Source organism: Mus musculus, chromosome 15 (genome assembly GCF_000001635.26).
Source record: "Mus musculus strain C57BL/6J chromosome 15, GRCm38.p6 C57BL/6J".
In the NCBI taxonomy this organism is placed as follows: Eukaryota; Metazoa; Chordata; class Mammalia; order Rodentia; family Muridae; genus Mus; species Mus musculus.
Window position 1 is genome coordinate 75,749,001 of NC_000081.6, and position 251,781 is coordinate 76,000,781.

The 251,781-nt window shown below is 49.6% G+C and overlaps 12 protein-coding genes, 2 long non-coding RNA genes, 1 other non-coding gene and 2 pseudogenes across 88 annotated transcripts; 8 read left to right on the forward strand and 9 right to left on the reverse strand.

The window, feature by feature from the left end:
• Positions 1–5,429: 5,429 nt before the first annotated feature.
• On the reverse strand, positions 5,430–93,061 carry Zc3h3 (zinc finger CCCH type containing 3). Of its 5 annotated transcripts, none has more exons than XM_011245566.2 (12): positions 92,850–92,936; positions 90,256–91,594; positions 88,467–88,663; positions 60,528–60,678; positions 36,453–36,637; positions 30,514–30,556; positions 30,280–30,438; positions 30,066–30,135; positions 27,990–28,121; positions 8,540–8,724; positions 7,623–7,966; positions 5,430–5,950 (listed from the first exon to the last, which is right to left on the reverse strand). In XM_011245566.2, exons 2-12 carry the CDS (start codon positions 91,482–91,484, stop codon positions 5,919–5,921), a joined length of 2,727 nt encoding a protein of 908 aa, XP_011243868.1. In that variant the 5' UTR covers positions 91,485–91,594; positions 92,850–92,936; the 3' UTR covers positions 5,430–5,918. The 5 variants fall into 5 exon arrangements, 4 of the variants coding, with proteins under 4 accessions (XP_011243868.1, XP_017172040.1, NP_742119.1 ...); NM_172121.1 differs by having other exon boundaries at positions 5,447–5,950; positions 90,256–91,564; positions 92,850–92,908; XR_003951363.1 differs by lacking the exon at positions 30,514–30,556 and having other exon boundaries at positions 90,256–91,564; positions 92,850–93,025.
• Positions 10,859–10,989, forward strand: Gm23747. Its single transcript, XR_003951687.1, has one exon. It is a non-coding gene; the product is annotated as a small nucleolar RNA SNORA17 (small nucleolar RNA).
• A 1,443-nt stretch (positions 93,062–94,504) lies between the features above and the next one.
• Positions 94,505–96,170, forward strand: Gm34851. The gene is made up of 2 exons (XR_384203.2): positions 94,505–95,086; positions 95,801–96,170. It is a non-coding gene; the product is annotated as a predicted gene, 34851 (long non-coding RNA).
• Positions 96,171–96,967: 797 nt separating this feature from the next.
• Positions 96,968–98,577, forward strand: Gm46523. Its single transcript, XR_001781723.1, has 2 exons — positions 96,968–97,144; positions 97,616–98,577. It is a non-coding gene; the product is annotated as a predicted gene, 46523 (long non-coding RNA).
• On the reverse strand, positions 105,618–107,246 carry Gm9568 (predicted gene 9568; annotated as a pseudogene).
• Positions 113,144–118,408, forward strand: Gsdmd (gasdermin D). Of its 4 annotated transcripts, none has more exons than XR_384037.4 (11): positions 113,144–113,481; positions 114,405–114,628; positions 115,244–115,436; positions 115,949–116,117; positions 116,423–116,525; positions 116,760–116,810; positions 117,087–117,176; positions 117,296–117,471; positions 117,546–117,709; positions 117,790–117,863; positions 117,997–118,408. XR_384037.4 is itself a non-coding variant. In NM_026960.4 (11 exons), the coding sequence occupies exons 2-11, from the start codon at positions 114,409–114,411 to the stop codon at positions 118,237–118,239; spliced, it is 1,464 nt and encodes a 487-aa protein (NP_081236.1). In that variant the 5' UTR covers positions 113,339–113,481; positions 114,405–114,408; the 3' UTR covers positions 118,240–118,404. The 4 variants fall into 4 exon arrangements, 3 of the variants coding, with proteins under 3 accessions (XP_006521405.1, XP_006521406.1, NP_081236.1); NM_026960.4 differs by having other exon boundaries at positions 113,339–113,481; positions 117,546–117,690; positions 117,997–118,404; XM_006521342.4 differs by lacking the exon at positions 117,997–118,408 and having other exon boundaries at positions 117,546–117,690; positions 117,773–117,859.
• A 14,458-nt stretch (positions 118,409–132,866) lies between these two features.
• Positions 132,867–141,693, reverse strand: Mroh6 (maestro heat-like repeat family member 6). Of its 6 annotated transcripts, none has more exons than XR_384000.3 (15): positions 139,427–139,825; positions 139,034–139,186; positions 138,722–138,876; positions 138,001–138,118; positions 137,633–137,817; positions 137,408–137,545; positions 137,163–137,277; positions 136,935–137,078; positions 136,681–136,854; positions 136,287–136,454; positions 135,945–136,064; positions 135,654–135,756; positions 135,505–135,570; positions 134,383–135,369; positions 133,465–133,486 (listed from the first exon to the last, which is right to left on the reverse strand). XR_384000.3 is itself a non-coding variant. In NM_001282443.2 (14 exons), exons 1-14 carry the CDS (start codon positions 139,721–139,723, stop codon positions 135,137–135,139), a joined length of 2,169 nt encoding a protein of 722 aa, NP_001269372.1. In that variant the 5' UTR covers positions 139,724–139,772; the 3' UTR covers positions 133,360–135,136. The 6 variants fall into 6 exon arrangements, 4 of the variants coding, with proteins under 4 accessions (XP_006520833.1, XP_006520832.1, XP_006520834.1 ...); XR_384001.3 differs by lacking the exon at positions 133,465–133,486 and adding an exon at positions 133,624–134,081; NM_001282443.2 differs by having other exon boundaries at positions 133,360–135,369; positions 139,427–139,772.
• A 269-nt stretch (positions 141,694–141,962) lies between these two features.
• Naprt (nicotinate phosphoribosyltransferase) lies at positions 141,963–145,481 on the reverse strand. 2 transcript variants are annotated; one of them, XM_030248481.1, is made up of 13 exons: positions 145,320–145,388; positions 144,720–144,847; positions 144,553–144,635; positions 144,306–144,436; positions 144,105–144,220; positions 143,557–143,753; positions 143,342–143,482; positions 142,963–143,047; positions 142,784–142,864; positions 142,580–142,682; positions 142,347–142,501; positions 142,149–142,256; positions 141,963–142,060 (listed from the first exon to the last, which is right to left on the reverse strand). In XM_030248481.1, the coding sequence occupies exons 4-13, from the start codon at positions 144,370–144,372 to the stop codon at positions 141,998–142,000; spliced, it is 1,116 nt and encodes a 371-aa protein (XP_030104341.1). In that variant the 5' UTR covers positions 144,373–144,436; positions 144,553–144,635; positions 144,720–144,847; positions 145,320–145,388; the 3' UTR covers positions 141,963–141,997. The 2 variants fall into 2 exon arrangements, with proteins under 2 accessions (XP_030104341.1, NP_766195.2); NM_172607.3 differs by having other exon boundaries at positions 141,964–142,060; positions 145,017–145,481.
• A 314-nt stretch (positions 145,482–145,795) lies between these two features.
• Positions 145,796–160,784, reverse strand: Eef1d (eukaryotic translation elongation factor 1 delta (guanine nucleotide exchange protein)). 19 transcript variants are annotated; one of them, XM_006521267.4, is made up of 11 exons: positions 160,460–160,576; positions 156,886–156,900; positions 153,679–154,808; positions 152,132–152,255; positions 151,691–151,762; positions 148,226–148,282; positions 147,820–147,919; positions 147,640–147,740; positions 147,243–147,464; positions 146,732–146,926; positions 146,488–146,591 (listed from the first exon to the last, which is right to left on the reverse strand). In XM_006521267.4, the coding sequence occupies exons 3-11, from the start codon at positions 154,806–154,808 to the stop codon at positions 146,553–146,555; spliced, it is 2,040 nt and encodes a 679-aa protein (XP_006521330.1). In that variant the 5' UTR covers positions 156,886–156,900; positions 160,460–160,576; the 3' UTR covers positions 146,488–146,552. The 19 variants fall into 19 exon arrangements, with proteins under 19 accessions (NP_083939.1, NP_001272358.1, NP_001272363.1 ...); XM_006521261.4 differs by lacking the exon at positions 160,460–160,576 and adding an exon at positions 160,245–160,341; XM_006521262.4 differs by lacking the exon at positions 160,460–160,576 and adding an exon at positions 160,245–160,338 and having other exon boundaries at positions 152,132–152,252.
• On the forward strand, positions 160,735–165,535 carry Tigd5 (tigger transposable element derived 5). Its single transcript, NM_178646.4, has one exon. The coding sequence runs from the start codon at positions 160,791–160,793 to the stop codon at positions 162,717–162,719; it is 1,929 nt and encodes a 642-aa protein (NP_848761.2). The 5' UTR covers positions 160,735–160,790; the 3' UTR covers positions 162,720–165,535.
• A 1,927-nt stretch (positions 165,536–167,462) lies between these two features.
• On the reverse strand, positions 167,463–172,560 carry Pycrl (pyrroline-5-carboxylate reductase-like). 2 transcript variants are annotated; one of them, NM_025412.2, is made up of 6 exons: positions 172,376–172,560; positions 170,229–170,293; positions 169,673–169,852; positions 169,252–169,464; positions 168,237–168,329; positions 167,463–168,079 (listed from the first exon to the last, which is right to left on the reverse strand). In NM_025412.2, exons 1-6 carry the CDS (start codon positions 172,464–172,466, stop codon positions 167,897–167,899), a joined length of 825 nt encoding a protein of 274 aa, NP_079688.2. In that variant the 5' UTR covers positions 172,467–172,560; the 3' UTR covers positions 167,463–167,896. The 2 variants fall into 2 exon arrangements, with proteins under 2 accessions (NP_079688.2, XP_006521315.1); XM_006521252.3 differs by lacking the exon at positions 172,376–172,560 and adding an exon at positions 172,182–172,334 and having other exon boundaries at positions 167,468–168,079.
• A 3,108-nt stretch (positions 172,561–175,668) lies between these two features.
• On the reverse strand, positions 175,669–180,821 carry Gfus (GDP-L-fucose synthase). Of its 13 annotated transcripts, none has more exons than XR_001781506.1 (11): positions 180,719–180,821; positions 179,892–180,049; positions 179,429–179,543; positions 177,967–178,095; positions 177,743–177,872; positions 177,324–177,457; positions 177,129–177,193; positions 176,793–176,859; positions 176,583–176,662; positions 176,285–176,384; positions 175,669–175,994 (listed from the first exon to the last, which is right to left on the reverse strand). XR_001781506.1 is itself a non-coding variant. In XM_006520749.2 (11 exons), exons 2-11 carry the CDS (start codon positions 180,035–180,037, stop codon positions 175,939–175,941), a joined length of 1,056 nt encoding a protein of 351 aa, XP_006520812.1. In that variant the 5' UTR covers positions 180,038–180,049; positions 180,719–180,821; the 3' UTR covers positions 175,669–175,938. The 13 variants fall into 13 exon arrangements, 9 of the variants coding, with proteins under 9 accessions (XP_006520812.1, XP_006520813.1, XP_030104326.1 ...); XR_001781507.2 differs by having other exon boundaries at positions 177,290–177,457; positions 177,799–177,872; positions 180,719–180,820; XR_003951361.1 differs by having other exon boundaries at positions 180,653–180,769.
• Positions 180,822–191,948: 11,127 nt separating this feature from the next.
• Zfp623 (zinc finger protein 623) lies at positions 191,949–200,402 on the forward strand. Of its 3 annotated transcripts, none has more exons than XM_006521543.2 (2): positions 191,949–192,451; positions 198,123–200,402. In XM_006521543.2, exon 2 carries the CDS (start codon positions 198,197–198,199, stop codon positions 199,694–199,696), a length of 1,500 nt encoding a protein of 499 aa, XP_006521606.1. In that variant the 5' UTR covers positions 191,949–192,451; positions 198,123–198,196; the 3' UTR covers positions 199,697–200,402. The 3 variants fall into 3 exon arrangements, with proteins under 3 accessions (XP_006521606.1, NP_084475.1, XP_030104683.1); NM_030199.3 differs by having other exon boundaries at positions 191,952–192,159; positions 198,123–200,400; XM_030248823.1 differs by lacking the exon at positions 191,949–192,451 and adding an exon at positions 196,950–197,321.
• Eif2s3x-ps1 (eukaryotic translation initiation factor 2, subunit 3, pseudogene 1) lies at positions 217,946–219,565 on the reverse strand (annotated as a pseudogene).
• Zfp707 (zinc finger protein 707) lies at positions 220,123–226,868 on the forward strand. 5 transcript variants are annotated; one of them, NM_001361465.1, is made up of 5 exons: positions 220,123–220,404; positions 220,677–220,734; positions 224,082–224,208; positions 224,542–224,655; positions 225,470–226,868. In NM_001361465.1, exons 1-5 carry the CDS (start codon positions 220,394–220,396, stop codon positions 226,273–226,275), a joined length of 1,116 nt encoding a protein of 371 aa, NP_001348394.1. In that variant the 5' UTR covers positions 220,123–220,393; the 3' UTR covers positions 226,276–226,868. The 5 variants fall into 5 exon arrangements, with proteins under 5 accessions (NP_001348394.1, NP_001348393.1, NP_001333969.1 ...); NM_001361464.1 differs by lacking the exon at positions 220,677–220,734 and having other exon boundaries at positions 224,052–224,208; NM_001347040.2 differs by lacking the exon at positions 220,677–220,734.
• A 4,003-nt stretch (positions 226,869–230,871) lies between these two features.
• On the reverse strand, positions 230,872–233,285 carry Ccdc166 (coiled-coil domain containing 166). 2 transcript variants are annotated; one of them, NM_146059.2, is made up of 2 exons: positions 232,801–233,285; positions 230,872–232,687 (listed from the first exon to the last, which is right to left on the reverse strand). In NM_146059.2, exons 1-2 carry the CDS (start codon positions 233,227–233,229, stop codon positions 231,767–231,769), a joined length of 1,350 nt encoding a protein of 449 aa, NP_666171.2. In that variant the 5' UTR covers positions 233,230–233,285; the 3' UTR covers positions 230,872–231,766. The 2 variants fall into 2 exon arrangements, with proteins under 2 accessions (NP_666171.2, NP_001156990.1); NM_001163518.1 differs by having other exon boundaries at positions 230,872–233,285.
• An 11,446-nt stretch (positions 233,286–244,731) lies between these two features.
• Mapk15 (mitogen-activated protein kinase 15) lies at positions 244,732–250,153 on the forward strand. 23 transcript variants are annotated; one of them, XR_384020.2, is made up of 14 exons: positions 244,732–244,928; positions 245,845–245,943; positions 246,072–246,101; positions 246,234–246,324; positions 246,827–246,957; positions 247,041–247,204; positions 247,375–247,514; positions 248,111–248,168; positions 248,480–248,707; positions 248,828–248,933; positions 249,059–249,259; positions 249,371–249,474; positions 249,550–249,678; positions 249,779–250,053. XR_384020.2 is itself a non-coding variant. In XM_006521099.3 (14 exons), the coding sequence occupies exons 1-14, from the start codon at positions 244,860–244,862 to the stop codon at positions 249,962–249,964; spliced, it is 1,758 nt and encodes a 585-aa protein (XP_006521162.1). In that variant the 5' UTR covers positions 244,735–244,859; the 3' UTR covers positions 249,965–250,153. The 23 variants fall into 23 exon arrangements, 21 of the variants coding, with proteins under 21 accessions (XP_006521167.1, XP_006521166.1, XP_006521174.1 ...); XM_006521099.3 differs by having other exon boundaries at positions 244,735–244,928; positions 249,059–249,263; positions 249,761–250,153; XM_006521100.3 differs by having other exon boundaries at positions 244,737–244,928; positions 249,059–249,263; positions 249,779–250,153.
• Positions 250,154–251,781: the final 1,628 nt, after the last annotated feature.

Genomic DNA, 251,781 nt, shown 5'->3' on the forward strand with positions numbered 1-251,781 from the left:
TTCATGGGGCTGATGGGTCTGGACGCCTGCAGAAATGCCCACAAGGAATCTCAGACCCAGCTGCCCACCAGGGCGGTTTGGAGGAGCCTTGCTGGGTGGGGGCAAGTTGGAGTGACAAGTGGCAAGCAGATTGCCACCGTCACACTTGCTGAATGTCTCTACACACCTAGTAGGAGGCCGCTTCCGAGCAAAAGAAAGCCACAAGGACAACAGGGAGGGTGGGTGACAAGATGTGAGTTCTGTGACACCCTCCCCTCCCCTCCCTCCTCCAGAATTCCAGATCCCAACCGAAGATAGAAAGGGCGTGCATTCACGAACAACAGCTGGATGTGACCCAGAGTGCGGTTTTCTCCTCTCTGTTATCTATAATCTTATATGCCGTTGACTATTAAAAATAATAGACGGGCAATGGTGGTGCAGGCCTTTAGCCCCAGCTCTCCCAAGACAGGAAGATTTCTGGGAGTTCAAGGCCAGCCTGGTCTACAGAGCAAGTCCCAGGACAGCCAAGTCTGCACAGAGAAATCTTGCCTCGAAAAACTAAAAATCAATCAATCAGTCAATCAATCAATCAATCAATCAATCGATTCTTAAATATAAACCATTTGTGCACAAGGTGGAAAAAGTTTGAAAGGGTATTCACAGGATACCTATCCAGGATGTCATGGTGCCAAGGGCTTTGCCTACTCCCTCTACAGGTGCCTGCTATTTCACAGGGGATGCCTGGCAGCTAGGAGCAAATAGCTCCCAGCTCCTTCCCTCAGTGTCCAGACACTCCTCACCTTCATATTCATCTGTGCAGGCTTGGTCTTCAGAAACAAACAAACAAACAAAAAAAGCATGAGGAAACCCCTACAAAACTCTCCCCTCAGCCTGTTCCAAAGGAGACTTCGGGGAGCCATTGGAATGTCTATCTTTGGGACTCTACAGTGCTGAGGTGGTAGCCACAGCCATCAGTGTAATCATGCCCATTCTACGGATGAGGAAAGGAGGCCGTGAAAAGCAACTGGCCTTGTCCAAGGTAACCTATATCAGATCCACCTGTGGCCAAAGGGGAGCCTTTGAGTTAGAGCACGAGGTCTCACCAGGAGAGCCAGTGTTTCAGTTCTCTATGTCTCCTGTAGCCTGGCAAAGGCATTAGACTAGGACACTCAGCCTGAGCCCCAGAAGCTCTGGGACTTAAGGATGAGCTACATGTCTGGGCACAGCATCCCATGTGGCCTTGGGCTTACTAAAAAGGGTACAGAGTGAGATGATGAGATTGGGCAGTCTGCCTTCTCTGGACTCCACTCCTGGTGTGGGTGTGGTGGCATATACCTTTAATCCCAGTACTTGGGAAACAGGGGCATGCAGATTTCTGAGTTCAAGGCCAGCCTGATCTACAGAGCGAGCTCCAAGACAGCCAGGGCTACACAGAGAAACCCATCTCGAAGATAAAAAGAAAAGAAAAGATAAGAAAAGAAGAGAAGAGAAGAGAAGAGGAAAGGAAAGAAAAGAAAAGAAGAAAAGAAAACAAAAGAAGAAAAGAAAACAAAAGAAGAGAAGAGAAGAGAAGAGAAAAGAAAAGAAAAGAAAAGAAAAGAAAAGAAAAGAAAAGAAAGGCAGAAAAAGAAAAGATATTTTGATTCCCTCCCGGCGTATGCCATCACAAACTTAGCACCTCAAAAAGAACACGTTCCCTCAACTGTTTCAGGGTATCCGGTCAGGAACATAGGCAGGGCCCAACAGGGGCTTCTGGTGACATTTCCCAGGCTGCAGTGAGCTGTGGTTCATCTAGGACAGGGTATTTTTTAGACTCCAGGACAGTTGCCGACTTGCTGTTGGCTGATAGCTGCTGGGTTGGCTGAGTGAAGAGTGGGGCGAGCAGAAGAGACAGGGGAGCCTCAGAAGTGAGTGAGGGGAGGGAAGGGTGATCCCTGAAAGCAGGGCGGGGGGGGGGGGTGGAGGAGCCTGGACTGGTAGGGACTGCTTGGCAGAGTGGCAGAGCAGCTGGATCAAGGGGATGTTGAGGAGCCTGAGAGGCCATGTGTGGCTCAGGGATTTCCCAAGGGCTCTGGGGAGCGGAGAACTGGGCTGTGAGAAGTGATGGAGACATTGGGGTGCCCATCATGCCACCCCCCCCAACAACCAGTACCACCTACCTCCCGAGAGACTACCCAATGCTGCTGCTTGCTATTGGCTTGCTTTGGGCTCAGTGTACCAGATACTCAGCTCAGTAGCTCCAACAAAACTACTGGATGGCACCAGCTGGGTGTGGTCATTGTACAGGGCACGAGTCACAGGCAAAGCTGATCTAGCTTCCATGGCAGTAGAACATCAGCCATCAGAAAGAACTGTGCTGTGTGCGAGTATGAGCTGTCATGTTTTATTTCATTCATGGGGACCTGGCCACTGGGGGAGACAGTGAGTGTCAGATTACACAGAGCCGAAACTACACGGTGCCCCTTGTTAGAAAGGGCCTCACTATGCAGCACAATAGAGCTTTGAACTGAAGGTAATCTTCCTTCTCTTTGCTGAATGCGGGGTGGGGGTGGGGGGTGGGGGGGGTGGGAGGGTGTTACAGTTATGTACCACCATGCCAGGTCGGAAAGTTCTAAACTTCTGTCTCAGGTTAGAGATATGGCTTAGTTGCTTGTCTGTCATACACAAAGTCCCCGGGGTTTGATCTCCAGCACCTCAAAGCTGGGCATGCTGGCAGAGGCCTCGAATCCCAGCTCTCAGGATGTGGAGGTAAGAGGTCAGAAGTTCAAGGTCACCCTCAGCTACATAGTGAGTTCAAGAGCAGACTGGGATAAACCAGGCCTTGGTCTCAAAACAACAAAAATAGTCTCTGTGTTTTCCAGGTGGAGGCTGCAGAGTTCTACGGCAGCTAAGATAAAAAGGCTTACTTGGGATCATTTATATTTAAAAAGATAGACTGGACTGTGGAGATGGCTCAGGCAGCTAAGTGCTTGTCTTGTAAGCATGAAGACCCGAGTTTGAATGTTGGAACCCGTGTATGTGTGATGATAATGCTTGTAATCCCGGCTATGGGCAGATGGACACTGGAGAGAGGAGATCCCTGTAACTTGCAGGCCAACTGGCCTGAACGACATGGTGAAGTTAGAGGCCAAGGAAAGATTCCATCTCAAGCAAAAGATGGAAGGCAGCATCCTGGGCTTCTGATGAGAGTCCTTGGCTTGGCCATCGCTCTGTCCCATCCTTATCCCCATTCCTGCCTATAATCCAGGCACCATTAGTGGGTGCACACTCCATAAAGGGGGGCCAGTTGGGGAGTAGTAGGCCCAACCATGAGGCCCACTGCCAGCCCCAAGGTAGCAGCCAGTGACATGTCCTATCTCCTGACCCCACCCCCACCCCCACCCCAGTCCCCCACCCCCCGCCACCTCCACACATACCATATTCACCATCCCTGGTTTCCATGGCTTCTTCTAGGCACACAGAAGCAGAATTCTACAAATACACCTCTGGGCATATTCTCTTACCCTAGGGTGCTCTGACCAGTATAGCTGGGAGGCTCCTCAACTGGGGGTTGGGGGTGGGGGAGGCAGTTCTGCTAGCCTCAGGGACCCAGTTTTGGAGCACAGGAATTCCTGCTGCATTGGCTCTGTCCAGCAGGCCCTGACACTGGCGGCTGCTCATATATACCAGTGTGGCATGTAGTTCCTTGGGACTTGGAGTGTGTTAGGGATTAGCTGCACATTGATCTGGTGAGGTGGAGCCCCTCTAGACAAGGCAGCATGGTCTATAGGCTAAGTGCTGGGCACAAAGGTGAGTTACAGCCAGAAGAGCAGCACCTACCATGGCTGTCTCTGGCTATGTCAGTACTTGGTGAGTATAGGTACCCACTGGTCTACTCAGGACTCCTACCTACAGTGATGCTCACTAGGGAAGTGAGCACAAAGGGTGAGGGTGTGCTCGCTTGGAACCTATCTATGAAACTAGAATGCTCAAGGACCCTAGCCTGAGAAGTCAGCCGTGTGTGTCCCTCTGCCAGCCTGTGGATCATCAGCCATAGGGCAAGAGGTGGGAGCATGGAACAGGTGAGTGGTACCCTGCAGCTCTGCTTATTTCTATACCCCCTACCCAGGAAGAAGAGGGAGACCAGAAACACTGATCCTCCCCAGAGCATGAGAAGGAAGATGCAGGGATGACCCTGTAGGCCCAATGGCACTGGATGGCTGTGGTATAGACGGTACTTCATTTTGGTGGACTTAGCTCCCCACATTCTACCTCTGAGCTACACACCCCCTCCAGGACATAGGTCCAACAGCATGTGCCTCTTCCACCCCCACCCCCTCTGCTGGTGCTCATGGGATAACCCTGGCTATCCAATGAGGAAGGGCAATCTGAGGGACAGTTAAATTAGTCCATCCACTCAATGCCCAGGTTGGTAGCACAGGCAACCCCCCAAAAAAGCATCTAGGAGCCCATTCTCCATGCCAGGCAAGGAAACCTGGCTGGCTTGGAGATGCCAACAGGAAACCCTGTCCATCAAGCTCCAGGGGTCCAGTATCCTAGGACTCTAATCCAGTCAATGAGGGGTCTCATGCTTCTCTTCTAGACTGGTCTAGGTTCAGAGCCCACCTTTTTGCTGGACTTCCTACAGCGGGGCCTTGATAAAGTGATGTAGTGATGGTGAGGGGTATCTGGTTACATGGCTAGACCTGCCTATGTTGGACATTTTTTATGAATCAGCCTCTGGTTGGTTTTTTTTGTTGTTGTTCTTTGAAGCCTGTGTGAGGACACTCAGTTCCTGGGCAGGGGCTGTGGTAGAGTGAAACAGCATACCTACAGCTCCTATAGCCTTAAGGGCAGAGGTGATTGCCCCCTGTGTGGGGGTTGGGCACCAGGATCCTGAAGGACAGATTTGGTGTAGGAAAGGCTGAGGGGCTTGGGGTACTGAGTCACAGCAAGGCATATGGACCCAGGCTACACGGTAGTGATGTCACCCACTATAGTATAGCATGGGGCAAGAGCTGACCTATACAAACATATCAGTACAGACACCAGGACATCGCTGGCCTGCATCACTGGGGACCTATAAACAAATTCATTGATGTCTCATCCTGGAAGGACCACTTGAATGATTCTGTATCTCCAGTCTTCCCTACCCGGCATCTCTGTGGGAGGAAGCAAGATCTCAGCCCGGTCTTCTGGAGACCCCTGTAGAGAGGAGGTCTATCCAAGCCATGCCCCTCCCTCCACAGGACAGCCAGGCCTTCTCTTCCTGTGCCTCAGTCCCAGCCTGTCCCATGTCACTTCACACTATAACCTGTAACCCAGCAGACCATATTTACATCGGCCTGGCCAAAGGGAGAGGCTGCCTCGGAACCTCTAAGCCACACCAGAGCCGGCAAGCGCAGGCCATACTCTTGCCTCCCTTATATGTCCACAGTCCTGAGGTTGTGTGGTAGTCAAGACAGGCCAACTAGACACAGGATAAAACCTTTATTGCTGAACATAAAATACCCACCAGAGAGGCCTGGCCATTAGCCTCTTCCCTGGGCAGGAGTCCTGGGTAGGGAGGGTTGGGGGCACCAGTCCTACAGCTGCCAATGCCACCACAGGAGACAGGCTGGGATGAACCTCACATGGCACCCTGATGGATGGGGAGCCAGGGACAAGTCCTAGAGTGAGGCTGGGTGCCTTGGAGGGGAGGAGGGGCAGAGGGGAGGAGGGGAGAAGGGGAGGGAGAGGAACAGGGAATGGACAGGGCCTTGGCTTGAGGGAGAACAAGGCCTGGGCACACAAAGGCCTCCAGAGGCTAGGAGCCAAGTGGGAGGAGCTATGACTCCTGGTTAGAGCCCCAGCTGGGCTCAGTGGCAGGCTGCTTCTCCTCAGGAGCAGTTGTGGGTAGAGCCTTCATCCTCTCCAGGGGTGAGGGTCTGAGGTAGGTGCGGGCTGGTCCTCAGGGGGCCTCACAGGCGTGGTTTGATGTGTAGCGGCTTCCCTATACAGAGAGCAAAGGTCAAGCATCAAGCCATTGCAGCCCCACAGGAACTCCCCCACTCCCAAGGTTCTGGCTGAGGCTCAGGCCAGGGAAAACTAGCAGCCCAGGCCTGTCAGCACAGGTCTGCAAGGGCCAGCCTCCAGGGCTCATCTACCTCTCCAGTCCCTGCCATGAACCAGGCCCCAAGGAGCAGAGAGAGGGGAAAGGGACCAGGATTCTGCTTTCACGGTCTTCCTGGGCTGCGTGGCAGTGGAGGAGGGCCACGCGGCCCTTGTACAGTGGGCTGGGCGGGCCCACGAGTGGGAGCCACAACACTGCAGGCTGAGCTATAAATACTGGGTGCGTGCAGACACGCAGGCACATGCCACACTCGCACCTGGGAGCAAGGCTGCCAGACACAGACAAGGCAGCTGTGCTCTCCACATGGGAAACTGAGGTGTTGGGGAGCAGGTGGCCCCCAGAGGGGTGGGGTGAGTACGACCAGTAGAAGCTGACAGCGTCTGAAGGCAGGAAGGGCAGGAAGCCCAGGGTCCCTGGAGTGGAATGTCCTGAGGGCCCCTGCCTGGTGGGAGCTTTCTCTTCATAAATGTTCTGTGTCACTCTCCCAGGTGCCAGTGTACTGATGGTCACAGCTATTTCCATGTGGCTCTGTGGCATGACCCATATGCCCCTGTAACGTCTCTCTCATGGCGGATTCCTTTCTTCAGGGCTGTCCAGCCAGCCAAAGACAGAAGTGAGGCCCAGCAGCTGGGCCCAGGCCTGAAGATTCAACAGCCTCGGCCAGGTTAGCCCCCATTTGTCCTCTGGGCTGCTTCAACAGGCCCAGCCAGGCTTCCTGCCAGAGACTGCCCAGGCTCAGCTGAGCTTGCCCCTCCAGCTCCCTTCCTGACTGAACAAGCCTCATGAGTTTTCTGGAGCCCTTTTCTAGTCTGCCCAACCTACATACAGGGTACTCACACCCTGGGACTCCTTTCCTCCTGGGATTAACTTCTGGGTTCCTGGTCTTTAAAAATACACGCCGCCTCAGGGTCCCCAGCTGCTCCCCAGACAGTGCCACCTACATGGAAGGAACTGCTGTCCCATCTAAGTTCCAGCTGGGCAAGAGCATGGTATCATCTACTCTGCACCCAAGAAGGACGATGTAACCAGGAGGCAGCCCCTCCAGCAAGCACTTCAGTGTGCTCAGTGGGGCTGTTAGAGAAGCCTGCAGCAAGCATCTTCCATTAACGTTACGGCCGTGAAATATGACAATAAAATGATAGCCGTATGGTCGCAAATTTGCAGCCCGCCGAGCTGCGTGGGGTTTATCGTCACTCAAACGCGCAGAGAGCTGTAAAATGTTTACAGAAAGGGTCGTTTGCAGCCATAAAATCCTCTTTTCTCTCCTAAACAAGGCTGAGTGGAGCCATTTACCAAGCCCCAAACGCTCATTGGGGAGAGGGAACATCTGTTCTCTCCAGGAGTGTGCGGTGATCTTCCAGAACAAATTAACAGAAATGGGTGCTTTCTAATTAAATCAGCCCTCGCTGGGGTGGTCTTCAAGGCAGCCGCTGCTGTGCTTGCTCCTCACCGGCCTGCCCTGGGCACCCGGTACACTAACTCCCAGGCCCCACCCAGAGATGTCATTCTGAGTGTTCAGTTAAAAAGACCCAGGAGGGGCCAGACTGCTCACCTGAGTCCTTGGTGCGAGGGCTCCTGGGGGCCTGGGGCCCAGTCTCAGTCTGTCCTCCTGGGCTTGGGGAGGAGTGCAGGGAGATGAAGGATGGCAGCTTGCAGAGGCCACTGGAGCCTGTTCCTGAGCCTGTCCCAGAGACAGCTTCTTCCTGCTCCAAGGAAGGGGCTGGGGAGCTAGTAGAGGGAGAGGGGGAAGGAGAGGAGGCAGCGGTGGCCTTTGAAGACAGGGTAGAGGTGGAGGCTAATACCCTTGGGGAGGGAGGTGGGGAGGCTGGGGCCTCAGCTCCGGAAGCCAGACCACTGGACATCTGTCTGACAGAGCGCTGAGTAGTAGTAGGCTTCCTGCAGGAGAGGGGACAAAAGTGAGGGTGGGCGATGCTGGAGCGAGAGGGTGCTTGCTAATCATGTGCATGGCACCTATCCTATAACAGGGCTCCTAGCCCCTCACCCTCACACCAAGCCTAGAGGCCACTGGGCATGTCTGTACAGAGCTAAGGCTGGCCTACAGTCCAAGGAGGTTCCAGAGACTTTCACCTGAGGTGGATGGGGCTGAAGTCTGGGAAATTCCAGCTCCATTCCTCACCTCCTAGAGCCTCGGGTTCATCTGTAGGGAATCGCTATAATCCACAGGATATGGGCACAGCTCTGACAGCCCCATCCTCCAGGGGCTCACTCCCCTCTCATAGAGTGGCTCTCTGAGGGCCTCCAGGCATGCGGTGTCTGTGACTCTGTCCATATTCAGGGACTCAGAATGTGGGCATGTTAGGAGCTCTTGCCTCCAGCTGAGATTCCCTTTTGGAGTCCACAGTGTTGGAACAAGACTTTACCCCAGAGGGTCCTAATTGTCCTTACAGCAGGAATGGGCCACCTACAGCTCACACAAACTTGCATATGTAGCACCCAGTGATCTGTCACCTGAGTACGTGGCCAGCTGAGGCCTTGCTTCTGGGGGCTCCATCACTGGGCCCAGGGATAGGAGGTGCAGCTGTCCGCCGGCCATGTCGCTTCTGGTTACGATGGAGCAGCTGGCACTGGGAGCCACGGGGACAAATACCCCTGCGGGCAAAGTCAGGACACAGCAGCGTGTGCTTCTTCTTGCACTAGGGAAAGAATAACAGTTGATAGGACCAAGTGGGTACTATGGCTACACACGGAGAGGAGGGCCAAATACAGCCCAGTGAGAGTCCACTGACCCTATAAACTGCCCACCAGGGCTCAGAGCTAAAAGCAGCTTGCAGGAATGATGAGGCTACCAGGCTAGAGTTGTTCCACCTGGACATTCACTGAGGGCAGGGCCAGGGCCAGCGCCTGCCTGGGGATTCCCAGAGTCTGAGGCCAGGCTACTGCTGGGGCTCTGCCTGTCTGCTCTGTCTGCTTGTCTCTTCTCCAGTGGGTGTGTTTGGAGCAGAGGAAGGTGGGTGGGGCTTGAGGCCTCAGGGGACCTTATGGGATAGAGTTTGGGCTAGGAGCCCAGGCTAGCAGGGAAGGCAGGTCGGCTGAGGCCGGGCATCACTGGGTGAGGGCTGGGCCAGGCACTCGATCCATGGCACCTGTCGTGGGGCTAATTATACCAGTGTAGAGGGTAGGGGGAGGGCTATGCCAGGCAGCAGGTGTCCCAGGCCAAGGCTTAGACTCAGTTCTGTCCACCAGACCATATCAGGGACTCCAGAGGCCTCTGTCCAGGGTATAGAGGCAAGGCTCAGGCAGGGAGAGACTCAGGGATGTTGACTGGAGCTCAGTGCTCCTCAGCTCCACTCTGTCGCCCTGCTGCTACAAATCCAAAGCCTCTGCAAAGGAGGGCTTCCCTCTCCCCATAGCTCAGATGGACACAGCTTGGCACCCAAACTATCCCTTCCATTGGACCAGGAAGCAAGAAGCCCCAGGTCAAGCTGAGACACCCCCACTGAACTCACAGGATTTGCCAAGAGTTAAAATCTCAAAATCATCCATGGTGCCAGAGCAGCCCGTGCCAAGTCATGGCTACAGAACGGTAGGCCAGCAGGAGATAGGTCTCACAGTCTCAGAGGCACTTCCTCACAGACCTCATAACTTCCCTGTTGGAATGTATCACGGGAGGGAGGGGTGTCCCTACCCTGCTTCTGACAAGTAGGACAAAGCCTGGCAGAGGGGTCCAGCTGCAGTGAGGGAAGCAGACAGAGTAAGCGCCCTAGAATGATTTGCTCCTGTGGTGTGGGCACCCCACCTGCTCCACAAGCAGGTGCAGGCAAGGCTCCTCCCTCACAGACTCACTTATTCATTCCCACAAGGATGTGAGCTCCTGTGCACTGGGCCCAGCCAGCAACCTGGGGCTTAAAACTAAGGGCAGCCTGACAGGCAGAGGGAATGAAAGCTGGAATGGCCAGGGACTCACCACCCTGAGCATTGAGCATGTGGCCACGTGAGCCAGTGAAGGTGTAAACACTGTGAACAGTCACATTCGAGTAGTGCCAAGTGCTCCACAGACATGTTTTATCAAAGCTATAACAGACCGGTCGGCAGAGCTTGGTTCAGAGGCAGCCTGGACCCTAACGCTCTATACTATGACCCACAAGCACCTAAAATAGGATGGATGTAAGCAGAGATACACCTCAGAGGTCAAACATGATTGGCTTTCCACTTGGCAGAAGAAGAATGTAAAATATGGAATTCTATTCTCCATTGATAACATGCTAATTTTTTGATACATTGAGTGAAAAATAATGTTTATTTGTTTCCCTCCACATTTTCTTTTTTACACATGTGTGTTTTTCCCTGAAAGTGTTAACCTGGTCTAATACCCTTGAAAAACTCCCAAAATGCTGGGAAAAGTGAAGACCTTCCTTAGACCATGCACGAGCTATGATGAGAAAGCATGATGAGAAAAAACTCCTAGGTAGCAGAGACAGGGACCACCTTACTCGCAAGGCTTCAAAGGCCTGGCCAGCAATCTAAACAAGGACCTGGAGTTTAGGCTCTCACTTTATATAAGCAGAAAAGGAACCAAAGAAATGTGAAGGAAAGAAGCAAGGCACAGCAGGGAGTAAAGCCAGGGCACTCCAACGGTGCTGCTCCTCGTAACTAGTAACACGAGGACAGAAGCAATGCTTGCACAGGAGGAAGGCCAGATGAGGAGGACACTGGGACAGGAGGAGGCCACAACTCAGTAGGAGAGCATAAGCCACGGCTGTAGTCGGTAAAGTCTTAGGTTCAATCATTTACATTTAAAAACAAACAAACAAACAAACAAAAAGACCACCTGACCCTAGAGGCCTTGCAGGTGTGGCTGCTGTGTCACATGTGCATCAGTAGGTGGCAGAGAGGAGAGAGATTACATCTATGCTGTGGGTTATGACCTATGATATCTGAGTAATTAGTAGTCTAATATTCCCTGAAAAAGGGGAACCTGAGATGACCGAGACTAGAAGAACCCCACCTAGGACAATGGCTCCAGGTAGGAGTGAGCTCAAGACAGATGACCTTTGAGGGTCACTCAGGCAGGCTGAGCGAGGAGCAAACCAAAGGACCGCCAGACCAGTGCCATTGGGTCGGACAGGGAACCAGCCTGAGACTACCACCAGTCTGGTGCCACACCAGGTGGGCAGGGAGGCAGACCATGCCCAAGATGACCCACTGCCTGGAACCATAATGTATGAGTGGCCCAGAGTACTCCTGAAACCACTCCTGAGATGACCCCAGACACTCAGAGAACCCAGGCACCACTAAGAGGAGCAAGTGAGTGGTGGAAGAATGGAAGAATGTGGGCACAATGCAGAGAGGCACAACTGGAGACTCACGGGTAGTTATGAACATCCTGGTGTGAGTAGCTGGTGATGACACCTGGGACCATAGCGTGGCCTAACCTGGGCTGCCACCAGAGGCCACCTCTGGGTCCATAACCATGCAGCAGCAGTGTCTGTTAGCACCAAAGACCAGGCGAACTTCCCTGGTCTGGGCTGCCAACTTGGACCATGTTGATGACTGAGGGCTGCACAGAGCTGATCCCGCTCTGTTGGAGAGCTGGCCCTGGGGGCATGGGAGCAAGAGTGTCCCTGCCTATCACTGGCTGCAGCACTTCGAAGAGCACTTGCCTGGGTACCACAGTAGAGCTGGCCCTAGAAGTGGGGGTTGTAGGTGAGCCACCCCTAAGGGTGTGAGCACAGGAGAGCTAGCCCCACCTCTTGTGGAGACTCCCTCCTCTATTCCCTCAACCCTCACCATCTATGTCGGGGGTGAGCTGGCTCCAGGGTCATGAGAGTGGCAGTGGGAAAACTGGCCGTGTCCCTCACCAGCCGTAACATTCAGGAGAGCGGGCCCTGCACCTAGTCTGGGAAGCAGAGTAGAGCTGGCCCTGACCGTGGACACTGCTGGTGAGCAGGCCCGGAGGGCATGAGAGCAGGTGAGCCAGCAGGCTGACTAGCTCAGATACCTCTCAGGCCCAGACCCAGGGCTTTAGACTGGCCCACCTCAACATCTACCCCATGGATGGACTGCCGGGGTGCATGAGGCCGGTCCTACAGATCCAAAACTAAGATCTCCACGACATGGCACAGCAACAGAAGGAGTTCAAGTGAGGTTCCAGTATTCACAGTGTAGCAGAAGCCACAAGCCTCAAACCAGACCCACCAGTCATTGCAATGAACATTTGCAAGCAAAGAAATGTGGACAAAAGGGTGCACTGTGGAACACACTGGGACACACTGCAGCTTCCATAATGAGTTGTTGTTTTCTATTGGGGGGTGCAAGGGGAGGGGGAGATGAGTGGGATTGGGGAATACGATGTGAAACTCACAAAGAACCAATAAAAAGTTTAAAGAGACCAATGCCACATTGTGAACAAGCTTGATGCGGGAATCAATCTGAGTAAACAGGTGAAACCAACAAGTTCCAGAAACACTAACAAGGAACAACAAAATTTAGATTTTCTTACTGCCATAAAGGAATTTCAACCAATATTTAAGAAAATTCCAACCCAAAGAGGTTTTCATTATAGTTTTCCAAGAATTTACAAGCCAATCCTATTTCATGAACAAATCAAATTGACAGATGCGTAGAAGAGAGAAGAACCACTCTATGTGGCCAGAACAGTCTGGAAAAAAGAGCTTGTCATGAGGAGAGCATCGGGGCCCACGCTGAGCACTGTGAAGCTGCAGGACCACAAGGGAATCAACAAACGAGAGGCAGAGAGGGAAAGCAAGCCTGGGGATGGCCCCGTGGGTAAAGGGCCAGCGGCCGAGAGCCTGATGGATTCAGCTGGACTGCTGAAGCCACACACAGGCTTGGGATGCCAGAGCTAATCCACGGGCTCACCTGACATCCACACAGACACTGGCACAAGAACAAAACCAACCTCCAGAAAGGAAGTGCGGTCCAGAGGAAAGGCACGACACACGACGGTCAGGCCAGGGAAGAGGAGGAGTGTGGGAGAAACCTGGGATGTGCCTGGACCTCACTAGTCACACTTGTCCACTTAACAACATACAGATCGTTCCAATCACCATCACAGGTACCATGGAGCAAGGCTGCAGGAAACAAGATCAACATGGAGACTGTTTTTCTGTACATGAATGAATAGAGAGAAAATAAAATTTAAAAATACTTTTTTTTTGGTTGACCTACAATTGAACCAGGGTTCCATGTATGCTAAGCAAGAGCTCTACAAGTGAGTCCTACCCCCAGCCCACTATGCTCTATTTGCAATAGTAACAGTGCCACTTCAGTGGCTGGGTGCGAAGCACACTGTGACAAAGGCTTACGTCCATTCTCACTGCCCTGGCCAACAGACTGAACTCCAAATGTGCCAGGTGTGCTAAGTCCATCTGTGATCCCATCACTCAGCAGGCTGAGGTGGGAGCCTCCTGAGTTTGAGGCTAGCAAGACTCTGCTTTACACACACACACACACACACACACACACACACACACACACACACACACAGAGGAAATCAACAAGCAAATAAAACAACCCAAGTATTCTTTTCAACTTAACAAAGTGACTCTCAACTTTATATCTAGGATCAGTGGGTGGTATCACACCTGCCCAGCATACTCCAAAGGAATGAATGAATGAGCGAGTGAATGAATGGAGAAAAATATACTTTTGGAAGAAAGAGGGTAAGTGTAATGAAAACTAGCTGGTATGGTAGTGTGCAACTTTAATTTCAGCACTTGGGAAGCAGAGGTGGGTGGATCTCTGGGAGTTCGAGGCCAGCCTGGTCTACAGAGTGAGTTCCAGGACAGCCAGGGCTATAGAGAGAAACTCTGTCTCAAAATAAATAAATTAAAAAAAAATAAAAAAATTTTTTTTTGTTCTTCAAACATATACCAGAAAAATAAAATGAAAAAAATTTTTCAGAAAAAGAAAAACTTACATTCTAGTAAGGCAATCATACAGGGTGATTCCCATCCCTCAGAAAGCGAAGATCAGTAAGTCTGAGGCAAGCTTGGGCTATGTGCAATAAGAACCTGTCTCAAACAAACCAAGCTGCACAAAGGAGGATAAAGAGATCTAGCAGCAAGGGACAGAACGGGGAACACACCACACGAGGTGAAGGCTCATGCTGAGATTCACATCCAAGATACTTAACAGCTAACCTTCCAGGCCTATCTATACTCATATTAACAGCTAACCTCCAGGCCTATCTATACTCATATTAACAGCTAACATTCCAGGCCTATCTATACTCATATACTAGCAAACTTCCTCCAAGTCAGTATGGAAGATAAAACCCAAAGGGAGACTGAACACTCTGAGCAAAACTTATCAGACAGGAGGGCACACGGGGCTCACACAGCAAAGCTCATCAGACGGGAGGGCACACAGGGCTCACACAGCAAAGCTCATCAGATGGAGGGCACACAGGGCTCACAGCTTAACAGCTCAAGGAAACCCCAATGCCTCCAGCAGCTGGAAGGAAAGGCCAACATCTGTGAGGCTGCCCAGAGAGAAGCTGGCAACATGCTGTCTGCACATGTGTATGGATAACAGAGCTGGGTTTATACGCCCTGGTCTTCCAAGTGCAGCCTTCTACAATGGCTCCAGGCTGTGTACTTTTCTGTACCCAGCTTTCCCTACAGAGCATGCTCCACAATGAGGGCCACTGCCTATTCCCCACAACTGCCTACTCTAGAATAGCGCAGGGATGGTGGTAGTTTTACTAGCAGGTGGCTTGCACACCTGCAGCTAATGTGAAGGGGGAAAGGATGAAGGTCTGTATGGCCTGCTTCCCTGTGGCCAAGAACAGGCTGTCTCCACTGACCTGTGGACAATAATGGCTGCTCACACCCCTCGTTCCTGAAGCCTCATTTACTAACCTTTCCTGAGGGCAAGCCCTCAGTCACACCAGCATTGTCTCCACCAGATGGCTTGCTCATGTCCCCATCCTCAGGGCCTGCTCTAGCCTCATTCCCACCACCTAAAATTAGAGCTGCATCCACACCCTGAAGCTCAGACGGACCCTCTGAGTGCCTGCTCTATCTATTCTTGCTGTCCTGTTCTAGTCACAACCTATCTCACCCAGCCTCCTTCACCCTGAAGCTGGTGAATGCAGCGGAAATTGGTGGGAAGCTGGAGAAACCCGGTGAAGCTTGGACAGAAGGTGGCAGAAGTTGGCAGCAGCAGGTCACATAACGAGTAGCAGGCCTCTCAAATGGGCTTTTTGTTTGTTTTCTAAGTCTCTCCTGGCTGCTGACCAGTCGTGGGTACAGAGGGTATCAGCAGCAAAGGAGCCACAAGTGGTCATGGGATCCTTGTGCACCATTAGTAAATCTATACTGATTCCAAAGTAAAAGTGTATTAGATAACGTAAGTGGCTATTGGCACTAGGTTTGGGAGAGCAGGAAACAGCATCAGCAGTGTGGAAAGTGTGCTCCAACCGGGAGTTCAGCCTTGAGACAGGGCCCAGATTCACCAATACTGCAGAATGCCACAGCACCAAAGCCCCAGAGGGCAGGATCTGAGTTTTAGATCAGGAACAGTGCCTGGGGCAGAGGAGAAAGGGGCAGAGGAGAAACGGCTTCTTAGGGACTTAAAGGTTCAAGGTCATTAGATATGGACAGCTGATTTCTGGAACTATCTACTTCCAGATGGGGCTGGGCTGCACTTAGGAAATGAGCCCATATCAGAGCACAGAGGCTGAGGCCTTTGCTGTGAGGGGGGCAGTTTTGAGTGAGCTGGATATGCCTGGTCAGCAGGGTTGGGAAAGCAGGCAGAAGGCAGTTGTGTATGTGCTGGGGAGAACAACAAGGGGTTTAGAAGAAGAGAATCCAACAAGGACCTAAGACCCTGCCAAAGGGACATCACAGGGATGACAAAGTCAAAAGGCCAAGATGAGGGGAGAGACCGTGTTAGGTATGGACCTGGTTTGAGGGGCAGTGAGCAGGGAGATTTCGTTTCTTTTTGAGGCAGGGTCTCCTGTAGCCCAGGCTGGCCTGGAACTTGCTTGCTATTGTTATGTAGCCAAGATGACCTTGGACTTCAGATGCTCTACGTTTTAGGTATGAGATCACAGACATGTACTTCCATGTATGGCTTATGTGGTGCTGGAGACCAAACCCAGGGCTTCCTGTCTGTAACTCTACCTACTGAGGCAACATACATAGCAGCTTCTGTCTTCAGCTAAGGAGGACAGTGGACAAAGAAGGGCAGTCAGCAGTGTTTACCCCATGTGATGATAATGAGGAGGAACTTCCCCACCAATACAAGACAAGATGCCCAAGTTTAAGTGGAAAATAATGTTATCATCTAAAGAACAAGCAAGAGCTCAGACAAATTGCTAAGGTAGCATTTGAATTTGAGGCTGGAAAAGCCACTGGCTGCTCGAGGGTCAGCAGGCTGATATTTGGGAGCTCGGCTGAGAGAGCACTGAGAACAGCAGAGGCGGTGAGGTGTGCCTATGATGTTTCAGAGGGAAGCGGGGACTCTTGTCAGAGCTACGAACGCAACACCTGGACTTCAGCATCTGTGGTTCTAGTCAGGGATGTGAAGAACTGGAAGAGACCAGAACCACTAAAGTAAAAACCTTTATTTTGTTGGGACAATTAAAATCTTCTGGGGAGTGTTTCCTCAGAGTCAGCAGGCATAAGCTGTGTTCCTGAAGTAGCCAAAGTTGTACCTCATGCTTGTAGTCAAACTTAGTAGTGTACAAGTCACCCAGACAGTAGAGGTTTGAAGGTACAAAGAGGTTAATGAGACGTCAGAGCCAGGGCTGACTTGCCAGGACAGCAGCAGCTATGGAATAGAGTCAGCATGTGCTGCAAAGAGCTGAGCCCAGCGAGTGATCCAAAGGCAGTGAGTGGATCCCAGACACTGGACACCACCTCCCTCTCAGTGCTGTTTTTTACTTTGTTCATCCTGACCGTGCCCTGGTTCTTCCTTCGTGGGGTACAGCATTTGACTTGTTTTTGATTTTACAGGAACCCACAGTTTTATGACAGAGAGACTTTTTGATAATTTGAGAGAGAGAATTGGGTATTTTAGAGAGACTTTGGACTTTGAAAGAGACTTAGAATATTTTAAAGAGACTGAACTTTTAAAGTATTGAAAACTAAAAGACTATGGAACTTTTAAGTTATACTATGTTTATATTGTGATATTAATTTGAGATCTTGGAGATGAAGAAAAAAAAATTTTTTGAGACAGGATTTCTCTGTGTAGCCCTGGCGGTCCTGGAACTCACTCTGTAGAGCAGGCTGGCCTCACACTCAGAAATCCGCCTGCCTCTGCCTCCCAAGTGCTGGGATTAAAGGTGTGTGCCACCACTGCCTGGCAGTTGACTTTTTAATAACTGTTATGTCATGTGCATTGGTGTTTTGTCTGTATATACGTCTGTGTGAGGGTATTGGAGCCTCTGGAACTGGAGTTACAGACAGTTGTGAGCTGCCATGTAGGTGCTGGGAACTAGCCCTGGATCCTCTGGAAGAGGACCGTCTTTCCAGTCCTGAAATATTACTGTTTAATAGTGTTATATTGGTATGCCAAGTTGACAAGGGGCTAATTATCTTGGCTAGTTTTATGTCATTTTGACACAAGCTAGAGTCATTTAGGGAGAGAGACTCTCAACTGAAAAAATGTCTCCATAAGACTTGCCTCTACACAAGTCTGCAACATATTCTCTTATTGATTGCTAGGGGAGTGCCCAGATGACTGTGAGTGGTGTCACCCTGGGCAGGTGGTTCTGGGTTCTATTGAAAAAAAAAAAAGCAGGTTGAGCAAGCCATAAGCAACACTCCTTCACGGTGTTGGCTTCTGTTCCTGCCTTCAGCTTCCTACTCTGCCTTCCCTAGATGATGGACTACAAGCTGTGAGCTCAAACAAAGCCTTTCCTCCCCAAGTTTGCCTCTGGTCATGGTGTGTCATGACAGCAATGGAAACCCAACTAAGAAAATGCTGAGACATCAGGCCGTGCCAACCTGGAGGGGACAGGTGCCAGAACACTGACGATGGTAAAGCAGCAAGAGAACCATGCTCCACACTAACGAGGCAGCGAGTGTGTCAAAAACGACAAGAGGGTGCAGGCGAGTCAGTGCGAAAGTTAGAGCTGAAAAGTACAATGACTGAAATAAACTCAGCAGCGGACAGAGGGGCACAACTGAACTGGAAAGTAACCGGAACCACAGAGATATCAAAGTCAGACCAGGACCCTGGAGTCTGTAAGCCAGGACCTAACTGTACTGTAGTAGAAGACACAGAAGGGAACAAACAACCAACTCTCAATCCAGGAAGCAGAGTGAACTCCAAACCGGACAGACTAAGAACTCCTCCTAGAATACAGATGATCAGACTCATAAAAGTTAAAGACAAAGAAAGAACCAAAGAGAAACAGTATAACCTTCATGACAAAAAGAAAACAGAGCTAAGCTGGAATCTGTCTGTCTGTTTCCTGAAACAGGGTCTCACCATGTAGCTCTGCTTGTCTTGCAACTTGCTTTGTAGACCAGGCTGGCCTCAAACTCAGAGATCAGCCTTGACTTTGCCTCCTGAGTGTTTGGAATCAAATGTGTGTCCTACTATGCCCAGCTTTCTGTCCCTTTTTGAGCTTTCTTAATTGTGCTTGAAATGAAAGCTCGAGTGCTGACTGTGTGCGCTTTTCACTGTTATTTACTTGTCTCAGGGCAGAGCTCCACTGTGTAGTCAAAAGTGAGCCTCCTGCTTCAGCCTCCTGAGTGCTGAGACTTCATGTTAAATGCTAAATATAAATGGTACAGGCTCATTAATTAAAAAAAAAAGATATTGTCAGAATGCATTTTAGAACATGACTTAGTTATCGCCTGTCTACAAAAAAAATCACTTAAAATGCAATGAATAGATATAAGTTGAAAATAAAAATATACAAGCTGGGTATGGTGGTACACACTTTTAATCCTAGCACTTAAGAGGCAGAAACAAGTGAATTTTTGTGAACTCAAAACCAGCCCACTACAAGCCAGCCAGGATTACATAATAAGACTGTTGTCCCAATGTATATGGTATGTGAATATGTGTATACATATTATATATTACATATTACATATAATATGTATTATATAATAGATATATGTAGAGAAAACCTCTTATAAGCAACACCTGCCAATAAAAAAGCCGATGGGCAATGAGCTGAGGCAGGGAATAGGAGGTGGGACACTCGCTGGAAGAGAGAGGATTCTGGGAAATAGTGAGAGTATAAGAAAGACACAGTAGCTGAACTCAGGACAGAATAAAGAAGAGACTAGAGAGAGCTCTGAGACAGCCACAGAAAGACGGACGATGTAAGCCAGCAGGTGGATAAGCTTGGGAAGATGCCGACAGAGATGCTAAGGAAGACACTAAGGAAGAAGTGGGCCAGGACTGAAGAGAGTTAACTAACCAAGTGGTAGACATAGAATAGTTTGAATGGGTTAAATAAGTTTTGAGCTAGTCAGGAAATAAGCCAAAGCTTATGACCTACACATTTAATAAATAATTAGTGTCAGAGTCATTGTTAATAGAAACTAAGTGGCCAGGAGGAAAAAGAGTTAATTTCTTAACACACACACACACACACACACACACACACACACGCATGCGCGCACGCGCACACGTAGGTATAGAGGAATTAGAGAGATGGCTTAGTGACTTGGAGTATGGACTGCTCTTCCAGAGAACCAGAGTTCTGTTCTTGGTGCCATGTTAGGTGGCTCACCACTGTCACTCTAGCTCCAGGCAGACCTGATACCTCTGGCCTCCATGGATACCTGCATTCATGTGCACAGCATACATGATTAAAAATAAAATGAGGGTGAGGGTGAGGGTGGGTGGATGGGTGCATGCTGGAGAGGTGGCTCAGAGGAAGAGCACTGGCTACAACCCACATAGCAGCTTACAACTGTCTACAACTACAGTTCCAAAGGATCCAATGCCCTCTTCTGGCCTCACAGGGAGTAGCTCATAGGGAGTGGCACTAAGACACTACATGCATGCAAGTGATGCACAGACAGATACACAGGCAAAACACTCAAGATGCATACAATAAAAACAAATAAAATTAGTGTTGGGTGGTAGTGGTGCAGACCTTTAATCTCAGCACTCAGGAAGCAGATCTCTGTGAATTTAGGACCAGCCTAGTCTACAGAGCTAGTTCCAGGAAAGACAGATTTACACAGGAGAAACCCAGCCTTGGGGAAAAAAAAAAGAACAAAAAACAAGCAAACAAACAAAATTTTTATATGCACACACACACATACACACATACACACATACACACACACACACACACACACACACACACACACGGAAAAGGACTAGCTAACACAGAGTTGATCTGGTGAAGAAAGGATCGGCTATAATCCAATCTGAAAAGGAGACTGCAGAGCAAAGAAAGCAGAGCCGGAAAGCCTTATACAGTGATAAGAAGTCAATCTATAAAAGGATGAAGCAACTGTAAATGCACTCCTCTCCCTCCCCCCCGCATGTTTGCACTTGCCTCTAATCCCAGCACTGAGAAGCAGGACTGCCACAAGCTGGAGATGTGCCTCCTTTAAATTGTGAGTTCTAGTCCTACAAAGACACCCTGTCTCAACAGCCCAGCCTAATAAAGTAAAACCTAAAATGCATATGTACCGAACAAAAGAGCTTTTTCTTTAAAAAAAACAAACTTACTTTATGTGCATTAGTGCTTTGCCTACATGTATGTATGTGTATGATGTGTATGCCTAGTGCCTGCAGAGGTCAAAAAACAGCACAGATCCCTTGGAACTGGAGTTACAAATGATCATGAGTCAACATGTGGGTGCTGGGAATCAAACCCAGGTCCTCTAAGGAGTAGCAAGTGATCTTATCTGCTGAGCCATCTCTCTAGCCTTACAAAAGAGCTCTACAGGAACTATAGAGATGGCTCATCAGGTAAAGTGCTTGCGACATAAGCATGCAGTCCCTGAGTCTGGTCCCAGAACTTACATAAAAAGGTGGGCACAGCAACCTGCCTACAATTTCGGTGACAGAAAGGCAGACAGGATGACCCCTAGGGCTGACATATGCGGCCCACCGGTGAGCTCCAGCTCCTGTGAAAGGAAATGGCCCCCACAGGCTCACAGGAGGTGGCACTATTAAGAGGCGGGGCCTTGTTAGAGAGGGTGTGGACTTATAGAAGTAAGTGTGGTGCTGGAGGAAGTGTGTCACGGTGGGCTTTGAGGTCTCAGATGCTCAATCCAGGCTCAGTGTGGCTATTTATTTCTACTGCCTGTGGATCAAGATGTAGGACTCTGAGCTCCTTTTCCAGCACCAATGTCTGCCTGCATTTCACCAGGCTTCCTGCCATGATGATAATGGTCTAAACCACTAAAGTGTAAGCCAGCCCCAATTAAATGTTTTCTTTTATAAGAATTGCTGTAGTCATAGTGTCTCTTCACAGCAATAGAAACCATAACTAAGACAACCTGTCTCCAAAATTAAAGTGAAGAGCAACTAAGGAAGACACTTGATGCCAATCTCTGGTCTTTACATACACATGTATGCATGTGCACACATACCAAACACACACACATACACATGCATATGTGTATACACAACAACCACAACAAAACTGTCTGACACAAAGGAGAGATAAACAGACTCATGAAAACTTGATACCTAGGGGCTAAGGATGTAGCTCAATTGACAGAATGCTTGCCCACTATGCATGATGCCCAAGGTTTTGGTCTCCCATGCCACATAACTCAGGCAGGGTGACACATAGCTGTAGTCACAACTCTTTGAATCTAAAGCCAGGAAGATCAAATGTTCATGATCATCCTTAGCTACATATTGAGTCTGAAGTCAAGTCGGGCTACATAAAACCCTGTTTCAAAAAAAGAAAAGAAAGAAAAGAGAAAGCTAGATGAAAACTCAAAATATCTTTAAGACCAGCAAGATGGTTTAGTAGACGAAGCAGCTCTGGCCACTTAAGTAATATATACACATATACACAAACAGTACATAGTCATACACATATACATAAACAGTAGTCATACACATATACACAAACAGTACATAGTCATACACATATACACACATAATACATAGTCATACACATATACACAAACAGTACATAGTCTCATATATATATACACATACAATAATAACATTTTTTTAAAAAAAATCTTTCAACAGCAAAATCTATTACAAAATCACAGAATGTTTTATCTAGCAAAAAAAACCAAGACATTTTCCCCCCAGGGCACCACAGCACCTCCTTTTTCCTTACATGGGGATGTTTGTTAAGGTCTAATGTTCTCACATAACAATAGAAAACTGGCATTTGTGGTCCAACATGTTTTGAAGCACAGGTGGGACAGACTGTAGTCTCATCATTGGGAAACAAATAGGTTCAAAGTTTGACTTTAGCCTTGGCTGCATAGTTATTTTTGTCCCAAACAAACAAATTAAAAATCCAGTATAAAATACATAAGGTACATAAATACATAGTGTGCAATGTGTCTGAGGCTATAGGTGAAATCAAGATGTCTCTAACTCAAGGTCAGCAATAAGCCATGTGTTTTGGTCAGAAACCAGCAGCTAGGAAGGGAAGATGGGTCCATCCTGTAGAAAAGAGCTACAAAAACAGGCCCAAAGAGCAAGGCTGTAGTGGTGCACGCCTTTAATCCTAGCACTTGGGAGGCAGAAGCAGGCAGGTCTCAGTGAGTTTGAGGTCAGCCTGGTCTACAGAGTGAGTTCCAGAACAGCCTGGGAAGACACAGAGAAACTCTGCCTGGAAAAACCAAAACCAAAACCAACCAAGCAAACAGGCCCAAAGACACATGAATAGTTGGGGATGCAATGTGACTTTAGTAGAACATTTTATCTAGCATGGGTCTGAGTCCAGACGAGATAGGGATAGGGGCAGAGAGAGATTAAAATTACACAGAGTATATTCTTTACTATGAGGGCATCAAATCAAGGTCAGAAAGACAAGAAACATTTCTAGAATCCTGAAAACCAGGCAGTACACTTGTAAATCCCCCGGGTCAGAAAGCAGCAGCACTGAGACAAGCAGCCCTGCGTGAGAGCCCAGCAGGGCAGTGCTAGGGACACAGCTAACCAAACACACTTAGACAAAGGGGAACCCTCCCAGTCCTCAAGAACCCAGAGGAGGAAAGGGCAAAACAAATGCCAGGCAAGCAGAAATACATAAAGAGAGGAACACAAAGCACTGAAATGGAAAAGGGGAGCCAGCGCCAACAGAACAATCAGTGAGCCAGAGCTGTCGTGTGGAAGACCAATGGGATCTGCCAACTCCAGCCACACAGGTGAGAAAGAAAACACACTAAGTATCAGGAATGGGGTGCTCATTAGATGCCGGACACCACAAATATAATTAGAAAATATTTCAATCACACCCAGAAACACAACCTACTGACATCAACTCTCTCTCACACAGAGCACTGAGTTAGAAATACCTCCCCCGGGAAAGAAAGCCTGCGACTACAGACTGGAGGCCCCATGGTGAGCGTGCTACTACGTCTTTTAATGACGAATCAGCAGTAGTTTTTCTCAAACTTTCCTAACTGGCAAGAAGGACATATTTCTAAACCTCTCCCATAAGGTCAGCATTACCTGGAAACCACAACACCACACTTCCTCAGAAGCCCACGGCCGGCAGCACTCAGTGACAGAAAAGAGGAGGGCTCCACTGTTGCCACCTTTACTCCAAAGACTGACTTTCCAGACAGAACAACTAGGCGAGGAAAAGAAACAAAAGGCCTTTTGATGGAGACGGGAGCAGTAACATTTTGTCTGCCTTCAGATGACAGATCTTACGTTTCAAAAGTCCTAAGGAACCCATAAAAAATTGTTAGCATTAACAAATGAATTCACAACATGCGGTGGGGAAGATGCCCTTTTTATGAAAATATGAAGTCATCCAGTCACCATGGAACACAGTTTGGTGGGTCTACAAAAAGACAAATATGCTAGGCAGTGGTGGCACACGCTTTTAATCCCAGAACTTGGGAGGCAGAGGCAGGAGGATTTCTGAGTTCAAGGTCAGCCTGGTCTACAGAGTGAGTTCCAGGACAGCCAGGGATATACAGAGAAACCCTGTCTTAAAAAAATCAAAAAAAAAAAAAAAAAAAAAAAAAGACAAATATAGGATTGACCCATGATCCAGCAAGGAAGTAAAAGCAGGTATTGATGCCAGTGTCTGTTATAGCATCATTCAGAGCGGCCAAAAGGTGGCACTAACCCATGTCTATTTACAGATGTGCAGTGATGAACAGGATGCCTGCACACATGTGATGGAATATTATTTGGCCATAAAAAGGAATGAAGTTATTATATATGTAACAATATGAACCCTGAAAACACTATGCTGAGAAAAAGGCCTACATGGCAGACACAGAGGAACAACTACTGCCGGATTTTATCATGGATACGCCCGGGCAAGGCTGCCAGGAGCTGGCGACTGGAGGAAAAGGCAGCTGCGCTTACTGCATTAACAGCATTTCAGTTTGAAGTGCTGAAAAAGGTTTAAAATATTTCATAGAGGTGCTGAATGCAGAATACTGTGAATATTTATTTACTTTTGGGATGGGTCTTGCTGTGTGACCCTGGCTAGCCTAGAACCAGTATGTAGATCAGACTGGGCATAAACATGTATTGATCTTCCCACCTCTGCATCCCAAGTGCTGATTCAATATTGTAAATCTAATTAATCAGTGACAGAATTGTTGCCTTAGGAATGGATAAAATAATGAGCCTTGCTATAAGTGTTACAGCACAGATTTGTGTGGGGTTCTGCGGTTCACACTCAGGGCCTTGCTAACGCTAGGCAGGCTCTTTACCATGGAGTTACATCCTAGTTCTGTATCACAATATTCTACCCTGTTTCATGCCATAATTAAAGAACAAACACAACAAGCTGTGAATGATGAGGGCTTATTTCTATGGTGGGGTGCTTGCCTAGTGTGCATGAAGCCCTAGGCTCAATCCTAAGCACTGAAAAGAAACAAAAATAATATACCAATAGCCATGACGTACACTGTGTGAGTCACATGCCAATGAAGCTGTGATTTCCGCTAAGGCTTCTACGTTCTGAGGGACAGGAAGACAGGTTAGAATGCCATTTGAAAAATATGCACACTACATAAAGACACAATGAGCAGAGGCCTCGTGTAATAAGCAAATCAACAACAGTGTGTCCTGAGAGCGCCTAGCAGCCTTCATGAAACATGGTTGGCTCGTTCACCAGCACAGCAGCATGTGGGGGGCAGAGCCCTCATCTCTACAAGAGGAAACAAACCCTCGTGGCCATGGCCTGTGCAGGGTGGTGGCTACATGTGGCAGTAAAGCTGCACTGGGTCTGGCCCCTGACCCACAGCCACCTTAGCACAGCTAGTGGAGGCAGCAGTACCAAACATGGCCGTTCACTATGATCAGGGATGAAGATAAGCCCTTCAACAGACTCAAATTATGGGGAAATGGGAGGGCTGCGCACAGCATAAGGCTCTGAGCAGACTGCAGGGCACCCTTCCCAAACAGAGATAGCATATGGCAATGGGCAGGGGAACCAAAGATGCCATGGGAGGACTCAGTGCTCAGTAGCCATGAGGGTTAGCGGGTGGATTAGTGCAAAGTCGGAACCTAAATCTCTGTCCGGGGTCCTGGATAGGCCTGAGCACATGCGGGGGACGACAGAGTAGGAGGCACTGACTGGAGAGTGGGGAGCTGTGTAGCGGGTTCAGCAAAGAGATGGAGGAAGCTAGAACACATGCACACACATTCTCTCTACACACATGCACATACAAATGAAAGGATGGTATTCAAAGGCACACACATACCCCAAATGCACATGTATACATTATACAAAAAACCAGATTCGCCAGCTCTGTGCCCCGAGGCATGTGCACACAGAATACTCATGATCCAAGGATAGCTACATGGTAAGACAAAGCTGGCATCACATCCATCAAGAAATCAAAGTGTACCCTAGGTCACAACCAGGGGCAGGAAGAAGTAACACAGTGCCACCCTAGCCACTTTCTACTACCCTGACCATGACAGTGAGCGGCACACTACAAAAGTCAGCAGCCCGCAGTTAGAAATTTGTTCGCAAGTCCAAGAGGGTTGGCTGCCAGCTGGCAGAGGCTACCCTCTGAGTGGTAAGACCTGGAACAGCCCGTGGCCCCCAGAAAGGGAAGGAGCAGAGACTTACTCCCAGCCTAAATTATTCAAAAGGAAAGGGAACGTGCCTCTTTAACAAGCCCTGGCTTTATGAAGCAAGGTTAACAGTTTCACTTGATTCAGTGGAATATTATAAACTCTCCAGGGCCCATTTGAGGACTTCTACTTCAGGCGCAAGGTGACGACTCAGCACTTTTTATATTATTTAGAGAATAAAATTAACCCTCACAGGCCCAGACTGCTGCCTCCCCTCCCGCTGGATCTGGCCTGCTCAGCGCTTTCCCCCATATATAATTACAAGCTGCTATCCATCATGCGGCAGGGACGCAGCGCTGACACGCCGAAAGGGACGCAGTAAGCACTTCCACTAATAGAAGCAGGACTTAAATATCGCTCTGATATCTTCATTTAAATTGGAATATTTTACAATAATCAGCTGCAGCCTCCATGGGGGTCTTGCCCCTCACCTGGGCCAGCACCTAAAAGTAACCCTGCCAGGACCTGCCAGTCCGCACCTCCCCGGAAGGTCTTCCTTGCCAGGGATCAGTGCCCTTCAAGGTGACCTGACAGCTCCTGCCATGCTTATGCTATCAGTAGCAAGACAGAAGCATCAGTGAGTTCAAGGAAGTCATTTCTTATGTCCTCCTGGAAGGGAGTCTTGAGCCACTTTGTTGGGGGGGCAGGATAAAAGACAGAAAGCATCAAAGAGCTCAAGCAACTTAAGAGGGCTCACCCCAGGTATGACGGGGCACATACACTGTGTTTCTGGTGCCCCCTGTGATGTGAAGCTCCTAACAGAGGGCAATCCCATGCCACAAGGGTTTGTGAGACAGGGGCTGGCCTTGCACTTATATACCCTACGCTGGCTGTTAGCCTTGATTTCACTTCACTGGCAAAGTGAAGTTGGGGGACAGGGAAGACAGCAAAGGTGTTTTCCACAGGCCCCCAAGTGGTATGTCATGGCTCTACTTTAGGATCCTAGGGACCAAAAGACACTCTCCAAGAGTGTTCAGCCATGTTGAGCCCACCTCAGGCCCAGAGCCCCAGTGTGAGGGGCCGAGGTATGAGAGGCTTGGAGAGGAGCGGTAGGTTCCCGGGGCTCTTCTGTAGATGTGCAGTTGATAAGATCATGCTGGCTCAGCTACAGAGAGTTTCCTGTAAGAGCAGGAAGGGAGGACTGAGCTGCCTGAACAGCCAAGAAAGTAGTCTTGGACATCTAGGAGAAGGCAGCATGCCAGGGATATGGTGGCAGACATCCTGACCATTTACTAACCCTTAACTCCATATTGGGTATCTCCAATGGGCAATAGAATCCAGCCCTAGCCTCTTTGATAGAGGATAGCTGTCCTCTATTAAAGGTGAGATGGAAGTGAGAGATGTGAGATACACACACACACACACACACACACACACACACATACACACACACCCCTACCCACCCAGCATCAGTCAGCCACTTCAGTCCTATAGAGCCTCCAACCTTTGACATCTGTTTCAGTGACTACTGGCCTTAACTCTCAGCAGTCTCCTTGGGTTTTGCTGTGTCAGCTATTATATCTTTCTCATATTTTGAGTGGGCTGTACTATAAACCCCCTTTTTGCTTCTGCAAGAGGACCTGGGATGCTGTGGCCCTGTGGGACTCTGAGCAAGTTGCTGTACCCCTCAGTCATTTGTGAGATGGATGGAATTACAGACCATCTCAAAGCTGAGCAAGACCACAGAAGCCAATGCAGAAGGTACTGTTTGACAATCTGTCCCATGCCCAACTGTAGTCCTCACCTTTGCACCCAATGGGCAGTAGCCTTTGAGGAAGTCACTGCAGACTTCAGCCTTGCGGGACACGTACACATGGCTGTAGGGGCAGTTGCTGTTGCTGCAGATCCCCTTCAGAAAGTAGGAGCACACAGGCATCTGCGATGGGAGGGAGGGAGAAGTGAGAACCCAAAGGTCCATACCTTTGTACCATACTCACTTTACAAGTAAAACTATCACAAACTTGCAGGCCCTTGAGAGGTTCCCACACCTGGACAACAGCCACCCAGATTCTGCTGGAGACCATCACCCTGGCCCTCCTGAGGGAGAAATGAACACAGAGCTGGGTGCAATGGCACACACCTTTAATCCCAACACTTGCAAGGCAGAGACAGGTGAATCTCTGAGTTCAAGACCAGCCTAGTCTACAGAGCAAGCTCCAGGCTAGCCAGGGCTGTATAGTAAGACTCCAGAGTGTGGGGAGTGGGTGGGATGGGAGTGACAAAACCCAAAAAACTCCACAAAAAGTGAATGCACATGCCAGCCAGCAGCAGCTGGAGGCCAGGGAGCCACCTTTCATAGCAGAGCCCCATGTCCCTCATCTGCTTTAACTTTACCCAATGAAGATAGTCTGTAGAGTGGCTTGTTCCTAGGTGTGCTGTTCTCTACATGTGAGCACAGCACCCAGGATGAGTCTACCTCTGAATTTTCCAGGCAACTTTGCTCCCTCCCTTCCTGTGGGACAGCCACCAGCCCTTCCTGGACTGTTTGGCGAATAGGCATCGTCACTGTCCTGGCCCAGCATGTCCTCCTCAGCCGCAGGCAGTCACTTAGACCGCATACTGCACATCAGAGCCTCTGACAGACGTTCCACTCTTGGACTAGCAGTGGGTCTGAGGAGTACGTCCCTGTCCCAAGGAGCCCATGGACTTTGAAAAGTCACTTTTCTGGGGCAAGGTGGGAGAGGGAAAGGCAGGAACCTATCTGAGGCCAAGGAAGAAGAGGTTGGGACAGCAGCCCTGGAGTAGAGAGAGGAGGGGAAATCGAAGAAACAAAGGGTGATTTACTGAGCAAGAGTTTATTTTTAATTGTCTTTTAACTGCAGCCACAGAGGGGAGAGGGGCTGGGGGCCCCGTTTGGGCTGGTGCTGGAGAAGCTATAGACAATTCCCTTAATGTGGTTTTTGATATAGAGCCCAAATTAGCTCTAATAAAAAGGGATAATAAAGCCAACTCTTGCACCAAACAGAGCTCCTCCTGGCTGTCAGAGCGGGGCCGTTACCAAGAGGAAACTGCGTTCTCATTTCAATTAACCTTGTTTGCACCCCGCCACGTCCACACAAATAACAATAACATTAATTCAGGGCGCTGGTGCGGCCCACACATTAGACAGCTTGGAGTGCGCACGGGCTTTGGAGCTGGCGCTTAATGAACCTGAAACTCGACGTGAATTTCCAAATTGCTCACGACAGAGTTTCGAAGCTCGATTAGGGAGAAAAATGCTGATTCTCTCCAAGCTTCTCAAGGGGAAAAGCTGTCGGAGCAGCAGCAGACCTCACCCACCCGCCTCCTCTCCACTGCGGCCCTGGCCCCAGGCCCTTCCTCACACTCATGGCCGTCTTTCCAGAGGCCAGTGGGTATAAGTAAGGTCACGTGGTCTGTGGCTAGCACCGGGCTCTGACTACGGTACTCTCAGGCCTTCCCTCTGGGGTACACCTGCACATGGCAATCATTGCTATGCTGCCATCGCTCTTCTGACCAGTTCGCCATCCATGGCAGGAGAGAGTTGAGACGCTGGCCCCATATTCTAGGAGCATCTATTAGGCTTCCCTCCCCTGGGCCTGTAGTCTAGGTGGGAAGCAGCTTGGCATCAGTGCAGGACCTGGGGCAATATCGACTGTGGTGTGCTGGGACTCCAGGCCTGGTTCTGCTTCCAGCTGGAGGAAGAGGCAGGACAACACAGCCGGGACATGGGAGTGACAGGGAGCTGGAGGAGCACATGAGGTGGGAGCCGCTAACTCGGGACCAAGGAAGACTACACAGTGCAATCTGCCCAGAGGCTGAATGTCTGGAAGAGAAGGCCTGTTGACCACACAACACTCACCTTTTCCTTGGACACATGGTGAGAGAAAGGGCAGGACCCATCTGTCTTCTTGCATGTGCCTCGGACAAATCTGCAGCACAGGATAGCAAGGTTTGGGAAGGGCTGGTAGAAGGTTCTGTCACTCACACACTCACTCTCTCTCTCTCTCTCACACACACACACACACACACACACACACACACACACACGTCATCAGGAAAGCTGGACAGGGCACCTGGTGCACACGGCCACCTTCTCAGGGTCATGGATGTAGGGGCAGCATTCGCCACGGTTACACCTGCCAAAGCGGTTGTAGTACATGCAGTACTCTCTCTTCTTCTCTTTCTTCTGCTTCGCCTGCCGGATGATAGCCAGGCTCCGCTGGATGGCCCGGCTATATACAGGGAGAGGTTTGTGAGCCCCTAAGTGAGCAGGGAAGCCCTTACCTTCCCAGCCTCAAGGGACGCACCTGGCCAAGGAACGACTGCAGGTGGTAGCAGGGTCCAGGCGTCCTATACGGAAAAGGAACAGGCCACATCAAGCCAGAGCCCAACTGTAACCCTTACCTACCCTTCCCTGGCTGGCTCACACCTTCTTCTTCCCGCTAGCCTGTCTTGGCAAAGACCCCTTGAGTCTCCCAGCACTTAGCTTAGACACAGGGCTCCTCCAGGAGCCCTTCCATAGGGATCAAAGCATCAACAGTGGGGAACTGCTGGGCCCTGTGCATGGGTTATGTCAAAGCGGGGCAGCCTTGGGTACCAGGGACAAAGACTAGAACAGCCTGCCAGCCCCTGATGTCTTCAACCAGCTGGGCTCCCTGAGATCAACTTGTTGCTTACTAATTCCCTACTGGCTCCCAGCTTCCTGCTCCCCTCAGTGTTCAGGTGGCTCATAGGGCAGGTCCTTGGGCTGAGGTAATGACTGGCCTATGGACATGATTCTAGGCTCTGTCCTTGTCTGGCTACCAAGGAGGCCATTGTGCCAATGACAAAAGGTAATGGCACCTCACTTTGTCAAGCCTGGGAAAGAAACAGAAAGGGCAGCTTATGCCAGGGAAGAAAAGATGGGCCAGTATACACAGGAGAAAAATTGGTTTTAAGACTTAAAGAATTGTTTAAAAAAGAAAAAGGAGAAGAGAAGAGGGAAGGGATGGGGAAGGAGGAGAGAAAGAAGGGAGAGAGAGGGAGGAAGAAAGGAGAAGAGGGAAAAGAAGAGGAGGGAGAACGAAGAAGGGGGAGGGGGAGGGAGGAGGAAAGGAAGGAGAAGAGAGGAAAAAGGAAGAGAAGAGGGGAAAAAACAGGAAATGATAAAGGAAGATGGGTGGAAGGAGTGGGAGGAAGAGGGGAAGGATGGGGAGGAGGAAAGAGAAGAGGAAGAGGAGAGGGAGGAGGGAGAGGGGAAGGATAGAGAAGAGGGAAAGGGAAGGAGACAGAAGGAGAAGCGAGATGAAGGGGAGGAAGTGGAGGAAGAGGGGGAGAACGAGGAGAGAAGGGAATGAGGAAAGGAGAAAAGGGGATGAGGAAAGGAGAAAAGGGAATGAGGGAAGGAGAAAAGGGAATGAGGGAAGGAGAGAAGGGGATGAGGGAAGGAGAGGAGGGAATGAGGGAAGGAGAGAAGGGGATGAGGGAAGGAGAGAAGGGGATGAGGGAAGGAGAGAAGGGAATGAGGGAAGGAGAGAAGGGGATGAGGGAAGGAGAGAAGGGGATGAGGGAAGGAGAGAAGGGGATGAGGAAAGGAGAAAAGGGGATGAGGGAAGGAGAGAAGGAGATGAGGGAAGGAGAGAAGGGGATGAGGGAAGGAGAAAAGGGGATGAGGGAAGGAGAGAAGGGGATGAGGAAAGGAGAGAAGGGGATGAGGGAAGGAGAGGAGGAGGAAGAAGAAGAATGCAGCACAGTGGCTGCAGACAAGGGTGTCTGGGTCTGAGGTGGCCATGTGGCATGAATAAGACAATGGGGTGGGAATGGTGATCTCTGAGAACTTCAAGGTATCTATGGGGTGGATGCTCACCACTCTGATTTGCCTGCCTTTTAAAGACACAGGCCAACTCCAGGATCCCAAGGCAGGCAGGGGAGGACCTGCTCAGGATGGCTTCCCTGGTTCCTCAAATACGCACATGACCCTTCCCAGACCAGATCCAATTTCCTACAGAGCAGCTGCTGAAATGAATACAGCACTAAGAGGCACAAGTGACATCATTCAGAAATTCTGAGGACCTGAGGTGATGACAAAGCCATCTAGGTTTTAAAAGGGGATGTTCTAAAGCGCCTGAACCCACATAACCAGGCCCTGCTCCTTCATGAGAACACTGGTGATCTGTTCCAGAGCATTCCTCAGTCTACCCCAGATCCACCCAGCCCGACATGCCTCACTGGTTTAAACTCAGACCCTCTCCCCTGGAAACCCTGTAAGCTACGTGGCCCTGAGAGCTCCCTACACTCTTAACATTCTCCCTAGGCAGGGGTGGGTCGTCTGCTGAACCTTGATACCTTAGGAACTTTGGGCCTAAGACAAGCCCAGGCCTGTGAGGGAAATATGCCTGCTGCTAAGAACTACCTGGGGTATCTGCTGAATGAGCTGTGAGGCTGGGTATTACCCTCCTGGGATTTTGTGGGACTCTTTGGCCAGAGGTTGTCCTATCTTAATCGCGGTGCCCTTGAGTTTGCAAAGGGCATCCGTGGGGTCCTAGTGGGAAGCAGAGGCCCTGTTGAATAACTGCCAGCTCAGGAAGTTGGGGCATGGCTGAGAACCTCAAAGTAGGTACAGGAGCTGAGGGCACAGGGAAGACTGCAGGGCCTGAGGAGGAAGCAAGCCGGGGGAAGGAAGGAAGGATGGTAAGGCTTTCAGGGCACGCGGAGGCAAAGAATTTAAGGTGGCCTCTATTTCCAGTGAAGGACACCTGTCCTTAGGGTGGCAATGGAGTACTGTCCAGGTGGCACAGACACACACTCACACCTGCCAGTCTTTGTAACCAGTGACGTGCAATGTGATAGTCTGTCAATGAGCACTGGTTCCCGGGCTGTCGCCCAGGCTGCTGGTAGCACTGGCACCATCTGCTCCCAGACAGGGACACGGGGGCGTCACATGCCACCTGTCAGGACTTGGTAGGGAGCAGCTTTCTCGTCTTTCCACTTTCTGCTTTTAAAAACACATCAGCGTGGGGTTCACGGTGGGAGTTTTGACAAGGATAGGAGGCACCTTTCCAAATGCTTTGCAGTGTTAAAAATGCACATAAAGTAGCTGGCTTGAAAAGAAGCAACCAGAGGTGCAAAAAGCATAGCCCTGACCTGGGAGCACAAGGTGCTGCCTCTGCTGTGCACTCTGGAGCACTTTCACTTCCTGGAGCTTCCCAAAATAAACCCTGGCTCCCTCCAGCTCTACCCTTGCTTAGTGCCCTGTCTGTTCCCTGGTCCTCAAAGGGAGCTCATCTTTCTGAGAGGTCAGAGCCTCCTCAGCACGTGGCTATCACTCTGGCAGAGCCCATCAGGCAAACAAGGGACTGAGCTCAGGTGCTTGCCTGAGCTCCACTGCAGAGCTGACCAGTTACTCCCAGGAGGTTAGAGCAAGGGCCTCCTAAAGCCCAGGTCTACTTGGCTGAGGCCTGCCGGGTCCAGGCAGGGCACATTCAACCAAAGCACCTAGAGCTGCGGTCTTGGAAAGAAAACCAAAGCGGCAGAAGAACTAACTGTCAGTAGGAACAGCATGTGAGCAGGGGCTCCATGACTGGCAGCTCTGCACCCCTGGAGTGCAGCTGGCATGGCTTCCCCACATGCCCCTCTGTGTAACCTCCTGGTACTCAGGAAGGAGAAGGTAGGCCACAAAAAGTAGCTACAGGAGGCGAGGGGTTGTGGCACATGCTTTTAATCTCAGGACTCAGGAGGCAGAGGCAGGTGGATCTCTGTGAGTCTGAGGCCTGAGTTCCAAGGCCTCCAGATCTACATAATAAAAGAACCCTGTCTCAAAAACAAACAGAAGAGAAAATTACAGATACACCCCTTGCCCACAAACATGTAAGTAGCTAGTCAGCAGCAAAAAATACACAGCACACCTGCCTCTCTTTGGCCTGAGGGCCCTGCCAGGACTAGCCTGAGACTGGACTTCTGTCCCTCATGAAAGGACTGTCAGGCTCTTTGTGCCCTCAGCAAGTCCAGCTAACCAAGGACACAGGTCCCAGGCCTAATTGCAGGGCAACGGTGCAGGAACTGAGCCATCTGAGTAGCAGGTAAACCCGGGAAGGTGGGCTGAACTTCAGAAAGCCAAGAAAGCCATGGCCGATGCTGACTCTGTCCTTGAGGGCCTGGAGGGGGGCCAGGAGAGGAGTCAGTGCCCCATCCCTCCTGTGAAGGGTTGTACTTTCTTGTTGAAGTCAAAGGTTTGCTGACACTAGGGAAGGAAATTTATTTCTTTAATTATGACTACTGTAAGTGGGCCAGTCAGCGGTAGTGCACAGTTGGGAGCAATATACCTTCTTCACTGTGGGGTGGGGGTCATGTTGAGGGGGGCTTGTCTGGGCATCAGGTGCTACCCAGCCCACAGATCATCTTCCCTGGCTCAGAAGGAAGGGTGTGGTTTTGTCGAGCTCTCTCTCTCATCCCAAACTGAGTAGGGAAAAGCCAAGCCCCAGAAGGGTCCCAGAGTGGCTGCCCAGGGTTAGTTGGTAAGTCAGGGACGGTGAAAGTCCTGACGGCAGCAGGTTGAGGCCTTGGCTAGAGCAGAGACAGGAACAGAGATAGCGGTAGAGAGGCCGGCTGGGACTCCCAGCCTGCTCTCAACACATTTCCTTAGGTAACTGGTTGAATGGAGGTAGGCTCTGGGTGGCTGCTAGCGTACTGGTGGAATAAGGCTCCAAGGGCTTGTGAGAACACAGATTCTTTCATCATTCGGTCCATAGCAAAGAAAGGGGGCAAAAAGGACAGGCCCAGAGGAACTGTTCACAGCACAGTGATATGGACGACACTTTGAGTGTGGGAGACAGAAAGGCAGAGTCTACAGAACTCAGCGCTTGGCCCCTAGGTCACAGGAACAGACAGCTTCCCAATGAGAAGTAAAAGGGAAGCAGCCCAGTCCTCTTTGTAGCTTAGAATCCACCATCTCCCAATGAAGGACACTTGACTATGAGAGGCCAAACCTAGCACTGCCACCTGCCCTGCCAGAATTTACATCTCTCATTTCCACCTTCCCCAGGTTTGAGGGATACAAGAAGCTCAGGTGGCTGTTATAGCTCCAGGCCCTACTGACATAGTGTAAATCAAGACACAGCACAAGATGGCTAGTGCCAGGATCTGAGGACAGGACCATGTGACTATATGGTGATGGTGGTCACTCCAGGAAGATGAGAGGGCTTATTTCCCAGTTCAAGGTCCAGTCCTAACCCATGCCTTGGTGCTTAGGAAGCCTGGAGTATGAGACAGAGCAAAGTCACAGGCATAGGGAGACCACAGTGGGTACTGGTGGGGAGGTGGAGACTCAGGGACTTGTTAAGAGTCAGGGCAGGAGCCCAAGCTACTACCACAGTTCTCAAGTCAGTCTATCAGGCTCTCCCACCCGCAGAGGAATACATCACAGGAGCCAGGTTCCCTGTGCATCTTCCCCAGAGAATAGCACCTGGAAATGCCTTTCCTGAAGAGCAGCTCTCAAGCACAGCCTGGCAGGGACACAGAGAAGCTCGCTGTCCCAAATGGGACGTGTCTACTGCCCTGGGCACTGCCGTCTCCCAGGTTGACCCCTTCTCCTTTCAGTTCCTCTGGTGAGTGAGTGAGTAAGCTGCTGGGCACAGCCGAGCCTTGGCAATTCCAGAGCAATCCACAACCTTGCCGTATTTTTTGATGGGCAAAGAAGAAGGTAAAATTGGACTGAAACCAAAATACTTTTCTAGTTAATTTGTACAATAAGCACATCCAAAGCATTTCCTTCTCCTCAGCCTGTCCCCAGGCTGCGGGGGGCGTGCAGCAGTGGCGGTGCCTGCCTCTCGATACAGTTGGTGAGGCATCACCAATGTGATTAAGGGTGCCATGGCCCCAGGTGTTCGCTCACCCGGGCATGTTTACCATACCTGGTTCATCCTTTGTCCAAAAGCAAAACACAGGCGCTCCTGTATCGTCTCCCATAGAAAATCTGGGGCTGCTCAGCCAAGCAAGAGGCCAGCGCCATTCAGACTCCCAGGAGACACGAGGGTTGCAGGGCCTCCCCACGTTGGCTGCCCCCTCAGTTTCATAAGGGATCGCTCCTAACACCCTATGTCTATCCAGCTCTCTGGGTCTATCTATTCTTTAGCTTAGAAGTTCCAGGACCCAGACATGGCTATGCCCACAGCTGAGAGCTTCAGGGTAAAACCAACGTCCAGAGAAAGTGAAACACTAACGTTCGGTGCCTACCCCGCCCCCATACTCTTCACCATCCCAGCTCACTCACCTGTGCGGAGGAGGGTCCTGTTGCCATCACTGGGCCTGCTAGAAGTTTTGGAGAGCTTGTTGGCAGACACCTTGTACAGAACCCCTCCAATGCAGCGGTAGCCTTTGTTGCGCCATCGAGGGGTACCAGGTGGGGCTTTCCCTCCCCCAGTGATTGCTGGACGAAGGCGGTTTAGCACTAGGGACCTACAAAGACAACAAACTGTTTATCAGACATGGCCCAGAATAAGCTCTAGATCTGGTGGTCAAGGCTAAACCCATTATGTCCTTCTCTTTACCCAATGCTCTGTGCTGAGACTGTATGAGGGCAGTCTCACAACCCTATCAGGCCCACTGTATAGGATAAAAACTGCTGTTCAAGCCAGGCACTGGTGGTGAACACCTTTAATTGTAGTACTTAAGAGGCAGAGGCAGGTGGATTTCTGAGTTTGAGGCCAGCCTGGTCTACAGAGTGAGTTTCAGGACAGCAAGGGTGAAACAGAGAAACCCTGTCTCAAACAAAAGAGGTGATGGTGGGAGGAAAGGAAAGGAAAGGAAAGGAAAGGAAAGGAAAGGAAAGGAAAGGAAAGGAAAAGGAAAAGGAAAAGGAAAAGGAAAAGGAAAAGGAAAAGGAAAAGGAAAAGGAAAAGGAAAAGGAAAGGAAAGGAAAGGAATTGCTGTTCAAGAGTCTGAGGCTGCTGTACTTCTGGTGGCTGGGAGAACAGATTGAAGCTAGGTCAGTCTTGGACTTCAGAGGCCACCCTATTGTTCTTTCCAAGATTTCAGGTCTACCAGACACCCTAGGACCTCTGGAGGCTCAAGCACTAAACAAGCTGAGGAAGGGCCTTGATGTTGCTATCACTTGGGAGAGAACGCCTCTGTCCTCCTCCAATGTTACAGCCCCTGCTTAACTGAGATTGGAGCAGACTGTCCCCAGGGAGGGCGGTTTGGTGGTGTCTCATTTATGTAAATCACACTACCTATCACATGATCACAGCCTGCAACCACTGCCCTCTAGTGACAAGTCTGAGCAATGGGCACCAGCTATATATCAGCAGAGCACACAGCAGACCCCACTCCCCAGAGAACAGCTAAAATTGAAGGTAAGGCCAACATATCCTACCTGGTACAGGCTGTGACCCATCTCTTCCAGATCTCACAGGGTACCCTACTGGCTCCCATGGCCCTGTGGACTACACATGCCTAGTTCCTGAAAGAATATCTGAGATCCCACAGCTGTAAGAGACCTTTTCCAGCAAACTAGGGCCAAAGAGGTATCCCCAAAGCTGAACTGTAGAGTAACAGCCAGAGGGGGTTTGCTTGCTTGCCTAATCAAGACACCTGCAGCACTGCCCACCATAGCCTGCCCTGCCATCCACAGGGGGAGCTACCCAGAGAGAAAAATCACTAGGGGGAGGGTAGCCATGTACTTGGGCCCCGCTCCCACTCTAACATTCAGCACCATACCCCCTCTTTGAGCGTTAGTCTCTCCTCTTGCCAGCCCGTGGCCTCAAAGGGCTCATTAGTGAGATAATGTGAGCAAAGCGAGGCAGACGTCAGGGGACCAAAGCTGCGGTGTAAGTACAAACACAGTGGTAGGGAGGCCACAGAAGGCACTTAACCCAGTTTCTCTTAATTAAAATTCAAGTTCACAAACACCAATCTTGGAAGGAAAGAGGCCTCCATGAAGCCAGGCTGCAGTGATCAGTCTGCCTGGCCTTTCCCTGCCCCACCTCTCACACACTTCACCGGCCCTATAGTGGGTACCATCTGGATTAGACAGGAGCACCCTAAGAGACTGGGAACTCCAGGAGCTAGTCTATCAGACTTTGTACCCTGGCTTTCACTGAATATGAGGAAGGCCCAACCAAGAGCAGTCTCCTACTGTACCAGCCCCTTACTTGTCAGTCTTAGAGGCTTGATGGTGTGTCCTGGCCTTTCCATCAGATCTGTGTCCATTTCACAAAGGGATGTTTAACTTAATCCTAAACCCTAAGTTAAAATTAACTGGCACCAGAGCAGAAACTGATGGAGTCTGGTCAACCTGAGACTGTCCCCTCACTATTCCTAGGGAAGGTAACCCTGCACCCACCAGCCTGAGGCAGGAGTAGCATTCTGAGGCAGAGGAAACTGGAGACTGCAGAGGACCATTCTGTAGCGGTGACTGCTCACCTAGCTTCTGGCCACCCTACAACTGGAGCTAGAAGCCAGCTCTGGTCCTTATCAGAAGACTGAAAAGCCCCTATGCAGGCCCTCTTCTCATAATACTTCTCCCAAGCACTCCATCTCTATAGCCATCTATATAATATGAGCATATACACAGCCACCAGAAATATGAGGTCAGAAGACAAACGCGCATGCTCAACTACAGTCTTAGCCCAGCCCTGTGGGAACACTCCTGCTGCTCTCCCTCTAGAGGTTTCTTAGAGAGCTGTGCTAATGCACGGTGAGCCCTGAATGGGATTCCCACCTAGTCCTCCCTAGATAGAGCCACAGAAAAGAAGTCACAGGCTAAAACTGTGTGAAGCAGCCAGAGAACTAGGCAGGTCCAGCCAGAACCATGGAGTTCCTTTTCTTCTTCAAGGACTTGCCCAAGAAGGAGGCCTGCAGCCCCTCCACTATACATGAGGGAGTCTTGAGTTGGAGACTATCAAGAACCTGCTTTAAGGAACGAGGAGTCAGGAGCCAGCCTGGGTCTAGGGTTGGGCTAGGACGTGCCAGCCCAGACCTGGTTACCACTGCCTTCACCCTCAGGTCAACAAGTCAGGTTTTCATGATTGGTCTTCAGAGTTGAAAGGCTTATCTGTGCTTATAGTTCTTCCCAAAACAGTCTGAGTTATTCCACGTGTTTATTTTGTTTCCGTTTGCATTGCTTTTTTTGAGACAAGGTCTCACTATGTAGGGCAAGATGACTTCAAGCAAGAGACACTTCTCCCTCAGCCTCTTAAGTGCTAGAATTACAGGTGTACACCACGCATGGCTTGACATGCTTAAATCCTTATCGATGATCAGGAAATATCCATTTGTCCCTTTTTCTTTCTTCCTTTTTTAAAAAAACAAAGAAATAAAACAAACAAACAAAATCCTGTTCATTAAATAGTGGTAACAACTGTGGGCTATCTGTGGATCTCCTCTGATCTTCTCCCAGTCTCTGTGTGCAAAGGCCTGGGGATCCAGGTTCTGTGGGTAATGCGGACAGGTACTACCCGCTGCTTTGCTCAACCAAGAGCCTGGAAGCCTTGGATGGAAAAGGCTACATCTGGGGTACTGATACGGATGAGCTCTCAGGGAGTGCTGGACCCTGGGGCTTAACCCAGCAAGGCAAAGGCCTTTCTCTCACCCATCCACCCACACCCCTGCCAGCTCACTGGCTTTGGAAGCCACAACAGAGGGCGCCAGGTGGGGCCTTGTAGCTTTTTACTGCCATGGGTGTCACAGCACTCCAGTAAATTGTTACCCTAATGGAGAGGACAGCCTTTGGAAACGAACTGTACAGAGAAGAGGGGATAAAATTAATGAGATAATAGCAGGGCCAAGGACCCTGCAAGCGCCTGCCCTCGCGGCACGGCTCTGTAATTCCTTTTCTGCAATGGGAGCCGCAGATCTAAAGGCTTCTCCCATCCGTCCAGCAGGCCCATGCCGCCAGGAAATTTCATTAACGCTGGAAAATAGGAAAGGTATTAAGCGTGGATAATGAAGGCCAGGGAGGGAACAGTGCCTTAAGATAGTCTTCTTTCTCGCCTTTGTAATGGGAGGCATGAACTTTCCCTTCAAATCCATTTCTAATCCATTTGAAATACTACAGCAAATTATCTTTCCTTCAGCCCGAAAGCGGCCAGCCAATTTACTCCGAATAGAAGTGACAATGCCCCGGGATTTATCACCATAACCTTGACTACACCAGGGTGAGGCTGGGCCTCCCCTCTTACCCTTGGGGGGGCACACAAAGGATGGGGCAGGGGGAGATAACATTTTAAATGAAAAGCAGTGATAATGGGGAGAAAGACACACACCTCAAAAGTAGGTTTTTCTTTCTTTCTTAAAAAAGAAAGAAAGAAAAAAATTAGAAGTGCTGTGTGTCCACTTCATTATGAACAGTGGAAACTTCCAAGCCTGAAGCTGTCTGGTCTGGCAGAGAGGTAGTGATGTGGTTGGGGGTACTTGGGTGGCTAAGCCTGGCGTTCCCTAGCTTTATAGGACCTGGACACAACACAATGCTCCCTCCAATTCTTGTATAAGCAGCAGCAGCAGCCTGAGGTTAGTGGGCAGGTATCTATCTGGCAGACAGCTCTTCCTAACAACTGCCTACCTGACCCTCTTGGGCACAGTCCTCCAAGCAGCTTGGCTTAGACTGGGCACTATTCTTTTGGCTCTGTAATCTCCTCATGCATGGGACCCTGACATGCAATACACCAGTCAGTCTCTTAGAGACCAGTGTGACCAGTACAGACCCAGCACAGGTGGTAAGGAGGCCAAGGACCCCTGGAGGAGACTCTAGGCAAGAAAGGGACAGTCAGGTGACATGCGGAGGCCCAGGCCATAGTCAAGTAATTCTAAACTTGGAAGGCCACACATACCAGGTCCAATGGCATCTCTGAACAACAGACACTGAGATCAGAGCCAGTCTCTACAGTGACTGGTGCTGAGAGAAGAGAGTTACTCTAGTAGCCGAGGCAAGGAGTATGGCTCTTATAGAGAAGCCCAACGTGGCTGGGGAAGGGATCTAAGGCTCATTTCCTTTCAGCACACCAAGCTGCACAGACAGAAGAAACCTGACCCTTAACAGTAAGGGTGAAGACAATGAAGAGCTCCACTCAGAACCCTCCTGTCCCGCCCAGCTCTGCCCATACTCACCCTCTTCCTCTAATCTGTCTATCTCCATCCCCAATATCTTTGCCCTGCCTCTGTGCTTCCCTGCCCCCCGCCCCCAACCAGACTTCTAAGAAACAAAGGCCTTACTACCTCCCCTCCAGCCCTGGGCCTCATTTGTCTGTCCTGTGTTGATACCCTGGAGTCCAGTCTGGCTTCCACTGGATCAGGTTAAGGTCCCTTTATCCACTCTTGCCTGACCATTTGTTTGTAACTACACAATTGATAAAGTTCCTCCCATTTCCTCAGTCTGTGTATTTCACACAGGGCTGGGCTCTTGAGTTCCTACTAGTCAGTCTAGAATTTCAGTTTTCCTAGAAAGTTGCAGAGCCTACAAAGTATTGTACTCCTTGGTATTGGGCCTTTGCTGATGATGTCCCTCTGCCTAAAGACATGATTAGATCTGGATCCAAGCTCAGGTATTATGCCCTTGGGGAAGCTTTCCTCAATACTCAGTGAGGGTGAGACACTCCTAGCCCAGGAAAGACATGAGTTCTACCTAGCCATTCATCTGTCATCTAGGACTCCCAGGGGACAAGGCCTACGCTAGGTAGAATGTGGGAAGCTCTAGAAATCTGTGCTAATGGACACGTGCCAAATGGGAGCAGAGGTGTGTGGTATGGGGCTCCCAGGATCTCCCAGGAAGGGCAGGGACCAGGGTGTATCTGAAAGCTCTGGTCAGTTACAGGCAGGGATAGCAGGAGACAGAACAAGGAGGACTTGCTAGAGGGGGCAAGGAGATCTGGCAAACCAGGTGCCTATCTGTGCATCAAAGGCTGAGCACCAAGGAAGCAATAGGCTGGGAAAGAGGAGGAGGAGGAGGGTCAGAACACATGGGTGCAGAATGATGACCCCACCATGGCTAGCCAGAGAATGGCAGCACATGGGGCCAGGCTGCCCAAGCTGGTGGTGATGGAACAGGAGTTGGGCAGGCTGGCTGGGGAGCAGAGAAAACAACCAGGGAAGCATTTTTCAGGAAATGGAGCACGGTTTTTGAAGCTTGGAGCTGAGCGATCGAGAGTGCGCAGTCAGCAGAAGAGGCAGCTTGCACGGCGAATCCCCAAGTAGGTCAGGCGGAGCCGCCGTGACAGGCACTAAACTGCTTAGCAGGGCTTTCCACTAGAAACAGACCGCCCCACCCGAGCCATTCAGCTCGGGATAGTGAGTTAGTATGTGTGCCCATGTGTATGCAAGTACATGAGCAATGGGGGCGGGGGGGGGGGGGGGAACCAAGCAGTATAAACACTCCTTTTCCCTAGAGCTAGTCCTACCTAAGGGTTTCAGTAACTGCACATCTTGGGCAGGGCAGCACACAAAATGCTCTGGAAGACAAAAACCTCAGTTTTTAGTCTTATTTCAATGACTCGGACAACTCAGCATCTCAGGCTCCCAAGATGGAGACAGTCTTGGGGAGAAGACTACCGGGTCCACAAGGGACAAGCAGAGCAGAGCCACGAGGTTGGGGGTGACTAAGACTCCTTATTATCCCTGGGACACAGGCACCATGTACAAAGGAAAGGGGCACTCTTGCCCCAGAGGGTCACAGTGAGGGTAAGGATATGCATGAAAAAAGCTGACTATGTGTGCTGTAGGAAAGCAAAGAGGTCAACCTGGGACAGGTGAGAGCACATAGTAGGTGGGGATGCAGGTAGATGGCTGTTCGTGAAGGGGGTGGAACAGAGTTGGCTAATTAAGGCCTGAGGTTAACCCATGAACAGGGCTCCAAGGAAGAGCTCTGCTATGTCACCAAGGACTCTTCAGGTATCACTCCTTGAAGGGTCCTGCTCCACCCTCTGTCTTACACACACACACACACACACACACACACACACACACACACACTCTAATGAGTATCAGTAATTCAGGGGCACCCCTTGCCAGCCCAGCTCAGTGGTGGTGGGTAAAGCTAACTGCACTGCCTCCATCACAAACACCACTGCCCTATTATGAGGGCTGGGCGATTTTATGTACTTTATGTGCGCACGTCTATTCAATTGGTATTTCGATCAATGGATACATTACAAGCTTTCCCTTTAAGAGCCTAATAAACAACAAGATGGAAAGTAAAATTCTCCATAAAATGACACTTTTAAAAATCCATTTCAGCTGAAGCTATTGGTGTTTTGTATGTTAGCTGCAAAAAACAGGTATTGCTAGGCCTTAATAGCCCTACTCAGAGTGCAGAGTTCAGCAACATGGGTAGAGAGGCTGGAGCCCAGTGGCCAGCACAATTATCCTTGGTGGTAATGGCTGGAATATACCACAGGCAATGCCCTCTGTCCTCTGCAACTGGGCACCAGTTTCCCCACGTCATCAGCCCAGGACCCACTCAATAGCAATGTGCCAGCTGCTGAGGGGCATGGCCAGGCCCTCAGTGTCCACAGGCAGGTCAGACTATTCACATAGACCCATAACAATGCTGTTCCTCCATGCCATGGGAAAAGCCTTCCAAGACTTTATATCAAACCCAGCTGGCTCCCTGTATGAGGGGAGCCTCACTAAGAAATGGCTTCTATACTAACTTGTGGAAGACCACAAGGCTCAACAATAAAAACTCATTAGAATTAGAAGGATGAACAGGTAAATGTAAGTGAGAATCAATATTCTTCCAAGATGTCAACAAAAACCAGGTGGAATACACAGAAGAAAAAGTAGTAAGGACTCAATAGAACTTCACAGCAGGCGTATCTAATCCACATGGAGAGGCACAGTGGCACCCCCGTAGCACTGTCAATAGGAAACACTCACAGCAAGGCAGGGCCTTTCAGACTGTGCAAGAAGCGGAACACTAAGAAAGCTATTCGTTTTGAGAGTGGTTGTTGGGGAAGGCTATGAACAGGACCCAGTATTCCTAAAGGTCACTTGAAAGAACAAGTGTTAAGGAATGATTCCAATGAGCAAGGCATCCGTTGGAAAAACTGGAGCATCAAATAGCCTAGTGTTTAAGGGTCTGAATGAAAGCCGAACCCCATGTACTTGGGTGAGTTAAGGGGGCTCCTTTTTTGAATTCTTTTGGAAGACAGAGTGTTAACCTACCCCATAAAATAAAACTTAGCCCAAGGATGATTATAGACTCAGATATGACTTCCAAGTTTCTGGGAGAAAATACAACCTTGGATAGCCAAATTTTTCTTAAAGAGGATACAAAAAACACTATTCAAAAAAAAAAAAAAAAAGGAATGATAAACCAAAGCATTAAAAAGCACCCCTCAGTCTGCTGGTGTAGCTCAGCAATAGAGCACTTATCTAGTATATGTGAGCGCCTGGCTTCAGCCCCAGCAATACAAAACACAAGTTTTACAATACAAGAAGACATCTAGAGTATATATCCATAACATATACAGTACTTCGGCAAATCAATAAAAAGGCAAATACATAGAAAAACAGGAGAAAGACTTGACGAAGCTCTTCATGAAGAAGTACCATCACAGGATGCTAAGTGTAGAAGGCACTCTGCACCATCTACTTGTCAGGATGTACAAATGGGAAAGGGAAAGGGCTGGCAAGATGGCTTAGCAGGTTAAGGCTTGAGCTGCCAAGTCTAACAACTTGAGGTCAATCCCTGGAATCCACACAGTAAAAGGAGAAAATAGAACACCACAAATTGTCGCCTGACCTCCATTTGTACACACACACACACACACACACACACACACACACTGTGAGATGCTACCACATACCAGCAGCATGGCTCCAATGAGAGAACGGAGGACTGCAACATTTGTGCTATAGTTGACTGTGCTGTGGAACAGGAGCATAGGAGCTAGTTGTCTTATATTCTAATCCCTTCATCCAACCCAAGGCTGAACTCCACACACATGAAGGTTCTCTGTCACCTAGACATGCCCACCAAGGCTAAGAGCAGCTCTGGGGACAGATGCCAAGGCAAAAAGTAACCAAGACACCCATCAATAGCAGAATGGACAAGCCATGAGAGAAAGCGAGTACCACACGCAGCATCCTGGACAACCTGAGGGCCAGTGAGTGGTAAGGTGCCTGTCAAAGGTTACCCCACAGGATGCTGCAGCATGGTTGCTTCAACAACAGAAACATGCTTCCTCCTGAGGCCAAGAGGCCCAGCCCCAGGGGCTATGGACTACTCTCAGGGGAGGTCACCCTCCCTGGCTCTAGAAGGTTCTTTCCCACTGTCCTCACCTGGCTTTTCTCAAGGTGTGCACCTGTGTCGCTTCCTTTTCTTATATGGCACCGGTAGGACTGGATTAGAGCTGAACATGTATGACCCCCATTAATTTTACTCACACCCAGAGACCTCTTCTCCAAATTTGGTCACATGAGGATCAGGACTTTACCTTATGAATTCCAATGGAACACAATTAAATCCACAGCAAGAGGCAAACAGGAGTAACTCTCTAGGCTGCTGTATGTTTCTAGTACCAGGGACAGCCCAGGACAGAGCCTTGGAGATCAGTGTTATTATAGGAAGCAGGTAGGTGGGTTTCTGGAGCTCAACAGAGCAGGGAAGGCTGTTCTACAGAAACTAATGCATGGAGTCATAAGAGGCAGACTCCATGGCATAGAAAAAAATTGGGCCTTCTGGAAAATGGCCTTAAACAGAAAAGCAAAACTGAAACTGAAGTAAATGATGAAGATGACACCCTGAACTCTAACAGAGCCCTGCAAATCCATGAGGAACAGGCAAGCTAGAAACACATGAATAATAAACAAGGTTGAATAAAGAACCGAACCAAGACTCAGGAATCTTCACTTAGAGTGACAGTGGCAAGGCAAGACAGAGCAGAGCAGCTTTGCAGGACATGTCCACCTCCTGCCTCCCAAACTAGAATAGCCCTGTGCCAGACCCATACAATAAATAGTCCAGCCAATGACACCTGCCCTAGCCAAAGCCATTGTCATCACATGAGAGTTCCTGTGGGAAGAGGACTGGGGGAACAACAATGAAGAAGAAATGTGACCCTAAAGTCAGACCTCAGGGGCACTCAGCTGCCAACCAAGCAGTGGAACGGTCCTCCTCTAAGACAGTTTCTTCCATGCAAATACCAGAGGACAGCACGGGTGTGGAATCATTTGCTCTAGCAAAACTCAGTCCTGTTCTGTCACTCTTAAAGATGACATACAAGGATATTCTAGAACCTCATGGCACTGTTGACCCACTCTGCCGGGATTACCCAGACCTAGGACAAACAAGAGCCAGGAGGGAAGGACTAAGCCACACAACCAACCTCCCTGCAGCTGAGACACTTGAGACCATAGGTCAGGGCCATCAGAGCTGTCCCTCCAGCTGCCGCTCAGGCTCCGTGGTTAAACCCTTACCCCGCCCAGGACCGACCTCCCTGACCCAAACATGGAGGGGAGGAGGGACCATAATTTATGCTCCCACCTATGCTTTATGGCTTTCTTAATTCAGCTCCTGCTACTATTAATGTAGTTAATGCTGAGATTATATCTATTTTCTGGCGTCAGGCAAAGATTTATTCAAGCCATTTTTCCGGTGGAGGCTCCCACGCTGTTAAATCAAGCACCTTGCCAATTAAGTGCTGACTTGGGAAGTGGACGCAATCTTAACAGGCATCCCACTGCAAATTACACAAGGGACTACAGCTCCAGGGAGGGGCAGTCAGCCACAAGCACCCTGCTGACTTGGGGAAAGCCCTCAAGAGCCTGGTCTGGTATTGGCAGTGGCTCAGCACGAGTTGGGGTCCCAACCTGCCCACACACCTGCAGGCTGACCAGGGTACCTGGGCCTGCTCCTGATACAAAGAGGTCTCTCAAACTTCAACTCCAATCCATATACCAGGTCGATGTCACCGGCAAAACATACCTCAGGCCCCCATGAGCCTTAGCTGCCCAGGCAGCACAAGAAGTACTAAAACTTCCAGCAGCCATAGCAAATGCTAGACAGGGAAGGGTGCAGCGGAGGACAGAAACCGAAGGGCCTAGTAGGAGGCGCTCCCACAAGAGGCCTGTTCCTTAGGCGCAGGGTAGAGATAGGATATCATCCAAATCAGCCACATCCCAAAGCAGAGCATTATAAACAGAGCAATGTAGATGAGAGATGGGGAGACAGGTGAAAGAGATGGAACAAAGAGGGGCCTCATGCTGACCTGAGAGCCCATGTCCCCTACACTCCATGAAGTATCATTTCCTCCTGGAAGTACTGTAATGACAGAGATGCCATCCCTGGCCACCCTCCTCCCCAGCATGATGCAATGGAGTCCTAGGGCAAGACCACCTGTATCCTAAGCGAGCACCTGGCAGGGAGCCCAAGAAATCGTGTGACCTCTTCAGATAGCAGCTACCATGAGAGCCTATCCCTGGAAATGCCAGTTTCTCGAGCTCTAAGGTAAGGCCACTACCCACCAGCCCAACCCCCAACCCAGCCATGAGAGGCTGAAGCATGTTTTGAGGTAAGATCAGCTGGAGGATGATTTATGGGAAGTTAGATATGGTATTGATTATTTGAACGACAGTTTACTGCCACCTCTAAAAACAGGCTAAAAGAGGTATTTAAAACAGCATTTAAGGATGTAAGGCACCCAGGTGGCACTGAGTGACAAAGATACTCTGCTTCTCCCTGTTAGAATAGCATCTCCAATTTTTCTGTGTATAAATGTCCAAAACTGTCCGTGTCTGCCCCTCAGCCTTGGGGCTCAGGTACCACCTGCAACTGCATATGGTTAGCATATATGCTCCCTACGCTAAAGGAAAGCCTACAAGCCTTCTGAATGCCCCTTCTTAGCAACCATCCACAGAGACATGAGAAGGATGTGCCTTCAGGCTCAGTCATTAAACACTTCATGATGTGGTCTGTGGTTATGTTGTGGCAGAGCCTCACTGAGGTCCTCCTGGGTCCTGGTCCTCAGGATTTACCCACAATAGGAAGAGGGACGGCCATCCACAAACCAGAATGGGGTACGGCCCTTCCTGTCTGACTGTGATGTTCTTTACCATAGGCCTATCACAATAGATAGAACCTTAATCAATCACACAAGCCAACAAGAAGGGTAAAGAGGGCAGTCCCCTTTACACCCTCTGGAGCAGATTCTACCACATGGGGCTCAAGAACAGAAGCAAAACCCAGTATTTTGGAAGCCAGCCCTGATCTGGAATCCACAAATTTCTCAGTAGGTTCAAAGAAAATCCCATGACCTATTGCCCTAGCCTTCTGTCACCACCCTTACCCAAGAAGAGTGTCCATGTAAAATAGAGCTGTGGTAGTCTAGTCCCATTGGAAGGGAAGCCCTGGGCTGCAAGGTTTCTACAGAAGGCTTAGATCCAGAGCGGACTGGAGGAGGATCAAGGTGCCCACTAGAGCTATCCCTCAGGTCTGCACTCAAGGGAGCATCACCTGGGGCTACAGAACCCATGCATAGCAATCACTCCTCTGCTGGAAAGACCTTAGCCTCCTTGAGCTGGCAGCATACACTGGAGAGCTTCTCCCACTAGTGCACAGAGCCTCAGGGTCAGGCACAGTTTCACTCAGTCAAAGAAGCAAAAGTGAAGGCAAGAGGGAACATGTCCCAGGGGGACGTGTGCAAAGAGAAAGGAGGAAGAAAAGACAGCACATGCAACTGGCAGGCAGTCACAGAGCATACCAGACTGAGACTGAGTCAAGAGACACAGGCATCACAAAGGCCAGCAGGAGACAGAGCCCATGAGGATTGTCAGCGCAGAGCCTGAGCAGGGAGAATGTGCACATTCTACCTTTGGATGGCTTATTGTCCTACCACCTCCTATGCCCTCATGCTGGTCTATCTACCTTTAGTGCTTCACTAGAGGGACAAAGAGACCATGGATGACCAAGTGACACAGGGGAACAGATCACTGCTGCCTGCCCTGCCTTCCTTCTGTCCCATAGGGCCTCAACACGGGATCATTCCAAGTTCAAGGCCCTGGGTCTCTATGTTGAGAAGCCTCTTACCTTATACCTGTACCCCTAGCCTGGACCCCTTCCCTGTCTCTTCTCAGATGGTCACATCACAAACACTCTAGCCATGGCTTCCTAGCTCCGTGCCAGTAGCCCTGAAAGCCTGATGAAACAGCAGTGATAGTGCTGGAAGAGGTTGTCATAGGGATATGTGACTCTGTGCGAAGAGGATCCTGTAGACTACAGCCCTGTCCTACTCTTCTGAGAGGCAGCTGAGGAACAACTTAGGCTCTGCTCCTCCTACCTGGGAGCACTGAAGTCTCCTAGGGAATTCTCATGTCCTGGTCATAGGGCCATTCCTGAGCTCACCCAGAGGCTATCACTCAGATGCGGAGTGACCAAGCAAAGGAACAGGCCTGAGTGCAGAAGCTCCAGCTGGCTTCCGGCTCTGAGGCCCGAGTCTAAGAAGGGGACCTTTGTGGGCAAAGCACAGTGGTTATGTGCTGCTCATCGGCACATTAAAGAACACAACAGTAGTACCAACTCAGCCATCAGCAACACCTGGGCCCTGGCACCCGAGAACTTCCTCCTCAGGGGCTCAGGTCTTAGTTTTGGCTCTATCCTACCAGTTAGCAGGGTCTGTGTTTAAAGATCTCTGAGAAGGGCTGGAGAGATAGCTAAGTGGTTATGAGAACTTGGTGCTCTTGTAGAGGACCAGAGTTCAATTTCTAGCAGCTACATGGTGGTTCACAATGGTCTATAACTCCAGTTCCAGGGAATCTGATGCCCTATTTTGTTGTCTACAAGCACCAAATGTGCAACTGATACACAGGCAGGCAAAGCACCTTATACATAAATAAAAAGATCTCTAAGAAAGTACCATCCTCCCTTCCTGAGAACTTTGCATCCCTCAGGCACATCCCAGCCTCCTGTTAGTCAGGGCTAGAAGCTGCCCCTCCAAGATGACTCTCCTGCCAGTCCCTCCCTGGAAGGCTTTGGAAGGGTGTGGGCCTCAGCTTCAGTGGAAGCAGCAGGTGTCCGGCTCAGGAGGATGCCATTCAGCCTTGCAACAGAGGACAAGAGCTCAAAGGCCTCCCTGCCTCAAACAGAAATAAATAACCAAGGATGCTTTGAAATGACTTCCAAATTAAGAGTTGCATCCGTGCTGTCAAGCCCCTGCTAGCAACTTCTGTGGCACCTTCCGTGCAAAAACGTATCTCAGCCCATTTATTAGAATGATGAAGGCAAAGGGATCTAAAAATTGCACTCCTTCCTTAATGAGCAGCCGAAGGGATCGGTAAGCATAATTTCAGAAGCCAGTAATATTTTATATAATCGCCGAGTGGTTTAAATTGAAAACCCCCAACTGAATCAATATTTACTGCATTGAAACGAAATGAATAGTAATAAGTCACTAAGCTCCCTGTCCTGTTTCATAAAATAAAAAATTATAAAAATGAGCACAGGCGCAGGGAGGCCATCACATTAACTTTTACAGCACTTGGGGAGCTGTAACCGCCTGTTCTCATAAAATAAAATTCTAAAAAACCTGCCGGAAGAGGCCTCCTCCAACACCACGTGGGGAAGCTTGTGGGGGCCAGAGCAGGAGGGGATGAAGGCTCAAGGACTCATCTTCAAGAGCCTTCCCCTGGTCAAAAAGAATCCAGAGCTCTCCTGCTTCAGGCTGACAACACCTGGTGCTTGCTTAGCTCCTGCACAGAGGAGAGAAGAGCTACCTTGAATGCAACTCCTGTTCCCCACAGGCAATATCCTACTTTGGTTTCTTTACCTATATCTTCAATTTCAGTCCATCAGATGGAATATAAGTGAGCAGTCAGACAGTGGCTACAGGGGCCCTCACAGATACACTCAGGCCTGCATCTCTAACCAGCATAGGAAGGGACACGAGTGAGCTGACAGGGAATGGGACCCAGTAAATGTTCCTTGACATATATGCATGGGATCGGGCTTAGAGCACAATGGTGTTAGCAGACACCCTGGCTGCAAGGCAAGTGTGTGCAGGGTACACTGTGTGTATGTGCATGAGACAGGTGACAGGGAGCAGGTGGGACACACACAGGAGACAAGGACAAGAATGAGGTCCCTGAAGCCACAACCTTCTTGTTTCCTCAGCCTCAGCCAATCCATGAGGCTGATGAAGGAAAGGGTGGGGGAAGGGAGAGACATGGTGCTGTAAAAAAAAAACCAAACAAACCTAAATGTACCCCTAAGCTTAAGAATGACCAAGCTTGAGTAAATGTTCAACATTATGGTCACCAGGGGATGCAATAAGACTGTCACACACTGAGAGTAGAAATCAAAACCAAAGCAAACCGAACCAAAACCCAATAATATCAGGTATAAGGGAACAGAAAGGCTCATAATACCCTTTGGAAGGAAGATGAGACCGTTTCATATAAACATGTGTCTTCTCCACATCCCAGCGATCCCCACTAGAGGAAAGGGAAGCTCAGGTGTGCCCAGCTGCTCGGCAGCCTTCATTTACACCTCTCAAATGAGAATCAGCTCATGTTCACCCAGAGAGAATTCACATCAGTGTGGAATAAGCAACAGAATGTCGCTTGGCAGTAGTGAAGTAAGTACAGAAGCCACAAAGATCGTGTAAACCAGATCCACTGCACTGTGCAAACAAAGTGAGGGATAGTCATATATTTGCCACTCCAAAAAAGTTAGTGAGTCCACAGGAAGAAGAGTTGGATGGGAGCTGCACTGGGCTTGGAGATCCTGGAAGGGGCACGAGACTGACCCAGACAGGGAACAGGACAGTGTCTCTGTACGGGCAAGCACTGTGCATATAGCATTCAGCAAGACTCAGAGTCCTACATTGATATTTCTATATTTCACCACATGCCAAGAACAATGTGGAACTCTCCTTAGTAAGCCTGCCTTTCTCAGTGCTTAACTGAAAGGATAAAACGTGCATTCCAGGCTTGAACAAATGAACAAATGAACATCCAGGCACAAGTAGATACTGAGGAGATCCAAGAGCAGCACGGCATGCTGTGCTCACCCAGAACTAAATTGCATCGGACCCCATTACAGATGGTTGTGAGCCACCATGTGGTTGCTGGGAATTGAACTCAGGACCTCTGGAAGAGCAGTCAGTGCTCTTAACCACTGAGCCATCTCTCCTGACCCAGAACTAATTTCAACACGACTAATATTTGGTCGCAGGAGGCTTTCTACATACTGCAAAGACTAGTCAAGTGTTAGCGTACCACAGGGGCAAAGCTCTGTAAAGAAGTGACTGATTCAGGACTGTGGAAGGGGATGTCCAGGGTGAAGCTGGAGCACCTTCATCTCACTGAAAGTCAGTGTCCAGGGAATGAGGAGGCTGCTGAGAAACCCAAGCCAGTCTGAAGGATAAGACTGACTGAGGACCAAAATAAATCATGATAGAAATAGATTGCAGCCTACTTAACAGTGTGAGCTCAAGATCACACCATTATAAACAAAAAATCCTACACAACGAGGGGTCACTACTTACAGGCAGAGTTCCGTCAACCCATCAGAATGAAGGACGGACTGGAAAGTCACTAACAGTCCAGATGATTGGGGAGCAACAACTCAACAGGATGCATGAGTCTGCCAAGTCTTCACAATCTCCTACCAACGGGTCAGAGTCACATACACAGCGCAGGCTGGCCAAAAGCTCCTGGCCCATGTGGCTCCTCCACTGAGCAAGCCCAGAACACATAAGAACCTCTACAACAACATCCCTGCCCAACAGCAAATCTACACCCTAATTCCAAAGAGATATCAAAAAAGCCCAGTAAAGGGCATTCCCCACAACACCTGGGCCTTTACTCTCCAAGTATATGACCACAGAGACCAGGTCAGCCCCAGACATCCCTCCTGCCTAGAGACTTGTGCAGGACCACAAAGACAGTCCTTAAGGACCAGTCCAAAAAGCACAAAGGCAATGCAGTAGTAAAATGGGCAAAATGAAAATAATTGGGAGACTTGGGTAAAGAATATTAGAGTTCTATATTATTTCTGTGCCTTTTCTCTAAGTATAAAACATATCAAAATAAGAAAGTTATTTAACGAAACTAAAAGTAAGGAGCTAGTTAGGCAAAAGCACGTGAGCCATGAACTAAAGGTGACCTCCTCGCTCCCTTGTCTGGGCACTACTGACACAGCACAGCAGCCTGTGCTCCACTGGGAGCAGAGGCAAGGAACAGATTCAGAGAGGCTGCAGCCCAGGCCCAGCAGCTGTGGTTTCAGTCCTGCTGGCGGCCATCTACAGTGGCAGCCCCAGTGGGCAGTGCATAGATGTCAGCAGGGTCCTGCATAGGACGGTGGCTACATTAAGCCCATACACAGATATTATATCCACCATTGTCACTGTGCAGCAAGAGCAGGGACTGGGCAGCTGGCTTGCCATAGCCAGGCCTTCTTGACCCCTCCAGGGCCCCATATTAACTCTCTAAAGCCAGACTCCTCTACTACAGACCCAGCTGAGCAACTGCACTGGGACTTCGCTGGCCTCCACATGGGCTCCCTAGCATCTCCCAGCTGGCCTGTGCCATTTCCCTACCAAGAAGCCTCTGCTTTGCCTGTGATTTTTCATCCATCAACAGGTACCATGGTCCTGAGAGCTGTAGCCTAGCTGTTCCTCTCAGCCTAGGAATGATGAGCTGTTCAGGCTGACTTCTGCTGGGCTGTAGCTTCCTGGGAGGCAGGGGCCTTCAGTGATTACTGAGTGAGGGAACACAAGCAATGATAAAAAGAGCAAGGCAGAATCTACCTGAGCTTTATGTCGGGCTGTCAGGCACTTCCAATACAGTTCCTTAGCAGAGAGCAGTCACCCACCTGTGGCCTGCCTGCAACACCCACTTAAGGGAGCTTAGAAGAAAAGTCAGGAAGACTCTGACCTGAGCCACAACACCCACACAGTCAACAAGTAAAATATGGGTGCCAATTAGGTGAATAAGCCCAACCCTCATGATCACCATTCTATGCTACTGACCCGAGAGCCAGTTCCCCCAGAACCACAGTCCTGGCCTTGGGTTAATCAGGAAACCTCTCTCTGGGCTCAGGGTTACCTGTACCTAGGACCTCCTGGCCTGAGGTAACAATCTTTGCTCCATGTAATCCAACGCCGCCCAGTCATTTCCAATACTGACACTAGGTGAGGAAAGGGAGTTGGGAGTAGTGGCTTCCAGGATAAGCGGTAATCCTTCTAACTACTGTACCCACTAGCTGCAGCACCACCACATGGAACTTCTTTTGTTACCACCTCTCTTAACACCCATGCTATACGGACTGAGCACTCATGCAGGAGTATCAGGCACAGAGTGAGTCTCAGAGCCACTTGTCTTACTGACAACATGCAAGACACTCGGATGAGGTCCTCGCAGTCAGACACTGAAGCTCAAGGCTGCGAATGCTGGGGGAGCTAGCAGAGCAAGCACCTGGTCTTAGGAAAGCCTGACTGTAGAAGAATTGGTTGTCTTGAGGCAGGGGGACAAGGTGGTCCCATAGTCAGCAGCACTGTACTGATATCAGTCTCTAGAGCCAAAGCATGGCCTAGGCTGAAAGAACAGTCAGAGGGGACCAGCTCTGCTCTTGGGGGAAGTGGGCTATCTTGAGTGGCCCTACCTTTATCCCCACCCCAGCCAGAACTAGGGGTGCTGTTCACCTGCACAGCCAGGGGGACAACCACATAAGAGGGTTTGCATCAGTGATGCCTCATTGGCAAGTTGCTCCTCACCTGTGGAGGGAATGATGCCTATGCTCATATCCCATGATACCCAACACTGAGTTGGCCCAGGAGCAGACCCATGGGTCCTGCCTTGCATACCAGCCTCTTTCATCTTAGCATTCTAAATTCTTCTCCAGGACACAGAAAGGCTCTGCTGCTGAGGCCTGTGCTGTCCTTGCCCTAACTCCTGGAAACCTTACTTTCAGATGGGTCTTCCCTAAGACCAATCTCCAACCTAGCATTTTAGGCAGATTTCAAGGTCTAACAGTGTCTATTCACAAAACCTCATGTCTCATTTGCCCATGTTCCTGACTACCATTTCCACTAAGACCTGGGTCCCAACGGGCTCCTAACCTAATATACCCTTATCTCCTTGGCAACTCAGACCATCAGTATGAACAGGGCCTGTGTAAACACCCACAGGGCTGTTCAAGACCAGGCAGAGGATGAGGATAAAAGCAATCTGGAGAAGGGAGCACTGGCCTTGTATGGAGTCACTCCAAGCACCTCTCACTACTGCACTCCCTGGGAGTGTCAGGAAGCTATGGGAACTCCAGCACTAGCTGAGAGTGGACCCTCCCTTCCATGGACAGAATGGCTGTGCCCTTCAAACTTCCATGCTGCAGCCCTAGCTTTAAGAAATGCCATTTGGAGATAGGGCTTCTGAGAGGCTACTCAGAGTCAGATTAAGAATCAAGGCCCTCGGCTGGTGAGATGGCTCAGTGGGTAAGAGCACCCGACTGTTCTTCTGAAGGTCCAGAGTTCAAATCCCAGCAACCACATGGTGGCTCACAGCCATCTGTAACAAGATCTCAAGATCTGACGCCCTCTTCTGGAGTGTCTGAAGACAGCTACAGTGTACTTACATATAATAAATAAATAAATCTTTAAAAAAAAAAAAAAGATAAAAAGAATCAAGGCCCTCAGGATGGGATGCGGGTCCTCTAAGTGAAAAGACCAAATAATGTCCATGAGCTCTCCTCCCTCAGATGAACAAGTCCCCCAGGAAGCCACGAGCCCTTATCAGCCTCCACAATCTGTCTTCACCCTGATCTCAGATTTTGACCTCCAGAAGAGAGAGGCAAATACATGCGTCTAAGCCATACGCATGGTGGCAGTTTGTTGTGGCAGCCTTGGCAGTCACAAGACAGTACCCTGCACAGAGAGCAAGCAGGAGGCAGAACAGGGCAACTGCCGGTAGCCAGGCTAGTGGGTGGAGCTGCTCATTAAGGAAACACATGGAGACAGAGCAGAGGAACCAGCCGTGCAGTTGGAGATGCCTCCCGTTCTTGGCTGAATCCTCTTTAATGAGACGTCACTTTGGAGAAGCGTTTCAGAGCCTTTCAAAATCTTGGCCTAAACCTCGTCAAACTACACAGAGATTACTTAAGATTTACCGCACAGGCACAAAATAAAATAAAATAAGGCAGCCCAGCAGGCAGCAGCTCTGTGACAGGACCATTTGTAGTTGGGCTGGAAAAGCCTCTCGATTCATCTGCTTAAGCACAGTGGCTTCTGTTTATTTCGCACTTTCATGTCAAATGAATTTGGTGAAACAAAAAAAGTGACAGGCAGTTTAGGGATATAAGTCACATCAGCTTCAGTTCAGATTAATGAACTTGCTGAAAGCCACAAGGACACAGGCAAATCCACAAATCTTAGGGAAAAAAAACCACCTGCCATACAGATGTGTGCCCTGTTCTGGGATGGCTTCTCTCTGAGACCCCACTCAATTTCTGCCCCTGCATCTTAGATTCTAGGCCTGAACAGCATCCTTTGTGTGACTTGGGCTGGTTCCGGGCCTGAAACCCCTGCGGGCAAGCCCTATGCCAAGACATCAGTATTCTCCAAGGCTCAAGGATTGCTCTGGGAAGGTGATGCAGGGCCAAGACAAGAGTGTGCAGTGGGGGCTCCCAGGGCCCTGGACTGAACTAACTGAACAATGTTTCATCCTGCTGGCTCCCCTGGGCAGGAGCTGAACAGCACATTCACCAGAGAACTCAGAGCTGAGCCAATAGCCATTGCCAAATACCCAAAGAAGACAGAGATCAGTACCACAGACACTACCCTCAAAGTCAGAGTCCTGTACCAGAAGGGACCTTCTGTCACAGGCCGCTATGCACTCACCTAGCCAGGACAACAGGTGAGCTTGCCAACCATAGCCTCCATGGCCATCTTCATAGACCCTTAATGGGAATGCTTCAATATTCTAGGGCTTTGCTCAGCAGCCTCCCAGCCTTCTGTCTGGACAGAGACAAGCACTGACAAGCCAAAACCATCTGAGGCCATGAGCTGACACCCAGCATGTCCAGCCCTGCATGTGCCTGCAGCAGAAGGAAGAGCCACTTCCCTCTTCCCCTGTGACTATTCTGTAAGTATAAGCCTGCCAGGTTCTCATGGCCTTAGAGTAAGATCACCTCATACCATAAAATGTGTTCAGAGATAAGAGGTGATGGCAGTTCCCCTACAGTGCCACCTTCGGCTCCAAGGAAAGGATGTATAGAACTTCCCAGAAGGGTACAAGATGGTCACTCCTGCTCTTTCCCAAAACAGAAGCATTGCAAACAGCCCAGGATGCCAGAGACCTCCTGCCTTCTCAGGAAAGCAGGGAGAGAAGAGCATAGACAGGAGGCCCCAGGAGGTGGCAGGGAGGCCTCGTGCAAATAAATCATGGCATTGCCAGCTTGTCCACTCCATCACCCTGGTGACCTAAGGAGGGCAGAGATGTAACCAAACTACCTGGCTGTCAGGTGGCACAGTGCTCAGCCCCATCACTGAGAAGCTCTGCTTAGGATGAGGACAACAGGTTGTTGTCTGGGCTTTTGAAGACCTGCCTGAACCCTGGAGCTTCTCTGCCACTCACTACTCATGTGTTCTGTACCCACTACCTACTGTCCTGTTTCTTAAAGTCGTGTGCCACCACAATCGCCTAACTGTCCCGTTTCTTATACTTCAGATATAATTCTTATACTTCAGATATACTTCTTATACCTCAGATATACTTCTTATAAATAATGCCAATTCAAGGGCAGATTAGAAACTGAGGTTTCAAGTAAAAAGTGGCTTACCCAGCCAAGGTCCTTTAGCAATGATCAGGAGTGGCCAAATCTCTAACCACAGTATCTGCAAAGAATGAGAAGACTCCATTTCATGCCCATGCTTAGCCACCACATCACATGTGTTTACCAGTCTCCAACTCTTCCATCAAAACTTCTAAGACTGCTAGGGCTACCTACCAGAGTAGAGACAATGCCCTCCCTTCCAGGGGAGTAGACAACTATAGGACCAGTAAATAGCACTGTAGCAGTCCTTAGTCTGCAGTGGCTTGAATCCAACACCATCCCAACCCCTCCTATCACACAAGGAAACCCAAGAAACCTTCAGGTGAGCTGCATGGAAGCAAGCCTGCCGAATAATCACTGTGGCCCCTGGCTCTGACAGGGCACAGGCAGCAGGAAGGCAGGTACCAACTTAACACTGGCCCTAAAGACAGGCTCCATCTGCTGCTTCAATAAGCCAAGCCCAAGTGTATGCATCTGACAATAGCAGATCAGGCAGCTGGCTGGCAGGCACTCTGCTGAGCAGGCAGCTACACCAGGGCATGGATGACCTTGGGTAAGGGAAGCCTAACCTGCTAGCCATTCTCTCTAGGGTCTCCTGAGAATTGTACCCCTAAGCTTAGTCCCTTTCCTAGCCCTAAGCACAGAATTCATGACCCTCAAGAGTTTCAAATATCTGGCAAAGGATTAAAAATGACCAGGGTGAGTGGTCAGGAAAAAGTGGAAGGACCCCTTTACATATCTTCAACAACTGTATCCAAGTTGAAGTGTTCCTGAGTGCAGAGAGAGCATTGAGGCCTGGCGTTCACAACAGCTAGCCAGCACAGCAAACACATGAATTCAAGCCAGGCAGGCACCCACAGCTGTGGGTCCTGAGCCATCAAAAGGCACTATCCACCCCACCTCCTGCCCACCCACACAGTTGAACCACACCAGGTACCACCTTGGCAGAACAGGAAGTTTAAAGAGAAGAGCCCAGTTGACTTGGTGCTCTTTACTTCCTAGACTTCATAAAAGACTGTGTTACATGCCTGCTGACTGTGCACCCCTAACCTGCAACAAACACCTCCCTTTTCCCGGACTCAGTCCCCTGGAGCCGAGGTAGGAGTCTCTACATAGTAACTCCTTTAGAGCCCTCCTAGGAGGCCCTATTGCACTGAAACTTGGAACCTGCTTGGCTCTCCAGGGTCGGAGGGAAAAGATGGCTGGGTCCCCTAGCAGCCTTACCTTGGGCCCCATCCATGCCCTACCAGAGGAGGGATGCAGGCCTAATGCCGGCTGCAGGAGGGGGAGGTTCTCGCCAGCTGAGAATCAATAAATCTGAACCTCATTCATGATGATCTGGGGCTCTTATTAAGTAAATTAATTTAAGTTAATTTAGCTCGATCATGACTCCCGATCACAGTGATTTAGTGAGGGGGAAATTGCATTAGGAAAGGCCATGCTCACCAGATAGAGGAACGGAAGAAAATTAGATCCACTTAGCAATGTGAATTAATATGGAAATAGCAGGTGTAAATTTAACCTTATCGAGAGAGTAAAAATTATCTTCATAAATTTGTAGAAATAGCCCCCAAGATGCGTATAAATCTATTTAAAACAAAAATATTACAAAAAGTGCAGTAAAATTAATTTAAAATATACTTCCAGCTATTGCCTCCAGAAAAGTCGGCAACAGGGCCAAACCTGGTGTGGCCAGTGGTAAGGGAAGAGGCTGGTGGGCCTTGGACATACAAGCTAAGCCAGGCAGGACTGTCCACACAGCATGATGTACCTCTGGTGTTGGCCTCGGCCCTGGAATGCTCTGGGTAGCAGCAGGAACAACAACCAAGCAGTATATGGAGGGCGGCAGGCCGTGAAATGCACTGTTCTGCAAACAGGCCTGGCCAGAGTCTCCAGACCCAAATCTCCCCCAGGACCACGCTCTCCCCCTTCCTGCTCCCTACCTACCCACTGGGATGCCACCCCTCACTGTGGCTGGAAGTAGGACACCTGTACCTAAAATAAGAGAGGGGTGGGGATCAATGTCCTAAAAGACCAAGCCTTCTCCTGGGACCCAGAGAGAGCCCCAAGAATGCCAGACGCATGGCTGCTGTCTGACACAGCAAGGCCAGTGCACTCTGAGGGAAGACTGTGTGAGACAGCTTAGCTAGGGTAATGAGGAACCTACATCACCATTCTTGACAGTTAACATGTTGACAGTTTTCAGACAGGGTGCTCAGGGTCTGACTTCTCTCAGCAGGATACCCATGGGCAGCTCATAGTAGGGGACCCAAATATCTTGGGGTCAGCTGTTTCCATGGTGCCTGTGGTCCCACCAATTAGTAGGCGTGCTGATATCAGCAGTGGACATATGCACACACGTACCTTTGTAAACATGCAATATAAGCAAGTTGGCCATGTGTATGGTATATAAACTGTTAAACAAATGAAAAAATAAAATCAAGTTGTTTGCTACCCAAGATGTTGTCCCCCTAGCAGTTCCTTGAGGGAAGCTAAGATCCTATAGCCCAAAGGCCTCAATCTTCAGTCCTCAACGTCCAGACAGTGAGCACAGTATGCAGATTTGCAGAAGCCTAGACAAGGTCTTCCTACCTGGATAATGGGATGCGCCGGGCCCGCCAGGAGGGTAGAGATGAGGGGAAGGATGGAGCACCAAAGGAAGAGCTTGGGGTCTTCTTAACAATGCGGTAGCGGGTCTTGATCACCTTATTGGAGGGTGGAATCCCCATGTGCACACTGGAAGCTGCAATAAAAACCCAGGCTTAGCATAGGTCAGCAAGAGTTAGCAGGGCCCTACGGCCCAAGATTATCCTCTGAGTTACAGGAATTCTATCACACCCTGCCTCCAGCCTCACTCCTTACACACACAGATGTCCCCTTAGCCTGGCAGAGGCTTTAGGAGGTGGCTAGTATGGCTTCCAGGAGAGCCTAGAACATCCTCACAACCACCAAAACAAGTTAGAGACACTGCATGACTGCTCCCAGTGAGAGCAGAAGCCTATCAAGTGAGCCCTGGGCAATAGGGAGGCCTCACAAGTGAGAGTCCATACCAGGAAACCCCAGACTCCTAACTCCAGGGTCGGTCCCAGAGGCCAGAGCAGACAGCCCTGCATGGGAGGGGTACCAGAACACACACGTCTTCTCCAGTACCTCCCAACAGGAAGCCCAAACAGATTTATGTACTTAATCACTGTTTTCATAACATTCTGTGGAGTGATGTCCACGATGGCTTTTTCTTGCTGAATGTTTCTTGCAATTAGCAGGGATCTGTTTTGCCCGAGTTCCCTTCCACTTGATAGCCAGCAATTTCTCTATAGCTTCAAGGAACACGCCTAATTGCCCGACTTTCATAATGTACAGCTCTAACTGCCCAGATAATTAAAGCTAACACGGCTGCCTCTCATGGCTGCTCCCCTCTGACATGAGGCTCAGGGCCCTAAACAGAGCCGAGACAAACACAGCCAGGTGGTCTGATTCCCTTCAGTCTGTGCCTAACTCCCTCCAGCCCTAGGAACCCTCAAAGATACGTGTCTGTCCCTGCTTAGTATTCAGGCTATGAGTAGCTCTGAGTGACCAGCAGCAACTGTGACAGATCCTGAGAGTAATGTGCTGGAGATCAGCAGCGCTCCCACATTTCAGCTTCCTGAGGAAGCGCCTCAGCCACACAGCCTCTGGGAAGGCCAGGGAAAAGAAGAACTTACATGCCCACCATGCCCACACCACAACTGCCCTTCCTCATTTAGATATGTGCAAGAGCCTCCCCACCACCTTGGACACTGACTGCCCCACTTGCAGAGGAGTTACAGCTTCAACCATGGATTGCTGAATGTGTCAGGGTCACTTGGTCAAAGCCCTCTGGGTTGTGTTGGGGTTGAATATCCCTCAGAGTAACAATTCAAGAGTTATCTGGTTCCAGAGAATAGAGGCAGATGCCAGTCAAAGCAATGCCATTGCAGCATCTAGAGAACTCACCCCAAACACATCTTCCACCTGCCATTGTGCCCTTATCAAGTTTCTCTCTTCTTTTCTTATTACATATAAAATATCAGAAAGAGTGTATTACATTTATTTCTTTACTTATGTAGGTGACTGCACACATGCACATGTGCCACATCACCCATGTGAGGTCAGAAAACAACTTATGGGAGTCTCCTTATACCACGTGGGTCCCAGGGATCAAATTCAGGTCCTCACATTTGGCAGCAAGTGCCTTACCCACTGATCCATCTTACCAGCCTCCTGGCTTTCTCTCTCCCCCCAACCCCCTTCTGCTTCTCTCTGTTCCCATCTTGGTCTGTCTCAAGGAGACCAAGAGGAAAACAGAAGTTCAGGAACCAAAGCAAGAGGCTGCATTAGAGTGGGAAAGATGATTCAGCAGTTAACAGCACATACTACTCTGGGAGAGGACCTACATTTGGTCTCCAGCACCCATACCAGGCAGCTCACAACCACCTATGACTCCAGCTCCAGAGAATCTGATGCCCTTTCTTGCCCTCCATAGGCACCTGCACTAATATGTACATACCCAAACATACACAGACACACACAGATACACAGACACACACCACAACACAAAACATCTTTAATTCCAGCACTCAGGAAGCAGGGGCAAAGGTAAGCAGATCTCTGAGTTCAAGGCCACCCTGGTCTAATAGTGAGTTCTAGACCAGTCATAACTACATAAGTGAGTCCATCCTTCAAAAAAACAAAATAAATAATACATCCAAGATAAGATTCATTGCCTAAAATTCTGTGATCCTCTCTGAGTTACCAGAGTGAATCTGCAACTCTGAGCACTGCCCTGTAACTCAGCATGTTTTAAGACACAGGGGAGTCTGGTATATAGTGGGTATGAATAAAAAAAAAGTTTGTTGAGTTGAATTTTCAAGGTCTTAGAAGCAAGTAGAGGCCAACAAACAATCAATACATGCTTGTTTCAACTAAGAGCTCAAGAATGCAGGCATCCTCACTGTCAATAACCCCAACATGATCTCACTGCCTGTAAGCCCAGCCCAAGGCTCCCTGCTTCCTCTTGAGATGAGAATGTGGCCTACTGGAACCATTCCTTCCTTACATGGGCCAGCTGGGCTACCTCAAGCCAGTATTCCCAATAGACAGGGGCGAGTCAATCAGAGCAACACTTAGGTTCAACGTGTTTGCTCCCCATGCTAAGGTTCCCCATTAAAAAGGCTACGGGGCTCCCAATTAGTAGCTAGCAACTTCTTCTGTTCAAACCCTGCTCATGAGTCTCCTGAGGCTGTCCATACCTACTGAGATACAAATCCTAAAATTCTCTCACAGCTGAGAGCCACAAAGCTTAGTTCTAGCAGCAGCTTAGACTGGGCTGTTCTGGAACCTAATATTCTCTGACAGACTAAATCAGATCAAAAACAGCTCTGTTCCTATTCCTTGGCCATCTTTTCGGATAAAAAAACTTCTCTTATCCAGCTTCCTCTAGGAAGCGCTACACCCCACTGCCCATAGGGCTGGATTCTAGAAAGGATTTCCCTCTATGCAGCAGCTCAGAACAGTCAGCACTTGAATGGCAGTGGCTTCTCACTCCTCCTGCTAGCAAACCTAGGGTCAAATTTCTTCACTAACTTCCTGCATTTCACATAGTGTCCAACTGTCATGCCAAGAAAATACAACTCTTGATTCACTGACCTTGGATTACTGTAAAGCAAGGTGGGGTATTTTCTCACAACCTCACACCTACCGTGGTCCCAAGGGATGGTCCTCCCATGAGAGTGAAATTATTTGAGGGGTTCACAAACAGGCCTATGAAACCCATGTCACCCAATAGTTAGTTGGGCAGCATCCCCCTAGTCTGGCCCCAGACTACTCACAGTTCCTGGCCTTTCCCAAACGGACAGCTTAGATATATTTATAACAGTGACCCTGGAAACACAAGGCAAATTGTCAGGCAGATGGGCTACAGGAAGGAAAAACCTCAGATGCAGTAGCCAGCAGGAGAAAGAGTTTCTAAGACTCTTAGTATGCTTAGCACACAGGGACCAGTCAGGCTTAAAAGAGGATGGGCGCTCCCTCCCATCAGGGATGGCCAGGGGATAAAGACTTAGAGCTACTGGGCAGCCAGACTGACTGTCAGGAACAGCCTCAGCCCTCCTCCCAGAGGACACAGGTGGGGGCAGCCCACCCCGCCTTGCTGGCTGAAGGGTTTTGTGTAGATAATCATGTTATTTAGATAGGATGTTGGTTTAATTCCCTTCATTACAGACTCCCAGGGCTGTAATTTTTTTTCTCCGCATGATGTATCCCCTGTGGCACGCTTCACTCAAATCAAGCCCCTTGCGCCTTTATTGCCTACGCTGCCCTAGCTGTGTTATCAGGCCCACACATGCAGCCCTCTCCGCCCGCCGTCCAGAGGTCACTTCTAATGACTAATCGAACTCATTAGCTTTCCTAATTAAAAACTTTACTACCGCAATGGAAGACAAACTACAAAAAAACTGCTGGCATCATATTTGAATGGGATATGAGCCCCATCTATCAGCAGGGCTCCAGCTCCTGTCCAAGACTGAACCTTCTGGCTGTGAGGTTCAACACCCTCACTCCCAGGCTGGGGGCTAGTCAGGGACAGCTCAAGGGTACTCTCAAGACCATGGTTTGTACCCTCATCCAGGGTCATACTATCAGGAGGGAAGGAGACCACTGAGCCAGGAAGTCTGGACAGCCCCTAAGTGGATAGCCAGAAGGGGGGGCCTAGGGTCAGTACTGCCCGGAAGTACTGCTCTCATCCTAGGGAGCTCCACCACGGACGGCAGAAGCCTCTCCTGGATGTCATAAGGCAGGAGCTGAGAAGTGGTTCAGACTTTTATGGAACTTTGGAGGGAAATGACTAGGAAGAAAATAAGTTGCTAATTTCACAACCAGTTAATAAATAGGATGATAGAAGAATTAGCATTTTGGGCAAAGAAATGCCTAAGGCAACCCAGGAAAAAGCTGCTTCCCCACCTCTTGGTCTAGCCGGCTGAAGAGTCACGGTGAGTGTCCTCACCACAAAACCCACACAAACTCCCTTCAGGAAAAGGAAGGACGCTTAAGTGGAACCTTGCCCCCACACACACCCCTCCACACACACAGGAGCAGAGAGCAAAAGAGTTCTGAGCCATGTCCAAGAGCATTATCCACCAACCCCTTTAGCTGGGGCCCCAGAAACAGGCAGGTAAAACAGCACAGCTTCTATGGAGGTGGCTAACACAGGGCAGTAGGAATCAGCACAGAGCAGAGCTCTGGCTTAAGAACAACTCCTTCCACTCCAGTCCTGTGATGGGGTCAGCTAAGGAAGAGGCCAGAGACGGGCACCTGACCACTGAATGGCCAGAGTCAACCTGACAGAAGAATATGACCCTGCTGACGAACTCTGAAAATGTCTCCAAGTTCTTGACAGCAGAGATGCTTGGGAACAGGCAGGTAGGGGTCGGATCCACTGGAAGACTACAGCACTGCAGGATGAGTGAGGAGAGGGCAGAGACACAAGGTTTTCTGGGGCTGGCTTCTCAGAGCTGTTAGAGTACTGCCCAGGTTGAGGACCCTTCATGGTAGAGGACAGGGGACCAGGCCACAGGACTGAGGGTATCTTGCCCAGTCGGGCTCTCTGTCCCTAATTCTGTATGACTCAACTTTCTTCCTATATTGCCTAATCTGCTTTTTATCAACAGCTACACTGACATGTCTTCAATATCTTCAGACTGTCTATACTCTTCACAGGCTGATGACAACTCTAAGAAGTCATCATGGATTAGCCCTTCCAGAAGTCACATTGATTTCCACTCGGCTCCATAAACCATGCTCCCTTCCCATCCAGCTCACCGGCTACATGTCCTGTCTGTCCATCAATAGCATCTTCTTCCATGGTCCCCACCTCAGGATCAGCATGGGCATTCCCTAACCAACTCACAGTGGCACTAGTCAGTGACGGTTGTCTAAAGGGTTTTTCCCCTGTCTTGAGGTACAAGTTCAGGGCTAGCTCAGGATCTGTCTTGGTGCACCTGGCCTGAAAGAATGAGCATGAGGCAGAGGAGAGCAGTCAGCAGGAACCAGCCTGACCCCTTCTCTAGCATACACAGGTGGCAGTGAGCTACAAGAGCCCTCAGGGACATGTTGACAAAGATAGGGCTACACCTATCACCTTGGCCTGGCAAGTGCTCCCTAATGATGTGACCCAAGACTAGCACAGGCCTTCCTGCCCACCCAATCTCCTTTAAGTCCTTCTCTTCTCCCTCTGCATTGTTCTTGCTGTCCTATATAGTTCAAGAGCTGAGCATGAGTCCCCACAACTACTGAAGGGCTCCAGAGCCCTCCCAGGAGAGCAGACTTCTCACAATTAATTGCCTAATTAGTTGTGTTACAATAGATGGTGCTCCAGTGCCATATGTACACACAGCAGTGGAAGACAGGAAACATCATTCCAGACACTATAGAGCAACTTTTGAACCTGGTTCTAAAGGAGCAGGAGTAGCCATGGATTAGTCACAGGCCAGGACTGAAGAAGGATCAGGGCTTCAAGAAGCAGGGACAATCCTAGACAGTGGTACCCTAATCGCAGAGGGAGGGAGGGAGGGAAAGAGGGAGAGGCAGTGGTAGAGAGGGTTGGGGGGAGAGAGAGAGACAGACAGACAGACAGACAGACAGACAGAGACTAATTGCCAAAAATGAGAGCATACTGGCTGGGTACTCAGCAATACCTGACAAGTCAGGACCCTTTCTAAAGCCTGAAAGTCCAACTCATGTGACAGTGTCCCATCCCTCCTGCTGTGGGCTAGGAAATGGCTGAAGGGCAAAGGTCCAGCAGTGGAGGGGGCAGGAATGGATCCCTTGCCTGTCTGGGATGAGCAAGATCCAGAGAGCAGTGGTACTGAGACGTCATCTGAGCTTGGCAGCATCTGAGCAGACTCTCAGCAGCTGAGACAGCACAGTGGGAAAGGGACACCGTCTTATCCCATCCAATTCTACTTCTCAGAGGCCCTTGTCTCTTCTGCTGCAGTCAGCAGGTGCCCTAGGGGACACCAGTCCTCTCCAACTCCTCCCCCTCCACGACTCCTGCAGAAAGGCTACATGCTACACATAGAAGGCATAAGAGGCCAACACTCAGGTCCGACTCTGTAGAGCCAGTACTGTGCACCCTGCCAGCACAAGGCCCTGTCAGCCTCTTCACCAACAACTGCTGAATTGCACTCTTGGGAAAATGGCCACAAAATTCTAAACAGAACATGCAGCATACATTTCTGAAAGGCCTCTGCTCCTACATTTAAAACCGTGACGTACATCTGAGCTGTCCGCAAACCCCACGAGCCTGGAGACACAGTGCCCACTAGTGCAGCAGGAGGGAGCAGAGGCAGTGTCAGCAGGACTTTCTGTCTCTCACAAAAGAGCAGGGCAGGCAAGAGCTGTCTGGAGTGAGAAGGCTCTTCCCGGCTTAAGCAGGCATGACCTAACCTGTAAGGCCTGGGCTTTGGGCCTGAGATATACAACACTGCAGTCTACACTGTAGCCAGGTAGCATAGTCAGTGACCAGAGCTTAGGGACAGAGCAAGACTTAACCAAAGTGAGGACTGGAAAAGCTGCCACTTCCTGACCACAGGAAATCACCTCAACCCACAACTCTTCACTCTTGGGGAATCTGAAACCAGAACCATATATGTGTGCAAGTTTTAGTCCCCGAAGTAGCTGAAGGTCAAACAAGGTAGGCTCTGGCACACCTGTGTCATAATGGAGAGAAAGGATCCTCAAGAGACTATTCTCCTTGGGGATCCCTAAGCCATCTAAATCCATCCCACCCTTCCCATGAGACTGTGGGACCTTCTCTGGCTCAGGACCATTTCTCTCCTATTTCTGCCATAACAATGATCGCTTAGAACTAAAGCCCAGAGTCAAATGCCGCATCTCAGGCTATGCCTCCGCTCCTCACCTCCCAGTGCCAAATTCTGGCTGTACCACATAGATTGCCTTCAGCACAGACATGCAAAACACACACACATACACACACATACACTATAATTTCCTTTTTCCATAGCTCAGTAGTATGATACCCATAGATCCTCCACAAGACAAAACTAAAACTCCAGTTTTCACCCTACCAGCTTTTCTTCAGTTTCTGTGCCACCAAGTTACTAGAGCTGGGACATCCTGCACTGGGCTACAAAGAAAAGAATAGCTCCCACAGAGCCTAGCCCTGAAGCCCTAAGCTCATGCTTGGGAGGACACCGGGGAGGAACATCTGAGTATGGCATCAATAGCCAGGTTCCTAGTGACACCAGGTAACATCAAAGACTGATCACACAGTCTCCCAGGCCAGAAGCACAGAGGCTCCTTTGTTTGTCTTTCTCCAATCTTTCTGATCCCTGACCATCTCCATCATCACCTCTCCTCTATGTAAAAAAGGAGGGGTTGGAGGAAAGGAGGTGAGAGGGAGGGGCTAGGAGGAGGAAGGAGAGAAAGCTACCATCAGGATGTAAAGTAAATTAAAAAAAAAAATGCAGCCAGGCTTGGCTGTTTCAGTGTATGGCTTCTGCTTCTAGAGAGCTGAGGCATGTCACCAGGTCCCATTCACTCTACCCAGTAATAATTCCCTCCACTGGACCATGGGTGCATAAAGCTATCACGGCTTCCTCTCCCTCCTCCTCCCAGCTATCAGTTCACACCTCTATATACCCAAACAACATAAGGGCCAGTCCTTGGCAGAGTCCCAAGAGTGTCCATTGGATCCTGACCCTACCTGACCTACTAGAAGTATAAACGTGTCTGCTGGTCCTTCACACCTAGCTAGGAAGTTCTAACGGCTTTTCTTTTTCAGACACCAAGGATGGAATATGTGTTGTCTCTAGCCCTCAGTCACGGCAGCCAGGCAGACAGCAGCAAGGCCCCTCAGAGTACAAGAAATAATCAGTGCTGATGAGCACCGCATCCCAGTCTGCTCATGCATGACACTGGCCTCCCAGCTGGGGGCACTGGCAGGCTGCGGGGACCAATGGCTGTGAGAGGAAGCAAAATCAAAGCAGCAAAAGCTAAAGGTCTGACCCTGCCCCATGGCTTCCCAGGTGCCCTAGAACCTCAACTATCTAGGGAGGCAAAAGTCAGATGGTCAGACATCCCTGTCATTAGAAGGAGAAAGTTCACTGCCTCTCACACTCTCACATAAAACAATGTAATTCATATGGTAGAACTGAAGGTCATGTCAGCCCCTCAAAATACTGATAAGATGACAGCAAGACTTAAAGGAACTAAGAGCAGCCTGCCTATACTACCTAGCACAGGGGCTCAGGCCATGGGTCTAGCTCTGGCCATGGGGGCACCGGGCTAAGCAGCCTTTATAGAGTTTCTAAAAGACGCATAGGGCTCAACTCCTACTCTCACCAGCCTGACAGTAATTACAGGCACTGCATCCTCACCATGATTACTGCTAGAATCATGGCTGCCCACCTGAACTTGGTCTCCTTTATCTGTTCACACCTCTACCTATGCCCATGTCATCATCTATGCCCACAGACTACAGGCAGATTGCTGCCTGCCTGCACATAGGTGTAATGACAACCTGAACTAGCCCCAGAGACTGCTCATACTTAGTGCTCCAACACCTGACCAGGTTCAGCCCAGGTCTTTAACGCAAAGAACTCCACCCACCCGCTCTCACCCACAAGGACACAGCCCAGAATACAGCTGTATTATCACAACAAAATTCCTGCCCTTCCAACCGCCCTCCTTTGAGAAAGAATCGTTCGTGTGCTTCCAGAGCCTGCCCGTCTGTTTTTCTAAATAAGGCAGGATGGCAGCTAAGGCAGGAAGCGACTGGTGAACCCTCCCCGCCGGCACGCTAGCACGGCAGGAGCTGCCAGGGACCATGCTCTAACAAGCTTCAGATGTGGGATGGCTGGAATCACAGCGTATGAATTTTTATGAGTCTAATAAATCACTCTACTTTTCCTGTGCTTGATAGTTTCCAGCAAATCAAAAGGGAAAAGACATGCCACGAGCAGCCGGGCCCTCGGGTCTGCTGGTGGGCACAGGCAGCATAACGGGGCACCTCGGCTCTGTTCTCTAAGGACGAGGCCAGTATGGCCAGAAGGCCCCTTTGGAACAGCAGCAAAGCATCATGAAGGTGGAAGTTCCTTAGCTCTAGAAAGACACTGCCAGAATTCCAAAATGGTACAAAAACATGCCTCAAGTTCTTGCCAGCAGAGGACTGTAGTCATACGGGCAGCGGCAGAAACAGGTCTTATAGTTCCCAGCTTCACAAGGACAGTGACACATATGTACACACACATACCTATGTTCACCTAACACAGAAAAAAGCAGGAAGAGCCAGCCCTATGAGAGGAAGAGGCTCCTGGCTGTCAAGTCCCAGACCCAGCTCAGGTTCCTGACTGAAGCCATTCTGTCTCCTCCAGTATACATGGCCAAGTGACTGTCCACATCTCCTAGCCCACAGCTGGCTTGTCATCAGCCTTCATTGCAGCACCATGGAAACAAGGAATCCATCTTTGACAAACATTTACAGATTATCAAATCACAACAGCAGCCCCAGACAGAGCCATAAGTCACCCTAAGCAGCCATTCGCACTGCAGTCTGAGGAGTTTGGGCAGCTCGGTGATGATAAATAACTGCTGTCATCCACCCTGTCCCCCTGTGCAAGATCCGTGTTCTCTGTTGTTCCACACTACCTGGTGTTTAATGACAACACTGTCAGCCCAACACTCAGCCACCAAAGCTGCTGCCGCCTCAGACTGTCAGAGCCCTATTAGAGGGAAGATTGAGACCCTACTCTTCCTAAAGTCACTCAAGCAACACAAGCTGCTAGTTCCTGTAATTATTGTGCGCTAGCCATCGATCGTGCACGACACCTGACCCGCCTGTATGAAATGGGAGTAGTTTGCTGTGTGACAGTCGCTATAGATTATGGGGGTAGATCTCCCCTCCCCTTCTAACCATCACTCTACCCGACCTTAAAGGCTGGTGAAAGAAGGAGGAAAGATAGTGCCACCCACCATCAGAGAGCTGCCACCCACAGAGTGGAGGTGGGCCTGCCCAGACTTCAGGGGGCCGCTCAAGTAGCCAGCCCCTAACTGGCTTGCAGCTGCACCCAGTCAACTTCAGATCCCAGACGACTAGAAGATAGCCTGTTCCACTTCAATATTCTACAGGGACTTAGGCATATTGTCAGCATATGGGAAAGAACCTTCCTTGGTACTGAGTCCTGGCTGGATCATAGATCATGATGCTTCACCTTGTTGATCTGCTGTGACACTAGCTCCAAGTAGGCAGAGGCACAGTGCTCCCTCTATGCCATAGGACCACCTATAACCCCCAAACCATAATGTAGCACACACCAAAGATGGAAACCTGCTGCTAAACCGAATGCTCCAGTCCCTAAAGATAGGGATAGTCCCAACTCACCCAACTAAGTTCATCCTTGCTCCACCATCCCTGTGACCTAGGGACCCTGGGACCCTTCTCCTCTTCCTTGGGATGCTTATGTCCCCAAGCCCTCTAGAGACCATGCCCTCACACGGAAGCTAGTCAAACTCACAGACATGCATGGGCATCAGCACAGTACCAGAGGGCAGGGCCTGCCTGTGTCAATGCCACACCTCCAAGCTCTGAGTAAGGCATAGGCAGAATGCTCAGGCCCTCCTCACTCAATTTCAGGGGACAGGCCATAGCGACCTTTTAATCCAGATTTAGGTTCCCTCAATTTCTTTGGTCACAGCTAGCTAAATCCCCAGGCACCCAGGCACTGCTATGTAAACTCCAGCATGGTATACAAGGCAAAGTAGGAGGACAGGGCAAAGGACAGGCTGCATCTGAGGCCCCCCAGAACCTGAGCTGCTAAAGTCACTAAATGATTTCATTGGAAATCTGAGGAAGCAGCCTCAGCTTACCCTAAAAAGCCACAGATTGAACCATCATGGGACTAATTCCCTCCTACCCATAGTGGTGACTCAGAAGCCAAGAGGACAGATCACAAGGCTGAGTAGCTGCCAGATGGCCTGAGGTCCTAACTCCATCTTGTAAACTTCCCCAGAGAGCACAAGCATCCTGCTCACCAAAGCTTGCCCTTTTCTTGGCATCCCTCCTCTTACTACCTGAGTTAGAGCCAAGAAAAGATGCTCTGAAAGAAGCCTGAAAACCACACTAAAAAAACAGGCACAACTTAGAGGAAGCTGTACTGCTCTTGTTAACACTGGGTTACCAGGCCCTTCTTGGCCACTCTTCATTTTCCTCCTGGGCCAACCTGGCCTTCTACTACGGAGCAATGAGCCAGCTGCAGAGGGAAACCCTAGGAGCTAGATACTAAGTATGCTAAGCCTTTGGGACTATGTCACTGAGTCTGCACTGTGAACTACACTCTCGGGAAAGATCTAGTTCATGTCACAGCTTTCATATTCACCTGTGCTTCTGCACATTCACCCTTGTGTGTGTGTGTGTGTGTGTGTGTGTGTGTACACTGCCCACAGAGCTGTCAGTACAGATTGGGGCCTTGAGAAATCAGCAAGGGTCTCCCCAACCCCCAGCCCAGTTTAGATCCCAGCAGACAGCAGGGTTCCCTCCCTGGCCTCAAATGAAGCCCACTGGTAGGATAGGCACCATCGCCCTCAAAATGTGAAAAATACATCCTTCTTCCCTGGAGTCTCCCAGACAGTAACAATGACACAATCTGCTTCAACATCTCCTGGGAACATCCCCTCAGGAGCAAAGAACCTGCTAGGGCCTGAGGACGGGAAGCAGCAAATGCTATATGAACCCAGGCAAAGGGTGTCCTAGAGAGGAAGGGTCCTCAACACAACGCAGCATCTCTGTGAACCTGGAATCCTTCTGACCACAGGACGCTCCAATGAGGTGGAACAGGGAGGGAAGGAAGGAGCAGAAGGGACTGTGCTGTGGTCTGGGAAGGGCTGAGGGGGTACAAAGCCCACAGGTGCTAGTCAACTAGAATTAGGCAGACAGCTGCAGCAGCAGACTGGTGAGTGGATCTCAAACGGTACTGGCCCACTCCCACATGCAGCCCTCTAATTTACCTACAGTGCCAAGGACTGAGGATTCCAGAGTGATGCCTCCTCTGGGTTAACCACAGAGGAACCTCCTCCGGCACCACAGGGAAGCTTCACACAGTAGCAGCTAATCCTGAATCATCGGAAAACAGTACTAACAACCCAAGCCTGCTCCCACGGCCCGCCCACCTGACCATGAGACCTAAAGAAGGAACCCTGGGATCTGACTCCTAGATATAAGGCAGAACAACTGCTGTGGCCCCTGCCTGTGTCTAGAAGGCATAGCGAGAAGCCAGGTGGGCGTCTCCGAGACCCCAGGTGGGCGCTGGCAGGAGACAGACACATGGAAAACAGGCATCTGGGGTTGGGGCAGGTGAAAGCAGTGAGCGCTAGCGCGATAGCTCCCAGGATAGCGAGCCCAGCATGGGTTTGAAGAACCCTCACAGCTTCTACTGAGTAGAGAGAATGGAGAGATGGTCTGAGCCTTGAAAACAAGTCTCAGGAGACAATCTCCAAAACACTCATCTAATTTCAACCTTCTAAACATATGGTGACAACTGTACACAGGACCAGACTTGTGGTGTGGCCATAGCTCAGAAGGGCTTGGTGTCCTCCTCATGTGAGCTACTCAGGATTCCAGGACATCCTGAGAGACACACATGAGGACTCTAGACTGCCCAACCCTTTCCAAAAACCTTCTTCTCAGGTGGCTAGGGCTCCAGAAAGTGGCCAGTATCACCACCCAGGACTTAGCCTCTGTAAGTGACACCAGCCCACCACAGGAGACAGAACTTCTACCCAGGCTTCCACAGATGTGCATCCTACCACTTACATGCTCTGCTACTGATGCAGAGAGGGCCATTAAGAGACAAGCCGCCACCAGATCCCAGCCCAGTCCATGCAGCTTTGAATACACTGGAAAGAGGAGACCACAGCTTTAGGACTAATTTAGATAAGAAGAGCCCAAAGAATGACAAGAGAGAAGCTGGAAGGCCTAAGCACAGCACTTTGCAGTCTGAAGTACCTTCTCAGCTCTGGCTAGAGCCTGGGCTCTGGGTAACTATCCAGGAAGTCATCCAGGACAGCAGCATATCTCACCATCACCCCCATCCCACCACACTGTAACAAGCTGAGAGAGGCACGTTTGCCAAGGACACAGACCTCTGGGCACTGTGCTTTATTTATCCTATGAATATGGAGCACTGGGTTCCCTCAGCGTGTCCCAACTAGGCCCTTGAGCAGAGAGGCTGACGTGGAGCAGGTCCAGGTAGGCTCTGAAATCTACTCTTCCCAGGAGAGCTGTACCAAGTAAAGGGCAAATTCCCAGAACCTGTCATCCACTGAGCCCCAACAAGCTTCCTGAAACTTGGCTATCACAGGCTCAAGGGAGCTATCCCCATGTGAGCTACTCAGAAGTCCAAGTCACCCTGAGAAACACACAAGGATTCTGTTGCCAGCTGCTAGACTGCCCAACCCTTTCCCAAACCTTTCTTCTCAGTTGGCTAGGGCTCAAAAAGTAATTGAGGTCATGACCCAGGATTTATCCTCTGTAGGTGGCACCAACCCACAGCAGGATAAACAGCAGCCTGCATCTGGGCTACTTATCTGAATTCTAGTGCCCCAATTAGATACAATACTTCACAAGGAGGAGGAAGAAAGGACACAGGGAAGGTTCTAGTCGGGCCCAATGTTGAACTACACTAGCCACATCTACCTGGCTGAGATACCCAACTGATGAGACAGGAGGCTCAGAGCCAGCTGTGCCCCTAAGCCTACTCCCCCACCTCATACCAGCAGAAAGCCAGGCAGCCTGTGACTGGTTATGTGACAGGTGCCCAAGGCAGTCTGTGCATTAGCACCCCTGAGCATGTGCAACCAGCCACTCCACCTAGGCATCACCTGCAAGACCAAGGGGAGACGCAGCATTCCCTTGCTTGGGGCTAGATGGCTCTTGGACTCAGTACTGTGGGAAAGAATGGGGAAGACAGTAGTTGGCTTCTAGTCAGAAGCCTCCCCTACAGCAGTGACCCATCAGTCTACCTAAACTAAATGCTTTGTCCTGACTCTGCAGGGCCAGGCACCAGTGGAAATAAGCATGCAGGTCATGAATAGCTGCTAGCCCCTGAAGAAGCCCGAGAAGACTCATGGATCAAAAGTATCCAAACAGAGACTGGGACCCAGGGGCTTATCTCCAAGGCCAGGGTTCTTTCCTGCCAGGCCTGAGAGATAGACACTCAAACAAAGCCACAAATAACTGGACACTTAATGATCACAAGCTGCTGGATTTACAGTCATCAGACCCAGCTATAGATTTTCTTTGTAAATTCCATCAATTTCTATGCATTTAGACTAAATCTTCAATTTGGAAGGCATGAGCCCTAAAACCCCCAGCTATATAACTGTGGTACTTTCTTGGCTACTCTTGACCTTGAAGAGTTCCTCTCTTGCAGGCTTAGCCTAATCCATGCCTTCTCCTCTTCCTCCTTTTCCTCTTCTTTTTCCTCCTCTTCCTCCTGGCAAGACACTAGCCTCCTATAAACAAGTTATTATTGGCAATACTAAGCCACCACCATGCCCATGGCCACAAGGGATGGGAGGAGAATCAGAAAATCTACAACAAGCAGAAGGCCACAGTGAATGCAGTCTCCTCTCCAGGGATTCCTATGCCTCCTAGATGCTCTGACAGCAGGAGAGCCACGCACAGCTTGGCCCTGAGACAGATCCTGCATCTGAAGATCTTCCCTTGGCACCGCAGCATTAAGGGAAAGGAAGGCATTCAGCCACAGACTCCAGTGGGCAAGATATCATAAGAGGGTGGAGCTCCATCTGGGTCACATGCTCCAAAGAGGATGTAAGCCAGGAAGAATGCAGATCTCAAGAGGAAGGCCAGCAAGGGGCTCAGTCTGGGTAGTTCCAACCAAGAGCATCACAAATGGCCTTCCAGCCTAACCTAGACTCTGAATGTGGTAACTCCTCAATGAGCAAGTACACAGAAAAGCCCTGCTGGGTCTCCTGGCTAGAAGTTGCCCCACCGGCCCCCCAGCTCTTTTCCCTGGCTGCCCTCTTGACAATAGCACTAGCCTACAATGGGCTACACGAGCAAGGAACAAGCTGTTCAGGAAACTCAAGACCCAACCTAAACAGCCCTTGCTTGCTATGGGTTATCCCTACTTATTCCCTTGCTGTATTCTACAGCGTCCCTGAGCCAGTCAGCACTTAGGCAAAACATGCATTAGTACTGGAGACCACGCTCCACTCCCTCACAGGCCTGAACATCAGAGACCACTGCCCTGGACCACTCCAGAGTCCTGCCTCTCCCTGCAGTTCCCGCATGGGCTGCCAGTGCCCATCACTACCCTGCAGCTAATACTCAAGCTCATCCAGCAGCCCACTCTATGAGCGAGGCGCAAACACAGAAACTTCCCACCCAAGGATGGCCTTATCATTAGTCTCCACTTGGACCAAGCTCTGCAGCCTCACGCCTCAGTTCAGCTACAGTGGGTTCGGAATCCTAAACTAACCAGGCAGGACTTCTCCCAAGCCTCTCCCAGGGGCCTAGAGGTGGAACACGGAGCAAGCAGCAGGAGGAAGGCCTCCAGGATCCCAAAAGCTGCCCTACCCACCAAGCAACCCTCCCACCACTCTGCTCCAGACTCTTAGAAGCCACACTGTGTCAGTGAGCTACACACAGGTCACTAAGACACAGCAGCCTTCTTCTGTTAATGACAGTTTGGGTAGAGCACCTCACACACCCAGCCTGCTGATGAAAAAGTGAGTCCAAGGCTTATAAAGCTAGATAACTTAACTACGTGGGTTCTTTCTATTTTAGTGGATGTTTCTTTTATCTACATTCAAATGTTATCCCTTTCCCAGTTTGCCACCCGCCCCAGAAACCCCCTATCCCATCCCCGATCCCCTGCTTCTGTGAGGGTATTCCCCCACCCACCCACAACTAAGTGGGTTCCTATTGCTCACTCTCCTTCTTCAGGCATAGACTGTGCTTGCTGGTTTGATATAAACTTGACACAAGCTAGAGTCATTTGAGTAGCAGGAACCTCAATTGAAAAACTGCCCCACCAGAGTGATCCAGGGGCAAGGCTGTAGGACATTTTCTTGACTGGCTATTGGTTTGGGGAGATCTAGCTCACTGCGTGTGGGTGGTGCCACCTTTGGTGCCATGAGAAAGCAGGCTGAGCAAGCCATGAGGAAGAGACTGGTAAGCAGCATGCCTCCAGGCCTCTGCTTCAGTTCCCTCCTCCGGGTTCCTACCTTCAAATCTTGTGCTAATTTCCTTTAATGATTTCTTGCATGTGGAAATCTAAGCAAAATAAACCCTTCCCTCTTGAAGTTGCTTTTGGTCATGGTGTTTCACTGTAGCAATAGAAAGCCTAACTAAGATAGACTCGGCTCAGCTAAACCAGACCAGCAAGCACAGTGAACTCTGGGCGTGGGAGGTGCTACCAGGGAAGAGCTGGCAGCTCACAAGGAATCCTTGGACCTAATGAACCTATACTCCAATTCTTCCTGGGGCTTATAGATCTATAGTCCAGCTAGAACTGCCCAACAATGAGTATCTCCCTGGTCAGGACAATCATCCAGTGGCCTAGAAGACTGACTGTAGGTCTTGTCATACAACTGAAAGAAGACACCATCCATCTTCAAGTTTCTTCAAATCTTTCATACATATTGCCTACTCTCAATAAAATAACCAAACATGTGAGCAAGTCAGATTTGGCTCAAAACTAAGAAAAGAACCCTCCCCCACCACACACACACACAAACACAAACACACACACACACACACACCGGCTCAAAACTAAGAAAAGAACCCTTCCCCCACATAGAGCATGCAAAACACCTGTGAGGCCCTGGGTTCAGTCTGCAGCACACAGGGGTTAAAGTCCAGACTTGGACTTGAAAAATGACTGGTAGAAAGCCAGGTGAGTTGTACATACCTTTGATCCCAGCACTCAGTACTCAGGAGGCAGAAGCCAGGTAGACCTCTTTCTCTGAGTTTCAGGCCAGCCAGAATAACATTCTTTTCAAATGCAATTTACACAAGTTGAGCTACAAATTTGCAGAAACATCCAATGGCCTGAAATCCAATTGCACACACAAACTGAAGTAAAAGAACCATTAGTTAAAATAACTTCAAAATCCCCACATCTGCAAATTGAAAAGTACCTTTTATAACCCACAGGTCAAAGGAAGAAGAGTCACATAGAAACTATAAAGTATCTGGAAGAAAACAAAAATAATTAACTTACGGAAAACAGCTAAAGCCAGCCAGCAAGATGGCTTAGCATATAAAAACTCTTGCCACCAAGCCGGATGACCTGAGTTCACTCCCCAGGGCCCACATGGTGGAAGGCATCCTCTGACCTCCACATGCATGGTGTGGCACATGTCCACACACACACACACACACACACCCCAAATATATGAAATGTAGCTTTTTTGAAAAGCGACACCTGGAGTAAAATTCTAACAGACTGCACACTGAGCTATCTGTAAAGCCTGGGTCTACGCACTGCCTCCTCAGACCCTCACACTGACAGGCCTCTGTGTAGCTGGGGTCCTACCAGGAGCCCCTCCCTGTCTGGTCTCCTTGCTTGCTCACTTTGAAGCACTATAACCCCAACCAATCCTCACTCTCCTGGCAGATCAGGGTCCCTGACGTGGGAGTCAGGGTGAGCTGACAGCCCTTGCCTTCAGGCACTCACCAACCATGCCCAGCAGCCCTGATGCCCGGATCAAATTATGGGTATAGGAGACCATCCTGAACTAAACCAGATGAACTCCACCCAGGCATGTGTTTCCCTTAAAAATTAGGAATGCCAAGGCATGAAGGAAAGGGCTAAAGAACGGTTTTAGAGAGTTTTTAGGGAGCAATCTTTTTGAGCAAAACATATTCTTAGGGACCCTAGACACAGCTGTCAGTCCTAAGGCGCAGGCCTCCTTGCCCAGCCAGCTGGCTGCTCATGTCAAGCTCAGACACACCCTGGCTAAATTTCATTGTTGGGCTCCAGCACAGGTGTCAAATAGGGTCTCTGTGCATCCGTCAAGCAGCAATGGCAGCCTGATCTCTAGCCCCGTGCAGCTAAACCTGCCTCTCCACAAGGCCAGCCCATTGAGGGAGGTGGGTTCCCCACTCAGCTACCTGGCCCAGAACCCTCAGCAGGCATTTCCTATCCCCCACAGACCTACTTGTCCTCCTCAGCCAGCCCTGGCTGGGGTGCTGCCCTGGAGCTCCCAGTGGAATTCTGCAGGAAGAACACCCTTTCTCTATTTAGTGTCCTTGACCAGAGGGACCAGGTCAGGTCTTTTCACTGAGTGGAGGCAAACCAGGAAGGCTCCCTGGCCAGAGGCCAAGAGGAAACCCTGCCCATCCTAGAACATTGTGTCCCAGCTACCCAGCTGCTTCCATGCCCAGCTGTCCTAAGCAGAAAGAAATTCCTCCTGGAGTGCTCTCCAGCCCATCATGAGCACACCCCTCTGAGGCAGACAGCTTCCAGCATCAGTGCATGGGCTCATGTCTCTGAGCACCAAGCAGTGCTGCTGCCCCTGGCTCTGCATGGCTCCAGAGGGAAGGTTCTCCCCACCTATGGACAAGGAGACCTGAGAAGAGCCCTTGAGCAGCCTAAGTCATGAGCGGGTGACCCAAACCAGGTTCTCTGGCACACTGTGCCATCACCGTTCTCCATCATGTGAAACATCTTGACTTGGGGATTCAGAGGGTTGTCTAAATCCATACATCATGGTCTGCCAAATCCATGCGAGACACCTAGGTTCTAGCCCCAAATGCCATAAGAAATAATACTGGGCAGGGACCTACTGTAGACACAGTACACAGACAAAGCAGCACTCACAGGAACAAGCTGGGTGGAGCTCATCAAGTGCCTCTCCCAACCAGAGGGGTGTGTTCTGGGCTCACAGAGTACTGTGGCCTGCCCCATTACAGTGAGATTGAGTACATTCCTAACTAAGACCACCAGCCACCCGAGGACTAGCCAACAAAAAGAGGCTTTTGGAAAGCCCACTTGGAATGCCCAGCACAGGAGAGCCATACACTAAGGCTAGCTCATGGGCTGTGTCCTGGCCCCTGACTCTTTCCCACACTCATAACACAGGTTTGGATATGGGCTCCTTTCCTGGCCCACCTAAAACCCTGTTACTATGTCCTGATCCCTGCGAGCCACCACAAACTGGTTCTAACTCCACCTAAGGGGTGTTTGCCTACAGCTGGCACCCACCCACTGCCAGGTACAAAACATGGGTGAGTACACTAAACTGTATGCGCATGCTGCTGTAGGCCTTGCTGACTGTGCTTGAGGACAAACCAGGCCATGGGGATAGCGTCTAGGACAGTTCTTATGTCATGTTCTCTGAGAAAACTCCTGGGTACTCAGTAATGTAACCTCAAGGGAGTCATAGGCTTCTGTGGGCCCTGACAGCCCAGCAAGAGGCAGCTGGACAAAGTTTAACTCTGCAACCCAAAACCTAGTATGAAACTAATCTCTTGAGACCCTTAAGCCATGCTCAGCGGCCAAGGTGCAGTATTTGATTAAAAGTCAGTCAGGACATAGAGAAGACAGGCAATTCTTTGACCAGGAGGAAAATGACAAAAGAAGACTACTCTCACTTCCATTTACAGAGGAGCTAGCCAAACTGTCCTAAGCCAGAGGGGAGGCCTGCTGTCTTAAAGATACAAGCTCCAGCCACCCTGAAACCACCACCCTTCCCAAGTCAGGAGTCAGAAGGGGCAAGCTCACCAGGAGTAGCACACACATGTGTGTTCATGCCAATTCTTGTGGAATAATTAATTAGCATGGTTGCAACAAACGTAAAATTGGAGGCCTCCAGCGTGCCTGATAATTTATGCAAGATCCAAGGATCGCTGCGGATGCCTTTCTCAGAGCCTAATTCAGCATTTTCTTTTTTCCCTTATGGAAGCAGGACTCCAGATTTAACTGTTCTCATGCCCTTTAACAGTGTCTGCCGCAGCCATAGTAAAACCCAACAGTCCAGCTGCATACGCTGCATACTGGTGAGCAACAATGGATCGCAGACCCGAGGCACTGGGTAGGGCTTCCCAGGAGGCGGCTGCAGCAGCCACCACACAGCACAGAGCAACACCACACAGGTCTGCACAGAGACCCTGAAGCCACTCAACTCTAATTTTACAGACATATATTTAAAGTAAAATAAAAAGCAAAAACCACACAGACAGTAGTGCAAAGAACACAGAAGATCCAAACTTCCTCAGCAAGACAATGGCACCAAGCAGCATAGAGAGGATGTGTACTTTATGGTACAACATCTCAGGCAAATTCTAGAACTTGAATACTAGATGTGCTCCCAGCACCCACCATTAAAGGGTGTCTATCAAGCCTGGCCTCTTACCCAGATCCCTGGCCCTGAGCCTTTCCCCACCAGGTACAACAAGCCACCCTGTGTCCCCCAACAAGTACCTGAGGCTCCAACGTACTTCCAAAGCCCTTGCCATAGCATCTGCTGCCTCAGCTACAGTTATGACCAGAGAGGACGCAGCATGCATCCTTGCTGCCTAACTTGGGGTCCTGACTGAAGCCCTTTGCTTCCCTGCCCTGAGCTGCATTGGAGAAGGCAGCCAGCCAAGACCACCAAGAGCTACTGCCCAAGCTTAGGTCAGGTAAGGAAGGATGCTGTCACAACCAAACTGCCACTCCTAACACTGTGCTACCAGTCTCTGCTCTCTGGCTCAACTCCATTGGAAGTCAGCTCACCAGAGGCCACATGGCTCAGGGCCAAGCAGAGGACTGGGCACCTAAGAGACTGCAGATCACACCACTGCTATACAGCCAGCCTGTGAGCATTCTCATCTGCCAACTCTCCTGCTCCCAGACTTCCCCAACTGCCCTCAGTCACACAAGTGGTGAGACAATGCCATCCTATAGCCAGCCGGTGTTATGGGATGGTCACGGACCCTTCTAGCGTGCCCCTACTGGCTCCCACCCACCAGGAACACTTGGTTCAGGGCAGGAATAATATCCCAACAGGCAGGCCTGTTGTTTCTCCTTGCAGGTCAGTCCCTTTCAGACTCTCATCCTCAGATGCTGAATGTAATGATGCTCCAAGAGTCCTGGGCCTTAGAAGGACCTGAGATCTCCCCAGTGGGCAGTGCTGCTCTCAATGGGCAACCAAACACACTATGATGAATGCCTCTCTGCCCACATACTGACCAAGCCCTACCCAGTTTAAGTCAGATGAAACAGGTATCCCCTGACCAGCAGGGCTTGCTCAACCAATAAAAGCTTTGGGTTGAAGCCAGGAATTGGCTTGTAACACATGTGGTGACAGAATTACAGAGAACAATCTTCACTCAGAATAGTCTGCAGAAGGGAACCCTGTCCCAAACACTGCTTCTGCAATGGAATAAGCTTCCTTCCTCTGGCTCTGCACCAAGAGACTCACATCTATGTGACAAGAGTAGGACAGAGCGCTCATACAGGACCTTTCTAGTGAGGCAGTACAGACAATTAACACAGAAATCCACATACTGCAGAAATGAAGCAGGAAGTGGGAATGCCATGGTGATTTTTTTTTTTTTGAGTTTTTTTTTTGAGACAGGGTTTCTCTGTGTAGCTCTGTCTGCCCTGGAACTCACTTTGTAGACCAGGCTAGCCTCGAATTCAAGAAATCTGCCTGCCTCTGCCTCCCGAGTGCTGGGATTAAAGACGTGTGCCACCACGCCCGGCCATGGTGATCTTAAAGCAGATAGGCTTGTAAGGCTGACCACGGGCACTAAGCAGTTGCCTGAATGAAGGCAGAGGGCCCTAGATATCTGAAGGAAAAGGACCACACTGCAAAAAAAAAAAAAAAAAAAAAAAAAAAAAAAGTGTGGAGGTATGGCTAGCCAGAGTGGGTGGGGTCTACTCACAGAAAAGAATTGTCTGGCTGGGCAAAGTCTTCAAAGGCAGGGCTCTTTGAGGGAGCCAAGTCTAGTGTCTGGCCAGAATAGGTGGGACTTTGCTCAGAGGGGTAGGATCCGGCCCATGAATGAACAAGTCCTGGCCAAGAAGGAGTGAGGCTTTCAAAAAGGGGCAGAGCCTACCCCCAGCTTCTAGCCATCCTGAAGGCAGCCTCCTCAGAGCTCTGGCCAGTCTTTTAAATGACAAAACCTAGGCAGAGAGAAGGCAGACTTAATCAGAGGCAAGATCCCCACAGTACTTTGCCATAGGAGAAGTGAAAGTCAGGATGGTGGCTCACGCCTATAATCCCAGCACTGGGAGGCAGAAGCAGGAGGTTCGAGTACGTTCTTAACTACATATTTAGCCTAGGCTGCATACATATCCTAGGCTTTAAACGTTCACAGGATTAAGTAAGGAGGGTAACTAGTCCCAGATACCCAGGAAGCTGAAGCAGATCGCAATTCAAGGCCTCTCTGGGTTACAGTGTGAGTCCAAGGCCACACTGAAAAACTTAGTAACACTCTGTCTAAAAATAAAGGTAAAAAAGAGAACTGAAGCCAGAGCTCAGAGGGAGAGCGTGTGCTTGGGAATGATCAAGGCCCAGTATGCCCGATGAGTGGACAAACTGAGTGTGAAGCTGTGAGTATAGGAGGAATATGGATAGGTTTCCTCCCATGCCCAAAACCACCTGGCAAGCAGCCCCTTCCCCAGAACAGCTAAAACAAAACAACAAACATGACTCTGAAATGACCCATATACACCAAAAAAGCCTGCTTGGGAACTCTGTCAGAGCAGGGAATTCGAGGGGTCAAAGAATGAAGCTGACGGGCAGGGCCTAGAAGCACACAAAATCAGGCCAGCAGGCTTGAAAGCACTTGTCTATATGGCCAGGAGGGACAATGGAGAAGCTGTCCTACCACAGTATGAAGGCAGGCCTCACCCAGACACCAAGAAAGACTGGCCAGAGCTCTGAGGAGGCTGCCTTCAGGATGGCTTGAAGCTGGGGGTAGGGTCAGCTCTCAGAGAACACTGAACATCTGAGGGGTTCCCAGCCTCCGACTGGTACCAGTCCTAGGCTGGGGATGGCAAAAGAGCTACCCAGTTTGTAGCAGGGTGAGTGAGGCTAACAGAGCTTATACTGGGAAGACGCTCTGAGTACTTCCTTAAAAACCACCTGTGGGAATGAGCACCCACCCATACCAGCAGACGCTCACCACAGGCAGGACAAGAGGACCTTCACGGAGTAAGCCAAGGCCATACAAGCAGACAAGGCTTGTCACTTACAATCACTTATGCCAGTGATCCAAAATAAGTGGTCACTCAGTTTCTTACCTATGAGCACTGACAGTGTAATAAGCATATACCACAGAGCCACCACAGTGAACTGCCACAAGCCAAAGAACTCTGTACTGGAAGTAGGTAACTCTCCCCAGGAGACTCACGTGAAAGCCTAGGAGGCTGGGAGGCCTTAGTCTGCATGAAATCACAGTGAAAATTCACCTCGTCCTTATTACCCAGCCCCCAGCAAGCCCGAACCCAGAACTGACCAAATTAATCCTTTACCTAAGAAGGCTCGATTTCCAGGGCAAGGCCAAGGTTTGTTGAAAAGATTTTTAAATTTTATTTTATTGTTTATTTATTTTTACATAATTCATTCATTTTATTTATTTTTGGTTTTTTAAGACAGGGTTTCTCTGTACAGCCCTGGCTGTCCTAAAACTGACTCTGTAGAAGAGACTGACCTTAAACTCAGAGATCTACTCACCTGCCTCTACCTCTAGAGTGCTAGGACTAAAGGCATGTACTACCACACCCTGCCGATTCATTTTATTTTTAACAGTTTGTGTGTGTGTGTGGTGCCCACATGCACTTGAGTATGGGTGTCCATGGAAACTGGGGGTGTCAAGACTTCCCTAGAACAGGAGTTATTGGCAGTTGTGAGCCACCTGAGTTGGGTGCTGGGAATCAAACTGGAGTACTCTAGAAAAGCAGTATATCCTCTTAACTGCTAAACCATTGTCCCAGCCTTGTTGCTAGAAACATTTTATTTTAAATGATCTCTGTATGTATGTCCATATGTGCATATGTGTACATGCATGTGCATATGCATGGAGTCCAGAAGAGGGTGACAGATCCCCTGGAGACCAAGTTATAAGCAATTGTAAGTGCCAGGCAGTGGTGGCACACGCCTTTAATCCCAACACTTGGGATGCAGAGGCAGGCGGATTTCTGAGTTCGAGGCCAGCCTGGTTAACAGAGTGAGTTCCAGGACAGCCAGGGCTACACAGAGAAACCCTGTCTCAAAAACCAAAAAAAAAGCAGTTATGAACTGACCTTGATCAAGTCCTGCAAAAGCAGTAATGTTTTTACCTAAGCCCCAAGACCAAACTTTTAACATAGGTATAGGAAGAAAAGGGCAGGCAATGGCCACATATCCACCGTGGGCAGATAAAAGAGAAGTGTCATCCTATCTAAACCTACCTCGGAGAGGTGATGACACAACCTCTCTTCCCACAAAGGCTCTTTCTTTACAGTACACAGCTGAGGCTTCCAAGAGGCTGCTGGTTAGAAGCCCATGACTGACTGTTACTAAGCTGCTACCTAAGCTAGAGCAGCAGGTGCTATATCAGATTAAACCACTCATGCACACAGCTCAGAGCCAAGCCACATACTAGGCCTAGGCCATGCCTTATGTTAGTAAGCCTGGGAGCTCCCTCCAAGCCTCCCAGGTCCCATGTCCCCACACCGACCAGGGGAAGAGCATCACATGCTAACTACCAATTGCCACACCCCTAAAGCATCAACGCCTCTCCCCAGATGCCTTTTCTAACAGTTGTCCGTTGAGGCAGACCAAGCAGGTCTCAGCAGCAGACGGAGCACACATGCCTCCTTGACCGCCTCAGGGCTCTCTAGGGGGCTCATCCCACCCCATAGCCAAAGGCTGACCAGAAGAGAGACACTACATCAGACAGGAACCTTCCTGATACTCTCAGTCCCCAGGCCTGAGCAGCCCCATGGCTGCTGAACAATGCAGTTTTGAATTCAATTAAAGCGATTATCTGTTGTGCCAAATAAATTGTGTACAGCATATATCCTGCGGCACTTTACACCTCCAGGCTCATTATTCCCTAACTGTTTCCTCCTGTTTATGCGCTCTCAAATTAAATTGCTGATAATACGCGCCAAAATAAAAAATGAGCGCACCTTGTCCCAAGAAAATTGATTCTCCTTCTCCTGAACTGGCGATTGCCAGGTTTTATATACTCGGTTCCTGGTGATCATTAGTAATTCAATTTTCTTTTTATTAGCCCCCTTATCTGCTGAGCAATATAGTGGCAGCGCTGACCTCTTTCGCACGGGTAAATGTTTAAAATCTTTTCCCTGATTAATTTTGCCAGTTAAGAAAAAGAGGAGAAATGGCCCGGCTCTTAGCCATCACAATGAATAAAGCTTAATGTTGATTGTGATGGAATTTCTAATGCCAGGGAAATTGATTGAACGCGGCAATTACGCTGCAAGAGTAACTCGAGGGAGATGGGATCGCTTTCTTCTGGCCGTAGCCTTTTGGTTATTTAAAACAATCCAATTTGCAAGGATAATTATGTATTAGTGTTTTATCTGCCACTTGAAATGAACAGGGGAGTTTCGATACTGGCCCAGCATTAGCAGGTTATTGCTGCAAATTACTTGATATCTGCTTTCTTTCACATAAAGAGGAAATTAGGCAATCAATTACCAGAAAAGGGTGGATGGAGGGATAAGAGGGGCAAGGGCGCCCTCTACTGGCTGCTAGGCCACACAGTAGGGCTGAGTAGGGACCTGGAGAAGGGGCTGGCCAGGGTTAGCTAGGCTAACCCAATTCCTTGGCACACAAAGTGTGGATATCAGGGTACTGGCACCATGAAAATTCTGGAACTAGGGCTAAGTGTTTTCCTGGAGGCAAGCAGAAAGATTGGCCTCTAAGCACTAGCTAAAGGGGCAGCCCCTATCTACTGACCCCACGTACTGGGAGACGCTAACAGCCACAGAAGCTTGGGGGGCTGCACTGCTTGGAGATAGAAAAGCTCCAATCAGCAATATGGCAAAACTCCAGCCCAGGGAATCAAACAGACTGGCCGGAGCTTTGAACATCATTCAGGCTGGGATACTTAGACAAGCAAGGAAAGAGGCAGACAGTAAGCCTTGCAAGGGGGAAAGCACAAGCTGGTCCCTAGAGCAAGCCAAATCCATCCAGGCTCCAGTCCAGAGGAATTACCACTGTCACTCCCATCTCCTCCTGCCTCCTGTACACAGCCCACCATGTGATCTCTGCCTCTCTAGAGTAGCCGAGAGTAGTGGCCTCTGGAACCGCTACCTGAGTAGACAGGCTCAGCATCTCCTGTTTTCACAACTCACTTGCTACTTAGATGAGGATACCCCCTTGAGCTCACACACAAGGCCTTGCATGCCAGCCATCCTGACTCACTGTCTACTCCAGCCTGCTAGCCCAACCTTGTCACCTGATATTCCCGAGAGCAGCAACACAAGCTGTCTCCTGGCTCCCTCTTCTATCCTTCCCTGAAATTACAGAACCTATTCCCTCCCTTTGGCATAAAAGAGCTTCCCCCATTACCTAGTGCCCTTTGCACTGGGGTAACCCCCTTCTCTGATCCTGTATAGCACACAGCTATATGATCTTCCTCCTGCTCTGTGGTCCACAGTGCCTTCACCTGCACAGCTGAGCGAGCGCCATTTCCTCTCCTAACTCAAGTCTGCTGAGGAAGACTCCTAATGCCTGCCTAGTGTTGACACTCTCCCCGGAGCCCATAACTATATGCTTCTGCTTTCTTGTTCACCACCCAAAGCCAACTGTCCCGGCTGTTGACAAGGGCTCAGGCAGCCACTCGTCTCCACTAGAATGTGGCTCAGTGTCCCCAGGAACTAGAATGATTCTTGGCCCCAAGGTGCCCATCACATGCTTGGCGGGTCAGCAGGTGAATTGTGGATAGAGAGACTCCCCAGAGCCCTTCCTGCAACAGAAATACCAGGGCACAATGCAGTCATCACATCTGTCTATTACTAGAAGCTATCCATCCTTCCACCTGTAGTGGAGGTGCCACCAACAGTTTCAATAGCCCCCTAACACATCCAAGGCACCACAGGTAGACACACTGAACTCAGGACCCCTCACCCTTCACTCTTCCCTGGCCACCTGTGGGGCTTGGGAACATTGTAACAGCCACTACCAGCAGGAGACAATCTTTGCTGTTCCCAGTTGTCCCAGTCCATAGACTCTACCCCACAGACATAAGCAAGTGATGCTATTCTAGAGAATTCCAGTAAGGAGCCCACAGCCCTTCCTCACACTCTGCCAGGCAACACTAGCAGACTTTCCATCTTCTCCACCCAAAGCTGTAAGCCTCTTAACCCATCCTTCTCAACTGGCCAAGGGGAACCCAGCCATGTCCAAGCCACCCTTCTCTCTAGCCTTTCACTTGGGTTCTATACCCCTCCCCCCTTAACATGGTTCCTATCATCCCAGCAGAGTGCAGCCCAGCCTCAGCCAGTGCCTAAGCTTTCCTCCTTGTCATACCTTCCTTGGTGGAGAGGTGGGTCCGGCTGGACGGCAGGCAGCAGAGCCGGTGCCTGTTGACCTGCATCAGACCCTTGTGGGGAGTCTTCCTTAGAACCGGGCTATTCTTCCCCCGGAGGGCCTGTCTCCGTCGCTGGGTAAGATGGTTTTTGCTGGTGGTGGCAGTTGTAGGGCTGTTCTTCTTGTCCCCAGGAATGCTATGAAGATAAAACACAAAAAAAAAAACTACCAACAGGCTCACTGACAAAGGCCCAAGCACCTTCATCAACTGGAGACAGCACAGGTTGCAATGTCCTCCAAGTAGAGCAGAGCAGAGTGGATTCAGACCCTGTCCCTGTCCCTGCCCTGCCCCATGCACCCTGCACCCTGCTCACTGCCCACTGCCCCTGCCCCAGCCCTTCTCCAAGCCAGATGGAATTTTAGTACAGATTTTAGTACGAGACTACAGGAAAAGGTGATGGAGAAGGACCGCATTCCTGAAAACGAGCTGCCATCAGGCTTGCATGCCATCTCCCAAGCACATCTTCAAGGATGCTACAATACTCCACCTCTGAAAGCCGCACAATAGAGGAAGGCACCGGTATGACAAGAAGAAATCTATTCTCTAGGCATGGTGAGCATGGCACCCAGGCTCAGATAACTAGAGACAGCACAGAGCCAGAAGAAGTGAGCATACAGAGAGCCAAAGACCAAATTAAGACAGCAGGAAGAACCTCCTTAGGGGGGTTTATGACAAGGACAGTAAATGTCTTTTGGAAGAACACTGTCTTATGGCATAGGCAGGCCCCCTGCCTGGTAAGCAAACAATACCTTTGCCATCAGTGGCTGATGTGAAGTTTCTGACCCCGTGACCATATACCCTAGGCTAGGATGCCATCTCAGAGTATCCTGAAAGGACGCAAGGGTCAGGACCTCAGTGATATGTGCTCATAAGCCAGCAGCTTGGCCTGGTCACTTGGCCACCAGCAAAGAGCCAGCTGGGATGTAAATGCAATCTGTTCCCTCTGGAGCACTGGACACCTAACACCTCAGCTCACTTGGAAGATGGCAACAGAGCACAAGGCAGGAAAAGCCTGGGACTGCCATGCTGCCGTCCCTTTCAGTCACCCCATGTGGCACAAATGGTACATCCTTCTATCTGGACAGGGCCAGAGTGCCCCACAAAGCCTGACTTCCTAGAACCTAGAGCCCTCAAGTAAAAACAGAGCAGGGGAAGTCCAGGCATACCTGGCGGAGCCCAGCACCCTAGTCCACCACCCACAGCTCAGACATATAACCCACTGCTCCGGCCAGGACAGCCACTCGGCATTCACCTAATGCTACACACTGGACAGACCCACGTGCTGCTCCCAAGCACCTAACCTGGCAAGGCACCATATGTTGTTGAACCCTGCCCACCTAGAAGGGAAACTACCCAAACCTAGTTTCTCATCAAGAGAAGAAAAGATGGGTCTGTCGGCATTACCAGTGCCAGAGCTCTTGCCTCCTCAACCTTACTGGGGCCCCAGGTAAGCGCCTGAATCATTCGGCCTTTACCTGACACATCTCTATATGACAACAGTACTTCTAGCCTCACTCCATGAAGCATAACCCAAAATCACACTCAAAGCTCTCGGCTTAGGTCACACATGAGTGGTGCTGAATAAACCCAACGGGGGCCTTCTTTTTCCCCAACCTGGAAACCAGGAAGGGAGTGAAAGCTAAAGTCCAAATTCTCTAATGTAGGAACCAAAAGCGCTTCATGAGCCCTGCCCCACCCACCTAGACCGGACACTGTAAGACAGCACACCTGGTATTGCCCCGCCTCCGGATAATCTTGGTCCGGCTCTTCACTTTGTAAGCTGAGAGCTGTGACTCTCCAAAGAGGGGCTTCAAGCTGCTGGGTCCCCCTGCTGGTCTGTCCCCTGATGTGGGCCTAGATGGGACTGGGGAGAGCTGAGAAGTATGGTCCTTGCTGCCAGCCTCAGACTGCCAACGGAAAGAGGAAGAGGAGGAAGCAGACGGGCTGGAAGCCTTCCACTTGTACTTGCTGGGAGAGAGGCCAGGCTTGGATGGTGTGGCCAGTTTCTCCGGCCTCACCTCTGGGTCAACTTTAGGCTGTGGCTTCTCTGTCTTTCCAACTGTACCCAAAGTGGCCTTGTTCCCGCTCTCCAGAGTTGTTCTGGGACTGAGGGCTCTCCGAGCGACCCGTGGGCTCTTTTCTGAGGCAGCTACCCATTTGTAGTTGTTTTTCCGAAACTTGCTGGTTCGACAGGACACGAGCAGTGAGGCCTCCCTGACCTGCCTGGCTGTTGCTGGTCTGACTGAAGCCACCACTGGCCCCAAGGAAGCTGGCTGGTCTGAGTGGCCAGTGTTTGCTCTTTGGTCTCCAATGAACTGTTCAGAATAGCTGGTAGAATGAGGGCCTACCTTCCTGCCCAGAGCCACAGCAGTGTGATGGGGCAGGACAGATGGGAAGTGTACCCTGAGGGCCACTTCATTTTCACTGACTGTCCGCCGATGCTCGGGAGAGCTGTCACTCACCCTGCCCACAGACTTCACTACCCGAGGCTTGCCAGGCTCCTTCTGGCAGACCAAGAGGGGGTCGTCCACACTGTAACCCACCTTGGTTCTTCCTGGCCTTGCAGGCTGCAGTTGTCCACCAGGGACCTCAACCTCACTTCCTTGGGGTCTTTGGCCACTCCAAGAGGGGTCATCACAGCCTTCCAAGGACCCCCGCTGGACCCCTGAAGCATTGATGGCACCTGACTTTGATGGTGGCTTGATCTTAATAACCATATTCTGATCTGGACTGAGCTGGACCTGTCTCTCCAGTACATACTGCTGGGGTTCAGGATGCTGGCTATCCTCAGACCTGAGGGATGTCTGAAAAGCAGGATCGCTGGCTGGGTCAGAAGATTCCACAGGCTGATTCACAAGGGAGTATTTCTTGCGCCACGAAGGGCCATGGTGTGAGGAGAAGCCCCTCCGACTTGGACGGGAGTAGCGGGCGCCAAAGGTCCTGCCACCCGGGAACATGGGTGGCTGCCACCGAGTAGCTGATGAGTTGCCCAGGGCAGGGCCATTGCCGTGGAGTGTTTTATAGTCATCAATTAGACCTGAGAAGGCAGAATCACACGCTCAGTTACCTAGGAGATGTGAATAAAAACAGCACCAATCAAGACTACTACCCCTACCCTAATACTCCAGACCTGCTCGCCTTGCTGACTTGAGAGCAGTCCTAAGTGACTGGAAACCATGTAAAGTTCAGTCCAAATCTCTAGGCTTGTCAATTCTGTGAGCACTTCTCCATCACTATTAGTATTTGGCTTGCTTATCCTGAAGATGGCAGCTTTTGTGGTATGACTGCTTCTACCCCCTGGCCTATGAGATCTACAATGTTCTGAGAGCAAGTGTCACTCCCTATACCAAAAAAAAAAAAACAAAAAAAACAAAAAACAAAAAACAAAAAAAACCAAAAAAAAAAACAAAAAAACAAAAAAAAACAGTCAGGGACCAGAAACCTGTGGTGCCTGGGTAAGAACTGGACAAGTCTTCCACTGAGGCCCTGTAGTTTACCCACTCACGGGGAAAATTGCAGGACTGCACCATAGTGCATAACTGTCTTCTCAGAACTGACGCTTCTCTAACCCAGTACGTGACAGACAGAAATAAAAAACAAAAAAACAAAAACACAATGATGACCCAACAGCTAACTAACATCATCTCCTACAGAAAAACACCTGATACCACCACCACAAGGATTTTCCAATGAAGTGACTCATGGAGCCCTGGAAGAAGAGTGAAGGAACGCCAGCAGGCTCGCTGGATCCCCAATAACCAAACACACACACACACAGGGCCTGCCTCGACCCTCGAATCCTGCCAGACACCTCCGGTCGGGTGTTAGGGAAACGCACGAAGTAGTCTCAAATAGGAAGGCCACTTGGACTCTCCTTAGGACATGCTTTTGTGGGGGAAACTTTGAAAACGATATGAACGCTTATAAAGACCAACTTGAGTCTAAACATTTGAAGCTGAAGCTGGTGCCTGGGTAGTCAGCCCTGAGTACGTGGGGGCTGTGCCTGAATCGAGCCAAAGGCACTCAACGGCAGCGGAAGAGAAACGCTTCCGAGCCAGCCGAACCTGGAAGTCGGCTGCCGCGACCACTCGCTGGTAAGACCACCGTGCTATCATCTCCTGACAGCCCCTTGGAGGCCCGGCCCGCTCCCTCGCCCCGAAGCCTGGCGGGTCTGTCACGCGAGGGCCGAACCCGACTCGGCCGCTCCGATGCCCACCCATGACGACCATCGGGAGACCGCAACCGACAGCACTCGCTTCGGAGAGGGTCTACGGCGATCACAAGAAACAAGGGAACACACGGCCCGACCGCAGCCAGCTCACCCTGCAGGAGGCGTATCTGCCGCCGCAGCTGCTCCTTTTCCTCCATCTCCGGAGTCCGCGACGCCTAGCCAGACCCCCTCGACGTCATCGCCGCGCGACTGGTCCCCGCAGGCGGGGAGGAGAGAACGCCGAACTTCACTATGCGTGGACACGGGGTTGGAAGGCACCGTCGCCCCGGCAACCCTGGAAGGACGCATGCGCAGAACGAGAAAAATCCGTCATCTTGAAGCGCCCGGAAGTGGCCCGCAATCTGGCTTCTGCACCAATTCCTGCGCATCATTTCCACCGCTGGGGGTTCCTCGGAAGACTTGGAGGAGATAGGTTGCTAACAGTTTCCCCTAGACCCAGGAATTCCTTTTATCAATTTATTTGTTTGAGACAGGATGTATTTCTGGCTGGAGAGAAACATAACTGGGGAACTCGCTATGTAGACTAGGCTGGCCTCGAACTTACGGAAGTTCTCTTTCCTCTGCCTCCGGACCTGGAATCAAAGGGATGCCATTTTAACGCCTTTGCTGCCGCAGCAGCACGAGAACAGCGAAAAGGAATCGGAGGCAATTTTTTTTTTCGGATGATTACAGGTGTTAAGAAAATTCTTGAGGGCATTTAGTAGGAAAGGCTGCAACCTCTAGAAAATACTGAAAAAAAAAAAAAACTCACGGTAGTTACCACGTGATCAGACAGTCCCACGTCTAGGTGTATAACCAACGCGTAGAAAACACCGATTCTAACATATTTGTATGTCATTATTTATAATAGCTAACCCGAATGACTGTTTACATGGAAATGGGATATTATCCAGTGATTTGTTTTGTTAGAGACAGAATCTCGCTATGTACCTCTGTCTGTCCTGGAATTCCCTATGTAGACCAGGCTGGCCTGGAACTCTCAGAAATCTGCCTGCCTCTGCCACCCAAGTGCTGCAATTAAGAGTGTGCCACTATGTAGGAATGTGCAGTATCTTTGGAGCCCTAAGGCCTCAAGTCCGGCCAAGCCTCTACCAGTGAGCTACATCTGCATAGTCTACTGTTACGCCTGAAAAAGAAGTTCTAGAAGCTGGGTTTGATAGTGAATACCTGTAAGACAAGCATTAAGAAGTGAGGGTAGGGGCTGGTGAGATGGCTCAGTGGGTAAGAGCACCCGACTGCTCTTCCGAAGGTCCGGAGTTCAAATCCCAGCAACCACATGGTGGCTCACAACCATCTGTAACAAGATCTGACTCCCTCTTCTGTAGTGTCTGAAGACAGCTACAGTGTACTTACTTACATATAATAAATAAATAAATCTTTAAAAAAAAAAAAAGAAGAAGTGAGGGTAGATAGCCGGGCAGGCCGGGCAGTGATGGGACACACATTTAATCCTAGCATTCTAGAGACAGGCAGGTGCTCTGGAGGCAAAGGCAGGAGGATCTCTGAGTTCAAGGCCAGCATAATCTACAGAGAAAGTTCCAGGACAGCCAAGTTAGGCACTGAAGGAGTTGAAAAACAAAAGGTTGGTGATAATGTCATAAGACAAGGTGCCCATGTCCCAGCTCCAGCAAGCAGCAGAACTCAGCAGCTTCGGGCATGTGGCTCTGGCTTTAGAGTCAAGAATAGAAGGGACTACTGGGGCAATTGATGCTGTTTAGCTGGAGCTAAGAAATTAGTGGTGATTATGAAGAGACCAGCATCACTGAGGTGAAATCTTCTGGGAAGTATTTTCTAAAAGCAGAAAGAAGCTGTGTTCTAGAAATAGCCGGGGATGTACCTCATGCTGGAAGCCAGACTTGGTAATGTATAAGAATCACCCAAGTGGTACTAGTTTTGAAGGCGTAAAGTGTTATGGAGAGCAGCTTAGCTTGGCACTGTGAGATGCCAGGGAAGGCCATTGGTGAAAGTGCAGCTTGAGTTGCAGTTGATGGCCCAGGCCTGAGGGATCATGCAAAGAAGTTAAGGTCAGGTACCTTAAAGGGAGCCTATGAGAGGCTATTGACGACGCCTAATTGCAGTGAGAAATCCCAGCGTATTAGAGATGCCAGCACCGCACCATGGGATGACCACCAGGAACAGCAGCAGCAGTGGAATGGAGTCAACCAGAGCCTAGAGTGCTACAGAAGGCAGAGCTGGAGAAATGACAGGTCCCTTTGGAGGAACCCCGAAAATCGTGTGGATCCCAGACATTGAAACAAGAAACTATAAACATTGAAGTTGCTTTGGAGACCCTAAAATATTCCAGAGGCCAGAGTTATGTGATACCTGGTAAGGAAATCTGCTAATAGGGAGTGGAACCCACCAAAGAGAATTGTCAATTAAGCATAAATGAATTGAAATCAGACATGGAGATGCAGAGTTTGGAGTTTCCAGCTGGCATTTGGTCTTGCTTTTGTTCAGGATTTCCTCACTCTGATGTTTTGGAATGGTAATGTATATCCTGTGACTTTGGAAGTATGTGATCTGCTTTTTGATCTTGATTTATAAGAGATTACAGTTAAGTGTTTAGATGAATCTTAGAAGAGACTTTGAACTTTGGACTTTTAACATTGCTGAGACTAGGCTATGGGACTTTTGAAGTAAGACTAAATGTATTTTGCACTATACTATGGCTAGGTGTGGCCCCCATAGACTCAAGTGTTTGACCTAGCCTATGGGGGTCAGGGAGTGGAATGTGATAGTTTGAATATGCTTGGCCCAGGGAGTGGCACTACTAGGAGGTGAGGCCTTGCTGGTGTAGGTGTGACCTTGTTAGAAGAAGTGAGTCACTGTGGGGGAGGGCTTTAAGACCTTCCTCCTTGTTGCCAGGAAACAGTCTGCCCCTGGCTTCCTTTGGGTGAAGACAATAGGACTCTCAGCTCCTCTAGTACCATGCCTGCCTGGACACTGCCATACTTTCTGCCATGATAATACTGTGTAAGCCAGCCCCAATTAAATGTTGTCCTTTATAGGAGTTGCCTTAGTCATGGTGTCTTTTCACAGCAGTGGAAACCCTAAGACTCAGACTTCTGCAACTCTTCAACCTTCAGAATTCTGAGAGAAGCCAGCACCAGCCAGCAGCTCAGGGGAGAGGGAGACCTATTGCTTCCTGCTTAGCTGTGACTCTGTGATGAGCTATAAACTCACCTCATACTGAAAATGAACCATAACAGTTCATTTCTTACACATCTACCACGGACCTTCACAATAAGTAAAAGTAAAGGAAATTTCTTCAGGTTGACTATGGGAACTCAGTTCTGCAGTAATAAAAAAGTACAGGGAGTGGAAATGTGCTAGTTAAATGTAAACATCTTACTCGAAAACATATCTTCAGCAAAACAAAGTTTATGTATAAAGGGATGTATAAAATGTATAATGTAAAAATGTATATATTAACTCAGTGGTACAGATGCTTCCCATCCAACCTAATGACCTCAGTGTGACCCCTAGAATCTACTCGGCGGAAGGAGAAAACTGAGTCCTTAAAGAAGTCATCTGGCCGAACGTGGTGGCGCACGCCTTTAATCCCAGCACTCGGGAGGCAGAGGCAGGCGGATTTCTGAGTTCAAGGCCAGCCCGGTCTACAAAGTGAGTTCCAGGACAGCCAGGGCTATGCAGAGAAACCCTGTATCAGGGGGGAAAAAAAAAATGTCATCTGACCTCCAGGTACATACCATAGCATAGGTATGCAACCAAACACACAAATAAATAAATATGTTTCTATATGTGAGTAAAATGTCCACTGCGTCAAGAATTCATATGAATTGTGCTTCTAATGAAGAACCTGCTCACACAGACAAGGATATAACCCATGGCCTGAGCCCCACCTATTGAAGCTCCCATGGCACGTACACGCAATAACAGGGACTTTGAGGACCTCAGCAATCATGATAGAAATTGCAGGTAGCTGCACAGTGGTGGCACATGCCTTTGGTCCTAGCACTCGGGAGGCAGAGGCAGGTGGATCTCATGAGTTCCAGACTTGCCTGCTCTACAGAATGAGTTCCAGGACAACAACAGAGAAACCCTGTCTTGAAAAACAAACAAACAGCAGGGCATGGTGGTACACGCCTTTAATTCCAGCACTTGGGAGGTAGAGGCAGGCGGATTTCTGAGTTCGAGGCCAGCCTGGTCTATAGAGTGAGTTCCAGGATATCCAGGACTACACAGAAAAACACTGTGTCGAGAAAAAAAAGAAAGAAAAACAGACAAACAAATGAAAGACTGCAGGGCAGGTGGAGGTCTGCATGCAAGACTAAAAAGGCCCAACTTTCCAGATCAGAACAACAAACGGAGGCTGGGGAGTCTTGGCAAGAGGATGGCCACACAGAAGCTTCAGGAAGCAAGGTGAAAAGCCACTCTCATATGGGGCATCTCTATGGAGAGGTTGAATCTATCAGAACCATCTTTGCTTCCTGCTTCCTTTTTTTCCCAATCCTGTCTGTTTACCTTCAGACCTCGCTGTCATACTCTCAGCTGAACTTTAGAATGTTTCTGGTTCTTTCCAGTCATTTTCAGCCAGATGTACCCAGGGAGTAGCTAAGGAAACAAGCCCATGAGAGATTTACATGCCAGGAGTGGTGAACGTGGGTTGGCCCTGCCCATTTCTCAACACGTAACAAGACATAGGCCCTGGCAAACTCAGAGAAGAAAGAGGAAATATCCCAACGTGTGTGAGAGGGAGTCTCTTTTTTTTTTTTTTTTTTGAAGATTTGTTTTGATGTGTTTGTTTTGTCTGCTTGTATGTCTGCACCACATCCATGCAATGCCTAAGAAAGCTGGAAGAGGGCATTGGATCACCTGGACCTCTCGTTACAGGTGCTTATGAACTGCCGTGCGGGTGCTAAGAATCAAACACTGGTCCTCTACATGAGCAACAAGCGTTCTTAAGCTCTGAGCTACCTCTTCAGACCTCTACCAGCTACATGCAGGCGTTGTTCTTGTTGTTTTCCCTTATGAAGCACGTGTTCATTGGCCTAGCCCAGTCTTACTTCCCATAAATCCCCTGCATCTCCCATCTTGTAAAGAAGTTAAAGTTGCCCTCCTGGAAGATAAACAGCACATACTCCATTATGACTGTTTCTGTCCCTCCTCCAAATTCATATGCTGAGATCCTGGTCCTTTGTGATGCATTAAGAAGTAAGGGGGGGCGGGCTGGGGAGCTGGCTCAGTGGTTAAGAGCGCCGACTGCTCTTCCGGAGGTCCTGAGTTCAAATCCCAGCAACCACATGGTGGCTCACAACCATCCATAATGAAATCTGATGCTCTCTTCTGGAGTGTCTGAAGACACACTACAGTGTACTTACATATAATAAATAAACATTTTTTTTAAAAAAATAAGTAGAGCCTTTGGTGGGTAAGGAGGTCATGGGTAAAATTCTGATGATAAATGGTCAGAGAGCTAGCTCATTTCACCACCATGTGATTTTTTTTGTTTTGTTTTGGTTTTGGTTTTTTTTTCGAGACAGGAGACAGAGTTTCTCTGTATAGCCCTGGCTGTCCTGGAACTCACTTTGTAGACCAGGCTGGCCTTGAACTCAGAGATCCGCCTGCCTCTGCCTCCCAAGTGCTGGGATTGCCCTTTTAGAAACCACCAAGAGCCCAACTGTGTAAGCACCTGTGGTAGCTAATCTTAGTTGACAACTTGACAACATCTAGAATCAGCTAAAACACAAACATCCGGGTACTGCTGTTGGGGGCTGATGATCAGTCTGCTTTGAGCAAATAGAGTCACCCTAAACTTAGGTGGCATCTTCTGCTGGCAGCCAGATAAAGGGAAGTGAAAGACAAGAGACTGGCTTTTGCCTCCTTTCTCTCACTCTCCCTGTCGAGTTCATCCCTCCTGTTGCTTTCACTGATATTAGAACCAATTTCTTTGGGCCTCCCAAGTAGACAAGACAAGACCAGCAGCTCTCCAGGAATCCTCCAGGTCCTGTTCCATGGATACAGCATCTGTTCTTGAACTATGGGCTGTGGGAAACACTTAAGTCTAAGTCTCTAGAGCAGTCTTAGTTGACTGGCCAGTTTACTAGCACTGACCCTACTGACAGGCAACCATCTGTCACATGAGAGAAGCCACTGCTTGTCTTCTGAGCACAGGACTTGAACAATGCCTCAGGAAACATGAAGCCATCTCTGCTGAGCCTCCCCAAACTCCCCAAATTAGCAGCAAATTTTAAAATTATTTTTAATTTATTAATTTTTGAAAGGTAGGAGAGCTTTGTCTACATGCCAGAAGATCCCTTTATAGATGGTTATGAGACACCATGCAGTTACTGGGAATTGAACTCAGGACCTCTAGAAGAGCAGCCAGCACTCTTAACCACTGAGCCATCTCACCAGCCCTTGTTTTCTGTTTTCTGATTTTTTTTTGTTAAGCAACTAAGTTTAGTTTTGATTTCCTTGCAGGGAAAACTGAGTGTTCAAGGATCTAGCACTGAGGTGTGTCCTCCTCTGTGCTGGTTGAATTCTCACCTGAGATCACAGCAGAGCCCTGCCTGGGCACTTGCTAAGAAGACAGGGCTTGTGGATTTACCCAAAGACGAGCAACTGTCAATGAGATGGGCACTGTCACAATTATTTTACAGACACTGATCTTGGCAGTTACACTTGTCATATTGAAGAGAAAAGCAATCCACTTCCGGGGCCAGAAAGACGGCTCAGTGGGTAAAGGCACTTGCCACCAAGCCTGACAGTATCTGGATCCCACGTGGTGGAATAGAGAACCAACTCCTAAAAATTTGACCTTCACAGGCACTCTGTGGCATACACACGTGCACGCTTGCACACACATACATGCATAAATTAGTTTGGTTTTTTTTTTTAATCCACATCTAGTGTTGACAGCAGGAGTAGAAGTGTGTAGTCAAGTCACCTTGAGAGCCATGTATGTATGTGAGTAGGGGGTGTATGCTCATAAGCAAAGGTGCTTATGGAGGCCAGAGGCATGGGGTATCCCTAGAGATGGAGTTATAACTGGGGTCTAGTCGCCCAATGTGGATGCCAGGAAACAAACTGGGGTCTTCTACAAGAGCAACTGTTGAGCCATGTCTCCCAGTGTTACTTTGTGTTGTTTTGTTTTGTTTTTGTTTTTCAAGACAGGGTTTCTCTGTGTAGCCTGGCTGTCCTGGAACTCATTTTGTAGACCAGGCTGGCCTCGAACTCAGAAATCCACCTGCCTCTGCCTCCCGAGTGCTGGGATTAAAGGCGTGCGCCACCACGCCTGGCTCCAGTGTTACCTTTTGAATATTTTATTCTTAGGAAACAATGAAGCATATTCAGGCATTACCATAAAAACTCAAGTGCCACATTGTTTATGAATTCCAAAACTATGTAATATGTTTATCACAAAATAAAACATGATATGTAAAATCAACATGATATGTACATGTGTGTATGTGTGAGGGGTTGTGGGTGTGACTTCAGCAAAACTCAGAACTGGGAAGGGTAGGTATCCGAGAATGACTGTGTTAGACTCTTCCATCATAAAACTTAAAAAGCACTTATATGAGGGCTGAAGAGATGGCTCAGTGGCTGAGAGGACTGGCTGCTCTTCCAGAGAACCCACATGGCCACTCCTAATCCTCTGTAACTCCAGTCCCAAGTGATCTGATGCTCTCTTCTCACCTCTACAGGCAGAACATGACAAAACACACAGGCAACACACCCATACACATAAAATAAAAGCCAAAAATTTAACTTATTAATTTAAAAACACAAGTTGGCCAACCCTGGTGCTCAACAGGCTCACAGCCACATCCCTGGGTGCGACAGGTTTAGTCTATACAATGGCCCTATTGCATACAGCACTGGAGTCAACCCCTGAAGCCAGCACTTCAGCTAGAATGCCAGCCTGGTTCAGCACCCACCCACCAAACATGATGCTGGCTCAGTTTCCTGTCCCCCAGCTCAAAAGACAGCTCTGCCATCTCCTGTCTTGCCTGCCCTGAGCCAGTGCTTTGTGGCCATCTACCCATGGCCTGCTCTCCCTCTGGGTTTTCTGCCTCCCACCCCATTTTGTTTTTCTCGACAGGGTTTCTCTGTGTAGCCCTGGCTATTCTGGAACTAACTCTAGACCATTCTGGTCTCAAACTCAGAGACCCACCTTCCTCTGGCTCCCAAGTAGTGGCATTAAAAGCACATGCCTCCATCACCTTGCTCTGCCTGTGTTTTTTTCTCCATGAAGCGTACCTGCTTGCAGAGAGGCCCAGATGCAAGTTGCAGTGGAGAACAGATAGCCTTTTGGCAAGCAGAGGAAACTAAGTCACACATCCATGTTGCCCATGCTGTAGTAGGCTCTTTCTTTTCCTTCCCCAAAGAACCTTTGTCTCTGGTCCCTCTCCATCCATCCCCTCTGCTTTTATGCACCACCTCCCGCACTCTCTTCCAGCTCTTACAATGCCAGGGCTTCCTCTGACCTTCCCACCTTCATCCTGATCTGGCACCAAGTCACCTTGAGTGACTTGGTCATACATACCTTCCCAGCCTTAACTCCCAACACCTCCCAGATACTGCCTCAGTAAAGTGTGTCCTGGCGCTCGTCTAAGGGGAAAGTGCTGCCACTGGACTTCCTGGTTGGGCCTCAGTGGGAGAGGATGTGCCTAGTTCTGCTGGGACTAGATGTCCCAGGGTGGGACGGTGCCCAAGAAGGGCACCTTCTCTGAGTAGAAGGAGAGGGGACAGGGGCGAGGGGGTGGATTGGTAAGGGTAAGACTGGGGGGAAAAGGTGGGAGGGAAGGGCTAGGATGTAAAGTGAATTTTTAAAGAAATCAATTATTTTTTTAAAGTATTTTTCTCTGGGGCTGGTGAGATGGCTCAGCAGGTAAGAGCACCCGACTGCTCTTCCAAAGGTCCTTAGTTCAAATCCCAGCAACCACATGGTGGCTCACAACCATCTGTAACAAGATCTGATTCCCTCTTCTGGTGTGTCTGAAGACAGCTACAGTGTACTTACATATAATAAATAAATAAATCTTTAAAAAAAAAAAAAAAAAGTATTTTTCTCTGGAGAATATAGATGGAATGTCAGATCCACTGTGTACATGTTATCTGCAGCCACACACACTTTGTCGGCCTTCAAAAGCATCTACTCCCCCTCCACTGACTCAGTCTGCACTCAGTTTGGGGATTTTTTCCATTCCACTTTCAGGGTGTGGCTCTTCAGCCTCCTTCCTGGCCAACTCAACAATCGTCCGCACGCAGGGGCCATCAGATGAGCGTGACTCTGAATGCTGCAGTGGAAAAAGCCCTTGGCAGGCTGTCCTGTACCTCCTGGAGAGAAGAGAGCAGGAAGTGACTGAAAGAGAAGTGGGCAGAGAGAGCATGCATAGCTCCAAACCCTCACTGCAAAGTCTCTCAGACCCACCAAGCTACCCCTGGCACACTTTGTTAATGTGATCTCAGCGCCCTCTTGTTAGATTCAGTAAAACTAGACACAGTAAGGCTTCAGCCCCATGTGTTTGAGACAGTGACTTTCTCAGGAGCCCTCCGAGAGATTCTTTATTCTACATGTACCTGTGCTTTGCAGGCCCAGCCCATAACACATAGAGGGTGTGTGTGTGTGTATGTGTGTTTTCTTATTTTTCTTTTTCTTTTTTTCTTTTTTCTTTTTTCTTTTTTTTTTTTTTTTAAGATGAGGAATGTATTTATTTAGCCGGGCAGTGGTGACACACGCCTTTAATCCCAGCACTTGGAAGGCAGAGGCAGGCGGATTTCTGAGTTCGAGGCCAGCCTGGTCTACAGAGTGAGTTCCAGGGTAGTCAGGGCTATACAGAGAAACCCTGTCTCAGAAAAAAAAAAAAAAAAAGATGTACTTATTTTATTTATATGAGTACACTGTAGATGTCTTCAGACACACCAGAAGAGGGCATCAGATCCCATTACAGATGGTTGTGAGCCACCATGTGGGAATTGAACTCAGGACCTCTAGAAGAGCAGTCAGTGCTCTTAACCACTGAGCCATCTCTCTAGACCATTATTTTTCTTTTTTAAAGAATTATTTGGGGGGCTGGTGAGATAGCTCAGCGGTTAAGAGCACTGACTGCTCTTCTGAAGGTCCTGAGTTCAAATCCCAGCAACCACATGGTGGTTCACAACCATCCATAACGAAATCTGACACCCTCTTCTGGAGTGTCTGAAGACAGCTACAGTGTACTTACACATAACAAATAAATAAATAAATAAATAAATAAATAAATAAATAAATAAAAAGAATTATTTGGGGCTGAAGACAGCAATAGTGTACTCATATACATTAAATATATAAATCTTTTTTTAAATTGTTTGTTTTATGTGAGTACACTGTTGCTATTTTCAGACACACCAGAAGAGAGTATCAGATCCCATTCCAGATGTTTAAAACAGTCAGTGCTTTTAACTGCTGAGCTATCTCACCAGCCCTGCTTGTTTTCTTTTTTATGGATTTATTATTATTATTTATTTATATGTAAGTACACTGTAGCTGTCTTCAGACACACCAGAAGAGGGCATCTAATCTCATTATAGATGGCTGTGAGCCACCATGTGGTTGCTGGGATTTGAACTCATGACCTCTGGCAGAGCAGTGGGTGCTCTTAACCGCTGAGCCATCTCTCCAGCCTGCTTGCTTGTTTTTTGAGACAGTGTTTCTCTATGTAGAGCCCCAGTGTCCAATGTCCTGGAACTCACTTTGTAGACCAGGCTGGCTTCAAACTCACAGAAATTCAACTCTACCTCCCAAGTGCTGGGATTAAAGGCATGTCTGGCACATAGATTTTTGTAGTTGAAACAACTCAGATAAGAGGTTTCAACTGTTCAACAGAGCCATCCCCACCACTTGCTACTGTCAAGTCATACCCTGGGTTTCCAAAACCAGTCAAATTGGGTCTAAGCCGCCTATCCACACTTCTTAGGTACTTTTTATTTGGTTTGGTTTGGTTTGGTTTGGTTTGGTTTGGTTTGGTTTGGTTTGGTTTGGTTTGGTTGGTTGGTTGGTTGGTTGGTTGGTTGGTTGGTTGGTTTTCAAAACAGGGTTTCTCTGTATAGCCCTGGCTGTCCTGGAACTCACTTTGTAGACCAGGCTGGCCTCAAACTCAGAAATCTGCCTGCCTCTGCCTCCCAAGTGCTGGGATTAAAGGCGTGCGCCACCACCGCCCGGCTTCTTACATACTTTTAAAAAACATCTTGCCAAGCCAGCAATAGTGGCACACATCTTTATTCCAACACTCAGGAGGCAGAGGCAGATGGCTCTGAGTTAAAAGCCAGCCTGGCCTACAGATTGAGTTCCAGGACAGCCAGAGCTACACAGAGAAACCCTTTCTGAAAAACAAAATACAAACAACAACAAAAAACTTCATGTCAACAAACACCTTTCCTCTTTGGAGAATTTGTATGGTTTAGATTGAATTTGGCATCCTTGACCCTAGAACAGGGCATTCCACCAGGCTCTCGGGGATATGTGGACAGCGGGAATTTGTCAGAGGCAGGAGGTATAGCTCCCCAGTGTCACCCTCAGCTACCTGAAGAGTTCCCTTAGACTTCTAAGGACCTCAACTCAGACCAGAGTTGGATTTGTACCTTTGACACATTAAAAAAAAAAATGTCAGGACTAGCCACTATGAAGCAGAGTTGGGGTGTAATAAACATATTTTAACATAGGCTTAAGCACCAGAATTAAGAAAATAAGAGGTGCTCAGATGGAAAGCATGGGCTGAAGGTTCTCAAAAAGAAATCACTCAAAGTAAGAGATACTCATGTGTGGGCACAGGCTCCTGGAGAGACAGCCATAGCTGGCTGCTTTACAACAATCATGGGTCTGGTTTTGGTGGGATTTGAAATCTTCTTCAAAAAGCTGCTAAGAAACCTAAATGAGTGGCTGGAGAAATGGCTCAGTGGTTAAGAGTTCTGACTGCTCTTCCAGAGGTCCTGAGTTCAAATCCCAGCAACCACATGGTGGCTCACAACCATCTGTCATGGGATCTGATGTCCTCTTCTGGGTGTGTGTCTAAAGACAGCAACAGTGTACTTTCATACATAAAATAAATAAATCTTTAAAAAAAAAAAACTAAATGAGACCACCAGCTGGTTCCCGGGGAACAATTTGTTGGGGGGGGGGGTCACAAAAACCCTTGTGCCCACAGACCACTGAGGACACCAGGAATATTAAACACACAGGGACCTTTTCTCAATGGAGGATACAGAATACCTGTTTTCCCATCCTGAAGGCTGGGAATGGACTTTGTTAACAACCTGATGACATATCTGTAGAGGCAGACCTCACCCACCCCTTTCTGTAGAGGGAGACCTCGCCCAAATTTTCCAGAAGGATTATCTTAGACTCTTCCTCCCTGGACCGTTACCCATCCTTACCCATCCGTAGAGGAAGCATCATCTGCACTCTGTGGACTGCTGACCTCTACACTGTCAGTCAAAGCCCACATTAGATACTAAGCTTTGAGCTATAGAACTTACCCTTGTGGACACGTAGTCACATGGACTTTGTAAAGGAATTTATATGTGGGTACACACCTTAAGCTTTATCGTGTGTCTGGAATTAGACCGGTTGTTTCCTGAAAACCTTCCTCTACATTTTACTGTGTTTTAACTCTGTTGACAATGAACTGCTGGCATTAGACTCCCGGAAGTCCGATCCAGGTTGATAAGTCAGTCTACACTGGGTTCACGTTCTCGTCTCTCCAAGCTTTTTTGCTTCCTTGCCTGTCACCTGCAAGGACCCCTGGACAATGAGCAGTAAAGAGTGAGGGCCTAGCCAGAGTGATATACATTCAGGCCTTAGACCTGGCAACACTACTTTCTTTTTCTTTTTCTTTTTCTTTTGGGGGGGGGGTGCAGCAAACTTTATTGATGGTATTCAAGAGAGTAGGTAGAGCTCCCTAGTCCCCTTCTGTTATTATGGGGGTCTGGGATGGAAATTGTGAGGGAGATGCTCAGTGTTGGGGGCCGAGTTGGGATAGGGACTCTTCAGCAACCGAGGGCCTCTCTCTTGCTCTCAGTGTCCTTGCTGGGTTGGGTGGTCCAGGGTTTCTTACTCCTTGGAGGCCATGTAGGCCATAAGGTCCACCACCCTGTTGCTGTAGCCGTATTCATTGTCATATCCGGAAATGAGCCTGACAAAGTTGTCATTGAGAGCAATGCCAGCCCCAGCATTGAAGGTGGAAGAGTGGGAGTTGCTGTTGAAGTCGCAGGAGACAACCTGATCCTCAGTATAGCCCAGGATGCCCTTCAGTGGGCCCTCAGATACCTGCTTCACCACCTTCTTGATGTCGTCATACTTGGCAGGTTTCTCCAGGCGGCATGTCAGATCCACGATGGACACATTGGGGGTAGAAACAGGGAAGGTCATGCCAGTGAGCTTCCTGTTCAGCTCTGGGATGACCTTGCCCACAGCCTTGGCAGCACCAGTGGATGCAGGGATAATGTTCTGGGCAGCCCCACGGCCATCATGCCACAGCTTTCCAAAGGGACCATCCACAGTCTTCTGAGTGGCAGTGATGGCATGAACCATGGTCATGAGCCCTTCCACGATGCCAAAGTCGTCATGGATGACTTTGGCCAGGGGGGCTGTCTTAGTCAGGGTTTCTATTCCTGCACAAACTTCATGACCAAGAAGCAAGTTGGGGAGGAAAGGGTTTATTCAGCTTACACTTCCATACTGCTGTTCATCACCAAGGAAGTCAGGCCTGGAACTCAAGCAGGGCAGGAAGCAGGAGCTGATGCAGAGGCCATGGAGGGATGTTTCTTGCTGGCTTACTTCCCCTGGCTTGCTCAGCCTGCTTTCTTATAGAACCCAAGACTATCAGCCCAGAGATGGTCCTACCCACTAGGGGACCTCCCCGCTTGGTCACTAATTGAGAAAATGCCTTACAGCTGGATCTTGTGGAAGCATTTCCCCAACTGAAGCTCCTTCCTCTGTGATAACTCCAGCCTGTGTCAAGTTAACACAAAACTAGCCAGTACAGGAGCTAAGCAGTTGGTGGTGCAGGATGCATTGCTGACAGTGTTGAGTGAGTTGTCATATTTCTCGTGGTTCACACCCATCACAAACATGGGGGCATTGGCAGAAGGGGCAGAGATGCTGACCCTTTTGGCTCCACCCTTCAAGTGGGCCCCAGCCTTCTCCGTGGTGGTGAAAAACGCCAGCAAAATGCACGACATACTCAGCACTGGCATCACCCCATTTGATGTTAGCGGGGTCTCGCTCCTGGAAGATGGTGATGGGCTTCCCCTTGATGACAAGTTTCCCATTCTTGGCCTTGACTGTGTCCTTGAATTTGCTATGGGTGGAGTCGTACTGGAACATGTAGACCATGCAGTTAAGGTCAATGAAGGGGTCATTGATGGCAACAATCTCCACTTTGCCACGTGGAGAGCAGATGGCAGCCCTGATAACCAGGCACCCAATACGGCCAAATCCGTTCATACCGACCTTCACCATTTTGTCTACGGGAGGAGGCTGGCAATGCACAAAAAGATATGGCTGTCTCTGGAACAGGAAGGAGCAGAAAGCCGCAATGCTACTTTCAACATAAAATATCTGCATATGAAAACGTTATCTCTGTGTCAGCAGCCTTTACTGCAAATGTTAATCTGCTGCTGAAAGGTTCCAATCCGACCCCAGAATGAGTGAGGGGGTTCTTTCCCTTCCTGTGCCCTCATATATTTCCGTTTTGCTATCCTGCCTCTGTCTCACAATCCAGTCTTCCATCTGCTAAGTCCTGGGCCTTCAGGGATCACCAACAGATGAAAAACAAGCCCTACCCCCAAAGCAGTGTCTGGCAGAAAGACCTGGGAGAGATGCTGTGGGTGGGTGGAGGTGGGGGACACGGGCCACTATGTCCTGTCATCCCATCCAGCTACTGCTGGGATCTGACTCCCTCAAGAAGAAATAGAATGAGAAGGATGTGCCAGGGATGGGACACATACAGGTGGGCCTGGGCTACATGAGGTAACAGGGGCCCCCTTTAACCTCCACTGCCTGTTCCCAGTGCTGGGCCACTTTCCCTTCCCTCAGTATCCTGGGTCTTTCTGCAACCTCTTCTGACTCCTCCCATCCCATCTGGACCCAAAAAGCAACCAGATGGTTGCTCCCATTGCCTTTGCTCCTGCCCCTGCTGTCTGCCCAGCTTCTGCTTCAGCCACCCAGTGCTGCCTGCAAGATGGGCTGAAAGCTAAAGGGCTGGAGGTGGAGCCACGCTGATGCCTCCCTCCCTCTGGGGCCCATGTGGCAGCCTAACTAAGGGCTTAGGAACTAGATAGAAGCTCCTCCCTACATCCTCCCTCACATTCCTAGATCCTCTAGTTATATACAGAGTCCTGACTATGCTCCCCACCCCCAACCCCAAGGCTGGCCACTAGACTAGTCCTGAATCCCTTTTGTCACTGGCCTTCTTGTATTCCACAACTTGTCCCTGTTCTGTGGCCAGGGTCGTTAATCCCTGAGGTTCACTGCTGTTGTTGGCCCGGTGCCACCGTTTTTTGAGCCAGTGCCAATTCTGGCGGGCAGTGACTGCACAGTATACTTCCCCTTTAGCAGGACCGTACATGTACAGGCACACCTCACTAAATGACCCTTCTCCCACTCTCCCCAGAATTCTGGCCCAAGGGTCTCAGGCCCTGGTCACAATTTAGCCACAAAGGCTTGTCCAGATTTTGCCCAGAGTGGCCTTGGTCATCCTTAGAGACTCCCAAAACCCATAACCTAATCAGAAGGAGGAAGCCCCGTGACACAGGGTGCCTGGGAGTTGCAGCAATGTGTCCCACACTGCTTGACCTTCAAGAGGAACTAGGGGCCCTCAGCCTGTGAGTGGGGCCAGAGTGGGGATTGGGGACTGGCCTTGTACACACACACACACACAGGCCTTCCTGCTGGGCTTCACACCCTGTCCTCTCTGGCTGACTGGCTGGAGCCAACATGCCCAGCACTTTTGGTTTGGGGTTATTATTAAAGAACTGAAAATGTGAGTAAGGGATGCACGGCAGAAGCACATGCAGCCAGGCCATTGGCTCCCTCAAACCACTGTCTGCAGAGGGCAGGCGCAATGGGCCACAGCCTGTTTTGCCCTCCCTGTGGATGGCAGGCACCTACCTAGCCTCCATGCCCCAGAAAGTCCTGACTCCCCACGCCCTGGTTTTCTAATAAAGTAAACCAGAGATCAGCAAGGGGGTTCAGTGAACCAAGGCACCTGTTCCCAAGCCAGAGGACCTGAGCTTGATCCCCATGGCCAACTCTGGAAGGTCGTCCTCTAACCTTAACAAGCCCACTGTAATTCAATGTGTACATACCTGCACGCACATATGTATGCATACTCGCGCGCACACTCGCGCACATACACACACACACACACACACACACACGCATGCACACACAAAAACATCAAATGTAATACAAATTCTTAAAAACTGACAAATAAAACAGAAGTAAAACAAAACCTATCAGATCCTGCTGAAAACCCACACGATGAAGCCACCCTGTACCCTAAAGGCCACTTCCAGCAGGGCGCTGTGGCTCGTGGTCATAACCTCAGCACTCGGGGAGGCAGGAGCATCAGGATCTCCATGAGTCTGAGGCCAGCCTGGTCTACAGTGAGCTCCAGCACAGCCAGGGATACATAAAAAGACCCTGTCTCAAAACAAAGCCCACTTGCCACGGTCCCTGGACTAGAACCGGCCCCAACTGGAAAGGGAGAAATAAGCAGCAAGGCTGGGCGTGGCTCATGAGGGTCAGTACTGTTCAGAAAGGGACCAGGGGGACATTGAAGACTTGGTGTGTCAGGCAGAGTCACTTCCTGCAGTGGACAGACAGCCCTGGCCTGGCACAAGCCCCACCAATACACTCAAATACATGTGTTCTGCAAATGTGCCCACATAAACACAAACACATCTATACTTCCAGATACACACACTTGCACATGCTCCCATAGAAAAAAGAATGCACACACTTACAGGCACAAACACACGAACAAGTAAATATACGCATGCCCACATAATACATACAGGTATAAAGACACATATGTGCAACATACACGTACTGTTTGGGCTTGACTCTTGTTGCTGTGGTAAAACCCTCTGGGAAGAGAAGGATTTATTTGGCTTATAAGTCACAGTTCATCTTTGAAGGAAGGCAGCACAGGCAGCTGTAGCAGATCCCGTGGAGGGAAGCTGCTTTCTGGCTCATTCCCAGGCCTATGCGCCCCACGGGTTTCTTATATAGCCCAAGCACATCTAAGGATGCCTAGGGATGATACCACCCACAAAGGGCTGGCCCTTCCTACATAAATCACCACGAAAGATGAAAGCCCCACAGACCAATCTAACCTAGACAATTCTTGAGCTTCCCCATCCCACGTGACTCTAGGTTGAATCACATTGACAACTGAAGCAAACTAGGACACATACATCTATACTCAGCCCTACCCTCCTGAGAGTCTCCTACTGAAACCAACAAGGAGATGGACTTAGGACCAGCAAATGAGCTCAAGGTGTACCCAAAGCCCCACAGACCCTCTACCTGATGAACTGGTTCTGGGATTTTTGTCCACACAAGATAATGTTTCCTTTTTGTCTGGATCTAATTTCTCTTTTGTCTGAATCTAACTTCCTAGTTTTGTGCAGTGGCACAACATTCCAGGGACACCAGAAATCACCTGCAGGGTAGGGCAGGGACCCCAGCTTCATCACTAGAACCTGCTACAAGAAAACACATAGCTTAGCATAGCTCGTGTCTTTAGCATTGTAAGTATGCTAATTCATACTGCAGAGCCTTCAGGGCAAGTCTCAGGCCAGGCACAGGGAGGCATGCGTAGTTGTGCACTTGCACACATACACACACACACACACACACACACACACAGAGAGAGAGAGAGAGAGAGAGAGAGAGAGAGAACAAGTCTTTAATGTAAAAGCCTAGAAGCAGCAGAATGGAGTACCTCACGAAGGGATAAAGGGCTCCATTGCCAAGACATCTCTGATCTCTGCCCTGGGTATCTCTAGCCAGATCCAAGGTCACAAGGCTTGCATTAGCAGGTGAGCAGAGCTTGGTTTACATCCCCTTTCCCCAAGGCAGGAAGGATGCTGATCCCTCAGGAAGAGAGAAGGCAAAGAAGAAAAGCCCCCTATGCCTAGAGCCAACAACCCCAGAACTTTTCACTTCAGATTACTTTTAAAGTACCGAAAAACGTGAACAAGGAATTGCATCAGCCAAGCTCCCATCTGGAGCAGTGCCCAATCTTCATCATGGAAGCATCACGTGTATGGGCCCCTCCGAAAGCGAGAGCCTACAAATCCCTTAGAGTCAGAATATGAATGAGCTTGAGTTCTGGGGTCCCAGTAGAGATCAGCTCGGTCTAGCAATATGTCCAAATGAAACGTTGGACTGCAAACATCCCTGAAGAGATGAGAGATGTCAATGAAGGGACCCGGCAGTAGCCTGTTTCCACCATGGCCAAGCCTGAGAGAGGGGACACTCTCAAGAGCCTTACATTAAGCTCAAGCCACACTGTTCCAATCCACAGCCTAAGAGAGGCCTTCGAGGGCTGATTATAAGCAACCATGTGCTGGAGGTTAAGTCCACAGCACCTGATACCAAAACACTATGGCCCTGAGGAGCCTGTAGCTGGGTTGAATGCTTCTACTAAACTCCAGATTTATTTAAAACTTTTTTTCTTTATTTTTATTTTATGCTTTGTCTCCTAGTATGTCCCTCTCTGTGTGTAAGGCCCTATGTGTGTGTAGTGCCCACGAAGGCCAGAAGGACTCACTGGATCCTCTGGAACTTGGTCACCAGCTACCATATGAGTGTTAGGAACTGATCTTGAATCCTCTGTAAGACTGCATATGCCCTTAACTGCGGGGCCATCAGACTGCACATGCTCTTAACTGCAGGGCCATCTCTATAGCCCCCCAGGAGTCCAGAGCTTTTTAAGTAAATGTCGTTATTGAGAAGCAATTCATATATCATACACTCGAGCCATTTAAAAGTGCATAATTCTGTGAGTCTAGTATATTCAAACATGTACAGGCAGGGTGGCTCATGCCTTTAATCCCAGCATTCACGAGGCAGAGGCAGGTAAATCTCTGTGAGTCCCAAGATAGTCTTGTTTATTTATTGAGCTTCAGGCTAGCAGGGGATACATAAAGAGACCCTGTCTCAAAGTTAAATTAAATAAACAAATGCATACATAAATAAACTCGTGTGGCTACTGCCCACACCCCAGGACACTGGCAACCATGAACAGTTGGCTTACTTGGGGGATTTCATACAAAATGGCTTGCACAGTGATGTGTCATTTTTTTGTTTGTTTGTTTGTTTGGTTGGTTGGTTGGTTGGTTGGCTTGGATTAGTTTTGGTCTGGCTTCTTCCGCTTGTGGCCGTGTTTTCAGGGTTTATCCACATTCTGCAATGTGTCTTATAGGTGTACTCAAGCTTCTCAGTAGCCATGCAAGCGCCCTATTGAGGGTTGGTGACAGAGCTTGGTCATAGGGGGCTTTCTTGCCTAGTGTGTGCAGGGCCCAGAACTGGACAAAATTTTAATCTATGTATGAATTGATTGTCATTCAGGTCACTTGAGGGTTATCTGCTTGACTCTTTAAAATGTTACCATGGAAACTGGAGAGATGGTGCAGGGGTTAAGAGCACTTGCTGCTCTTACAGAGGACGGGGACTCAAGTCCTGGCACCCACATATGGTGCACTTGCATATATGCAGACAAAACACTCCCACACGTGGGATATAAGTTTTTAAAATCTCAAGAGGAAAATTTAAACTCTACAGCAAACATTGGTGTAGGCATATCTGTTTGACCTTCTGTTTGCTGTATGAGAAACACTTCACCATTGATAGCCACAACCCCAAGATGACCTCTTGCTTTGGATATGCACCTACAAGTCCAATTGCTAGGTCACCTGGTAACTCTACATTCACCCGTTTGAAAAATTGTGGATGTATTCTAGAGCAGCTCTGTTTTCAATTTCCTGTCTGCAAGGACCATGGGGTTTGCTTTACTGCTATTTACTTAGGATGTCAGCCAGCAGAGTAGCTTTGATGCTATCTAGTTTTGATTTGCATTTTCCTGATAACTAATGGTGTGCTTGCTGGCAACTGGTTCAGTTGTGTATTCCTAGAGAAGTCCATTCAGATCTTTTACTATGGCCCAGGTGTTTAAGAAAGAATAAGTGAAGCCTGGTGGTGGTGGCGCACGCCTTTGATCCCAGCACTTGGGAGGCAGAGGCAGGTGGATTTCTGAGTTCGAGGCCAGCGTGGTCTACAGAGTGAGTTCCAGGACAGCCAGAGCTACACAGAGAAACCCTGTCTCGAAAAAAAAAAACCAAAGGGGGGCGGGGTGGGGGGGAAGCGCTGCGAACTTGGAGGAACCCGAACTAGAAGAAAGCGAAGCTCCCGGATCGCAGGGAATTCCCGAAGCCCAGGCGGGCTCCGGGGAGGAGGAGGAGGAGGAGGCTAGGGCAGGCTGCGCAGCTGTTCCGGGAGGGAGGGCTCCTTGAAAGCACCGCGCCCGCTACGTCGGGCTGAAGCTTTACGGTTTCACTTTTGTGTCCTGCCGCCTGAGTTCCGCTCTTGGTCGTGGCTCCCGTTGCTCCCGGGTTGAGCAGACAATAGACCCCTCCCCGGCATCCCAGCAGGTCCTCGCTTCGCTTGGTGGACCCAGATACCTCGGCAGGGGTGAAAAATCGAGGTGAGCCACCCTGCTACCCAGCTCTTCCAGAGCCCAGCCGCCCCTCCTCTATCTAGTGTGGTCTACGCTATGGCCTGGATGCTTGCTTGTTGAGTTGGGGATTTAGCCCTTCCCAGAAGCCCCACTATACCTTGAAGACAGTTTGAAGGGGCCCTAGCAGCTAGGGTCTACCCTCTATGGAGGTCACCCACTAGTGATACAGTGGGACAAGCCTGGTTTGGACTTGACACTGGGGCGGGAAGAGGGGACCGAGTGGGGGGAGGGGAAGGAGGGGGGACTCTCTAGGCTTCTGGGATGATTCCTTGACCCATAAGTCCCTCCCTGATCACCAAGGGCCTTCCTGCCTCACTCTCCACCGTTAGCCCAGAGACCCAGTTTCCTAGGTGTAGAGTTGTTCCTCCACAGTGCCCAGGTTGTCTGTCCCAGGCCTGTTTTGGCCTCTGACCCATGAAAGTTCAATCAGGTCAGGTAGCTCACAGAGCTGTACATGAGAGCCCTGGAGGAAACCACTGAGCCCTGGAACACTGGCTTTGCTGTGGGCTCCTGTGCTAAATCCCTTAGAAGTGGGGGCTTGTGTTCCTTCCCCAGCCTTGGCCCTCAGCCAGGGAGAGCAACAAGGTATCTTAGACTTTAGCAATTGGCCAAAGGCTATGCACAGTAATTAATGATGTAGATAGTATAGACCTACTACAGACTACCTCCTCCTCCTCCTCCCCCTCCCCCTCCCCCTCCCCCTCCTCCTCTTCCTCCTAAGTGCTGTGGCCCCAAGGAGAGACAGATAGGCGAGCCACGGAGTGAATCGTGTCTGTGTTGTGTTGGTCGGGCAGGAATGTGCCAGGACTAACAAGGCAAGGCTACTTTGAAGGGATGGGGTTCCTGAGTGCTGGAGGAACTAAGTACGGAGCCCTGCCGTCTGCCCCCAGGACCATGCCATCGGCCTTTGAGAAAGTGGTCAAGAATGTGATCAAGGAGGTAAGCGGCAGCAGAGGCGATCTCATTCCGGTGGACAGCCTGCGGAACTCCACCAGCTTCAGGCCCTACTGCCTTCTGAACAGGAAATTTTCAAGCTCAAGGTTCTGGAAACCCCGTTATTCATGTGTCAACCTGTCAATCAAGGACATCCTGGAGCCCAGTGCTCCAGAACCAGGTATCTTCTTTCCCATCTTGATCCCCCAAGATTGAACAGAAGGGAATGGGCAAAGCCCAGCCTGCCATCTAACTGGGCATGTTCAACTCTACTCCTCTGGTCCTATTTCCAGAGTAGGGAGGTTTTTTTTTTTAATTAATTAATTTATTTATTTATTTTACGTATGTGAATACACTGTAGTTGGACAGATGGTTGTGAGCAATCATGCAGTTGCTGGGAATTGAACTCAGGACCTCTGTTCCCTCCAGCCCTACTTGCTCTAGCCCAAAGATTTATTTATTATATGTAAGTACATTGTAACTGTCTTTAGACACACCAGAAGAGGGCGTCAGATCTCATTACAGACGGTTGTGAGCCACCGTCTATAGAACCCGTGGAGTCCCAGAGTGGTCAAGGGGGTACTGACCTGACAGGAGACTGAGCTGCTTACCGATGGAACGTAGTGCTGTGGTTGCTGGGATTTGAACTCAGGACCTTCAGAAGAGCAGTCAGTGCTCTCAACCACTGAACCATCTCTCCAGCCTGAGTAGGGAGTCCTTTAAAGGTCCCATCACTACAGAGGAAAGACAAGGCAGTGGCTCCTGGACTAGGACCTTAGAGCTGGTCTCGTTTTAGAACCGGAGTGTTTTGGCTCCTTCAAAGTCTCTGATGTCGTCGATGGGAACATTCAGGGCAGAGTGATGTTGTCAGGCATGGGAGAAGGGAAAATTTCTGGTGGGGCTGCAGTGTCTGACAGTTCCAGTGCCTCCATGAATGTGTGTATACTGCGTGTGACTCAGAAGACCTGGGAGACCATGCAGCATGAAAGGTGAGCCCCTGAAGGGAAGGCATGCCGCTTCCCTTACCTTGAGCAGCCGTGCTTCTAGGGAGCGTTGCTGGGTTGTGGGCATCAGAAGGGTTCTGAGGCAGTATCTCTCAGCACTGAATGAGGGAAGCCCCAGAGGAGTGGAGTAGTAGAAACAACAGCAGGTTGGGAAGGATGCTCAGCCTCTGTTGCCAGGACTGTATCCTGAAGATCAGGATATAGAGGCAGGGCCCAAGAGCCTTAGAATCAGGCTGAGCTCCTGGTTGCTTGGAGCATTTACGGATCGTACACAATGGAGTCCCTCCACAGGCACGAGTGTCCACTTCTCCGTGTTTGAACTTGTCATACCCCACAACCACCTAGACACAGTTGGGAGTGCCCTGGAGGGGGAGAGGGTCCCAAGCCTGGTATCCACAGACTTCCTGGATTCCCTAGCCTTTCCATCTCACCTGTCAGCGGGATGGGAGGCAGGGAAACTGATCCATGGTGGGCGAGCCCCAGCAATCTTTCTGTAGGCACCTTCAGCAGCCTGAGAACAAAATCCTGCAACAGCTTCGGAGTCGTGGGGATGACCTGTTTGTGGTGACCGAGGTGCTGCAGACAAAGGAGGAAGTGCAGATCACTGAGGTCCACAGCCAAGAGGGCTCAGGCCAGTTTACGCTGCCTGGAGCTTTATGCTTGAAGGTGTGTGGATGCCTAGCCCTAACACCTGCCTAGTCCTACTTGGACACATAGTAATGGCAGGAATCTTAGAAGCCAGGGACAACATCCCTGGCAGTGGTGGAAGACTCTACTAAGGCCCCTCCAGAAGTAAGCCATAGTCCCACTTGCCCAGTTAGCTGGAACCAGTAAAGGCTGGATTGGCCATTACCAATGGAGAGCCCGTCACCAGCACACACACACACACACACACACACACACACACACACACACACACACCCATTCATAGCTATTCATTCTACACCCCTGAACCCATATCCATTCTTCAGGGTGAAGGCAAGGGCCACCAAAGCCGGAAGAAGATGGTGACCATTCCTGCAGGCAGCATCCTGGCATTCCGAGTGGCCCAACTGCTTATTGGCTCTAAATGGGGTGAGTGCCGAGGGACTGTCTCTAGAGCCCAGACTATGTGGCAGAAAAGCAGGAAATCTGGAAGGCTTCAGCTAGCCAGGGGATGCTGTGGGCATCTGGATGCATCATCTCCCAGACAGGATGGTGAAGTGTGCCAGGAACTGATATGTGGGTGGTAAGGGTGGGATCTCATGAGGTCCCACGAGCCCTGGGGATAAGTGAGTTGGTGACCTGCTTGCTTCTGCCTGCTACCAGATATCCTTCTCGTCTCAGATGAGAAACAGAGGACCTTTGAGCCCTCCTCAGGTAAGGCCCTACATACCACTATGCTTGAGATGTCCTGTGCTCAGGGCATGAGGTGGGCACATACACATACACACGTATACACAAGGGTGAGGCTCAACTCAGGTGATGTTGCTGGGCCTGCTTAGCTTTCCATCTGCCCTGGGCTGCCATTTGTAGGAGGGATGGATCTGGGAGGATCCAGGGTAAAATCTCAGCCCTGTGTGACATGAGACAATGGTCCCTGGGTCACTGCACAAAACAGCTCTTCCCCTTCTGCCACCCTCATGTGCTGCCTAGGTGACAGAAAAGCAGTGGGCCAGAGGCACCATGGCCTCAATGTGCTTGCTGCGCTTTGTTCCATCGGAAAGCAGCTCAGTCTCCTGTCAGGTCAGTACCCCCTTGACCACCCTGGGACTCCACGGGTTCTGTGTCTGCTCCCTGGATCTACCCGCTCCTAACTCCAGTTCCCCAAGACCTCACAGGCTGCCTGCCCTCTGTCCCTCCAGATGGGATTGATGAGGAGGAATTAATTGAGGCGGCAGACTTCCAGGGCCTGTATGCTGAGGTGAAGGCTTGCTCCTCAGAACTGGAGAGCTTGGAAATGGAGTTGAGACAACAGATACTGGTGAACATCGGAAAGATTTTACAGGACCAGCCCAGCATGGAAGCCTTAGAGGCCTCAGTAAGTGAGAGTGTTAGAGGTGGACAGGGTCTGCCCAAGCCTGCCCAGCCTCACTTACCCCATCCCTACCTCAGCTAGGGCAGGGCCTGTGCAGTGGCGGCCAGGTGGAGCCTCTGGACGGCCCAGCTGGCTGCATCCTTGAGTGTCTGGTGCTTGACTCTGGAGAACTGGTGCCGGAACTCGCAGCCCCTATCTTCTACCTGCTGGGAGCACTGGCTGGTGAGCAGCTCGAGGAGGGGTTAGTAAGGGACAGGAAGGGAGGACAAGGTTCTATATTGGGCATTCTGGAACCCTCTCTCAGCCCAGATCTCTCCCCAGTGCTGAGTGAAACCCAGCAGCAGCTGCTAGCTAAGGCTCTGGAGACAACGGTGCTGTCAAAGCAGCTGGAGTTGGTGAGAGGACATGGCCTTGGGGATGCAATGGGGCCCTGGGTACATCAAGGAAGGTTGACACAGGCAGGTGCTGCATCCCTCGGGCTCAAACTACAGGCTGCATCTATAACCTCTTACTCTCCTCTGTTGGTAGGTGAAGCACGTCTTGGAACAGAGCACCCCGTGGCAGGAGCAGAGTTCTGTGTCCCTGCCCACCGTGCTCCTTGGGGACTGCTGGGATGAAAAGAATCCCACCTGGGTCTTGCTAGAAGAATGTGGCCTAAGGCTGCAGGTAGAATCCCCCCAGGTGCACTGGGAACCAACGTCTCTGATCCCCACAAGTGCGCTCTATGCCTCCCTGTTCCTATTGTCAAGTCTAGGCCAGAAACCTTGTTAGCCTGTGGGCCTCCCTTCCCACAACATCTCCATGTCCTACCCTCCAGCCAAGGTAGAATCTTGCCAAGCCTAGCCTTTGGGAAGCCAAGAACCATACTCAGTCACAGGGTTATAATGCACTGAGATCCAGAAGTTGGGAAAACTCAATAAATGTACAAAGGAAAGCATAATGCTGTGTTGAGGGGTACTGGATCCTCGGTGGGATGGGGAAGGGTGGGGTCTGCCCACACAGAATCAAAATGGATAGGATGGCTATCACCTCACTCCTGTCTCCCTGTGAGGCCATAGTGAGTCTGCCCTGTTGTGTGACAGACTTTTCCTGAGGAGACACGAGCAAATGTCTGTTTACCCCTTGTCTTAGTTAGGGTTTCTACTGTTATGGTGTGCCACCATGACCAAGGCAACTCTTATAAAGGAAAACATTTAATTGGGGGTGTGTCTTAGTCAGGGTTTCTATTCCTGTACAAACTTCATGACCAAGAAGCAAGTTGGGGAGGAAAGGGTTTATTCAGCTTACACTTTCCACATTGCTGTTCATCACCAAAGGAAGTCAGGACTGGAACTCAAGCAGGGCAGGAAGCAGGAGCTGATGCAGAGGCCATGGAGGAATGTTTCTTGCTGGCTTGCTTCCCCTGGCTTGCTCAGCCTGCTCTCTCTTATAGAACCCAAGACTGCAAGCCCAAGGATGGTCCCACTCACAAGGGGCCTTTCCCCCTTGATCACTAATTGAGAAAATACCCCACAGCTGGATCTCATGGAGGCATTTCCCCAACTGAAGTTCCTTTCTCTGTGATAACTCCAGCCTGTGTCAAGTTGACACAAAACTAGCCAGTACAGGGTGACTTAGAGTTTCAGAGGTTCAGTCCATCATCATCATGGTGGGAAACACGGCAGCCCCCAGGCAGACTTAGTGCTGGAGCAGGAGTTTAGAATTCTACATCTTGATCCTCAGGCAGCAGAAGGAGACTGGGTGCCACACTGGGTGTCCCTTGAGCATAGGAGACCCCTACAGTGATGTACTTTCTTGAACAAGGGGACTCCTATTCCAACAAGGCCACACCTCTTCATAGTGCCACTCCCTATGGGCCAAGAATGCAAACAAAGTCTGTGGAGGTTTTATCTGTTCAAACCACCACACCCCAGTTAGGAAACCCGGGACAGTCCAAAGCATGAATATGACCAAAGTCCAACTTGGTGAGCTAAATGATTGTATTGGGATTAATTGCAGGAATGTGGCCGAGGTACGGTAACCTACAGGAGCAAAAATGACTCAAAGACAGTTGCAACACCAAAGGGTGTTGCACGGGCAACAGCTCACGGAAGCTGGAAACTGGGAGCACATTGCACAGCCTGCTGGTAGCCCAACAGTTAGGAGTGCGTCCTTACCAACTGACTGGTCTAAATGTTCTCTGGGCAGCTCAGTTGATCTTTGTTTCTTCTAGGCAGCTCTTTGTCCTCTGTGTCTGTTTGGCCACTGGACTTGACAGGGAGTGAGTGTTTGCATCTTTATTATTCATATCCTCTTGGAGAGGGGAGGGAGGGAGCTAGTGAATATGGTTTACTTCCTATCCTAAAGAGCTTTCTTGAAGGATGGAAACTGCTGCCCAATACCTGGGTGCGGACATGGCCAGACCCCAGCATGCCCACACATGCTTTCCCAGAAAAGATGCACAGAAACAGTTTAAGAGGTAAGTCTGTCCATGGGACAGGATGACCTCCTGCTTCTGCTTCAGGGGACATAGGGCACACAGCTAAGGCAGCAGATTCTTATTCTGTGACAATGCTATGCCACAGGCATACAAGTGTGACCTACAGAGGCAGATTCTGGCAATCAACAGGTCTCATGGCACGGGGGAGTTCATGGGATGTGTCTAGGGAGAGATGTTCCTAACTGATATGGTCAAGGGGTTATGATCGGCCCTGGGAGACTGTAGGGCTAGGAGACGTGTTTGGTACTTGGTGGGGACCACACCACCTCCATAGTGCAGCTCAGTCTTGGCTTGCTGAGTGATGGAGGAAGCAACAGCTTCTTCCTGATGGGTTTTTTCCCTCTTTTTTTTTTTTTTAAAGTGTCAAGGATCTGATGGGACCCTTCTTTTTTTTTTTTTAAAGATTTATTTATTTATTATATGTAAGTACACTGTAGCTGTCTTCAGACACTCCAGAAGAGGGCATCAGATTTCGTTATGGATGGTTGTGAGCCACCATGTGGTTGCTAGGATTTGAACTCGGGACCTTCAGAAGAGCAGTCGGCGCTCTTAACCACTGAGCCATCTCGCCAGCCCCTTTTTCCCTCTTTTTAAGTGATGCAAACATAGGCCAGATTAGACCAGATTAAAAGTAGATAAAGGCAGGTTTATCAGGAGGCAGCTCTCCAGTGGGTTCACCGTTGTCACAGATGTCACATGTGGAAGTCAGTGAAGTTACACAACCAGGTTAAATAAAGCAAGGGGGTTTTATGGTTCTAGGATGCGGGGTGATGACGTAGTGATCTAGGATCTGGGATCGTGTCCATCCATGGTCAAAAACTAAGGCCCTGGCCGGAAACTCCAAGATGAGGAATGATGACAAGTTAGCTCAGAGTTTTCTCCAAGAAGGCAGAGTTGGGGGAAGGAGAAGCAGATGGGGTTTCCTAGCTTGTTCCAGAACTGAGCAGGAGTTCCATCCCAACATCCCAACCTCTTTAGGTCTAGGGGCTCCCATTCAGATCTGGCTACTTCCTGCTGAAGAGGGATGGCATGGGGTGGGAGGGTGAGGAGTTGGTGGGTTCATGTTCAGGGGGACGTTGGATGGAGAAGCATCTGGTTGCCTGTCATCCCGGAGACTTCACAATCGCATTTGTGGAAGAAGAGGAGAAGGCGTGGGGCCTTAAAAAGAAAAGATAAATTAGTATCCTCAGCCCTATGAATGGGCTAGCCTTGTGTGAAGAGCAAAGACTGCCAGAAAAAGCGGAACACAGATGTGTCCTGCCTGGTTGTGTGAGCAGAGTTTTTTTTTTTTTTTTCTTTTCTTTTTTTAATGGTTTTTCGAGACAGGGTTTCTCTGTATAGCTCTGGCTGTCCTGGAACTCACTTTGTAGACCAGGCTGGCTTCAAACTCAGAAATCCGCCTGCCTCTGCCTCCCGAGTGCTGGGATTAAAGGCGTGAGCCACCACGCCCGGTGTGAGCAGAGTTCTTTAGACAATCTGTGGAGTGACTCAATCTGGGTCTCCGGCAGGTTTGTCATTTCCCCAGAAACATGCAGGTCTCACCCTATCAGTTATGGGGAGGTTAAGGTCCTCTAGTTTTGTAGGGCCACTGAAGCTTATAAGAATCTTACTAAGTTTACAAAAAGAGGCAAGTTTTAGACACGTTAGCATTATCATTTGTACTGACTGGTTTCTTGTGTCAACTTGACACAAGCTGGAGTTAACACAGAGAAAGGAGCCTTCCTTGAGGAAATGCCTCCATGAGATCCAGCTCTAAGGCATTTTCTCAATTAGTGATCAAAGCAGGGAGGGCCCGTTGTGGGTGGTGTCATCCACAATGGGCTGGTAGTCCTGGGTTCTATAAGAAAGCAAACTGAGGAGGCTGGAAAGATGGCTCAGCGGTTAAGAGCACTGACTGCTCTTTTGAAGGTCCCGAGTTCAATTCCCAGCAACCACATGGTGGCTCACAACCATCTGCAATGAGATCTGACTCCCTCTTCTGGAGTGTCTGAAGACAGCTACAGTGTACTTACTTATATAATAAATAAATCTTTAAAAGAAAAAAAAAGAAAGAAAGCAAACTGAACATGTCAGGGGGAGCAAGCCAGTACATAGCACCCCTCCATGACCTCTGCATCAGCTTCTGCCTCCAAGTTCCTGCCTTGTGAGTTCCTGCCCTGACTTCCTTTGGTGATGAACAGCAGTATGGAAGTGTAAGCTGAATAAACCCATTCCTCCCCAACTTGCTTCTTGGTCATGATGTTTTGTGCAGGAATAGAAACCCTGACTAAGACATCATTGTAATCTATACTGAAACTCACATTGTAGAAAAAGACAGTAGACTCTTACCTTTCTGTCCTAGTACAGGCTTGGAAAATGACTTCGGGTTAAAAGCATGGACAGTCTTTCAGATGAGCTCAGGGAAGACAAACCTTCCGTGAAACAGAAGGGGCAAACACTCCCTCGGTCGTGATTTGTAGTAAGATAGAGACTGTGAAACAGGGGCTTCTTTCTCTATCCAGAAGGCTGGGTGCACATAGATTAGACAAACCTTTTTAATGAGAAATACTTTTAAGTCTATATTTAGAAAACCAGAGGAAATTTAAAATCCCGAGCTTGGGACTATAATAGTGGATCATACAGTGGAAGGTTTTATAAGAGTTAGACTAATAGTGTATCAGAACTCTATTGGTTGATGTTGAAACTTTGAACTTTTGAAGCTTCATACAACAGTAACATAGTGAGGGATTGGAATCTGAAGCATTTTTTTTTCCATTTCTCCCATACACCTTAAATCATTTTTATGTCACCCAAGATTTTTACACCCTCCAACCTCCACACCTTACGTTTACCTCAAATGCCTTCCTAGGCCCTCAGTCACCTTCTTAGATCCTTAAACATTTTCTTAGAAGCTTTTGGATCCTCAGACCTTACATAAACTTAAAACTTAATATTTTTTTTCCTACCCAATTATTTGACGTGAGACATAGGTGGTTGATCATTGGGAACAGTCATTTTATAGTGAGTTTCTTTAGACATAGGAACAGTAAAAAAGTTACATTGAATTTATTTTTTATTATTTATTTATTTATTGAATCTGTTAAGGGGGTAAATCGTGTCTAGACCTAGCAGCAGCAGCACGCAGAGAGCAAGGCTTGAGGCCTGATTTTTACACGTGAAGAGGACTGAGAAGGCAGCTGAAGCCTTGGTTTGTGTTATTAAACTGATCCTCAAGGCCACGAGACCTGAGAAGGATAGATTTACCTGAATAAGCAGGGAGGGACGTAAAGAGCGAGCGGCTTCCGAGTCTGTTAAACCTAACAGCGACTTAATAGCTACATGGGTTCTTCAGTGGTCAGTGGGGCATCCATTTTTGGCCTTCAGGCCCCCAGAAATCTTACAAACTTTCCTGTAGAGCGGGAACTCAGGGAGACTGTCCTACCTTGTCTAAGGAAAGTGAGTCAGCTTCCCAGTATCTTGTCCATCCACAGTTTGGACAGTGTGTAATCAGCCGTAGAGACCAAGGGCAGTTTACAGCCCAGTGGTCTGCTTCGTCACATATGAAGCAAACTCCAGGTGAAGGTTCTTCAGTGCCCATCTTTTTTGGCGGAGATCAAGGGTGGTGTCAGGAGCCAGTGTGTTTCTATTACAAAAAGCTTTTTTATTAAACATTGTAAATGCCATCTTCTGTAGATCTCTGAAGTATTTGAGGATCACCCGTCTGTCTACAGTATACCCAAAGAGACAAACACTGTCTTTAGTTAGTTACATTTTGTTTAACTTTGAAAGCATATATAGGAGCCTAAACAAAGCTTGTTTTGGTAATTAATCATGACTATAAGTATAGTTATGAACATATTAAAGAATATGATTTTGAGGTTATTGATAATTAACTTGTATGTTTTTTTGTTTTTTTGGGGTTTTTTTTGTTTTTGTTTTTGTTTTTCGAGACGGTTTCTCTGTATAGCCCTGGCTGTCCTGGAACTCACTTTGTAGACCAGGCTAGCCTCGAACTCAGAAATCCACCTGCCTCTGCCTCCCGAATGCTGGGATTAAAGGCGTGTGCCACCACTGCCTGGCTGTATGATTTATTTTTAATAGTTTATAAAATTAGGTTTAAGCTGAAGGCAATGTCAGGGCAGGAAAGGGTTAATAAGTTAGGGGGGAAATGGCAAGGATCTTGGCTGGGGAACCGTTATCACAAGGTTATAATTTTTTTTTATGGTTTTAGAGCTTTATTGTAGAAAGGCAGGGGGAAATAGGGAAGGTGGAAAGAGAGAGAGAGACCGGCCATGGCCAAGAGGGGAGAAAGGGGGGGAGAGAGAGAAGAAAGGCTAGAGAGTGATAAAGTTTAAAAAGAGAGGTAAAAGCTTAGAGCAGTCATAAGTTATTTTGTAGCTTATTTGGTTATCAGCAGTGTAGAATTTAGCCTTACGAAGGAAGTCAGAGAGGCATGTTGGGCTGAAAGAAGGGGGCTTTTTTGAGCCAGGTCAGTGAGCAGGCAGAGGGACTGTTGTAATGCTGGGACTGTTGGAACGGTGTTGCTGGAACAAGCTGTGGGGCCCACGTCACCCGCAGAGGGGGGCAGGTGTGTGGGAGGAATGCAACAGCCCTTCATGGGCCTAAGGGAGAATGTTAGCCTGGGCTTTTTCCAAGTAGGAGTGGGAGTTTTCTCTGTGCAGGTGGGATTTGGAAGACAGCAGATGGGGTTTCCTAGCTCGTGCAGGGAATGAGCAGGGGTTCCAGCCTAACACTTCCAAGCACACCACAGATAATGCAGCTTTCAGGACTTACTAGCCAGAGGGGACTAAACACTCCACTGTGGCTGGAGCATTAAACTACTGTCGCAGGCACTGTCCTATTGCTGTGAGGTGACATCATGGCCAAGGCAACTCCTCCTTTCTTTTTTTTTTTTTTTTTTTTTTTTTTTTTTTTTTTTTTTTTTTTTTTTTTAAAGATTTATTTATTACATGTAAGTACACTGTAGCTGTCTTCAGACACTCCAGAAGAGGGAGTCAGATCTTGTTGCAGATGGTTGTGAGCCACCATGTGGTTGCTGGGATTTGAACTCTGGACCTTTGGAAGAGCAGTCGGGTGCTCTTACCCACTGAGCCATCTCACCAGCCCAACTCCTCCTTTCTTTCTTTCTTTCTTTCTTTCTTTCTTTCTTTCTTTCTTTCTTTCTTTCTTTCCTTTTTTCTTTCTTTCTTTCCCTCTCTCTTTCTTTCCTTCTTTCTTTTTTTTTTTTGGTTTTTCGAGACAGGGTTTCTCTGTATAGCTCTGGCTGTCCTGGAACTCACTTTGTAGACCAGGCTGGCCTCGAACTCAGAAATCTGCCTGCCTCTGCCTCCTGAGTGCTGGGATTAAAGGTGTGTGCCACCATGCCTGGCTCGCTCTTTCTTTCTTTCTTTCTTTCTTTCTTTCTTTCTTTCTTTCTTTCTTTCTTTCTTTCTTTCTTTCAAGATTTATCTATTTATTATATGTAAATACATGTAAATATGCTGTAGCTGTCTTCAAACACCCCAGAAGAAAGCATCAGATCTCATTATGGGTGGTTGTGAGCCACCATGTGGTTGCTGGGATTTGAACTCAGGACCTCTGGAAGAGCAGTCAGTGCTCTTAACTGCTGAGCCATCTCTCCAGTCCTTTTTTTTTTAAGATTTATTTATTTATTTTATGTATGTGAGTACACTGTAGCTGTACAGATGGTTGTGAGCCATCATGTGGTTGCTGGGAATTGAACTCAGGACCTCTACTGGCTCCGGCCTCGTTTGCTCCAGCCCCACTCACTCTGGCCCAAATATTTATTTATTATTATATGGAAGTACACTGTAGCTGTTTTTAGACACACCAGAAGAGAGTGTCAGATCTCATTATGGATGGCTGCTGGGATTTGAACTCAGGACCTTCAGAATAGCAGTCACTGCTTTTTTTTTTTTTTTTTTTTTTTTTTTGGTTTTTTGAGACAGGGTTTCTCTGTATTGGCCAGGCTGTCCTGGAACTCACTCTGCAGACCAGGCTGGCCTCGAATTCAGAAATCTGCCTGCCTCTGCCTCCCAAGTGCTGGGATTAAAGGTGTGTGCCACCACCGATGAGTCATCTCACCGGTCCCCCCTCCCCTGTCCCCAGTCCCCCAAAGCAACTCTAAAGGAAAACTTTAATTGAACCTGGCTTACAGTTTCAGAGGTTTAGTCTATTATCATCATGGTAGTGTAAGGGTCCATGATTCGCCAAAGAATGATACCCCAGACTCAAATAGTATGTAAACACAAGGAGTATTTTATTCAGCAGAAGTTGGGTCTCCTATTACCAAGAGAGAGAGACAACCAAGTGAGTTCAAAGGCCTGGTTTTAAAGCACACTGGAATTCCGGAGAATATGGGCTTTATCTTACTCTATCTCTAGGCATTCCTGAACAATTATCCAGTGTGAAGGCTGGAGCCTGGGGTTTTTGGTTTTTTTTTTTTTTTGTTTTTCTATTAGCAATTGACTTGCTCAGGCTTGCCTGGTCTTGCCCAGTTCTTAGGCCTAGTCTTTTTTTTTGAGACAGGGTTTCTCTGTATAGCCCTGGCTGTCCTGGAACTCACTTTGTAGACCAGGCTGGACTCGAACTCAGAAATCGGTCACCTGGGATTAAAGTGCTGGGATTAAAGGCTTGTGCCACTAGGCCTGGCTAGGCCTAGTCTTCTTAACTACCAATTTGAAGTCTGTCATGAAATCAGCCTAGCCTTCTCATTAGGAAGTACGGTGGCATGCAGGCAGACATGGTGCTGGAGAAGGAGCTGAGAGATCTGCATCTTGATCTGCAGAAGGAGACTGTGTGCCACACTGGGCATAGCTTGAGCATAGGAGAGCTTTGAGGTGACCCTGCCCCCCACAGTGACATACTTCCTCCAATAAGGCCACACCTCCTAATAGTGCTGTTCCCTAGGACCAAGCATCCAAACACACGAGTCTATGGGGGACCATTCCTATACAAACCACGGTATGAACAATTATCATCGTGACAGGGAACATCGTGGCAGACCCGGTGTTGAAGAAGTAGTTAAGATCTACATCTTGGTCCACAAGATGGGGGGGGGGGGGAGGAGGACAGTGGCTTTTGAAACCTCAGAGCCCATGCTCAATGACACACTTCCTCCAACAAAGCCATAACCTACTCCAACAAGGCCACACCTCCTACTTCTTCAAAATAATGCCACTTCCTGCTGACAAAGCGGTCAAATATATGAGCCTGAGGCCCATTCTTACACAAGCCACCACAACATCAGGAGAACTAACGGTGGGAATATTACTTAAAGGGCTCCAGAAAGGCCTCAAATATCTGAGGGTCATATTGCAGACAAGCCTCTCACCTTAGTGTGCTCACACAGTGCTCAACTTCTTGGTCCCCCCATTTTCCTTTGAAAACGTGTTAACTTTCTCAGGTTAGCACACAGTGATGGGGTTCATCATGGCATCTTTATGCACATGTATCATTAATCCTGGTTCTCATTTGTTCCCCAAATGCACTTCCGTTCTCCACCATCCAGCTGATTCCTTTCTTCTTCATAATATTCCTCATGTCTGCGAGCCACTATCCCGATAATTCTCAACCTGTGAGTCACGGCTCTCCTAAGACCATCAAGAAACACAGGTATTTGCATTACGATTCATAGCAGTAGCAAATTTACAGTTATAAACTAGCAGTGAAAATAATTTTATGGTTGGGTCACCGCAACCTGAGGAACTGCATTAAAGGGTCAAGGCTCTGGGAAGGTTGAGAACCACTGCACTATCCTGCCTCACAACTTCTGATCTCCTTCTTCCCTTCTCATGATGTCCTTTCAAGTCCTGTCCCGCCACCCCCACCCCTATATGAAGGTTCCATGGGGCTGGAGAGATAGCACTTGCTTCTCTCGAAGAGGACCTGGGTTTGGTTCCCAGCATCCATATACGGCAGCTTATAACCAGCCATCTGTAACTCCAGTTTCAGGGAATACAGCACCTTCTCCTGCACCATTTATGCATAGACACACATGCAGATAGAACACTTGTACACATAACATACAAGTAAAAGCAACACACATTTAAAGCTGGTCGTTTATGCCTTTAATCCTAGCTCTCACGAAGCAGACAGACAGAGTCTGAGGCCAGCCATCAGGCCAGCAGGGGCTACATAGTAAGATTTTTGTCTCAAAACAGATAAATAACATTCTTGTACATATAGGAGAAAATATGTACATTAGCCAGGCGTGGTGGCGCATGCCTTTAATCCCAGAACTCGGGAGGCAGAGGCAGGTGGATTTCTGAGTTCAAGGCCAGCCTGGTCTACAGAGTGAGTTCCAGGACAGCCAGGACTACACAGAGAAAGCCCGTCTCAAAAAAAAAAACAAAAAACAAAAAACAAAAAATAAAAATAAAAAATTTAGTTTTATTTTATGTGTATTGGTGGTTTGCCTGTCTGTTTGTCTGTCTGAAGGTGTTGGATCCCCCTGGAGCTGGAACTACAGACAGTTGTGAGCTGCCATATGGGTGCTGAGAATCAAACATAAGTTCTCTGGAAGAACAGCCAGTGCTCTTAACCACTGAGTCACCTCTCTAATCCAGATATATCATTTTCTTGCTTGCCTGCCTTTCTCTCTCTCTCTTTCTCTCTCTCTCTCTTTCTCTCTCTCTCTTCCTTCCTTTCTTTCTTTCTCTCTCTCCCTTCCTTCCTTCCTTCCTTCCTTCCTTCCTTCCTTCCTTTCTTTCTTTCTTTCTTTCTTTCTTTCTTTCTTTCTTTCTTTCTCTTTCTTTCTTTCTCTCTCTCTTTTTCTGTATGTTTTGCGTACATGTTCATTTGCTTGGTTGGTTTTTGAGACAGGGTCTCTCTGTGTAACAGTCCTGGCTGTCCTGGAATTCGCTTTGAAGACCAGTCTGGCTTGGAACTCACAGAGATCCACCTGCGTCTGCCTCCCCAGAGTTGAGGTTACAGGTGTGCGCCATCACATCTGGCCATCATTTGTTTTCTTGATGATGGTGGTTCTGACTGGAGTAAGAAAGACTCTCAAAGCAGTTTTGATTTGCATTTCTCTGCTAGCTAAGAATGTTGAACACTTAAGTACTTGTTGTCCATTTGCATTTCTTTGTTTAAGAACTATTTGGCTCAGCACTTCATTCATTCATTAATTTTTGTTTATGTGTGTGCTGTGTGTGCAGGTCCCAAAGCGGGTGTTGAATCCTCTGGAGCTGGAGTTATAGGAGGCTGTAAGCTTCCTGATGTAATGCTAGGAGCTGAACTCTGGTCCTTTGGAAGAGCAGGAAGAGCTCTTAACCTCTTTCCATCTCTCCATCATCTCTTAATCACCTCTCCATCTTTCCACCCCAGTAGCTCATTTATTGATTGGTTGACTTGATATTTTGTAGCATAAAATTTGCAGTTCTTTAATCTTCTAGCTGATACGTAGTTGATAAATATATTTTCCCATTGTGTAAATTGTCTCTCCATTCTTGTAATTGTTTCTTCTGCTATAGAGAAAGGAGCAGGCCGGGCGGTGGTAGTGCACGCCTTTAATCCCAGCACTCAGGAGGCAGAGGCAGGCAGATTTTTGAGTTCGAGGCCAGCCTGGTCTACAGAGTAAGTTCCAGGACTGCCAGGGCTATACAGAGAAACCCTGTCTGGGGGAGCATTTTAACCGCATATAATCCTATTAGCAAGCCTTGGGGTTGTCCCCTGTGCTGTGGGAGTCCTGTTCAGAAAATTCTTGTCTCTGCCTGCATCTTAGAGTGTCTTCGTCTCAGACTTTCAAAACTTCAACCCTTACATTATGGTCCTTGATTCATTTTGAAGAGGTTTTTGCTAACCATTTGTTAAAGGTGCTGTCTTTCCCCCTAATAATGTTTTTGAAAGTTTTACTACAAATTAAGTGTGTACTGCTGGGTGCTCCTTGTCCTCCGTTGGTCTATGGTCTTCTTACAGTGGCTCAGTACTAGAGAGGAGGATCCAGTACTGTCATTCGTTCAGCACTGCTAAGAATCCCTTGAGTTAGGGCTGGAAAGAAGGTTCGGGGGTTAAGAACATTGGCTGCTCTTCCAGAGGTTGAGTTCAATTCCCAGCAACCACATGGTGGCTCATAACCATCTGTAATGAGATCTGATGACCTCTTCTGGTGTGTCTGAAAACAGCTACAGTGTACTCATATAAAATAAATTAAAAAAAAAAAAAAGAATTCCTCGAGCTATTTGGGTGTTTGTTGTGCTTACATGTGAATTTTTGAATTACTATTTCTAATAGAATGTCACTATATACTTGATGGAAATTGTGTTGAATCTATACATTGCTCTCAATAATGCAGTTTTAAAGGACTCCAGTCAAACAGTAAATATCTGAACCAATTTTTTTATGAATAGCAAACACCAGTATATAATTCCTTTTACTGTATAATTTCATCATCTACGCTATAAAGTAGGAAAAGTTTATTTTAGTCAATCTATTCATTTACTTTGTTCTATTCCTCCAGGGTGTACCCTGTCCAATGTCAAAACTCTCCATAATCTATCACAGTTTCAACAATGTTTAAAAGTCCAAAGTTCAGGCTGGAGAGATGGCTCAGAGGTTAAGAGCACTGGCTGTTCTTTTATTAGAGGTTCTGAGTTCAATTCCTAGCAACCACATGGTGGCTCACAACCATCTGTAATGAGATCTGGTACTCTCTTCTGGCCTGAAGGCATACATACAGGCAGAACATTGTTTACATAATATATCTTTTCTTTTTAAATCCAAAGTTCAAAGTCCCTTCTGAGAGTCATGCAATCTCTTAACTGCAATCCCTAAAAATTATAATCAATAAGCAAATCACATATTTTCAATATATCATGGCACAGGATATACATTATTGTTCCAAAAGTAGCTGGGCAAACTCTAAACTCTGAATCTCCATGGTTGATGTAAAACTTCTTTCAGCTCTGTTGACTATAACACAATTCATTCTATTAGATTGGTTCTCCTCCCTATTAGCAACTTTCCTTGACAAGTATCTCATGGCTCTGGCATCTCTAACATCTTGGGATCTCCAAGGCAACTTCAACATTACAGCTTCTTGTTCCAATGTCTGGAATTCACACATAATCTTCCGGGCTTCTCCAGCTCTGCCCTCTGTAGCACTCTAGGCTCTGGTTGACTCCATTCCACTGCTGCTGCTGTTCCTGGTGGTCATCCCATGGCACTGGCATCTCCAACACACTGGGATTTCTCACTGCAATTAGGCTTCAAAGAGCCTCTCACAGGCTCACTTTATGGTGCCAAGCCTCAGTTTCTTTGCACCCCTTAAGGCCTGGGCCATCAACTGCAACTGAGGCTGCACCTTCACCAATGGCCTTCCCTGGCAGCTCACAGTGCCCAGCCTCAGCTGCTCTCCATATTCACGCCTTCAAAACCAGTACCACCTGGGTGATTCTTATACATTACCAAGTCTGGCTACCAACATGAGGTACAACTTTGGCCACTTCTAGAACACAACTTCTCTCTGCTCTCAGAAAAATTCCCAGAAGATTTCACCTCAGTGATGCTGGTCTCTTAATTACCGCTAATTTCTCAGCTCCAGCTAACCAGCATCAATTGCCCCAGTAGTCCCTTATTTTATTTTATTTTTGACTCTAAAGCCAAAGCTGTTGAGTTCTGCTGCTTGCTGGGGCTGGGACAAGGGATCCCCTTGTTCTATGACATTATCTCCAGCTTTCTGTTTCCCAACTCACTCACTGTCTAAGCTTGGCTGTCCTGGAACTTGCTCTGTAGATTGACCTTGAACTCAGAGATCTGCATGGCTCTGTCTCCTGAATGCTGAGAGATTAAAGGCCAGGGGCCCAAGCTTTTCTGTAGCTGCTTGTATTCTTAAGCTAATTGTGTCCTCCAAAACTGTTTGCAGAGAAGGTCTGCACTAGCTTCTGGGAACCTACTCCCCCCCCCCCCAACCCCCCATCACTTCTTACTGTAGATGCCAGCAGCCAATAGCTGGGGAGAAGAGAAAGAGGAGGGGTTTTAGATTTTCCTGAGCTTGGGATCTCAAAGAGGAGGCAGGGAGGAGGGAAGTCATGCCAGAGACGTGCAGGACAGAGAGGCAGAGCTGCCAAGTAAAGGGACCAAGAAAACGTGGCCCGGAGGGCTGCTCAGTTGGGTCTAAAGCAGCCATGGTGAAACACAGAAGTTATTAAGTAGTAACTCGGAATTATTGGCAGAGTAGATTCTAACAACATGAAGGTTAGGCAGTCGTCCAGCTATTGTGCTGCTTGAGGCATATTAAAATGTAAAGGCTATGTGTGTGCCTTTCATTTGGGAACATAAACCATTGAGGCAGGTAGCAACCCTGCACCAGGATTTATTAAATTATCAATACTACACTTTTCATGGCCACTGTGCCTCAAGTTCCAGATCAAAATCCCTGCGTCTTCTGGTCTCAAGATCTGGATCACAGCTGCGCCCTCTGTTCTGGATTGTAGCTCATTCCAGATTAAAAGTCCAAATGAAAACAATCCAGGTAATTCCAGATTAAAAGTCCAAGTGAAAACAATCCAGGTAATTCCAGATTAAAAGTCCAAGTGAAAACAATCCAGGTAATTCCAGATTAAAAGTCCAAGTGAAAACAATCCAGGTAATTCCAGATTAAAAGTCCAAATGAAAACAATCCAGGTAATTCCAGATTAAAAGTCCAAGTGAAAACAATCCAGGTAATAGCACCTAACACGACCCGGGTTTGCTGTTATGAAGAGTGTCTTAATGAAAAGGAGCAAGCTGAGAAAGGAAAAATACAAAATGTATCGTTCAAGTAATAAAGATGCAGCAGGAAGTGAAATAGAACTGAATCCTGGGCTGGGCAGGGGGGGGCACACACCTTTAATCCCAGCACTCGGGAGGCAGAGGCAGGCGGATTTCTGAGTTCGAGGCCAGTCTGGTCTACAGAGTTCAGGACAGCCAGGGCTACACAGAGAAACCCTGTCTCGAAAAACCAAAAGAGAAAAGAAAGAGGAAAAAGAAAAAGAAAAACAACAAAAAAAGAGTGAACATTAGTAACCATGAAACAGATTTTATACCAGGCTGTTTTGAGACTTTCATCGTCAATGCAATTATTTAAAACCTCTTCACCTCAGCCTCAGGCAGACTCTTCAGACAATGGCAAGAACTGCCACATTCTTTATCAAAATATCTCAAAAACAATTTCTCAGCCACATACTAACATTCTTCTCCACTAAAATCTATCGGGCCAGGTCTGCACAGTTAAATCATTCTCAGCACCAACATCTTCCATATTTCTCCGAGGATGGTCCATTAAACCCTGCTTTAAGCATTCCACTATTTCCCAAACCAAAATCCTTATTTCTCCAAACAAAACCGTGGTCGGGCCTATCACAGCAATGGTCCCTGGTGCCAACTTCTGTCTGAGGGTTTTACTGCCATGAAGAGACACCATGACCAGGAACTCTTATAAAGGACAACATTTAATTGAGGTTGTCTTACAGGTTCTGAGGTTCAGTCCATTATCATCAAGGCAGGAAGCATGGCAGTGTCCAGGCAGGCATGGCGCTGGAGGAGCTGAGAGTTCTACATCTTCATCCAAAGAAAGCCAGGAGCAGACTGTTTTCAAGCAGCTAGGAGTAGGGTCTCAAAGCCCACCCCCACAGTGACACACTTCCTCCAACAAGGCCACACCTACCCCAACAAGGCCACACCTCCTAACTGTGCCACTCCCTGAGCCAAGCTTATTCAAACTACCACACAAGGTCTCACCAAATTGCCCAGGCTGGCTTGAACTTATGATCCTGTCTCAGCTGTGCCACCACCTCTGGTCCTGGTAGGGTTATGACTGCATCCGGGCCTGGGCGGTTGTGGTACACACCTTTTGGCAGTTTCTCTGCCGTAAGGTGAACCCATTCAGGCCCTAACGAGCGTTTGCCCTAAGCTACTGGAATTTGAGTCCTGCCCTCAGGCTGATATTAGTCCTTAACAGGCAGGGAGGGAGTATTTTTATTTTATCCGTATTTTTATTTTATGTGTATTTTGCCTAAATGTCTATGCACCACATGCATGTACTACCTGTGGAAGCCAAAAGAGGGCCTCAGGCTCCCTAGAACTGGAGTTATAGAGAGTTGCTAGCCACCTTGTGGATACATGGAGTAGAATCCTGTCCTCTGCAAGACATCCTCTGCAAGACAGACAGGTGCCCTGAATCACTGAACCATCCATCGCCCTAGCCTGACTTTGGTCTTGCTGCATACTGGTTTGCTCATCTCTAGCCAAGCTAGACCTTGTGCCAGGCCCAGCTCATCACAACCAGTTTCTCAGCCAGACGTTCAAGCCCTGCCATGTTGTCATGCTGATTTTAAATACCTTCCATGTAGGTGCTAGGGAAGCAAATGTAAGACAGGACCCCATGCTTGTCCCCAGGAGACCCCAGTGTGGGGGAAACAGCCCCCCCCCCCAACTCATCACTACATGGTGCATACCCTGTGTTTGTGAGCAGGCCTCCCTGAAGCCATGGTAACCATTCTGTGTGGAGGAAGCTGCCTCTGCCAGTGCCTGGAGAGGTGGGGTCACCCCTGTGGCCGACTCTTCCTGTCTATCCAGCTACGCCATCCACAAGGCGTTGGGTAATGACATACCCATTCACAGTCTGGTGGGTGTGGAGTGCTTGCTTCCATACTTCAACCCAGGGGTGCAATCCTGGCTTGGGCTCTCCAGCATGAACGGATGTTAGAGATACCTTCTAGAAAACACCATTAGATGAGTGGGCTCTGACAAGAGTGGGGATAGGAAATGGATTGGTTATCCAAAGGAGTAGGGACAGACAGGAGAACAGGCCAATGCCTCTTGAATAAAGGGCACATTAAGCTAGAACAGCTGTAGGGAAGAGAGGTAGGATGAACCAGGAGGGCTGGATTACTGATGTAACTAGGAAGGCCATGACAGATAGGACTCTGGCTGACTAGTCCTAGGAAGGGCACACTCCAGAAGTGGACAGACTGGCCTGGCAAAGAATAAATAGACCAAGACTATAAAAGGCACTTGAGGTAGAATGTGCCATCCGCAACGCAGTTTTCACGTCGTGGGCCCATAGAAAATAGTTACAGGGCGAGGGGCACCAGTGGCCAGCACCAGGCCCACAGCGACCCTTCAAGTAAGGTCTCTTCTGCAGATCTGCTATAGTGGGGGCTGGCGACAGCGTTGATAGCGCCCACAAATCTGGATACCGGGCCTGGCTCAATGAGGTTCAAGACAGCTCCATCGGCCTGCAAGGCTCCGGCGTAGGAACGGACTATCGTCATAGAGTGGATGGGGCCTTGGAGGGTATGAATGGTGGCGGCGGATGAAGCGGAAGAGGTTGGGGCTGCGTGTCTGGACCTGCGCCCGGGCAAGCAGCGCCACCTGCTGGGCAGACACGTGCGCTGCCGAGGAAACCGCAGACTCCGGGTCGCCCTGCAGCTGTCCTAGGTCTACACAAAGGGGCAACTCAGGCTGCGTGGGAAAAAGGAGCCCGGGGTCCACCCTCACCCATTCTGTCCTATCGACTCCTCCCCAGAACCCTCCACCTCTCCAGCACTCTACCCCATGTTAAATCTGGTTCTCACCCTGGAACAGAGAGTCCAACAGGTCCTGACTGATTCCTTTGGGCCTCGTATGATAGACCAGGAAACCTGTACAAAATTGAGAGGTCTGGCCCAGCCCTAGAAAAGGTTGGCCCAGCTCTCAGAGCCCTAAGTGAGTAAGTTGGCCTCACCTATTAGCACAGTGGCTGCCCTACGCAAGGTATCCTGTGGGCTCCGCAGGTAACCCTGGGTCTGACTCAGGAAGTATTGAACATGGCTTGGATATCGCTGAACCTAGGAACACAAATGCTTGTGACAGGATGGAAGTACCAGTCCTTCATGGAGCAGGTAACATGAACAAAGGCTGTGTGGACCAGTGGTCATGTTTAGCTCAGGTAGAGACTCTGTTTTGAGGGAGAGTGGACTATAGACTCCTTGGGCAAGCAAGCGGCTGACTATACCCTGGTGCTTTCTCTACTAACCAGGCGGTGGCAGACGCGGCTGAGAGCCTCAGGGCTGTCGTAGTGAGCCACAGTTACCATCTCCTCCAGCAGGCCCCATCGAAGGGCCTGATCGCAGCGGGCTAGTGTCCACTCAGAGCTCTGGAATGGAGAAAGCAAGCAGGGTTGGGTGTCCAGGAGATGGCAAGTGGTGGAAAGAAAGGGAAGGTGGCCAGAAAAGGTTGGCAGAGCCCAGGGTGAGGTGCCCAAGCGAAGACCTGGACCTAAAGGTCCTTGAGATTCTTGTCGCTAGCCTGAAATCTTCAGAGAGGCCACGGGGTAGGAAAGGTATTGGATGAGTCAGATATGGGACAGAAGACTGACCTCAGCAGCGTCCTGACTCGAGTCATGTAGGCGCAGCAACAGGGGCACCAGACTCTGCAGCACCAGTTTCCGCAGGGGTCCCCGAAGCCCCAGCCGGAGCCCCCGCTGGCCCCGCCGCACCAGTGTTCCAAGGAGTCCCACTGCCGAAGCGCGGACCGAGTCGCGAGCCTTCGTGGAAAAATATAGTCAGAGCTCAAGGAAGCAAGAGTGGGAAAGATCAGTGCAGAGTAAGGAGGGACGAGGCCTGATCAGGGCTGCAAATTAGGCCTTAATCTGGTGGCAGGTCCACAGGCAACTGAGCGGGGAACATAGGCAGAGCCCGTGGGTAGGAGTGAGTGTCTGTGGACAATTCCAACGGGGATGCAGTGGGACCACAGGGCAGGATTTTGCTCACATCGTCCAGTAGCGGTGGGAGACGTGGTCGAAGCTCGGAGCTGAGGAGTCTCACGGGTGCTCCGGGCTGCAGCAGTAGTCTCCGCAGTGCGCCAAGTGCAGCGCCCACGAGCCGCACATCACCTTCGCCCAGTGCTCTTAGGAGTACTGGCAGCAACATGTTCACATGCCTTATCTGTAAAGACAGGACTTGTGGCTGGACCTTTCCAGACTCTACCTAGCGTCCACCTCTCCCGGCATCTTCCAGGTCGGCACCTTCCCACGATTCATTGCAAGGTTGCCAAGGGCAAGTAGGCCTAGCCAGCGCACGGTGGGCTCTGGGTCACCCTGCCAAGTTCGAAGGCGCTCCAGGATGACTTCCTCACGTAAGAGACGTGCAGTAGACTGACTCTGTAACAGCTAAGCAAAGGGGCACGGAGTCAGCATATCTCTGTGTCTGAGCAGGAAGTCACCACTCACTACCGTTCTGGGAAGCAGGCTCACCCCAGTAAAGAAGGCCATAGCGGTGAGGCGTTGCGGGTTGTTGGCACTTCGTAGCCGAGGGAGCAAGTCCGCAAAAAGGCCTCGGAGATGGTGATCAGCATGTGCCACCATGGCACTGAAGTAGGGGAAAGGGGAGTTCTTCTTCCGCTTGGAAGGGCTCATCCCCACCTCCTCCCCCATGCCACCATCGCACCTGGCTAGCAGGGAGCCTTCTCCTGTTGTACTGTCCTGGGTTGCCTCCTCACCTGGCCAGCAGCAGGACACCCTCCAGGTGTGTGTGGGCTCCTACCAGTCTCCTCCAGCCTCCTGCTTGCTCCATACATGTGACCACCATTCGGCCACCATCCCCTGTGAGCAGGGCCTTTAAGGCCTCCACTGTGCAGCTGGAGGTGCGAACAGTTGTGCAGTGGGCAGTGAGGGCAAGGGAGGCCTGTCCCACCACTCACGTATCCCAGGGTACCTTCTCTCACCTGGCGTGGCTGTGAGGTGGCCCTCGGTGGGAAGGCTCCCAAACCTTAGGGCTGTCGGGGGAATGAGCACCTTGAGCCAGCTCATGCAGCTGTGTGACCAGTGCTAACAGCAGGTGAGGGTAGAAGCCTCGAGTGGCTCCCACGCAGCCAGAGACGGCCAACATCTCTCCAAGAGCGCGAGTGGCCTGTAGATCAAGTGAGCCCACCCTTGGAATTCTGACAATTTTTGGATGTGTACAGGATATCCCAGACAAGTGTAACTCTGGAGCTAGTCCTACCGTAAGTGGTTACTCTTTGGCTGCTTGTGGCCAGACCACGCCCCTATGTGTAGGCCACGCCCCCTGATGGCTCTTGCTGAAGCCACTTACTGCCAGGGCCTCAGACTCGGGAGCCGCCACACCCTTCAGTGCCCACAGCAGTTGCACCAACACCTGCCCGTTTACTCGCTGATTCCGGCTTAGGCTTCGCCACAGCTCAGAGGCTGCCCTAGGGGTGAGGGGCCATGTAGTGAAGAGGAGTTGCAAAGAATCCTCAGGAAAGCCCACCACGGCGACCTCTAGGAAAAGGCTCCAGAAGCAAACCATCCTTTACCCTTCCACCATCCCATATCCCAGAGAAGACAAACGCAGACGACAACAGAGCCAGCCCCAGAGATCAGCAGCCCTCTGGACTACACTGTGAGCCCCGTTGTGTCAGCTACTGGGAAACAGACCTAACATTATTTTTTTTAATTTTTAAAATTATTGTAAAGAATTAACCAAAAATAAATATTGGGGTAAATGACCCGAAGAGCCAGAGGCTTCTAGGTGATCAAGCCACCGTGCTTACTTATGCCGCCCACATCTTCAGGTAAAAAGCAGGGGATGGAGGGAAAGGAGAAGAGAGAGAGAGAGAGGAGAGTGTCAGAGTTAAACTAAACCCAGGTATGGTGGTGTAACACCAGCAAAAGTCTAGGGGAAGGGATTTCCGGGGCCCTATTCCCTTACTGCCCGGTGCTGCAGGAACCAGATCCTATGACCAAGCTATCAAGCGGGAAGGGGGAAGGAAGCCGCGTGGGGCAGCGCAGCGCGGCTGGGCGGGGAGGGTTACCGGTCCGGGGGTAGCGAACTGGGTAGCAGCGCACACACCACGTCCTGCGCATGCTCCAGAGCCAGTGCGCTCAGCACCCGTAGGGCTGCCCTCCGGGGTCTCCCCTCTGCCAGGCTAGGGACCTGTGCCAGCAGCCCACGCACCAGACCGTGGACCTGGGTAAAAGGAACAAACGTCAGTAGTTAGAGCCCCAGGACCTCAAAAGGAAACTCTTGCCAGCACCGCACCTCCCTACACTCAGAGCAGCCTTTAGGGGGAGTGTGGTCGAGGTTGAAGGGAGGCTTGCAGGATTCTCTGGATGGGGATGCTAACCTGGTCCTCCAGCCGCTGCCCCCGGGCTTCCAGGGCTGAGGACAGAGTGAGCGCTGTTGCCTGGGTCCCGGCATAGCCAGCCTCCTCCAGACAGGCAGCTGTATACAACGCAAGGTCTGCAAGGGTTCCTTCCTCCCAGGAATACTGGGAAGCCTATGATGGAAGAATGAAACGTGGAGTTTCTGAAGTCCCCAAGCCGATCTCAACTATCCTCCCTAGTCCTCCAGTCTTCCCATCCCTCAGATGGCGACAAACCTTCCTCCCGTATGATCTTTTCCATCCGTTTACCCTCAGGACTCCTCAATGCCCCCCCCCCCCCCGTACTTCTTGTCTTTCTAGTGCCCAAGTGAACAGCCAAACTTTGCATCATCCAGCATCTGCCCTCTTACTCACCTGGTACGGTCTCTCGGGGGCTGGCTCCTGGGCATTGTGTGGGGAATAGATCTCACTACCAGCTGTGGGGGCAACCACTTCATTCCCAGGCTGGGCCTCAAAGGCAGGGGTGAGTGTTTGAATATAGGGCTCAGGCTCGGGCCCAAGCTCCTGGGGATCAGACTGAGGGCCTGTAGAAGAGGGTCCCACAGGCTGCCCCTGGCTAGCCCGGATTCCTTCCGCTAGAGCTGTCAGAGTTAGGGAGCCCACAGGGCCGTCCCGGCCGTCCCGGCCCCGACCCCACACACCCCCAGCCATAGTGTTCCTACCAGCGGCACCTGCCACCACTCTTCCAGTGAAGTTGTGTCCAGACCTGACCTAGAATCAGGCCCCGGGCGGGCCCACAGGCGGGCCTACAGACAGGCGTGGTGGCGTGGGCATAGACGTAGGTACATGCGAGTCTGAGCATGTGCCAGTGATTGGCTGTTCAATCACAGAGATATCCTAGCATGGACTTGTGAAGGGTGTCTGCCCAGGCTGCTGGAGCCAAGTGGGACATGGCCACTGCATAGTCTGGCCCTGCCCACCAGTGTCCATGGAGATCATGGACTATCGTGGAGGAGAGAAAGGTCTTTAACCCAACTGCCCATCCCCCTCTTGCCTGGGGGAGGGGTCCAGGGCAGTTTTAGATCCTTCTGAGGAAGCCCCAGTAGGGTCAGGGGCTGGGCTAGACCACATAGCCAAATATCCTAGGAACGGGCGTGGTCAGGTACTGTCATTCTCCCTGAACTTGAAACACTTGGGGTGTGGAGCAAATGAGGTGAGGCTGGTGATGCCTCCTAAATACATTTGCAAGTGCCCACTATTGTTGATGCGGGCTCCTCTGCATCCTTGCCAGTCCCGAGGTGGTATGTCTCATGCCCTGTCTGTCCAGCCCCTCCTTCTCTGAGACTGTCTTCCCTGTGTCTGCGTAGGCAGTGTGTATGTATACTGTTCGCCCGGTTGTCTTCCTTTCCAGGTTCATGCTCCCCAGGGCTGGCCCAACCTCTACCCTAAATCCCCGCTCTCCACCCAACCACACTATAGGCACTGCCCAGCGCTAAGCCAGGGAAGCTAGATGAACTAGTCTGACAGACTGCTCCAGGCGGAAGTGCATGGGGAAGTATTCCAAGCAGTGGGCATTCACGCTCTTCAGCTCCTATACCTCGGGCTACCCAAGCCCCAACTCTGCCTCCCACCAAGCCATGAACCAAACCATGTGGTGGTTTGAATAAGAATGGCTCCCAAAGGCGCATGCATTTGAATGCTTAGTCACCAGGGAGCGGTGTTATTCTAAGATTAGGATCCGGAGGTGTGGCCTTCTTGAAGGAAGTGTGTCACAGGGGTGGGCTTTGAGGTTTCAAAAGCACATGCCAAGGCTAGGGTCTCTTTCAGAATGTAGAACTCTCCCCTCTGTCACCATTACCGTGCCTGCATGTATGTCCCCACCATGATGATCATTGATCATGGACTAACCTCTGAAACCATAGGAAAGCCTCCAATTAAATGCTTTCTTTGCCAAGAGTTGGTCGCCATGGTCATGGCGTCTCTTCACAACAATGGTAGGGTGCCTAAGACACTCCAACTGTCTCTGGAGCAATTCTTCCTGAGTCTTACCTAGCTTGCTGTACCCAGACAGCTCCAGCCCTCGCTGAGGCAGCTCCTTGGATCCTCAGCTTTTTAAATCTCCTCCTCCTTCCTCGGTTACTGGGTCAGAAACTGAGACCTCCCACCCCCACCCCCAAGGCCTATAACAGATGATAGATCAGGCAGGGATGGCTGGCTTGGGACGCCTGACATAGGCACATTGCCCTTAGCAGATACAAGCGCCTGGGGCTATGATTAGACTCTGACACCCCATCTCAGAACCTCCCTATCTGCTTCTAGTAGTAGGTGAGGGCTTTCATAACAACATCCTCAAAACACAGATAAAGATAAACCCTCCCTCCTTCTTGTGGCGCAGAGGTTCCATTAAGCCCAGCCCAGTGGCTACCTTCCCACCTGCTGGGTGTTAAGTTTCAATCCAGGGCAAGCAGAGGAGATGCCTACTTAACATATCAAAGCAGACCTGGCCTCCAGGTCTCTAAGCATCCTCCAGTCTCTACCTCATACAGGGTATGGCTGGCATATCCCACCCTCTACCCGGAACTCTCCAGCCCAGGGGCTGGGCTGCCCTTCCCCCAGAGGCTGTTCCCTATATACTCCAGGTATTTGGGTCACTGGCTCTCCTTTTGTAACTTTGGCTTCCTGGATGCTGTATTTTCTGTGCTCTCCCCCCCCCCCCCCCCCGCCCCAACTCCATGTTGTTCAGGGCCATGACTTCCAGATGTGTCTGCCTCTGGCTATGGCTCTCCTATCTATCTATAATAAACTCATCCACCCTACCAAGGGGCAGTCATGCCCTCTCCTTTCCTTCGTATTAATTTTTTCCATTCACTGGGTCTGTGCCTCCAGCCCAGCCCTGGAAGTCCCAAGTGAGTAGCAGAAATGTGTGAACTAACGACACATGGCTGACAAGTGGTGGGAACAGAGCCGTGTTATTTATGACTTTTTTCACAGGGGACCTCGAGCACTCAAACTGTCCACCAGTGCCCGAAGCTTCTCTGACAGTGCGACCTGCAGAGAGAGGAAGGGGATATGGGCATCTGGAGCTGGAAAGCAGGGGGCACACAGGACACATAGGGCCGGCCACCCATAGGCCTACCGGATACACTGCAGGGCTCTGCAGCTGCTTATGTGCAGGGCGGAGGAGGCTCAGGGACTGCTGGGCAAAGCGTCTGGACTCATCCAGAGATGGCAGTGGCTCACACAGCTGCGAGGAAGAGGAAGAAAAGATGGAGATACTGGCTTCGGATCAGAGCGCAGCTGAAGTGAAGGCGCAGGTGAGGGCTGCAGCAGTCACCTGTCCCTGTTGCAGGTAGAGTCGCAGCAATGGCTCCACTTGGGCTGGCTTCACAGTGCAGGGCTCCTGGGTCCCCCGAGGCCAAACCCTCAGTTCCTGCCCAGCCTTGGGCGGGGGCTCTTCTGCTAACTGCAGTAGGTCCAGTAGCAAAGACCCTATATAAGAGGCAAGAAACATGTCAAAAAAGGACGGGGGACCTGAAGAAGGATAAATGAAGGAGAGTGGGAAATCACCATCGGGGCCTAGGAACCGGAAGGCAGCCTTGCTCCCTGGCAGTGTTTGCTTCTCAGGGTCCTCTGTCAGCTTGATTCGAGGCTGGCCTCCTACAGACACCAGCTGAAATGACAGGGTGTTTAGATAGCTACTACACCCCTGTCCCCTACTGCCCCCATGGTCTTCCAGACTCCATCCCACCTGGAACCAAACATTGTCTTTACCTTGTAGACACAGCCCATAGAAGGCTGTTTGGGACAAGTGACCACACTGGTGCCAATGCCAATGACATTCACCTCACTGCCCTGTGGGGAGAAGTGACAGTGACACTGAGCCACACTGCCACCTGTAGGGTGCCAGGGCCATCTAGACGATCCACCACCTGTACCTCTTTCACTCTTACCTTCTGGGCTAGCCTCATCAGCTCACTCTCGTCAATGTTGTTGCTGACTGCAATGGGAACAGACTCTAGCCAGGGCATCTGGAATCTGTATGTAATGGATTCCCAGGCAGCAACCCTTAGGCGCTCATGATTTACCGTGTCCTCTTTCCTTGCTCCTTCTGTCTCTATTAGCCATGCCTTTAACCACCTGTGGCTTAGGGGCCCCCTAGTGGTCCTATCCTACTCCTCCCTCCCTTCCAGGGCTTTCTCAATTGCCCCTGAAATAGGTCCATGGTCTCACTATAGGAGAGACCTTTCTTGTCGAGAGTTCCATCTCTCTGGGACTCACTCTCACAGGAAGTTTCTAGCAGGCATGCCATGCCCCTCATGGGAAACTCACTGGGCACCAGCAGTTCGAAAGATGCCACGGATCTCTTTAGCCTGCTGAAGCAGGTCACCGCTGTCCAGCCTCACACCCACTGCTCTGTAGCCAAGCTCCCCCAGTGCCAGGGCTACTGCCAGGAAGTTAGGAAGGCCACTCCTGCATGTAAAACAAGGGGATCAGGGCCTCAGTTGCTCTACTGAGGCCACCCTGATAGAGTGCTCACAGCTCACCTGCGTACACTGTAGGAATCTAGCAGGCCCTGGAAAGCCCGGGGAAAGGCCAGAGCATAGGCCACAAATGCTGCGCGCTCCCCTGGGTGTGGCTCCTGCTCCTCTAGCCCCAAGTAGAGGCACACACGCTTCAGCCACAAATTTACCCTGGCAGGCAGGTCCACTGTGGGGCCCTCACTAGAAGCTGGAGCCAACATCTGTAGAAAGATATCAGTAAAAGATGGTTCTAGAGTTCACTGGAAAGCCCAGGAGTGGCCAGTATGCCACGGCCTCGGGACAAAGGTGACACCATTCCATGCCAGCTTTCTAGTGCAGCCTTAGATCAAGTGCCCAGGGCAGTATCTGCCAGTCTGAATATATAGCAGTGCCCAGTTCACCCTAGGACCCAGCCCACTCCAGCTGGGAAAAGAATTGGTTTTAGGATCTTGTCTTCTAGAGTAAAATGGGCTCAACATGGAAGCACACACTGAGACAGAAACAGAAGGATTGGGAATTCAAGCCCAACCAGTGCTACATGGGACCCTGACACAAAACAAAACAGTACTAACCGGGTCGGGGGGTACCTCACTACCCGAAAATGAAGTGACAAAGGAGTGGGCCAGGGTCCCTGCCACCGGTACACCTCTCAGTTGTCCAGCAAGTGTGTTGCTGCTGCTGTCAAAGCCTGGGTGAGAAGGCAGGTAGGCTTAGGGGACTCAGAATATGATGGAACCTCCCCTTCCCCAACCTATGCCTCTCCCAGGCCTCACCACCCAGGTAGCTGTAAATTGAGGCCGTGAAACCCCCGTCGGGACCCTGAGCTCGCCGCAAACCCATCTCTAGTAGTTTCTTATCCGGCCCTGCAATCAAGCGTAGCCGAGCAGCATTGGTGGCTACGAGGCTGTGGAGAGTAACAAGTCATGAGAACCCAAGTGAGGGTCACAAAGCCACCCCAGTGGGAGGGCTTAGATAACCCCAGCGCTTCTATTGCCTGTACCTCTCAGGGACTCCGCTCACCTAGCGTAGCTGACCAGACACAGCAGTGGAGTCTCTAGCAGCTGTACCAGAAGAAGAGGCCCGGACACCTGCAGAAGCGGCACCTGTGGGGCGAGTGATCAGCTCCACAGTGGAACCTCCTGGGCCACCCCACTCTTCCTAACACACCCAGCTCACAAGGCACTCACACCAGGGAAGGCGAGGGAACCCTCTGGCAGAGCCCGCACGGTCACCCCAGAGCAATCAAGGGCTCGAAGGTGCTCGAAGAACGCAGGGTCAGTGTCTGGGGGTAGTACCGAAGCCAGGAACTGCACATCTGGAGCGACAGAGAACACATGTAGCCTGGGAAAGGACTCTGCCAGGCAAGTAAAAGTCCCCTCAGAGGTCAGGGGCACATTGAGAGGGTACAGGAGATTCGTTCGTGAGGGAGCGGGGATTTTCTTCCAGTCAGAGGAGTACGGTACGGGTGCTGGTCGCGGAACTACCTGCATCCCGCAGACGGAAGGCGCGAAGAAAGCGCATACAGTCCTGCAAGCCAGCGGAAAGGGCGAAGGAGCCTCCGAAAGGGCAGTGGCGGAAGAAGAGCTCGAACTCTGCTGCCTCGCACGCCCGGCCCGCACGCCAGTAGCCCAGCGCCATGGTAGCCTGATAGAGGTCGGTGAGCAGCGGCCGCACCACCATGCGCCCCTCGCTGTCCAGCTCCATCTCCATTCCGCGGGGTACACAGGCTCCCGACTAATGGCGCCCTACTCCACCCCCTACGGCACTGGTCCAGAGAACCAACTCACACGAAAGGAGGGCCTTTCCCGGCAGAAGTGGGCGGAGCGAGCCGCCTAATCTGCTAGTAGTTGCAGGGACTCAAACCAGCAAGATAGGCGACTGGCACACCCCCATCCCAGTCTCCTGGACTCCAACTAGCCGCTTGCCCCTCAGAATGGTTCTTACGTTTTGGAACTCAACTACTGGCACCAAAGGCAAAACAACTTAAAAGGGCGGGAGCGCTTGCGAAGGTTGTACTTTACCCTGGCCTCTTGCCCCTGACCAGGGAGGAGCAATCAGGGCTTCATTACAGCTGCAAGCAGCGTCATGGGAAGCTGAGAGCCCCCTAGAGGTCAGTGCTGCCTTTCAGGTGTGTGGGAACCCAAGCACCAGCATAGGGGAGGTTTGTTCAAGCCAGCAGCCAGGATTGCAGTGAGTCAATGCCCTAGGACAGTTTATGGTAGTAATGTCAACCCCAGCATTAGGAAGGCAGAGGCAGGTGGTTCTCTAAACTGACAAGGATATACAGCAAAATTTATTCTCAAAAAAAAAAAAAAAGTGTAGGTGTTTTTGTACTGCAGGCAGATATGCATGCCCAGAGGCCAGAAGAGGGTATCAGGTATCCAGGAACTGGAGTTACAGCTGGTTTGTAAGTTTCCATGTGGTTGCTGGGAATGAGCCCCATCTTCCAGAATAGTGTTCTTAACTGCGAAGTCATCCTTGCCCAGGTGACAGTTTTTTGTTCAGGTCCCACAGGAAAAGTCTAAAACTTTTGAGGGGGAGGGCTACATTGTTTCCTGGTGACTAGGGGCCATGATGAACAACACTGACAGGAATCAGCCACACTTGGTACACTTTCTCAACTTAGATGTTCGCAGGATTTCACGAGCACTATCGTCCCAATACCACCAATACCCAAGCACTGACAAGGGGTTTTAGGGGAGCGGGCAGACAAAATTCCATACAGTACAGCTGGCTGTCCATATTCTAACCATCCCAGAATATATAAAGAGGATGTATCCCTCCAGAGGTAAGGAGTGTGAAGAGGAGTGTTAGACTGGGTCTAGGTGTACACGGTGACAACAGCAGGGACAGGAGAGACACGGTGGACAAATGTGGACCTAATAGATTGTTTCTGGGACAAGTATGAGCCAGAGCCCACAGAGCGCTGTACACCAAGTAACACAAGAGGCGGAGTGCAGAGTCTCAGTCTTTAATCTCAGCAGGTCCTCACACACATGAAACCACACTCTCTCGGACATTCAGATCTTGTTGAAAGCTGCGATGTCGACACTCTGCACCTGTGGATGGAGACAAAGGGCGCTGCTGCTGCAGGCTGCCGCCTAGGGCAAGTTCATGTTCCACAGTGGATGTGGGGTGGCAGGAGCCAGTGTCCCGGGCCCATCCGGTCTCCCCTACCCCTGTGCCCATGCCCACTTACATGCTCCTCAAATTTGGTGATCTCCTCCTCGAGCAAGTCGGTGCCCACTTTGTCATCCTCCACCACACACTGGATCTGCAGCTTCCGGATGCCATAGCCAACAGGCACAAGCTTGGAGGCCCCCCAAACCAGCCCGTCCAATTGGATGGAACGCACACAAGTCTCTAGCTGGGCCATGTCAGTCTCATCATCCCACTGTGAGAGAATGTGGGGTGGGGGTGGGGGTCTGAGTGAGCCATCTCAGAAACCTCTAGAACACTAGGGGAAGTAACCCATGACCCTCTAAACTACAGGACACACTTTTGTTTCTTTATAGAGCCCTTAGAAACAGTCCCAGGTTTACATGCCTCACTCCACATTTCTGTTCTCATTCAAGATCTTTAAACATCCACCAAGACCCAGGAGGGTGTGTCAGAGGCTGAGCCTATGGGCCGGCCACTCAACACTCCACCTTCCATCTCCAGCTGTAAGGTTCCATTCCTAGCCTCCCAGAGGCCTACACGCCACTCACAGGTTTAACATCCAAAAGGATGGAGGATTTGGCCACCAGTGTGGGCTTCTTGGCCTTCTTCTCTGCGTACTGGCGTAGCCTCTCCTCCCGTAGTCGGGCAGCCTCCTTATCTTCTTCCTCCTCGTCACTGCCGAACAGGTCAATGTCCTTGTCCTCATCGTCCTCTGCTGGTGTGGCTCCTTTCTTGGTTGGGGGCTCCACTTGACGCATAGGAGAGACATGCTGCCACAGAGGGAGGGAGGAAGGCTGAGACTCATCCGGCCTCTAAATTCCAGCTAACTGCCGGAAAGCCAGCCCTCAGGAGACAGCCTCAGATCTCAGACTGCCTGGGACAGTCAGAAGGTAGGGACAGAAGCCAGGACATGTTCAAGGCTCCTTCCCAAGCGGGAAGACTCACTTGGGTCTGTGGGGCCGTGGCTCGGGGAGTAGGTGAACTCTTCTCTAGAGAGCTCAGCCGGGCCTCCAACTTGGAAATGGCCTGCTGCAAATCTTGCACCACTGTGGGCACAAGAGAAACACACCAGTCAGATAGTAGGGGGTGGAGCTGGAGCCCCACCTGTCAGGTGCAAGCCCTCACCGCCTCGAAGGTTCTGGTTCTCCACTTCCAGACTGGTAATCCTCACAATGAGCTCACTGTGGTCTCCACCAGGTCCACTGGAGGCTCCAGGGCCTGAGCTCTGTTAGGGAGGAAGAAGCAGCTGCTCTTAGTCCTTTAGCCTGCTTCTAGGATGCCCTGACAGCCACTCAGAAGCAGAGCCCAGACTGAGTTGAAAGTCAGTCTTAATGGGTACCCTGCGGTACTTGGTGAAGGATGTGCTGGAGAAGCGACCAGAAGGTAAGGGCCCACCAGACACCCTTCCTGCTTAGGGTGAGCAGTGAAGACCTGCTGTCTTCGAGAATTCCTGTACACTGTGACCATCTCAGCCAATCAGAAAGTATAGGACAGGGGAGCCAAACAGAGAGAGCAACAGGACAGGACTTACAGTCCCAGGGGTGGCCTGGCCCAGGGCCTCAGGGGAGTTGGGCAGCATCACCTTGAGCTAGAAACAGGAGGGAAAGCAGTTGAGGGCTAGAAGGAAGGAGTGTGCAGGTGGTGCCAGCACCTGTGACAGCTCCTGAGGTAGCCCCAGAAGGCTCAGGAAGGCAGGCACAGGGCAAGCTCCCCTTGCAGGAAACCTAGGTTTCTGCTGCATGCTCTCAGATGTTAGCTCCATTCACAGGTAGGAAGGTTACATGCAAGTCCTACCTAGCCCAGCAGGCTCTGCTAAGCTGTCCTCTGGGGGGCAGTCAAGCACTCTTAGTATCTGCCAGGCAGAATCTGCTCCACAGAAGAGGCAACAGACAGACAGCAAGCACAGGCCTTTGCCAAACACGAGCTACGTGGGCCTTCACCCTAGTGACTCAGTAAGGCAGCATTTGGGGCTGACAGTAAACATAACCCTGTTTGTTTTGGTTTTTCAAGGGTTTCTCTGTGTAATAATAATAGCCCTGGCTGTCCTGGACTCCTTGTAGATCAGGCTGGCCTTGAACTCAGAGAACTGCCTGCCTTTGCCTCCCCAGTGCTGGGATTAAAGGAGTGTGCTACCATGGCCGCCTATTTTAACTTGGTGTGACAACAGAGCCCTATGGTATGATTTGGAAGAGCGGGAGGTACCTTTAGTTTCCCTGCAAGCAAGGCCACGAAGTTCAAAAGACTAGAATATGTGAATGGAGGCTAGGCTGGAAAGCAAGGGCTATTTCCAAAACACCTGGGGGCTTTCCCACTCTACAGCAGGACTTAAACAACACAAAGGACCTGGCAAGGGACAGACCAGCTGAGGCAAGACAGGAAATAGCTACTGAGCTTGACCCAGCTTTTCTTTTGGGGGGAGGGGGGGGGCTGAACTCAATGTGCCTGGCCAAGTGCACAAATCTTTTACCCCAAACCACGGGGATCACGAGTTTGGACTTGGGAATGGTAGGATGAGAACAGAAGTCAGGTAGGACCAAGAAGGGGTCAGGTGTTTGTGCGCAGCCTTTTAAAAAGGCTATGCACTTTTTGACTACCTATAGAATAGTGCCCTAGAAATGGCTGTACTCTCCAAAGCTTAGCATGTTAGTTCACACAGTAAGGCAGATTTAATAGGTGAACTAAGGCCCTCGACCAGTAATTCTCAACCTGTAGGTCTTAACCCCTTTATGGGGTTGAACAACTACGACCGTTAGAAAACAAAGATTTACATTAGATTCATAACAGTAGTAAAATTACAGTTATGAAGTAGCGATGAAACCAGTGTTACAGCTGGGAGAAGTCACCAGGCCGTGATAAACTGTGTTAAAGGTCGCAGCGTTAGGAAGGCTGAGTTCCAGATGCTCTGTGCACAGCAGCAGGAACCAGACAAAGGGAGGCAGGGACGATCAGACAGGTACCAAAGATGGAGCGGATTTCTTCCAGACTTCTGAAGGACCCCGTGGACGGGCACCTTGGTCCTGCTCTACAAGATGCCTTTGAAGATCTGACCCCCCAGAACTGTAAGATGGCAGATTTGTGTCAGTTTAAGTTCACTAGCTGTGTGGGGTGCTGCTGGGACAAATTCCTAAAGATGTGAAGAAGAAAGAGGGCAGTGGGCACAGACCTTCCAAGGCAGAAAGCACCGTAGGGAGTTTAGTCCCTCTGTCTCCAGGACATGAGATCTTCAACTGAGATTTTTTTCTTTCCTCTCAAAACACCTTCTACAGTGCAGACCTCAAACGTGTGGCGGTCCTCTAGCCTTAGCTTTCCCCAGGGCTGTGACTGTAACCTGGCCAGGAAGCTGATATTTCTACATGTGGAAGGTGGAGTATGCTTTCTTTTTACTACTTAGGGGAGAAAGAAGAGAAACTCAGGGGGGAAAAACTGGAGCAGAAAGAAGCCAGGGCCAGATGGCTGGGGGAGATTCTTTAATATATGTAGTTCCTCATAGAGTGCAAAGAAAAAGATAAAAGTCAGGAGAGCGAAATGTGGAGGGCAGCAATGGCTGCCTTGGGAAGAGTGGAAGGTCAGAGAGCAGGTATATCATAGATGAATTTCCATAGTCATCTTGACAAAAGCCAAGAAATGAGATGGGACCAAAACCACCCAGAGACATCTCCTGCGATGGCACAGATTGCTGTGACAAAGTATACCTTCAGGGTTTTTGAAATGTTACTAGCAAAAACACCACTAATTTAGACCCCCCCCCCAAAAAAAGGGGAGTCAAGATGAAATATTAAAACAAAAAAATCCCCACATTTTCTTAAAGACTAAAGATCTCTTTTACAAGCAGGAAGGTTGTTAAAATCCCAACCTAAACTGTGCTATTTGGTGAAAACTGTCTCCCAGTGGCCAAATGAACCACAAAGGAGCCATTCAGGAGGCCTGGCTGGATGCTGAAGCTGTCTGGAATCCCCTCCACATTTCTCTTTCTTGAGTGGGAGTGAGTGCCTGCTGCCTATGAACCTGCTGAATAGCATACTTTCAAAAACGGACAGTTCAGAAGACAAAACAAGAACCTGAACTTGATTCAGTCCCAAGAATCCTTGTGATGGCGGGATGTAGGAAGGCCACAGGGGTAAGGAGAGGCTGACAGGGTGAGGTGCCAAGGGACATGCACTGGCCCAAGAAACGCAAACAGGCAGATGCTCGGAGCCTCGGAAGCCTCCACTGGTCTTTGGCCCCATTTCAACTTCCAACCTTCAGGATCATTTTGATGATAAATTTGCAGTTTTAAACAGTAAGGTTGTGGGAACCCATTAGAGAGCCATCAGAAAGGCTGTTCCAGTACACATAACCCTCTCCAGACAGAGCGAGGTCCAGACTTCTTTGGAGTAAGGGAGTCAGAGCAGGTCTGCCTGCTATCTGAAGGGCGCAGCTTCATCAAGGAGTCCAGATGGAGCATATCTGGCCTTGCAGGCCACAGGGTCCCTCCCTAGGACTTAGTCTAAGATGATGCTGACTAGCATACCGAACCAAATAATTATCCTCTTTCCATGAAGGGCCCCACCTAATCAAGAGGAATAGAGTGGTTTAAGGGATAGGAGGCACAAGCTACTTCAGCAAGCGAGCAAGCAAGCAGGAAGGAACAGACTTCCAAGGCATGTGGCAACAATTCACACCCTGCAGAATGACACTGATTAGCCCAGGCAGCCCCCGGCAGGCACTGACGAACTAAGAGTGAGCTCCACTATGCATGAGAGAGACACATGGAAAAGTCGAGAAAGCAAGATCATTTTCCATGACAGTGTGGGCACGGAGGCTTCAGCACTCATATCCCAAGGGCACAGCATCACACCTTGTGCCCTAACTTGCTCCAAAGGCCAAAATAGTCAGCAGTACTAAAGGTTTTTGTTGTTGCTTTTTTAAAGGGGGAAAAAAAAAACCTCAAAAAACCAATCAGACATGCTGTTTGGCCGAGCACGAGCCCATGAGTACGTGGGCCGCGGGTACTCACTCCAGCCAAGGATTTCTGGATGTTCTCTCTGGCTCTTGCAATGTCTCGGAGGATCACGCTGGCACCATTCTCCTGCAGACAGTGCAGAAAGAACCAGGCTTTTTTGTTTTGGTTTTTAAAAAAAAATTTTTTTTTAAACACATACACCAAAAAAAAAAAAAAAAGCCCCACACAGAAAAACAAAAGCCCCAAGAACCCTCAACTCAAAAAGCAAGATCGCAATATAAAGAAGAGGAGTGTATTACACAGAACGAAAGCTCCCAAGACAGTGACAAGCACAAGGTGATGGAGGCCAGGGCCACACACCACCCTGAGACAACCTGTTGCTTGCTGCCCCCAGGTGGCACAGGTGTTAGATCAGGAGCTAGCAGCAGAAGCGCCCCAGGAGCCACTTGGCCCTAACATGTCTCTAGCCCACCCCGTTCCGAGTATAGTCCTTACCTGGCGGGAGCCGGAGGTCACAGGCCCGTTCATCTGCTCATAGAATCTCCTTTCTGCATCATCATATTTAAACTTGTCAAACCAGATCTTCTCATGCGCTAGAAAGTTTGTAGCCATTTTTCTGCTGAGATGGGAAAGAGTGGCTAGGTCAGCATGGCTAGGGTCAACCTCTGGCTTCACCTTCCCCACAGGCTCCAGGCCTCCCCAGCCCGAACACTCTTAACAGGTCAGACGTCAAGAATCAGGCAACTCAGAGGCTATCACATACTGGGTCAGCTCGGTCCATCAACTACCTTGCTGCTGCCAATGACCACAAACAGTTCTCAATTCAACACCGAGCCCCTTCCACACACAGAGTCAACAGCCCTTCTGTCAACAAAGTGGGCTCCCATCCCAGGGCCTGGGTGAAGGGTGATCCCGTCCTCCAGGCCCTGAGTTTTCTAACCATCCAATCAGCAGCTGAAGCACAAAAGCAGCTCAGCGGGAACCAGCCATACCCACCCTTTAGCCAATCAGATTTGTAAATGAGCAAGCCCACTTTGTTCCCTAAAGTCATTTTCCATAAAAATGTTATCCCAGTACGCAGCAGTTTGTCATTCTCTTTCTGTTTTAAGTACTTTTAGTACTGTTTTGATAAAGATGGTTAAAAGAAAAAAAAAAAATCAAGGATACAATAAAAGCTCTGTGAATACCAAGACAAGAGTCCAGCTCACTGCGCTTCTGCTCACAATGCCCCACCATGCAGCTCCTAACCCCAGTATGGGAGCTAGGGTATGCAAATGTCCCCAGAGCCCACCCCATCTCACTCTGCCAATTTTCTGTGTGGAAGGCCTCAGGCCACCACCAGCCCATCCTAAGTGTCTTAAATAATAATACAGGCCTGACACTGGTTCCCTTCCCCAGGCCCAGGACACATGGATGAACACAGGGTGGGTAGGTGATAGACAGGACATAGAGATAGATCCCCAGAGTGGTGCTACTTCTCAAGAGACCTGGGACCCTCGACTTCCTTGTCTAACCACTTCTGTCCCTTCTGTGTTTATTCATTATACCTATCTGCCTAAGAGACCACCTCCCATGGCCATATAGTTAGTCACTCCTTGGCCTTCAGAAACTAATCTTAGGATTCCACCTGTGTTGGAGCCAAGAGCCCTTGGAGGCCGGTAGCTAGGCAGGGTTCTTTCCCCATAGGGAGGCCCAAAGGACAAGCACCCTTCAGAGGCTGCCAGATCAGACATGAGCTCTTGGATCTAACGCCCACCTTACCTCAATGGGCATATATACCTTGGCTATGAGTATCAAGACCTATCAGGGACCAGAGACCCAGCTACAGGATTTCCTACTTGCCCTGCAGTTAATGTCTTCTGTGCCCTTTGTCCCCTTTCCCCACCAACACAATTCAGAACTCCATAACTTTCAAGGACAGAGCACTAATGATACCCACGCTAACCCTACACAGAGGAGTATGAGGGACCCCAGTCTAGAGACAGCTGTCTCTATTTTGTAGCCTAAGTCAAACCCAACACCTGCAGCCGTATTTTTCCTACTTGGGTCTCAGGCTGGACATGGATGGGCCAGAACGGGGTGTGGGTCGGTGAGCCAGGGAGGCAGCTTCTAGGCGCCAGGCTATGCGCAGGGCCTCAACGGCATGGTGGCGGCACTCAGCGCTGTCGTAGGTAGGCTTGCTGAGCCAGGGGGCCTCTGCGTCCTTGTGTAGGAAGTACCAGTAGGGAAAAGCAGGAGGAGCCTCCCCGTTGGCCCGTTTTGACCCAGCTCTCTTGTTTCCTACGTTATTGCAGCTCCGATGGTCTCTGCGGCCCCTCCGGGTACCCTCTGCCTGACTGGCTCGCTCCTGCAGGCGCACTTTCCCTGGGGGATGACCATCAAACAGGGCCTCATAGAAGCCCCTCTCAGCGGCATCGTACCGGGGCTTCTCCAGCCATACCTCCCGCACCAGTGCCTGCAGGCTGCCCAGAGGAGGCTGGCCATTGGCTGGTGGGCAAGGCTGGCAGGCCAAGGCCAGGTCAGGAGTGACAGCCTGCTGGCCTGTGTCAGGAGTCCCCTGCCTATGGCTCCCCTCTGCAGCCAGCAGCAAGGACTGAGACCACTCCACAAAAGCCCGCTCGGCTTGATCAAAGCAAGACTTGTTGACCCAGATCCCCCAGGTTACATGGTGGCATGCCACATGGCTTCCATGTGTACAGGGCCCCCGAGGGGCCAGAGCAGGCGGCTGGGCTGCCTGGGCAGCTACATCTGCCAGCCTCTGACGGTAGGAGCTTTCTGCCTGGTCGAAGAGTGGCTTGTCTAACCATACGTGGTCAGCCGAGAGGCCCACAAGGGCCAGGTCTGCCTGGCCCAGCCAACTTTTCGGGGAGCGCTTCCTCTTTTTCTGTATCGGCTTCTTGCACTCGTGGCTCTTCCCGGGATCACTCCTGCTGCTGGTGTTTGGGGCCTCTGCCTCCTCAGTGTCCTCTGTGTCCTCCTGGCTGGGCCCGTTCACAGCTGGCACTTCGTCCAGGAGCTGCTGGACAGAGGCGGAGGCAGTGGCGGCGGCAGTGGCGGCGGCGGCGACGACTTGTGTGGCCTCCTGCTCGTGGAAGCGCCGCTCGGCTCCCTCATACTTGTGCCTGTCCTCCCAGACGGTCTCCAGTGCACAAGAGGCCTTCCCACTCCTCATCTTCGGGCGCAGCATTAAAAAGCAAGCACAAGAAGGCAGTTGCAACACAGTAGAGGCACCCGCCTCCCTTGCCCGCCTCAGTAGAGCAGGCAAAGGTGGGCAGGGGGGCCTGGGGAAAGGAAAGGGCAAGCCACCAATGGGCCTTCACCAGATGACATGCAAGGGCACAAAAGTCAAATCCACACAAGGGACACCTTGGTGAGTCAAAAGCAGGATATAAATATATGCACACATCCACACCTTAGTACTATAAATCTTGTCTATGCTATCCAATAAGCCCAATAGCTTCAGAAAGGGATCTAAACACCTCCAAACTCACCTCCAGCTAGGGTGCCAAATAAAACAAACAGCTGTACTCATTAACAATGGACTTTAATAAAAATAATCAGTAGAGGTGTTTTGCAGCTTTGCTTCTTTGTTTTAGTACAAACACATCCTATGAGATGTTCTATGCTCACTTATAGCAAGAGATTACTCATGGCTTATGTGAAATCAAACTTAGCCTGGCTGTGCTTGGCACACTGTGGAGCCTGGCACCTCCTTGAGGTGGCTGATGTTTCTAGTTCACTGACAACGATTTGTAACTGCCTGGGTGGATGGAGTACCAGCAAGTAGGGCATCCTGGGAAGTCACCTGCACCTACCTTGGCCACACAACTATCCTACACAGACCAGTGTGCCCTTCCAGAGGCAAAGAGTCTGAGAAAAGGGGCTGTATATCAACAGCAGAGACTGCATGCCTGTCACCACCCACCACCAGAGATCCTCCATCAAACTGAAGGTGACACTACTTCAGCAGGCGGCCATCAGACTACAACTCTGGATCCATCAGAACCGAAGGGTCATCACGGGACCCTCAGTATCAGGACACTATCTCACTTGCTACTGTAACCAGTGAACAAGACTCTTGCCTCAGGACCCTCAGCTTCCTCCCTAGACATGGTGTTACCTCAAGGGCTACACGCCTTTCTGCTCCCTCAGCAGGGTGCGGCTCTGAAGCACACAGCAGCAGTCATGTAGGCAGGACTTGCCTCTGCTACTCCTGAAGCCAGATATGGCTCCACAAAAAGGACAGGCTCCAGGCTCTACCAGCCAGCCCGGAAGGCTGCAGGTAAGAACTCTCAGAGCTGCCTTGCCCTACAAGGGTAACCCTATCAAGATGCTTGTAGTCTGGACTCATCTAACGTTTGAGGACTAAGGGTACAGGTGCTGCTCTAATGCCTCTTCTGTGGGTCTGTGGTAACAGACCCAGGCCATCTGCTGGGCATCCACGAGGTGACGATACATCACTGTCTAGGGCCTTTCCCTAATACACCCGACAAAGCACGTGACTGGAAGAGTGTCGGCTATCTAAACCTCACCCATGTGGAGGACCTCAGAAAACTCTTCTTGTCTTACCCGGAAGCCTACCTCTAAGTGAGAGCTAAAGTTCTTAGTGCAATCCACCCAAGCTCTCTCACTGTGAGGAGCAGAGACCAGGAGCCAGAGGCCCAATGTAGAGAGGTCTCTAGGCCACCCCCTCACTTACCAAGGCCAAGTAGCAGGGGCAGGGGCAGGGGCAGGGGCTGAGAGGGAATTCCAGGAGGCAGAGCATTTCATTGTGACATCACCCGCTGTCACCAAGGGGCACTATATGCCATCACAGCAGGACATGACCGGCCCAGTTCCTGAGGCTGCTGTTCTCATGGAGTACTTATTGCAGGTCTTGGTTTATCCTCACTCCCTTCAGCAATGCCCACTAACCTGTCCCCTCCCCCCCAGCGTATGACTAGGAACCCTCCTGAAGCTGTTTCCAATGCTCCCCACCCAACCCCACTACAGGGCAGGACAGGGTCACAGAAACTAGGAACTTCCTCAGGCCACAGCTTCTCCATAGGGCAGAGAGGGTTATATGCTGACCTGCTTGGTGCCAGGGCCACAGAGCTACCTACTTGCCACTAGAACAAGCTAACCACTCCACTGCCCTGTTCCAGCGAGCTCAACTCTGCACAGGTATGCCTCTCTCTGGCAAGGCGATGGCTGGGGGGCTCCTTGGCTCAGGTGAAGGGAGATACAGGGTGCTATGTGGGCGTACTTACTTTTGCTTTGGCCTCCTAGGACAGCATGAAGGAAAAGCAGCAAGGTTAGAGCGGTGGGAAAGGCCACCCATGCCAAGACAGCAGCTTGGGCAGCCTTTTAGAAACTGCTTGTCTAGATGGCATGGCAACACAAGATAAAATGGTAGTATCTATCACCACCAAATCCCAGGAGGCTGCCTAAGCCCTCAAACTTGAGAGGCAGCACTCTTCCATTAGCCCTTGATATGTAGCTCTCAGGTTCCTATTATCTAAGAGACAAGCAGAAACCACCATGGAAGCTGCCTGCTCCCACCCTCTTCTAAGCTCCCACCTGCATCAAGGTGAGCTAGCACCTACAGGTGCTCCCTTAGCTGTGAAAGAAACCCAGCCTCTCTCCTTCACTGACAGGGCTTTGGGACCATGTGCTCCAGGTCCACACAGCTCCAAGCTGTGGGTCTCTGCTGCCACCAGGAACCAACACTGAATGATACCACCTCTGTGTTGGGGACATAGAGACCAAGCAGATAGGGGTGCCGTCCTAAGACATTGGTTGTAGTAAGTACAAGCAGCAAAGGCTCCCAAGGGAGACAAAGTCTCCCTTCCCCAGCCTGCTTCCCCACAGGTGCACAACAGGCTGAGAACTTAGCCAGTTTGCACCCAGACTTTGGCATACCTGAACTCCATTGCTTCCCTGGAGGACACACACACACACACACACACACACGCACACACGCGCCCGCAAGCTGTCCAGGAAAAACCAGCCTGGAAACAAGTAGCAGTGAGTGTCTCAAACCCGCACAGGGCAAGCTTGTCTGTCCCCACATCCCTACACAGGGTTGGCCGCCTTCTTCCTGAGGCTTTAATCTAGGCAATAGCAGGAACATGCTGAAGAGACTGAAGTACCAGAGAAAGCAAGCTTCCAGACAAGCAGGCTCTGCCCTGCTCCCAGTCATAGGCTATAGGATATAGGACCTAAGGACCTGGTCAGCTATCAAGTTCATGCCTGAGCTCTGGGGGCACTGCATGCAGACAGCTCAAGTGTCAGACAAGGCCTGATGGGTCTTAGGTCCTGAGATAACAACAGAGCCAGGCATGGCTATGTAGCCCAGCACCCAGACCTAGCTTCCTCCACTCACAAGAAGCTTGTACTAGCTAGCTGCAGCCTCTCAGGGCTGAGCTACCACTTCTCTGTAAAGAAGCGCACATGTGTTCCGGGCTCTCATAACTCCTACCAATCTGGGCCAGGCAGCAGCCTCTGCCAAGGGTACTTCTGGCTTGGGAACTGGACCCTGAGGAAGATGAGAAAGGCTATGTCACAGCTGTGCCCCATCTCAGTAGCAAACACCTTGAGGGTTCCACATGCTGGGAATAAAAGTCCACAGAAAAGCTGGCTTTCTGAGCCCTAAGCCCATACCTTTCTGTCCTCTGGACATTCGGAGGTAGCATGTCACCCCCTCAGTCTTGACAGTGATGAGCTCCCAGTACTGTCTGTCCTCCACAGGATTAGAAATGTGCAAGGTGGGTAGGGAACAGGTCTGTCAGAAAAGTTCAACTTGTATCCCTTCACGCTTATAGCCACATCCTCTGGGCTCACCTGGCCTGAGTCTGTGAACAGATGCTGCCCATGGGGGCTTTTTCTGTGTCTGGTATTCAAAGGGGGCAGCTGGTAGCACTTGGAATGTGAGGACTCACGAGCTTTTCAGTCACAACAGCCACGCAGTGTGACTCTCCCACTGCAGCTTATGTTGGCACAGGAGTGGTGTCTTGGTCTTTTTTTCCCATGGGTTAGTAGATTCTCATCTCCAAGCTCCCACCCTGCTTCTCTGCCTCTGGGATATCCCAGTCCTACTCAGAAACACTGGCCTGAGCTGTCTGCCCACTTTGAGACCCAGAGGCTAATGCTGTCACTCCAGTCTAAACCCACCCAGCCCCAATCTCCTTACCCCCAAATGCTATTGTTTGTTGGCTCTATTTCTGTTCCAGCAGACGGTACCTTGACCTGACACACAGGTCTTGGGACTCTGCTAGACGACTTGCTTTCTCAGCTCTTCCTTTACACCTGATAATATCTGGACCATACCTTGGGGGCATTGGTTGTGTGTCATCTTAGACACAGGAAGGAGAATGAAAACTCTGATTGGTAGAACCACCCAAGTCTGCTGAGTCAAGTGATGTGTGGAACTGGAGACCAAAGCACGTTCCAGCACCCGGATTTCACATGTTTCAATGACTCCAACATTCAATAGGCACACAGCATCTTAGACCCCTGGCTCAGAAGAAATGTTTAATGCCAGCATCTCCTACCTGCATCCCCCAAGTGTCACTCTTGCTATCAAGCCCTCTCAAGCACTTTTGCCTCATCTGTACTATGCCACGGAGCCTCACCTATCCAAAAGATAAGCCCGGAGGACGACCCTGCAGCAGCCTTCTCCTGAGAGGGCAGAAAGCCATGCAGAGCAAATCCCAGGCAACCAAGTCTAAATGGCTCCCTCTGCCAACTCTCCAACTGTTTGCTGAGTTCTCCTCCCACAGTCCGAGAGAAGGTTCATGATGTACTGGCCATCACAGAGCCTGGGAAGGGGACTCCTTGTCCCTTTGACTTCTTCCTCTTGACTCTGTTGCCCCACGGGATTGGCTTAGGGGGCACTCGGTAGTCCTGTCACATCCATCCTTTGCTTCATCCATGAGAATCCGCCTGAGATAAGACCCAGTTATCCATCCCCGAGTGACAGGGCCAATTCAGAAGCATCCTTGGGAGTAGCATCCCAACATTATAGCTTCACCAAGTTCTTTTTGCTGCAGGGTAGCCGTTCACTCTAGAAAACCATGATGCCCGGAGAGAGTGCTCATGTATTAGAAAAGGGGCGACCGTACCCTTCAACGCCCCTTTCCAAAGAAAGCTGCCCAGATCACCTTATTCAAATCAGTAAGTAGAGCTAGTCCTGTTACTTTTGAGCAAATCGACACCACCACGCCCTTTTTTCTACCCTGTGTTCGTGGACCGTACGAGTTCCACCAGTCAGCACCCGAAGCAACCTCCCTCTATGCCTAGAGTTAGGTACGCCCTTGGTGCTTAACCGCAAAGACCTAGGGCGTTAGCAAGAGCTGGGCCCCCAAAATTCCGGAGCCAGCCCGACCGCAGGCAACCGTGTCACTCAAGGCCGTGCCGTGCTGGGATGTGCGGAGCCACCGCGCAGCCAGCCTGAAGCAGCGCTCCGGAATCTGGCAACCATGTGGCCAGCGGCCCGCCTCCACACAGGCCCAGACGCCCGCCCGCAGCCCGCACTGTCCCACGGGAGGCAACCCTAACGGCGCGGGGCCCGGGCACTCCAGGCCTCCGCCGCACGTGCGCTCCTTGAGGCGGGGCCCCCGGTACTCACACGCCAGCCAAGGACGCAGCAACCAAAACCTGGAACTGCGAGCTCAGGACTGCAAAGGAGAGGGAGGGCGCCCGCGCAGCTCCCGGAAAACGCAGCGGCATAGACCACGAAAGGCACGGCGGGGGGTCCAACCCTGGGCACGCGCTGTCTTGCCCTCAGAGCGTGCATCACGATGCATGCAGGAACCACCATGGTAGAAGCAAAGGAAGAGCTACCTTGAGAGCCGCGCTTCACCTCAAGAGTTGTCGCTAGGAGCGGAGAACCGGATCTCCCAACACGCCGAACCCCTCCTCAGCTCGAAGAGTGGATCCGTCCGACGAGGGCGGGACGTAATGAAGCTGATGTGCGCACGCGCTAGTGACGCGCCCAAGGCCAGACTGTGCGCAGGCGCCACGAGGCGAAGTGGGCGGGCCTTGCGGGCCGGGGCAGGCAAGGCTGGCGAGACAAAAGGGAGGGACCCGGGCAGCCCCGCCCCCGAGCCCCGCCCCGAGCGGCCCGCGCGGGGTGTCAGGCTCGCTTTCCCGGGTGGTCCCTGGCGCCGACGCCATGTACCCCGCGAGCCCTCCGGCCGGCCCAGCCCTGCACCCGGTCCCGCATCGCGCTCGTCTTCCCCAGCCACGGTGCCTTGCTGAGCCGCCGCGATCGCCGGCGCCCGGCCCGGGTTCCACGGCGCGCCCGCCGCCGCCCCCAGCGCCCGGGCCGCGGCCCCGGGTGGCCGTGAAGATGACTTTCCGCAAGGCCTACTCAATCAAAGACAAGCTGCAAGCCATCGAGCGCGTCAAGGGCGGTGAGCGGCAGGCCAGCGTGTGCCGCGACTTCGGCGTGCCAGGCGGCACTCTGCGCGGCTGGCTCAAGGACGAGCCCAAGCTGCGCTGGTTTTTGGACCAGCTGGGTGGAGAAGTGGGCACGCAGCGCAAGAAGATGCGTCTGGCCAACGAGGAGGAGATCGACCGCGCCGTCTACTCGTGGTTCCTCACCTTGCGCCAGCACGGTGTGCCGCTATCCGGGCCAGTTATCCAAGCGCAGGCTGAGGCCTTTGCTCGCCAGATCTACGGCCCCGAGTGTACCTTCAAGGCTAGCCACGGCTGGTTCTGGCGCTGGCAGAAGCGCCATGGCATCTCTAGCCAGCGCATCTATGGTGAGGCTGAGTCCCCGGTCGCAGGCCCCGCGCCTGTCAAAGAGGAGCCGGCGCAGTCACCAGGCGCAGTTCTCGTACCTGACGGCGCGCCAGCCACTCTACCCCACTCCGAGGGCGGCTATGGCGACGAGCAGATCTACAATGCTAACGTTACTGGTCTCTATTGGAGGTTACTTCCGGAGCAGGCCTCAACTCCGGGCACTGGGGACTCCAAAGAGCCTGGTGGGTGCAGCCGACGCTGGCGCAGTGACCGAGTGACAGTACTGCTGGCCGCCAACCTGACGGGCAGCCACAAGCTGAAACCACTAGTCATCGGGCAGCTACCGGACCCACCCAGCCTGCGTCACCACAACCAGGACAAGTTCCCGGCCTCCTACCGCTACAGTCCGGATGCCTGGCTCAGTCGCCCGCTTCTTCGGGGCTGGTTCTTCGAGGAATTTGTCCCTGGCGTCAAGCGCTACCTGCGCCGAAGCTGCCTGCAACAGAAGGCTGTGCTGCTGGTGGCCCATCCACCCTGTCCGAGTTGGGCCACTAGCATGCCTCCCCTGGAGGAGAGCGAGGAGACTCCCAGGCAGTGCCAGCCTGAGCTCCTTGGGTCCCCAGAGGAACTTCAAACACCTGATGGTGCAGTTCGAGTGCTCTTCTTATCCAAGGGCACCAGCCGAGCACACATCCCTGCACCGTTGGAGCACGGCGTGGTGGCAGCCTTCAAGCATTTGTACAAACGCGAGCTCCTGCGGCTTGCTGTGTCTTGTGCCAGTGGCTCCCCTCTGGACTTCATGAGAAGCTTCGTTCTCAAGGACATGCTGTACCTGGCTGGCCTCTCTTGGGACTTGGTCCAGGCAGGCAGCATAGAGCGCTGCTGGCTGCTGGGTCTGCGAGCAGCCTTTGAGCCTGGGCAGCAGCCAGCTCACCAGGTAGAGGAGACTGCCGAACACAGCAGGGTGCTCAGTGACCTCACACATCTGGCAGCTCTGGCTTACAAGCGCCTGGCACCTGAAGAGGTGGCCCAGTGGCTACACCTGGATGATGATGGAGGCCTTCCGGAAGGCTGCAGAGAAGAGGTGGCCCCCGCTGCTCCTCCATCCCCAGCTAGCCTGCCCTCTAGCATCGGGGCTGGAGAGGAGGAGGAGGAGGCCACCGAACAAGGAGGAGTGTTGGTACCTACTGCTGGGGAAGCTGTCTGGGGACTAGAGACAGCTCTGAGGTGGCTAGAGAGCCAGGATCCCAGAGAAGTGGGGCCGCTGAGGCTTGTGCAGCTACGTTCTCTCATTACCATGGCACGGAGGCTTGGGGGTATTGGGCCCTCAGCTGTAACTTCTGATGATGGTGTGTGACTACCTTGGCCCAGTGGTCTTTTTCCTGCCTCACTGGGAGAGAGGGGGCACATACAGTCTGCCATCTTCCACCTTTTCTCCCCGGTAGTCCACTGTATGGGTCCGGGGATGCAAGCCCAGCCCAGTTTGGAGGAGTTCTATAAGTAAAGGATGTACTGCCCCAATCCACAGGGTCTGGGGAAGTGGCTATGTTCTTCCCTGGGTAGGCACATGTGGGCACATAAGCACAGCCCCTACTGGAGAACAGTTGACTGTACTTCCACTCTGGCCCCTATGGGGCTCACACACACACACACACACCTACCTGCCTCCGAGTGCACTGCCTGAGGCTGCTGCTGTTTCATCTGCTTCCCTGGTGCTACCTGGTCTCATCTCAGTGGGGAAGCATTTGGTTCTTGGTTTTGTTTTAAAAACATTAAACCTGTTTGGAAAGATGCTCTTCCTGGGGAACCCATGAGTGCTGACTGACAGGGTGAGGTGGTCTCTGGGGCTCTCTTGCCCTTGCTCTGATAACTCAGGTCCTTATGGTGCTGGATCAAAGCCCAGGCTAGGCTCCATCCAGTCCCTGGTGAGCCCGGTGCCTGGTGAGGTTTTGGATGCAGCAGAGAGTATAGCAAATTCTGTTCTACTTGGATTTTTAGTCCCTCCCACTCCCCAGCCCCCTTTAAGTACTCCATTCTGGATAGGTCTTCTATTCATGAGGTTAGCAAGTGTTTGGATCAATGGGCAGGACAAACCACAAAGCACTTTGTTTAGCTCCAGGGCAGTCTGATCTACCTGGAAACATGCCCTAGCCTTTGCAACCATCTGGGAACTCTGCAGTGCCTTAGAGTCAACCTCTAGCCCCATGGGCTCTTCCTGCACCAGCCTTCTCCAGGAACTATGGCTGGATAGCCCAGGTTGAAGGAGAAAAGGCTCAAAGGAATGTCCACATTTTGTATCTGCTGCTCTGCCCAGCTGTGGATTCAGATGACTGCTGGCCGTCTGGAGCTAAGGCACCTGCGTCTTAAGGAGGGGCACTGTGTCTTTGCAGGAATTCCATCCAGAGCCTTTGTCCCGGTCCTCCTTGTCTTTATGTCTCCTACTCTGAGCCTTGCAAACATGAAGTGGAGAAGGGATGTAACAGCTTGGCAATGGGCAAAGCCTTGAGTGACGTATCCAAAAGTGATTTCCACCTAGGCCCAAGAATATAGTTCCTTGGAGCCACGACTACATCCCAGTCAAAAATCTGCATAAATATCAAAAGCTGAGGGAAAGCATAGAGCAACAGAACTGGAGCTCAGGTAGCAGGCTCCATCTATGCACACTAAGGACCATCTGACCACCTAAGTACCCAGCCTCCCCAAAGATGACCTAGAAAACCTTGGGCAATCGTGGCTGGTGGGGGTCTCCAGCACTAGCTACTTGGCTGGGTTTTCAAAAGTCTAATGTGTTTATACCAGCAGCCTCCATATCAGCCAGATACCCAGGTTAGGAACTACCATCCAGCTTTGACAGACCTGCTTTCAAATCTGCAGAGAGCCAGATCTGGGCCTTGGAGGTACACTCAAGGCTGGGTAGCTTCTAGTAGCTGCTCTTCAGCCTAGGTTACATGTACTGTTCTTTTGAAGAGGTTCCGATCTGGCCTGGGCTCAGGTAGACTGGAGTTGGCAGAGACTAGGGCTCAGGAGTAAGACCCCTCTCACCAGCCTCTCTAAAAGCCCCTTTTACTTGGGCCCAGGAGGTTATGACCTCATATTGCTGCTGCCTTATAAACAAGCAAGTACGGCCTGGCTGAGTGACAGGGTTCCTGTCAGGTTTGTGTTCGTGTACTACCATTAACGGGGCTAGGGAGATGCCCATGAGGCTCAAAGGTGTCATCTCAGGCTAGGGATGTAGTGCAGTGGTAGGATGTCTGCCTAGGATGCCAAAGGCCCTAGGTTCAAACAACTGCACTGTAAAAAGAAGAGAAAAGTACACTTAGAAACATTCTGGTGTTCTTTACATGCTCTAGGCGGGGGTTCAGATAGCTGCGTCCTGGTTGTGGAGGAGGCTACTTTGCCCAGGTTGTCCAGCAGGGAGTCCTATAGCTCTGAGGCTTACAGTGCCGAACAGCCCAGTGCACAGAGGCCTCAGCCCCCATGGCAGTTCACCTTTCTGTACTCAGTATCTGATGGAGCTTCACAGGGCTCATGGCCCCCCCAGGAGAGAACCTTACACTCTCACTGTATATGTATTTATGTATGTATGTATATATATATATATATATATATATATATATATATATACACTCACCCATTGGTGGTGTACCGCGCTCCCTGTGGGCAGGCACTGAGCTGCATGAACTAATGAGGTTGAAACTGTAGTTCCCTTCTTCAGCAGCCATTGCCACCTGCTGTGTACCAGGCCTCACTCAGGAATCCCAGTTCACTTGCCCCCAGAGCTCGGCCTGTTCCCCAAAGTGTGGTGATCCTTTGGCTTGGGAAGTACAGGCAGCCTTTTCTGCTAGGTTCTACCTTGGATTCATAAACAGACTGTCTGGAGAAAGCACCCAGCCCAGAAAGATGGGGAGTGTGGGTTTGTTGGTGCCACCAGCAGTGGGACACTGAGCCCTTTACACTACCTAGTTAGGATTGCCTGTGGGAAGCCCAGCCGTGACCTGGCCCACAACTTAGCCTCTTCTGAATGCATCCACAAGAGCATCTTGACGCCAGCAGCTGTCCTCCAGAGGCTTGTGGGCTTCCTGTCCTATTGTAGGGCCCTCTCTCTGCCACTCAGCCCTGCTCACAGCTGAATTCACCTGGCCCGTGTAATAAAGGTGAAACAGGTTGACGTCATTAGCTACCCTGTTTTAGTCTTATTTTTGTCACTGGGTCTAATGCTTGCATCTGGAACACTCCATAGGATGGGGGTTGGAGGAGTGCATTAAAGTGGGACAATAGCGATTACAGAGAATGCATGAGCACCTACCAGTTTTTACCTCAGAAAGCAGTGTATAGCAGGAAGAGGCCTCATGACAGTATCACAGTTGTATAGCCCCAAAGCTGCTTCTCTGAGTAGCCAACAGGCTGTGTTCCAGCCTGTCACCAGTGAACATAAGGCAATGTGCTCTAGACTGGCCAATGAAGGGATGTATTTCACCTCCCAGGCCGGGTCCCAGGGACAAATAGCCATTGGTTCACTACCATCACTGACCATCTTGGCAGGTGGGCTGCCCAAGGAGATCCCACAAAGGGGTGCCTTATACCAGACCCTGGGGTTCTATCCTACCTAGACTGGGGATAGCTTAGAGGCCCTGTTGCAGGGAAGTGGATTGCCTTGTGTCTGAACGACACGGAACTGATCCTGTAGCTGGGATGGTGGAGCCCTCTGCTGTCCGTATGGTCTGTCTTCTGGCCTTCTCACTGGCCAGCTCTCTCAGCACTTTGTAGAAACACAGCAGCTGAGCTGTTTTTCTAAAAATTCTTCCAAGTGAGGAAATAGGGGACTCAGGATGGCCCTCCTGACAAGTGACAACACCAGGATCCATTGGCTGAAAGGAGCTCCCCACTGGGAATGGGCCATGGTGAGGGCATCCAAAGCAAGGGGCTGAGAGAACACAGGGCTGTGGTGTTGGAAAGAGTGAGAGTGGGGATGAGACAGCTACGGTAGCTCACTAGTCCTGCTTCATGGATAAGGGCTACCTCGCTTAGTGTCACTCAGCTAACAGATGCCATCATGGGAGCTGCCCCAAGCCACAGTAATGGGTGCTTCCACCTCATCTCAGTGAGGCTGCTTGGTAAAAATGAGGAGGCAGCACTGTGGCAGCTGGGTGGTGATGATTGTCTTGGGGGAGAAGGTACCAGGGACAGGGCCACACCAGGTTCTCCCTATGCTGTGGTCTCAGAGCCCTGGCCCTCAATCTCATTATCTCACTTTTCTCTATGTCCTGGTTTTCCTGGCATGCTGGTACAGGAAACAATATCAAATCTTTTTTTTTTTTTTTTTTTTTTTTTTGATATCCTTTCAAATCCTATGGAGTCAAATCCTGCCAGGGCAGTGCCAGGGCTATAGGGCACTCAAGGACTCCTGACCCAAGCCAGAATTCTGGAGACTCAAGCTCTACCTGCCATAGAGCCGGCTTAGGTCCAGTAAGGAAGCAGCCTATATCCAGCTCAGCTCTTCCCCTTGACTTACCTCTGCAACAGGAGCCATGTGGTTGTAGCTTCTCAACTGTGGAAGGGCATGCTTGCTCAGGTGGGTTTCCCAGCTTCCACTGGGGACTCTCTCCTCCTATGGGCCAAGGCTCTGGGTTCATGGAGAGGGAGGGAACTTCTGCAGCAAGTGGCATCTATTCCTCTGCCATTCCCATCCCTATCCTCATGAGTGTGACCACTGGCTTTTGAGAAGTCCCACGGAAATTCAAGAGGAGGGCCAGGGCTCCAGACCAGGATCAGTAGCTAGCAGAAGATGCTTTGTTGCTTCCAAAATCCAGGCCAGCTTTCAGGCACTGGAGACCGGACATTACCAATTATGTCAGTAGGGTTATTGCCACTGTGGGGTAAGGAGGCCTGCAGACCGGGATACTGTTTCCAAGTGTAGAGGAAGTGAAAACAGTTGCATGATGGACAGAGACCCCATGGTCCTTAGAGGTGGGACAATAGGAAGATGAAGGTGACCTAGAGAAGCAAGGAGGCTAGTGCCCAGTATTGTAGGAATTCTCCTTGAGGAAATATAAATATTTACCCTCTCTTTATACGGTACCAAACCAAAGTACAACTCTACTAAAGTCCAACTTAGAGAACCAATGAGTTTATTGGGCTTAGAGAATATGGACGGGGCGCTGCTTACGGAGTGTGGGTGATCCCAAAGCAGCCACAACCAAAGACGTCTCACGCCAGCATGGAGGATGATGTCTACCACCTCCACAGGAGACATATTCTACCAGCTCCTGTGACCATGAGGACACAACTGCAACTGGCCAGGAGGTGCAGAAGGGAGGATCTGGAATCTCAGGTAAGGGGCAAGCGATTCTTCCTTGACTGAATGTCACAGTCAAGGCAACCCCGTCTTGATAGCATCTTACAAGTAGTCACCGCTTCTTGGATAAATTAGCCATTCCACTTAGAGGACTGCCCACTACATCTCCCGTCCAGGGCTATTCTCACCACAGAGGCTGCAGCTGGGCAAGGAGCCCGTAGTCTCATCTGAGGCCTGCCTTACTTCTTGCTGAGCTCCTTAGCCCGGCAGGTAGCTGCTTCCACCGCACTCATGGTAGCCGCTCGAAAACCGCCCCGCTCTAGGGCATGCAACCCATGGATGGTGGTTCCAGCTGGTGTGAGCACATCTGTCCGAAGCTGGGCTGGGTGCTTCCCTTCCTGCTGCAGCATCTTGGCTGTCCCCTAAGGAGGAGAGTTAAGGGCAGTGAGAGAAAAAAGAGGGGAGGCAGCTGCACATTTTCCCAGCCTGTCTGGACTCCACAGGCTCGTCTTCCAGTTCGCTGGAGACAGCTCACACTCAAACCTTCCCGACATTCTCCCGAGGAAAGGCTTCACTCACCAGCAGGGTCTGAGCAGCAATGCGGTGGGCCAGGCCACTGGGCATGCCCATTTTGATGGCACCTTCAGCCAGGGCCTCTGAAAATGTACACACCTGTAGCAACAGCATTGGGAGTGGGGAGGGGTCATGTCAAAGTTGACCTTTTGCTAGACACAGTTCACAGCTAGAGAATGCTCAGAATAGCGGTTCTCAACCTGTGGCTCGTGACTCCGTTAGGCTGGAACCCCTGCTTGCCCACCCGTGCAAGCTGGGAAATCGCATGTCTGTGTTCTCCTTCCTCCAATCCCACCCACACAGAAAACTCCTTCATCCGGAAACATGTCATTACTCCTTGTCTCTCCACTTCTGGCAACCCACCCACGAGTGCCCACCCAAGGGCTCAGTTTTTGACCTCGGATGCTATGGACACAAGCCCAGCTCCTAGCTGGCATGTCATCGTGCTTCGCCTAAGCTCTGTAAAACCCTCTTGCTTGATTAGCCTGGATGTGTGACTTTACTGACCTCTACCTGTGAGATTGACTAACTCACCTGGAGAGCTGCCTCCTAATAAATCTGCCTTTATTTCATTTTAATCTGGTCTAATCTGGCCTGTGTGTCACCAAGGGAGAGAAAATGCCTATCAACCCCTTTGGGAGTTGAACAATCCTTTTACAGGGGTGGCCTGAGACCATCAGAAAACACAGATATTTACATTATAATTTATAATGGTAGCAAAATTACAGTTGTGAAGTAGCAACAAAAATAATTTTTTTGCTTGGGGGGGGGGGTCACCACACCATGAGGAACTGTATTAAAGGGTCACAGCGTTAGGAAGGTTGAGAACCACTAGCTCAGAATCACAAGAAACACGGCCCTAAACATGGTCACAGATACCTAGACTATAAGGCCTATACCCAAGAGTTTGGTAAAGGAGCCAGCCTCGATGGTCCAATAAAACATGATGTTCTGAGGGACAGCAGAGCTCACAGGGGGATCATTTGAAGCCCCCAAGGCTTGACTCTGAGACAATACTCACAAAGGCCACACCACTGCCACTGAGACCGGTGTGGATATCTACGTAGGACTCGGGAACCTCTATGCACTGCCCACAGGCTTCCAGCAAGTTCTGTAGGAGCTCTGCGTCATCGTTCCCAGCATGGTGGCCCCGGGCCATCACCATGGCCCCCTCCTGGACAACGCAGGGTAGATTGGGAGAGACTCGCAATACTCGTGTGTTCGGGGGTAACAGCTGGATAGGAGAGAATTCAGCGTCAGGCAAATGCAGCCTCTATCCCCACTGCCCAGGTACCTTGGCAGAACATTATCCCAGCCACTGAACCCTGGTGAGCCAACTGGCTAACTTCTGGTGCTTGGTTGGGATGCTATCTCCTTCCCAAGTATGGGCCACAGATCCTGTTTCAGAGTCAAGGCCTTACTCACACCAAGGGGCCACTCACCCCCTCCATTGTGCTCAGAGAGATCCCAGCAGCCACAGATACGATGATGTGCTCAGTGGTGACTATGGGGGCCACTTCCGCCAGGACAGTTGGCAGGACTTGGGGTTTGGTGGCAAAGATGACAAGTGGGCAGTTTTGCAGCACCTCATGGTTGGAGTGAGTAGTCTGGCAACCCAGAGCCTAAAGAGACACAAGGGCCAGAAATGAGGCTGTGTGAGGCAGCATCCTACACAGGCTGACCTGCGTGCCATCGACCATTCCGTATCCCGTGGGTCACCAATGTCTGTACTTGCTGTACTCTCCAACGCCTACGACAAACCCAACAGGCCCTGCTCCTCAAACTCTTAAGTTGTGCCTTCTAGAACCTTCCCTCCTAATGAGTGTCCACACCCACCCTACATAAGACACACACTGCATCTATGCTAGTCCTTCCAGAACTTTCTTCCTGGCCTCTGACGCCTAGTTCCCCTGGACAGACCAAACCATCTCAAACCGTCTGCCATACCTGCCCCTGATAAATGCTTCAGAAAGACAAGGCCCTCTAGGTCCCACTCACCCTGAAGTGGCAGAGGTTGTTGTCCGTTGGTGCACTGGCCAGCACTTGTTTAGCTTCTACTTTGCCTGGACAGAAGGACGAGAGCTGGTAAGGACTGGGAAGATAGGACACAGCTTGCCCAGCCCAGTGTGAGCCTAAGGCTCCTTAGGGTTGCTTGTCCTTGGGGCTGATCAAGTCAATTCATCGTACTTAAATAGCACTGCCGTTTCTGTTGGACACTGGGACCAGGAACCCGCCTGATCTTAACAAGAAACAAAGCCCAAGGGTCTCCGCTTTCAGGGAAGGGGCAGCTGACTGGAACATTTAGGTCTTTTGGCCAAAATGCAAAACCTCTGAAGGAACGCCAGAGCTAGGGTTGCATGGTGGATAGCAAGAGAGTTAGTAATAAAGGTCTGGAGAGACAGCTTAGCAGCTGAGAGTATTTGCTGCTCTTGAAGATGACCTGGGATAGGTTCCTACAACCCACTTGGGCAGCTGACAACCATTGATAAGTCTACCTCCAGTGGAACCGGTGCCCTCTTCTGGCTTCTGAAGACACGGAGTGTGTAAGCATGCAAGCACACACATAGACACACACACAGTGCCTAAACAGATAAAACACTCAAACATATAATTTTTAAAAAAGCTGATCTTAGCCTGGTGATGGTGGTATATGACTTTAATCCCAGCATCTAGGAAGAGACAGGTGAATCTGAGTTCCAGGCCAGCCTGGTCTACAGAGTGAGTTCTAGGACAGCCAGGGGGTTGCATAGAGAAACCTTGTCTTAAAACAAAAACAAACAAAGCCAGTCTGATAAAGACCTAACAGGCAAGTGAGCTGGTGTGTCCTGGGGAAACGAAGTGGCCCCTCTGGTGGACACCACCTGGTTTTGGAGGATATAGGGGTAGAAAGCCTGGGCCAGACAGAAGTGCATGCTAAAACCTTCCCCAGGGAGCTAATGATGTCAGTGACAGTGTGTGTAGCAGCAAGAGGCAGGTGAACTGCCAGGTTCGACGTGTAAACTGCTAAGGCTTGTAGGAAGCCCTCCTCCCATGATCATGGGCCTCTGGACTTTGAAATACAACTGAAAGCAGAGAGCCAAAGGTCACCAACTTCCTCTACCCGCAATCTGTTCATAAAGTTTTCTAAATACTGTACAGCCGTGCTGGGCCAGTAAAACATCAGTTATATACACCAGCAGTCCTCAGCCCGGAAGAGTTTGCCTCTCTCCCCACCATACCCCTCAAGCTCCAGGTAGCAGACATTTGGAACTGGTGGAGAAACGTCAGTCTTCAAATTCAAGGTATTGTTGCCATAAAGAAATGACAAACCAGCGATAGCAGGCACTCTTCAGAGCACAGGGCCAATCCTCTTCCTCCCGAGTGTCCTCACAGCTGCCCACCTCTGAGAGTGGGGGCTGAGGAATGGGTAGCCTTTGGTTAAGCCAGAGGCTGAGGAGGAAGAGGCCAGGACGTCAGACATTTAACTTGGCATTAAGTCGGTTCAATCTAAGGCACGATTTGAGCCACATATGGAACTAGAAACTCGCAGCCACATTAAGGAGATAAAAAGTTAAAAGCGAGTCAGCGAGTGGCTCACACTTTTAATTCCAACACTCTGGGAGGCAGAAAAAGGTGGATCCCTGAGTTCAGGATCAGCCTGGTCTACCTGGGAGTTCCAGGCCAAATGAACCCTGTCTCGAAAAGAAAAGAAAAGAAAAGAAAAGAAAAGAAAAGAAAAGAAAAGAAAAGAAAAGAAAAGAAAAGAAAAGAAGAGAAGAGAAGAGAAGAGAAGAAGAGAAAAGAAAAGAAACAAGCAAACTCCACTACAAAGAAGTCACACGTGAAGTCAATCGTAATATTCTTTAATGCAATACATTTAAAGGAATATTCACCAATACAATCAATGTTAAATAAATGAACTGGTTTTTTTTGGTTTTTTTCCCCCACACCTCGCCTAACATGCCCACTCACCGGCCTGGGAAGGGACTGCGGACTCATCCAGCGATCCTGGAGGCCTTAATAGAGTCCTGATGTATGATTCTCACCCAGGAAACCAGCGAATTCACCCTACTGGCCCTTGGTGTACCACGTGCGCCCCTCCCGCCAAGGCTTACGAACTCCTCCCATTAGAACGAAAGCTCCCCCAGCCAGGCCTCGCCTCCCACCTGCTTGGATGAGGCCTCGGGCAATGGCCTCCGCCATGCGGCCTGCACCCACGAAGCCCACACGCCGAGGTTCAGACATTGTCGCCGCCATCCTGCTCTGAGCTGGCCTTCTCTCGTCCTTGCGGCAGCGGGTCCCGCCCACTAGAACTGCTTTGACCGACAGAAGCGACTGGGCGGGTTTGGGAGGACAGAGGGGCGGGGCGGGGCGGGGCGGGGCGGGCGCAGACACTTGGATTTTGACGCTTGAGGCGGGATTTCCCCCAAGCTTTGGTAAACCATTGGTCAGTGATTTTGCTGAGGGGAAAGAAGAGAAAGGAAGGGGAGCTAGTCCTAAGCAGGCTGTCTAATTCCTCCTGAGAAGCCTGAAGCTAGCTAGAGTCTCTCCAAAACCCTTACAGAGAGATTTAGAGGGGGAGAAAAACAAAAAAAACAAAAACCAAAAAACGCTTGAACCACTCCAGGATGGGCCTGGGGTGTAAGGTAGGTACTCCAAGCTCTTGCCTAGCTTGGGTGCCTTGGGTTCAGTCCTCGGAGTGGGTTCTGGTTCTCTACATTAAAAGCAGCACTAACCATCAGTCACTAATACACAGCACTTATTTTTTAATTTAAAAAAAACTTTTGAGTGCTTTAGTGTCTCACCAAAATAGTTATCTGTATTGAATTCCACATATAGTGACATTTAGTCACTTAGCTGGCTATATGTATAGTCATTTAGCTAAAGTGAGAGCAGAGGAAAGAAAAAGCAAGCAAATCAAGAAGCCCAAAACAGAAAAAAAGGCAGGTTTTCATGAGCAATCAGAAGCCTGGCTGTGGTGGCACACACCTTTGGTCTCAGTCCCAGGCAGGTGGAGCTCAAGTTTGAGGCCAGCCTGGTCTACAAAGCAAATTCCAGAACAGTCAAGGCCACAGAGAGAATCCCTGTCTAACTAACTAACTAACTAACTAACTAAATAAATAAATAAATAAAATGATCAGGATCCCAGCCTTCGTCTCATCCAAATTACCAATTCAAACAACCACCAGCATACAGGTGGTTTGTTGCTGTCTTGTTTTGAATGTGCATAATTAGGCAAACTAGAACACAGCACTTAGAAGGGCAGTGCATGCTGTCTTTGGACTGTGAGGTCCCACAGTAAAGATGGTCATCTCCTGCTTGCCACAATTGGGATGTGATGGCCAGTCCTTCCCTCTCTCTCACTGTGCGAGGTGAAGAGTTATAATTTCCTAATCTTTCCCCAGACCCCACCTGAAGCCTACAAGCACTAAGTCTGCCTGACATTAGATGGACACCTGTAAAACCAGGAGCTAAAAACTACAGCTAAATAAGGCTTTTCCTTCTTAGACATTAACTGTCTCAGGTAGCAACAGGGAACCTGCAGAATCCTCAATATGGAGACAAAAATCCATTCTATGGGGTGAGGGACATGAGTGTAAAGAACTTGTGTATTCTGGGCGGCACCCAGAAATGTTCAAGGCTGAGACTTGGCCTCAAGTCTGTCGGAAAGTGTATGCAGCTGTCTGGCCAGAGTGATCAAGGCACTCTGATTCTTAGGACAGGGTGCATTTCTTGACATAATGACACGTTTAACACTGACTGGTGGTCACTGGACAACTGAGTGTCTGGCAAGTTCTGATAGACTCAGATCAGCTCTTCCTGGGGGCTGGGAGCTACATCCTTAATTCCTTCCTTAATGTCCTGGCCTGCTTGGTGGATGCTCATCAGAGGGTGAGGTTTAAAGGTGGAGATGGGTGCTGGGAAGGCATGGGCCTGAGGTAGGCTGGGCGGTACAACATAGGAGGGGACAGCTGACACTGCTCTAAGAGGATGAAAGACCTGGCAGGTTGTGACTGTCCTGCTGGAAGACAGAAGGCCTCAGATGCAGGCTGAGAACCAAGGGTGAGGGAAAACATTTGGATATCTTAATACTTCAGGGAGGTGAGAGGCAGAATGTCTAGGAGGGTTGGGCTGAGTGGAGAAAGCTGAGCAAATTATGAGACCTAGCAGACTGGCTGAGCGCCTGGGAAGGAGGCACTGGGTCGAATGGGTGTGGCTTCTGAAGATCCACCATAAGGCAAGGCAGCGCCTTCTGGTGGCAGCTCCCTAACAGGACATGGAAGGAAACTTTTTTTTGCTCGTTTGCCACTAAATCCATCTAGGGTGCCAAAATACACAATACACAGGAGGCCAGCAGCTCTCCAGGAGTCCTCCAGGCCCTCAGTGCCAGGCTGGCCATGCAGCCTTATACACTGAACAGCTACCAGATTCTTGGCCTGTCCAGTGTTAGTCATTGTCCGGCTACCCAGAACACATCCTGTAAGGCAGCCTAATAAATCACCTTGCATGTGTTAACAGTTCTGTTCCTTTGGAAAACCCTGACTTGTCCAGCAGCTCGTTGTCAGCTTCAGCTATGTGGCTGGTGGGTGATTCATCACCTGGGAAAGTCTTAAGGTTATTACACACATGCTGACGGTCACTTCTGTCTGCCTGGGGCTGTAGCTCTTGAGTCTTGAGACTAAATGTTCTCTGCTCTCCCCAATCTTCGGGGACAGTAGTAGCTCCATTTCAAGATTGAGAGGTGTCAAGGGGCCTGTGACTTCCAACCCCTCATGGTCAAGAAACAATCCTAACAGCCTTAGGTGAATAAATTCTAAGATGAGAGCCTGAAAATGACCCAGAGCTGCAGTAGTCAAAGACGACCAATATCAAAGTGGCCTGGCCCTAACTGCAGCAGCCTTAGGTACCCTAACTAGCCTGGGTTTGACCACCTAAGAAGGAATCGAATGGAAAGGCCCACAATGTTACCACACAGGTGGCTAATGCTGTCCAACAAGGCCAGGCCTGCGATGGGGGTGGGGGTGGGGGGTCTAGAGAAATCTGGGTCACCCATCACCAGTCTTCCTTGCAGGTCCATCCTTGTGCCCCGTTGGCCCACTGAATCTGTCAAAATCAAGACCTATCTTCCTTCACCGCAGTCTGCAAGTCTGAGGAAGAGTGACCTGTGTGTGACCACAGGTGAAGGGCTAAGCATGGCTAAGCTACAGGCTAGATTGTTGGGGAGGTCCCCTGCCCCAGATCTGATAGCACTGACAATTCACATCAGACACAGGCTACCTGCTGCCTGACCTCCTAACTCCACCCTCTGGTCCTTCACACAGGGACTCTTGTCTTGGGCCCAGTAGCTCTTAGGAGCTAAGTAAGTAGCATACAAGGGGCAGTGGGTCCCAGGCCAGGCCAGGCCAGGCCAGGCCAGGCCAGGAAGGCTACACTGTGGGGAGGAGAAGGCTGGCCCAGCTTCTGAGTCCAGGCTCATGAAAATCCATTTTATTGGTTTCTAGTCCAGCAGGGACACATGGAGGTTGGGCAGAAGCAGACAAGCAAAATGTTGGTCTGGCCTTTCCCCAAGGATGGACATGGGCCCTACTGGACAGCAGCATGGAGGATCCTGGCAAAGAGGTCAGCATATGGCTCAGGTGGCTGGATACTGTCCTCAGTTCTTGGCGAGAACTGGGGGTGGTGACCACTGACTGGGCATCGCCAGGCGAGCACTTGCTTGCCCCGCGCCTTACTTCCGGGCCTGCTCATAGTTGTCGGTGAACCAAGTGCAGGTTTCCTTCACAGCTGCAGAGACAGACAAGGGAGAGCCAGTAACTACCCTGCCCCACAGGAGATAGAATGTCCCCTCCCCCCATACCCTAAACTATAGTGTCCTGCTTCTCAGTGGGGAGAGGCGCTGTAAAGGGTCTGGTGACCAAGCCGGCAAAGCAACAGACCCCATGGTCCCAGTACAGAGGCTAAGACCTCAGCAGGGAACCGGGAGAAACAGCTGTTGCTGAAGCCAGGGGCTAACTGGCAAAAAGCCTGAAAGCAGGTTGGGGTGGTTAAGGGTTGTGGAAGGGACAGGAACTTACCCTGCTTGAAGGGTGTGAAACGGAAGTCGGGCAAGTAGGACCGCAACTTGCCATTGCTGGCTGTCTTCTTATATTGCCCATCTGACTTTGTTGAATCAAACTGGATGCCTTGGTCAAGACCATAACAGAAAGAGTACTATTTCCCCCACTATATCCCCCCACCCCCTCACCCTACCCACCGCTGCCAGGGCAAGCACCACCAGAAACAAAATGGTGTTGTTAGCCATCCGACATGGGAAAACGGAATTACTCCTCCACACTGCCTCACCAGCATCCCATCACCAGAGCCAAAGGATACAGTGACTTCCCCATTGAAGTCCATGGCCTCCACTACAGCCTCAGCTGCCTCCTTGATGGACACTTCATCTTCCTCACCCACTGTGGGGAACCATGGGCCAGCAGTCAGTCAGGCCTCCCTGTCCAGACCCCTAGGGGCATGTCTGCTCCCACTCCTCAGGGTAGACGCAGGTCCTGCCTGCTGTAGGAGAGGCAGCTGCCGGATGCCCACCTGAGAGGATGATGGGCTCCACCTCACTGTACTCCCGTAGGACCCAGATGAAGAGCCGGGCGAGGTCCTGGAGGTCAAGAGGTCAGGTCAAATCCATAGGTGAGTGAGCACTAGATGGCCCTAGTGGGAAGGCTGGACCACTGTTCCTGCTCCCTTGGGAGCACAGCCAGGGCTCACCCTGATGGAGGTCCCTCACTCGGGGCACACTTTCTCCTACTGAGCCAAAGTTGTACTCTTGGGGACTTGGCAAGGTTCAAGGATGGTTTCCTAGGTCTCCACCTCCCACACAGCTTTACTGGGAAGGCCATGCTCTCCCCCCCTACTCCCCAAACATACCAGTGAGTAGATGAACTGCCTCCGCGGCTTCCCTGTACCCCACACCGTCAGGGCCGAGTCACTACCTACGGATGGGGCGGGTGTCAGAGCTCTGCGGCCAGGCCCGGTCCGGTCCCCTGCCCACCCCACAGCTGCGCATGAAGCCCCCACAGGCAGGTAACCTGGGCCAGGCGTGTGCCGGATGGCTGCACTCACTCTTGGCCAGGTGCACCTTATGGATGAGGCCGGGTAGCACGTGGCCATCTTCGATGTTGAAGTTGTCATAAGGCCCAAAGACATTGGTAGGGATGACGGCGGTGAAGGTACAGCCGTGCTGCTGGAAGTAGGCTCTGTGGAGGAACAGTGTTTCCTCATACCATCCCCAGAATGTGCCCCTAGTGTCCCCAAGTCCTTCTGAATCTGGTTTCTTTTTTTTTTTTTTTTTTCCGAGACAGGGTTTCTCTGTATAGCCTTGGCTGTCCTGGAACTTACTTTGTAGACCAGGCTGGCCTCGAGCTCAGAAATCCGCCTGCCCCTGCCTCCCAAGTGCTGGGATTAAAGGCATGCGCCACCACCACCCGGCTGAAACTGGCTTAAGAATGACATAAATGAGGCAGCAGGAAGGCCTCACTAACCCCAGGGTCCGTCCTCCCCTCTCCAGAGAGGCCTGGGCAAGACCAAGAGGCAGCACCTGTTCTGCACGTCAATCATCCTCTTGGCGTATGAGTACCCGAAATTGCTGCTGTGAGGCGGCCCGTTGTGGATCTGGAGAAGGAGGAGGAGGAGATGCACTGAGAACCCCCATTTCTTGGTTCTGACCACACCTTCAGGGGCCACCCCAGGAGGCCCCACGCCTCACCATTGTCTCGTCAATAGGATAGGTGGTCTTGTCAGGGAAGATGCAGGTGGACAGGCAGGAGACCACCTTGCGAGCGCCCACCTCGAAGGCCGAATGCAGGACGTTGTCATTGATGTGCACGTTTTTCCGCTGCGGTGGGTGGCACAGGTGGGTCAGGCTGCCCGTGGAGGACCCGAGCTCTCTCCTGATCCTCCACACACAGACATGGCTCAGATATGAGTGCCATCTGTGCCTATGGATTTGAAGCGCTTCTAGAATAAGGCTAAGCCTCCCTGCATTGACCTCATAGAAGCCACCATCCTCTAGGAAGGACCACCAGGAGGTCCTGCCCTGCCTGCCTGGGTGTAGAGGCCAGAGGGGCATCCTCAGGGCTACTGAGCACAGGGTAGGTAGGTAGTAGAGATGCAGAAAACTTTACGTGGGGCTCCCACTACAAGGGACACGCCTTCCTTCCACTTCCGACTCGTGAGGAGTCAGTGCCTTGCCCTGTGCCTCTCTAGTTTTCTTCCCTAAACATATATAAGGCATGTTGGTCTAAGAACAGGGGAGAGGTAAAGACCATGCAGTTTGCTGAAAAGAGTGGGATGGGCAAGAAGAGCTTTGGTTGAGAGTCCTGGGGCAAAATCTGGTGGGAACCTTTGCATACTGCAGTGTCTAGTTAGGCCAGCTAGATCAAAGCCACTGACTGCTCAAAGGCAGGAGGGCAGATTCTCAGGAGCACGGTGGGCAGAAGCAGGGCTCTTCCGTTTTGCCCCTTCTCCTAAGGCACATGCTACAGACACTCCAACATACGGGAGTGGTTGGTAGATTCAGAGGGCTGAGGAAACCAAGCCTGGGAGTACAAGAATCTGGCAGCCTGGCCAATGATGGAGCACGCCTTTAATCCCAGCACTCCAGAGGCAGAAGCAGGCAACGAATCTGTGAGTTTTGAGGCTAGTCTTGTCTATAGAGAAAGTTCCAGGACAGGCAGGGCTACAACCCTGTCTCAAAAACCAAAACAAATCAACAAACCCCCAAAAACAAAACAAAAAGGAGAGAAAGAAAGAAAAATTTGGGGGTCAGAGAGATGGCTCAGCAGTTAAGAGCACTGGCTGCTCTTCCAAAGGATCAAATCCCAGCACCCACATGCTAGCTCATAACTGTCTGTACCTCAAGTTCCAAGAGACTAGACATCCTCACACAGACATACATACAAGCAAAACACCAATGCACATTACGTAAATAGATATAGACAGACAGACAAACAGACAATCTAGCAGCCAAGCAAGCTCAGTCCCAGATACATAGTGTGGTGTGCAGGTTTCTTTCAGCTTCTCAATCTGCAGGTCGGCACTTGGCCAAATGTCCTGAGGGCTGTACAAAACCAGCCCTCGGGGACTTCTTGGGGGTAAACCTGTGGAAGTTTCAAGAACCTAAGCTCCTGGCTCCCAATGCTTGTTGCCCCTGGAGCACTCCAACTTACCCAGAAATCCAAGTTGTATTTGATATTCCGGAAAAGGCCGCCTACCATTGCAGCGAGATGGATGACGTGGGTGGGCTGTACTTTCTGGAAGAGTGCTTGGGTTTGGGCTGCATCCCTGAGGGAAGCCAGGATGTCAGGGGAGGGCTAGGGAGGCCTGAGGAGATCAGGAGTTTGAGGCTTGGGCAGTGAGTCTAGAAACTGAATGGATCCATGGCTGGAAGGGCAGCCACAGAGACAAGTAGCTAAGTTCAGAGCTTTAGCAGCTGTCGGCTGGGAATCCCGGAACTACAGGAGGATGTTTACTTAAGAGCACAGCCAGCAACTACAGCCTGTCACCTGGCAGGGAGGACCCAAACTCGGGGTAGATTACTTCTAGGCTCAGGAACAAACCCGGTCAGGGTATTATTCTGTCTGGAAAGGGAACCAAGAGGAGGAATTGGGTCTGAATATGGTCGCAACTTACGTCAGATCTGCATCTTTGGAGGAGACAAACACCCATTCCTCTCCAGGTAAGCCGGCCCCATCTGCAACCACCTTCTGGATGGCTCTACCCACCAGTCCAGAGCCCCCTGTCACTAGGATCCTCATGGATCCATGGGGTTCGCCCATTATGGTCTGCACCTGGAGGGCCAAATGGTGTAAGCTAAGGAGGATACAGGATGTGCCATTTTCCCTACCCCATTCTCCTTGGCCAATGGCAGCAGGCACAGAATCAAAACTTCCAAGGAGGAGCGACAACAGGCTGACAGACACACCCAACTCTGTTCCCCCAGGAAGTCCTTTGCCCTGGGCATTATAGCTTCCTGCTGGCCGCCATCCCAAACAAAGTAGCTTGGTTCCAACCCATGACCCTACTAGGCAGAGGAAAGGTACACCTCATCCCTACGACTGCAAAATTAGGGCTGGCAGGTCCCTGCACAGATCATAGCGGCTGCTTCTCCCCAACGTTCACCCTACAGACAGACAAGGGGCGGTGCTCGTACTTGGAGTCCCGTACCCACAAATGCTGAGCTGATAGCCTACGGTCTAAGAAAGCCTAGTAGTTTAGGGCAGGGTGCACCGCTGGACGGCCTCAGGACGCTGGAATTTTTTACGGTTTCTGTAGGGGGGCTCTGAACCAGCCGCATGGCTCCACCGTTACCAAGATGAGCAAGGGCCCGGGCCCCAAACCCCTTGGTTCCCGACCCAGCCCAACCCCACGTAGACCCACAATGCGAGACGTACTCTTACGGCCCTGACCAGCCTGCGAGATCCCCGGTTTGCTGCGCCGAATCCAACTGTAAATCTCACCTGCGATGGGTTCCACCAGCCCAAGAGCTACTTCCGGTGCACAATTCTCCAGCTATTCCCGGTTCAAGTGGAGGGGGGCGAGACCCTCCCGGGGAACTCTGGGAAATGGAGTCTTTGTCACGCGCCAGTGAGGCGCGGGCCCTTCTGGGAAATGTCTTCTGGGCCTCACGGCCATCTGGGAAACCGAGTCCTGTGGGCGGGGCGGGGATGGTCCCGTCTCACCGCTGGAACTGCAATGCAGAGGACAAGCTGCACACCTAGACACACTCTAGTGGTTAAACGGACACAGGTCCCTCAAGGGACTAGTGGGCTGGCAAGGAATCTCCAGTTCTTATCCTGCAAGGAAAATCATTTCCCATTAGCCGGTCTGCGTGTCTGAGTGGCCAGGCGCCTGGCTGAGCCAGCATCCCTTACCAGTTGTGTGTTCCAGCCAAGAGTTCACACAAGACTCGATTTCTTTACCTAAATTGAGTATTTTAAAGCAGTGAATAAAATCTCTTCTACCTCGACAACATCTTAAAGTGTGTTTCATAATGAAAAATTAAAATATCAGCCAATGTTGGAATGGTGTTTTTAAAGGTACTTAACTCCAAGCCTGTTCGTCTGAATTCGATCCACTCGGATCCACTTACTGGAAAGCCAGAACTGACTTCCACAAGTCGTTCTCTGATTTTCACGCTCACACTGTCCCACACATGTACCCATACATAAAAACTAAATAATGTATAAAAAAAAAACCTAAAAAATATTGGTTATGAGGAGGTAAGTAGGACAGCAGATTATTCAGTTTAGCTAAGTTTATATGTCTATCAACTGTGATAGTAGTGTTAATTTAAAAATAGAGACACAGGCTTAAGAATACACACACAGAGTGTGGGAGAGCACACTCTACCTTTAATTCCAGCACTTGAGAGGCAGAGTCAGGCAGATCTCTGAATTTGAGGCCAGCCTGTTCTACAAAATGAGTTCATCCCCCTGAGCCTCTTCTAATTTTTTTAAATCTATTTATTTTATGTATATGAGTACACTGTAGCTGTCTTCAGACACACCAGAAGAGGGTGTCAGATCCCATTACAGATGGTTGTGAGCCACTATGTGGTTGCTGGGATTTGAACTCAGGACCTCTGGAAGAGCAGTCAGTGCTCTTAACCGCTGAGCCATCTCTCCAACCCGCCTCTTCTCATTTTTATGTCTTTTAAATGACTCATTGAATTTAGTTAGAGTTTGCAATTGTGGACCAGAGTCTAGTACAGCTGTTACCAGCCCCTTCCAGTGTTGAGGAATAATTCTATTTTGAGTAGCCCAGTTACTTAGAATTTATTCCACAAAAGACAAATTCATCCCATATGAAACCACAGCCTCTTTAAAATGCCTCAGATCTATCATTTCTTTTTATTTTACCTTATTTTATTTTTTTTTATTTTACGTGTACGCACTGTAGCTGTACTGATGGTTGTGAGCCATCATGTGGTTGCTGGGAATGAAGGTTGCTTGCTCCGGCTGGTCCTGCTCACTCTGGTTGGGCCCCGCTCCAGCCTAAAGATTTAGTATTATATCTAAGTACACTGTAGCTGTCTTCAGACGCGCATCAGAAGAGGTCGTCAGATCTCATTACAGATGGTTGTGAGCCACCAAGTGGCTGCTGGAATTAAACTCAGGACCTTTGGAAGAGCAGTCAGAGCTCTTAACCACTGAGCCATCTCTCCAGCCCTAACCCTTACTTTCAAAATGGGCTGTTTCATCATACTGTCCTCCTGCTTTTTTAGATATCTCTGACTTGCCTACCCTCTGGCATAGTTTCTTTCCTCTTTCCTTCTGCAGAAAACTTCCTTCTCTTGCTCAGTCATGGGGACTGAGCCCTTTTGTTCTCCATTTTCTGTCACTTCTTGCCCTCCCCAGTGCTTCTGTTTCCACCTGCAAGTTTTCCAACTGCATAGCCATTCTCCCAACTTTTTGGAAACAGAATATAGGAAGAAAAAAAGAAAAAAACAAAACAAAACAAAACAGGAAACCCCTCTGGTAGCAGAGCATGGGGTATCTCAGTAGAAGCAACCACATCTTGAAAAAGAATACCCATTTGAAGTGGAAGTGTCTGGATATGTCAGGTGACACAGACTCACGTGGTGTTTGGCTGAGATGACACCTTGTGGCAGGACATGTGGAATTTGGAGAGAGTATAACTAGGACAGTGACAGCATGCTTGCATAGCTAGCTCTGTACCGCTTTGTTGGCCTCTTCTCTTTAGCTTTGCTGACCTTTACTTCCTTTGCTAATCATGGCTTCGTTGAGAGAGGCATGGCAGAGACCATTTTCTGTGTCCCCTGCTGGTCCTGGTCAATCCTGCTGTCTTGTGATGATTGGTCGAGGCCTGGAGCTTTCTACTAGATAGTGCCACTGCTGCTGACTTGTGTTTGGTACCCTGACACTACTGAACTAGACTGCTAGCATCCTGACAAACCGAGATTGGAATCGCCTCAAGGAACTACTTCTAAACAGGTCTGTGTCTCCTTCTCCTGCTTACCATCTTTTCTCCCCACCCTTTGGATGGTGGGCTAGAAGGGAGGTTGAAGCATTTGTGAACCCTTATTAAAAGTAGGATTTAAGGGCTGGCGAGATGACTCAGCGGGTAAGAGCACTGACTGCTCTTCCAAAGGTCTTGAGTTCAAATCCCAGCAACCACATGGTGGCTCACAACCGTCTGTAATGAGATCTGACGCCCTCTTCTGGAGTGTCTAAAGACAGCTACAGTGTACTTACATATGATAAATAATAAATAAATCTTTTTTTTTAAGTAGGTTTTAAAAATCTAAGCCTACAGGGCAGGAGGGGAGGGGAAGGGAGGGGAGGGGTGGAGAGAAGGAGAGGCCGGCCATGGCCATGAGCATGTGGAAAGAGGGGTGGGGGAAGGGGATGGGAAGGGGAAAGGAAGAGCAAGAGAGAAGCAAGAGAATGAGGAGAGGACAGGCAGCCCCTTTTATAGTGGGTCAGGCCTACCTGACTGTTGCCAGGTAACTGTGGGGTGGAGTTTAGACAGAATGCTAACACTCCCAGCTACCTTTTAAACTTAACCTGACTATTCTATCCCATGACTCTTCACGTGGGTACCTCTATGCCTCTCTGCTCCCACTCCTATCCATGTCTGTTCTCTTCTGTGTCTGCTTCTGATTCTCCTGCTTTCCTCCCCTGCTTCATTCTCACTGCCCAGAAGTTCCACCCTTGTAATTCCTGACCCTGCTATTGGCTGTCAGATCTTTATTACAACCATTCAGCAGCAGGCCAATGCCTGAGATATTGCTTAGATTGCCTTAGCAGGTGAGGAAGGACAAGCAAGTGAGGAAGGAAAATCCAGTGATGGACCATAGAAGACAATACAAAAATCCTGCTAACACTTAGCTCTCTGCTGGTACAGATTAACAATTGAAAATATAGAGGCACGCCTTAATATAATGTAACGAAAGTCACCCCAACAGAATGACACTTAAAGTCTTTAAAACCTTACTGCTGTGGGAAAGATTCCTTCACAGTGAGAAGCCCTTTCCTAAATTCTGTGGGAAATGATAGCAGTTCTACCTGAGGTAATGCTGAGCCTGCTAGGAGCCTCAGGGTCACTCATCTCCAGAGCAGAGTTTGGTTTTGGACCCGGCTGGCAAGGTATGTTGGGAGCCTCAAGACTGGTTATTTCTAGAGTGGAGATCTAGATCCAGAGTCTGTCTAGGTATCCTTGGGCCCAAGCTCGGTACTGTTACGATATTGTTTAGTAATGATAAAATTTTACCATGATCCTTTGCACTGATGTGAAGTTGAACAGTCCCCTGAGGGAGGATGATTATAGAAAAGATGGAAAGAAGACTCAGACAAAAGTTAGAAATTGGGAGGGCTGCAGGTCTATACCACGCCAGCCCTGAATATATTTCTCATAGCTTTTATATACTTTACAGTATCATGGGAAACAAAGTCACAAGCCAGCAGGGACATTGGCTGATGTACATAGGATATATCTCTTCCCATCCGGAGGCTTCCCTGTTCCTTCCACCAACATTAATAGAACATTTAGCCCCTTGCCTTGAGCTTCAAGTGTAGTTCCTCTTATCCATTCCATGCATCAGCAGGCCAGGAAATCTGCCAGCAGGCCCTCACCTGCCTCAACTCTGCCTAACGGGCAGGCTTTCACAGAAGCAGGAAAAATGGCGCCCAACAATCTTACCCCCGCCCTGCCTTTTTGAGCCAAGATGTCATTATGTAGCTTTGGCTGGTCTAGAACTAGCTATGTAGAGCAGGCTGGCCTTGAACTCACAGAGATCCACACAAGACATGTGCCCAGCTACTAATAATCATCTTTTAATGCTTACCTTTCCTCTAAACAAGGTAAGATACAGAGGGCAGGATGCAGGGATCCTGACTCCTTAATCAACAAATACTAGATTGTAGTACCTAGCATCCTAGAGTGGAGAGCTGACAGTTAAGCAAGCTAAGCAGCCCATCTCTGGCAATCGAACTACCCTCATGATAAATGTAACCTCCCTGAAACCTACTTGCTCAGGGGTGGAGCTTCCTGCTCAATCGCTCTGCCACGCCCACTGCTGGAGCCTGCAGCTTTGCTGTTCCAGAGCCATACACGTGGTCACCCTGCTACTGGACTCCAAGATTATTTGGTGGGAATCGGCCCCTCCCCCTCCTTCATAATAGAGTGTCGGAATAGTAAAATTAAACCTTGAGCAGAGCCTTGTCTTGGTTCTGTCCTTATCTCGCGCCGCCTAGCCCCTCTTCTTTTCCAGGTTTCCAAAATGCCTTTCCAGGCTAGAACCCAGACATGTGAGCTGCTGGCCGGACACAACAGATAAATGTAATGCTTCTCTTTTTCTCCATAAGACAGGGTTGCTCTGTGTAGCCCTGGCTGTCCTGGAACTTGCTTTGTAGACCAGGCTGACCTCAAAGTCCAGATCCACCTGCCTCTGCCTCCTGAGCGCTGGAATTAAAGGCGTTCACTGCGGTCACCACCAACGACTGTTGGGCTGCATGTCTGCCGCTCAAGGAAGGCAGAACACAGTTCAGTGCCTGTGTTCTCCTGGGTGAGAAACAGCAGGAGCTGGGATGGATGCCGTGGTTCTCAATCTCCTTTGCATCCAGACGCCACTAGGGACTGTGAGGGGTTCAGAACGGTGGTCCACGGGTCTGCCTTTCCCCTACTTTCCAGGCAGAAACAGGATGGCTGACTCCAGGACGGGGTGGAATCCAGTCTCCTTCTGAGTGAGTGCTGAGAGTACGGAGGGGCTGGAAAAGAGAAGGCTTTCTCCAGGAGATTTAGGCATGGCTCTTTACCACAAAGGCCTGCACTCCACCCCATGGTGATCTTTAATCAACTTCTTTATTTATGTTGGATGTAAATGCATACATCTTACTCAGGGTAAACCAGGGATTAAATACCTTTTACAGGAAGGGATGCCCAGGAAGGGATGCTCATTAGCTAAACACTCTGGGACTATCTAGATGTCTCATTAGCATGGAGAACACTAGGTTTTTATGCTATGTGACCGGATGTCATGGTCCTTTCAGTGGGGCATCATGGTTACTCGTTCCAAGATACACAGAGCCTGGCCGGGACTGGTTCCAATGTCTGTCATTCTTTTATTTATTTATTTATTTATTTATTTATTTATTTATTTATTTATTATAAGTACACTGTAGCTGTCCTCGGCCGGGACTGATTCCAATGTCTGTCATTCTTTTATTTATTTATTTATTTATTTATTTATTTATTTATTTATTTATTTATTTATTATAAGTACACTGTAGCTGTACTCAGATACTCCAGAAGAGGGCATCAGATTTCATTACGGATAGTTGTGAGTCACCATGTGGTTGCTGGGATTTGAACTCAGGACCATTTGGAAGAGCAGTCGGCGCTCTTAACCACTAAGCCATCTCACCAGCCCCCAATGTCTGTCATTCTTAATTATGAGATCCCCTGGGGTTTTTGAACCTGCTTCAACCTTGCCAGTTCTTCTGTCTGGTGGCATAGTCCACTTGCCCCACAACCTACTACTGGTGAGGTTTGTTTAAACATTTGAAAGTTCTCAGATAATTGAGAACGCTGCATTATGACCACAGCTTCCTGGTGAAGCACAAGTTCAGCTCTAGAAGTCAATAGATTCCTTACCGCAAGTTTCAAAAGGCTTGCACCTACCCTTTTGCCATTAAAAGCCTGGGCTGGGACTAGGGAGGTAGCGTAGCTGGTAAGGTGCTTGTGTTGGAGGTGCAAAGAGTGGAGTTTAAGCCCATGTCCTTCTGTAGACATCAGCAGTTTTCAGCACCAATAGTTTTGTCTATTTGACACAAGCTAAAGTCCTCTGAGAGGTGGGAGCCTCAACTGAGAAAAAGCCTCCATAAGATCAGGCTGTGTGTGTAGAGTTATTTTAATCCAGCAACAATGGGTGCTCTGGCAAGGGATCACATCCAAAAACCTTCTAGGTCTTGGTGATCCAGATAGAATGACGTACCTTTAATCTCTCTGGCTGGGATATAGACACGCCCTTAGTACTCACCTTTAATCTCAAACAAGGATGTCTAATTGAGAGGCAGACAAACTAATGAATCAAAGATGTGACAGAATGAGTCAGATCTAGGATCCACCCAACTCTCCTGAGAACAGAGGAAAGAGTGGTGCAGAGTCAGGAGGGGAGGGCAGTCCAGTGAGTGCACTTGAGATCAGGCAATGCACAGAGGTTCAGTTGAGCTCAGCTCAGTGTTTGGGGATCAGTCTGGTGCTGCTATGTATTCAAATGCTAACTACTGGCTCCCAAGATCTGGTTGCCCAGATGGGGATCCTTGTGTATACCAAGTGATGCTATGTAAACCTTGCTCCTAAATTTAAAGCTATTGATTAAATAAAATTGGCTACAGGCAATTACTGGGGAGAACAGAAGTAGGCAGAGTTTCAGTTACCAGGCTGGGGGATGCAGGTAGGGACCACAAGGGGTAAGGAGAGAAGAGAAGGAAAAAGGAGGGCAGGAGAAGGAAGACAGAGAGGACAAAAAGTCTCCATTAGACATGAGGGACCAGGAGCATGTGACATAAGTGAAATGGATCCCGAGCACATGGTGATGGAACAGAAATAACCCAGGGAGACTCAATTTGCAAGTACCTGAGAACACAGCTGGGGTATTAACTGTCTAGCTCTGGGGTCAAAATAGACTAGGGTTAATTCCCCCAGTACTTGTGCCAAGGCTAAATAAATAAATCATAGTTTGAGTCTCATTCATTTGGAAGCTAATGGGGTAGAAATCATTCAATTACTTCACAGTCCAGTTCAGTGAAGTTAAGTTCGGTTCTGCTTGGTGCAGTTCAGCTGAGTGCAGTTGAATGCAGTTCAGTTCATGTAATCCAGAGGCATTTTTTTTTCAAGCACAGCAATTCAGTGAGAAGCCAAGAGAAGCCATCTTAAGTCAGTCAGCTTGGAGAGGGGTTTGAACCAGAAGAGCTGAGTTGAACCAGCCAGCCATAGTTCAAAAAGAACTAGAAAGTGAGAGCCTATTCAGCAGTAAGCCTCTGAGACAACAATTACATCTGTTGAATAAACATCACTTTTACATGCATGTAAGCTTGTAGGGCATTTTCTTAGTGATTGATGGGGGAAGGACCCAATCCATTTTAAGTGGTGCCATCCCAGTGCTGATGGTTCTGAGTTCTATAAGAAACATGACCAAGCCATGTTGAGCAAGCCAGTAAGCAGCATTCCTCCTCCATGGCCTCTGAATTATCTCCTGCCTCCAGGCTCTGGTCTTGTTTCAGTTCCAGTCCTGACTTTCTTCAGTCCTGAACACTGCTGAGGAAGTGTAAGCCAAATAGACCCTTTCTTCTCCAACTTGCTTTTCCGTTATGGGCTTTCATCGAAGCAGTAGAAACCCCAAGACAAATTGGTACCAGAATTGTGGGGTGTTTCTGTGACAGATAATGCTGTTTGGGGAAGGGCTGTTAAAATTGTTTAATGCTTAGTGAGCTGTTCTGTAAGAGTTTGGGACATAAGGCTGTTGAGGGCAGTGCCGAAGATGGAGCCCTGCCTTGGTAAGTATCAGAGTGAAGCTCCAAGATTCCATTGGGACCATTTGTTATTTTTGAATTAAGATTCTGGGATTCCCCATCAAAATTCCAACTCAATTCTTCAACGAATTAGAAAGGGCAATCGGCAGATTCATCTGGAATAACAAAAAACCTAGGATAGCAAAAACTCTTCTCAAGGATAAAAGAATCTCTGGTGGAATCACCATGCCCGACCTAAAGATGTACTACAGAGCAATTGTGATAAAAACTGCATGGTACTGGTATAGTGACAGACAAGTAGACCAATGGAACAGAATTGAAGACCCAGAGATGAACCCACACACCTATGGACACTTGATCTTTGACAAGGGAGCTAAAACCATCCAGTGGAAAAAAGACAGCACTTTCAACAAATGGTGCTGGCACAACTGGCTGTTATCATGTAGAAGATTTCGAATTGATCCATTCCTATCTCCTTGTACTAAGGTCAAATCTAAGTGGATTAAGGATCTCCACATAAAACCAGAGACACTGAAACTTATAGAGGAGAAAGTAGGGAAAAGCCTCGAAGATATGGGTACAGGGGAAAAATTCCTGAATAGAACAGCAATGGCTTGTGCTGTAAGATCGAGAATCGATAAATGGGACCTCATAAAATTGCAAAGCTTCTGCAAGGCAAAAGACACCGTCAATAAGACAAAAAGGCCACCAACAGATTGGGAAAGGATCTTTACCTATCCCAAATCGGACAGGGGACTAATATCCAATATATATAAAGAACTCAAGAAGGTAGACTCCATAAAATCAAATAACCCCATTAAAAAATGGGGCTCAGAACTGAACAAAGATTTCTCACCTGAGGAATACCGAATGGCAGAGAAGCACCTGAAAAAATGTTCAACATCTTTAATCATCAGGGAAATGCAAATCAAAACAACCCTGAGATTCCACCTCACACCAGTCAGAATGGCTAAGATGAAAAATTCAGGTGACAGCAGATGCTGGCAAGGATGTGGAGAAAGAGGAACACTCCTCCATTGTTGATGGGATTGCAAGCTTGTACAACCACTCTGGAAATCAGTCTGGCGGTTCCTCAGAAAATTGGACATAGTACTACCGGAAGATCCAGCAATACCTCTTCTGGGCATATATCCAGAAGATGCCCCAACCGATAAGAAGGACACATGCTCCACTATGTTCATAGCAGCCTTATTTATAATAGCCAGAAGCTGGAAAGAACCCAGATGCCCCTCAACAGAGGAATGGATACAGAAAATGTGGTACATTTACACAATGGAGTACTACTCAGCTATTAAAAAGAATGAATTTATGAAATTACTAGGCAAATGGATGGACCTGGAGGGCATCATCCTGAGTGAGGTAACCCAATCATAAAGGAACTCTCACAATATGTACTCACTGATAAGTGGATATTAGCCCAGAAACTTAGGATACCCAAGATATAAGATATAATTTGCTAAAAACATTAAACCCAAGAGAACGAAGACCAAAGTGTGGACACTTTGCCCCTTCTTAGAAATGGAAACAAAACACCCATGGAAGGAGTTACAGAGACAAAATTTGGAAGTGTGACGAAAGGATGGACCATCTAGTGATTGCCATATCCAGAGATCCATCCCATGATCAGCTTCCAAACGCTGACACCATTGCATACACTAGCAAGATTTTGCTGAAATGACCCAGATATAGCTGTCTCTTGTGAGACTATGCCAGGGCCTAGCAAACACAGAAGTGGATGCTCACAGTCAGCTACTGAATGGACCACAGGGCCCCCAAATGGAGGAACTAGAGAAAGCACCCAAGGAACTAAAGGGAACTGCAACCCTATAGGTGGAACAACAATATGAACTAAGCAGTACCCCGGAGCTCTTGTCTCTAGCTGCATATGTATCAAAAGATGGCCTAGTCGGCCATCACTGCAAAGAGAGGCCCATTGGACTTGCAAACTTTATATGCCCCAGTACAGGGGAATGCCAGGGCCAAAAAGGGGGAGTGGGTGGGTAGGGGAGTGGGGGGGGGTATGGGGACTTTTGGTATAGCATTGGAAATGTAAATGAGCTAAATACCTAATAAAAAATGGAAAAAAAAAGATTCTGGGATTCAGGTTAGCTGAGGCTGAAGAATCAGCTGTAATGAACAAGATACCAGGACTACTAAAGTGAAACCTTTGCTTTGCTGTGATACTCGATGCTGGTCAGCTACAGCTGAAGAATTAGTAGTGATTAAGAAGAAACTAGCATCATTGAGGTAAAAACTTTCTAAGTATTTCCTAAGAGCTACACAGAAGCTGTGTTCCAGAAGCAGCCAAGGTTGTCCCTCATGCTGGCAGCTGAACTTGGTAGCATAAGAGTCACCCAGGTGGTACTTACTGGTTTTGAAGACATGAACAGTTCATGGAGGGCAGCTGAGGCTTGGCACTGTGCAGTTTCAGTGGCAGATTTTTTAAAAACAGGATATAAAATATAGAGATAAACCCACACAATTTTTTTTTTTTTTTTGTTAAGACCTAGATGACTCTTAAGGTTGTACCTTCCACGAGGCTGAAGAGATTCCTTGGGGTTAAGATCAAGCAGTTGGTTGGTGCTCTTCCAAAGGATCCTGGTTTGATTTCCAGCACCCACATGGCAGCTAAGAACTGTGTCTATAATCCCATTTCCAGGAGAATATAATGCCCTCTTCTGGCCTCCAGGAGCACCAAGCACACATATGGTGAACAGACATACACACATGCAAAACACTAAAACACACAATAAAATAAAGTTCTGCCTCCATCAGTGAGTGAGCTTGGCATTCTAGGCTCACACCTGACTTTGCAAAGTTGTAAAATAAACTGCCTCGATTTCACTACTCTGAGTCTCCAGTGGTTTATTACAAAGATGTTGTGTCATAGGCACAGCGGCTCAAAGTTGTCTTTCCACCATAGGCATACACACATAAGATAATGATAAAGATGTTCTAAACGCTCAAAGCTAAAACCAAAAGCTACATACAGAACCATCACTAACAACCAACAAGAAATCTTTACTAAAAGCTCTCTAAAGAGCCTGCCTTTCCCAGCTCTTCCAGGGAAGTCTGACGACATCTACTGCCTAGCTTCGCCGCTAATCCCACACCCACGTGCGCAAACAGGGCTCTCAGCCACCGCGTCTGCGCACTGGGTCCTCCGGCTGACCGCAGGAATCTGGCCCGGAAGTCTGTGACAGGGAGACGGCCCCGGCCCCCATTCTTATCCTAGAGTGCCTACGGATGTCCTCCGGGCGGAGCCTCGGGCAGTTTCCGGCCGGGGCGTGCGGCAGCGGTGCGGGCTTTGTGGCCGCCCGGGGTTACCCGCCTGGATGCTGCTCGGCTTGGTTCCGCGCCGTCCTCTCGCCGCCGAGCTCCGGGTGAGTGAGGCGGAGCGGCTCGCGCGGGTGGGCGGGCTCGTGACCGGCGGGGCTCAGCGAGTTGGTTGGTGTCCCGGGCCGGCTGCACTTCGCTTTGGCCTCTGTCCGTAGCTCCTCGCTTGGTTCGGGCCGGAGCCTTGCGTCTCCTCGCCGAGCTGCGGGCGGTAGATGCATGGACCGATCGTCCGCAGACATCGAGGCCCTCGAGGGTTGCACACTCGGCCTCGGCGCCTGCAGGTCGGGCCCCCGGATGGCTGCTTGAAGGCTAAGCCGCTCAGGTGATGGAATGCAGGTGCGCGCCACGCTGCTCTTCGGCTTGGACCTTGCCCTCCTGCCTTCTGCCTTCCCTCAGTCCTTTCGGCCTCTGTCCGAGGGGATGCAGTGCAGGCACCCCAGTGCTTCAGGGGTTGAAGATAATATGTGTGTTGGACAGAATCAGCTCCGTATGTCATGAAGGAGGATTCTTAGGTGGGGTGAGGTGTCATACAAGCTGTTCTATTCCATGAAGTGTCTGAGTCAACGTCTATGACATCTCTGTGATAATGCCAGGGACATTTAGTCCTCTTTGCACCCGGCCCCACCGTGGTCCAGGAGTCCCCAGGGCTTGAGTGCTATGCTAGAGGTTTCCCGGGATATTAGCAGAAGAACAGTTCTAAACTCAAGTAGTTTTCCAGGTGGAGAGCTGATATTCACAATCGCCCTGTGCTCTTCTAGACATCGTTCCTTTGAGACCCATTACAATGAAAGAAACAAATGTCTTCTGATCACGAAGAAATCAGACTCCCCATGCCCCTCGCGCGCGCGCGCGCACACACACACACACACACACACACACACACACACAAACAAACATATACACATCAAGTTTTAAGGCAGAGAGCAGACCTTTGTTCCTGTCACGGATGTGGCATTGTATCTGTTTTAATACTTGGCATAATGATGGCATTCTTTTTTCATATGGGAGGTATAGAGAAACCTCACAAGCCAACACATGCAGCTATGGACACTCCTGGAGCCTTGGGGGTGGATTTCTGGTTCTGGAATGCGTTGGAGGATGATATAGAGAGAGGGTAGACCTGGGAAAGTACCCCCACTCCCCTACAAGACTTATGGTCTGATCTGGAAGTGGACGGGATGCCAGAGAAGCAGTGGGCTAGAACAAAGTGGTGTCTCTGAAGTAAATCACAGAGCCCTCTGACTGCTCTGTTGGCTTATGGAAAATGGCTGCTAAAAGGCCCTGGGCTTGTTAGGAAAAGAAGACTGTTTGTGTCAGCAGGATCCTTGTATGTAGGGGCTAGAGGTAGAGGTTGGAATAGGAGTCCTAAGAGAGCAGCCAGTCACTCGCTCTATTCTTTTTGACCTCAAATAGCATGCCTTGCACACACAGCACCCAGCTACCTCCACAGCTGCAGTGGCACATCCACAGGTTGTCAGGGACACCATGTCGAGGCCCGCCCGCCTGGTTATTCCCAAGGCTGCAGAGATGCAAGCTTTCCTGCTCCTGTTTTTCTTTATGTGTATGGGTGTCTAATGTTGGTTTTTATTCTCCTGATGGAATTGTTGTCTCTAAGGTTTACTGCCTCCATCTCCTAGCTTGCTAGTCCTGGAAGCTTCTAGCCTCTGTCCAATCTAATCTAGGCCTAAACTTGTTTTCAGCCCCTGAGACTTGCTGCTGAATAAGCTCATCCCTTCTGGTTCTTTCTGGAATCTTCTGGCTGGTTTAACTCAGCTGTTCTGTATCAAACTTGTCTCCCAGCTGACTCACTCAGTCTGGCTTCTGAATTGCTCTGCTTGGCCTCCAACTAAGTCTGGTACTCTGTTCTAATCTTCTGGCTCGTTCTCTCCTCAAACTGTCTGTAAAACTGCCTCTCTTCTTTCTCTAGACTGCGGGCCCCTTAAGTGGCTTCCCTTTCTTTTCTCTTCTAGTAAGAGTTGGTATATCCTGTTCTGTCAAATCTTTCTTGATTTGTCACCTTGTCCGCCTCTCAATCAGACATCACTTCCAAACATGGGTGCTTCCTTGTACAAACTATCTTTGCCTTCATTGTTTGGGATTAAAAGTGTGAACTAAGGGTGTGTCTGTAGTCCAGCCAGAAGGATTAAAGGTGTGTGCTAAGGGCTGAGCTAACAGTATCTTGGTGTTCACTGTGTGATCCTATCTTGCAGCATGGGTGTTTTGCCTGCTTGTTAGTCTGTCCATCATGTGTGTACCTGGTACCCTCAGAAGCCAGAAGAGGGCGTTGTATCCCCTAGAATTTGCGTTACAGAGTTGTGAGCGGCTATGGGGTTCTGGGGAACTTGAACCCGGGTGCTCTGGAAGAGTAGTCAGTGCTTTTAACTGCTCAGCCATCTCTAGCTGCCGAGTTGTAAGAGTCACCGAGAGGCACACATGATTCTAAGCTCTTCTTGTAAACAGCTGCAGGCTTGTGTCCAGGTAGCGTAGTCATTCTAAGTCTGATATAAGGGGCTGAGGTGCAGCTCACTGGTAGAGCACTTGCTTAGCATGCATAATATCCCGAGTTCCATCCTTAGCACTCCATAAAATAATAAAAGTCAGAAGGTATCGGTGGTTTCTAAAACGTGAGCGTATGCAGGTCCTTGCCAAACCCTGTGGCTGGCTGGGTTGCCTTGAACTTCCTTATACTGAATGCCAGTGAGACTCTGGTGCCACGGGCTGGCAGCACTGCCTTGCTGTAGCTTTAGGGGTTCTGAAGCTTCAGGCTTGCATGGAGCAGAGCAGAGCACTGGCCCCTGAGAACAGCCAGCTCTTAGAAGGGGTGATGGGAAAGGTTGAGCTCAAGTGTTGTCTTGGTTAGGGTTTCACACTGTGAACAGACACCATGACCAAGGTAACTTTTGTAAGGGACAATATTTAACTGGGGCTGGCTTACAGGTTCAAAGGTTCAGCCCATTATCATCAGGGTGGGAGCATCTAGGCAGGTATGCAGGAGCTGAGAGTTTTCTGTCTTGTCCCAAAGGCAAATAGGAGAAGAGTACTATCTTCCAGGCAGCTAGAACAAGGGTCTCTTAAAGCCCACCCCCACGGTGACACACTTCCTCCACAAGGCCACACACACCTCCTAATAGTGCCACTCCCTGGCCAAGCATATTCACCACAACTGTCTAGTAAGTGACTCAAGTGTTCCTGCTAATTCACCTACATACTTGGGGAAGAATGGTGGTAGGAGGGGATTGGAGAGCCTTGAAGGTTTTAAAATAGAAAGTCACCATTTCATTTATGCTTTGAAAGGGTCAGCCTGCTGGCTTTGTAGAAAGGCCGTGGAGGAGGAGAGTGTGAAGACAGGTTAGAAGACTGTCACCCTGGTGCCTTGAGAGACACCAGTAGAGGGAGCATTGAGGTTCTGAGACAGGAGCAGGGTGCAGGATAATGGCCTGGCCTACAGGTCAGAGAGCGCATAATAATACATAATACATAATAAATAATATCTTTTTTTTAAAAAAAAAGTAACAGAGGAGAGGAGATGTAAGATAAACTCAGTGACCATTGAGTGTCATTGTGGAGAGGAGAGACAGTAACTGGAGAGGAACTAGAACTTGGGAAGTTAGCTTGGTATTCATGTTCTTTGAGATAGGAAATTGGGACGTTCCCCAGAGTGCTTGAGACTAGATAAGTGTACCATTTAGTTGTTTGTTTTTCTTTTTTAAGATTTATTTATTATTATATCTATGTACACTGTAGCTGTCTTCAGACTTACCAGAAGAGGGCATCAGATCCCATTACAGATGGTTATGAGCCACCGTGTGGTTGCTGGGATTTGAACTCAGGACCTTTGGAAGAGCAGTCAGTGCTCTTACCCGCCCCATCTCTCCAGCCCCCCATTTAGTTTTTTAAAGTGAGATGCTGATGCTCCACCTACAGGATGTCAAAGGCCTCTTGTTCCCTACTGTGTCACTTCCAGCTTGCTTTCCCCAGTTAGTGGAAGAACTCGCATTACTGTGTGCTGACTTGGAATGGCAGGCTAGAGGAGCAGAGAGGTTTTTATCTCAAGAGGGAGGGCGCGGTGGCTTGATGAGATGGGATGGGAGAAGGCCTAGAGCAAGTGGAGGTGAGGACCTTCTTCAGGTTAAGTACAGCTTGATTCCTGAAACCAGAGGGAGGAAGGCTGATGGGAACGCAGGTCAGTGGTGGAAGTGGCCATTCCTGTCTCCCTGCCTTTCCTCTCACTGAAGTAAGGGTTAAGGGGTAGGAAAAAACATTAGATATTTTAAATGCTTATTTTATGCATATGAGTGTTTTACCTCTGTGTGTCTGTGTGTGTTCGTGTGTGTCTGTGTGTGTGTGTGTGTGTACCACATGTGGTCCTGGTGCCCACAGAGGTCAGAATGTGGCATCAGATCCCCTGGAGTCACAGACAGTTGTGAGCTCCCATCGGTTTGTGGGCTGGGAACCTGGGTCCTCTATGAGAACAGCAAGTACCCTCAACCTCTGAGCTGTCTCTAGAGCTCTAGTGATGGATTAAAAAGAAGAGTTGGGTGAGTATAGAACATGGCTGACACACCCTTAGGGTGTCAGAGCTGTCAGTGTAGAGAGCAAGAGTTCAGACAGATCCAAAACAGGTGGGATCTAGCCAGAGCTGGTCTCACACAGGTGATGGGAAGAAAAGGGCAGGTAAGGTGCAGGAAAGGATTCTTTTTTTTTTTTTTAAAGATTTGTTTGTTTATTTATTTATTTATTTATTTAGTAAGTACACTGTAGCTGTCTTCAGACACTCCAGAAGAGGGTGTCAGATCTCCTTACAGATGGTTTTGAGCTGGGATTTGAACTCAGGACCTTTGGAAAAGCAGTCAGTGCTCTTAACCGCTGAGTCATCTCACCAGTCCATGCAGGAAAGGATTCTATACCAGTTCCTCACTGCAGGTACTGAAATCAAAGAATGCTTGAGTTTCTCAGAATGTTGTAGTTGCCAGAGTGATGGCACACACCTTTAATCTCAGCACTGGGGAGGCAGAAGTAGGTGGATCTTCGTGAGTTTGAGACCAGCTTGGTCCATATTGTGTGTTCTAAGCCAGCCAGTGCCACAGAGTGAGACCCTGCCTTAAGGAGAAAATGTGTAATGTTTGTATGCTCTCTATCTACTTACAGCTTTCTGTCCTTTAAATCATCTCGTTACTTATCACACCTAATACATTGTGACAAGTAGGTAAGTATGTTGTTTTCAAGGAATAATGGCCCTTCCCCGAAAAAGGGACACGTTCATGTTTGGTACAAATGTAGGGGTTTTGTGTGTGTGTGTGTTTGCTTGATTTTGTTAATTTCTTATCTGAGGTGGGCTAACTTTTGGGTATAGAGCCCAACCATTTATGGGGGCTAAGTAGATATAAAGTGAGAACATTGTGCCAGTGAGGCTAGGACAGGAACTGCCCGCATCACTCCAATCATTAAGGGATTTCACAGAGGGAACCAGATTATAAGGCCACTGAAAGAGGGAGAGGTTAGAAGTGTGGAGATTCTAACTGGGTTCTTGGCTTCAGGCTCAGTCACTATAGGTCAGAAATGCTGCTAGCACTGAGGCCCTGAATGCTACAAATAGCCTAAAGGGAGATGCATTCTGGGTAGGGACAAGATAAAGATCACACGATGCAGAATGTGAATGAGGGTGGTGGGCAGTCGGAGTGATAGAGTTTATTTGAGTGATCTTGGAATTACATGTCTTGGTTTTTAAGTAGAGTCCTGACTATATCCCTATCCCTCTGTCACCCACACAGGACACAAGTTAGAAGAGTGCTGTGTAGCACAGCCTATTTGTCCTAAGGTTGGCCATATCACAGGTCGGGCCGCAGGAAGCCTTCCCATGTGGGTGGCTGATTGGGGCTGGTAACAGTGAAGGTCAGAAGTGTGGGCAGAGGAGGTGCTTCCTCTCTGTCGGATGGTAGTTTAACTCCACACCTTCGGCCCGTTCTCGTTACCAAAGGGGAAAGACCAGCTTCTTTTCTCATTTCAGATTCTCCTGTAGGGAGCCAGTGGCAAGAAGGGGATCCGGAAGCCTGAATTTCTGGGGATGAAAATTCACATAAGATGATGTCAGACGAACTCACAGTGCTGGAGCCCTCTGCCTCTGAGTCTCGGGAATTTCATGAAGACAGATTGGCGCAGCTGTTGGGGAACCCAGACAAGCAGAGCTTGGAGAGTCCCTCCTCTCAGGACGGGGGCTTCACTCAGATGACAGTGACCCACTGGAAGATTCAAACAGGAGACACAGCCCAAACGTGCAGTAAGTCAGGAAGAAACCCCATTCTCAATTCAAACCTTCTTATACTTCAGAGAGAACTCATAGATGCGGAGGCCCGTTCCTGTGGTGGTGGTGGCAAAGGCTTCCCATTTAATTCAGATGTAGTTCCGCATCAGATCTCGCACACGGGGGAGAAGCCTTACAAATGTGATCATTGTGGGAAAGGCTTCAGTCAGACCTCCCTCCTCACTGAACACCAGAGAGTCCACACTGGGGACAGACTCTGTGTGTGCCACGTGTGCGGGAAAGACTTCGTTCACTACGCAAGCCTGAGGGAGCATCAGCATGTCCATACTGGGGAAAAGCCGTTCAAGTGTGCACAGTGTGGAAAAGCATTTTGTCACAGTTCAGACCTGCTTCGACACCAGAGGGTTCATACCAGGGAGAGGCCTTTTGAATGCAAAGAGTGTGGGAAGGGTTTCAGTCAGAGCTCCTTACTCATTCGCCACCAAAGAATTCACACAGGAGAAAGGCCCTATGAGTGTAACGAGTGTGGGAAATCCTTCATTCGGAGTTCAAGCCTTATCCGCCATTACCAGATCCACACAGAAGTTAAACAGTATGAGTGCAGAGACTGCGGCAAAGCCTTCCGACACCGCTCGGACCTCATCGAGCACCAGAGGATTCACACTGGAGAGCGGCCCTTCGAGTGTCAGGAGTGTGGGAAGGCCTTTATTCGGAGCTCGAAACTCATTCAGCACCAGCGGATTCACACGGGAGAGCGGCCTTACGTGTGCAACGAGTGTGGGAAGCGTTTCAGTCAGACATCCAACTTCACCCAGCACCAGCGAATCCACAGTGGAGAAAAACTCTATGAGTGTAACGAATGTGGGAAGGCGTTCTTTCTGAGCTCATACCTCATACGACACCAGAAGATCCACACTGGTGAACGGGTGTATGAGTGTAAGGAGTGTGGGAAGGCTTTCCTGCAGAAGGCCCACCTCACTGAGCATCAGAAGATCCACACTGGAGACAGACCCTTTGAGTGCAAAGACTGTGGGAAAGCCTTCATCCAGAGTTCTAAGCTATTGCTGCATCAGATTGTTCATACCGGGGAGAAGCCCTATGTGTGCAGTTACTGCGGGAAAGGCTTTATTCAGAGATCCAACTTCCTTCAGCACCAGAAGATGCACACGGAAGAGAAGCGCTACACGTATAGCCAACTTGGGAAAGATCTTACCCCACCCCCAGATCTTGTCCACCAGGAGGATCTTTCCCTGAGTGAGACCTCCGTTCATTTAGGAGAGAGGTCTACAGATCGGGAGTGTTGTGGAAATAATTTATAAGACAGTCACTCTGAGTCGGATGGTGCTTCTAAACAGGCATCCTTAGTACATATATGGCTTAGAAGATGCGGATTGTCACAGTTTTTCAAGTCATTGATAGGCTGTTACTGGTCTGTTGTCTGTCACCAAGGCAGGCAAGCCAAAGGACTAGACAGCTGATCTTGAGCTGTTCACTGAGGGAGAACCTCTAGAGAATTTTCTAGATTTTATTTGAAGTTACAACACACTCTCAAGTACTTTCAAAGAAGAACTGTATTGTTACTTGAGAAATGGTTCCCTGTCTGAAAGGTTAGAGAAAGGGGCTTTTCTCATGCAAAACTGCAAGTCGGTTCCCTGTTGTCTGGGACTCATCTCTGGCCTTTGCTTCCTCAACTGTTTGATGCCTGGTAATGCAGTTGATGCGATTGCCACCGCATCCTCCAGGCTGCTCCCACTCCTGTCCCAGTGTCTCCCAGTCGCTCCTGGTCATTGTGTATCATTTCTCAGGCGTCATGGCCAAAAGTGCTTCCCTGGTACTGAGCTGGGTTTGTGTCTTGTGCTTCTGTCGCTCAGTGTTCACCACTGCTACTGTACTTGCTATTAAATACCACAATCATGAACCTTCTCTTTCCTGTTTTGCTGTTTCCCCGAGGACACTAAGGATGTATCATTGGCTCCTATGTCCCTAGTGTCTCGCACATGACAATAAACAAAACAAAAATCCCAAGTCTGTGTAATTGGCATATCCTTTATCTGTTTGGTTTTTTGTTTTCTTTTTGTTTTTGTTTTTGTTTTTTTGTTTTTTTGTTTTTTTGTTTTTTTTTTTTTTGAGACAGGGTCTTACCATGTGGCCCAGGCTAGCCTCAAACTCACAGACTTCCCTTAGCCTCCTGAGTGCCGGGACTACAGATGTGTGTGTGCTCCGGCGTCTTTGCTTCCATTATGTGTTGCTGTTTTTACATCTGTGGGTGTTCTTTTTTTTTTTTTTTCATCAGTGTGATCTGTTTACTAGGAAGTACTGACCCCCAAGTCCTGTTGATACCTGTTCCTGTTAAGAGTTGCTGACAATCTCCTGTCTGCAGTTATTGCCCACTGGGTGTGGCGCAGTCTCATTTAGAGCTGTCCACTGTACTCTGAGGACAGTACCTTCTTCAGACCTACCTCACCTTTTCTGCTTTAACAGCTCCAGGCCTAACTGCCTCTTTCTAACATCACTTGTTTGAAAATGTATTTTCCAAAACTGTTTTAGCTATTTGAAAGAAGAGAGAAAGAAGGTGCCGTGCGTTCTAAGTGGAGTGTGCTAAGGAAGCCAGACAGATCACAGAGCAGTGAGTGAAGGACTCCAGTTCTTGAAGGGCCCTAGATAAGGCCATAACTAGTGGCACTGTGGATCTAGGAAGGTTCATATCAACTAGGGATGGTTTATTGAACACCACACCCCAAGACGGGATGATCAGGGACACGATTCAGGCTCAGGAGCTGAACTGTGACCTGGAGTTAAGATCCCACAGAGGTTTTAAGCCTAAAATCCACCAACATCTGTGCCAGGTTCTTCCACCAATCAGGATTTAGAGATGGGTTTCCATAGGAACAGCATGTCTTTGTTGTACTTTATTCTTGTTTTCATTGGTTGGGGTATTCAACTGTGGCAGGGGACTTACCTTGTCTGATATTCATGTCTTGTCTATCAGGATGGGACTTGTCTAACATTAAGTCTTAACTTGTCAACCAGATGTCAGTTACCCACATACATGTCTCTTTCTGCCAAGTAGGATATCCGTTCCCAGAGAGGTCTTGGAAACTTAAACTTTACTCAGCCACCATTCAAAATGGAAGTTTGACTCCAAATCGTTTCTTATATTGGTACAGGTGTGTCTCTTATGTTGGGGTCCATCCCAGGGGCAGCTTATAAAAGCAAACACCATAAAAGCTTATACACAGGTGCAGGAAGTATTGCTAGGTGGTTGGTCCAAGCTATATTATTACTAGTCAAAGGAGTTCTATTGACTTATATTGTGATTAGTTTCCGAAGGCATAGAATAGGCCACAATATGTAATCAACTTCGGCATAAGAAAGTTTCCTAGTAACAGCAGAAACAACATAGAAAGTTTCCTTATAATATTAGTAACAAAACAAAATGGCAGGCTAGCCAGGTAACAGTTACCTAAGCATTAACATTCCATCTAGGCCTTAAAATTTTACCTAGGCTTTAACAGGTTCCTCTTCCAAAGGACCTGGGTTTGATTCCTAGCACCCACTTGGGAGCATATAACTGTCCATAACTTGAGTTCCAGGGGATCCACTGCCCTCTTCTGCCCCTTCATGGGCATCAGAGATGCGTGTGGTGCACACATGCACACACACACACACACACACACACACAGGTGCAAAACACCCATACACATAGTAAATAATAAAAGTTAAAACAGGTTTCCCAAACTGAGCAAGGTGGTCCCCGCCTATAATCTTAACGTCCCTTAGAAGCTGGAGCTGGGCTGTAGGTCAGTCTGGGGGGGGGATGTTGTACCCTTAGATAGCCTCCCATCTTACTTCCTGTCTACTACCTGGCTGCCACAAAGTGAGCAGACCCTTCTGCTACCTGATCCTGCTTATCATGGTGTTTCTATCTCACCACAGCTCCAGGGCAGTGAGGCTAACCTCATGGACTAAATAAACCCTTTGAAACCGAGCACAAACAAATCCACATTTGTGTCATCTTCAAATATGTTGCCACAGTGATGAAAAGCTAACATACTTCAAAGTCCGTTTTCATTCTGCATGCATGTATATGTGTTGAAGCTGAGCTCCGGTGGCTCGAGAGATGGTTCAGAAATTATGTGAACTGCCTGCTCCACCAGAGGACCCAGTCCATTTCCTAGCATCTAAACAATGGTCCACAATCATCTACAACTCCAGTTCTGACAACCTCTTAAGCTCCTTGGGGTGCCAGCCACACACATGGTACACAGACATACATGTAGGGAAAACACCCATACACATCAATTTAAAAGTTTTGTGTTTTTGAGACAGGGTTGCTTTGTGTAGCCTTGGCTGTCCTGGAACTAGATCTGTAGGTCAGACTGGCCTCAAATTCACAGAGATCCACTTGCCTCTGCCTTACAATTCCTGGGAGTAAAGGCATGCACCACCACCCAGAAAGGACTCCCAAAGGTGGGCAGCAGTGTGAGGAGAGGAATGCAAAGTGCCAAGTGGAAGGATGGCCAACGTAATCACGCTGCCTCAAAGGTCACACGGATAGACAAGACTCCATTAGATCTGGCAGTCCTGACTGATGCCAGAATAAAGCTAATCGGTAGAGACGATTTCCAATTAGAGTTCGTTCTTGACCTCAGTATATGGGGATGCAGTTTAGAGATTCCGCTTTCAGAATTCAGATGAGCAGAGAATGCGGTGTGCAGCCAGCTTGCAAATGTTCTGTCTTCCACTAGATGGTAATTTCTTTGGAGTATAATGAAGGCACGTACAGGTTAAGTAAGACCCAGTCCTAACCTTCAGAATTTGTAACAATGAAGTAGACAACCTGGGGCTGGAGAGATGGCTCAGCGGTTAAGAGCACCGACTGCTCTTCCAAAGGTCCAGAGTTCAAATCCCAGCAACCACATGGTGGCTCACAACCATCCGTAACAAAAATCTGATGCCCTCTTCTGGAGTGTCTGAAGACAGCTACAGTGTACACACATATAATAAATAAATCTTAAAAAAAAATGTGTAAAAAAAAAAAGAAAAGAAATAGACAACCTACAGTACAAAGATGGAGGCATCACAGTAATCAAATGTGAGGATTTGAAAGAGGAACAAACCACATGTGGACAACCCAGAAAGGCATCTCAGATGTTAGCACAGAGAATCACACATATAAATAAATTCTGGCTTATAATAATTGCTGGCATTTTTCTCTCAACAGTTCTAGGCAACCAGTAATAAACAGAGTCCCATTTATCCCAAAATAAAAAAAAATTGAAACTCATTCATGAGATATTTATTAAAATAACACATTTATGGGAAAATCAATACAATGTGTACATCATTACTGAAAACTATAACTTTTGTCTTAGTGTTTAACTGCTGTGAATAGACATTATGACCAAGACAACTCTTTTTTTTTTTTTTAATATGAGTACACTGTAGCTGTCTTCAGACACACCAGAAGAGGGCATCAGATCCCTTTACAGATGGTTGTGAGCCACCTCGTGGTTGCTGGGAATTGAACTCAAGACCTGTGGAAGAGCTGTCAGTGCTCTTATCCACAGAGCCATCTCTCCAGCCTGACCAAGGCAACTCTTAAAAGAACAACATTTAATTGGGGCTGGCTTACAGGTTCAGAGGTTCAGTCCATTATTATCATCAAGGTAGGAACATGGCAGCATCCAGGCAGGCTTGGTGCAGGAGGAGCTGAGAGTTCTACGTCTTCATCTGAAGGCTGCTAGCAGAATACGGACTTCCAGGCAGCTAGGATGAGGGTCTTAAAGCCCACACTCACAGTAACACACTTAGCTACTCCAACAGGGCCACATCTTCTAATAGTGCCACTCCTTAGCTGAGCATATACAAACCATCACATTCCACTCCCTGGCCTCCATAGACTTGTCCAAACATATGAGTCTATGGGGGGAGGTCATACCTAAATATAGCAAATGCATAATATACATTTAGTCCAACTTCAAAAGTCCCCATAGTTTATAGCAGTCTCAACAATGTTAAAAGTCCAAAGTTCAAAGTCACTTCTGAGACCCATTCAATCACTTAACTTAAAAAGGAAAGTAAAAGATGATTTGGGCCAGTAGAGAATAAACCTTGTATAAAAAAAAAAAAAGACAGTAGAGAATAAACCTTGTATATAAAAAAAAAAAAAGACAAGGTGATGATACAATGTTTTTGTGTATGTGTTTAGAGTTATGCTAAAGTCTAGAGAAGTGAAGATAATTCTCATAGATACTTTTATCTCTGGATACTGACTAGAAATAGTTTACACCCTAGACATGAGAGAGAATGGGTTTGAGTCGGAGATGCTTTGTGGAAAGAGAAGGACAATGAACGTAAGCTGTTTCAGAGCTCTCCTAGGGACAGGAGGAGGTCGGGAGACGTCCTGCCTCCTCCCTGGCTCCTACTGGAGGAATGCTAGTTCTGGTTCTGGGTCCCTTAGGTAGGATATCTGGGTCCCTTTGGTGGGACATACAGTTCTTTTCCCTCTCTATCTATTGTCTGTCATTGGCGTGCCAATCTGTCCATGTCTGTCAGTTTATGTCTGTGTCTTCATTTCATTGCTTGATTGTTGCTCTGCGTTTCATATTCAAAAGAGAAAATGGTTAAAACTTTATCTGCGGGTCAGGCACCCCTTGATTTAATTTTAACTCATTTCCAAAACCAAAACAAAATAAAACATAAAAAGCAAGCAGTCTCATTTGGCCTTTGGATCCCCGCACCTGGTAAAATGTTTTTGTGTATGTTTAGAGTGTATGTGTTTACAAGGTTTTACAAGGAGTCCAGCGCAGCTGGAGAAGCCCTGCTAGGAGCTGATTATCTGCACAAGCCACTCTTAAAGGGGCCAGCAGCTTCTCTGATTCTATGGTAGAGAAGCTAATGGCTGTTTTCTCCTAGAAAAATCTCTGTGATTGTGATTACTGGGTTCAGCAGGTGTCAAGGTGCTCCTTTCTTGAAATTACAACTATAAAAAGTTAGAAAATTTTGTCTGGTCTAAATATATAAGATATGTGTGGGCACTTCATGCTTGTTTCTGACTGGTTTTAAAATATATTAATATGCTCTGCATGTCTTGGTTATAGATTATTGGCTTATAAGTTATTGGGTATGATTAGAGATTTGTAACTTTGGTAACAGAAAGTTGGCTTAAAACTGGTAACTCAGGGTTGGAATCATTCAGAACACCACCACGAGGCGTGAGCCTACCCAGGGAAACAGGGCTCTAAAGATACCTCTAAGCTAGGTAATATTTTATGTAATTCTTTGTTTTTGTTTTTGTTTTTGTTTTCAAGACAGGGTTTCTCTGTATAGCCCTGGCTGTCCTGGAACTCACTGTGTAGACCAGGCTGGCCTCAAACTCAGAAATCCCCCTGTCTCTGCCTCCCAAGTGCTGGGATTAAAGGCATGTGCCACCACTGCCCAGCCGATTTTATGTAATTCTTATCCTAGAAACCAGACTTATAAAAGATAGGATTTAGGGCAGTGTTTCTTTGAGATATTAGAGTGACTAAGCCAGTCAACAGGTTCTCCAGCACAGGAGTGAGGACTAAAAAGAAAAGAGACAATTATTAGACAATTAATTAATTATTAATTAGACAACATTGTAGCATGACCTCAGCCAGCTCTGAGGCTGAGACAGGTTTATCCCCCCCCATGTGCCTTTATACTATTTTAATTACATGCAAATATTAAGGGTGGGCAGTACACCGAGGAACAAGCAAGGCAATAAACAAAGTCCTGTGATTACTCCCATGGCAGTTGTTTCCAAGGGCTTGTCAGAATGACCAAAATAACTGAGCCCCACTTCCTTGTCCCAAGCCCCAAATCCGACTCTTACCTGGAGCCTACTTCTTTTATTCCACCCTAAGATTAAGATTCCTGCCCATGTTCAGGAACTGGCAGCCAAACTTTGTAGCAGGGGGGCGATGCACTTGGTGTTGATTTTGGAGAGACTGGGTTGTTTGATGGAGATAGAGTTTTGCTTTCCAGAGTTGTGGTTGTGCTCTGGTGTTGCAAAGCAAACTTGAAGATTTTGGCTGAACCGCCAGTGTTCCATTGGCTGCAGTTTGCAGTTCGATCACAGGCTCCTGATTCTAACTGCATGTGCAAATTTTTTAGGCAAGATTGATAATCATTATCCAAATGACAAGTTGTTAAAATTTGCCTCTATGCATGCTTTTGTATTTCTTCAAAGTTTACACATGCAGCTGATAGAGAATGCACGTTCTGTATTTATACAAAAAATTAAGACAGCTACTTTTGTTAATCATTAAGCAAAAAATGTTACTAATATTCTGAGTATTCAAGAGGATTTATATAGGTGTTTCAACAACAGATTGATGCTCTTAATGATATCAAATTATTTGGAGAGGAGGTTCGGAGTTTAAAAGTAAGAAGCCATTTTGAGTGTCATGCTAAATACCAATGGATTTGTGTTCTAAAATTCACATTGATAGTCACTATAATTGGGGAAAAGTTCAAAGACACTTGCAGGGTATTTGGCATAATTCTAATACCTCTCTGGATGTTTTAACTTTGCATACGGAGATTAGGAATTTAAAGGATGCTGTTCTGCTGAGCTTTGATGCTGCTGATATTGCTGATAAAATTATTCATGGCCTGAGGTCAGTATTTCCATCTTAGTCAAGCTTCAAGAATGGCATATACAGCTTGATCATGCTAGCCCTTCTTGTCCTGGGAATACTTTTATTCTTGCCCATTGTGATAAAGCTTGCCTTTAACAACATCAACATGTTGGTGGCCAAAATACATGACTTGAAACTAAAAATGGATCCCCCCCCCCAGTCACAGTTATTAATTTAACAGGCTGGCAGTCAGAGACAGGTAAGTTTTGCACAAAGCCTTACCAACCTAAGTCAGAAAGGCATTTCTTTTGATAATGCATATTCCACGACAGCTAAGGAAGGCATTCTTGTCAGAACAACCTAAGACAAATGCAGTCTTGTTTATAAAATAAAAAAAGGGGGAGATGTGGAAAGCTTTTGGGGGCGCTTCTATAGAAACTTGGCAAGAATTTGGCATTGGGCCAGGACAGGGAAGTAAGCTCAGGCAGGAATCTGATTTTAGGCTAGAACAAAAAAAGTAGGTTTCAGGCAAGAATGTGACTTAGGGCTAGGACAGTGAAGTAGATAAGCCCTTAGAAACAGTGATCACAGGACTTTGTTTATTGTCTTGCTTGTTTATTGACGATTTGTGTTTATTGTCTGCTTGTTCCTCAACCTAGAGCTGACCTTATTATCTGCATGTAATTAAAATGGTAATAAAGCAGACTGGGAAAAAATAAAGCTACCTCAGCCTCAGAACTGGTTGCGGTCATGCTACACTGTTGTCTAATCGCCTTCTTCTTTTTAATCCTTGCTCCTGCCCTGGAGAACCTGTTGACTGACTGAGCTGGCTTGGTCAACCAAGTCCAGCTGCAGCCCAAGGTACAACCTTGGCTATCTCTAGAACACAGCTTCTCTGGATTCTCAGAAAACACTTTCCAGAAGATGTCACCTCAGTGGTATTGGTCTCTTCTTTATCTCCGCTAATTTCTGAGCTCCAGCTAACTGGCACTAATTATCCCACTAACACCTTCTATTCTGGACTCTAAACCCAGAGCCACATGGCCAAAGCTGCCGAGTTCTGCTACTTCCTGGGGCTTGAACACAGGCCCCTTGTTCTATGACGTCACCAGCTTTCTGTTTTCCAACTCCTTCACTGCCTAAGCTTGGCTGTCCTGAAACTTGCTCTGTAGACTGACTTTGAACTCCAATATCTGCATGCCTGTCTCCTAAACACTGGGATTAAGGGTGTGGTCCACCAAACCTGGATTTAAATTTTTCTTCACCTAGAATTTGCTCTGTTCTAGGCTGGACTTAAACTCGGAGATCTGCTTGTCTTTGCCTCCTGGGATTAAAAGCATGTATTATCACTGTGCCTGGACCTAAACTTAGCTGGGTAGAATCTTTCCCCAAGGTCACTACTCCCTTAATTCAATTTAGTATCCTTGAACACAGGATTCAGCTCCATTTCACTTCCTGGTGCCCCTATAATCTTGAACCATATATTTTATATTTTTCCTTTTTAAGCTTGCTATGCTTGTTCAAAATGTTCTTCATGAGACTTAACCAGGGAACAAAGTCTCTGCTGGGCTTTTTTGAGACTTTGTCAATGCAATTAAATTAAGTATCCTCACCTTAACCTCAAGTAGACTTGAAAGAACCTAGTGGGGAAACCCCCACTCAATTTCCGTTCGGCGCACACCCAAGAATCACGAACAGACGACCATCTTGATGTAAAAGCATGAGGTAGTTTAATGATGGAGCTCCGGGCCAACACATATCTCCCGTAGGAGACAGAGGTGTCGACCACATGGTGAAGCCATAATGGCGGAGCTCCGGTTCGAAACGTATCTCACACAGGAGACAGTGGTTTCGACCCCGAGGCTTGGAAGCTAGGGGTTTTTATAGAAAAGGGGTGGGGATGGGGGAGGAATTGGCACAGTTTCACATGATTGGTCCATTTAAACATCAACAGGCTGTCAGAAGGGTGGGAGATAGGGAGGCACTAGGCCAGTCAGGACATGTAACAACTGGCCTGCCCGGGCATGTCCTGGCCTGTTCTGCTTTGTTCTCAGCCCTAGGTTTCAAAGCTCACAAACAACTCTTTGGGCTATTTGACATAAATTACATGAATCACATGTCTCAAGTTTTATTTCCTTTCATTCCCCTCTTCTTCTACTAAGTAATTCTAATCTTAGAATTTTAGAAGTCTATATATCTATAATGTTGTAGGCTATTTTTCACTGTTGTAGAAATGTTTAATCCCAATCCGGAGTCTTTTTTAAGATTTATTTATTTTTATTTATATGAGTACACTGTAGCTGTCTTCAGACACACCAGAAGAGAGCATTGGATCCCATTACAGATGGTTGTGAGCCACCATGTGGTTCCTGGGAATTGAACACAGGACCTCTGGAAGAGCAGTCAGTGCTCTTAACCGCTGAGCCATCTCTCCAGCCCCCAATCCGGGGTTTCCACTCCACCTTGATCATTCAGCTCCTAGATAAAAGACACACACAACCTTTATTTTTACAGTAAGCTTTAAACAATACAAGAGCTGGGCAGCTGCCTACCCTCTATGCTGTTAGAATCTACTTTCCTATCAATAACCCTGAGTTATCAGTTACCATGTTTCATCTGGGTTGCTCTTAAGCCCAGTTGGCCAGCCCTCAGGACCACGTTTTCATGACTCACCTAATCCATGGCAGCTTCCTTCTCCTCCTTCACCTTCTTCTCTCCCACGTGGTTCTCCTCCAACCCCCGAGGCCCAAGAACCCTAAAATCTGCCCATGTTTCTTCTGCTCAGCATTGGCTGTTGGCATCTTTATTCACCAATCAGAAATAACTTGGGGGTAAGGTCACATAGTGTCACTTGGGTCTATGTGAGGAATCCTTCATCTCTGGGGCAACCATAGTTGGAACATAGGAAACAATATTAGTATTAGGACACAGGCAGCATCAGGCCAATCCATTACATTTCACAACCTACTGTGATAAGGGTTTAACCGCCCCTCTAGCCTACCACCCACCAGAGGTAGTGGAAATGAAAGGTTATAAAGATATGGGGGAAGTGGACCTGTTTAGAAATAGTTCATCGAGGCGAATTAGTCACTGCTTACAGTCCAGCCCACTAGCAAACACCAAACACGAATAGGCAGTCCACTCAGCAGATAACACACACACACTCGAATCAGCAAGGGCAGGAATCTCATGAGAAGATCTTTGACAAGTTTCTATTTAGGAAGACACCGCAAGCTAAGTACAGCAATGTAACGTAGTGCAAACCAATACATGCATGTGGCCAGCAAAGACTAGCAAGATGGAGCAAAGCAATCCAATGCTCAAGCTCAGCTTCTGGAATGGGCAGTCCGGAGAGTCTATGCTGGCAAGCGGGTGGGGGTGAGTGTCAGTATTTCTGTATCGTTGGTGAGTGTCAGCATTTTTGTATCATTGTCAGTGATGGGCTGACTCCTTGTGGGAAACACACTGGAGCTGTCAATCAATCGGCGGTCTTGAGCTTTTACAGCGGTTCCAGTTGGCCTCGCTGTTCCTCAGAGTCTGAGTCTGTAAGTCTGTTTGAACTTTTGCTTGCAAATGTTAGGAGGTTCAGAGAGCCTGCGGTGTTTGGTGTGGTCAAAGGCCACGGGCAGACGTGCCTTAATGTTGAGACCATGGGGGGACTGAAGGACACTTCAGCACCCCCCTGGAGGAAGCCAGGAAGGCTCTGCTCTTTCTGGAAACTGCAAGACAATATCGGCGGGAGCCAAGTCTTGCTATAACCTGGTTTATCTGGCTCCTGCCACATGGGCAGGAGCATCTGGTGTCTGTAACTGGGCCCATGTGTGTTGATTGTCTTTCTCTGTGTTATTGGACCAGGACGCCCATCCGTGGCAGGGTCAAGCTGTCTGTGTGGTGATTGTTTTTCTCTGTGTTTGTTGATATCTTGTTCTATGTTCTTGGGCTTAGACTGACAGACATTTTTTGGACATTGGACAGACTGAAAGACAAATTAGTTACTCTCTGCTTCTTATCATGACCCACTTGTAGGGACTTTTGGCTTGCAGGTGATCAAAGCAGTAGAGGAGAGAGTCTTTAGGCTGGGATCTCTCTGGCACCCATACCAAGACCCTGGAAAAATCTAGTGGAGAACTCCCCTCTTCCCTCATAGATAAAAGCCTTTCTTTCCCAAGACCCTACCTCACAGGTTCTGACCATCAGGAAGAAAGAAGTGCGGGAGGAGAGATCTGGACCTGAGAAACTTGTGATCCTCTAAGACTCTTCAACAGTTGACCAACAGTTGACTCCAAGATCCTCTTCCTTCAAATCTCCCTACCCTTGCCCCCATGGCCCCACCAGTGCCAGTACTGGTTCTGGGATCCTCAACCCATATGAAACCAGGGCCATCGCACCCCCCTTCATTGGAGGGAGGAGTAGGAAGAGACCTGAGAGCCACCCCTCTCCCCTGATACCACGATGGCTCTCTCACTGAGGGCATATGGACCTCTGGAAAAGGGCAATCAGCAACATTGGCCCTTCTCTTTGGCTGACTTGTACAACTGGAAGGCAAAACCCTCAGCCTCCCTTTTTCCAAAGGGCTAGTTAATCTCTTTGAGACTGTTTTATTTATAATGCAGGAAGCCAGAATGAATACCCCTCAGATACGGGGGCACCATCGATTGACCAGGCTGTTGTGGACAGCGGGCTTTCTCTGATTAGAACTGACTGGGACTTTAATGTGGCAGAAGGTAAGGGGCACCTGAAGGTCCACCACTAGACTCCACTGGCAGGTCTCAGGGGCTGCATGACGACCCACACATTTGATCAAGGTGCGTGGGCTTAAGCAGACACCAGGTAAGTTGCCTGCAGTCTTTCTAGATCGGCTCATGGAGGCAGTCCACCAACATACACTTTATGATCCCAGCAGCAAAGAGCATAAAACTACTGTGCGAATGGCTTTTATAGACCAGGCTAGTAGAGATATCAGGAAAAAGCATCAGAGGTTAGAAAGGCAGGGTAAGTCACTGAGGGATTTAGTACAGGTTGCTGAGAAAGTCTACCATAACAGGGAGACAGAGGAGGAGAAGGAGCAGAGAAAGAGAAAGAAAGAAAAGCAACAGGGAAGGAGTCTACAGAGAGTCCTGACACTCAGGCTAGAAGATGAATACAAGTTGTTTGAGACCTTGGACAGGGCACCCCAGGACCTAGAATTGGTGATTCAAGGCCTTTCTGTCTTTCCCCAAGCCTAGGCTGAGATGGCAGGGATGGGGAGAGTCCTCCATCCATGTAGATCTCAGAGCTCCTTGGTGTCTGGGCACCAATATCCGATGTTGAGGGAAGCCTGGGATGGAATCAGGGCCCCACATTATCAGGCTCCTGGAACAAGGGATCCCAGTGGAAGTGCCAATTGGCTTGGAATACTCCCTCCTTCCTGCCTGTGAAAAAACCTGGGACCCAAGACTAAGGAGGACTATCTAGAGGGGGATGAAACGCCTCTTGTAGGAGCTGGGAGGATTGAGATCCAGAGCCTCAGCTAAGAAGGCCCAAATCTGCCAGAGAAAAGTAAGTTACTGGGCTACCTGCTGAAGGACATCCAGTGCTGGCTCTCCAATGCTCACTCAAAAAGACACCATCCTGCACACCCCTCCTCTGCAGAGCCCCAAACAGGTACGGGAATTCCTGGGCATGGCCAGGTTCTGCCGGGTTCCAGGGTTTGCTGAATTGGCTGTCCCCCTCTACCCCCTGACTAAAAACAGACAGCCCTGCCATTGGGGTAAAGAAGAGCAACAGGCTTTTGATGCGATTAAGCAGGGTTTACTGGAGGCCCCTGCTCTAGGACTGCCCGATGCCAGCAGACCTTTCCACCTTTATGTGGCAGAGAACAGGGGGATAGCCAAGCAAGTGCTCACTCAGCAGCTGGGCTCCTGGTAGTGACCAGTTGCTTTGGAAAGCATTGTTCATCAGCCCCTGGATCAAAGTCTGACCAATGCCCGCATGACTCATTATCAGACTCTGTTGCTAAACTCAAATCAGGTAACCTTCACATCACCAATGGCCCTCAACTATGCTACCAGACCCCCAAACTCAATCCGCCAGCTCATGATTGTCAGCGGATTCCAGCTGAGGACCAGGGATGGTGAAAGGACCTGTCAGATCAGCTGCTCCCCGATGCTGAGGCGACCTGGTTCACTGGTGGCAGCAGCCTGGTAGAGGGACAGTGCAAGGTGGGGGCCGCCATTGTGGAAAGGTGCAGGTGGTCTTGGCAGAACCACATCCTCTGGGGATGTCAGCCTAAAAGACAGAGCTGATAGCTCTGACCAAAGCCTTGGACCTGGGGGTAGGCAAAAAGATCAACATCTACATGGATAGCAGGTATGCCTTTGTCACAGCCCACATCCACGAGGCTATATATCAAGAGAGAGGACTGCTCACATCAGAGGGAGAAGGAATAATCGAGCAGGAAACCTTGGATCTGATGAAGCCAGCAACTGTGAGTATTATTCATTGCCCAAGACATCAGAAGGGAAGAGACTCAGTGTTACCCCACTTCCCACTCCCCTCCAAGGCAAGCACTATATGCAGACAGATGGTTTCTGTGCTAGGTCCTCCTGCAGCAGCCCCGGGCTCCCTCCCCTTCCCCTAGTGTTAGAATGGCATTACCCATAAAACTTCCCTTTAATGAGGACAGTCTGAGGAGACAGCAAGAGACATTCTCCCTGCCTTTGTGTCTCCAAAAAACCAACACTCCTCCTGATAACTCTCTAGGTGCCTGTCCTTGAGACCTTAGAGAAATAACAAGCTCAAGGGAGACCATGGAAAAAGGTAAACAGAGGTCAGGTCACAGACAGTTAGGACTGGCCATAAAAATTAGTCCTTGAGCAGACACCCATTAACCCTCCCCCTCCCGCTTCAGTTCTATTCCACCCTCTACTCCCCTTTTCTGTGAATATTCACTTATTCCTAACTATACTGTATATAAACCCAATGTTTTCTGGACTTGGGGTCACTTGCCAGCATTCACGTGGTGAAGTGCGAGGCGGGTAAACCGAGTTTGAACTTGAAACAATAAAAACTCTTTTTCAAGTTGCAGGGGACTTTGCAATTCTTGGGCCCTCTGAGTTTCCTGTGAACTCAGGGCACAACACTCCCACTGTCTGTAGGGTCGTAATTATATTCTTTCAAATCATCATGCGACCTTTTACCTGTGTTGGCTTCAGCAAAACATTCTTTCACCTGTCAACAAGACATCATTATAACCCGACTTTCCAAAGAAACCCGAAACTTCTACTTTAATATATGACTTTTTTTTTTCAAAGATAGCTTGCTGGCAGATCTCTGTGAATTTGAGGCTAGTCTGGTCTACTTTCCATGCCTGCCAGACTATAGTGAGACCTTGTTTAAGAATTAAAAAAATAGCTTGCCTGCTAAGAGATAATACGTTTGTCTGTCTGTCTGTCTGTTTGTTTGTTTGTTTGTTTGCTTGCTTGCTTGCCTGCTTGCTTGCTTGCCTGCTTGCTTGCTTGCCTGCTTGCTTGCTTGCCTGCTTGCTTGCTTGCCTGCTTGCTTGCTTGCCTGCTTGCTTGCTTGCCTGCCTGCCTGCTTGCTTGCTTGCTTGCTTGCCTGCTTGCTTGCCTGCTTGCCTGCTTGCTTGCTTGCTTGCTTGCCTGCCTGCTTGCTTGCCTGCTTGCTTGCCTGCCTGCTTGCTTGCTTGCTTGCCTGCTTGCTTGCTTGCCTGCTTGCTTGCTTGCTTGCTTGCTTGCTTGCTTGCTTGCCTGCTTGCTTGCTTGCCTGCTTGCTTGCTTGCCTGCTTGCTTGCCTGCTTGCTTGCTTGCCTGCTTGCTTGCCTGCCTGCTTGCTTGCTTGCTTGCTTGCTTGCTTGCTTGCTTGCTTGCTTGCTTGCTTGCCTGCCTGCTTGCTTGCCTGCTTGCTTGCTTGCCTGCTTGCTTGCCTGCCTGCTTGCTTGCTTGCTTGCTTGCTTGCTTGCTTGCCTGCTTGCTTGCTTGCTTGCCTGCTTGCTTGCTTGCCTGCTTGCTTGCTTGCTTGCTTGCTTGCTTGCCTGCTTGCTTGCTTGCCTGCTTGCTTGCTTGCTTGCCTGCTTGCTTGCTTGTTGAGACACAGTTTCTTTGTGGAGCCCTGGCTGTTCTGGAACTTGTTCTATAGCCCAGTCTGGTCTTGAAAGGCATGTTGCTACCACAGCTTGGCCATGGGATAACATTCTTTTAAATTTCCATCACCACCACCACCATCATCATCATGTTTTGAGTCAAAGTCTCTCTACTATGTAGCTTAGGCTCTCCATGAGCACATTATGTATATCAGGCTATTCTCAAATCCCAAAGATCCACCTGTCTCTACCTCCCAAATTCTGAGATTACAGACCTGTACCACCATGCCTGGTTCTTTGTTCTGTTTTGGTTTTTGAGACAGGGGTTTCCCCTCACCTTCAATCTTTCCTACCTTGTAAAACACTTATATGAACCTTTCTATTTCTCCTACCTGGTAAAACTTGTTTATACAAAGGTCCCGGTGTGCCGGGCATGGTGGCACATGCCTTTAATCCCAGCACTCGGGAGGCAGAGGCAGGTGGATTTCTGAGTTCGAGGGCATCCCGGTCTACAAAGTGAGTTCCAGGACAGCCAGGGCTACACAGAGAAACCCTGTCTCGAAAAACAAACAAACAACAACAAAACAAAAACCAAAACAACAAAGGTCCCGGTGCATCTGGGGAACTTGACAAGCAGAAGTGGCTGCTGACCTTTCAATGCCTTTTGCACTGATTACTTTAAAACTAGCTGATTGGAAAGACTGTGAGGCCAGACCCCAGCAGATAGGGAAAAGATGCACTCACCTCTTACATTAGAATAATAATCAAGTGAACTACCTGTCTCGGTCCACTTACGAGTTGAAGTTGGGTTCTATTGCACCCTTTTTTTGGAGAAAAACAAAACAAAACCTTATCAAGATACTTTTGCTTTGTTCTGTATTATTTGTGCAACACCAAAATGACCTTTTCTACTATAACATACCTCTTTAAATCAGTTATTGTTATGATTATAAAAAGATAAAGCGATATAAGAATATATCCTATGGGGGTGTGGTGAGGTGTGGGGGAACGGGGTGCCTCGGCGGGCCCATGCCAAGGTATCCATTCCCCCTGAGGGACCAGCCCCATGATGGTATAGTATAGAATAGAGTTATTCAGGACATGGGGAGGGGAGTTAAGAGGGTAGTAGAGGCAGAGAAAGGGTGAGTGAAAGACAGAGACAGAGACAGCGAGAGACAGAGAGGAGAGAGAAAGAGAGAGAGAGAGAGAGAGAGAGAGAGAGAGAGAGAGAGAGAGAGAGAGAGAGACTGGCCATGACCACGTGGATAGAGGGGTAAGGGGAAAGGGAATGGGGAGAGAGGGGGAACAAGGAGGCAAGAAGCAAGAGAGTAAGAGAATGAGCGAGAGAGGAGGGGGCAAGCAGCCCCTTTTGTAGTGGGCCAGGCCTACCTGGTTGTTGCCAGGTAACTGTGGGGGTGGACAGAATACCAACAGTTATGATGGTTACAATTTAAGCAAAACAAAAAGCCCAGAAACAACCCCAAGTAGAGCAATAACATGCTTGGTGAGGACAGGGGGCATTGGAACCCCTAGGGCTGCTGCTTAAGCACAGGTGTACAGATGTGGAGACTGTTAATTCGTCAACTAGTCATAGAATCGACACATAAATCTAGGAAATCCAAGAATTTCGATTTTCTGAATACACAGTCCAAAGTAGTGAATGCAAACAGACCATGTACACGTATTGCTCTTAGCTCTCTTGCTCAACAAAACTCACAGGAGGCCATCATTTGGCTCACACTAGGCTTCTGCCCTGGGCCCTTAGCTGGCCAGACTCAACAAAGGTGTCAATCATAATCAAGGCTCAGGCACCAAAGGAAACGAGGTTGTTATCTGACCTTTTGGGAAATCAGGAGAGGGTGGATTTCCGTGAGCATGACAGTAGAGTTCCCAGTTCCCTAGCCTTTAATCTTTACAGAAGAGCAACCTGGAGTTGTTACTTTTTGTTTTCTTCCATAGTGTGTCTCTGCCTCAGGAAGAAAGTAACTTTGATTAGAACAGTCTTTTTGTTTGTAGCCCTAGCTGTCCTGGAACTCCCGGAGATCCACCTGACTCTGCTTCCTGAGGGCTGGGATTAAAGGGATAAGCTACCTCTGCCAGCTAACAAGTGTTACACGATGTTTAATCACACTGTGAACCCTGAGATTATGTTATTTACTGGAAACAACTGCTTTTAGTTGTGGTGCGACTCAACTTTAGCACACACCTATTATCCAAGAGCTTTCTGCTTGATTATTGTAAATAGGATTAAATGAAGTCAACTGTAAGTCAAGAGGAGGACTAAGCAACCAGCTGACAGGAAGTGAATATAGGATTATTAAGGAAAAAAAAAAACAAGAGTAAACAGTAGGGTGAATAGAGAGATACACAGGAAATAGGGATGGAGGAACATTGAGTTGGAAGTTTTGGGGGACTAAGAGAGGGGATTCCTTCTAGGAAACTGGCAGGCTTTCACACCAGTATCTAGTTCTGGAGTCTTCACTGGTAAAATCCAATAATTGAGATTTTGTTAACAATGCTGGGTGTGGTGGCACATTCCTTTAATCCCAGCACTTGGGAGGCAGAGGCACGTGGATTTCTGAGTTTGAGGCCAGCCTGGTCTACAAAGTGAGTTCCAGGACAGCCAGGACTATACAGAGAAACCCTGTCTCGAAAAACAAACAAACAAACAAAAAACAACAACAACAAAAGAGATTTTGTTAACAAAAACCAAACAGACAAGACCAATCTTATTTCTACCTTTTGCTTTTTTCCTTTTAGATCTTCCCTCTGTATTTTTCTTTTCTTTTCTTTTCTTTTCTTTTCTTTTCTTCTCTTCTCTTCTCTTCTCTTCTTTTCTCCTTTCTTTCTTTCTTTCTTTCTTTCTCTCTTTCTTTTGTGTTGTTTGTGTGTTATTTATTTTGGAGGAGGTTGCAAGGGCAAAGGTCGGATATGAGGGGATGAGTGGGATGGGGCTACATGATGTCAAACAAGAAATCAATAAAAAGAAAAAATAGTAGAGGTCACATTTTCATGGCCAAAATATAAGAATAAACATAGATAGCTAGTAGTAAGATAATGAGCTAGGAAATTAATTCTTTCTAGTATTGTTTTGAAAATATACCCCATAGGCTATTAAAAGAAATTCCAACTCTTTCCCAAGGCATTGTTTAACTTGGAGTCTTCAGTCATCATCTACAGTTGGCTTAATGGTCACTCCTCTTCTTATCTGACCCCAACCAATTAAACGCCAGTGTTTCTCAACTCTTCTGTTAAGGGCAATTTTTTCTCCTTTCTTCTGTACACACAGGACTGGTCAAAACAATTTTGCCCAAATCAGCCTTAACAGCACTAACTCTTCCTCCTGTCAACAGGGATCCTATGTTGACCATAAGCACTTCATTCTTAGACAGCTTTTGGACCTTGGCTGCTTTCTTGTCTCCTTCAGTACGTACACCCAGAAGACGTTTAAGCAGGAAATAGGAGATTTCCAGTTCTGTGAATATTTCAGGTAACGCTCCAACTGCACCAAGCACTTGTCCCACCATTCTACCAGCTCAGCACACAGTGGGGCCGATCTTTGTTCCAACTCCAGTGAGACCACCTGGGGCAGCATACTGAAGATCATTATGTTTCCCCCAAAAAAGTGACACAATATTGGAAAAGGTTGGTTTACACATGAGTTTTCCTTCCCTATCTTTGGAGACAATACGGGGTCTGACTTCTATCTCCTGGCATACCTTTAACACTCCTTTTAGAATACTACCACCAGCTATACCTCCCTTAAGGTCATCGACTTCACAGCCAGGTTTGTTGACATCAGATGGACTGATAACAATGAGATGGGGCTCTGAAGTAAAGTCTCTTGGGGCCACTGGTATTTTCTTCACTATATACTCACAGACAACTTCAATATTATACTTCAGTTGAGCAGAAATTGGAATAATTGGTGCCCCTTTCTGCTATCGTTCCTTGCACAAATGCGAGATTTTGCTCATATTGTTCCTTAGCCTGACTTTCTTTTACCAGATCAATTTTATTCTGTAAGATCAAAATATGCTTGAGTTTCGTGATTTCTACAGCAGTCAGGTGTTCGGGCCAAGGGCATGATTCATTACTAGCTATCAACAGAAGAGCTGCATCCATCTCTACTGCACTGTTCAGCATCGTAGCCATCAAAATATCATGGCCAGGACAGTCAACAAAGGAAACATGTCTGACTAATTTGAAGTTCCCTTTGGCCCCCAGAATGTATGTAGGAAACTTATCTGGTGTACTGCTTCCACATGATCTGGTCTAGGACAACTTGAGTCATCAAAGTTTATAAGTCTTAGCATGAGCATGTCCAAGCTTGATGGTAATGTTTCTTTCTAGCTCATTTTTGAATCTGACAGTGTGAACTCCAGAAATAACCTTCACCACGGTGGACTTCCCATGAGCTCCATGACCAGTTGTAACAATATTAATTGTAGCTTGTCTGCTGATAACTTCACGTGAAAGTGGTGTCAACTTGGTAACATCCCCCAGCCATCTTGCTCAGAGGGGAAAGGACGTATCTTCCTTTCCATCTGCTCAGCTATCTTATGGTGGGACGAAGGCTGCCTAAACTAGAATTAGAATTACAAATAAGTTTGCATCTTTCAAATTAAATTTGGCATCACAGTGGCCTAAGGGTCCAGTGACCCCAATGAACAAAGTAGGAAATCCTGACCCATGCCACTAACATGAAGCAAACTGGCAAACATCAGTTTAGACAGCCATAGGACAAATTCCAAACAAAGAATGTTGATGGTTCTGGCTGCTTGAGAACTGGAGATAGGTTCTCTGGGGCATGGACATTTCTGATTTGAAGCCAACATGGTCTACAAAGAGAGTTCCAGAATAGCCAGGGCAACACAGTGAAACCTTGTCCCCCAAGCCCATCAAAACAAACACCTCCTTCCAGTGGGCTCAGGAACACACGAAAAAAAACCCACAGACCACCCATATCAACGGAAGGGCTGGGCCCCTGGGGGCGGGCTCGCGCACACTTCCGCCCTTTTATCTGGCCCCGCCCTTTAAGTAGCCGGAAGACGCTTCTGATTGGCGTATTTCCGCTGGAGAGTTGAAGTCAGTGCGGCGCGCACGGGAGTTGACGTTTAAAGGTGCAGGAGCTGGGGAATCCGACGGTGGTGCTGCTTTGGGTTGCTCTGCTCCGCGCCACTGCGCTTGCGCTGAAGCCGACCCTACCCCCGGCATCCCCCGCGGCCTTCAGATGCGCCGGCGTCTTGCTGCAGCTGCTGCTCTCGGCGAAGCTCGACGAGAGCGCTGCTTCCGACGGGGCAGCGCTCTTCCCGAGCGAGCTAACGGCGATGCTCCTCCGGTGAGCTCGGACCCTCTACCCCCAATCCCTGGCCCCGCGCCCACCTGGGTCCCCTTGGCACGGGCGCTCGGGTTTCCTGCTTCTGGCAGGTACCGCGCTCCGGCGGTCCTAGGGTCTCAGTCTGGGTCTGTCTGCTCCTGCTTTCCAGGACTACAACTTTCTGTTTTAGTGTTTCCCACACTCCCTGCTCTCCGGCCTTGAAGTCCAGCCAGGCTTGTGGCACCAGTTCTGGTGTTCAGATGAGAAATATATATTCTGGTTTTATCATGCAGAGTTTGTGGTTGGCAGTCACTACCCAGACCTGTGTTTCCCGAGCTTCGGGTCTTCCAGGTGTGTCCCAATTTGCAGCCTTGCTAGTCGAGTATAGATAAGAATGCATATCAGCACAGTGTAGGTGGTTGGTTAGTTATGTCGCAATGTCACAAGGTTGAATGCCTCTAGGCGCAACTTTTGTGATAGCTGTTAAAATAATTTATAGCCTGACTGGCCTCAACTTGTGCTGACCCCTTTGCCTCTGTCACCTGAGTGTTAAGATTAGTTAGGTTTTTTTTTTTTCTCTCTCTCTTTTAAAATGTTATCTCTTAGCTGGGCAGTGGTGGTGCACGCCTTTAATCCCAGCACTTGGGAGGCAGAGGCAGGCGGATTTCTGAGTTCGAGGCCAGCCTGGTCTACAGAGTGAGTTCCAGGACAGCCAGGGCTACACAGAGAAACCCTGTCTCAACCCCCCCCCCCAAAAAAAAAAAAAGTTATCTCTTTCTATGTTAATTTTTAGAAGTGATTCTAGATACTAGTTCTTTGGCAGAAAACGATTTGGAAATTCTTTCTCTGTTGCTTGCCTTTTAATCTTTCTTTAATCTTTCTAACTCCCTTTTAGAATCAGAAACTCTCTTGTTGGTTTCATTAAATGTTGTTTTGTTTGGCTTGCTTTTTAACTATCCCAAACGGTCTTTGACATAGCTTTTTCGTCAAAGTTGGTGTAATGGTTAATTTCTCAACTTGACGCAATCAAGTAATTTGGGAAGAATGTTTCAAGGGATTATTTAGTTCCGGTTGGCTTGTGGGCATGCCTGTGGGGAATTGCCTTGATTAGCTTAATTGATATGAGCGGACCCAGATTTGGGGTCCTGGACTGTGGAAGGTTAGAGAAAGCTAGGTGAGTTCTAAAACTGCATTAGTTCATTCTTCTGCTTTTGACTGATATGACTAGCTGCCTTGACGGGATGGTAACTTGGAATCGTAAGCTAGATAAGCCTTTCTTCTCTAAACTGAACTGATTTTTTTGGGGTTTTTTTTGGGTCGGAACTTTATCATGCAGCAGAGATGAGGCCTAGCCTTGGACTTTTTTGATGATCTTTTTGTTTTTGAGACTGGGCCTATTGCCCTGGCTGTTCTGGTCTTGCTGGCTTGGATCTCAAGAGTTGTGTTGGGATTAAATGTGTGGGCTACCATTCCTGGCCTGGCCTTGAAGTCTTGCTGCTTTTGTCTCTGCCACTCAGTGCTTGGATTATAGACCTACCCCAGCAGTTATTCTTGGAAAACTGTATTTACTGCATGTATATATGAGTGTAGACCGGCACGTGTACCACTCTTCATATCAGGACAGCTAGTGGGAGTAGGTCCTCTCCTCGGGCTATACTGATCTAGGGGATTGAACTCGGGTGACATGAATCACCTTTACCAGCTGAGCCATCTTGCTGACCCAACTTTTTTTTTTCTTTTTTTAAAAATTTATTTTATTTATGAGTACATTGTAGCTGTCTTCAGACACCAGAAGAGGGCATCAGAACCCATTAAAGATGTTTTTTAGCCACCGTGTGGGTGCTGGGAATTGAACTCAGGACCTCTGGGAAAGCAGAGTAGAACTCTTAACCACTGAGCCATCTCTCCAGACACACACACCCCCAACTTTTTTCTTTTAAACTTGGTGTTTTCTGTGTCCTGTGAACAGAGTCTTTCCCTGCCTACCTTGAGTTTATGAAGAAAATTTAATCCTACAGACTTTAAATTTAATTTTTAATTTAATTTTAAAGATTTTTTTTGTTTGTTTGTTTGGCTGGTCCAGAACTAGATAAGTAGATTAGCCTGCCAGATCCTACTGCCTCTTTCTATCATGTCCTGTGATTAAAAGTGTCTATCAGGGACCCAGATAGAGCTGTCTCTTGTGAGACTATGCCGGGGCCTAGCAAACACAGAAGTGGATGCTCACAGTCAGCTATTGGATGGATCACAGGACCCCCAATGGAGGAGCTAGAGAAAGTACCCAAGGAACCTAGGATGGGCCTCTGGACTTGCCTTTGGGGAACTATTATAGTTGCTCTTGAGACTTTTTTTTGGTTTTTCGAGACAGGGTTTTTCTGTAGCCCTGGCTGTCCTGGAACTCACTCTGTAGACCAGGCTGGCCTCGAACTCAGAAATCCGCCTGCCTCTGTCTCCCGAGTGCTGGGATTAAAGGCGTGCACCACCACGCCCAGCTAATCTTAAGACTTCTAGTTTATTTCTCTTTGTGTCCATGACAGGCCTTTGGCTCACCAAGATCCACCCACCCATCCCTCAGCCACCACACCCAACTGGGAGATTTTCTTAATTGGTTAGATGAAGAAAGTTCCGCCTTGAATGTGGGTAGCACCACTTCACTAACTGGGCCCTGCATCAAATGAAAAGGAGAGGGAACAGCCTAGGCAGCCTTGAGGGCTTGGTGGGTCAGTTCTAGCAGTGTGGTGCCCTCCCTCCTGTTGGCAATCAATCCCATTATCACTGCAGTACACCTGCTTGTTACTGTGCTGTTTGCTTACTTTGTAGTCCTGACTACAGAATCAAGATTATCTCTCTCTTGGTAGCAGTGGGATGATCTGAAAGGAGGATCATGCCACGCAGAAGCCGAACCACAACAGTAGCTAGTGATGGTTCCTTTTTTATTTCTTACCATCTGTCTGTCTTCTGTCCTTATTAATTATTTATTTTTTTATTTTTTATTTTTCATTTTTTTATTATTATTATTTTTTTTTCAAGATAGGGGTTCTCTGTAGCCCCGGGCTGTCCTGCAACTGTCTCATTAGATCAGGCTGGCTCTGAACTCAGATCCACCTGTCTCTGCCTCTCAAGTTTGGGATTAAAAGTATGTGCTACTCCATCAGACTAAACTGGGGTGTGACGCGCTCAGCACAGTAGGGATGTTTTCTTTATCAGTAATTTTTCTCATTGCTGTGACAGGCAGCTTAAGGGTTTTGTTAGGCTTGCAGTCTGAAGGGATACAGCCCACCCCGCTGGCAGGCATGTGAGCTGAAGCTGGGCGGATCACATCCTTGTTCATGAGACAGAGAGGGTTTCTCTGTGAAACCCTGGCTGACCTGGAACTCACTCTGTAGACCAGGCTGTCTTCGAACTCAGAAATCCGCCTGCCTCTGCCTCCCAAGTGCTGGGATTAAAGGTGTGCGCCACCACTGCCCGACTGACTTTTCACCTTTTCATCAGTCTGGAATCACAGTCCAAGGGGTGATAATGCAGAGGTTTCAGGGTTGGTTAGACTTCTCCTAGGTGACCCTCGGTGAATACCGACTGTCACAGAGGTCATTGCTTGTCCTGACACTTCTCCCTGTTCTGCATGTGGGCTTTAGCATGTTCTCTCTGACTCAACTGTCACTCAGTAGCAGGCCATCCTGGGGCCATCTGTTTGTCAGGTGCCAGTGACCTTCAGAGACGTGGCTGTGTACTTCTGCAGGGAAGAATGGGAGTGTCTCAGTCCTAGCCAGAGGACCCTTTACCGGAATGTGATGCTGGAGAACTTCAGGAACTTGAATGAACTGGGTAAGGGCTGCATGTTAGTGTCAGGAGCTTGGTGGGTCCTGGTTAAAGACTCCTGTTGCTGTGTCCAATCTTGTCTGACTCCCCTGGGGTAGCCTGCCTTTTTTCCTCAAACCCTTGGGGCCCCGCGGGGCTTCTGTCAATACGTGTGTGTTTACATGTAGGCATACTTCTGTCCCCTTCCTGCAAGCCTTCTCTGTCGTCTTCATTCCTACTTCCAAGAAGGTTCTCCAGGAAACCTACAAGGACTGGGCTTGTGCTGCCCAGAGCTACTCTTGGTCCTGGCCTTATATTTGCCTACACAAATCAGATCCCGTTTCTCTCCCTTTTGGAAAGGATGCTGTAGCCGGAGACCGGGCCTTATTACCCGTCTGGAACAATGGGATGAGCCATGGGTTGATGACTGGGACAGATCTGAGTTTCCAGATGGACAAAAAAGTTTCTGCCCAGGTAAGCGAGATGAGCTCTTCCCACTCTCAGACAGTGCGAGAGTGGGTGCTCCACTTCTGCCACTAACTAAGCTCTGACCGTGTGTGTGGGGGGTGTCTGTGTCACTGGTCCCTTGTGAGGCTGTACCTGAAGAGAGGTGTTTGAGAAAGGGAGGCAGTGTCCTAGCACTGTCTGAGCCTAGGGGTGGCTGGGATTCGACTGTTATATCCGTCAGCAAGGCGGAGAGAAGAGAGGCCATGCTCGGGGTGTGTGATGGGGAGCAGGGTCTCCATCTCACATGCGTTTGCTCGTTTGTAGAATTAGGATAAAACCCCGGCTCTTTCCTTAAGATATTTATTCCCAGTGGTGGTCATGAGGGGGTTTTCCCTTTGCTACGGTGGGCATGGAACCCAAGGCCTCAGGTAAGCAGTTGGGCTACAACTTGGCTCGGGATCCTGTCCCCCTCCATGTCCTGCCTGCACACCTCCAGACAAGGTTTCTCTGTGTAGCCCTGACTATCCTGGAACTCACTCTGTAGACCGGGCTGACCTTGAACTCAAGAGATTCACCTGCCTCTGCTTCCCTACTGCTGGGATTAAGGGCGTGCGCCACCACCCAGCTTGAGGCTCACTGTTAAGTCTCCCATTGTTAGCTTGGCTCATCTGTGCACACTGAACAGATTTTCACACCGCTTTTCGTTGACTGCCTAAGTAGATTGGCTTGATTTCACTCTTGGTAGCTTTTGGTAGCTTTTCTTCACCCTGTGTTGGGTGGTGGTTTTTAAGTTGATTTGTATCTGGGCCAGTTCTGTGTGAATGTATCTATTCCTCCACAGGAAGCAGAAAGGTGGCCCATTCACGGATAGGAGCCGGGAGAGGGGCTGCCTTGAGGAAGAGTGCCCTGACTTCCGGTAAGGTGCGCCTTCCCAGAGCTACCTCTGGGAGGAGAATGGACAAAAGGGAAGCTTTCCAGAACCGGATATGTGGAAAATCCCACAGGAAGCAGCCAGACCTCAAGGAGCAGGGCCAGAGCGGCCCGGAGGGACAGCCATTTATCTGTGGCATCTGTGGGAAGGCCCTGAGCTGCCACAGCCGGCTGGCCGCTCACCAGACAGTCCACACGGGAACCAGGTCCTTTGAGTGCCTCGAGTGTGGCCGGACGTTCCGCTGGGCTTCAAACCTTCTGCGCCACCAGAGGAATCACACAAGCGAAAAGCCCTTCTGCTGTGAGCTCTGCGGGCAGGCCTTCAGCTTGAAGGACCGCCTGGCGCAGCATCGCAAAATCCACACTGAACACCGGCCCTACGAGTGCGGCGACTGCGGGAAGGCCTTCAAGCAGAAGTCGAACCTCCTGCGGCACAAGCTCGTGCACACCGGGGAGAAGCCCTTCTACTGCGACACCTGCGGCAAGGCCTTTCGGACTAAGGAGAACCTCAGCCACCACCAGCGGATTCACAGCGGAGAGAAGCCCTACACCTGCGGGGAGTGCGGCAAGGCCTTCAGGTGGCCCAAGGGCTTCAGCATCCACCAGAGGCTGCACTTGACCAAGAAGTTCTATCAGTGTGAGCAGTGCGGAAAGGGCTTCCGCCACCTGGGCTTCTTCACGCGACATCAGAGAACTCACGGGCGAGGAGAAGTGTAGCAGGTCCTGCGGGCATCTGGGCCTTCCCTGTTCTCGGCTGCGGGCAAGACTGCAGCAGGTCCCCTCCAGCCGAGGCCACACACACAGCCCGTGAACTGGCAGTTCTGACACTGGGAAGGGATCAGCCGTTCCTCTGGTGCTCCTTGCCTCTGGCTGTGTCTGCCAAGGAATTTGCCCCGGCCTGAGTGTCACTTGTACGCACTTTAACTCTTCTCTCTCCTAGCTCTTCCATCCTGTCCTCCTGTCCTGTCCTGTGGGAGGGAGGTTTGAGGCTCGTGCAGAAGCAAAGCTTTACTGTTGGAGCTGACAGAATGGCCCAGAGGGCAAAGGTCTGCAAAGCCCGATAATTGAGTTGGATTCCCAGGAATCCGTATGGTGGGAAGGGAGAACCAAATGCTCTAAGCTGTCCTCTGACTTCCCTCGTGTGTGTGTGTGCGTGCACACACAAGACATAATAAATACATAACTCAATGGGAGAAGCCTGTTCTTCAGCCTCGGCAGGTGGCTATAGAAACAGCTTTGGTAGCGGGCTACAGAAAGAGCTGGATGCAGGCTGGGGCGGCTTGTGAGGAGTAAACTACTACAGCGCCCTCAGTGGTATGTCTCCAGTACTTTGTTCAGCTAGAGAGATTGGATCTTTGCTTCTGTTTATTTGGTTTGGTTAAAGTATAACCAGGTTGTTTCCCAGCGGCAGTGGGGCACTGCCAGGAAGGTGGATGAGCCTTTGCCTCACATATGGTCCTTTGTACCGGAGAAGAGTCTAGTGCCAGGCAGGGAGGGGCAGCTGGAACCTCTGCTTCTGGCCCTGTTGAGAGCTGGATGCTTCTCAGTGGTCCTGTTTCTTTGTACAAGGTCATGAATTGTAGAGATGGCTGCCAAGTTGGACCCATTCTCAGCTTGTTTGTCCCTTCAGGAATGAGACCCCACTGTACTATCACCTGCTGTAGCTACTGTAGTGCTGGCCATCAGCGGGGCCTCCAGCTTTCTGTGTCAGATCTGTTGCCTAGACAACATGGCCTCACCTGCCACTGCCCTAGGTGCTCCTCTTTCAGCTCTGACCCTGGTGCCTAGTGTCATGTCCCTAGAGTTAGGCTGGGCCTTCCAGCAGTGTGAGGTGACCACATGTACCTCAGGGCATCTTCAGTTCTAAATCAGCATGCCAGCTTTTCAGCTAGAGATTGGTCTACCAGGTGGAGCTCATGGATACAGCCCTGCACTCTACAAGCTGATCCAGGGACAAAGCACGTTTTCCCCTTAAATCAGGTTATCTCCGGATCTGATGACAGATTGTGGTTTTAAAGAATTTCAGGGGGCAGGAGAGATGGCTCAACAGTTAAGAGCACCACCTGCTCTTCAGAGAATCCAGGTTCCCCTCCCAGCACCCACACGACAGACCGTCTCCTCCTGTGTAACCCGGGCTGGTCCTGAGCTTGATCCTTTTGCCTCTTCAGCCCAAGTGCTGGGGTCACAAACCTGCACCACCACAGCCCTTTGTAGCAGCTTGGCCAACTCAACCTTCCTGCTGCTCCTTTAGTACCGTTAGCGCCTCATGTTGTGATGACCCGCAACAACAAAATCCTTTTTGTTGCTTCTTTACAACTGTAGTTTTGCTTCTCTTGTGAATCGTAATATAAAATACCTGTTTTCCAGTGGTGTTAGGTGACCTTGCAAAAGGGTCATTTGTCCCCCAAAGGGCAACAGGTTTGACAACCACTGATCTGCAGTTTTCCTGAAGCTTCATTTAGCAATTGCAGTGGGCCAACTGTCCCCAGTGACCCTTATAGCTCCCATGCTTTCTCAGTCCTCAGGCCACGTGGAAAACTGCAAAGCCCCATACAAAGGAAGGGGAGAAACCATCCTTTTGGTTTAAAAGGTACTTAAGAGGTGAGAGGGGACCCGAGTGTCTCGAGGTCTTTGCTGGGATGCTGTAGTAGTTGCTTCTCTATTGCTGTGGTAACACAGCGAGGCCAACAGCAGCTTAAGGGAGAGTTTATTTTGACTCTGTTCTAGAGAGAGTCCACCGTGTCGGGGAAGCACGGCAGTAGACCTGATGCGGGAAGCGCAGAACACACACGCATCCTCAACCACGCTCACCAAGCAGAGGCAAACCCTGAAAGCGGGGAAGGGGTTTTTAATGGAAAAGTCTGCCCCCAGAGACACTTCCTCCAACAAGGCAGTGCCTCCCAAAGGTCCCAGAAACGGCACCACTACCTGGAGGCCACGGGCTCAAAAACATCAAAGCCTACGGGAACATTTCTCATTCTGTCCACAGAAGATGTGGTATTCACCCAACATTGACAACCACAGAGTTCAAGGGAAGGGTTCCACCCAAGCATAACCTGCTGAACCAATATCTTACTTAGTTTATGGAGAAGTTTCACACCAGGCCCCACCTTCAGCTAACACCCCACCTATATTATATACTTCAGCACTTGTGGGAACTGCCTGCAGCTGGGACAGTGTCAGACAAGGTTGGGCACTGGCAGCAGGGAGTGGCCCGATTTTAGATATGGTCTGATGACCTCCCCACTTTGCCGAAAATGTTGCTAGGCGTGAGTTGGCGAGGATGTTTGGGTAGCCAACTCATATGGCAGTAGTAACACCTAGTGAGTGGTTCACACTTCTACTGTAGCATCTGAGGGTTAGGAGATGGCTCACTGGATAAAGCAGTGCTGTGCCTGACGAGGACCCAAGTTTAGATCCCTAGCACCCACGCGGTAAGCTGGATGAGCACGTGGCCCACCCATAATGGTAGAGACGGGATTCCTGGGAGCAAACCGGCTAGCTGGGCTAGCTTAGTACATTCAGCCAGAGACCTCATTAGTACAGCAGAGGGTGATCAGGGAAGAACTCCCTGGTGATGTCAAACTCTGGCCTTCACAAGCACACACGTATGCAAACATACATCCAGAGACACGCAGCACAGGAGATTCCAGTGTCTGATGTTAGAGCTGACAGAAGAGGTCTGGTTTCTAAGCGGGTCACAAGACTGCTCTTGGGCAGCAGGACACCCCCCCCCCCCAATGGTCTACATACTTCTCTCTTTATTCTGCAATTCCGGAGGCTCTGCAACCTGACCATCAGATCTCCTAGGATCCCATGTAGGGAGCTGGAGAGGCGGCTCAGTGATAAGCATTTGCTGTTCTTGCTGAGGACCCGGGTTTAGTTCCGAACACCCAATGAATGGCTCACAAATATCTATAACTTCAGTCCCTAGGAATCGGACACCCCCTTTCACCTTTGCAGGCACCAGGCATGGTAAAACACCCATACACATGAAAATCTCAAGTCTTTAAAGATGTATTTTCTGTATATGGGTTTGCATGTACCTGTGACGGCATCCAGTCCCATTGTTGACGGTTGTGAGTGCCATGTGGGTGCTCAGAATCTTGGAGAGAGCGGCTAGTCTTCTAAACTGCTAAGCCGTCTCTCCAACCCATAAAAAAGACTTTTTTTTTCCTTTTTCTTTATTTTATTTGTGAGGCAGGGTTTTTTTTTTTTTTTTTTAAAGATTTATTTAGTTTGAGGCCAGCCTGGTCTACAGAGTGAGTTCCAGGACAGCCAGGGCTACACAGAGAAACCCTGACTCGAAAAACAAACAATTATTTATTTTTATGTATGTGTGTACACTGTAGCTGTACAGATGTTTGTGATCCTTCATGGGGTTGTTGGGAATTTTTAGGACCTCTGCTCACTCAGTCCCTGCTTGCTCCAGCCCAAAGATTTATTTATTATTATACACAAGTACACTGTAGCTGACTTCAGACGGACCAGAAGAGGTCATCAGATCTCATTATGGGTGGTTGTGAGTCACCATGTGGTTGCTGGGATTTGAACTCAAGACCTTTGGTAGAGCAGTCAGTGTTCTTACACACTGAGCCATCTCTCTCCAGCCCAAGACTGGGTTTCTTTGTGTAGCCTCTGGCTGTCTTGCAATGCACTCTGTAGACCACGATGGCTTCAAACTCAGAGAGACCCACCAGCCTTTGCCTCCCGAGTGCTGGGATTAAAGGCACAAGCCACCACCACCAGGCAAATTAAATTTCTTTAATTTGATCTCTTGGGTGAGTGACCTCTACTTTGCTACTCCCATCCAATCTTGTCCCAGAAATAGCTGCATCAAAGTTCTAGCAACTGTCTAGCCAGCCTACCCTGGTCCAAACAGGTAGAACGTCCATGGGATTTCTGTTGATGCCTGTGTCCCTGAACACAAGATCCCCAAGGCAATGACAGAAGTACCAAGGCTGTGGGCTCCCTCATCTTGCACCCTGGGTCAGGAGGTGTCAACTGCCCTGGACTTCCTGGACAGGAAAGGTGCTCAAAGCCAACAGACTCCAAAACTCAGTTAAGGAGTGCTCTAACGACTGGTCTTGTACATTAAGACAAAGAGGGCTGGAGAGATGGATCAGCGGTTAAGAGCACTGACTGCTCTTCCAGTGGTCCTGAGTTCAATCCCTGGTGACCACGTGGTGGCTCGCAACCATCTGTAATGGGACCCAACACCCTCTTCTGGTGTGTCTGAAGACAGTTACAGTGCACTCATATACATAAATCTTTAAAAAGAAGTTTAAAAAAAAAAAGACAAGACAACGGGGCTGAGGTGGTGGTGGATGCCTTTAATCTCAGCACTGAAGAGACAGAGGCAGGAGGATCTCTTGGATTCAAGGCCAGCCTGACCTATACAGACCCTTTCTATAAAGGAAAGGACAGACCAGCACAATGGAATGTAAGATGTGACCCAGGTAAGATCCATAGCTAGCTACAGACACCACAGGGACAATTTGGCCAGTATGATTTAGTTTACAGTATTTTCTCCAAGGTGCATTTCCTAATTTTAATCATGTCTTGAAGAAAGTTGGGACAGGGCTTGGGCTGTAGCTCAGGAGGTAGCCCTGGGTTCAACACCCAGCACCGGAAGAAAACAGGTCAAAGTCCTATTCAGTAAACACAGGGATATATTTAAAATTAAGGGGCATAACTGTCTCCAACAGAATCCCGGATGGCTGAAAGTACCAAATATATAACATGCATCCCTGTTCATCTAGATGGGTGGCAATGGGAATTCCTAATAATTCTTGCAGTGTTCCCTAAATTGGAATGTATATACATATATACATATACATACCTACATACATATGTGTGTGTGCGTATTATATAAAGCATTGGAAAAGCCCAGTAACTTCTCCCTGTGCTGAGAACAGAATCTGCCCTCTGCTGCTGAAATTACACTACCCAACTTTCCCTAAGCCTGCCTGCCTTGCTGGCTGTTGGTGGAAGAACATCGAATTCCAGCAGCCAAGGATACAACCAGCTCTGCTGTAGCTCGAATAGCAGGCCTCTGCTCACTTGAAATACAAGGGCATCGACCCAGGCAAGTGTCAGAGCGTCACAGAGCTTATTTAACACTTTTATTAACATATCTATGCACCAAGAAATCTTCCAAGGTTTGTCCTCCACCCTATGCCCTACTGGCCTGCCTCCTCGTGTGGGTTCAGGCTTGCTCCAAGACAGTTTCTGTGTCGTCTTCAGCGTTTTCTGCCTCCTCCAACTGTGGGCTGAGAGGGGCCTGATCTTCCAACAGGGCTGTGGGAAGCTTGGAACTGGACTTTGCAGGTGTGTCAATTTCTGGAGAGACCTCACGCAAGGAGGGCTGTGGAGAGATCCGAGAGCCCTCGCGCGACCGCAAGGTACCAGAGGTCATGGATGGAACCCTGGAGCCCTTGCGTGACGGGGTCGCGGATGAGACACGCGAGTCCTTGCGTGATGGAGTCAGAGATGAGACTCGAGATCCTGGATGTGATGGACTCCGGAGAGCAATCACTGACCCAGCCTTCTGAGATAGGCCCGGAAGAGACTCACTGGACAATATAGATGGAGTCTTGGAGGGTCGGTGTGACAGATCCATGGATTGGCCCCGGGAGGTTGGAACTGACTGGGGCGTAGCCTGGGCTTTTAAAACGTGACTGGTTGACCCGATGCGCAAGCTGGGTTGGAGGCTTTGGGGTGGCTGCCAGAGCGGTGGCCCCCCGGGGCCCCTTTGCAACCAGCCGTGCATTTGCTCCAGGTTCTTCAAGTCCACATGCTCCCGGCGCAGCTGCTCCCGCTGCTCTAGCAGCTGCTGTCGCATGTCCTGCAGTAACTGGGTCCTCTGGAGAAGTCTCATGAGTTCTTGTCGGAGATACCCGTTGTCCGCCTTGAGGGCCTGTGCGTGGGAAATGAGGGAACGTGCGGCCTCCCGCTCGGAGCGGCGCGTCAGGGACTGCACTTGCAGCCGCGCCTCCCGCTCGAAAGCCGTCTTCTCATCTAGGAAGCGTCGCTTCACCCCGTGGAGGAGCTGCGTGTGCTCCACGCGCATGTGCAGCAGCTCGCGCTCCAGGGTCCGGATTCGCGCCAGCTGCTCCAGCTGCAGCTCCTACATGGGGTGGGGTGAGGGTTGGGGAGCAGGGGGCGCCGATCAGCGCACCGGTAGGGAGCGCGCCCATCCCTCTGGAGCCCGCCCGGTCCTCGGGGGGCGCGCGCACTGGCCTTGTAGGGCTGGAGCTCCTGCACCCGCTGCGTCATGTTTTCCGCGCGCTTCTTCATTTCCTGCAGCTGAGCGCGCACCCCGTCCTCACGGCCGTGGTAGAAGGACGCTAGCTCCGCTCGCTGCCACCGGATCTGCGCCAGATCCATGCGGTTCTGGTCTTCGACGCGCACGACGGCGTTGGCGCAGCGCAGAGCGTGCGCGCTCACGTAACCGACATAAAGCCGGTTCTCTTCGCGCAGGCGCTGCGCCTCTCTGTTCAGGAACTCGTTGTCCTGCAGCACCTCGTCGATCCGCTGCTCACAGGCCACCAGGCTTTCTGAGAGCAACGCGTACTCGCGCTGTAGGTACTGCGCGCGCTCCGAGAGCGGTTGCTCTGTAGTTTCCTGCTTGCGCCCCGCGTTTTGTCCGCGCTTCTTCTTGGGCGCCATGGCTTGAGGCCCAAGCCAACTGGACTCATGAGAGCGCTGTGCTCCACCCGCTCCCCCAGCTCAGTTACTCTCCCTTCTTAACCCGAAAATTCTGGAGAACTGCACCCTAGGTTCAAGGGTGTGTCTTCTGATTATGAGGTTCAGAGCAGGCAGGATTAAGGATCAGAGAGCACCGTGGCCAATCTGTATATAAGCGTTCCCTCCAGACCACAGCTTTCGCATCCTGGTGCGTAGCTCTAGGAATGTTGATGTCCAGCTTGAACAACCTCTATGGAGACAGAACTTGGTTGCAGTGCCTCGACCTCATCCCATTCTGTTGCTCTGGCAACGGCTTGACTCAATCATTCATTCCCTAAGGTTTCTTATATCCTTGCATGATTCTTCAGTTACAGTGTCGCAGGTCAGGCAGAACTTCAGCTTCAAGACACTGAACTAACTTCCAAGTGCCCAGCCTCCACTCACCCGGGTCTTAGTGCTCTTGCTTTCACTCCACTAGCTGCGCTTCAGGCCCCACAGCATAAGGGGACTCTCACCGACGCTCCCTCCTCTATCCAGCTTTGAGCGAGCTCTCCCCCTTTCCTTGTGAAGTCTTCATGCTCTCAGGATGAAGCCTCCCCACAACATTTGTTTATTTGTGGAGACAGAGTTTCCCTGTGTAACAAAGCTCAGGTTGTCCTGGACTCGCTTTGTAGACCAGACTGGCTTCAAACTCGCAGACATCAGCCTGCCTTTGCCTCCGGAGTGCTGGGATTAAAGGCATTCACCACCACGCTCAGCTCCACACAGCATTTCTAAGGGGACGCTTGGCATCTAAAGCCTTGATGGAATGCTACTACCTTTCAGATAAAATGCACGATGAACAACGGTCTTCATTTCATAATCCAAGCGCTGGAGACTCGGTAGCCAAACCAAAGGGAAACTTTATTTTACAGCCTTGCTAAGTCTGCGCAACCTATTGAAAGGGCAAAAGTAGCTAGTCTGCAAGTTTGGCTCAAAACAGTGATATATATATATATATATACACACACACACACCTATATATCCCCCCCCCCCTCCGAATTCCTCATTGGCTAGGTTCTTCAGGGAGGTAAAATTTTCCCTACTTCTCTGATTGGCATAGAAACTTTCCCATCCTTCTGGGGTTCAAAATCTCCCCCCCTTTCCATTTACATGGGCTCAGTCCCTTAGTAGATCTGTGATAAATTTAAAAGGGCCCACGTAGGAAGGTGCCAGATGCAAGCTAGAGAAGCCAGGGACCTAGTGCTTCCTGCTTGTCTGTGGGCCATTAATGAGTGCTAAGTGCCCCTCAGGTTAAAAATGGACTCTTTTGCCCACTTTTTATTTTTATTTTTTGGCCAGTGCACTTTTCCACGAGGCCCATCCATTCTACCTTCTTAGCTTTCTTTGCCCGTAAGCCAGACATCTAGAGGATACAAGGGGTCCATCGGGGATTTAATGTCTCCCTTTTTGCTATGAGCTCTATACGGACAGTGTCTTTACAGGATTCAATCTTGATCAGAAAACATCAGCAGTGTGCCGGTTTGCTAGTGGATACCGGAGGTGACAACCATTCAGTGGGGGGTGCGGGCTCAGCAGAGTGGCAGCAAATAAACCACGGGCTTGTGTTGACTCTGTACAGGGACGTCACCATCACCCTGCCAAGCAAAAGGGCAGCAGCCAAGATCACCTAGAAGTACTCTCGAACACAACGCCCAAAGTGTTTGTAGTGTTTGACCAATCACAGATCTAGGAGGCAAAAGAGACCTTTGACATGATCAGCGAGGCTGGGCAGTGGTGGTACATGCTTTTAATCCTGGCACTCAGGAGGCAGAGGCAGGAGGATGTTTGAGTTTGAGGCCTGCCTGGTCTACAGAGTTGAGTTCCAGGACACCTAAGGCTATGTGCAGAGATCCCTACCTCAGAGAGGAGGAGAGAAAAAAAAAAAAAGACACAATCAACTAGAACCAAATTGGCTTCCTAAACAAGGAAGAATTGAGAATTGCACTGTCTATTTGCCTCACTGGGGAAAAACCCAGTTGGAGGAAACCTGGGTGCCATGCAATGCCAGGCTCCATCAGTGTCACCGTGTTCCTCAGTATATTTGGGGAGATGTCACCCGGCAGCAGATCCTGAGGATGTCACTAGGAATGCTTTTGGTAGCTTAGATGAAGAAGCAGCAGGGCCAGAAAGACTACCATAGAGAGCTGCTGATATCCCCCATGTGACTGTATACAGAGGAGGAAGTGAGTGAGCTATACAGAGAGGCCCTTGTTCACAAAAGTAGATTTCAGCTACATGGAGTTTACACACAGCTTTCAAGAGGGAGCAAAAGACAAAGATGACTGGCTTCCAGATCGGCAGACAGACAAACATTCCTGCTGCCCCCTGGGGTGTTTCTGAAAGTTTTGTCCTTACCATTATAACTGTTTTTTGCCTTCCTCGTTTTGTATTCTTAACTGTTTGGGGACACATGTGAAGGTTTGATCCTGTAATCTTAGCACTTGAAAGGTGGTGGCAGGGTGATCAAGGAGCTAAAAGCTAGCCTGGGCTACATAAGACCCTGTCTTTAAAAAAAATGTGTAAGTAACTCGGTGGTAGTGGCACAAGCCTTTAATCCCAGTACTGGAGAGACAGAGGCAAGTAGATCTCTGAGTTTGAAGCCAGCCTGGTCTCCAGAGCAAGTTCTAGGACATCCAGATTTGAACAGAGAAACCCTGTCTCAAAATAATAATAATAGTGATAATAATAAAGCATAAGTAAAAATAAAATGATACTAAGCATGATATAGGTATGGCTCCCATAGACCCCTGTGTTTAGTTAGAAGATGTGGTTTTGTTGGAGAAAGTATGTCAATGCTGAGGCTGGCTCTGAGGTCTATGCTGAAGCTCTGCCCAGTGTGGCACAACCATCTGTATCTTTCTGCTGCCTGTGGATCAAGATCTAGAACTCTCACCTCCATCTCCAGCACCATGTCTGTCTACACACTCCCTTGATGGTAATGGACTGAACTTCTGGACCTGTAAGCCAGCCCCAATGAAATGTTGTCCTTTATAAGACTTGCTTTGGTCATGGTGTCTATTCACAGCAGTAAAACCCTAACTAAGACACTAAGTTTAGGTTCTGGTGAGATGGCTCAAAAGGTTACGGCACTTGCCACCTAGTCTCATGGCCAGACTTTAGTAATTGAAATCTACATACTGTAAGTTGTCCTGTAACGTGCCCACACTTGATACACATACATAAAAATCAAATTTAAAGACAAGGAAGAATCTGTTTTAGTATTAATATTTAAAGTAACTTGACTATGAGAGTCTTGTAAGGCAACTAGGTGTTGGTCTTAAAATACTGTCTTTTGGGCTGGAGAGATGGCTCAGGGGTTAAGAGAACTGACTGCTCTTCCAGAGGTCCTGAGTTCAATTCCCAGCAACCACATGGTGGTTCACAACCATCTGTAACAGGATCCGATACCCTGTTCTGTTGTGTCTGAAGACAACTTTAGTGTACTCAGATAAATTAAATAAATCCTTAAAAAAAATACTGTCTTTTACTATGAAAGTCTACCTAATCTGTTACAGAAAACTGGGAAAAGACCAAATCCATTGTAGAAGGGATCAGTCTATGGCCCATCTATGATCAGGCTGCTATATATGACAGTCCTCTGAGTCAAACACCTGCCATCTTCAGGAGTTCAGCCATGCCCACTTGCAAAAGAGCAGTCTAGCTTGGCTTCTTGACTGTGTACATCCCCTCCTAGAGGGACAAGGACAGTCATGGGACCCTCACCTGAGTCTACAGCAACCTGTGGTCTGCAACTCTGCTTTAATTGCACCTGGCCTAAGTGGGGAGCTAGAGGCTAGTGGGAGAGAAAGGACTAGGGCAGAGGCCTCTGTCTAAGGAGGTATGGAAAAGCCACCAACCCAGTTGAGGAGGACTTTCCAATGCAGCCTTTTGGTGGAGGGACCACCCTCGCTTCACAGAACAACTCCTCATCCACGCACTTGTCAGGAAGCCCAATAAAACCCAGCACTCTCCCCAGAGTAAACGTCGGTAGAACTGTGCTTTGGTTTATCTTTAGATCTCAGGAGGAGAAAGAAAAGAGAGAGACGTTACTGAAGTTGCCTCCAGAACAGAATTTTAGCAACAGGGGCTCTTACATTTTTTCTTCTCCTCATGACCTGTTCTTTTGCAGACCAGGGCAACTGATACACGCACTAAGCAACTTTTCTGAACTTTTGACATCACCTGATTAAGGTGGCTGCAATTCCATAAATGATGGAGACAAGTCAAAAGTGTAAGAGTCAAAGATTTACCAGGCATGAATTGATTTTTTTTTTTTTTTAAATATTGGGGGTGGAGAGATGGCTCAGCAGTTAAGAGCACTGGCTGCCCTTCCAGAGGTCTGGAGTTCAATTCCCAGCAACCACATGGTGACTCACAGCCATCTCTAATGGGATCTGATGCCCTCTTCTGGTGTGCCTGAAGACAGCTACATTGTACTCATATAAATAAAATAAATAAATCTTTTAAAAAATTATTGAAGAAAATGTGGAGCTGGAAGGATGATACCCCAAGGGGCAGCAGGAATGTTTGTCTGTCCATCTGGAATCCAGTCATCTTTGTCTTTCGCTCCCTCTTGAAAGATGTGTGTGAACTCCATGTAGCTGAAATCCCTTTTGGTCAACAAGGGCTTTTAGCTCAATAGCTCACCCGCTTGAGACAGCTTCCGGAGGGAGGGGTTTGTTTGGAGCTTCCTGTTTCAGAGGGTTAGGGACCACCGTGCATTAGCAAAGATAAGGTGGCAGGCATCAACTGAAAGTGCACATCATCTGGGGTCTTCTGGCTTGGGACATTTTTTTTTTCTTTTTGAGTGAAGGTCTCACTATATAGCCTTGGCTGGCCTGGCATTTGCTGTGTAAACCAGACTGTCCTCAGAGAGATCTGCCTGCTTGTGTCTCCCCAAGTGCTGGGATTAGAGGCATGTGACAACACCACTGGCCTGAGAGCTCTGACACACCGCCTTCAAAAAAGCCACACCTCTTAATCCCAAACAGTTCAGTCACCTGAGAATCAAGTATTCTAATGCCTAAGACTTCTGGGGAAAAAAATCTCATCCAAATCACACTACCACTCTCTCTCTCTCTCTCTCTCTCCGATATCTTTTCTTGTCTGTCTTTCCTCTACTCTCCTACAAGACACAAGGCATATTGTAATTAGTGACCCCATAATCAAAGAATGGGCTGAAGCCCTAGCAAGGCAGAGGAAAGATGTGTGTCTTTCCCTTCTGAGTATCAGATTGTAATTATTCTTACTTAAAATACTGGGATATTTAATAGACATGCAGGAGTTGGAGCCTGAAGTTGACTGCCAAAAAAAAAAAAAAAAAAAAAAAGGAAAACAACAACAACAAAAATCCCACAAAACCTTATGCCTTATACCCAGTGGACCTTGGAAGAAAGAACTCTACCAAGTTCAGGAGAGATGGGCACCTCACACAGGACCCTACACAACGTCTGAGACTTCCTTCTCTTTTGAACATGGAGGGATCTTTAAGATGGCGTCTGTCCCGTCTCCTTCAGGCCCAGACTTGAACAAAAAACCTGTGAGACAATTGAAGCGAACTGGGACCCAGCTGCTGTTTCCCCAGACAGGGCTCAGCGAAGCTGTCTCTCAGTGACATCCGCCTCAGAGAAGGAACCTGGAGCCTTGAACACCATGCTGGTGTTTACATAGAGTTCACTTTCTGGAGGCAGAAACTGAGGCAGAAGCCAGGGAGGAGGCTGCTTCCTGGCCTGCTCCCATGCTTTGTTATATAGATAGGACCCAGAACCACCAGCACAGGGGTGGCACCGCCCACCGTGAGCTGGGCCCTCCCCCATCAATCCTTAATCAAGAAAACGGGGCTGGAGAGAGGCTCAGTGGTTGAGAGCACTGACTGCTCTTCCAGAGGTCCTGAATTCAATTCCCAGCAACCACAGGGTGGCTCACAACCATCTGTAATGGGATCTGATGCCCTCTTCTGGTGTGTCTGAAGACAGCCATGGTGTACCCATATACATAAAATAAATAAATAAATCTTTTTTTTAAATTAATCAAGGAAATGCCACATAGACACATGTACAAGCCAACCCAACAGAAGCACAATTTCAATTAAGATTCCCTCTTCCCAATGGTTCTAGTCTGTGTCAAGTTGACAAAAAAAAAAAAAAAAAAAAAAAAAAAAAACAAAAACAACAACAAAAAAAAAACCAAAAAACTAAGAAAACAAACAAACAACTCAAAAAACTAAGCTGAGCATTCATTCATTTCTGTTCCTTAATTTTTTTGTGACACAAGAAAACGCAGGTGATGTGTGAGGGAGCCTTAGTGAATGGCAGGAATCTGAAAGCCACTGCCGCTCTGTTTTGTCAGTTTCCTGCTCCACAGTGCAAGGGAACAAAGCCTCCACTGACTGACACGGGGAATCCGGGCACGTGGAAAGCCATGTCTCTGCACAAAGCTGCAGGGTCAGCTATGGTGTCAGCTGCTTGACTCCAATATACTGATGTCCCCTTTAGTGTACAACTATCACCCTCTCCCCCTTTTTTTTTTCGGGGAACGGTTATCCCCTGAAACTGTCTGAGGACAAGTTGATGGCTTGGAGATCTTTCCTTAGATAGATTTTACCGTGAGCATGGCTCCCTGAGAAGGTGCCAGAATTTGCTACAAAGGATTGATGAATGAAAAAAAGAAATAAAAAGGGAAGGACATGATCGCCTGTAGGTATGGTGGAGTTTATGATGGATATATAGGAGAGCATAGCCAGAGGCAGACACATATGGGAGAATTCAGAGTGGTCACGACCCTGAATCATATGGGGAAGGGAGAGAGGAGGGAAAAAGCACTTGTAAGTACAGCATCCAGGAGGCCAAAGGTACAAAAGAAGAGCAGGTAACCACAATACCGGGATTATATAGGGAAGAGCCTCTGGAAGAGCCTCTGTGGGAAGGGCAGCCCAGCTCCTGGGCTGAAGAGTTCAGGGGTAGAGGAAGTGGTATGCCAGCCACACCCTGTAACACGTAGGGCTTGAGGTATGTTAAATAGGCACCTCAGCTGCTTGCCCTTAATTTTTTTTTTTTTTTTGAAATTAGAAACTGACAAACTGAAGAAGGTGTCAAACCTGCCTTCAATTTTTTTTTTCTCAAGGCCAGAGAAATGGATCAGTAGTTAAGAACACTTGCTCTTGTGAAAAGACCTGAGTTTGGTTCCTAGCAAGCAAAGCAAATGATAACTCCCAATCGTCTGTAATTTTAGTTCCAGTGACTGTTGCGCCCACTCTGGCTTCTGCAGGCACCAGGCACACGTGCTGTGCACATACAAACATTCAGACAAGACAGTCAGACACATAAAATTTAAAAAAAATAAATCTTTAAAGTAAATCCACCAGGGTCTCTCTATTTAGTTCTGGCTGACTTGGAACTTGATATGTAAATCAGGCTGGATACATAAGGAAACTTGCACTGTTGCTTTAGAGACATGTCCCCCCAATTTTCTCTGGATGTGCTATTTTCTGTGTTCCACCTAACAAACTTGGAGATCCCAGTTCAGTCAATGCTTGTGGAGTTCTAACCCCCCCCTGCCCCGTGGTAGAATTTCTGGGTGTATGTGTGTGTGTGTTCATGTTTGTGCAGGTGCTTATGTGTGCCACTGCCTATGCAAGTGTGTCACCTACGCATGCACACATGTGTGTAGCCCAGAGGTTAATGCCAGGCCTCACGAAACCTCCACTTTATTTTTTGAGACAGGGTCTCTCTGGGGAACCTGGCGCTTCATTAGGCCAGGCAGGCTAGCCAGCAAGCTCTGGGGATCCACCCAGCTCTGTGTGCAGGCAATGGGATTGGCTCCTTTGTGGTGCTGGGGATCACCCTCAGGCCCTTTTGTCCTCCCATCTGCCTACACCCAGGTACTGAGGACTGAGGTGAGAGTTTACTCCAAAGGCCTGTGGAATAACAATGAAACAAATTCGAGTTATAGTGTACATCCAGTTCTGCCTGAGGCCCAGAGAGAACCTGGATTTGGACAGAAATACTTTGCAGCTAACATAGGTTTTGTTTTGTTTTTTTTTTTTTTCTTTTTAGAGATAGTATCTCACGTGACCTAGACTGGCCTTAAACTTGATATGGAGCACAGAGGTTGGCCTTGATCTCCATATTCTCCTGTGATCCCCTCCCAAGTACTGGGACTCTAGGTGTTTGCAGTCCTGGCATCTGTTTTTGACTTTTTGAGACAGCCTTGCTGTTTAGCCCAGGTTAGCAGCTGCTGCTGTTCTTCCTTCTCCTGACCCTTTCTCCTCCTCTTTTTAAACAGAGTTTCATGTATTCTAGGCTGGCCTTAACCTGCTAGCTTTACTTGCCCATAACTAAGGCAACCTCTTTTTTTAAATATTTATTTATTTATTTTATGTATGAGTACACTGTAGCTGTACAGATGGTTGTGAGCCTTTATGTGGTTGTTGGGAATTAAATTTAGGACCTCTGCTCACTCCGGTCAATCCCGCTTGTTCAGTCTCTGCTTGCTCCGGCCCAAAGGTTTATTTATTATTGTAAATAAGTACACTGTAGCTGTCTTCAGAAACACCAGAAGAAGGGCAGATCTCATTACAGATGGTTGTGAGCCACCATGTGGTTGCTGGGATTCGAACTCAGAACCTTCGGAAGAGCAGTCAGTGCTCTTGCTTGCTGAGCCATCTCTCCAGCCCAACATAGATTTTTAAGCTAGAAGATTCCACACTTGGACTTCTCCATGAATCTCTTTTAGATCCCAGCCTCAAGCTATACTTTGAGCAATTAAACATGGTTTACAGAAATGGCAAAGTTGACTGTTTTGGACAAACAGGAGGCTGATGTAGCAAAGATAGTTCCCAGTTATTTTGCAATAGATCATGTTGTTTCTAGGTCATTGTCAAGCAGAGTCATCCTGCCTGGCAGGATTGCACTCCTTTTGATATGGAAACAGATCCTAGTGGACAGTCTTGATGAACATAACCTAACAAAAATATACCCTCTGTAACCCTAAGTACACTAGAGTACAGCTCTATGTTTCTTATCTTTCTATAGTTCTCTTTTTTTAAGATTTATTTATTTATTATGTATAAGTACATTGTAGTTGTCTTCAGGCACCCCAGAAGAGGGCATTAGATCTCATTACAGATGGTTGTGAGCCACCATGTGGTTGCTGGGATTTGAACTCAGGACCTTTGGAAGAACAGTCAGTGCTTTTAACGGCTGAGCCAGCTCTTCAGCCCCTTTCTGTAGTTCTTAAGAAGTCTGTTTAGTTCACTATCTTCCAGTCATATTGGAAGCGGGGCTCCTTAGCTAAATTCTACTTTTGTGTAATGATATATCCTACGCATGTTTATTGGTAAGTTCTTTATAAGTTCAGCTTATTGTTTCCAGCCTTTCTGTCATCACAACCTCCTGAGCTCTCATAACTCTCAGGATGCAGGAGGAACACACTGTTCCTGCCGGTGGTCGGTGTGTGTGGCAGACATCCCAGTAACTGAGCAGCCAGACCTCACGGTACCGTCAGTTATGCACTCTACTTTGACCACTAGTGGCCACAGGCCTGACGTGTCTGCTACCATGGCTGATGGCAAACATTCAACGATGCAAGGCAGAAGGGACAGGAAAAGCTGAAAGCTCTTTTCTTCTTATTATTATTTTTTAAAATTTTTTGTGTGTTTTGCCAGCATGTATATCTGTCTAGGGTGTTGGGATCCCCTGGAACTAGAGTCACAGACAGTTGTAACTGAGCTGCCATGTGGGCGCTAGGAATCGAACCTGGATCCTGCAGAAGAGCGGTCAGTGCAACTGAGCAATCTCTCCAGCCTTAAGAAACTTTTTCAAAAGCGGCAGAACAGGGTGATTTAACTGCCCAGCCCACTATAAGCTATAAGGAAATGATGATGCTTTCTTTGGTAAGTTTGAAGTTTGCAAATTTTTTTTGGTAATTCATATTCACTGTATTATACACATTTTGTGTAAACATTTTACACAAATGTTTATCTACAACAGATTTTTTGTTTTGTTTTGTTTTGAGACAGGGTTTCTCTATATAGCCCTGGCTGTCCTGGAACTCACGCTGTAGACCAGGCTGGCCTCGAACTCAGAAATCTGCCTGCCTCTGCCTCCCAAGTGTCTACAACAGATTTAAACCTTGCTAAAAGGGCTGGTCCCTGGGCATGCTGGCCCTCTGACAGTGAACGTGAGAGCCCAGAGCTCTTCCTGCTTCTCTTCTGTGCCTCAGGTGGCATTCTAGTCCAATACATCCTGTGTTACCTGCTCCCTCCAACGCCTAAGCTCTCTAATACACACAAAATTAGCCGAGCAGTGCTGCACACCTTTAATCCCAGCACTTGGGAGGCAGAAGACAGGCAGATTTCTGAGTTCGAGGTCAGCCTGGTCTACAGAGTGAGTTCCAGGACAGCCAGAGCTATACAGAGAAACCCTGTCTTGAAAAACCAAAAAACAAACCAAACCAAAACAAACAACAACAACAAAATTAACTCATATACCCCCAGGCTCACGTAATTCCTGCCCTTATTCTATGTACCACTCCACTCAGGCTTAGTGGACCCTGCTTAGGTGACGCTAAGTCGCTGAGTCATGGAATGGTCCTTCACTCTCAGTGACTGCCGTGGGCCAGGCCTCCCCAGAGCATCCGGTGGAAACAAGAGAGGGTCCTAAAAGTAGGTGACTGACAGGAGAAGCATAGGGATCACTCTCCCTGTGGCTTCCGGGGTGGGGGTAGGAGGCCCTGGTGGTTACCTGCCTTCAGGGATGAGGTCCCTGGGTGTCACCCAGTTTTCTTAAGGAAACTGAGGCATAGGAACCTGCAGGATGCATAACCGGCATCTTCCATCTTTCGTTTTGTTGGGGGTGCTATGGATGGGACTCTGGTCTTCGCGCATGCTAAGCAAGCACTCTGCCACTGAGCCACATGCCTTGCATTCTGGGTCTCTCTGGTCAGCCCAGGCTTGCCATCCTCCCCATATCCTAACAAAGGCAAAAGGATCCAGTTCCGAGCACTGTGCTCCCTGCTCTTGTACTCAAGATAATCCGCGACCTCCTGGCCCCTTGCAACCTCCTCCCTCTCATCAATGTGCCCAGTGTTTTTGTCCTCTGGGTGGTGTCCATGCTTTTGGGCTCCATTCAACTCCCCTGCCAAGCAGGCCTAGAGCCTCAAAGCGCTGGGCTCACTTTCTCAGGGTCTAGTGCTCTATTGCTCTTCCACCAGGGTCTAGGGCACCCCCCACACCCTGATCTTGCCAACTTTCCATCCACTCTTGCATCCAACAGCTTCGCTCCTGAGAGAGCCTGGCTCTGAATCCCCAATACTCAGTACCTCCTTGTACCCTTGGACGTGCACAACCCAGGGGCTGGCAGAGCTGCCTTCCTAGCTCAACCTCCACCCCGCGCGTGCAGCACTGACTAGGAGAAACCGAGTGGAGAGGTGGGGCTGGCTGCAGACCCCGCCCATTGGCGCAGGCGCAAGGGAGGAGCATCGCGGCTGCTGGTTCCCAAGCCAACGGATCAACAGGTCCAGCTCCAGAGAAAGAATCGGTGGACCCCTAGAGCCAGCGCCTGCCTCTCGCCATGTGTGCTGCCGAGGTGGACCGTCATGTAGCCCAGAGATACCTGATCAAGCGGAGGCTTGGGAAGGGGGTGAGTGCGGGGACGTCCCGTCATATGAGGGGGCACTGCAGTCACTTTTGGGTCTGGTCAGCTCTCTCAAAGTCTAGTTTTCCTGACACCGGACGCTGACTCCTGGGCTCGTATCCTGCTTCCTCCGAAACTCCTGTCCCCCTGTTTTCATAAACAATGTTTTCAGGTGGCACTCGAGAACCTCGCCCTGAAAGGCAGGCTCAGGAAGGTCTGAGCGGGTACATAGAATCAGAGCAGGAATTGTGAGCATGGGTGTATTCGTGATTGTAACTGGGCATATGGGGTTATATGTGTGAATGTGTGTAATTGTGCGTGCGTTTTCTGTGTATCATGGAGAGCAGCAAGCAGACAGCAATCGCAAAGGCCCTGAAACAAAGACCGGTTGGCTGTTGGAGACGCTACATTTTTATGCACAGAGCCAGGAGGAGTTGGGAGTGGTTCCCATTGTGTAGAAGGGATCTGGGGAACCTTCAAAACTCTGACTTTAATTGGTGAGCTGTAGCACTAGTTAATACTTTACAAAGCTAGTCCTGTTTTCTCTGGTGAAGCTCCGTACTGGTAATGGGTAGGAGTGGCCGAGAGAGTAGAGAGCCAACCTCTAAGCGAGGCTGGGAGCTTGGGCCAGTGCACGGCATAGATGGGAGGAAGGAGAATGTGTGGGGAGCTGGCAGGGTTAAAGGTCATTCTAGAGATAGATGGTCCTGCCCAGTAGTCTTCACACCCACATAGGGACCTCTCTCGCTCTCATCCCCTTTCCCACTCCACAACGTGATACAATTAGTTGTTGGCTCTTTCACTCCAGACCTGTTGCACTCTGACCCCTCCCAGTATCCAGAGCTGGCTGGGGCTGGCTGGAATATAGATGCATGTGGAGTAGAGGGCCCATGTTCAGCAAGCTGATCCATGTGTTCCCCAGGCCTATGGCATTGTGTGGAAGGCCATGGACCGGAGGACTGGCGAGGTTGTGGCCATCAAGAAAATCTTTGATGCCTTTAGGGACCAGATAGATGCTCAGGTAATGGAGCAGGAAGGAAGTATGGGGAGTGTGGGGTGGGGTGGGGTGGAGTGGGGTGGGCGGGCCCGTCATGGCAGGATTCCTGGTGTTTCTGGGTCAGCCCTGCTGGGCATTTCTGTTTCTTACAGAGGACCTTCCGTGAGATTATGCTTCTCAAGGTAGGTGACCCAGGCCATCCTCCCACCACGTCCCCTTCCCCGGGTGTAGGCCCCCACAGACAGGGGAGAAGTGGCCCCAGTGGCCCAGAACACAGCCCCGGCTCCCCCCACAGCAACAGTCTATCTTCCTAGGAGTTTGGAGGCCATCCCAACATCATCCGCCTGCTTGATGTAATCCCAGCGAAGAATGACAGGGATATTTACCTGGTGTTTGAGTCCATGGGTGAGTGAGGCCTTGGCCAGACCCCAGCCTTTACTTGAGTGGCCTGGTTCCCTCCTTATGTTCCCTTGCTGCCTGGCCCCTGCTGTATCTGTCACTCTCATCTGTCCCCTGAACCTGAGCACAAAGCTGGTGACCACTGACTTCAAAGCCTGAAACATGAGCCACCTGTCCCCTTACCTGCCTGCACTTACTGCCTGGCAGTGACTCCCACCCCTCCCCAGCCCCCAGCCCTCCTGCAAGAATCCTTGCTTTGCCCTCATTTGCCGTTCTCCCCCTGCCCTGCTCAGCGGGCATACCAAGAACAACATGAAATGGGAGAAGAGCAATCCCATGGACCATCATGGTTCTGTTGGCAGTGAAGGCAGATGCAATGACTGGGCAGCATGGTAGAGAGAGCCCAGGATGGGCTGAGGGCTGGTGCAGGCTCAAAGTGGTACAGACCCGCACTCTTCACCCTCCAGACTGACCTGCGTCTCCTTCCCCGGCTCCTGCCCCTTCCCAGACACCGACCTGAATGCAGTCATCCAGAAGGGCAGACTACTGAAGGACATCCACAAGCGGTGCATCTTTTACCAGCTCCTGAGAGCCACCAAGTTTATCCATTCAGGGCGCGTCATCCATCGGGATCAGAAGGTTGGCTCCACCTTGTGCCCACAGGTCCCTGGCTTCCCTGAGAATCTGGCCCACAGGGGCCTCAAGCCCATCGATCTTTCCAGCCAGCCAATGTTCTACTGGATTCTGCTTGCCGGGTGAAACTCTGTGACTTTGGCCTGGCACGCTCCCTCGGTGACCTCCCTGAGGGGCCTGGGGGTCAGGCCCTGACAGAGTATGTGGCCACACGCTGGTACCGAGCTCCAGAGGTGCTTCTGTCTTCCCGATGGTAACAGCTGGATGCCCAACCTACCTTCTCCCTTCTACCTTCTCTGTGTGCTGGTCCCACTTGGGCCAACCTGAGTACTCTGCTGCCCTATCCCTGCACTCCCATCCTGCCTCTGCCCTGTGCTCCCTGCCCTTGCACATACCCCTTGCACATACCCCTTCCTGCCTCAGGTATACCCCTGGGGTGGACATGTGGAGCCTGGGCTGCATATTAGGAGAGATGCTTCGAGGGCAGCCACTGTTTCCCGGGACATCTACTTTCCACCAGCTGGAGCTGATCCTGAAGACCATCCCATTGCCTTCCATGGAGGGTGAGCATGTCCCAACCTCAGCAGCCTGTCTCAAGACATAGGATAAAGAGCCCCTGACAAGCCCCAATGTTGTGCGTAGAAGAGAGTCCTTTACCCTGGGAAGACTGAAAGGGTCCTGTGGATTGGAGGGCCCAGACAGCAGCTGCTGGGGGGAGGGGGGGCTGGTGCAGTGAGGCAGAATTGGCCCGAGGGACAGAGAAAGTTAAACAGTAACTGGAAGGGGCTGATTGTACACAGAGGGCCAGCAGAACAGGTGTGAGGTGTCTGCGCTGGCTGCTGAGAGCATCCCTTACGGAGAGGGGCATGGCAAGAGAGAGACACCTTCAAGGCCTCTGTTCTCTCAGCAAAGTCCTGGTTTTGGGGTAGAAGCAAAGGGAGGTGTGACACGCCCCCCCCCTCCATCATCCTCTGAGCGTGTTGGCAGTGTGTGGTTTCCAGGTAAGGCACAACTATGGGCACCCATCAGCTCAGCCAGGGCAGTCGGCCGGCTTTTAGGGGTCTGCGCCCTTCTAGACCACAGACTGCGCAGAAGCGATGGCTGACCCTCTACCAAACCTGCCTGCTTATACCTGCTTCCTCCACCCACCCACCCGCAGAGCTCCAGGACCTTGGCTCAGACTACAGTGCTTTGATTCTGCAGAATCTTGGGTCCAGGTGAGAGGAACGCTTAGGCGTGGGGAGGGGTAGCAGGTCGCGGGAGGGTACCGCCATCTTGCAGTTAGCACAGGAGCCAGTTTGTGCCAGTGCAGAGCTCTGTGCTTAGCCCTAGCCTCTTAAAGATTAGTTATGAAGGGGGGAGGGGAGTTGGAGCAAAATCTAGGAGACAGACAAGGAAAAGAGAAAACTAAGAAGAAAGCTAAGACCCATCCCCCACCCCAAAATGAGGACACCCCAGCCTTAGAAAAGGGAGGAGCGGCTCATTGCGCGGGGAGGAGAGGGTGAAGAGGTGACCACCTCGGAAAAAGGATTTACACAAGGAGAAAAGCAGAGGTCACAGACAGAAGGTTCCGTGCGGGTGGGGCCCTAGAGAGGAGACGACAGGCGGCTGCCCGCAGGCCACAGCAGACGCTGGACGCCCTCCTGCCGCCAGACACCCCCCCAGAAGCCCTGGACCTCCTCAAGCGACTCTTGGCGTTTGCTCCGGACAAGCGCCTTAGTGCAGAGCAGGCGCTGCAACACCCCTACGTGCAGAGGTAAAACGCGAAGAGGGTGGACCTCGGAGTGAACGAATGGCTGGGCTGGAAGCCCGAGTGCCTTGCTCTCTTTCCTGCCACTTCGCGCCTGCATCCTTTTTCGCCCCCCTGGTCCTGCAGATTCCATTGCCCCGACCGCGAGTGGGCACGGGAGTCCGACGTGCGGCTCCCGGTGCACGAAGGAGACCAGCTCTCTGCACCAGAGTATCGCAAACGCCTGTACCAGGTGCTGGAGCTGTGAACTCCCATCGTCCGCTTTCCACGGACACCCTCGACCCCAGTATGGTCCCCGGACACTGCAGCGACCCCAGTATTGTCTGGCCTCCTCTGAGCGCCCCTCCCATCCCGCAGATTATCCTGGAGCAAAGTGGGAACAGCCGCAGCCCTCGAGAGGAAGGCCTGGGGGTTGTGGCCTCGCGGGCTGAGCTCAGGGCTTCCCCGGCCCGGACGCAATCGCTCAAGTCGGGAGTCCTCCCCCAGGTCCCGGCGGAGACGCCAGCGCGAAAACGCGGACCCAAACCTCCGCGTAGCCCTGGTCATGATCCTGAGCATGTGGGTGAGCTTTGCCTGCCTCCCACGCACCCCTGGCCCCTTCTGTGTAGGGCCACCAACGTGTGCAGCTGCGGGGACCTAATTACGGGGGTTGCTCTTACGACCCCACAGAAGTTCGCAGGCAGAGCTCAGACCCCCTGTTCCAACTTCCGCCGCCAGGAAGGGGGGAAAGGCCCCCAGGGGCCACAGGGCAGCCACCCTCGGCACCCTCAGGGGTAAGTCGAGGCTGGGTGGACACGGAAGAGCCTCCTGCAGTCCCTTTCCGTGACCCTGTGGCGCACCCCTTCCAGGTGAAGACTCAAGTGAGGGCGATGGCGCCGTCCCTGACTTCACAGGCAGAGGCTCAGGCGGCCAATCAGGCTCTGATCCGCAGTGATCCGGCCCGGGGCGGTGGGCCGAGGGCGGTCGGCGCGCGACGGGTGAGCCCGGCCTTTCCCAGCTCCCTCCAGTGCGGTTCGTACCCCACAGAGCCCTGCTCCACTCTTCTCCCTCCTGAACAAGACCCTCGCCTGCGTGCAGGTCCCTTCCCGCCTGCCCCGGGAGGCCCCGGAACCCCGACCCGGCCGAAGGATGTTTGGCATCTCGGTCTCGCAGGGGGCCCAGGGCGCAGCCAGAGCTGCGCTTGGCGGCTACTCCCAGGCCTACGGGACCGTGTGCCGCTCGGCGCTGGGCCGCCTGCCCCTGCTCCCCGGACCGCGTGCGTGAGCCACCCACCCACCTCCTTGAGGCAACCCGGCGCCGTCCCCCAGACCCCAATGCATCTTCTCCCTCCTCTGCCTCCCTGCCTTCGAGTTCCCGGAGGGTTCTTTGAGCCTCTCTCCCCTAAGAAAGAGTAGATGGAAGTCTCCACTCCACCCCCCAATACTTTCTTCCAATAAAGTTTTATCTTTCCTAGCCCGGATAAGCCATCTTTCACCCACTACCACCCGAAAATTCCCCTTCTAGGTCCTTTTGACGCCCACTCTCCTGAGTGCTCCACATTTGAATCCTGCGCTCTGCACAAAGTTGAATGGCCATGTCTGTTCTCTCAGAGGCTTCTGGCCCCTCAGCCTAGTCCTGTGGGGACAAGGATCGTGGGTCCATTCCCCACCCAGGTGCAAGTCATCAATGACTAACTGAAAGAAAAGGATCTTGGCCCAAAGGTTCTTGCTACCTTTTGTGAGTGCAGCCTGTGCCCTATCACACACACACACACACACTGACCGGTTCCTGGCCTGTCTCCAGGTCTTGGTAAAAAAAGGAGGACGGGAAGACATCTTGAAGATCTTGTGGGGTTCAGACCAGACTTGTCTAGGAGTCCAGGTACTCCACACAGCCTTTGAAGCTGGGCTGAAGTAAATCACAAGAAAGCCATTCCCGCGCACCCCCCCCCCCACCATCTGGCAGGGGGAACTGTCTAAAGCTACTGGCCACTGTAGGGCAGATGGCAAAAGGGTCAAGACGTGGGTAGGGCAAGCTGGGATGCCCGCACAGCCGTAGTAACTGTGAAATGAGACAGATTTCAGAAATTAAACAACTGAGTATAGGAGAGGGTGGGGTAGGATTCCAACATGGCAGGGAGCCTGTCAGAACTAGAGCCAAAAGATTTGTCTCTTGTGGTGGCTAACTGCCAGCGGGGTCAGTGCGTGGTTTCAAGAGTCTGAGGCATAGCTCCAAGTTGCCGACAGACAGAACAAAGGAGTTTGTGAGGGCAAACGCCAAAAACCGGTGTGCCTGCAAAGCCAGAACTGCCTATCGAGGCAGGAAGAGTTCAGGCTCCAAAGATAATGGTTGAGAAGGGTCTTTCGGCTTTGGAGACTGGAGACCCAGATGAGTGTGGATGGCCCAAAGAGCCAGGGGTTTGTATGGGGTTTGGTAGGTATGGGGGAGGTGTTTGTATGGGCACAGAGGCACACGACTCATGGTTTTCCAAAAAGGAAACTAGGAAGGCCACACAGGGATAAAGACTGACCCACGTTGGATAGTACACCTATTTATGTACATGCTGGCTTTTTTTTTTTTTTTTTTTGCCTTTTATTTTTGCATAGGATCTCAATGTGTAGCCCTGGGTGGTCTGGAACTTGCAGTTCCAGGCTGCCCCAGAATGTAGAGACCAGCTCCCGTCTGCCTCCCACACTGGGCTATGTTGGAATTTGTGTGTTGTGTTTATCATTAATGTCAGAACACGGGGCACCGTGCTTCAGGAAATGTCCTTCTCAGAAAGGTGTGAAGGGCACAGCCAGCAGGCTCAGAGGGCTCCAGGAAAGGCACAGTCAGGGGGCTCAGAGGGACCCAGGAAGGACTGCCAGCCTCCACTTTCCATTGCAAAGTTCAACAGGTCTGAGCATGAGCAGTGACGCACAGGACACCAGACCACCGAGTGCCCTAAGACGAGCCAAGCAGTGAGCATGTTAAGACTAGGAAGCACTCCGGCTCACCTAGTTCCCAGGGGACCGTGTGCACCTGGCCAGGAACTTGGGGATTTTTGAGTGATATGTTACAGGGCAAATTGGGTCACTGTCCAAGTCCCAGTACCCTCCCTT

What these genes read in the sequence shown, in the direction of transcription:
- Zc3h3 (NM_172121.1), bottom strand. Translation starts at nt 92,895, where the DNA reads ATGGAGGAAAAGGAGCAGCTGCGGCGGCAGATACGCCTCCTGCAGG. An exon ending in CGGAGGCGGGGCAATACCAG is followed by an intron (nt 88,664 to 90,255) that starts GTGTGCTGTCTT and finishes TTATCTTCATAG; the next exon opens with CATTCCTGGGGACAAGAAGA. An exon ending in TCAGCTGGCCACGTACTCAG is followed by an intron (nt 7,967 to 8,539) that starts GTGACAGATCAC and finishes CCTCTCCTGCAG; the next exon opens with GAAGCCTACTACTACTCAGC.
- Gsdmd (NM_026960.4), top strand. Translation starts at nt 114,409, where the DNA reads ATGCCATCGGCCTTTGAGAAAGTGGTCAAGAATGTGATCAAGGAGGTA. An exon ending in CCTGCTGGGAGCACTGGCTG is followed by an intron (nt 117,691 to 117,789) that starts GTGAGCAGCTCG and finishes ATCTCTCCCCAG; the next exon opens with TGCTGAGTGAAACCCAGCAG. An exon ending in TGTCAAAGCAGCTGGAGTTG is followed by an intron (nt 117,864 to 117,996) that starts GTGAGAGGACAT and finishes CTCTGTTGGTAG; the next exon opens with GTGAAGCACGTCTTGGAACA.
- Mroh6 (NM_001282443.2), bottom strand. Translation starts at nt 139,723, where the DNA reads ATGGCTGGGGGTGTGTGGGGTCGGGGCCGGGACGGCCGGGACGGCCCT. An exon ending in CCGAGTCTGAGGCCCTGGCA is followed by an intron (nt 137,818 to 138,000) that starts GTAAGTGGCTTC and finishes CTTGATCTACAG; the next exon opens with GCCACTCGCGCTCTTGGAGA. An exon ending in GGCAGCCACTGTGCTAATAG is followed by an intron (nt 135,571 to 135,653) that starts GTGAGGCCAACT and finishes AATTTTGTACAG; the next exon opens with GTTTCCTGGTCTATCATACG.
- Naprt (NM_172607.3), bottom strand. Translation starts at nt 145,242, where the DNA reads ATGGAGATGGAGCTGGACAGCGAGGGGCGCATGGTGGTGCGGCCGCTG. An exon ending in GTTCCCTCGCCTTCCCTGGT is followed by an intron (nt 144,636 to 144,719) that starts GTGAGTGCCTTG and finishes CTCGCCCCACAG; the next exon opens with GTGCCGCTTCTGCAGGTGTC. An exon ending in CCGGTTCCTAGGCCCCGATG is followed by an intron (nt 142,502 to 142,579) that starts GTGATTTCCCAC and finishes CCTCTTATATAG; the next exon opens with GGTCTTTGCTACTGGACCTA.
- Eef1d (XM_006521267.4), bottom strand. Translation starts at nt 154,808, where the DNA reads ATGAGGAGTGGGAAGGCCTCTTGTGCACTGGAGACCGTCTGGGAGGAC. An exon ending in GAACCAGAACCTTCGAGGCG is followed by an intron (nt 147,741 to 147,819) that starts GTGAGGGCTTGC and finishes TTGTGCCCACAG; the next exon opens with TGGTGCAAGATTTGCAGCAG. An exon ending in TCACCAAATTTGAGGAGCAT is followed by an intron (nt 146,592 to 146,731) that starts GTAAGTGGGCAT and finishes CTCCATCCACAG; the next exon opens with GTGCAGAGTGTCGACATCGC.
- Tigd5 (NM_178646.4), top strand. Translation starts at nt 160,791, where the DNA reads ATGTACCCCGCGAGCCCTCCGGCCGGCCCAGCCCTGCACCCGGTCCCG.
- Pycrl (NM_025412.2), bottom strand. Translation starts at nt 172,466, where the DNA reads ATGGCGGCGACAATGTCTGAACCTCGGCGTGTGGGCTTCGTGGGTGCA. An exon ending in CCGAGGCCTCATCCAAGCAG is followed by an intron (nt 170,294 to 172,375) that starts GTGGGAGGCGAG and finishes CCTTCTGTCCAG; the next exon opens with GCAAAGTAGAAGCTAAACAA. An exon ending in ACAACCTCTGCCACTTCAGG is followed by an intron (nt 169,853 to 170,228) that starts GTGAGTGGGACC and finishes GTGTCTCTTTAG; the next exon opens with GCTCTGGGTTGCCAGACTAC.
- Gfus (XM_006520749.2), bottom strand. Translation starts at nt 180,037, where the DNA reads ATGGGCGAACCCCATGGATCCATGAGGATCCTAGTGACAGGGGGCTCT. An exon ending in AATACAACTTGGATTTCTGG is followed by an intron (nt 178,096 to 179,428) that starts GTAAGTTGGAGT and finishes CACCCACCGCAG; the next exon opens with CGGAAAAACGTGCACATCAA. An exon ending in TTTCACACCCTTCAAGCAGG is followed by an intron (nt 175,995 to 176,284) that starts GTAAGTTCCTGT and finishes CTGTCTCTGCAG; the next exon opens with CTGTGAAGGAAACCTGCACT.
- Zfp623 (XM_006521543.2), top strand. Translation starts at nt 198,197, where the DNA reads ATGATGTCAGACGAACTCACAGTGCTGGAGCCCTCTGCCTCTGAGTCT.
- Zfp707 (NM_001361464.1), top strand. Translation starts at nt 220,297, where the DNA reads ATGCGCCGGCGTCTTGCTGCAGCTGCTGCTCTCGGCGAAGCTCGACGA. An exon ending in CTAACGGCGATGCTCCTCCG is followed by an intron (nt 220,405 to 224,051) that starts GTGAGCTCGGAC and finishes GTCACTCAGTAG; the next exon opens with CAGGCCATCCTGGGGCCATC. An exon ending in CAGGAACTTGAATGAACTGG is followed by an intron (nt 224,209 to 224,541) that starts GTAAGGGCTGCA and finishes CCTTTTGGAAAG; the next exon opens with GATGCTGTAGCCGGAGACCG.
- Ccdc166 (NM_146059.2), bottom strand. Translation starts at nt 233,229, where the DNA reads ATGGCGCCCAAGAAGAAGCGCGGACAAAACGCGGGGCGCAAGCAGGAA. An exon ending in AGGAGCTCCAGCCCTACAAG is followed by an intron (nt 232,688 to 232,800) that starts GCCAGTGCGCGC and finishes CACCCCATGTAG; the next exon opens with GAGCTGCAGCTGGAGCAGCT.
- Mapk15 (XM_006521099.3), top strand. Translation starts at nt 244,860, where the DNA reads ATGTGTGCTGCCGAGGTGGACCGTCATGTAGCCCAGAGATACCTGATC. An exon ending in CCTGGTGTTTGAGTCCATGG is followed by an intron (nt 246,325 to 246,826) that starts GTGAGTGAGGCC and finishes GCCCCTTCCCAG; the next exon opens with ACACCGACCTGAATGCAGTC. An exon ending in CTGCAGAATCTTGGGTCCAG is followed by an intron (nt 248,169 to 248,479) that starts GTGAGAGGAACG and finishes CCTCGGAAAAAG; the next exon opens with GATTTACACAAGGAGAAAAG.